This window comes from Nelusetta ayraudi, unplaced genomic scaffold, assembly GCF_046127955.1.
Source record: "Nelusetta ayraudi isolate G7.1 ecotype Tasmania unplaced genomic scaffold, CSIRO-AGI_Nayr_v1 ptg000011l, whole genome shotgun sequence".
Lineage (NCBI taxonomy): Eukaryota > Metazoa > Chordata > Actinopteri > Tetraodontiformes > Monacanthidae > Nelusetta > Nelusetta ayraudi.
The window spans coordinates 18161099-18411275 of NW_027466061.1; the positions used below are offsets into that span (position 1 = coordinate 18161099).

The 250177-nt window shown below is 42.7% G+C and overlaps 11 protein-coding genes and 2 long non-coding RNA genes across 18 annotated transcripts; 5 read left to right on the plus strand and 8 right to left on the minus strand.

Moving 5' to 3' along the window:
- Nucleotides 1–3335: 3335 nt before the first annotated feature.
- wnt3a (wingless-type MMTV integration site family, member 3A) lies at nt 3336–16652 on the minus strand. Of its 3 annotated transcripts, XM_076021602.1 has the most exons (5): nt 14537–15963; nt 14025–14270; nt 10995–11236; nt 5460–5725; nt 3336–5384 (listed from the first exon to the last, which is right to left on the minus strand). In XM_076021602.1, the coding sequence occupies exons 3-5, from the start codon at nt 11119–11121 to the stop codon at nt 4905–4907; spliced, it is 873 nt and encodes a 290-aa protein (XP_075877717.1). In that variant the 5' UTR covers nt 11122–11236; nt 14025–14270; nt 14537–15963; the 3' UTR covers nt 3336–4904. The 3 variants fall into 3 exon arrangements, with proteins under 3 accessions (XP_075877717.1, XP_075877716.1, XP_075877718.1); XM_076021601.1 differs by lacking the exons at nt 14025–14270; nt 14537–15963 and adding an exon at nt 15970–16652; XM_076021603.1 differs by lacking the exon at nt 14025–14270.
- Nucleotides 16653–25175: 8523 nt separating this feature from the next.
- Nucleotides 25176–48678, plus strand: wnt9a (wingless-type MMTV integration site family, member 9A). Of its 2 annotated transcripts, none has more exons than XM_076021604.1 (4): nt 25176–25961; nt 39709–39968; nt 40603–40865; nt 44435–48678. In XM_076021604.1, exons 1-4 carry the CDS (start codon nt 25870–25872, stop codon nt 45014–45016), a joined length of 1197 nt encoding a protein of 398 aa, XP_075877719.1. In that variant the 5' UTR covers nt 25176–25869; the 3' UTR covers nt 45017–48678. The 2 variants fall into 2 exon arrangements, with proteins under 2 accessions (XP_075877719.1, XP_075877720.1); XM_076021605.1 differs by lacking the exon at nt 25176–25961 and adding an exon at nt 36171–36606.
- A 72787-nt stretch (nt 48679–121465) lies between these two features.
- snap47 (synaptosome associated protein 47) lies at nt 121466–128007 on the minus strand. 2 transcript variants are annotated; one of them, XM_076021607.1, is made up of 5 exons: nt 127755–128007; nt 127112–127632; nt 126461–126972; nt 126085–126209; nt 121466–125038 (listed from the first exon to the last, which is right to left on the minus strand). In XM_076021607.1, exons 2-5 carry the CDS (start codon nt 127606–127608, stop codon nt 124892–124894), a joined length of 1281 nt encoding a protein of 426 aa, XP_075877722.1. In that variant the 5' UTR covers nt 127609–127632; nt 127755–128007; the 3' UTR covers nt 121466–124891. The 2 variants fall into 2 exon arrangements, with proteins under 2 accessions (XP_075877722.1, XP_075877724.1); XM_076021609.1 differs by having other exon boundaries at nt 124898–125038; nt 126085–126213.
- An 86-nt stretch (nt 128008–128093) lies between these two features.
- Nucleotides 128094–130549, plus strand: jmjd4 (jumonji domain containing 4). The gene is made up of 6 exons (XM_076021606.1): nt 128094–128706; nt 128808–128973; nt 129112–129237; nt 129338–129605; nt 129717–129863; nt 129948–130549. The coding sequence occupies exons 1-6, from the start codon at nt 128454–128456 to the stop codon at nt 130281–130283; spliced, it is 1296 nt and encodes a 431-aa protein (XP_075877721.1). The 5' UTR covers nt 128094–128453; the 3' UTR covers nt 130284–130549.
- A 144-nt stretch (nt 130550–130693) lies between these two features.
- iba57 (iron-sulfur cluster assembly factor IBA57) lies at nt 130694–133587 on the minus strand. The gene is made up of 3 exons (XM_076021612.1): nt 133092–133587; nt 131902–132251; nt 130694–131261 (listed from the first exon to the last, which is right to left on the minus strand). Exons 1-3 carry the CDS (start codon nt 133445–133447, stop codon nt 130870–130872), a joined length of 1098 nt encoding a protein of 365 aa, XP_075877727.1. The 5' UTR covers nt 133448–133587; the 3' UTR covers nt 130694–130869.
- A 1204-nt stretch (nt 133588–134791) lies between these two features.
- Nucleotides 134792–145482, minus strand: gjc2 (gap junction protein gamma 2). 2 transcript variants are annotated; one of them, XM_076021610.1, is made up of 3 exons: nt 145162–145482; nt 138854–138984; nt 134792–137086 (listed from the first exon to the last, which is right to left on the minus strand). In XM_076021610.1, the coding sequence occupies exon 3, from the start codon at nt 137055–137057 to the stop codon at nt 135801–135803; it is 1257 nt and encodes a 418-aa protein (XP_075877725.1). In that variant the 5' UTR covers nt 137058–137086; nt 138854–138984; nt 145162–145482; the 3' UTR covers nt 134792–135800. The 2 variants fall into 2 exon arrangements, with proteins under 2 accessions (XP_075877725.1, XP_075877726.1); XM_076021611.1 differs by lacking the exon at nt 138854–138984.
- Nucleotides 145483–147315: 1833 nt separating this feature from the next.
- LOC142885283 (7-alpha-hydroxycholest-4-en-3-one 12-alpha-hydroxylase-like) lies at nt 147316–149134 on the minus strand. The gene has a single exon (XM_076021614.1). It carries the CDS (start codon nt 149092–149094, stop codon nt 147559–147561), a length of 1536 nt encoding a protein of 511 aa, XP_075877729.1. The 5' UTR covers nt 149095–149134; the 3' UTR covers nt 147316–147558.
- A 5064-nt stretch (nt 149135–154198) lies between these two features.
- Nucleotides 154199–156857, plus strand: higd1a (HIG1 hypoxia inducible domain family, member 1A). Its single transcript, XM_076021631.1, has 4 exons — nt 154199–154358; nt 154797–154880; nt 155579–155713; nt 155870–156857. The coding sequence occupies exons 1-4, from the start codon at nt 154214–154216 to the stop codon at nt 155929–155931; spliced, it is 426 nt and encodes a 141-aa protein (XP_075877746.1). The 5' UTR covers nt 154199–154213; the 3' UTR covers nt 155932–156857.
- A 2407-nt stretch (nt 156858–159264) lies between these two features.
- ccdc13 (coiled-coil domain containing 13) lies at nt 159265–168148 on the plus strand. Its single transcript, XM_076021632.1, has 13 exons — nt 159265–160426; nt 160758–160930; nt 161053–161192; nt 161271–161413; nt 161627–161698; nt 161820–161924; nt 162030–162134; nt 162862–163023; nt 163112–163288; nt 163783–163937; nt 164140–164202; nt 164329–164454; nt 165538–168148. Exons 2-13 carry the CDS (start codon nt 160761–160763, stop codon nt 165659–165661), a joined length of 1542 nt encoding a protein of 513 aa, XP_075877747.1. The 5' UTR covers nt 159265–160426; nt 160758–160760; the 3' UTR covers nt 165662–168148.
- On the minus strand, nt 164209–165683 carry LOC142885291 (uncharacterized). The gene is made up of 2 exons (XR_012926275.1): nt 165525–165683; nt 164209–164443 (listed from the first exon to the last, which is right to left on the minus strand). It is a non-coding gene; the product is annotated as an uncharacterized LOC142885291 (long non-coding RNA).
- Nucleotides 165719–168398, minus strand: LOC142885290 (uncharacterized). Its single transcript, XR_012926274.1, has 4 exons — nt 168270–168398; nt 166165–166328; nt 165922–166043; nt 165719–165819 (listed from the first exon to the last, which is right to left on the minus strand). It is a non-coding gene; the product is annotated as an uncharacterized LOC142885290 (long non-coding RNA).
- An 8007-nt stretch (nt 168399–176405) lies between these two features.
- tmie (transmembrane inner ear) lies at nt 176406–185633 on the plus strand. Its single transcript, XM_076021634.1, has 4 exons — nt 176406–176676; nt 179137–179254; nt 180551–180700; nt 185362–185633. The coding sequence occupies exons 1-4, from the start codon at nt 176566–176568 to the stop codon at nt 185631–185633; spliced, it is 651 nt and encodes a 216-aa protein (XP_075877749.1). The 5' UTR covers nt 176406–176565.
- Nucleotides 185634–185815: 182 nt separating this feature from the next.
- Nucleotides 185816–239383, minus strand: pth1r (parathyroid hormone 1 receptor). Its single transcript, XM_076021633.1, has 13 exons — nt 238651–239383; nt 218626–218728; nt 211878–211988; nt 210623–210744; nt 200154–200248; nt 196844–197030; nt 193670–193823; nt 193253–193313; nt 192499–192565; nt 192251–192345; nt 191335–191476; nt 189209–189250; nt 185816–189097 (listed from the first exon to the last, which is right to left on the minus strand). Exons 1-13 carry the CDS (start codon nt 238717–238719, stop codon nt 188735–188737), a joined length of 1611 nt encoding a protein of 536 aa, XP_075877748.1. The 5' UTR covers nt 238720–239383; the 3' UTR covers nt 185816–188734.
- Nucleotides 239384–250177: the final 10794 nt, after the last annotated feature.

Genomic DNA, 250177 nt, shown 5'->3' on the forward strand with positions numbered 1-250177 from the left:
CAGTCAGGGCGCCATCTCTCTCGCTGGGACCGCCGTAGCCTCCTCTGGCAAGTATCTGCTAACAATGTCCCTGTCACCTGGGTGACAAAGCTGCAAGGTAGGTCTGTTTCAGGGGAAGGGACCATTTCCTCGAGCAAAAGAGAGAGAGAAAAAAGACAGCGTCACTGCAGGGCCGGAGCTTCTGCCCATCCTGTGATCTGTTTCATGTCTTGAACTTCTTTCCTCCCATTCACATGGTGTGAAAAGTGCCAAAGGTCGAAGGGGGGTGGGGGGTGGGACGAGCTGCTCACCGCCTCACGCTTGCTAAAGAAAACCTGAACCCGGTCAGCTCCCATGGGGTTGAACTCATACACCTTTGCAAGTCTTTGTTTATGTCACATCATGTGTCTGAGCTTAAAGAGCCAGCATGTAGGATTTAGCAGCATCTAATGGTGAGAAAGCATATCGCAAACAATGTCACTATTAATCCCTGTTTTCTAATGTCCCACTTCTAAGATCTTTCTTATATCACATCTTACATGCAGATCCACACTGTGGGGTCTTGCAGAAATGGGAAAAAATGAACACACATCAGTGAAGTGACTTTATGTAAGAACACATTTATGTCTTTGCATTTAATGCCCTGAATCCCCTCTCAACATATCACATTGGAGCTTTGAAATGACATTGGCATGTACTTCCGAGAACGCAAGTTCACGGCAGTTATGAGAACTCTCGAGGATCGGTCAGAACACAAGGTGTGCAAAGCGGCTAAAAGTATTATTTCATGTGTTCATGTATTATTTCACGTTGGGCTGGGCTGATGATAACGGAAGGGTCTCACTTTTTGTGGCGCTTCCACTACGGAGGGTGTGCGTATCAACCTGTCTGTGAGATAATGGGTTTAGATAGCAGTGAGTCCTGGCCTCTGGTGGTGACATTGTTTGAGGGCTCAAACACTATCAGGGGTCCAGCGGCTGAGTCAGAGCACTCATGTGCTCCATTCACATCCAGTCACTAATCTGTCTGGAGATCAGGCCTTTCTTTTCAACAAAGCTCGAGCCATTTCTAACCGCCCACCCCCGAACCCCCTCCAGTTATTATCATTTTTCCAAGAAGCACAGCTGGCTTCTGCATTCGCTCAAAAGAACCGGCTAGAGAGCCCAGCTTCATTGCGTCTACTATGCGTCCACAGGCCATGTTTTGGTTTTAAGTTTAGTTGTGATGATCGTCGACACATTTCGCAGTACACCTTGAGTAGAAATGTTGTATGATGTGCTATGTGATGTAATCAGTGGAATGCCCTTATCATGAGGACAAAGGCAGGTTGCTCAGCTCAGGGTACACACTTTTTTTTTTTGAGTGTACGACTTTGACACACATCTCCGCAGCAACTTTTGTAAATATAGGTAAGCATTACAACAGTATCCACACGATCTGAGGGATAAAAGCCACAACCTTACAGTGCACTAAAACTCAAGAAAACGTGCATGTAAAACACAAGCTGCGGCGGCTTCCTTGACAACAATTGCCCATCATGGATGAGGTTGGTGAATAAGTGGGAAAAAAAATAACCACATCATGAAAATGTTGGTTCAGTCTCAGAAGACAGCAGAGGGGTGACTGCATGCATCACAACAAAATGGCCTTATGAGTCACTTTGTTTTGTGTGCTATGGTAGTTGATTGTGGTGACTTTAGTGCTGGCAATATTTCTGCACCTAGTTGTTTTCTCTGTTTACAGCATTTAGAGGTAAAAATACAAATGACTAATAATTGGAACATTTTGTTCAAAATATCTTGAGAACTGAATATTAAATTAGGGTGACATGACAGTGCAGTGGTCTGAAAAGAGTAAGAGGGTCACGAGTTAAAATCCGACCCTCCTGTGTGGAGTCTGCATGTTCTCCTTGTGTCTGCGTGGCTTCTCTCCAGATACTCCGGCTTCCTCCCACAGTCCAAAGGCATGCAAGTTAGGCTAACTGGCAACTCTAAATTGGCCCAAGGTGAGAAGACGATTGTGGATGGCTGTTTCTCTCACTGGCCCTGCAATGAATTGGTGACTTGTCCAGAGTGTAACCCCATCTTCACCCCAAGACTGCTGGGATGGGCTCCAGCAGCCTTGTGACCAGAAGAAGCAAAGTGTGGAAGAGTGTGAGTGCAAGAGAGGCAAAGATAAAGAATGGATGGATATCGCCGTATCTTAACATTAGTGCAATTATATATTGCTTCATTTAATGTTCTGCTTTGAATGAAAGGGCAGAACACACACTCCATCCACTGCTGAAAACTATTTCTTTCAAAAGTGTTTTTTGTGGATCAGCACATTAGTCTATGGAATATCTTTTTACCCCCTTGGAGGCCCATCAGTTGGAAGCCCAACTGATGGCGTTTTTTTCTGGCTTCTCAAAGACACTAACTCATACTGGTCGTCACCATAGGCTCTCCTCAATTTCTTTACTTGCTGTTTACATTTTGTGGCTATTCTGGCTTTTAGCAGGAGTGTTTTATCCTGCATGCAAACCCCTGAGGATGACTTTGATTGAAAAAAAAGAAGAAATCCCAAAACCAAAACGACTAGCTGAAATTGCAACAGGGTACTTTACATTGCTTTATTTTTGTGTTACAGAGTTAACTTAAGAAATCTATGACAGGAAGTGGGACAAATATCATGCCTGTGTGCAGTCAGTGGAAACAAACAAAACGGTAATGAGGTCAAAAGAAAAGAAAACAAACATATACACAAACAAAATGCTACAGTGTTAAAAAGTAACAACACTGTTTTAAAAAAGGTGTTTCTGCAAATATATACTTTGTACTTACTAATATGTACATGCCGTGAAATAAATAATTATAAAAAACATTGTTTTAGAAATTCATAAAACACAAAACAACTAGTTTGTACAAAACTTTGGATTTAAAGACAAAAAAAAAAAAAAACTTAGGACACGAGCATACCATCCACAACAAAAGTCAATACCTTTAAAACAAAATGTACATAAAAACAAATCAAAACCAACAAGAGATGCGCGATCTTGTACCGTTTGTGTTGCTGCGTACTTTATTTAAACTGTTATACAATCTGAATATGGTTATGGCTGTTCATTATTTTTTCTATTAGTATTTTTCAAGGAAAATGAGGGTTGGGGAGTTCAGAAATCTGAGAACTATACATGCCTGAGACACAGTTTTACGAAGACATTAACTCATCAATGACTTTACACACCAGTCCACAATCAAGGCATTCATATTCTGTCAAGTTATACACCCCATTTTTACTTTAAAAAAAACAAAAAACAAAAACAACAGCAAAAACAACATTGCCTTACTGTTTACGTCTTGCCTGTGATTCCAGTATTTTATTATTTTTTTTTAACTTTAATAAATACTGTACCGTGATTTGTGCTCCAAGTCAAGGTTAAGGATGAATACGTTTGCCCTTGTGTGTAACACAGACTATGAAAAACCATAAGCATCTACATAAAAAACAACTCTATTTTGGTCTATATTGTTTAAAATGGAATCACTGAACATAATAATTAGTTGAAACTTCACATTTTAAGATGTCTTTCATAGAAAGAATCAAACACAAGCAGGGATGTAACACAATACATACATTATGTAACAACCTAAACACACACAAATGTTATCTTTACTTAGCAGCATTAAAACAAGGGAAGTGTCGATAGTTTCAGTGATGCTGCTTGTCGTTTAGTTTTGGGGAAACAGGAAGCCACAGCTGAGAGTCATCACAGATGATTATTTGTCTTTTTTTTTTTTTTTTTTTTTTTACCAAAAACATTTTCCCCACAAAAATATCATTTATTTCATCATTATGTATATTATTGGAATATCCCTTTTAACATGTTCCCTCATACCTACCATGCGACTTTACTAATACTGATAGAAAAACAAAAATAAAGAGGAAAGGCTTCATTTTTGTCAACAGGACACAAGTGCTGACCTTGAAAATTCTGTTTCTGGTTCTCCGACCACTGCAGACTTTTTTTCTGTTCTGTTCTTTGGTCATAACTCTCAACGCTGTCGAAGGCGTCGTCTCTCTCTGCTCCCTGGAAAAAGCTCCCTGTGTTTCCAGCTGAGTCCCACAGATATGCTTACTGCGTGTATTCTTTTCATTTGTTTTTTCATTTTTATTTCCAGATGTTTGGGTGATGTGTGGCTCATGTGAAGTCTGGGGATTGAATGAATCCTTTAAAACATATATTAGCTAGTTAGCTTACAAAAAGGAAATATGTAAACACATTGCAGCTTTACAACTACATTCACTCAGGTGCAAGTGCATTCTTACCCAAACAGCAGTAGTATATTAACACTATATAGAACACAAAAAAAACATTCACACGACAATATTGTTAGTTTCAGATATATGCATATATAATAATAATGCGATGGAGCCAGAGAAGGATGCACGCTGTTCAAACTCAGTTATGTTCCTCGATTTTCATCATAAATCATGAATAAGGAGCGCAGGAAATTACATTTGTTTGTTTTTTGCCCCATGTACTTGAAAAGCGACGGCAGCGATGTGTTCTTTTCGACCGAACTAACTACACGGAAAACTGGAGAGAGGAGGAAAAAACCCACCAATGTGGTGCTTGTCAATTAGCTGACATCGGCACATCCAAAGTCTTTTCCTCACATCTAAACATATCAACATCGTCATCATCACTCTCGCGACCTCCGCTCAGCGTGGCCTGTGACGCCAAAGTCCTCGGCCGCCATATCAGCCCACAAGGCCAGAGAACCGTCCCTTGTTGACAACACGTCACGTGACGCCAGACCCAGCGGGTGGCGGGGGCAGGCGGCCTCACACACCCTTGTGTCTCCGCCCGCCACTACGTTTGTTCCTCGGCCCACTGCAGTCTTTATTACATTTCGCTAAAGGAAAAAAAAAAGCAGGCACGCTTATTTGCAGGTGTGCACGTCGTAGACTCGAACGCACTCCTGACAGCTGACGTAGCAGCACCAGTGGAAGATGCAGTGGCACTTCTCCTTCCTCTTCTCAGTCCTGGTGTTGTGGCCTCTGCCGCAGCAGAGGAGGTCGCACCCGTCGATGCCGTGGGACGTTAGGTTGCAGATGCGGTCGCGGGTGCCAAAGGAGCCGGTCTCGGGGTTGGGGTCGCAGAAATTGGGCGAGCCCTCGTAGTAAACCAGGTCTCGCTCCGTCGGGGGTTTGAAGTAGTTGTACTTGGGCCTCAGGGTCTCCACCCAGCCGCGGGACTCCCTGTGCTTCTCCACCACCATCTCGGAGGCGCTGTCATACTTGTCCTTCATGTAGTCGCCAATGACTCGAAAGTCAGGCTGCGACCACCAGCATGTCTTCACCTCGCAGCTGCCCGAGAGCCCGTGGCATTTACACTTCAGGAACATGTTGTCATTCAGAGACTGAAGATACAGGAAAAAAATGAATCAATGAGTTATGGTCAGCAAGAGAGAACACAGAGCTTTGAGAGAACCTACCATTCTTCCCGCCTCATTGTTGTGTCGGTTCATGGCTGAGCGAGCGTCGGGACGGTTTTCCCTCGCATCAGCAAACTCCCGGGACACCATGCTGCCGAAATCCACGTCTTCGCTGCAGCCGCCCCACTTCCAGCCCTCCCCGGGTGGACCCTTGTGCCTACTGTCGCACCCGCAAATTGTGGCCGAGCCCTCGGCGCAGGCGCGCGTCACGGCGAAGGCGACTCCAGCTGAGGCGATGGCGTGCACGAACGCCGACTCTCGAGTGGCTGGAATAAGAAATTCAGTACTATGTAAGATACAGAGTGCTGGGGAAACACAGTGAGCCATAAGACTGAAGCGGCTACAAAGTTTTTCAATGTCACATCTCAATGGATGATTCTTGGAATACTGCAATATCCGCGTTTATTCTTTTCTTATAGCTGGTGCTTCTAAATGTTATGGGATATAATCAATGGTGATGTCATTTTGTCACTCATAACATCCAAAACAAGGTAATAATTACTCAACAGTGCATTTCATTAAAAACAGTGTCCACAATAACGTGCTTTAAGTTGTATGTTTAAATGCAGGACACTAACTGTGTAGTTCACTAATTTCAACATGAACAGCGCTGTCCAAAATGTGCGTTACATACTTATTACATTACTCACTGAGTCAATAATGTGGCAATTTTCGAGAGTTTTATAAAGTGTCATTTAACACTTAACTTTTGGTTTTGACACAACAAACAGTCGCTGAATTTTTAAAAACTTACAAGCGTGATGGCATGGATATGAAGGCTCTATGTACTGTAGGTTTGCTTATGTAAGCTGTTGTTAAATTTTAAATGAAAGTACTAAAGATTCACACAACACCACATCGTTGTCTTTAAATAGTGTAGAGTGGGTGATTGGGTGTACCTGCATGTTTTTATTTACCCTCTTCACTGATTGTGCAGTGTTTGGATAAGGTCAACACGGCCTTTTTACCTCTGCCTGAGATAACTAACTGATGACTCAGAGGGATCAGGATCTTCAAGGGAGATGAGAGAGACACAGGCCTGACAAGCCCATAATTAAAAGACTCAATCAAGCTTTTGAAAGGTTTCGGAAACTACCTCACACAGTGTGGACAAAGCCACATACTTGAAGGGGAGAGGGGACTACGCCGTCAAGATATTCACAGCTCGGTATCATTCAAAAGTTAGAGAAGAAGAACGGAATAGTTCAGCAACCTCCGCTGTGAGCTGAATCCATTATGACAAAGGGGTTACCTTGAATGTACGTACTTGTATGGTCTTGCACAATTGCAAAAAAAAAAAAAAAAAAAAAAAAAAAGGCGAGAGAATCAGATACACAGAGTGTAAATGCCAGGTGCAGATAGGACTTAAACGGAGGGCAAACAAATGGACACTGAGGGCAAGCGATGAATATTAAATATTTGGAACTCGGTGTAGAATAAAAAGAAAGAAGCAGAACACACTTATGTTTGGAGACCACGAGTGGCAGAAGGGAGGGGTAAAGGGAAGGGGTAGAAAGAAAGAAAGGAGTAAGAGCTAATAGCAGTCGGAGCTCCTCCCTTCCAGCAGGTTTCAACCAGTCTGAGGACTAGAGGGCATTAGAGACAATGATGCAAGAGAAAAGGCCTATTGGCATCCTCAGCCACCCACTGCATACTGTGTGCAGTACATGCACGAGGTCGCCAATATTCACAATACATCGCCGCCTCTGTGCACATTTTTTTCGAGTACCCACCTTTAACATACACCACAGAGCAAATGACGTGGATATTGTATTAGCTTGCAGGGCAGCCTATGGATTAAAGATGTAGAAGGACAGCAAGAAAACTATATCTTGAACTCTGTCTTGAAGCTTTGAGCTAACAAATGTTTACCCCCCATCTAAAATGTCCATAATTTCTGTTCTGTTTAAGGTTCCTTGAGGATGATGTAAAAAGAAACTGTGTGAAAAAAAAGTGTGATTTAATGTGAAACAAATACAAAACCCTGCAGAGCTCAAGGCATGCCATCGCAGTCGATGCTGTCAGCGGATGACAAAATGAGTCTTGTCTTTTAATCAAATGATTAATGGTTGTTTTGAAAGTCTGACATAAAGATGATAGACTTTAAAATGTACTTATAGGTGTGATAATCACTGTGCTAGAAACAATTATTGTCTTTATTCTTGCCTACCTGTCCTAGCAAATTGCATGCACCTGTTGCATAATTTGCTACCCCCTGGAAAAACAAACCTTTTCTGTCTATTTTCCTTCTTTTTAATTTTTTTTCTTTTTCTTTCTTTTCTTTTCTTTTTCTTTTTTTTTAACAGCAAATGTATGGTATTCAGGACATTTACCCTGACAATACTTCTCCACCAAACTTTGCCAGACCCTGGCAGGCTAAGTGGTCCCTACAACCTGCTGGGGGGTTGAATCCCCTATTGTGCTGCCACTGTCACGCTGTGTTAGTTCCACAATGGGCCAAGATATTTTATATGAAATTTGTCCTGGCCGGTGATTAGTGGGGACCAAGTTAAGTCATAGCAACACAGAACTATGCATTGGCTGGACCCTGCTTGTCGGCAGACGGGGAAATCCCTATTCAAATGGTTTAATAAAACAATCTAAAGGGCGTGTGAATGGGGAAAAGCACTTTTTCTCCTGCTTAATCTCATGGTTGCAAAGATATTGTGCTCCGAGCAGTGCCCAGCAGGGAGTGGGGCTAAGGTCCCCCCATCAACTCCATTTAACACACCCCTTCTTTCTTTCTTGCACAGAGTTAATGATATACTGGTGCGCCAGCTTCCCTCCCCCAGCATGCACAGACATACGTCTCATGAAAAGCTAAGACCTCTTAGCTCATCCTAAACAGTTACACTTTCTCATCCTCAGGTCGTAGGTCGTAACCCACATCCCTTGACCTTTTTCCCCCCAGTCACTTTAGGTGGGCCTACTGATTTTGGCCACTAATTTCCTTCTTTGCAAATTTGAGGCAAAGGGTACCTCAAAAAATAATGAGGTTGGACCATGAGATCAAGTGTTTGTACTTCCATCCTCATGCTTAACGTGTTACATTAGAGTGATTTCCCATGATCCCGCGTTTAATGGAACAGTGTCAAGTGCAACAGAGACATTGCATGCCTGCGTGGGTGTCATCACCTGAAAAGCTCTTGTTGTACACTCGGCAGCATCACTGGCCTCGCTCATTCTCCTATCGTATGACTCGCAAACAGTTGGTCCGATTACACCCATGTAGAAAGTAGGTCTTCTGTAAATACCAAGAATACCAAAGAGTTTTTGGGATTGGCTCTGCAGACTTAGGGACACCTGCGCAGCTTTCTGCTACCTTTCTTTGCGGGCAGAATCCAGTGGTGCATGTTTTGACACTTTAGTTAATGCAGACGTAGCCTCGAGGCAGGGCTCGTGATTCAGGGTGTGGAGTGAGGGAGAAATCAGGAAACGCGTTGAGAAGAGGGGCCTTGCACTTGGATGAATCAAGATTGATTTTCTTGACAAGTTTGTATGAAAGGATGCCACCAGAATCAGATTGTATTTTGTTTAAAGCACCCGTAAAGATAGACATATACCTAAATGGACGTCATGTGAAAAAAATGAGCAATTTTCACCGACTCTTTGTTTTTGCCTGAATACAATTCACACAGAGCAGCCTTTCCGTCTTGATGTCTTATGCCTTTTTTGTTCCCTGTCCTCCACATAATCTGCCCCTGAGAAAATAACTTCTAAAGTCCGCAGGGAGGGTGTGGAGGACATGGGCAGTGATGGGCTAACTGATAGGAACTAAGCCTCTGAAATCTGCAAAAGGCGCCTACCCTTTGCCCTAAGCACCCATGAAGGCAAGAGGAAACCGACACACTACAGTCTGAATCACAGACAAGCAGACACCAGTGAGGACAATGGCTCCCGTTGCACAGTGAAAACACCAACATCAATCAAATCCAATGAAATGGAAGCCCTCTCCTGCACGGCGCTATCAAAGGCCTGTGAGCCCCTGAGTCACTGTGCTTGGCCTCTGACAAAGGCACTTAATCCAGCCACTTTGACCTCTCACATTATTAAGGGCCTTGGTGACCTTAATCCAATCAAAATGATTCACTAAAGCTCGGTTGCGGCCTCCTACTTCCACTCTCTAGCCCTGCAATTTAGGTCCTGGGAAGGGAGGCAATGGGAGAAATGAGGTGGCATTTTGCACCACAAAAGGGATCAGCTCGGGAACCCCTATCGTTAGCCACCTACTTAAGCTTGAGCCTCTCCTATCAACTGGCTCGGGAGTTTATTAAAAGCAATTGCCCCAGCTAACCTCCAACACCCCCCTCGTGTTGGCATCAATCTTCCGTAAACAAGGTGACGGGTTTAGTTCGTCGACCCTCAACCTCCTCAGCGCTTCCTGCTCATTCTCGATCATGAAGCCTCTAACTCATTTTAGAGTGAGCATAAAGGAAAAGACACAAGGAAGGAATACAATTGAGGTATCTCAGGTAGTGTACATTGTGGTAAGAGAGTAAATCATATTCACATTTTTTTTCCCCAATTGAAATTGTTTGCTTTTTACAACCAATACGTGCTCGGATTGCAACAAAAAAAAAAAACTTATACTGCACATCTCTGTAATATAAAAACTCTGATTTCCATTGACTCTTATCTTCTTCTTTAATTGAGCTTTACAAACTGTGAAATGCATTGCAGGGATTTTGGCAGTCTGAGCCAGTGATTAGACCAGAATTGAAGCATGACCAAATGTTCATCACAGTGTTCAATTGGGGGAAAAACACTTTTGCAAGGCTCCACCTCTCTAATTATGATCTTGCGTATGGCACATCAGAGAAGTGAACGGTGGATCAATCCCAGGGAATTCCCTTCCAAAGAAAACTCTGACAAGACAAGACTCACTTGTCTTAATTGTGTACATTATCGCATGCTCACAGGCTGTACGGAGCTTGCTTGGTCCACCGACTATTTGGACAAGGATTTGAATAGGCATAATGGATGATGGGCGCAGAAAGTGCAGCTTTTCTAATGTAAATACAAGGCAAACATAATATAGGATTGTTAAAGGAGGAGTTAATCAGCTTAGGAGATACAACGTGTCACTTTCATTTCTTTCAGTTCTGGCTTCCTAAAAACTCAAAAGAGGGCGTTATGGCCATTTAGTAGATGTCAGTAGGTGTGATACACTCACTTCAAAGTCAAAAATGTTTGTCTTAAACATTTGTTGTGTTGCTGCCTTATAGGGTAGACTTTTTTTTTTTTTTTACAAGCCCAATTCCAGCTGGCCTCTGATAAACAGAACCTGTGCAGCTTTCTTGTAATGCTACTAAAAAAAAACTGGTTGCCTGTCAAATGCTTGAAAGGGGAGTTTTTGGTTAATCTGTTATCTTTTGCTTCCACGACAAGGATGATTAAAACCCCGTCTTACCTGTGCCTGTGGCACACTCTGTCAGGTTCTTTCCATGAGTGAATTTTAACACAACAACAACAACAACAACACCAGCAACAAAAAGCACACATTACATATTCATAATGACATTTTTCCTTAGTTACCTTTATCCAGCACTGGCCCAAAGATGGCCAGATTGTCATTGACCGTGGTGCAGTTCCAGCGTCGGCCTCTGAACTGGTGCTGGCACTCCTGAATGCCGATCTTCACCCCCTCGGCAACACTGGGCATGATTTCCACGTAGTTCCGACAGAAACGGAGTTGTTTGGGCACCAGACCTGGGATGCTGCCACAGAGGATAGGTTGAGTGCCCAGTGATGAGTACTGGTGGCCCACTGCCAGTGACCTTAAAGGACATACAGAGGTCATAATATTAGTGTAGGCTGAGGGTTGCACCTTATTTGCTCTCTTGCCTCCTTATCGACCTGTTAAACACCAGTCAAGTGGCTAATTTCTCAACTAGGGACACTGTGCCAAATTACATCACACGGTTGTTTGATTGTCTGTTTATTTGCTGTATTAGATGTTACTATCAGGTTATCGTCCTTGATCCCTTCAACTACCCTCTGTGCAGACACCTGGCATTTTGTGTGTATTGAAATTGCAGCCCTGCTGACACAGAATCGGCCCACGTTTCTGTCTGAGATGAAAGTCATCTAGAAGTCTTCATAGACCCTGAACTGACAACTTGGAAAACTACACCTTGTTATTAAGTGTCCGCACACTTAACGGGCCTTCAGCTTAGGTTAATAAGAGTGCAAAACCCTACAATGAGACTTCAGAGAGTGTATTAAGTGTAAAACAGACCCCCCACCCACCACCCACCCACCCTTTCCTTTGAGGAAGGTATTCTGGGATACAACAAGTGCAAACTTGGTTAACTGATTACATCTCTCCGACTCACGCTTTCTCTCTGCCTTTGTGTCTCTGTGTCTGCTCAATTAGCACTTCTATTACCCAGTGCATCCAGAAATGTGTAGAAAGTGTAAAGAAATCAGACACTCTGTTGTCTATGTTGGTGATAGATAATTCTGCCAGTTCTGGCAGACCACTTCTACACTGTGGAACCCCTGCAATTGTCAGTTTGTCCTCGAACATTTTCACATAACATACAGACTTTACTCATGAAGCCATATGAAAATAAACATACACAAAGATAATAGTGTTAAATAGATAATGAGTTAAAAGATAATGTGTTAAATCTTAAAGTTACTTCTTTTAACTACAAACAACAATACAAAACATTTTTATATGATTTTGCCATTTACATTAATACTAGGACTGTTTTCTTTAGAATTCTTTTAACTTGGTGACCTGAGCTGTACACTTTTTACTGAAATGTCAGTAAAACCAATATTTTGACTATGTAACGCCTTGTTGGCAGACCGTGTCTTATCTTTGGCCACTGTCAAAGTTAAAGACCAAACACTGGCAGCCCTGATCTGACTGAGACCGTCATGCTAACACTTACTGTTGCTTTTGCACAAACTCTTTGCCAGAGCAGGTGTGCTTGCCTCTCGCCGCCCAGTCAGCTCAATATCCGTTGACCCGTTCACAGTTGTTCAGGGACTAATTGCCGATCACAACAAGTTTACCGAAACTCCTGACACTGGCCTCGGGCTGCTGTCTTCAAAACCTCTTAGCCCATAAGAGAAGAACACTAACAGAATTCCCCTGGCTGGAGACCGATGATGGCAGCAAAAGGCACTGATAAAGCAATACCTCTGGAATAAAATTATTCTCAAACAGCTTTCAACTTTAATAACAAATCTATTAACATTATTTATCAAGGTGTGTGCAGGCTGTCATAAAATCTGGCAGATGAATCACTGTTTTTTTCCCCCTTTCCACCAAATCAAATGCCAGAGTTCAAATCAAATGTCAGAGTTATGCGTCACGCTTGTTTTTTTGTGTGTGTGCGCGTGTCTGTGTGTGTGTTTTTAGCCAACATTCATTATTAATAAAAGCTGACTGGGCTGCTTTAGTTAATCATGGAAAAAACACAGAATCAGGAAGCAGCACCGAGATGGAGAGTGCTTCAGGGAAAAGCAAATTGGTCTACAGTTTGTATGCAACATCCACCAGTAAACAGGGGCGCACTGGTTAATGCTGACCTCTCTTTGGCCCTTGTCAGTCCACATGGCCCAAGGGCACATCAACCTTTGCAGAAACCTGCATCCACATCCCAAAGCGGTGGCTTTTGATTTGTCTCCCATGAGCTCAACTGATAGACAACACACCGTAAAGATCCATGTTTAACGATTTAACATTCTGGGCACCTGCACCATTCAAAAGTAACATTTACTGCTCATCTAGAACTCAAAATCAGCTTCTTAAAGAAAAAAAACAAGAGAGAGAGAGGGAGAGAGCGAGAGAGAGAGAGAGAGAGAGAGAGAGAGAGAGAGAGAGAGAGAGAGAGAGCGAGAGAGTGCTAAACTCTTGGCTTGTACTGAGGTTCCTCACAGGAGATGCCTTTTGGTTAAGTTCTGTAATGAGTTGTGATACTTTGGGGGATTTCACTGCTTCGTGTTTTATTTTGAATTTCATACTTTTTCTGCCAGGTCATCACCCTAAAACAAGTCAAACAAAGGCATTGTGAGTCAATATTTTTCATGCGTGTGTCTGTGTCTGTCTCATCGGGTCTGAGTAATCCATGCCACCTCTTCCTGTGTTAGGAAACGGCCTGCAGAGGAGGCAGGACATGTTTCACATGAATGATTTATGACTTTTAATTTAGCTATTGAACATTTGCATACCAGCGTTGAAAAATAAAAAGCCATCTATTTAGAGTCCTGGGTTTGTTATATCCAACCCCTCAACCAGACATTAGATTCTGAACGATTGATCGAAAGACTGAGAATTTATCAACAGCATACTGGCTCGTCACATTCTAAAGTGCATACTGTTTTGAGTAAATATTTAAGCAAAAACATACATCGCATTTAATTTTTGGTCTCAGTGCAGACTTTCCCCCCTTTGTCTAAGTGTATCCAGCGCAGGTTTAATGCATATTTCAGCAAGCCCAAGCAGGGTACCTTAGAATTACCACTTTACTTGTGGGCCCTGGGGCCTTGGAGCCGACTTTGACATCAAGAGAATATGTTTGGGAAAAGGAATGTGCAGCAAGCTTTCACCTCCAGGTATTTATCTTCTGAGGTGGGATGGACTGGGGGGGTGGCGGGGTGGCGGGGTGGCGTGTGCAGCCAGGCTATGTCATGGCAGGTCGGGAAGAGACAGACATGAACCTGTCTTAGAGCCCAGCCCTGTCCCCCTGACACAGGCGAGGCAGCAGACGCTGAGTGGGATGAAGCCTGAGCCAAGTCCAGCAGGCAAATCATCCTGCTGCTACTTCCCAGTCGAGCGTTGGCTCCTTAAAAGTGCTGTTTACACAACAACTCAGCACTTCAGAGAAATAAACTTGCATCGGTATTTACTTTTTGATTTCCCTTGAAAGAAATGAATGCGACAGATTCAGAATCACTTTCTCTTCAGTGGTACGGTAGTGTGGTCAGGAATATGCAACTGAACATGGCTTTGTGCATTACTTCCTGAACTACTTGTGTTGTTGTTGTTGTTGTTGTTGTTGTTGTAGGTTGTGCTTATGTGTGACACATTCAATCTCATTCCACTCAAAGGCCTGACTCACCGTCATAGAAGCGTGGAACTTTTTCGCGATGACAGAATGGAAAACTGCCTTCCATTGTGTCATCTTTTTTTGTAAGAAGAAAAGCTCTAGGGAGATTACAATCTGAGGCCTCTCACAATCTGGCGGCATGCACGAGTCTGTCAATCAGCAGGGCTGAAACGCGGCACTGCACACGCTGGCATCCTCCAAAAATGCCCAAACATGTTCACGTCAGATCATCAAACCCATGCTATCAATATGGCACGAAAGCTGGATGCACTCATGGCTTTGCGGCATCACCCGACTCCATCTGCACGGGTAAACTTCCAGAGGCAGGATGGGAGTGATTCAGCACGAGCAGGCTGAATGGGTCCACTGTTATATCAGGATTTCCTTCCAGCTGTGCATGTAATTAGTTTCTCATCAGTGTTACCACAAAGGGAAAGAGATTATGGTACACCTAATATCAAAGCAGTCATTAAAGGATTTATTATAAACACAGGCATCGTTTATTTCCTTGGTGCTAAAAAGACATTTGTGATCGTGTGTTTGTGGTGACGGATCAAGCGGTGATGCTCAAACATCTCATCTGATGATGAGAGGGAGAGAGCGAGCGTGCAAAAACAATAGCGTAAGTAACAGCCACTTGTTGCTTTCTCGGCTTCCGCAACGCGTGGAAAAATTATGCTCAGTTTACAGTTTTGATGCTTTGCCACTGTGGCATAAAAAAGACCCTCCACGGGATTTACACGTTCCAGTAGCAACTTTAAAAACAGAGCTTTTTGTGTGCCCATAATAAACCCCTTCAACACTCAGACAGCGCTGAGTGTGAAATATGAAGTTTGAAAGGGAAGAAATGCGGTTGTCAAAAAGCCCAAGGCGCAGGCAGAGTACGGTGCGTCCTGTCACTAAACCATTAAACACTGGCACCATAATTTCCTGATACGTGACAGATGCGCACAGCTAGAGGCGCGCACGCACACACTTCCATACAGACGCACATACTTGCAAGCAAGCAAAAAACAAAACAAAACAAAAAACAAACAAAACACCTGCCTTTGGCCCGAATCGAATAAAGAATTGCGCGCATTCAGAATTATGCGCCGTCAGTTCTGCAGAAACACACACAACACGTGTCGCATCGTCTTCTCAGGTGCTTTTACCCCGTCACGGATCTTAAAGCTGAAAGCGTAACATCACGTGTTTTTAAACCCCCTTTATCGAGTTATTAAAACAAACAAAGTTTTTCTGAAAAAGAAAAAAAAAAAAAAAAGAAAAAAAAGAAAAAAAGGCAAATGGATCAAGCGTCAAACGTGTCACAGTCAAACCACCGGAACCGTCACAGGACACCCAGAAGGTCCGCCAAGAACATCAGACTGACAGTCCCAACATGTGAGGAAAAACAAACAAGACTCTCGGCGTTCGGTTCGCGTTATAATGAAAATAAAACTTACCACCAGATGGGATAACTTGCCATGACATGCGTGAGCCCACAGAGCAGCAGGAAACATCCAAGGTATATCATCCTTAAAAATTCGCAAAAAAGAAACTTTTTCAGGCAGAGAGCCTACATGCGCGCCAGGACGCGCACTGAGATTTTTTTTTTTTTTTTTTTTTTTTTTAAACTGAGGGAGATATTTGTGCTGATGCTTTTTTTTTCTTTGTTTTCTTTGTTTTTGTTTTTGTTTGGTTTTTAAAGTCTGTCCTGTAAAATACTTGAAAAGGGAGAAGAAAAGTCTATCGCGACTGCGACTGCTCGTGGCACAACTCGGGAGGCAAATATTAAAAGTTAAAAACAGCTTGCTGCCTTTCCCCCCCTTTTTCTAAAGGACCCAATCGGCAGGTATTGCCAAAGGGGGAATTCTGATGATGATATGTTCCCTGTGTTGCCTTGTCAGGCAGTTTGGAGTCAGACGGCAGAATGAGCTAATTTTGAGATGTGTTTTAGTGCTCATTGAGAATTGGCCGCATTAGCATGCAGTGTGTGTGAGATATATAATGTTGTTTAAAGGGGAGAGGGAGGGTCCCAGGGCTTTTAAATAGACATCGGAACCCCTGCGGATTGCGTAGCTATAACAACCTGTCCGGATTTCACTCCCTGGCTTGAAAGCTTCTAAAATGCAGAAATAAATATGTGTGAATTGCTCCGGACTATTATTGGGCCATTGAGTCCTTTATGCGGGCTTGTTTCCATCAATGTAAAATTAGAAGTGGGGAAGCTTTTCTCCTGATGGACCGACGATTAGTGGAAGAAAAAAGGACTAATTTGAAATCGGATGTTTGTTAAAATATACAACAGTCGTCCCGTTTTAAATGTTTATTTATATTTTTATCTCATCTTGATGTGGGGGTTTCCCCCCACTTGACCTGAATTAAAACTAGACCTATAGTTTTAGAACTGTAAAATTAAACAACATAATTATACTACTTTATTTAAGAAAGATTTTCCACATCACCCTGGTATAACTGAGGCCGAAAACGAGTTAATGGTTTCCTTTTGTCAGTGTCAAGTAGCTGCTGACAGCTGATCTGTCTGACTTTAACTGGTGCCAACCTGATCATCAAGGTCAGTCACAAGACATTTTCGATTTCAGAATATAATATAATAGAATTAAATACTACTACTACTACTACTACTACTACTACTACTACTACTAATAATAATAATAATAATCGCACTGCAACAGCTCTATTTATTTATGATTTATGTGCTGCAGACACTAGGTCACAGCGTAAACAGAAATGGTTAAATTTGTTCTTTCAAATATGCACTTTGATCAGCGGAATTAATTATGATGTATTGTGAACTTTTTCATTTTGTATTTCTATCCATTCCACAGAGATTATTTAGAAAAAATAAATAAGGTAGAACTGCAACATAATTTGTATTTTTTTGTAATACATAATGAAATCAACGCAACGGGTGATTGTGATTTGTTCACTCCACTCATACAAGAGACATACCTGTAAGACCTATTAGAGTAGCTTAAAGATGTTAGCGCCCCTTTGCGTCCGTCCTTATACACTGCAAACATTGTCAACGCTCTGCATTTGGTGTGTGAGATGATGTTTTTTTTTTTTTTTTTTTTTTTCATATTCTATGTAGGACGGAATCGTAAGGTCATGTTTACTTTGTTTGTTAGGCTTTGAAAGGGGAATTGTCTCCATTTAATTCCCTCTAGTTTAAGAAAATGCGCACAATGCTTGTGTGCGTTTGAATACAATTATGTGCTGAGGTGTACTTAAAGCTTGCTCTTCGAGGGTAAAAAAAGGATGTTGCAAAATCGAACTTTGATAGTGGTAGGTATAGTCATTATAATAAAACTATAACACACACTAAACGAAAACTAGCACACACTAAAACTAAATGCAGAACTGCTACGTTTTGCTTAGTAGGCTTTTAATTAAAGATGCATTAAGTAAGAATTAGCAGTGTATCTAGTGGTAGGAGAAAAAAAATTGCAAACACATGATTTTATTTTTATTATCTTGTAGTGTTGTGCCAGCTACCTCCTATTGATGACAGCATGAATAACTCTTCTTGAACAAAAAAGCAAACAAAGACTTTTGGTTTGGTTTTTAGCATCACAGTCATAACTATCACCAATAAGAACAATTCTTACAATAAATTCTTGATGACACAAAGGACAAAAGTAATGTCTCTGTCTTAACTGAAAATCACACTCTCCTTAATTTGAGTATGTATGGAGTACGTCTAAAATTGTTGCTCGATTGCCTAGTTCTACAAAGGTAGTGTGATTGAACAGGGAAGGGGTGGAGTTTTTGCCTTTAACCGGTCTACATTTGCCTCTAACTATCACCACTGCCACAGGGGCCAAGTCAGCGAAGGGCGAAACACGTGAAAAGATCAGTTTAGCCCACAGCAAGTGAGTCGTGTCGTTTCCATGAATATATGCAGGGAGCATGTTGAAACCCATTTAACCTCGCCCGCTCACAAAATCAATTGAGTCTTTTATATAAAGTGTCACATGATAAATATGCTTGAGCCATGCTGATCTTTTCAACAACTGAGTCTCCATCAGCACGTTTCCTACGCTGGCTGGGTCTCTGCAGGCCGCCCCCGCCTCTGTCCCCCACCCAAGTCAACAGTGGGACACCACAGCACCTCTGTGCGCCCGCAGTGACCTAACTGTGACGATGATGTCATCAAGAAAAGCACCGTTCCCCATGGCTAGCATACGAGTACAGTTGTTGCCCTGCACGGGCTTCCGTCAGCCCTCCTCCACTTTGACATAACACAGCTACACCAACATCACACAGTGCAGAAAATACTGAAGCAGTGGTCATATTTTTTATGACTTCATTCAGTTTTCCAGTCACATTTTTTTTTCAGTCTGCCCTTAAAGCTTTCACTCCTGATCTGTGCATTTAAGTGTTTCATTAATGCTCAAGATACACAGAGCATCAAAGCCTCAGCTTCTGTGTGTTTTGTCTGCGCAACTGTGCGCAAATGAGACAACGCCACTAGATGTCAGCATTGTCACGGGATTACAAACAACATGCTGAGGATCAACACTTCCATGTAAATCTGGAAATGCACAGACGTCAATTGATAATTTAAGCATGGATGTACCATAGTTAAGCTTTCCTCACCGTCCCTATTCAAACGTTATTGTCATATTCTTATGATCCCGTACTCTGAATTTTGCTGGCTACCATTCTTACTCAGTTGGCCTCAGCGTTTCTGTCAGGCTGCTTTCTGAGGAAGACATTTGCATTGATCCAGGCAGGGCCAGGTCAGTGGCTGTATGCTAATTTCTTAATTATTGTTTTCTCTTATAAAACTTTAAGATCTCTGAACATCTTTTAATCAATCATTTAATGGATGATGTTCAATCTGGAAGTTTCAACTCAGCACATTCAGTCATTTCCATGTATGTATACTTGTTAAAATCATCAGTTTGCCTATTGCCAGGATGGTGAGTAGGAAATCAGTATCATCTTAACTTTGGGTGATGCATTCCCTTACCTAACCTGATCCCTGGTGTTGATGATAAAGCAGACGAGATGGATCACTTGACCTCCCTTGCTAGTACACAGTACACAAATTAGCGACCAGTGTATAGAAGTGAACTGAGCCTGTGGTGTGTCTGACCTCAGAGGCCACAAGGGCAGTTGACACTAAACTTTGAAAGTTGTTTCTCATGGTTTGGCTTATCAGAAGCTTTTTTACACCCTTTATCTCAGAGGTGGGCGCAGAGATAGGGGCGTCAACGCCTCGGGCGATGCCCATCCTGCAGATAAAGTCAGAGAACAGGCAAAACGTTTTGGTTTGTTTTCCATGTCTGGAGAGGCAAGGGAAAGAAAAGTGGTGTTTCCAGGTGTGAATCTGCGTCACAACTTTCCTTGGGAACTGGTGGGACTCTTATTTACACACTTGTTGGAGTGGCGTTCACTTCTCTTGAGTTGTTTTCTCTCTGTCTCTAAACTCTCCAAAATAAATCACATTTGAAAAGCAAATGATCACAAATGATGTCAAATTTGATAATACATGGTGAAAAGTCCATTTTGAATTGATAAACAGAGACATAGTATGTTGAGCATAAATAAATAATTAAATAGAAATACTTTTTCCAAGGTCACACAATGCCATGACATTTGAAAAAAAAAAATGCTTTCAGGATTGCGACAATTCATGCAAACCTGGTCAGCGCACGAGTCGTGGTTCACCAGATAAAATGGCCTACTATATCTTTTCCATCATAAAACCCACATTTTTAAATGAGTGTTTGATTTAAACATGATTAAAAGTAGATCAACAGACCTAATAACCCTTTTCAGTTATTAGCAGTTAGTTTGCTTTCCACCAACCAACTTCCAAAAAACACACAAGCAAAAAGATTTCTTTGATATAGGCGAAGGAGTGGCCAGAAGCAAATAAATGCACCTTAAGGCCAAAAATCATTCATCCTGCATGCGCCATCATGTCTCTGGCTTTGTCTGTCTGGAATAGTCAAGTGCTGGGCTTAAACAGGTTTGCCAGAGCTGAAATCACATACTCAGTGGGATGGGGCTGCCTTCACGCAACATGCATTCTTTAAACAACACTGCTTTGAAAGCAGGAACAGCCCCGTCAGTTCACATCAGGTCTGACAGAAATAAATAAATAAATAAATAAATAAATAAATAAATAAATAAATGGTGCTGAAAAGAAAGATCTTGAGGACTGTGCAAGAGGACAACAAACATGTATAAAAGTCACTCAAAAAGATTTTGGGTCTCGTGATAGAAGAGTTGAAACTCCAGCAAGGTTGGTTCTGGATATTGGGGTGATTTAGGATTCCACCTGGTGAACCTGTCTGATTGTTGATACTTTGCCATGTGCCGTATTGTCTCAGAGGCAGCAGCTATTACACTAGCGCCATGCTTTACCAAACAGCACTGGGTGTTGAGAGACAATGAGTTTGCTGGCCTTTGTTGTCGATGCGGTTTTGGGAGCGGTATCATCCGTCCATGGAAGGCATGTTCGTTTGCATGGTGAATACTCAGAACCCCCCCCCCCCCCCCCCACACACACACACACACACACACACATCTAACCTTATCCATCGCATCACTATCTTTAAGTTTTTTCATGAAACTAATTTGCATGCCGCAAAGTGAAAGCCCTTCTTGGGCCTGGCCAAGGTCAGCAGAAGGTCAAGGTCATAGTGGCTGCAGTCACCCAGCTGGACTCTGGCTTGTTCCATCAACGCCACCTGCCAGTGGAAAACAAGGTGGATTTTGCTGCATGTCCAGCGTAATTTCTGTCTCCACGCACCGACTTCCCCGGCTGGAGCTCTTCATCGTGCTGTTGAGCAGTCAGTCTACTGTTCAGACTGTGTCGGCTCCCTGCAGGAGACAAGCTCAACATGGATGAACGGCCGTGTTTGAACACCCTTGACGTGAAGCCTTGCCCGGGTTGCTGGGAAACCAACAGGTGAGCAATGTAATGGTAAAACCCAGTTTGATATTATGGTCAGATATTAATGTTTCTTCTTTGCAAGACAGGAAATGCAAGGCACGCTTGAATGAGCAAAGTTAATCGCTGCCAATTGGAAGGATTTTAGATCAACTGAGAGCTGCACTTAGAGGAACTTTGGCTGACTTTTGCAAGACCTTGTTTCCAGAAATCTCGCACTGGTATTCCTCCTTGGTTAAATAGCAGCAGCAGTCGCTTAGAAGAGCCTTTTTAAGCACTTTGAATGGACAAGCTGCTACACGCTCACATAAGTGTGTTTTCACACTTCCCTGGAAAATGTGCATGAACCTGGGGTTACATGCCACAAATGAAGCAGAAGATTAAATCCTCTCCGAGGATTGTGAGTTTTATTATCAGGCTGTGTTCTGACAAATCTTTACCTTCAGTGTAGTCACTATATCGCGATGCTTCTTATATTTTCAGCTTGCATTCATTGTGTACAAGTCCATTGGATGGTAATTTGCGCTCTCTCTGTGATGCAATCAGACCAGGACAGGAGGTGAAACAGCGTCCTCACTGCGGTTCCTTAAACCAGCAGGCCCTCAGGACGGACTTTTCCTGAAGCCTGAGAACGGCTCCACATGCTACATCCGACGCCTGAAACAGCAGAGTGGCGCAGACGCACCGTCAGCCTCCAAAACCTAAACCGCAAATTATGTCTGGTACATGGAAAAGATCATGTGGCCCTGCAGCAGAGTAGGGGCGGTGAGAACGAGGAGTTCAGCGGTAACTGGGTTGGGATTGGACGGATACGATTTACATTCCTCTCTGGGGATGTGATATCGAGACAAGGTGAGACCAAGGCTAAGCTATGAGAGTGTGAGGGCAGGGAGAGAGGGAGGGAGGGAGGGAGGGAGGAGGGATCTAGTTGTCGTGTGAAATATGGTGGCCTGATTGATGCAAACCACAGGAGGGGAATCTGTTGTTCACGTCTTTCTCCGCCTGCCGTACGATGAGGGCACCAGGAGTGCGCGTGCTGCGTCTTGAAACAGAGAATTTCAAAACTGGTTTGGGAGTATTTTGGGGAGTCTGTTCCCTTCAAGGAACGACCTCAAACTTCATCAACTTACCATGGTGCATTCCATCTCATTTGAATAGCCAGAGCACAGACTAACCTCAAAGCCCAGAGGAACCTCATGGTAATTGCTAAGAAACGTAACACTGCAGCCTAACACTCTGATCTGAACTGAGGATTCCAGTCGCCACTGGAGCTCCAACCAGCTTGACGTTTGACTCTTTTCACTCGCGGGTGTAGGTGGGTGGGTGGAGGTCTTTTCAAGGAACCGCATGACGAGAGCATCCACAAGGCATTTGCATACGTAAGGAGGCAGCTGTGGAACTATCCAACCTGTCACTAAACAAACTGCCATGACTTGCACGACAACACCAGTCAGTTTCCCTAAACCATAGAAAAACACCCCCCACTTTTCTCCACACGGCAAAAGAAGGAAATTGCTTTCTCGGCTTCCAGGTCTGAGAGAAAGTTGGTAAGCGTGCGTTTAAAGAAGGGTGTGGGAATCAATTATCCCACTTGTCACGCAGGACAAGTGGATAAAACCCGAGATTAGTGTCCCTTCATGTCATGTTCACCGGCAAACCCGCTGACTGATCTCTACTTAGAGGGACATTTTGTGCAAAATTTGAATATTGAGTTTTCACAGAGGGAGCGATCTCCTGCCGGTGGAAGCGTATGGTGGCCACATGCTTCAGTGTAAATAGAAAATGAGAAGAAAAGCATCCCAAGTCTCTTCGCTTTTGGTCTGTTATCAGTGTCCAGGTGACAACATCTTCTTAAGCCAAAATAGCGACTGTAGCCTATTTGCCAGGAACTCCTGCAAAATTAGCCTAGCTGGATGTCGTCAGCCAGATGAATGTGGCGGCTTTTTAGAAGGTCAACACGGATACCTTGGATAAAAACAAGAGGTTAAACATTTGAATGATTTATAATGAGTTTTTTGCTTTTTGTCAATTTGCTGTTGTTCTTGTTGTTGAGAGCTAACGTGAACATAGCTGCCATCTTGGAGGCTAAGATATGATATTTTGGAGAGACACTTGCTGTTATTTACTCTCCTTCAGAAGCAAAGATTAGGTTCTTTTTCACTCTTTGGGCTCTGAAAAATCTTCAAAGCCTTGCATTCAAAAAGACTCACAGCAGTGTATGTCCTCTCATCTTACGTTAGACAGAAACAGAGTTAGAGTTAGAGTCAGCATACTTCCAAAATGGCAAACTTATTCTCAGAATGGCCTTCCACAAAGCAGCTAGCCATCTCGTCAAGTTGGCTCACGCTCAGCGCTCACGCCACACTAAAGCAGAAATAACTGCTGATCTGTTGACAGGGGCGATCATGAGAGATCTAATATCATGTGAAACACGCCACTGTAATTACGGAGCTTACCCACACCTAATCTCTACGTCAGCGTGCCATGTTGTTTACACGCAGCGAGCAGAAACTTGGCTCCGTGGGAGCCATCTGCGGCTGTCTTTGAGCAGCGGCGCAATGGCGGCATGTTTTGGAATGGCAGTGAAAACACTTTATCCTAAATCCTGGCAGGAGCGCTGCCCAGGTGGGAAAACCTGGAGGCCTCCCAACTGCAGACACTGCTCATGCTAACTCCTTCTCCCCCTCTCTGCCTCTCTTTACGTGCCAGGAATCAAGGTGTGTGCGCACACAAAAGATGTCAGGTGGTAGCTGAGCCACTGGAAAAGTGTTTATACAGGACTTAGGCACGGTTGTCCCCGACTGAAAACATTCCCTATTGGCAAACACTCTGTGGATATCATTTACAAATCGAGAGTGCAAACAAGACAACAAATGCATAAAGAGTGCTGTGACTCCTGCGCCACCATGTTGTCATTAGCTGTAAGTTTAATTTTGATGGCACTTCTTTTTGAATTTAGATTTGAGGTACATGCCTTCATATTTCTTTCCACAAACATACAACTTCCTGATGCTAGTGTGTCATCTGTGTTGCAGAAGGATTGCTTTGACAATAATTAAATGTTTTAGCAACTTCGGAAACTTATGCAATCCAGTGCGTAGGAAGAGTAAATATTTTTCAAGAGGACGTCTGCCAGAGGATTTGGGATTTGTGCCAGAGTCATTGATAGTTTGCCAATTGATTCTTGGAGTGGTGCGTGATATTTTGTAGAGCGATGAAAGTTTTTTGTCAACCACTTTTGTTGCTGTCGCCCATGGCACAATATCAGTTGAAAACTGATCTCTGTACGTTGTGAACTGAACGTGAACTAGTGGGGTTTCGAAGACGCAATGGCGGTTTCTTCTCAGGAGCAAAAGCTGGACTGATATTTAACTTTAGCAGACAATCTTTAACCAAAAGACCTAATCAACATGCAGCCTTTTCCGGCAGCATATGATGCCATTTCTAACTGATGAAATCAATGAGAAATATGAATGTATGCGGTGAGTAGTAGTAGTCGTAGATAGTTAAAAAAAAAAAAAAAAAAAAGAAACAGCATTTTAAGACTCACAAAAATTTGAAGAAGTGAGGGGGAGTTCTAAGAATAAAATGAACCATGATTATTTGGAAATCTAAAGCAGAACTGAGTAAAATAAGTATGCCACAATTTGCACATGTCTGACTCTTTGGACTTTCACAACGCATCATATATGGATGTTTTTAATTGTCTGATTTTCATGCATAGGATTTACAGAAAAGGGCCCCCAAAAAGAACAAAATACCCAGTGAGCTGATGTTGTGTGGAGAAAAGTATCTTGTAGACATCAGGGGTCTGAGGTAATAGTGGAAGGACTGGTTGAAGGGGCCAATAACCACTGCTCTTGCAACCGAGGTCTGTTGAACAGCATCTCTGAACAAACACAACACCTCCAGCGTGGAAGCGGTCAAACGTTCCTTCATTTAGGGCCTAGTAATGGCAAGGTGTACCTAATAATGTGGCCGGTGAGTACAAACAGAAGGATGTGATTTGGGACTGGGAGGAAAACGAAAAATAAATGATTCTCATCATCATCTATTATTATGCTCAACATTAACTGAAGTGCAATGTGAAGACTGCGATGTTGCTGCGCGGCGTCTGGAACAGCGAGGAGCCTGTGATCATGCGCAGCGCAGCTCAGCGCAGCTCAGACTTCATAGCGAAACGTCTCATTCTCGTGAGGCGCCCAGATGAGAAACAGACCTGCCGGCGACACAATAGAGACAAGTGGCGAAGAAAGAGGGCGAGCGCAGAGCGAACCGCAGCCCTCTCTCTCCCTCTGTCTGCCTCCGATGGGAGGAGCGCAGCTCGGCGCGGCTCCTCTCCGCCGGCTATAAGAAGTGTCGGACGTCCAGCAGGAGATTTCACACAGCAACTCAGGAGAAACGAAATGATCTGCCCTGGAGCCGCAGCAAAATGCTGGATGGACACCTACTCCTGGGATGGTTATCGGTCACAGTTATAGTCTATCTCCTCGGCCAGCCTGGACCTACCGCAGCCTATTTCGGGTAAGGTCTCCGAGCGCGCGTATGATGCTTCCCGTTTTCATTGATTTGATTGGTTCTTATCAGGTGAGGTAATGACTTTTCGATCTGCTCTTTGAAGTCTCGCTCCGTCTCGCCAAGTTGCTGCGATGTGTTGTTTGTTCACGAGTTCCGCCGATCGCGTCCGTGCGTCAGCGGGGCGCGCACAGCTGGAGGCTGCGGCAGGTTGCCTGCAGGTTGACATGTACGGGCTCATTCCGCGAGCGAGGCGTGCAGTGCGCGAAGGTTCTGGCAGAAATGTCGGTGGAGGGGGTTCACTCAACCGCTGTCCTTCTGCTGACAAGCGGGCCGGTGGACAACCTCCACCCTCTGGCTTTGAATGGCAGCTAGTGGCCAGCTGATTATTTTTGCTGAAACACTTGTAAAATCATCTCTCGGTCTGCTCTGAACACACACACACACACACACACACACACACACACACACACACACACACACACACACACACACAGAGAGAGAGAGAGAGAGAGAGAAGCATAAGGTGAGTGTGTGTGCGTGCGCGCGCTCCAGACTGAACAGCTGGTAACAATAAAGCAATCTGACTGACTGAACTGGTGGCCGAAACGTCTGCTCAGCTTGCACTGAAAATTCCCCCATCCAGCATAAACATCACCCAACTCTGGCAGGGGTTATGTTCCCCAAACCTTCTGCTGCCTCCGCTGCCGCCCTAAAGCAGAGAGAGAGAGAGAGAGAGAGAGAGAGAGAGAGAGAGAGAGAGAGAGAGAGAGAGAGAGAGAGAGAGAGAGAAAAGAAAAAAAAAAGTCAACAAAAACAACTAGGAACACGTTTCTTGGGAGGCAGAGTTGAAAAACGTAGGCGCTTATGAATCATGACAAACACAATGATGTGTAGCTCTGTGGCAGCGTTAGGGTGTAGACTTCAAAGCAGGTCGTTCCCAGGGAACGCCTTGGTTTTTAGGTGTAGCCCACTGTGACCTCCACATTCACAGTGCCTGCCTGCACCTTTCTTGCCTGGGTTACAGAGGAACATTTAGCCCTCAAAGACACCAAAGGGTTTTCATTAATTTTTCCTTATTTGAAAAAAAAAAAAAAAAATGAGGTCAGCATGTCAGGTGGTAGAGAGTGTGTTTTGCTTGAAAATGTTAGACTGGTTGTATGGACTGCAGTGGGACAGCCCATGGAAGTGTTTCAGTCACATGGGTGGTAGGTATGGCAGTCATGCTGTTTGGAAAGGGTTAAGAATCTGCAAGAAAGCACAAACGTATCCCCTGAGGGCCCCGTTAGACCTGTCAAGGTGGGTTTTTAACTTCGACTGGATGTGAAAGATAGCCTCTCCATAATAGGGTGAGCCAACATAATCTAGAATAGCTGTCGGATAGCCGTCGATTTGAAGGGAACTCTGCAATTAGTAAACTATTATTAAAAGCATTAGTGTTATTTTGTATACAGTATTTCGGAGTTCATGTTCTCCATTTAAACTTGCTGTTCAATATCATTGTAACTTTAACAACACATCATTGTCTCGCAATGTTACCAGGCCCTTAGCACCAATGCTTTTCGTGTTGCTCATTTCAACAGCATGAGTAGTGTTGTCACAGATTGCACACTGCTCTTTGCCATTAACGGAAGTCACCAGGGTTTTATTTCTCTTAAACACTCCATTCTTATTTCCACTCTCCAAGTCGCTAACAGACGTTTGACATTTCGTAAAAGACCAACCGGACACACGCAGCATTGATGCCTGGTTAAAATGCAGTAGCTAGGAGTTCACTGGTCAGCTGGCTATTTGCTAGCGGGCCAACTAATGACCTTTTTGCTGTTTTTAGTCTATCCCTAATGTGGTGTTTTTTATAGTGTGTTTAATGTCTATTGTTCCACACAGAAGTTTTGAAGTGTCTGAATATTGCACTCTACTTTAGTGCAGAGCTGTGTAATAGGGAACACACCTCCTGTCTTTGGTTCCCACCCTAAAGTTGCCCTAGAAATGTAATTGTAAACCTCTCTTCTGTCCCTCTCTGCCTGTAGCAACATCCCCCTTGCCCGTCAGGCATCACGGAGATCTAGAATGCCAAACTGGCACACTTGACTGCCTTTAATTGTCATGATGGTAATGCTTATTTATTCATGATTCATCATATTTTGTCCTCCAATTACCTGCCAGTCTGCTCGCTGCCTGTGCAGCGCAGGACGGCATGTGCTGCAACGATTCCCTGGACGCATTATTCCACTGGCTCACGAGGAGCGGATATGACTGCGAGTCAGTGAGTGATTTGACCCCTCCAGCTGAGCTGCATGAAACATAGCAAGAGAGAGCCTGCACAGGTGACACAAAATGTGACTGCCATGCGGCAAAACTTTCCAGAAACTCGACACCGAGCGTCGGCACAGCGAGACGCACCAACAAGAAGGCGTTGGAATAAATATTCAACGAGTGGGGGGGGTGGGGGGGTGGGGGGGAGGAGTGGAGGGCCTCTCGAGTACTGATTTACTCAAAATAGAGGGTCAACGTCGCATACCCAATTTCCAGAGTGCGGTGGAGCGTAAGTGTAACACAAACACAATCTCTCCTGGCCAGAGTGCGCGCAGCGGAGGGCGGGGTGGGATTCCTGGCGTAGTCCAGCGCCCGCTCAAATTGTCATCCTTCGCCGCAAGAATGCGAGCCTTCGTTTTCCTTCCCTCGGCCTGTTGTGGCAGGTGCTAGTTCTGTTAAATCCGTTATCACTGGAGTGTGAGTCCAGGGGTTCAGAGAGGGAGGTGGGAGTGGGCTTTCCATATATTACCCTTTTTTTGTCATAAAGGTCACAGTACCTTCATGAGACAGCAGAACTAACGCTTGTGTTTTGTTTTCTCAGTCTAACCCAGTCGGGGGGCTCCGTGCTTTAAATATGGCTTCTGCTAAAAGGCATGTCATTCTGTGGTCTCGTAAACTCCGCTGAAAGCGAGTCCGAACACTCGCTCTGCAGTTTGTTGTTTTTATTTAGTTCCTGTGCGACACGTACAGGAAGAGCTGCCCACAGTGGTGCCACTCCACTCAGGTTCACCACCACTCTTGTCCGGAAGGAGCAAATATATTTACTGCACAACTAGTAAACACGCAGTCTAGTAAACACACCCTATTCACATGGTACCATTGTTTTTTTTGTTTCTTTGGGGGTCCATTAGGTGAGGCGGCGAGCCAAGAACCACAGGATGACAAATGGGACGTGTGTAAATTAGCTGAAAAGCAGTGATCTCTCAAGACTGCAGCTGTAAAAGCTTTTTTATGATCGAAAGAGTTCAGAATCAGTGCCAAGTGAAAGAGATTCTTGCTTTAAGTGGCTCCACGCTCCCTTGCGCTCCCCTCTACCAGTCTTGCCTCCTTCGCGTGCACGACGGCATCCCTGCAGCAGTGGAGGCCGCAGGGCGATTACCACTCATTAGGAGGTGCGGACTTAACGCGGGCTCAGACTGGCGTTGCCCTGGTAGACGGTGGCGGCCGTCTCATTACCAGCTCTTAACCGGCTGATTACGCCTAACATGCGGCAGGGTGGGGAGCGCCGCTGATAGAGGGATTTCCCAACTTCATAGGATATCCTGCGGCTATGGCCACACCCTGAAAGGGTATCACTTTACTGCGAGCCCCCAGAAGATATGGGGCTCTCCCAGCGCCGCCGCGTAGTGCACTGAGATCACGCGAACACCGAGGCTTAGATAACAGACCGCCAGGCTCCTGGAGAGGGGGAGCTTTGTTTTCTTTACATTTCTGTTTGATACATCTGGATTTGAGCAGAGCCGCGCTTCACTTTGAACGCTTGTCCCGTCCCGGGGAGGGGTGAGGCGGGGGGCTGCAGTTCCCACGGAGGCCACAGGGGGTGGTGCAGTGCCACCTGAAAGCTCGGGACGCTTCTCCATCAGCGCTTTGCAAACCTTTGCGTGTAACAGTAGGAGAGTGAGAAATGAAATGTGGGAACATCAAACGCAAAAGGCAGCCGAGGCTGCTCTTGGGTAAAACGCTCCTGTGCACACGCTCAGCCTCAACTTGCCGCTCCCCTAAAAAAGAAATCATCCCGTGATGTTCTGCTCAAATGGGTGTCACGCAGAGTTTGTTTTTATTTTCACAGGTTGAATCATCATAAGTTGCAGTGAACAGCAGGTACCTCTGTGGGGTGGGACAGCTTTTTGAAAAATTTCAAAGATTACTTTGAAGTGTTTTTTTTTTTTTTGGCTTGTTTGCATGAGCATGGTTATTACAATGGGAAGCATGTCAGACAAGACCGCAGGTAAGACTGTAGAACAGCCACTCTGGCACTGCACTGCGCTCGTCGTTGGCGGAGAGTAAGAAGATACAGAGAGGGAATCTCGTCAGTAAAGCAGAACATGCATGATGGTTTTTGCAGATGGAGTCGGAGACGTGGGCAGTCTTGCAAAACAGGAGCACTAATATAGACTTGAGATACTTTTAGTGGCGGCCCATTGATGAGATGATGCTTGTTAGCGTGACCGCCACGTCCTGTGTTTTCCATCCAACACCACAGTAGTTTTTCTGGATTTGGTTTGCGGGGACGGAGATTGACAAACCCTCACTTTAAGGTTTTGGTCTTCAGGAGGAGAGCAGTCAATTTCCTATCCAGAACCCCCCCCTGTTTTTTACCTGGGTCTGTTTTTTCAATTTAAAACTCGCTTATATAAACTCTGTTTTTTTCAAATTTCCATGCACCTGCTTTGCAAAGACAAGACTAGCAATGTTAGGACTAATTAAAGAACACTGAACACACTGAGCGCAGAAAAAAAAAGATTTGCTTCTTATTGCACTGTCAGACACTCTAACACTAACCATTCACACTCACACAAACACACCTACAAAAAATTTAGAGTTCTCAGTTTACTTCACAAGCGTGTTTTTGGACTATATATATATATATATATATGTATATATATATATATATATATATATATATATATATATATGTGTGTGTGTGTGTGTGTGTGTGTGTGTGTGCGTGCGTGTATACATATAGCCACAACAGACTTTCGTTTGGTGGGATCCTTTTCCTCTGTAAAACTACAGAAGTTCAGCTTCTGTGGATTAGAACTCACCACGTGGACATTGTGGAGATGTAGGACACAAGTGACAGTTCAATGATGATACTTAAGGAGTTTGTCAACGGAGCGCTACCCCACAGATCAATCTTTGTCCCACAAGTTCACCTCTTAAGCCTGAGTCAGACTTGCGCTGACGGCAACGGTTCCCAGCATGGCGGGAGTTTTCCTCCCGCACTAAACGTGAACCCGTCAGCATGACTTTCAACTTGCTAATGCCGGCTCAGCTGTCAGGAGACCCCACCCCTGACAAATAAGCCACGTGTACACACACACACACACACACACACACACTGAGAAACTACACACAAAAAATATTGGTCAAGAACAGATGAATAAATACCTTCACGTTAAAATGACAGTCAAAACATGAGCCAGAGCAGGTATGTCCCACAGCAGACACACCTGCCCCCCTCCTCCAAAAATAAATAAATAATAAAAATCAATCTTTGTTTTCTCTCAGGATAACGAAAGCCCTCGGTGGCGGGACTAAGTAACTGGTAATGAACTCTGCCACTTGTAGTTACTGAGGCATGACGGATTCAAAACAGCTACTGTTTTGTTTTGGATTTTGCGGTCGGACTTAGCATGCTCGGTTTATTCGCCGAGGTGCTGCTGCCCAGTACGTCAGGAGTGAACAAACCTCAAGTTTCCACTCGATTTTAAAGTCATGTCTGCTTTGTCAAATTGCGCCGTGGGTCAATCTGTTCCGCTCCCCAGCCTGCAGCGCCCTGCGGCGCTCCGCCTTGCATCGGCCGCGTGCGAGTGGCTGAGGGTGGAGTACAGTGTGTGCGTGCGCGCACGCGCGAGTGTGTGCGTGTGTAGCTGAAGGCGTTTGGTGCGTCGGTGCGCTGGTACAGGGCTGCTCTGTGCCATGGTGTAGGCTAGAACAGGGGAGTCATGTGGACACTGCTGCGCGCCCAATCTGTGCCAGTCACACAGTGACTATAACTGAGCTGCTGACCTTAGAAGCCTTGAGTTCTCACATAGCAGTTAAACCTCTTACCATGCCCCACACTCCCATTCCCAAACTGCTGCTCAGCTACCAGCGCTTACACTCACGGCTCGGGATTTTTTTTTTTTATGAATAGAGGCATGTGGGGGCGGAAGGAGTCTGGGTGAGAGCACATTGGAAATGAGGAAGTATGTACAAGTACGTGTCAGTCACTTCCGATGCAAATACAGGAGGATTGGCCCGAAGTTGCCCTCTGAGGACAGTGTGTGAGCACTGGTGGGGTGGGGAGTGTGGAGGAGGAGAGGAGGGGGACGACAGATGACATGGCGCTGGGTCACTTCCTGTCTGGGGGACTCACCCCCCCCCCCCCCCCCCCCGCACCAACACCGCGAACAGCAACGCAGCCCCAGACATTGCAAGACGACCAGGCTGCTCAAGGGGGCAAAAAAAGCTCATTACTCAACTAATAATGACTTAGTAAGCCCCCCCACCACCACCGGCCCGGTCACTCTGTCATGTTACTGTACTGTGTCAGTCGCAGCTTGTTAGGAGCGGTCGCGACACCCGGAGCTTTCAGCCGCTGACTAATCTTATCTTAGCCTCATGCATAATCGTCTACCCCCCATCAGCCCTCCCTCCCCCCACATTTGTGGTTTTAGCGACTCGCAGAGCGGACGGACGGACGGACGGACGGACGGTGTCACTCTGGCCTCCGCAGGAAAAAGAATGTCGGCGGTCAGGGGCATGATATCATCTCGTATAAACTTAGCAGGTGGACAAAAGCTCTGGGACTTCATGTACCAGAGAGTCATTTGATACCAATTCATGTTTTTTTTTTTTTTTTTTTTTTTTTTTAAAGAATTTATGCGCATTAAAGCTGTGCAGGACATTTTCAGATGTACTTAGAGAAAGCCAGAGGGAATGCACTACACACTACACACACACACTCGCATTCCTAGCCTCTGGTATGGCCCGGGCTGATGGGACTTGGGCAGGGTGGTCTGAAGTTGATCCAACACTTCACTGTGCTTCAACCTGTGCCTCTACAGCACAATTTCCAACACAGCAAAAGAAGCTGGAGGAGAGAAAAAAAAAAAAGAACGTAAAAGACGTTAACCAGGACTGAGAGCTTTAATTCATGTCAAACAGTTTGGCGCCTAAAATCATGCTCACATGTGACAAGACAACAGCCGTTTTGTCTAGAGGGTTTTTTTGTTGTTGTTTGGAGCCAACAGCTGGACGGAATGATTGGCATTCATTTGGAGTAATTGAGCAGTGGGAGCAAGGGGAAGTCTCACAGAGGTGCAGGGAGGAGTGGGTGGGCCGCGAGGCGGGGGCGTGGAGAGTGCTCCCCTGTGATCCAGGAGACACCAGACCACACAACCTGCAAGTCGGGGTCGATGCAGAAACCGTAGCTTTTGTCTTTTGTTTTGTTTTTTTTCCTTCTGCCTGGGCGCGTTTCTGCCATGATGGGCTATTGTAGGTGTTGACTTAAGGTTGTCAGAGCCCATATGGCTGCATGCTTGTGTGTGTGTGTGTGTGTGTGTGTGTGTGCTACAGCTACACATACATGGTTGCAGCCAGCACCTGTTAGTCTTGCATAGCGGAGACGATAAACAGACACAGGCTGGAAATCACGGCAAAACCTTCCTGCTTTGCTTTCTTTTACTCTTTTCTCTCCAACAGAGACAGATGTGTTAAACTTGTACGAATGAAGATTTATTTAAAAATTGCTTAAAGCTCTATCCTCGGCTGAACGCGGAAATATGATACTGACACCATTTGAAGCGCATTTTGTGTTGCGGCTGGAATGTCTAAAAGCGCTGGAGTACATGGTGGCTAAACCTCGCTGGAAACCTGGAGGTATTTGACCACAGCGAGTTCATGCTCCATCATCCAGGGAGTTTCAAGAAATCACAATCGATTTACATCTGAAATAAAGGGACATTGTTGTTGCGGTCACCGTTGGAAAGAATACTTTGCAAATGTAGTTACAAGCTCCGATTGAAAATGTAAAAGTAGTGTAACTATTTGTAACTGTTACGTTACCAAAGTAATTAATTAATGACATTTGATTACATTTTGATTACTTTTCTAAATTTTGAACAAATGTTCACACCTGCGGACAGTGTTCAGTGCTCAAAATAGGGTGAGGCAATCTGAAACACCAGTATTGTATCAAACCTTTGTCTGTGGTGGCAAACAGAAAAGTACGGTGCTCGTTCCAAGCCAGTGCACGAGAAAACCATGCAAAGCAACAAAACTAACATTATTAAATATAAAGCCCAGCCTTTTTGGTAAAAACTGGTCAGATGTGATCAAAATTGTAATCATTAATCATTCCACAAGTAACTGTAATTTAATTGCACATGTTTCCCAGTGATGTAATAGTTTACAATTATCTTTATTTTGTAATTAAATGACGTAACAACATCACATGTAACTCGTTACTCCCCAACACTGGTTCTGGTGAAGTCTGGCGGAGACACTGCAAACCCATAAATCAGCTGATCTTTCACAGAGTGATGCATAAAATACCAGGAGAGAGAAAACACATCTCAGGCTTCATGTATAGATTCAGTTTTAGGCCCCTTGTGCGAATGGAGAACACATGGACTCTGGCTTTGTTTATACGCAGCTATATGAATAACAGCAGCACTTAAGGAGCACAGAGCAGCCGTTACAATACAGCCTGTTGAGGGAACAGATGTTTGTATGTCAGTTTGTCACTATCTAGGAGTCCAGGTTCACGTACTGCGTACCGCACCATTATCAGCTGAGGGGTCACTCTGTAACTCAGAGCCACCGAGGGAAGGATGACAAAGACGTTTGGCGCTGGTCAATAATTTCCTCGGGGGGACTCAACGGCGTGAAATGAACCAATTGCACTTGAGACGCCGCATTGGAAAATGTACACGAAGCAAACGTCACAGGCAATAAGAGGCGCTGACAAGTTGGGAGAAAGGACTAAACAAGCTGCGGCATTCCCCCCGTTATGAAAGAAAGCGGAGGAGGCGCAGTGGCGCGCGAGAGCGGCCCGGGGATGTCTGACCGCGTTCGCTCCAAGTTTGTGAATGGAAAAAAAGCAAGGCTGAGCAAACACCAGCGAGGATCCCACCTCACGTAGGATAATAATGAGTTTTTATGTGTTGGTGTTATATTCCATGTGTAATTGGTGTTGCTGTGCCAACACCTCAAACAAAAACATGTAGGCAGAGGGCTCCGCGAAGAGAAAACACAGTCACGGGCTCCCCGTAATTCTGCGTTGCGGAAACACTGTCGGCACCTGACCTTTTGTTTGTTCTGCAAATAATACCACCTTTTTTTTGTTTAATTTGAAGCAACTGGATTTCACGCGTGGTACCACCTCTGAGAATAAGCTGTCCTTACATCGAACTTAAACTACCACAGCATAACATTTCTTGACAGATAAATTAGGTCCCATTTCAGGAGTGCCTATCTTTAGATCAGTGGATTATCATTTTTAGCCCCCTGTTTACTGCCTTCAACAAAAATAGTCAGTTTAAGCTTCCGGCTAAACCTAATCATTGTTGTCACTTGCACTACATGTTTGGAGGGTGACAAACACAAGGTGGCACTGAGTTGGTCTCAGGAAGAGGAATCAACATGAGCTCTAAGGTATCGGCGCCCTTTGTGACATCAGAAAGAGCTCAACTTTAGAGCTGTTCAGAGCTGACACTTTCTGAGATGTGAGAGGATGAATATTTCTAGAGAAAAACATCGTCAGAAAATATTGGGAAAATGGATATTAGTCATCTATGACTTTGAACTATAGATACACATTTCATTACAACTGTGTATAGAACTGCTTTTACTAGTTTATAAAACTCTGTATCGCTATTTGGTACAATTTATTTTCCACATCACTTCATATGCCACTGTAAATCACACTAATATTAACTATTTATTTTAAATATGACCGATCCACAGATTTTCAGCTGCGGTAGTTTGCAGGTTAACAGTTGTTATTTCATGAATTCATTGAAAGTGAATACATTGTATTTCAGTACAAATTCATTGCCATCATTTTGTTTTCACAGCCTCTTACTTTAATGGTCTTATTAAAGGGTTAGAGCATCTATAAAGTTTTATTAAATCTTTTATTGATCACAATTAAAACTGTCTTAAACAGTTTTTGAAGTGGTTTTACTGGTGACCCACATTTTTGGTGAAGCAAAACCAAGCTTGACCAACATGTCATAAATGACAAACAGGAGGGTTTTTTTTTCTCATTCCTCTTCAGGAACATGGTCATCATTTGCTAAAAGAAAGCAAAATGCAGAGTTTTTTTTTTTTTTAAAGGTCAGATTTGTAAGAATTTGCATGAATCTGTTTTTATTTTTTTGTCCCAATGCTCTCAATTCCTCTGAGCGAGTTGAATGAGTTCATCCTTGAGCAAACAGCTGAGTGATTTTATTTTCGCAGATCAACATTTTGGAATGTGTGACCTTTATGTGTGACAGCGGAGGGGGTCACCATCAAGCATCCAGTGAAAATATTGTCTTTAATTTCCAGCAAAAGGGAATTAAAAAGGAATAGCTGACGGCAGGACAGCCTTTTAACAGCGAGGCAGTTAAGATGATGCTTTCTCCGGGTGAGTCTTCCCAAATTTACTGTGATAAGACCGACACATCTCAGGTCATCTCTGGTCTCTGGTCTAATGCGAACTGGACTGAGTCACCGTTTTCCCATTTGGGAGATGTGTGGCCTTCTTTGCAGATGTTGTGGGTTGGTTGGTGGGCTAGGATTGGGAGGAGGGGGAGGGGACGGGGCAGGAGAGGGGGGTCGTGTGAAACAGCCGTTGCGACAGTAGCGATGAAATCAGTGTCTTGTCATCTTTGGCCTCTTTCCAGCTCCACTTGCACAGTTTTTCTGTCTAAAGGCAGGCGGACGTCACACATGCACACACGCGCGCGCGCTCACACACACACACACACACCTGCAGTTGAGGCCTGTCACTCCAATGGCCTCTTGTTTTGGCAGGCCTGTGTGTCTTTGTGAAAAGACTTCAGGCCAGTGAGCCAGTTAGTGTGCACGTCTTGTCGGGGAATGCGCGTCTCATGTTGCTGATATGGGGCATATTAGGACCACCACTTGTTGTTCTTCGCCGTGGGCAGAAGCGATTCGAACAGCGCACTTTTTTTTTTGTGGCTGTAAACTGCTTCTCCACATGGCGTGAATTTGAAATGTATCCTTCATTTGTATGACTTTCGGTTCCGTGCAGGGTTCTCCAGCCAGGCACCCCGCTCATTTAATCCTTGACTGCACATTTCCCATTGAAATGTTGTGGAATGGTTGTCAGTCACGTGTAACATAGTGGGTCAGTTGGAGCTGTTTGTTTTGGCGCGTTGCACATGTTTCCTTGGCAATGCGAGCAGCCTATTTTAACAAAGCATGAAACAAATGCAGTCCCCTCCCGCATTGTGCACGCCTCTCAGTGTTTGCCCCGAACCATACTTTTTTAAAACATTTTTTTTACGCCCTAAGTGTGCCGGGAGAGCAGCCGTCGTCAAGACACAGCTTGCCAGCTTTCCATTTGAAAATCCATAGCTGTCAGACAAGTGAAAGAAAAGACAAACACTTCTTTACTTGACGGGGAAACAGTTTGACCCAAACTTTAGGAAAATCCTCTGAGCATCCTCTCTGATTTGACTGCTTGGATTTCCAGCCAGGCTGGGAATGCATCGTGAAGTTAATATCATGTTTCATATGTGAACTATTAGGTGCACGGTATGAAAGCGAAGGACCCAAAGGGATGTCAGTCAGTTATTGGACTTAATAAAACAAATCACTTTTTAAAGAACGTCTATGACCTCTGCTGCATGAGGCTGGAGGTAATATGAGTGTTGACAGAATCCTGAAAAACGCTAACCAGGTTAAAAAAAGACAAGAAGTTGATCAGTGATCAACACTAATGCTGCGTTGGCCAAACTCATCCATGCACAATTAGTGGGTGGTCTGCACATTTTCCAAAATGCTTTACAATGATTTGGTTTGCACACATTTGCTGAACTGAGGCAGATTTCCATCTGCACAAACTGGGGTTGTCATCCCCTTCATGCTGAAGGGATGGAAAATAATTCATGACGGCTGACTGGTTAGTGGAGTGACATCTTTGATGTGAAGTTTTCTCTAAAAAGAAAAAGGTTTGCTTACATTATATCAGTGCATGCTATTTACACATTATATAGAATGTTTATACTATTATGTTTCTGTTATATTTCAGATTGTGCAAAATTGGGTTTCCTGTCTTCACTGTCTTTTGCTTGCTTCACTTCACTAAGATTCTGAAATTCTCCCTTGTGAGGGCCTACTTTATTGACACCTCTCCCATGACTTATCATGTGAGGCTGCTCCACTCGTGGGATTGATACATGGATATGATATTCGATCTTTAATAAACACATTGGTGAGAAGTTTACTTCCATCAGGGTTCAAGGATAAGGAATTATGTATGTCCTTGTACAGCATGCTGTAGCATGAATCCCTCTATTCTCATACTTATCAAATGTCCAAGTGTCACCACTCCCTGCTGCAGCCAAATGAAAAGGACAGCAGCCTTCGACGCTGCGCAGGACAAGTTGTTTCCAGAAGTGTCGTTTAAACCTTGGAGCTCAATTTGCAGAGGCTTGAAGGCTTTTTTGAGTTCTGTAAATCCATTTATTCTTCACTTTTACTTTAAGGGTGTAAAGGTGGTCAGAAATTCCACATAATGAGCAACCATAGTGCCAGTGCTGTCAGATGGTGTGACCAAAATGGTCACAGGCTGACAGTCATGTCCTCCGTGTGTGTTTATGAAGGCAGCGCTCTGCTTTCCCCATCACGACCTCAGAGCGCCGGCCTTCGGTTTAGACGGCTGCGCGTATTCCTCTTCTCTCTCCGTGTTTTATGCACACGTCCTTTAAATAAACTGACGAAAGGAGTGCAAGTCTACCACATGTTCTCTGTGCCATGTTTAGAACGTATACTTCTGCTTGTTATATTTCAAACAGCTTGCAGCTTGACGACACTGAATACTGGACTTTTGTTTGGGTGGGTGGGGGTGGGGATTCTATAATGAGAGTGCAAATCGTGCTGTGTGATCATGCTTAAGTCGATACCAGGCTGCTGTGAATGACGCACCCTCCCTATAGGATATGATATAAATATTAAACCAAGTTTCTGCCGGCTATTGTTTCACATGCATGTGGTGCGACTGCCACGTTTGGCCCCCGTGGCAACTGAAGGCTGAATGAACGCAACAAATATAAATCTTGCTAATTAGATACTGTGAAAGTCTCAGACTCAGAGAGCTGTTGTTGCTGTGACTGTGCGAGCATGTTCTGGCTGTGAAAATAAGGAAAAATAAATAGAAAGAGGAAAAAGAAAAGCCCGAGCACACCGGCTGAGAATTCACATCCACGCAGCCGCAGGGGGTTGATCCCAATCTAGCAAATGTTGAATTCCCTTGAACATTAACCACTGAACAGCTGAATTCATTTGAACATTAACTAAATGTCTGGGTGTTATGTTCAATACTCCCTAGCTTTACTCCCTGCCGCTGTTTATTTAGTGAATCCATTCAGCTCTCATTGTTTGTCCAGGAAGGTCAGCATCCTGCACTTTTATTGGAAAACCTTATCAAGATGTATCCACCGCTCCTCCTCCTCCCCCTCCAGCCGTTTTACCTGTGTGCCTCTGTGATCTCTCCCTCCAGGCTGACAGGTAATGAGCCATTGTCGATCTTGCCACTAAACTCTCTACCAGAGGAGAACGTGGGTCGGGCCCACTACAAGCTGTGCGATCGGCTCAAACTGGAAAAGAAGCAGCGCAGGATGTGCAGACGAGACCCGGGCGTGGCGGAGACCCTGAGGGAGGCCGTCACAATGAGCGCCCTAGAATGCCAGTATCAATTCCGCTTCGAGAGGTGGAACTGCACCTTAGAGGGCCGCCACAGAGCAAACATACTAAAGAGAGGTATGGCCATTTCTTCCATTTATGACCCTCGATTCACGAGGAGACAACCTGCGTCAACTCTTTTATTATATGCTTGCAATATGTTTTAATTAAAAGCAGCAACCCAAATCTGATTCCCATTTCAGTACTTCCAGACTATTTAAATATTTGGTATTGCAATGTGTTGAGGCCACACAGACTCGTACCTGGCTCTACTTAGGGCTTCTTTCATGATGGTGTGCTGTGACCAAGTCAGGGTTGGCTTAGGAGGGCCAGTGGACGAATGTGACTAACGGCTCTGGCTCTACAGTCTTTCTTCCCCTCAAGGTCTCGCTGGATTTTACAGCTGTACCTACAGTTCTCCCTTCCATCTAAATGTCAAAATGCCACCACAGTTTAACTTGGTGGCCACTTAAGTGCTCTACTCAGCATCTCTTTTTTTTTTTATAGTTTGCTATACCTGTATACAAAAAAGTCCTGCAGAAATAGAGGAATGGAATCTTAGTTGACTCAATGAGTGGAATATATGTAGAATCTCAGATGTCTGGGGGCCTGTAGGCTGGGACTGGCCTAATAACAAGTGGACAGAAATCCTTGAAAACGACACCCTTTTTTGAGTGATACTAATCTGTTCCACTGTGATATTATTCCACAGGTTTTAAAGAGACAGCCTTTTTGTACGCCATCTCCTCTGCGGGTTTGACTCACGCATTGGCCAAAGCGTGCAGTGCCGGACGCATGGAGCGCTGCACATGTGACGAAGCCCCCGACCTGGAGAACCGCAAGGCGTGGCAGTGGGGCGGCTGCGGAGACAACCTCAAATACGCCAACAAGTTTGTCAAGGACTTCCTCGGCAAACGCTCCAACAAAGATCTACGCGCACGTGTGGACATGCACAATACCAATGTGGGCATAAAGGTAAGAATAACAGCTTTTTAGAATATTTGCGCTGTTCTTCAGGTTTGATGCTCCACAGTCCTTTAGTTTCAACTGTCCCACTGAAGCAGTTCAATAACATTTGCTTTAGACAGACACATCGATTGATGATAGGAACAAGCAGTTGTTGTTTGACCCCAAAGGTAAACCTCATCATGGCAGTAATACCTTTCCATGCCATCAATGGCTTGGTTGGTTGGTTCAAGATAAATGGGAAAACAATGAGAAGGGAACTTGCTCAAATTGTAAGGGCGTTTGGATAGGTGAGGTTTGTCAGATGACATGCAGACAACTGCTAGTTCAAGAGTCCAGTTTTTCTTTGGACGGCATTGCAGTGTAGAAACGGATCAGTTGCTCATCTCCCATAGTTATCTATTGCAGAAGGTCAGGTCAGGTTTGGAGGTCAAAGTGGCCTGATTAGTACACTCCAGCGTTACTTGGGGGACTTTTCAGACAGACAAAATGTTTTTCATTTTTGGGAAAAGTAAAATCAGCTGATTTGGACTACTGGTCCATTTATGGGGCCTTCAAAATCAGTAAGATGAATTTAGCAGGCCATAAAAATCATACAAATAAAGGTTATTTGTATGATTTTCTTTCCCTTCAGACTTCTTGAATGGAAAGAACCGGTCAGGTGTTGGTGGACTCAAATACACTACAACCACTGATGCAGTTCAAGAGGTTTATTGGAGAGTCGAGGTCGGGCAGTCCAGGGTCGAGAACCGGTGCAGGCGATGAGAGAGGCAGGCGAGATCGGCGTCGGGGACGGGCAGAGGTCGAGGATCGGAGAGGTCGGGCAGCCCAGGGTCGAGAACCGGTGCAGGCGGTGAGAGAGGCAGGCGAGATCGGCGTCGGGGACGGGCGGAGGTCGATGACAGCGACAGGATCCAGACGGGGCAGACGAGGAACGTAGTCAGAGCCGAACAGGGTCGTTACCGGGGAATCGGTCCGAGGACGAGGCGGAGGCAAAGTCGGAGGCGGGCTGTTGTCAACCGGGGAACGAAGGAGCACAACAAGGAGACAGGCGCTGGAGAGCCGAGCAGGGTCGTTACCGGGGAGTCGGTCTGAGGACGAGGCGGAGGCAGGGTCGGAGACGGGCTGTTGTCAACCGGGGAACGAAGGAGTACAACAAGGAGACAGGCGCTGGAGAGCCGAGCAGGGTCGTTACCGGGGAGTCGGTCCGAGGACGAGGCGGAGGCAGGGTCGGAGACGGGCTGTTGTCAACCGGGGAACGAAGGAGTACAACAAGGAGACAGGCGCTGGACTACTGGTGCAAAGCAAAACAGATAATCTGGCAACGGGGGAACACGGGAGACTGGTTAATAAAGGCGGCGCAGATCAAAGGCAAAGATTGTTAGCTATCAAGATCATAGGGGCGTTGGCTTGGAGACCGTGACAGAACCTATGCCCTTGCTACAGTCATCACAACTAATTGGTTACACAATTCTAGCCAAGATACTTCAGAATAAAGGTTTTCCAGATGGATCTGCATTGACAACTAACCTAAAATATCAGCAATCCAGCTGCTTTGCAAGGTTACCATGGCTATGACTCTGACGCAACCTTCTTGATCGTCTCATGGTCTCACTCTCCTTCTCATGACTAAAGCTTGCCTGCAGCTTTTACAGCGGCAGTATTTCACTGGCTGACACTTTGTTTAAAATATTAACAGTCATTTTTTTTTTATTAATCTAATTTATGCAAGTTAAGAACATTAATCATTTTGCTCCACCTTAATGGATTGGCTCATAAAGGAAAGAGAAGACAATTTAATGGCAGTTTATTCAGCCACATGCTTTATTGAATTTCCTTTTATTAACGTCATAATTTAAGATACTTTGAAGGAAAATCCTGAGCTTGGTTTGAGTTCTAAAACACACAGGCGTCCAACTCGGACGCACTTATTAGGTCGACAGCTTCAATAGGATCAAAGTGTGTCAGGCAGAGATGTTGGATAAAATTGCTCATGAATCAGTTAACAGTGGGAAAACTGTAATAATGTAAGTTTAATTTTATGCAGACATACAGTCAACTGCCAAATCATTGTGTACTCCATTCTGGATAATCTGGGGCCGCGTCTGTTCTGTAATGTTTGAGTGCAAACATTATGGCGTTGCTAAATTACAGCTGTTTACGACTAAGCACTCGGCAAACACACTGTGCAAATCATTGTTGTGAAAGTTAATGTAACCAGTAGTAATATTGTGTTTGTGTGAGATTTCAATGGGTATCTTAGAAAGAAAACAGAGTAACATTTCAAGCACTATTCAAGCATCTCTTGGAGAGAGACTCTAAACTCTTTAAAGCAACAGCTGCTAAAAACCTTTTGAAATCTGAAAGGCCTCATTAGTCAATATTTGGTTTTCCCTCTCTGATTAGATAAGCAATCACTAACATTTGTGTTTTGGTACAAATCTTGCAGTTGTTTGTGGTGGGCAAATACACATTTTCCCTGCTGGAAGTGTTTTTAGGAGTAGAAGATAAAAATCAGGAGGATCTGGTCTCAGTCTGACAGCCAAAGAAAAGTAAATCTGCCAGAAATCTGTTGTTTTTACTCGGTCTAATATTCCAGTCGTCTTCATTTTGGTTTTCCAAATAAATTACAGCCCTTTGCTGCAAACACAAATCTCCCAGAAGACCGCTGCAAGCTCTTCCTTTTCAACTCTGCTCTCCAAAAAACCCAATCCCTTGAGAGATTTTACATGTGATAAAAGATTTACAACATTGTTTTGGATCTTTTTTTGTGCACATGCAGTAAGGTACGGCACATTTGCTCACAACATAATTCCCATCTGCGGGATGAAATTGGAATGTGCTAGACTCTGCACCCCCCCGCCAACATTTAAAAGCTGACCTATCAAATTTTCTTGACCCGCTGGTGTGATGAATGTGCACTTCCTGTTCCCCAATCTCTTTCGCAGTCTGAGAAAAAAACTCTAGATGCTCTCCAAAAAAACTCTGTCTAAGACAATGTGTTATTGTCATTGAATTAGACTCACACCCAGGAACACGCGCTCGTACGTGCACTGATTTCAACATTGCGGTTGATGCTCAAGTGAACTTTGGCTGACTGCGTGGTGTTAACATGTTGTGTTTTCAGTTTTGCTGCTGATCTCTGTATTGAGAGTGATTATGTGGGAATTTATTAAGGAGGGGATGTTATTTACTGTTTTCAGCTCGTATCTGACTCCTATTTTCCTTCAACTTTTTAAATGGAATTCCCATTCCAATCTCGGAACTTCCATCATTTAAAAAAAATAAATTATTTTCATTATTACACATTCTTTCATGCAAATGCTTAGACTACAGTAAGAAAACCATTGTTGCGTTCTGCTCAGTAACGTTAATGAAAGTTAACATGCAATAATTGAAGCCTCTACTTTATACCTTTTCATCCAAAAGGCCAATGAATGTGCTCATTTTTTTCTTTGCATTCCTCCTGAAATTGCTGCGCTACTCAGGCCTCTTTGAAGCCGCTGCTTACAAAACAGCAGCTTAATAGCGCAGCTTCAATGTTTCGTGACAGAGGTATTTCATTGTCTCTGCACCAGGTAATCAAGGGTGGAGTGGAGACCACCTGCAAATGCCACGGTGTCTCCGGCTCGTGCACCGTCCAGACCTGCTGGAGGCAGCTCCTGCCCTTCCACGAGATCGGCACTCGGCTGAAGCAGCGCTACGAGACCTCCGTCAAGGTGGGAAGCTCCACCAATGAGGCCACCGGCGAGGGAGAGATCTCCACGGGCCGGAGCCAGCATCATCATCATCATCAGCAGCAGCAGCAGCAGCAGCAGCAGCAGCAGCAGCAACAGCAGCAGCAGCAGCAGCAGCAGCAACAGCAGCAACAGCAGCAGCCGCAGACCCTGCCCGGCCTGAACGATCAGATTCCTCGCACCATGGACTTGCTGCACATCGAGGACTCGCCTAGTTTCTGCAGACCCAGCAAGTACTCGTCGGGCACGGCCGCCCGCAAGTGCTACAAGGACAAGAACTGTGACGCCATCTGCTGCGGGCGAGGCCACAACACCCAAAGCAGGGAGGTGACCCGGCCGTGCCAGTGTCAGGTGCGCTGGTGCTGCTACGTCGAATGCAAGCAGTGCACGCAGAGGGAAGAGGTCTACACCTGCAAAGGCTAAAAACCCGACCCTTTGTGATCAGTGGAGCGAGTGACAGATGGGTGAAGAGGAGCGGTCGGTTTGGTTTCCACTGTTGTGAACAGTATTCTACAAGCAATAGAGAAGCAATAAGCACTTTGAGGGATTTCTGTGGGTTTGGTTTCCAAGCTCCTGAGAATTAAGAGAAATTAGGGGTTGGGGAGGGTGTGAAAAGAGGGTGATAAAAAAAATACTCTCAAAAAATTTGAAAAAAAACCCCGAAACTGTGTCAACATTTCAAATTAGTTTGCATTCACCGTTTTGACTTAAAGAAGAGAGCTTCTATTTTGCTATCGAAAGAAAACGGCTAACGATAAGCCTTCAGTCGACGAGGACCCAACACCAGGACGGTGCACCATCTGGCCGGTTTAAACACAAGAGCGGTGCAGATCCGTGCACGTGTTTGTCTTTTACATCCGTGTCTGTGTGTGCATGTGAGGAGAGGATGTTGGGGTCCAAATGACAACTTTATGGCAAAAAAAAAAAAAAACGAAATAAAAGACCGGGTGTAGAATTTACTCCCCACGCACATTTACAGTCACACACAATGTGTCTACATATGTATGTACATAACTTTAGTTATTTTGTAATGATATTATACAAGCCACTTATCTAGCGACGTTAAAGAAACCACTAACCACACAAATGTATTGTTGTTTGTGTGCTTCTTTTTGTTTTGTTTTTTATTTTCATGTCGACATGGCCCGTTGGAGAGCGGCACACTGTTGTCTTGCTGTGGATAATTTATAGCTCCTTTGGGACAACTCCTTCGCAAGGAGAAGAAAAAAAGAGAATCTAGTAATTTTCTTTTTTGTAATAATATAATATTAAGTTGTCATTGGGTGCATTAGCAGGAAAAAAAGACTTAAACCAGTCAGTTTGGGCTATTCTTGGCCTTGAGCGAACCAGTGTTCAGGGAATAATAAAAACCACTAGAAATATTTAGACAAAAAGAAAACAGCGATATACAAGTCAAAGGATGACAGTGGCGTTGCCTTAACAGCCAGCATTATTGCAGCAGTTGACCTCTTGAACAGTCAACTGTTCAGAGTGAAAATTGGGGAGTTTGGAGTATATACGTCCTTTTGGCTAACTTTTTCTTTGACTATATTGTCAAGAAAACTGTGGAGAACTGGAGGAAAGTTGCCACCCTACTGATTCACACCTACCTTTCCTCTTTAGCTGCCGTGATTTAATCGAGCCACCATCGTCATAAACAGGCAGACCACACGGTTCAAAACCCCAATTGGGAAACCGTAACGAAAATCAAACCGGACGTGTCTACAGAGTTGCTCAAATGAGAAAGAAAGGACGAAACTCAACTTTAAAAATGCGTAAAATTTTGTGTTATGTGTAGCAAATCCATGCAGTTTTTTCTTTTTTTTGTGTGTTTAAATGCTTGGCTGTGTCAGTACCATGTTGCCTCCTAAACCCTGCCGTGCAGCCATAGTGAACAGTAGTAAGTGTAGTGACAGTTGCAAGAAATAGAGTGACTCTGCTTCTGGTTGTAAGATGTTTGGCATAATTATGACTTTATTATAAATATTAGCCAACAGGAAAAAAAAAAAAAACCCAAGTAGTTTTGTGTAGCTTCAGTAACTTATGACGTACAGCCGCTAGTGTGGCTCTATCGAGACGCCAAAAAACAAAAACAAACAAAATGGCTGCTGTCGTGGAACATATTTAGAAGCTGTAATTGTTTTCAAGATGCTGTGTATCTACAAATTGTGATAAAAATGAAACAATTTCTTTTTTTGGGTCTGTCACCTTTAGATAAAGTCAGTTCATGTTTTTCATGCAGTCCAGAATTTACTCTAGGACAGCAGCTTAATTCTCCAGATATCAGTGGGGTGTCAGTAACAAATACTCAAAGAATGAATTATAACATAAACATAATGCTAATGTCATCGCTCTGGGTGTTATGAAATGGACTACATTTTTAGATGGTTGTGGCTTAACTACTGACTGAGGGATCCAGCTTTGTATTATAGCGACATTCACGCACTGATGCCCAAAATCCCCTTTTGTTGTTTTAAATATTTTAGGATCTGTAATTATAAATACAGTGCAGTGACATTTTTTTTATTTTTATTTTTATTTTTATCTTTTTTTTTTTTTGTAAATTTCCAGTGTAAATAACAAAGGTTTCTCTTCCTGTGGTATTAAGACAAAAGTGTGGCACTTGAAACTAAAAGAGAAATTGGCATCAATAAGACAATAAGTGCAGACATTTGTAAAAATGGAAACGGCTGCTGTGATGAGCTTGTTTCATGTTGTAATTGACAGTGGAGCACCATGGTAAAGGTCTTTAAAAATGTCATATACCTTCAATGGATAGTTTATTTTTGTTTTTTGTTTTAAGATAAGTGTAGCCAAAATGATTAAGCATCAAACAACCACGAACAACAAGTGAGTGTTGAGTGAGTCATGTGTTCTGACGGGATGAATTCCAAGTATTTTGATATGAGACATGGCAGAAGAGCATGCCAAATAAAGACTAGTCAAAAACATATAGACAGCGCTTTGCACGCGAAATGGAAACCATACTAGCTACGCTGGAACTTGAAGCATAAATGCCTGCTTCCCACAGCTTTAGATGTGTGTGTGTGGGTGTGTGTGTGTGTGTGTGTGTATGTGCATATGTGTGTGTGTGCTCTCTCTAAATACATTAACTCTCTGGCCTTGACACACTGAGGTTGTATACTATTGAACAGATTCAAAACAGGCACATCAGGAATTCCAAATGCGCAGCGGGTGCATTTTTCTTTTGTTTATAGATTGTAAATAGGCCGAAGAATTTGTCCGGGGGGTGGGGGGGGACCAGCCAGTCTTTCTTTTTTTGTAGTTTATCTTGCAAATCCAAAACATGGCACTGTTAAGTTGTCAGTGGATCATGTACTATATTTTTTTTTGTAGAAAAAAAAACCTAAAAGATAAATTATTTTTAAATATATTATAAGCATGTGTTTAGTGTACATAATTTTTAAAGTCTAAATTGATTTTATATCCTGTATTTTTTATTCTTTTTGGGGCGTTCTATTTTTGGGGTGGAGGCTTCCTGAGGCAATGTACTCTCCAAACATATTTCACTTTATATTTCACTATTTACTGTTTCCTGAGCACTAATGAAGCCTAACAAATTAAAAATACTTTTAGCTTGTTTTGTTGTTCACACACACAAACACATCTTTCTGATTGCATTTTTGAGAAAATTCAAGGAGAAAAATAACACTCGACTCTCGTATCATAGTTTTCTGTAAGAAAATAAAGTTGTGATGTTGGTTTTCAGCCGCATGTGACATGGTGTGAACAATTGTTTGCATCAGTCCGGACATTCTCACCTTTGGCTCATTCTACATTTACAGCATTACACAGCATAGTTTATTTTCTTTGTTGGGATTTGTGACGTGTCTGTAAAATACAACCACCGTGGCTTTTATCAAAATACTACACCAGCAAGACTTTATCCTTGTTCACTCATTTATGTCTTATGGGAACCCTAAATTATTTTCCTCTACCTCATGTGTATAGCTTGTAGGTATAAACAGATCAAAAATGACTGGTAAGAATGTATTTAAGTTATTTAACATCTTTGTATAACAAAGGCGAAACAAATCTGAAATAATAAATGAATTTTTAAATTATTCCACGTCTGAATCCATCCTTCGCCGTCATTCGCCTGACAGTTTATTGACCAAAAGTCGATGTCCAAGTGTTCTCTCCAAGGTGTCTAGTACAGTGAAGTTGCAAGTTATAACATTCCTTTCACATGCGCCAGACCTATATAGTAGACTATGAGTTATTAAAGTGACAACTTAAACACACAATGTATACACAACCTCAGGAATAGGAGAAAATAACACCTGTAACATCCATCCTTCACACCAGAGTTATTTGGTGGATTTTGGAAAACAAATTTCTGAGCCCTTATTTGGGTTTGTTTTTAACTTTAAATGGACTGAACCAACTTATAAATAGGCTTTTATTATCAAAATTTATAGAACTAGGAAGTTCAGATTTTAACGTTACCATTGTCCAGAAAAGGGGTTGTTAAAAATGGTTACCAATAAAGATTGTAACATTGTAGAAACTTTGTCTTTTCACTCATATACACTCACCGGCCATTATATTAGAAACACTCAGCCGGTACCAGGTAGCTAAAGTTGTTTAGAAGGATGGAGGTGTTGTATGTTCAGAGATGCTATTCTGCAGACCCTGGTTGCAACCCGTGGCTCCCTGGGTTGTTGTTGCCTTTCTGTGGTCTCCAACCCCTGACATAAACCATTCATTTTCCGCCACACAACTTCAGCACTTTGGATATTTTCTCTTTTTGGTTCTATTCTCTGTAAACCCTAAAGATGGTTGTGATGTGGTGAAAATCCCAGGAGATCAGAACAGTCAAACCAGCATGTCTGGCACCAACAGTCATATTCACCACCCTCACAGTCAATCTATTGTTCTCCTATTCTGACGCTTGCTTTGAACTGCAGCGAGTCGTCATCAACAGATCTGCATGCATAAATGCATTAAATTGCTTCCATGTAACTGGCTGATTAGCTATTTAAGTCTAAAAGCCTTTGAACATTCTACATAAGAAAGTGGCCAGTGGGCGAATGTGTCTGGAGGCTGGAGTCTCATTTGGGGTTTTCCAGCTTTGCGACATCAGCAGATGGGATTGGAAGGCAAAACCAGAGGGTGAAATCCCAGGACTGGGTGGGGAAATGTCTGAGATCCACCTTTGGATCAAAGAACAGTCACTGGAAAAGAAATGCCGATCACACGTCAGAGCTGAGGTTACATGTTTGTGGGAATTTGATATAGACATAAAAGTTTCACGGTTTCGTGCGGCACCCTTCCTCTGCTATGACATGCACCACTGATTTATTGTCCTTTTGAGCAAAGCTATGACATATTACACAGAAAACTACCGTTACAATTTTATTTTGGTTTCGGTGTCAAATAGAGTTACCCTGAAACTCATCAGTGTTATATCTAAACATCTCTGCACTGAGTTGATGGCCTGTGAATGTACGTCAGAGAATGTTGCCCTGTTGAACTGATGTTTTTTCAACAAGCACCGTCCCCTCGGCACATGAGCAGAGATTTTGGGGGAGTTTTCTCTCTCAACAATGGCGTAAGTATCTCGTGGCCTCATCACACGAGCACAAAGCTCAGCTAGTCCAAGGAGTAGGGGACTGTATGATCTCAGGCTGTGAGAAGAAACTTCACCTCCCATTGCCAAAACAATACACAGTTAGGGGTTTGATTAGCTCTAATACCCAGAACATCAGCAGAAAAGCCTGCCATATCCCCGACACGTGTAGCTAAATTGGTGGTGCAGGAGTGGCACCCTCTTGGTGTTAGCTTTTCCTCCCCTGGGCGCTAGCTGCTTAACACTGGGAAACTGGAAGAGCCTTTTAAAAAGTCGCCTGCTCACTGGACTGCTCCTCACTTCCTGCCCTCTACCAGGCTCTAATATGAGCCCTAACTTTTGCGGTGCGCTGTAATCCGATGATGTTTTGACAGCTGCTACCAAAGAGGAAGTGGGTGCAGCTAAAACTCGTATTGGAAAAAAAAAGTAGTCCCCCTGGTTAAAAGAGGGGGAAAAAAATCAAGCAAACATTGCCCCTCACCTCCTCCTGACAAGCTTCCATCCCCCCTTCACCACCTCCCCCCTTCTGCTCCAAACTCTCACGAGGAGACGGGGTGTTAGTGGTGTTAGTGCAAGGTACTTCTTGTCGAGGTATTCCAGGATCACTGCACAAGGTGTAAATATGCCACATTGTACTAATCAGTACAGTGCAGTGGGACTATCAGGCATGATTTGAATGCAGCTTCAAGCCACAAGTCTCTGAAAACAAATTGAAAGACAGTCTTCAATGGCAACTAAACACACACACCAAAGTTTCCTTTGTGAAAACAATTACGCTTTCATGGTGATTTATTGATGTCCAGGCGTCGACTGCCCTTAAGCAGACTCCCTGTGTAAAACTCTTGTCTCGAGCACAATGGAAACACTTTGACTGGCACCACAAGTCAGTGACACTCACTAATTTATGATTTGTTTTTTTTTGGTAATTTTTTTCTGCTTTGGAAGGAAAAAGCAAGTTGCACTGTGGAACACTGGAAAGTGTGATAGGAGTCTGAAGGGTATGCACCACCCTCACCTCCTTCCTGAGCCCTGCCCAACAGCCTCACCCTGTTTAGAACTGTCTTTGATTGTTGTTAAGCACCTGTCAGAGCCTCTGCTTGTATACACACCTGTAAAAAGACGTGAACTTAGCATCTTCTCTAAGTGGGAGAACGTTCCGAAAATGCAGCACATATGTCAGAAAATCGAGAGTGTAGCGTATATCCGGAGATGAGTTTCCCTATGGGAACAAAGAGACCTTTGTCATAATTACCAGGCAGACTGTCAGTCGAGTTACAGGGCTACTGTGACACTCTGAGACTTTATTCATTTATATTCTTCTTTGGCAATGACAGCATTAATTCAATATTAGCTCCACTCAAGATCATGGGGCAGACAGCGGCAAATGATTTAACACCCGGAAGCATTCAAGTGTAATGAATCTTGAAAATGTTGTGCGATACTGGCGCTGTGAAAACTATCAGTTTTTATTTTTTCTTTTACTGGAAGCGAACTCCACGCTGGAAGTCTCTGCAGCGACTCTGGAGAGAGCTCATTGACCACGGCTGAGGCCTCTTTACAAAACGAGGCGGAAAATGATGATAACTGGCTCAGGAGGTTTTCATCACTCGCTCACGATCATAAAAGTGTCAACTTTGCACGACAAAACCCATTTTTTAAATGGCCCTCTTTCCATTGTAGCGGGCGGACGTCCTGACCGACGCACAAGTGGAGAATTCAATACAAATCGTAAATTGCATAGAAACTGCGCTGACCTGACTCGAGTCCACATCCTCTCTCTGGAAAAAAGCTGACAATAAACAAACAAATTATTCTATAAATAATAATGGAGCATGTGGTTTTTACATCGGCAAACATACTTGGAGCAAAGGGTAAAGCCTCCAGAGACCCCATCGCTGGATTTCTAGAGGAGGGGGGTGGGGGTAGCCATCGCTCAGCATAGACGCCTGGCTTTTCTGGCAAGACTGCCGCACTAGCAGTTGCACCGGAGAGAGTGGGAGCGCTTGTCAGGAGGGGCGAGGAGGTTAGAAACATTTCATTCTTGAGGAAATGTCACCTATTACTCCATTATTCACTAGAATCTCAGAGGAGGCAGATGCTCTAACTGCTCTGGCAGAGGAATGTTTGACGGAGAGCAGCTTCTTGCTGCAGATATCCGAGACAAGGGAGTGTTGTGACGCATCGGCAGGAGGATGTGTGTGATGGACATATTCTCCTCAGTCCATAAATTTGCCTCGACAGTAAGTACTTGGGAGATCAGTGAATGGATATTCAATACCATAACTACGCAGCGTGAGTTGTCAGAGAGGAACAGCCTTCTACAGCGCAAAGTCGAAAAATCGACCTCAGCCGCTTAGCACCTGTTTTGTAAATCAGAGTTGTGTAAAAAAAAAAAAAAAAAGAACTACAGGGACAAACTTTGGGTTGGTTTTCTCCCTGAAATGTTGACGCTTACTTGAGCACATGAGGGAGAAGTTGCAGGACAGTAAATCGAAGAGGACCTGGAAGTTTCTATCAGCAGCTGCGGTGACCTATGACCACTGAGCCTGCGTGTGGGGTAACTTGGCTTGGTGGGGGGAAATTGCCTGGAGTGACTATGTGTCTGTGCATGTGCCTGCGCTTGGTGGTGGCGGCGGCTGTGGCGGTGGCGGCGGCGGTGGGGTTACAATGGAAGGCTGATGAAAGCGGAGGGGGGTTTACAGAGATGAACCATGAAGCTGATGTCCAGCTCATGCTCCAATTGTGCAGTAAAGATTCTCCAGCTGTCCCGTGGATTAGCCTGTGTGCTTATGTGATTAGGATACATGGCACCGCGGCTAGAGCCGGCGCCTCTGACCCGACGAATGTCCAGCAGGATGAGATGGTAGCGTGAAAAAAAATGACAAAACACTACAAGAGCAAACAGTGGGAACCCACCATGTGACGTGGGTGATCAGAATGCTGAGACGCACTTTAATCCTTTTGTTTAGTGAAACATGGACATCAAGTGTAAAGCTGGTTTTATCGCATGGAGAAAAAAACAAAACAAAACAAAATCCTCCTCCAAATTCCAACATGATAATATCAGTGATTCCTCTTCTGCTTCTGTACCATCTTTAGTGGCATATTTAGTCAAAATGTTCCTATGAACTCAAGTTTCTTTATCCCAAACGGATGTGCCACTTTTTCAGACACTTTGTCACATGGTTTTTGAAATCCACACTGAATATTGTTCAATCAACACCAACTGAAATCTGAAAAAAAACCCATACAATTTTATCAAAGATTAGTCGTGAAACTCTGTAAACACTGTTAACTATCTATTGAGACCGTAAAGTAACTACAGTAAAAGACATTTGACATTTAATTTTTTACCTTTAATCTGAGGGTGTTTCTCAAAGTGACACTTATTTGTTTAAAATTAGACAACAAAATGTTATATGTAGACTCCTTAAACAGATGTATGTATATTTATGGCTTGTGTGGCTTTTACCTGAAAAGTTATATTATAAGTGACAAAAACCCATCTTAAAAACAAAGTTACTCTTAAATGTGACTCAGAAAATTACAAATCTGAAGAACAAAATCACTCAGGGAAAGGATGGGTGAAAAGAAAATGCAAGCATACTGGAAGTTGGGCTTCAGTGCATAGTGGAAATAAGCTTAATGAGACACAGGCGTAGTTAATTAGGTGGAGCAGACAATTGCAGCAGGTGAGAACGGAAAAATGTGTATAACATTTCTAAGAGAGACTACAGAAAAAACACACAATAATCTAAAAAACATCCACCTAAACCTGAGATTGTGACAGTTTTCTGACATTTCACTTGTGTAAGCGTGACTTCTCACACAGTGTATCACTTACACTTTTAAAGAAATGTCTTTTTTTTTTTTTTAGACCCCAACGTGATCTGGATTAAATTAGCACGAAAAAATGTGGCAGATGTTTTCTTTTCCACCTTCGTCATGAGCATGGAGGAGAAAACGATGCCACTTTATTTTATGGGTGTGCAATTTTCCTAATTTTTTAAAAGGAAGTTCAGAGGAGAGGTATGTAATTTGGCACTGGGAATACAAATAGCAAATCAAGACTGACTTCAATTTGTGAACTTTGAATTCATTTATTACTATTAATGGCTCAACAGGGATGATCTTTAAAGTAAATGTCAGAAGGCAGGCAAAGTAGCCGCCAATGATCTGTCAGGATCCAAGGACTCTGGCACATACTTGTGCATAAGAAATCCGTCAAATCTCCCATTCCAGCCAATCTGCTCAATGGCCGACACATCGGACTGAAAAGAAAAACAAAATCTGTCTTTGAGAGTTTCAGGTAGATGCAATGTCTCAAAAAGAAGTCATCTAAAAGAAAATTATGGGGCCTTGGCCTTTTCCTTTTAACGCAGATGTAGACAGATTTCTTTTATCTTTTTTTTTTGGACGGATCAGCTCTGTGCCCTTGAATAAACGCAAGGAAGTCACTTAAAGCACAAGTCAAGTCAAACACTAAACTACAAAAATGCTTCGAACCAACGGAAACAGCAGAGGAGGAATGTGCCGTAAGGTTTTGACGCAACACTCCAGAGGTTTTGGTTTGCTGCATTCTTTGTGGGCGCGGAGGGGGAGAGCTTCACGTCCTCATAGAAGAGCTAAAATAGTACCCCGGGCAGTTCAAGATGTCATTTGGAATTCTGGCAGAACAGCTGGGTTTACACACAGATGCCAGCACTATATCGAAGAGGCAACACTGGCAATACCTGCTGCACGTTGCCTGTGAAACACTTGCTTTTATTGAGTATTTAGTGTGTTTGGTGCTCAAAGACACAGACAGCGACCTCGTCGGTCCTGTCTGTTCCACACAGCCACTGTGAATAGCTGATGCAATTACTAATGCTAACTGGTAAAGCCTTTGTAGCTTTGTTCATCTATTGAAGCATACAATGGTGGTTTAGCATGTTCTGCACTATGACACAACCTCCTTAATTACTTACGTAACCTAACACATGGGTAAAAATTCCCTCGCACATGTCGGTGCATTTCCGTAGCAGACAGCACGTGGAAGCTTGATAAAGTTGGAAACACTGATGCTAAGGCAGAACGGAAGAGCTACAACCCTTTCCTCCTGCATCCTCCTACTCACTCGCATGTGCTCATGCTGGCACGGGAGACAGTCGGCATGACTGACATGTGGAATGACAGTCTGGCAGCACAGCCAGTGTAAGTGGCTCTCTGGGCCCCAGGCCTCGCACAGCTGCGCGCTGACTGCCTTGAATGTACCAGACACTATGGCACGGGTTCAACAGTAACGCTGACCTCATGGGTCACACAACCAGCTCTGCCGGCTAACTGCGGGCAACGAAAACCAGCGCTTCAGCCCCATAAATTAAGTCTGAACACAAACGGGCTAAAAGTCATCAGGCGTAGGAGAGGACAGGTCATTTATTCACCCGCCACTTCTACCGTTACAAACGCAAACCACTCATTTGCTGTGGGAACATGAGCTGAGGAGATAGTAATCCCGTCCATAAATGCAGGAAGGTTTGCCTTAGCCCGATTCCCACCCTTGCTCTCACTCTTTTTTTTGTGACGAGCATTTGCCCCTAAATTGAATCTCAAAGGATGTTGTGCGTTTAGCGGAGAGGTACTCCAGAACCTGTCACCATAGTCTCCACCACCGTGGCTTGCAGCTTCAATAGGCGCCTCTTATAAGGGCTAGAAAAGAGGGGAGAGCAACTGTCGTTGGGGGGGCTGGCTCTTCATTTTGTGTGAATTTGGTCACTTGTTGGCCGAGGTCAGCTTTCTAAGATTAGTGTTTTGGTGGTGGTGGTGGTGGTGTGTGGGTGGGTGTGTGAGTGTGTGTGGTGGTGTGGCTGGGCTCGGCTACTTTGTTAATCCATTGATTTAGCTGGAGTTCACATGCTGGCCAGGCTCCAACAGAGACTTAAGTCACAATTGGAAAGGAGCAGATATATTGAGAGGGGATTGTGGGAAAGTTGAAATGCTGCTTTATCTCGACAAAAAAAAAAAAGAAAGGGGGGAAAGTGTTGGGGGTTGAAGAGGAAATTGAAGCAACACAAAGTCTGCGGTAGGTTTTTTGGAAAAGGGCTGAACTACTGTCCACGCTACCCTAAAAGTGATTTGCCTTTCGTAATATTTTGTGCTTGTGAAAAAGAAAAAGAAGAGAAAAAACATAGTGCAGATTTTGGCATGTGGAGGGTGAAGCACAACAAAACACAGGCCCCACCGGAGGAACCCAGAGGTTTCTGACTGAAAAGATGACATTCACAAACGCCCCCATCAGGTCCAGAAATCTTGAATAAATATTTTTCCCGTTGTAGCACACTGACAGAGCAGTATTTCCTGGCATATCGGCCCGAGACATTGTCATCGTGCACGAAAACAGGCATGATTAATTTCATTTGAAAGATAATGGAACAAGGGGCGCACTGTTGCACATGCGGACCTGTGGACAGACGCAGAGATTCCTGGAACATGTCAAGACAGGACAGTTAAAGCGCAACCATCCAGGACAAAGGCGCATTCCTTGTGTCACTGCAACTTTTTTTTTGTTTTTCCAGGTCTGCGTCCTCGCTGATGTTAGCGAGCTCGTTGAAAGAGGCGAGCAGGACGGCTCGCGGAAAACAGCCAGACGGCCGCCGTGCCAGACAGCTATTTACAGAGCGGCCACGGCCACGCAGGAATGGTCCTCCACCTCCACTCATTGAATTATGATGAAGCTGTCGACAGGTTGTGCGAGCGTCTCCTTCTCTTGTTCCTTGACACTCGCTTTACTCCACGCAGCTGTCAGTGCGCGCGCTCCCATTCCTTGGCTGCAGCCAGCCAGGCGAGATGAGTGCAGCCTGCGGGCTCGGATCACGCTGACCTTGGGGTCGTTGTCACTCATCCTGCGCCTCAAAACACCGTTGAAATGGCATGAAACTTGGTGGGGGTGGCAACGACCAGTGTCAATCAGGCGACGCGCAGGTGTTGTGTATCTTTTTTACTAACCCTAACCCCATCGGAGCAGGTCATCACCAACGCTCTCAATCTGTGGACTGGACTTGTTAATCACCTGAATGCCACTGTGGGCTGTTTGTCCTCAGAGAAAGACGAGATGGCGCGACATCTTCGTTTGGATCAAAAATTAGTGGCGCGCGCGCACACACACACACACACACACACACACACACACACACACACACACACACACACACACACACACAAGTTGCAGTCCTTGTTTTTCCTGCAATTTAATCAACTGGTGATTTTCCAGTGAATAAGTGGAGCAACTGTGGGGAGACAAACTCTTTCCCCAAACAACAAGGACAAGGAACAAAAAAGTGCAAACAGCACAGCAAAGACGCAGATTTTTTTTCTTTTCAAGTTTTCTTCTTTTTTTTTTGTCCAGCCTTTCTATCATTTAGCTGGGGCGCTAAAATGTATTTATTTTTCACAGAAAGATTTGCCATGGAGTCCTTCGGGTTTTATAAACTATAAATTGTGCTGATGCTGTGAGTTTTTAGTCCAGCACCTGTTGCTCTGGCCAAAAAATACAAATAATTATAAAACAGGTGTGTTTTCTGTAAAATGACCTCCGACATTCAAGTTAAATACACTCACTAGTAAAGTGTTGAGTCCCCTGAGGGTGAACAGATGTCTAATGACGGTTTAGCAAGCGCGCCGCTCTCACTGTGATTGTTGTTCCAGGTTTGTTGTCGTACAAAATAGAGGTCTTTTTCCTTTATTGTGGATCACAGGTCTTTAAAATAGAAGCCCAGCAAAAAGGGAGCTAATCCTTCTTTTCTTTTCCTGAGAAGTTGCGTTGCAGTGCGTCATTGTTTTTCCACATTGACTATTCATTTCCACTTGACTCGCGAGAACGTTTGGGGGGCTAACATATGGTGCATGTGCAGCGGCAGGATGCACGCTGAGCTAAGGGGTTTTTAAAAATAGGCCCTTATTAAAAGTGAGTATGCGGTTCAAAAGTGAGATTCCTCTAAACGTGTGGCCTGCGCTGCTGACCCGCGGCTACTGGGAATAACGACGTCACCGTAAGTGTGTACGCGCCATCTCTGGTGACGACAAAAGGCCGTTGAACCGTGTCCACAAACGCTGCAGGCTTCCCTGCGAAGCTGCATTTGAGGTTTTCAGTTTCATTTTCCAAGTCAGTGACCCCCCCCCCTAACTCCCCCAATACGGCTGTGAAGCAGGCATACCACCTCGGTGACAGGTATCAGTTGCTTACAAATGAAGCCTGGCGCAGTGCGGCAGGGAAAAGGTGCCGCATTCAGATGTTGTCTCGCTAACCGCAAATATCCGCCGGCGGGAGACCTTTGCAGTTTAACGTGCAGCAGGTGTTGGCCGTCTAGACCGACGTGAAGAGGTTCGCTCGCCGAGTAATTGAAAGCGCAGGTGCATCTTGGAGCGCTGCCAGGTCTCGGAGCTGCGGCAGCGGTTCAGAGCGGCATGACAACTCACTCCTCAGGCTCAAACCATTACGTAAAGGGCCTCCAAGCTGATTAAAATGTAGAACTGGAGGAATGTCAGCTTTGCTCGAAAGGCATCTGTCAGCCATTGCAAACTCTGGTTTCTCCAAAGGCCATAAATGTAATTTCATAAGTGCACTTTCGTTGGCTTGGTGGAGTGATATAAAACGGTCTGGTCAGAAGGCTGGAACTCAACCTGCATGACTTTGTGGCCCTAATCATAAAAACCTGGAGGATTTGGCTGACACAGATCAGCTCAAGCCAAGCAACACAATTAAATATTGTTGAAGAAATGGTGGGCAACACACACAGGATGATGTCGATCAATTTTCAGTGATATGTTGACGCTGAAGATTTAAAGGCTCAGTGTGTAACGTTTAAATAGGGCCGCATCAGCGTTATGGTTGCCCTCAAAGGGCTGATTGTAACTGGAAGACCATATTACTGTAATCACTCCAAAACTTATGATAAAGTAGCGGTCAGTGGATTTGTGTACTTCATTCAAACAAGCAATGACATAGAACATGGCTCTGTGTTATTAAAGAAATCCTCTCAGGTTAAGAAACCCACTTTACTCTACTAAGTTTCTACATTTAAAATAAATAAATAAAACAAACATCGTCAAAAGTTCTGACATTTGCTCAAAACACTGCTATGCTGATGTGGGAACACTGGGATCTAGTGGCGGTCCGGGTCAGTCCCATCGACATCGACATGCACTGTGCAATTAACTAGATATCAATAACAGTTCAGTCAATGTATACCTTGAAGAAACAAGGATTACAATTGTGAAACAATCATACATGTTTTAAATTTTTGTGGGACGCATTCGACCACAGGGCCACTAGTTCGACAAGGGAATTAAAATGATGTTGATGTGAAATGGAACAAAGTAAAAACAATCACAATTGCAGTAGAGTGTATCAGACATATGTGGTATCAAGTTAGACATCATTTACCTTTGTTGCCATTAGATAAACCAGACACTCAGGGCCTCTGAGGTTACTCTTGCGGCGGCACTTGTTGACGGTTACCTTGACAAATGACTCCACTTTGTTTTCACCAGCTCAAAGGCAACTCTCCAACTTATGTTGCTTCCTTTTGTGCCTCAAAAAACAGCGTCGTGTCCTTACGTCAATGTTTGGATCTGATAATGCCCGGGAAGCTGTTCGATGGTCGCAAGAAACACACAAACTGATTTTCCAACAAAGGTTATTGCGAGGGGAGGATAAAGCGTGCATTGCGTTAAGAAGTGGAAAGATCAGTGTAATACATCTGATCTGTATGCTTAAATATACTCTTGCTGTGACTATGTAGCCTGTTTTATTTCCTGACCTGTATGGCTGCTGCTGGCTTGGGGCCCTCGCTGGCTATCAGTCTCCAGGGCTAAGAGGATAATGTGTTAGCTGATATCGTAGCTCAGTGTGGTGCTGAAATGGGAAAAGGGGGAGTTTGGAAGAGGTAATGATGGACCACTTTCTCCTGAGAAATGGAAATTGGGTCCAAATTGCAAACGTGTCCGGGCTATGTACGAACGCACACGGGAGCCAATGCTGCGGTTTCCTGCTCTGCTCTTATATTTTATCTACGTACATCTATCCAACGTTAGCCTTACAGCGACAGTCAAATCCTTTTCCAGAGTCTCTTTCTTTTTATTGCTGCCACACCAAGAGATTAAAATTGTAATATCATTTCGTGTAGGCGAAGAGGTGCTTTGGGTTGGAGTCAGATAGAAGCAGTGGGTCATATCGCCTTTTGTTTTCCTAAGACCAGGAGACATGACTTCAACACAAGCCTGTGGAGGGTGAAATGAGTGTGGATGTGGTGCCAGGCCGAGGGTCCTCTTTCTCTCCTCACACTGAGCCTTTCCAGTCATGGATCACAGAGCTGGAGAAGCAGCTAATAGCTCTTTCTAGCCGGGCCTGTGCTAAATACTCCCTCCACTAAAATTATTCCTCTGGGAATCAATGGGCCCATTCTTTTGTGAGCTGTAGTTTGCTTGATGGTCCCAACCTCAATGTGAAACATTAGACAGCGATGGGGAAAACATAAAACATAATACTTGTGTGACCAGCTCTGTCATTGGCTCTTCGGTGGCTGTGTTAAGAATTTTGCCAGAGATTGTAGATTTGGGAGGCTGGTCAGGGCACGGCTTGCCACAGATAGGATTGCAGCATCGAGATGGGAAGTGTTTTATGGGCATCGTTATACATTTTTCACAGAATCAAAAACACAGAATATCTAACTGCAACTTGGAACATCGCCTCAGGCAGAGATTTACTATGGAATCTGTAGAACAATGTGTGGTTGCAGAAAACGCAACCATGTATGACAGATATATGATCTGAAACGGCACAGTATTTAGTGTAATTGTATTTGAAGCATGACCAGTCGACTCTCACAAGACGGGACAGGCCTCGCCTGCAACATTACTTCATGTGTTTCTGTCAGAGATCTGTTGAACACTCATAAATCAGTCACATTTCCAGTTCTCATCTGATTCTGATTTAACTGAAACTGATTCATCCGATCTATTCAGAATGACACTGATTGCTACAGTCACCCTTCTACTGTTTCCATGCCAACATTCAAAACTATAAATTAAGCACAGATCAACCGCAATTTCAGAACCAGAGGAAGATCAACTAGAAAAGCTAGTTAGCAGAGAAAAGCTAACTAGTTAGTTAGCTCTGCTAACTAGAAAAGCTAGTTAGCAGAGGTTATTTGTGCGTGTGTATGTTTGTGTGCGTGGTGTGGCAACAACACAGTGATATGAGGGGCGCGCCGCTGCAGCGCTGGTTACTTGAGCTGCAGGGGTATTTGGACGGCAGGCTTGTGCCGATTGTCTTTCCCATGAGTGCCAGGGCACAGAGTTTCCCAGCAGAATACTGCACTGCGGCGAGACGGTTCATGTAATTAATTTCAACTGTCGGTGCGGTTTTAGGGTTTTTGGCTGATCACTGTTTCTACCGATCTGCTTGATAGTATTTTCTTTCTGGAGCTGTCAACACGTTGCCAATAATATTTAGATCAAAGCACCGACAACAGTAAAAGAGCCACAGTTGTGGAAGTACATCTTAGTCATTTTTGAACAAGTCTCTTTTTTGGTTTAATAATTGTCCAGCACTTGGGATGAAAAGTACATATTTGGATAAATTTATAACAGAGTAGAATGTCCTTTCTGACATGTGGTCGTAGCCAGCACCTTGAGACTGGGATTAAAGATAAACCGCAGTCTTTCTTGTCTGCATCCTCTTTTTTATTCGGCCCCACAAAAATGTCTGACATTCAGCGATGTGTGGAAAAACAAACATCCATATTACAGCCCCTTTTTATGACGCCCATCAGTTTTTCCCCCCTTGAAACACTTTTTAATCTTCCAGTAATTATTTCTCTCATTCAACCGCAGGGATCGCCGCCTTTCACCCAGAACGTTTAGCCCAGCCCTTGACTGCAACATCTCCGCCGTCTGGCCACAAAAGCCGAGTACTGGATACCACTGAATCACAATTGCCAAAACTTTGAGAGCTTCCCAAATCAATTATCACAAATCTCCTCAGACTTTCCCCAGCTCAAGTTGGGAGCCCTACTTCTTCTCAGGGTCTCAAGTACAAACATCAGGTCATGTTCTGTTGGTTAGCATAGTAAAAAACCCAGAGTAAAGGAGCTGCACATTAGACATATAAAAATGCACAATGATGTAACAAATCAGGCACTTATATTATCTCAAGGGAATGTTAAACCTGCGCGGAGTGGCACAGTACAAATTAAGCAGATTTAGACTCAAGTGTTCGCAGCAGACCAGCAGAGTAAAGTACCTAAATCAGCTTAATGTGGCTAAGCCTAAATATTTATAAAAATCAGTTGTAATGGTCTACTCCCCTGGCAGTACCATCCTGTCCAGTGTCACTGCGGATATAAGCTGGAAAACTGTGACTTTTGACGTCAAATGTAAATGCCCAGTGATTGGATATCAATAAACAAAAAGGCCACATGGTGCTTTTGAACTAACAACCTGTGAAAAGCGGACAACAACTAAACTGTTTGCTGTTTAGTTTGCCTTATAAACCACTGTGTAAACACAGACATCTGCTTTGCATTGACACTGTTGGGCTGTCGGTGCCGCACCACTGCTCAGCTTGTTTATCTGGTTACAATTACTGGCTCTTTGTTTGTGCCTCAATGGGAGCTGATACGAGATGTAAGAGGAGCCCGCTGCTACAAGAGTCCCTGCAAAGGTCAAACACGGTGGTTTGTTTGTCCAGGATTTCTCTGAGAATCGGAGTGAACAGCTCTAAGGCTTTTAACTGTGGCACTCGTGCCAGTTGGTTGAGACAAACGGTGAAGTGTAACAGCGATGACAGTTGAATAGGGGGAATGTGATATATTTGGATTTCTCCAGGCCTCTGTTTACTATGTGGAAGGTTTTAACATAGTTTAGGATCCAGTTTGGTTTGATGTCAAAATGAAGCAAAACTGAACAGATTCTGGGTCCAAATTGGACATCATTTTTTTTATTTCTCTAAATATTATGTTTCATTCATTCTGCAAAAGATGGAATTGATGGATTGACTTATATTTACCTCCATTTTGGTGATTTGCCATAAGGGACTTATATTGTGTATCAGCTCTCCAGCAGAATGTTCTTTTATGTTTAGCAGTGTTGTTGATTGCTTTCGACTTTACTTAATGAATTTCAGTGTGTCGCCTGTAGAAATGTCTACCTTCCTCCTGTCTGTTTGCTAACACTGGAAAGTGAAAGTCCCACATGAAGGACATTGAGTTAGATAGAGTTAATAGAGTTGCATTATGGGTCAAATATATATTCCACATTCCAGAGAATGACAACGAGATCCCTCAACGCAGCCGAACCTGCGTCAATTGGTTCATTATATTCTGTAGGTGTGGCTCTGGCCAAGTCAAGATATAGAGCAAACTTTGTAATTCCTCAAGCAAAATCATCAAATGGGGCCTTATCTCAGTGGCGTATTCCACAATGGCAGGGGGCCAAGAACACATGCCTTTTCCTTACTTTCCTGTGCGCTCAGATAAGTGTGTGCTACATGGGATATGACATACTTGTTAGTCATGCCAGGGCCGAGAGTGACAAGAAGTCTGGTGGAATGTTAAGTGCAGCGTATCAGAAAACATCAAAGAATGCAGAGGGCCCCGGGGAACCCATAAAATTAATGATCCAAATTGACTTGTGCACAAAACAAAGAGAGGACAGAACGGGCTCCTGGGTGAAAGAAGGTCAGAGTAGAAGTTATTGTGTATTTTACAATCTGATGGGCCAAAGTGTTTCACCTATGGTTTCAAAATGGGCAGGCTTTACATCCTGAGTGTGATGTCAGCTTGGGAAGAATGAGGGCAGCGGCCAGGTGAAGGGAGAGCTGCTTTGATTTGACACTGGCTCACTGAAAGGACAATTAGAAGACATGCAGCAAATCATGTTTCTCATTTCACACACTGCTCGGCGGGTACAGTTTGCAGAAACAAATGTAAATGATACATTTCTTTGGTCGGCAAACTCTGTTTAAATGGCTGGGTGGTGCTTGCTATGATTCCATGTGGTGAACCTCGAAAAATCATAAAAACGTCCCGATTTGGCCCAAAAGACATTATTTCAAGATAATAGCTTTGTTTTGTATGAAGCTGTGATTTAATATAGCCATGAGCTCAGAATACAAAGGAGCTTTTCCCAGACTGTTGTGTTGCTTTTTTCAGGTTGATGTACATTTTCATCATCAACTTCTAGTTTTCAATTAAAGTTAAGTCTAAACTTACATGATGTTCCAGTCTGACTGAACAGGTTTTTGTGTTTTCAACAAAAATTGTAGACCAACATAAATGTTATCAACACTCCCATGATGTCATGTCAGATCAGACTTTTTCCACTGATTAAGTTCTCTGTCTATTAGATTTGTCCTCCCAAGGATTTTACCTGCTGTACAATTTGATATTACACCCTCAGTGTTAAACATGATCTCAAATGTTATTTCTATCAATTGGAATTGAGATAAAGACGACACAATAGAAGAATATCATCAAATAAAATAAATATCCATCTGTCCATCCATGTAATTTCTCTATCACCGCTAACTTTATGGTGGCAGCAAGCTTGGAAGTCCATCCCAGCTCTCTTAGGTTGACGGCGGTGTTACACCCTGAACCAGTTCATTTGAAGTATGTTGGTCAACTAATGCTAAAAACTTGCTGATTGACAAGGTGTTTTTGAGTAATCCTAAGTATCTATGTTGTGATTGACAGATCCCAAATTTGACCAGACTTTGAGAGTTAGGCCACGTTAATCAGTGCCGTGGAAAGTTTTCCAAACATCCGCTGTTGACGTTATGTGATTGCGCAGTGCAAAAAGTCTGCAGGAGGTTCAAATCCGACTGGCTGGCCAGATGCTTCAGTGGCGTCCAAGCGGCGCTCACATCCATGGTAGCAGTCTCCGCCCACCGCATCAACAGAGGCAAAAGCCTGAAAAGCTGCTTCCTGGGGGAACTGCGGTGCCACTGGTGCCTGCATGAGTGTGATATAAATCCTGCTGCTTTGAAAATAATTAGCGCAGGGATCAGGGCAGGGCAGTCATCCCAGCCTGGCGCTGAAGAGGAGACAGGTGCCACCAGTGGCCTAAGCCGCCGGAGCTGCACCCATGTAGTACAGAGCAGGCTGGGAGAAAGAATGCCAGCCTCGATTAAAAAGAAAAAAAAAAATCCCACAGCTCCTGTTTTTTTTCCTTGGAGCTCCTGCAGTGTGCATTTTTAGGACTGCAGAGTTTGGGATTTGTAGAGCTCTGAGAGGAGACGGCAGCAGAAGAGTCGGGATTACAGTGCGGCATGTTTGAGTCCAACGCTGTGACCCGACTATTAAAACTAACCCCCCCCCGGTATGATGAAAGCCCTGTTTTTATTAGGCTCGATATCTACAGAAAGCAGAGTCCAATGCAAATAGATGATGAGAAGATTGTAGGAATGGTGGGCTTGAATAACAAAATTAAAATCCTGAGCGCAGAGCTCAAGTGGAGTTTCCTCAGATAAGAGACCAGAAAACACAAAGAACACAGTGGCTCGGATGACGACGCTTTCTATAAACACGCTGCAGCGAGAGGAAGACATGGTAAGGCCAAACTATCCTGAAAACATCCGGGACTGGATGAACCATCAGTGCCTACAAAGCACCTCCAGACATCACAATATGGGGCGTGTTTGTCTTTCAGAGACTGAGAGTCAGATAGTGGGCAAAAAAATGACCAAATGTGCACATGGCAGTAATTGAGCCAAGCCAGTTTACAACCCACCACCCTTTGTGACATCACAGAGGGCTGGTCTTTTCTTATTTCTGGGGAGTTCACTGACAAGCCAGATCCAAATACTGTTGTTGAAGTTTAAATTAAAAATGTAGCACTAAATGTATTTTGGTGCTGTGTAATTGCTGCTGGATGAGAATGCAACAGAATAAACTCTAGAGATGAGGGTGGCATGTTTCCACCTTCAAACCTGCATTGGACGCTTATTTAGTGACTCATTGATCTTCACTTCATTTAGTTCACTTTTCCTACAAGTGAAAGGCTCTGAGAGAGTGAGCCCCTCTGATCTTAACATGCAAAAGGGAACTTCCAGCGTCTGCTAGCACTTATGGAAATTCCTTCACCCTCACAGCCTTGGAGCGGGCAGACAAACTGTCAGTCACTGTCCAGAAGGAGGACACCAGACCACGATTTTCCGCTTTCCCCAGGCATGGGGATCCCTGCCTGTGGTCATGGGGAGGACAGGAAGATAGAACAGGATGAAGAGCGGTCCCCTTCAACAAAGAAAAGGCTTCCATGTTGGAACCGGGGATCCCCTCACTGGTCAGAACCGCGGTGTTCAGTGTTAGGAAACCAGCCAGTTGAGACGTTCCCATGTCGTATCCTCTATTGTCTTTTGCATTTGGGTCAGGGAGTCTCTTTCCATCCCATGTTGGCGGCAGCGCTGCTGCAAACCAGACTTGTTGGGGTTAGGAAGGAGACAGCTGTCCTTTAGCCGGAGGAGCCGGGTTCAAGCGCCTGCTCCTGGCAAACATCCACCCTTGAGTCCTTGAGGATGACACTCAATCCTCTGCTGCTGACTCGGCACACTGACCCCCCTTGGTAAGAGGTGGCTGGGGTGTCTTTGTGACTGTAGAATCTGTATTTTTGTTTATTTAACTCACGGCCGGTGAGTGAATGCTTCCGACAGCTTCTCATACTCAACCGCTGCAAAGCTTTCCGTGAATATAACAAACAACTGCAGACTTTTAACATTGAAAATACAGTATATTTGCAAAACTATAATTGCTATATATTCAGCCTACAACGAAAAGCTTTTGATGAAAAGCATGTATTCAGAGAATAAGCATTTACATTGAGTTGCAAACATGCACAGATATTTAATGGGATCAAAAGCAAAATAAAAATGTATTCAACATATAACAACAAAGTAGAAATGTGACATGAATCAGATGTCAAATCAAAACTTCCCAACATCAGATAACAAGGCACCCAGAAATCTTATGTTGCACCCATGGCAAGGTTTTTTATCTAATAAATAATCGAATATGCAAAAGATGACAATAATATTGATGTGATGAACCAACGTGTAAATAAAAACTCAAACACTCAGTTTACCAAACTGTACACTCATATTTTATGACAGAATATTCAATATTCGTACAGAGGGAGTGAGGGCTGTGGGTGACTTGGGGACTTACATGATTCTTAATGCAATATAATCACAAATGTACGGGGTGTCCAAATGTTTATTCCATCACTGCACCACTGTGTGCATGTACATATTTAGCACAAAAATGTTTACTCCATATACAGTAAACTCCACCAAATACCTAAAATAGCAACTCAAGTTTCATCTGTATGATAGTTGTGTGGAAAATCTGAATGGAATTTGGCTCAACGGAATCAAGAGTGGGAAATAGCAAAATGTAGAAAGCTGTCAACACCCCTCGACTCTTTGCTGCGCTAATTGAAAATACAAGTCAATTTTAATGAAGTGTAAAATTATTTCCGAGTCGAAACAAAAACTCGAGGACATGAAAAAGAGAGAGGGAGAGAGAGAGAGAGAGAGAGCGTTAAAGTCGTCAGTTGCTGCACGTCTCTTTTGTCAGCGGCGTAAGGTTTAATCACTCCCGCATGTGAAATGAGAGCTGCGGTGGCTTTATTTAGCCCCTGGAGGTGACATCAGTCACAGCGATGTGAAAGGTATTTCAATCCTCTTACGCCGACCGCCTCATACTTCTGATGTCGCCAGGCTGCCTACCTTGATCCGGGCCTACGTAACTCGCTGCAGGTAGCCTGACACGCTTGAGTTATGGCGCGGTTGCACCAAGCGCTGCCTGCCTCCGCCACGTATCTGCACCGCATCCTCACACATTTAAGTCGCTGACACCGTATGTTACGACGGCGAGGTCAGTTCCTATTATAACCCTGTTAAAGAAAACCCTTGCGGGCTTCGCTGCTAAGTGTCCTGCAGAATTACGGCAGCCTTGGCCCGTGCCAAGAAGCCGTCCCTGCTATAGGCAAGTCTTCAGTCACACAGCAGCAACACCTGGCACTTCACCGTTCACCCTTACAGCGCTGCTCTGTTATTAACTGCTCGGGGACAGTGGTACATTTTGTTTATTGAACTACTGGAGTCGGGATTTATTATTTCCTCTTACAGAGGATGTGGACATTTATTAAACACCTTGTACGCGGGCAACTATTGAAGCCGGAAAAAGCAATAAAGCAGGGGGAACCCAGAGAAGAATGGGAAATGAAGTGTGCCAGTTTTTTTTGTTTTTTTTTCTTTCCAGCGGGCTTAATCTGGAGACAACACCCTGCGTTTGTTAGTGGCTCTCCCTCAGGTCACAATGCAGACATGCAGACTTGATGAGGTGAGAAGGTGCACAGACACTTGGAATGCCCATCTGAATAGGCTCTGGCCATCGCAGTCCTTCGGGCGGAGGAGAGTGGTCATGGGAAAATATCTGCTTGGCGCAAATAATTAAAGTAGAAGGATGAAATCAAATCACATTGGAGCGCACATCCTTTTCCAGTAAGAGAAAATACTTTGGTGAAAGTAAGACAGCTATGAGCCAACTGGTCCCTGACCACAAATTGTCAGAACAAATCACATGACAAACGCTTCCTTTCAAAACAGCGTTTAAAGAACCGCTGAAATCCCAAAATTGAACTTCATTTCAAATGTAAGGGCGTGCACATTATGGAGATTCTTGATTGTTTTCTGTGACTGCGACCGCAAGTGTTTTATTTTTCAGTTGTTTCAAGCACTGCGGGCTTAGCGTAACGACAGAAGGGTTGCATGTAATGGAAACCTCGCACTTGAAGGATGACTGCATGCCGCTGCTTTCCCCTCCGTGACTCTCGGAGTTGGGGAGAGGATGGCCGTTAACCTCATGCACAAACCGACATCAGCCACTGACCGAGGCTGTCAAACAGACACCAAAGCACGCAGCGCACCCTCCCTGTTCCCACATCCCATCCCAGAGCCCTTTATGTTGTCCACAATGGAAATCCAAACACACAAGAAAGGTTCCTCCATGCAAATGTGAAATCCATACAGGGAGATGGAAAATATGCAATTGGAGATTCATCACGCGCCCAAAGAAAACAATACGCTGTAAAGTGCTCACGCTGCCGGCCCCGACAACCTCCTGCCTTTCAATTACGCTGCCAGCACTACATCAACATGACAAATACTGGAGGATGTGACCTCTCGCTCTGAGCTGAACCCACGCTAACCTCTGGATTGTGGTCAGTCTGGGTTGACAAACATAACTGTGACTCCCTGAACAAACGAGCGAGGTCAGGCAACAGCTACAGTCCAATTCACAAGGTGAAAAAACAACTTTTTTTCTTCCTTATTTTTTTTTTTTTTAGTTTCCCACTTTAAAAATGTTCAGTTTAAATTGGCTGAAAACTCCATTTTAGCAAATGAGATTTCGGGAAGGTCATCTGTAATTATATCCAATCACAGGGTGGGTCTGTGTTTAGATTGGCTTTTTCTTTTATCAGTTTGTAGATAATACGAACTTGCGTGTGGCATAAGGCTTTTACCTACAAGCCGTCAAAACTTGTAATAATTGCCGGATGTGTTGCGAACATTAGGTTTCCTCTCGGTCCATGTTGCACGTCTCATATATATATCTTTATAAATGCATATGTGACAGCCATCCAATTTTGTTTTGGTGGGGTTTTTTTTTAACACTTGAAGTAAACATTTGGTGACAGATAGTATCAAAAGTCCCAGTGGGCAGGGGACAGGCTGTGGGAAAGTATGTAGAAGTGCCACTGAAATGATGATCACCCTTCAGATGGGAATCTGATTGTCTCCGTCTGAACACCTCCTCCCTGGGACAGACCAGCGTCCTGATACCAGGAGGCTGAGCAGCAGGACAAATCTGGTGTCACTATGAATTGCAGAGACATATGAGTTTGTCTCTACTGATTAGATATTTCAATATCTACTTGGCCCGTGTTTCCAAAATTGGGCGATTTGTTTAGTTAATAGTTGATGGTGTAGAAACATGTTAATACAGTGATAACAACGGCATAATTACAATTCCTCCTGTGATGGGGTTCAGGAACATTTATTTATAACTGCAACTGGGAAACTTGAATGCAGGTTTCTCATATTGCGTAGTTCTAAATTTAGTGCAATTTCCTAACACTCATTGGCTAATTTACCATAACAATATTCACCTGCTTGTAAACACAAACTAATAAACCACAATCACACACCATTTGTTTTGCTCGGGTAAAATCAAAAGCCTCATTTGAATGAGTCAAATATCCTCTCTTGACTGTTGTTGCATTACAAAATTACATCAGTGTGTGCAGAATTTGCTGTGCAGTAGATAAATACCAGCGATCATAAGTCTCTGGGAAAACTGCAGTTTTGGCAGAGTTTAAAAATTCTTAATAAACTCATTATTACCCTAAATGTGCAAAGGAGAAAAGGTTGAAAGAAAGTCTGCGTTTTCAAAGCAGGTATTGCGGCAAATTGTATCTGATGGTCCCGCTCCCTCCCGAGTGAACAGTCAGAGATGGAGACATACATGTCATAAGATTCTAAAATCCTATATTTTTAAGAGCCTGACCTGGTCCCTCCTGCAAATTTGATTGGCACTGCCGTAAAAATGAAAAGGGCCTATTGGCAGGGGGCACCTTTGACAAATTGCAAACCAGCTGAGTTTGCCTCTTCAAACGCACCATGTAACACTTGTGAATGAGTCAAAAGTTGCACGGAGGAGTTGCCAAACACATTCACGTGCTCAGCTGGTGTGCCAAATATAACACATAGGTCTACAAGAGTGCAAATGAGGCCTGAGTGTCGGTCTATGACCGCAAGTTTTTTTCTTCTTCATTTTTCAGGAAAAATGTGCAGGAAAAGTAAAAATCTGTTGTTGCAATACATGTGCAACGGATTGTGATTTTTCTTGTCTTCATGGGTAAAACAGAACCAGTGGAAAAACAATGAATATGTCCACTCACTTTTTTTTTTAGCTGTGGCTTTATGGGGACAACTTATTATTTACCATCAGCCAACCACCCACTGAGCAAAATGTGTCTGACAGCACACATAGAAAAAAGGAGAGTGAGTCTTTCCAAAGGTGACTTTGTCCAGTCACCCTTTGCTTTCAGTTTGGTTCTGAATTTACGTTTTACTATCAACAAACATTGCATTTAGAATAAATATTTATCTGACTGTCCATCCAGGCATCTGTCTAGACCAAGAGCTCACACAGATTCATCAAACAAGCCAATTAAAAAAATATCCATCCGTCCATCTTCTACACACACACTTTCTCCTGCACTAAACGCAAATCACATGATGAATACCAGCACTATACGTCCCATCACCAGCTAGCTAGGACCACACCATTTGGAAGTACACATGGTTATCAATCTACACTCATATGCACAAAATGATTTGATGCATCGGATCTTGGGTCGCTTCTATTCAGACCCATCTGAGTCCAAGAGAAGAATACTGGAACACAGTCTGTATCTGCAGGTCATTGTGGGTTGTTGTTTTTTTTTTGAAAAAAAAACCTGAACCCAAACCAAGAGTGACGCAGTATTAAAGTGAAGCAACTGAGTTTGTGTCCCACAACTGCGGCCACTACGGACAGACCCAGTTTACCACAGTTACACAAGTGTGGCGTCTGGGTGTTTTCAATGATGTAAATCACAAAGCCAAAGCGATGAACAGGAAAGAGAGAAGGATTTCAGCTCATTCCTACACTGCATTCTTAACAAAAGCTCAGAGACAGAAGAATAATATAAACATTTTAATTAAACTTTAATTGCGGTCCGACCCATCAGTCCACGTCAGGTCCAGCTGGGACATCCACCTTCTCATACCATCTCGGTCAAAATTGTAAACACGCACTTATTTAAAATGGAACAAAAATAAAACGCATATCTACAACTGGGTGGTTCAGTTGTTAGCGCTGTCACCTCACGACAAGAAGTTTGCGGGCCTGGTGCCTTTTTGTGTGGAGTTTGCATGTTTACATGTGTCTGCTTGGGTTCTCTCCAGGTACTATCGCTTCCGCCTAAAGCCCAAAGACATGCATGTGAGGCAACAAAACTTCCGTGGCCCTCCCACACGATTCTGGTATGTCATGTGGCCCCTTGCCCACCCCTGCTCTAAATTGTCAATAAGTGTGTGTGCAGAGAGAGAGGGTGTATGTTTGTTTGTCTTTCTATGTGGCCCTGCAATGAACTGGCGACTTGTCCAGGGTGTCACCCTACCTTCGCCCCATGACAGCTGGGAGAGGCTCCAGAAGACCCACACGACCCTGAGTGCAGGATAAAGCAGGTATATGGATAGTTAACATACATCGTGTGCAATATTCTGAACATATAGACCCAGTACTTGTGTTTCAACTCACCTTTTAAGCACCAGGAGCATCAAGCTGTAGAAAATGCTGTGAGGAAGAAAAAAGTGGTTTGGTCCCAAGCGATTAATGCTTCTCAGATGTAGTTTCCCCTTGTTGTGACTTGTTATGCTGTTGCTGTTGATGCAGGTTGAATCTAGTTTGCTGTTAAAAACCAGATGGAACAAATAGCAACTAACTCTGGGGCAGCACAGCGACTCCAGGCTCCTGATCTTGATTTAACTGGGTGTTCTCAACTGTCAAGCAGGGAAAAAAGGGGTAATTCATACTGTGCATGCGTTACAATAATGTAAGTAGACAAGCGTTTGAATTACAATATTGATTAATAAAATGGGTATTATAAATGGGTACTATAAAAGGAAAATAAATCTGTATCCAAGCAGAAATGAAATCATTCTTGTTACAATTTGTATGACTTTTGTGCCACACCCTGCGAAGTGCTGTATTTATATAACATATGTGCGGTAGGAAATGTGACATAGATCAGCCCCCCCTGCCCCAAAAAAGAAAAAAAAGAAATCATACACAAAACATGATCCCCTGACCGAAAAGGCTGGAAAAATGTGAGAATGTGGCCTCGGACTGGCACAAATTTGGAGAGGAGTCACGAAGCCGAGTGTGCGCAATAAACAGCGAGTCACGCAAACGTGCCGCTCGCATGCGACGCACTTTGTGATTGGCTTGTCCGTCTGGATGAAATTGTAGTCCATTTGGCCCTGATTACACATGCCATCATTTCTCCTTACAGACCAGTGAAGACAAACACAAGAGCTGCACACACACAGGCGCGCTCGCACACAATGCAAGTTATCAATATAATACACAGGAATGACAGCATGCATAGGGAATCCATATAAACCCGCCCTCACTGCCAACTGTGTTTGAGACAATGGAAACCTTTGAGTCTCTCCTCCCTTTTGAGAAGCCAGATCACTGTTCGCTCCTTTCGTAAGCGCCCCCACCCCCCCCACTTGAACAATATACAACATTTGGTGCGTTTATGAGTAAAAGGAATTGTTATTGAGCCACAGAATTGATCTCACTCAGCACGCACATGTTAGCGCAGGCACCTATATGTTATCCCTTAATTGGACACATTTCATCACTTAAAAAGCTGGACTTTGGTGGGCGGCTGTGAAGTGAGGGAGCTGAGAGAGGTAATAACAGAGACACAGGAGGATATCACTTTCCCTTGAAGTGTTATATATATATATTTTTTGTTTTAGATATTTTCGGTTTGATTCTTTGTTAGTTTGTTAATTTTTCAAAGCGCGCCGCACCCGAGACCGCCGACGGCTCCGCTGTTGTCGTTTCTAGATTTTCAACGAGCCACGATTGTGTGAACTGTTCTAACGCTTGTTGTTCTCACGCGCTCTGATTTACGGCATCGCGGGTTATAGTAACATCTTCTCACGTCCCAAAATCTAAGCACATTAGCCACAGGAATATCCTGGCTGCATACCAGAGCCCCTTGAAAGATTCATGTTGTGTTTATGATGGAGTTAGCAGGCTCCTGGCCTCCGGGTTCAAAGAAGCACCCCAAAACAAAGGAAGATGGAGAATGACCTGACCCAGCTCTGCGGTGTGAAATCACTCCCAGGTCACATGTGTTTTTGTTCATCCTCTTCACCTTGAGGTTTTAGAAAATGGAGTAGATAGCACGCAACGCTGTAAGGAGCCAAGCTACAGGCCACCTTGCCACTCCAGATGCGTCCTTTCATCTTTTTTTTTTTTTTTTAGAAGCGCAGTTGTGGTAATGATTTCTACGTTGACAGAGGGCCTGCGTATGATCACAGCATGCTGTTGCTTGGGGACAAAATGGCAATGCCTCTTTTTGTTTTTCTGGATCTGGACGATATTTCATGGAAATCGTCCCCGCTGACTGTGGGCTGAAATCATCTCGCGCTGCGACTGACAACTTCTTGACAGGCGACTCCTCTCTGGCCTGACTTCTCGTTTTTTACACCTACCTCCATATGTGCATATTGCCAAATAAAGATTGGCCAGTTCATCATATTGACCATCAAGGGACGTGCTCCGATACTCTTGTTTGGGAGTGAGTGGGCCGTGCCAGGAGGCGAGTATACAGTCACTGCATCCAGATCAAATGTGTTGCCATTTCTGAATCCCCTTTAAGTTTATCATGATAAGAAAAGCACAGTGAGAATTTCCAGAGCAGCGCCGCTGTCCCTGCTCCGATAAATGACTTCCTCTCTAAAAAGGTCCCACTCCTCATCTGGAAAAGCAGCACAATCAACTAGCGATTCCCTCATTAAGGCGAGCTAAGTTCAAAGCAAAGGCATTCTTGTTTGCACAGCAAGTCAGTTCAGACAAAGAATTCTCTCTGCTCAGGATTTGAAGTTTTGTTGTTCATCAGAAAATGAGTATAACAGTAAATCTGTCACTTCAGTCAGAAAAATACTGCACGTTTTTAGGTAGAAATGAAAACTCCTTCCTTTGCATGAATGTTGCATTTAACCTCAGAATTGAAGCCTCTAAAGTGTTGATTTGCATTTTGAGGATCAAAACAGACAAGGTGGAGGGGAAATATTATGCATGCAAAATGTGCATGTGAAATATTTATGAATCAGGAATAATCCTCGCTGCTTGTCTTAATATCTAATAATAATATCTAATAACATGCCAAGGATCTCTTGCACGTCTCAGCTCAGCTTAAACTGTGTCCTACTGAACAACACAAATTAGCACAAGCTTATTTTTATTAGCTTCAGAGGCAGCACACTACTTTTTGCCAACTGACACGCTAAAACTTTTCATTCAGGAAAGATTACGCTTTTTCCATTGTTAGCAACCATAGTCTTGCGTCAAATTAAATGTCTCTCTGAAGTCGCTTTCTCAATTAAACCATACAGTTATTTGCACAAACCGAAATACGATACAGCACCTGAATGTACTTACATTTTTGCTGTAAGTCACAATTAAGAGGGAACAACTTCATCCACGTTGAAATGCTTTTTGTTAACTTTGTGTGAGTTAACTTTTTTAAATATTGCAAATTACATACGATACAAAAACTGGGGTATCACAAAAAATGCAAAAAGACATCATACAAACTGGAAACTTATTCTAGGAAGGGCATACGCATAGACTATCGTCATCTTAGTGAGACAATCTTTGAGAAAACACTGAAGGCACAGGAGCAAGCATTGTTTTTCAAAATATATGTAGTATGCTGAGTGCTTGAGAGATTTTTATTTTCTCAGATCCTTCAATGTTTGGAACCGGAGTCCTCCCATAGACACCAGCACGTCTAACATCTAAAACCAGGACAGTGGATCACATTTGCCAGAGTGAACTTGAGTGTTCACTGGAACTGGGTTTGTTTCAAATACTCCAAAGACTTAAGAGAATGAAAAGCTTTGCACCCCCTGTGACATTGAGAAAGACCCTCCCCTCCCCTTGAGAAAATCCCTTCCGTCTTTGAGGAAGTGAGGCCACAGAGTGGTGGAGGTGGATGAGACGAGGTTCACCTGCACTGCTCAACCACTGGCCCTTCTAAAGCCGACCTGCTCACCCACTGACACATACACATCCTATTACCTCTGAGTGGAAAATCTAATGCTCATGTGTGACAGTGGCGGTCCTGTCACTATGCCTCCAATTGATCATGCGCCCTGCTACTTTGGCCGAATGGTTCAGCACGCATGGCTATTACCTGGGAGCCTGGGGTTCGAAGCCCGCCCGGGCCCTCTGTGCCTCACCACACTTACATAGCATGATCATGAATGTAAAACATATTTGAAGTTTTCTTTTTTTTTTCCTAAGTCATTGAGATATTTAATACTTGTTGCCACCTTTTTTGCACCATGGCCTGGTTTAATGTGAGACAATATTTTCATGGACCGGCATGAAAACTGGTATTTTCTAAATATAATAATAAAGGTGAATCCACTGTGTACACGTTTGGAACTTTCTGCTTGGTCTCTGAGTGGTGAAGCAGTTTTGAAGGCTTCATTGCGTCTTTAGAGAGCTGGTCGCTGCATGTTAAGCAGAGTGGGCTTGTTGCATAGGAATATTGTGTCAAGATAAAGTTATTGGGAGGACGCCTGATATGGTCAGTTAAATGTTGCTTTCTTTTTCTTGGAAGTCGTGGGAACTTCTGTCTCCTCACTGGGCCTTTTCCTCTTTCCAAAGACATTTGTTTTCACTCATGTTGCTCGCAAGCTTGCTGGCTCGTGGGTTTAATCTAGCGGTAACGTATCACGTGACCGAGACAAGCGCCTTGACATGCGTCAAGAGTTGAGCCATAGATGGATGTAACGGAGAGAATCTGGTACCAGTCCACGGCCCGGGGGTTGGAGACCGCTGCTATGAAACCATGTAATGGTGTGACGGTGTACTCAACTCATTTATGATAATTGAAAATACCATAAACTTAAAAAGTAGTATTAGTAGCAGGAAAAATCTAAAGTTGTTTGTGTTAAAGGCTTATACATTGCTAAATTATTTAATCAAGTGCTTAATTATTATTTATAGATCTTTTCATTGGTTAAGTAACCCATTCCAAGACTTGCAGACATCTCATTCGTTAATATTTTTATTTTATTGTTATTATCAAATATCACCTCTGTTCATTCATTTGAAACCTTCTGCTGTTAAAACGAAACAAACAGAAGTGTTCATGTAAATTCCTTGGTTTACAAACTTTTTAAAGGTCCTGTAATATGTATACATGTATATATATATATATATATATATATATATATATATATATATATATATATATATATATATATATGAGAGGAACAGTTTTCTGCAGTCCCGAGGGTACTTATTGTCTGCTCTAACTGTTTCTGATCAGGCTGCAAAGAAATAGTAATAAAATAATCAAACGTGCTCTAACAGCACATCATGATTACAGTTTCCTGCTTGAAAAAAGTACATCCCTTGAGTCCATTAGTACCTCCTAGTCTTGTAGCTTTTCTCCCACATCATATTGTGGCATAATATACATATGAGACACAATGCAGACTTTAAAACTACTTTTTCTAACTGAGCTTCAGGCCAAGACCAAAGCTATATGCATGCAAGTTTTGCATATAATGATCTTTCACCTCACTGTTTAAGCAAGAGGAAAAAACAATTAGCCTTTAGTCGTACCAGTACGTAGCAATATTTCAACCAAACTGCTATTTTATTGGTGACTTTTATATGTGGGTGGGGGTAAAAGTGAGAGGAAAAGAAGATCTGCATACCAACAAAAGCTCTTATTGGATATATTTTTTTAAATGTTGTAAAGGGAAAAAAAGTAACATTCAACATAAGAAAATTGAGCTGAGATGTCATTGCATTTTGAAAATACTCGCATCAGGAAAGTATTCACAGCACTTCATCTTTTCTACATTTTGTTATGTTAAAGTCTTATTCCAAAAACATGAAATAAATTATTTTCCTCAAACTTAGGTACACACAACACCCCATGATGACAACGTGGAAAAGTTTATTTTGAAATTTTTTGCAAATACATTACAAATAAAAAAAACAGCAACTAAGAATTCACATGTACAAGTATTCAATGCCTTTGACTTGAAGCTCAAATTTGAGCTAAGGTGCATTTTTTCCCACTGCTCATCTTTGAGATGTTTCTGCAGCTTGATTGGAGTTCACTTGTGGCAAACCCAGTGGATTGGACATGGTTTGGAAAGGTCTCACAGTTGACAATATATGTCAGAGCACAGACCCAAGAATGAAGTCAAAGAAATTGCCAGTAGTCTGGATTCTCTCAAATCTGGGGAAGGGTAGGTGCTTTAAATGACCACAGGCCTCCATCATCTGTAAGTGGAAGACGTTTGGAATGACCAGGACTCTTCCTGGAGCTGGCTGGCCATTGAAACTGAGCAAATAGAGGAGAAGGCCTTTGTCAGGGAGGTGACGAAGAACCTGATGGTCACTCTGTCAGATCTCCAGAGTTCCTCTGTGGAGAGAGGAGAACCTACCAGAAGGACAGTCATCTTTGCAGCAATTCTATCTGGCCTATATGATAGAGTGGCCAGATCGAAACCACTCCTAGCACAAGTCACATAGCAGCCCGCCTGGAGTTTGCCAAAAGCACCCAAAGGACTCTCGGATCATGAGCAACAAAATTTTCTGGTATGATGAGACCAGGACGGAAGTCTTTGGTGTGAATGCCATGCATCATGTTTGGAGGAAACACCACTAAACACAAGACCATCACCAATACCATCTCTACAATGAAGCATGGTGGTGGCAGCATCAAGCTGATGTTTTCAGCAGGAGGAACTGGGACAACTCTGTGAATGTTATTAATTGGTCCAGCCAGAAGAACCAGATTTCAATCCGACTGAACATCTCTGGAGAGATCTCAAAATAGCTGTGCACCAATGCTTCCCATTAAACTTGATGGAGTCGAAGAGGAGATGTAAAGACAAATGAGCAAAACTGCCCCAAAAATAGGTGTGCCAGGATTCTATAATCATGGGTATAGTAATTATATTCAAAAAGACTTGAAGCTGTAATTGCTGCCAAAGGTGCATCAACATAGTGTTGAGCAAAGGATGTGGATACTTAAGAACTTTGTCAGTTTTTCATTTTTAATGAATTTGCAAAGAGAAATAAAAATATGAGCAGTTTTGTGAGGAATTTAGAGGAAAACATGTATTTAATCAACTTTGGAATAAGGCTGGAAACAACAAAATGTGAAAAAAGGGAAGTGTTGTGAATACTTTTTGGATGCACTTTATGTGGCGGCACAGTAACCTGCATTTCCAAAAACCATCACTCAGGAAAGAACTTGAAATATTTCCAACAAAAATGCATTAAATTTACAAAAACAATAAACAAAACTGTCAAACTTCTAAGATACAGTATTCCTATACAATTTATGTTATGTGTGCCCTGAAATGACCAATAACACATTATCAGACCAACTCTTGGAATACATATGTTATGAAGGAAGAATTTCCTGCGGGTTTTTGTTGCAATGTTCATGACTTCATCAGCGTCTTCAAACCCGACAAAGACTTTCCATTACACTGGCTATTTAAATGTCAATACACATCGACCATATTGTGCAGTTTATTAGCCAGTCATAACATGGACTTTGAGAAGGGCGTAGACTAAACAGCAACAGATTAAATTTGTGAACACAATAGACCAAACCTGAGCTCACCCCGACTGTCAAAACTAAATGAAACTTGAGTGCAGAAAAAAAAAAGCTTCAGAGAGCTGAGAGCCATTGTTGAGTCTGACGTGAACTATTGTTGAGTCACACAAAGATGAGGACCTGCCTTCCATCATTTTTAAGGCTATTCACGCTAGCAGGACTTTTTTTTCCTCGGGACGGAATTGGCCGAGCATGATATATGCTTCTGCACTGAACCGCAGTGTGATGCCTTATGTACCATCCTCACGCTGAACCTCCCACAAAATAGAGTGTGTCACAAGGAGGCAGATTGTGACTTGTCAACATGTTCGCTGTGCAGTTCCTTTTTTTGCCACAACCAAAAGCCCACGCTGACGACAATAGGGGAGAATGTGAGTGCAGAATCAGACATATTTCCGTTTGCATGACATGTACAACTCTTTCCACAAAGCCCAGTAAATCCCCAGACTGAAGGACAGCACTGTGTGCACAGTCTATTGGTTTCCCACAGGGGCTTAACCCATGAGGGTGATTTCCAACTTTGATGTCTACAGGCCTGCTGTGCATTGACACACGGGTGTACAAGTGGAATCGGGCTGAATCAGGCACAAGTCAGCAGTGGACTCCAAGACTTCATGTCTAACTGTCAGTATTGACTTTAAAGACCAAGTGTGCAAGATTCTGTCGCATGTAACTGTAAGGAGGCCCATTGTAAACAATGTGATTCATTTCATTCCTGTTTTCTGACGTCTCACTAGATACAACAACTCTACAACAACCTTAAACAGATCCATGCAACAGGTGGACTTGCCCTTTACAATTTATTTACACGGTAAAAAACAACAACAACAACAACAGCAAAACATACATACAGTGCCTAACCTGCACATCAAATTGTAGTTTGTCATTCAGTCTCTTTGTGATGTTACACATTGGACCTTTAACTACAATTATTATTGGGATGCAGATTGAAACTGAGACGGGAACACACTGACTGAAGCAACTATTTTTCTACTTACTTACTTTCATCCAAATACATAATCTTCCCACAAACTATCACAGTTAAAAATGTATATAATTATGTGTATGCCATCAATGCGTTCAGTAGTTCTTTTTTTTTAACCTGTCATTTGACTATTGAGTTCTCTCGTTGATTGAATGTGCCCTGTTTGCACTTGGTCATTTTAAGCGTTTTTCGTGTTCCGATCGGCAAAAATCACACAAAGTAACCAAGTGGAAACAGGCCAATTCCGTATTGTCATCCGATCACTCAAACCACCTCAGCGAGGTGGTTTCGACGCTTTGCATAGCATTGCATAGCATTCCTCACGGACGTGTGAACAGAACGTGAGCTCAGTCCACATTAACGACCGCCTACTCCACTCACCTCTCCCGTGTACGTACTTGGTTGGCGCCCCACCTCCCGGCGTCGTCATAAAGTTACAAACAAGAAGCGAAAACAAATCATTTTTGTTAGACTCGTTTATTAGGATGCTAATAAATTTCATTCCGGATTAGCGTATTTTGTCAGTGGAGCAGCGGTCGCAGTTTCCCACATATGAGATTAAATGTGAGACGTTGCATCCAAAAATTTGCCAGTCACTGTTGATCCGAAAATAAAGTCATCACCACTCTGTCCCACCAGTCGTTACTCCTCGTTCGGATCCATACGCATCTTTCTGGTTCCGCGGCTATCAGAGCAGAGACAAATGCTGCAGCCCTCTTTCTTCTCCATGCTGCTCTTCTCTTTAGTCGGCGCTCTAAGACCATTAACCGGCTTTGTCCACGACTTCCGATAATACGGACGAGCTGCAGTAGAATTAAAATGAGTGACTTGATATAGTCCGCAAACAGGAAGTTGATTCTTATTCATTTTCAGGTGAAACTAGCAGTAGTTTTGCGCTTCACAAGTGGCACGCTCGAGACGCATGTTAATTCTATGTGCGAACAGATTGTGCAACAGATTCAAGATGCGTACTTCGTGATACGATCCCCAAAAACAGTTGCAAGTGACCAAGTGCAAACAGGGCCTCACTAAGGCTTCCTGTTTGCAGCGTCTGCCTGTTTTCCCACAGACCAGCTGAATATCTACTGTCACCATCGTGTCCTCAGCCTTTGGTCCACACGTTGTCAGACAGGAAGATGAATGCAAGCGCTATGGGCAATGTCATTATTAATGAAAAGTGACATCATGGTTTGGTCTGCTTAGCGGCAATCAGGTCTCTCTGCCTGTGCAAAAACTCAATGCAGTCCAGATGTCCGTTTGATTAAGTGGTGATTGGATGGGTTGAGGGAGGCTTGGGGTGGCGCACAGCAAAGGTCAACCCCAGGATTGTAAAACAAAGACTTTTATAAATTTGTCTTCAAATAGAAAACACATGAATGGAACTCCTGCCCTCCGCACCCACACACACAAACACACTCCCATAAACGCGCACGGTTCTTGGCCTGTACGTCGTTCTTTGACTGTCTTCACCTGGTGTTAAAAGAATCTATCAAATATCCACATGGACACTTTAATCCAGGTGGAAATATTTTCAAACCTCATGTTGCCAGATATTACATTTGTCCACTGGAGAGTTCTGTGCTGGGAGACAAATGAAAAATCCAAACAAGTTTTACCTTTACTTTGCCTCGATACCCGTCTGTAGGAATGCAACATATCCCTCTGCTGTATACTCCAGGACACATATACTTCAACTTTGAGTGAAGTGCAAGATGGCAAATCCTCCTGTTTCCCAGAAGACACATCTACTGCATTTTGTGATACACGCCAACTGGACAGGAGCATTTAGCACCATAAAGTACAGTAAAATAGCTTATACAAAGTACAGCTTTTAGTATTGAAGTCCAGCAACTCAACATGTAGTGGAAAAAAAATGCAAAAATCAGTATTATAATATTCATTGATTCACTTTGGATCAAAGCTTGTCCTACGTTTAGAGTCAGGGTGCTGGGGTCGGTCCTCCCAGCTCTCTCAGATTGAAGGTTTGAAGGTGAAGTCACACCCTGGACAAGTCACCAGTACATGGCAGGGCCTCATAGAGGGACAGACAAGTACGAGCACTGGCATTAAACCCCAGTTGCCATTTAGCCTCATGTGCATGTCTTTTGGCTGGGTAGGTAGTACGACAATCTTATCTGTCATGAAACAATATTCAATCAAAAACCCAATGCTGCTACAGTAGTAAGGCTGGACTCAACTAATTAGGCATATTTCCCCCATTAGGAGCAAAAAGATGTTATACAATACAATTTATGATACAAACATTTTAAGAGAAACCCAAGTCCTCAGGTTAATTTCGAGATTTGTGAGCAAAAAATAAATGTCCCTCATGAGATGTTTGATCCAATTTCACAAACACATGAACATGCGCAAAGTCATTTGGGTGCGCAAAGAGGGATTTACCTAAACTAGAAAAAAATCAAAAACATTTTTTTAAAAAAAACATAGGAACACACCTGTCAGAGTCAAGATGAATTATGTTTACAGCGTTTTTTCCACTTCTCTAACAGCTCCGTCTTCTGAACCCACACAGGCCACAAGAAGACGCGGGCGGTTTGGGCGACTGCAACCTGAACTGCCACATAAAATGACTCACCTGACGCCGACTGGGCGTGACCAACCTCAGCTCACATTTTCCCCCCGCCAATTTTTACGAGAGGAAAGCCAAGGTTAAAAGTGAGGCTAAGAAAAAGAAAAAAAAAAACCCACCCAGTACTTTCGACGTGCTTGTTTTCTCTAGCACGTATGTTGCTGATGCAGGACTGTCGGAGAAGTGAAGAATGAGAATTAGTGACTCATTTATTTGCTTTATTCTGCCCAACGGCAGCCGTGATGTTTATCACGGTGCCAGGTTGCTATGGATCTACAGAGGTCATCCCAAGTTCTGCAGCGGGCTGCTGTTGGCCATTTTTTCAACAAAGGCGCTCACCGAAAGTCCTAAAAAATGACAGAATGATTTATTTTACGCTTAGACTGTTTAAGTGCCAGACAAACTGAAGTTGGAGGAAGCCCTGGGAAACCCCCCATACCCCTCTCTCTCCCTCTCTCTCTCTGGCCAAGTGTTACACGGGGCAAAGCATCGCTCAGTGTCTGTGCCTCTGTCAGCAGCGCAAATGATGTTAGTGTTTTCCTGATGGGTGCCACACATGTAGGATGCAAGGCATGCGAGGGCGTCGGCCTCCGGGAGTTCTCAGGACGGTTACGCATGGAAAGGTAGCACGGCAGGAGGTAAAAGACAGACGTGAGAGTCAGAGAGCAGAGGGCGCGTGAGGCCCGTCTGTCAATTTGCATTTTGTGTTTGCGCTCCCGCTTGCCTGTCCAGTTTGGGTAAACAGCTGAGATGGTAGCACAAAATTGGTCGTGACTGCAAAAGCAGAAGTGCTGAGCGTTGGATCTGGCACCAAATGAGCTTTCTGCACTCATGAATACATCTGACTGTTTTTTTCATTGCCCACATTGCCCTTGTATGTCATTGAACTGCAAGCGCCAAATGAAATAAGGGGAGTCCCACCTGTTGTGAGAATACGACTGGCCCAGAAACCACTTGTTAGAAAAAGAAAAAAATCTACCTCAGCAAAAAGCTAATCAACTGATAATCAAGCATTCTCCCAAATGCCACAACTTATGGTGGTTCATGTCTTCAAGGTTTTATAGAGAGCAGTGCTCAGTCAAGAAAATGCACTCAACTGTGAAACATACCATGATGAAAAATCTAATTTCCTGCATGCTGTTTGGGTTTATTTTCCAGTAAGCTGAGGGCCAAAACGGTTTATGTACCATTCATATGCAATCATGTTAACAAGATTGCATTAAATATAAGCAGGTGCTGTCTGGGTAACGTAGTGAAATACACAAAACTGTCCAGACTTCTCTCTGTTTTTTCTCTTCATATGTTTTATGAGTGCAGTGGCGTGAACTACGTTGTGCATTACAATTATGCATGTGTAATTAGTGCAAAATGTTGTGTTGTGATTGCAACACGGAACAAAAGTGGCATTTTATTAGCATTCTTTGACAGGGTAATTACAGCTGCAGATTCTGCCTATTTACTTGAATATACACAACAGAAAAATAAGAAAAACAAAACTGTATGTAAAATGCACAAATGAATTTCAAGCGTATTGAAATAAGATAAGTGACAGATCCTACAAGCCTGACTGAAAAGTCATGCACAAATATGTATGAGTGAGGCAAATGCAGCGTGAAAAATATTTGAACTGCAACAGCGACTTTCAAAAGGACACCAAACAAAAGTGCATCACTGAAGGCAGCGGAACGCAACAAATAACTTTATCTGTGTTTAGACAATGTAATGGAAAAGTATTATTGTGTTATTGTGTATCTTGGTTTATATTGTATGATCACTAGTAGCACGTGTAATCTATTAGAATCATAGTAGTCAGATGGCCATCATGTGGTGACCACATGTGTATTGATCATATGTAGGGCTCATGACGCATAGGCGCTCATGACTATAGTTACCATATAGAAGTCTTCTGTTATCTGCTAACATATACGCATCATATTCACTTTGTTTTATGGCCTGCCAGTGATGTGCTCATCCTCTAGGGCCTTGTCATTCCATGGGGTCTTTTGTCCCCGAATCTCATGATTCCCCTGTGCAGGATAGTGCAGGATATGAGCTGTGAAATCGGTCACTTATCGTATAGTCGTTGTTTTGTTTCTCTCTGTTCTCCTTTTCTTCTTTCTTTATCTTATCCCCTCCCAGTCCACTGTATAAGAGACCTTCTTCCTCCTTCCCTCTTTGCACTTGCACTCGCATTCATTTGAGCTGTTGCACTTGTTGCTTCTGTTCTGTTGGTCGTACTGTGTTTGTGCATCGGAGCTCCGATCCCTTTTATTGTCTGTTCATTAAATTACTTATTCTCCCAGTATTCCTGCATCGGCATCTTCGCTCTTTTCCACAACAATTTGGCGTCACGAACAGGATAGCTGAAGACCCGTCAGTGAAACTCTGGGACGTCGAGGGCCCGGGACTAGGAACGGAGGAAACTCCTCGTTCCCCCTCTACCTCGAACCAAGCATTCAGAGATGAGAAGATCGGCGTCTAAGAGTGGATCTGATCGGCTTCACGTCTATCCAAGCGAACCTGGAAGGGAAGTGCTGATTCAGAAATCGGGTGAGAAGTAATTGTTCTTGTCTCAGACATATCAATGACCAGTGGGTTGTTTTCCTTGTCATCTACGAACGGTCCCAGGGCAGGACGGAGCGCATGCGTTAACCGTTTCTGTTTAGGTAGGTGTTGATTCTGAATCAACACTGAATTCCCGCTCAACAGGTGAGCCGGAAGCCTTTGGTGGGTAACTACCAGAGGGGTGAGTTTTTTCTCCACCTTTTTGCGCCTTGGTAAGAAAAAGGGGTGCACGGGGACGCCTGTGTATTTTCCGACTTGAAATTTTGTGAAAACTTAGTGAAAAGTCAGAGTAATAAGTCTAGATAGTGATGGGGAAGAACCAGAGCAAAGTGGCTGCTGCTGTTCCCCAGGGGGGACCAATTGTGGACGACATGAGGAAAAAATATGGTCCAGATTGTCTTGACATGTTGGAAATTTGGGTTGAAAAGTATGGTTTCCCAGCAGGGGGATCACTGAGTTTGGAGGAATTGAGAAACCTCCGGGATAAATTGAAGATAGCAGAGGGAAAGGTTACAAAAAAGAAAAAAACAAACAAATATGCAATTCAGATCATCAAAGATCATGAAAGGTGTTTTTCATTTTGGAAAACTGAAGCAGAAGTCAGGGACAGGAAACAAGTAAAAAAAAACGTGCTCCAGCGCTGTGCGCTGGAGCACAGGGGTGACAGAGATAACGGCAGAGGGTGCACACACTCACACACACTCCCCGGAGGAGGGAGAAAAGGAGCCGCTCACACACGAGCATTCAAATGCACCAAATCGTCTGTATCCTTCTCTTACAGGCCCGAGGTACCCTCTCCTGGACATGCCTGTCTTCCCTCCTCCCGCCTGCCCTCATCCAACGCTACCACCATACAACCCTGCACACTCCAGCACCGACGCCGCAGCATCGCCACGTTCATCAGGACTGCCGTCAACCAAACGGCCAGCCTCATCACTGCTTTCAGACAAGGGCTGCTCCCCCAGATCGCCAAAGCAGTTAACAGAAGCTGCGTGGGGATTGAAGATGCCCGGCTGACAGAGGTCCGACGTCATGCAGTGCACGCTGACAGGCGTCTGCAGGAGGCCAACGATGCAGAGGACAAGAAGATAAAGCGGGCCTCCCTCACCATGATTAAGCGCCTCGGTCGGTAACTCTTGCAGCTCCTCAGGCAGCTCAGCCAATCCCGATCGCTCCTCCAGCAACAGCTCTTCCAGCGGTGCCTCCGATAGCTCCGCCGATAGGTCTTGCAGCTCCCCAGGCAGCTCAGCCATTCCCGATCGCTCCTCTAGCCTACCCTCCGACAGCTATGCCATTCATAGCAGCTCCACCAGCAGCTGTGCCATTCGTAGCAGCTCCACCAGCAGCTCCACCAGCAGCCATGTCATTCATAGCAGCTCCACCAGCAGCTGTGCCATTCATAGCAGCTCCTCCAGCAGTTGCACCACACCGTGGTGACCGAGGGTCCGACACATCAGACTCAGACAACGAGGACCTGACCGAGGAAGAAATGAAACACCTGAGGAGGAAGATGAGGCAACAAAAGAAGGTGATAAACACTGAACCCCGAAACACTAGGTCACAGGCGGCTGCACAGGCTCATCAAATGCCGATGGTTCAGGTAATGGGCCCACAGGGGCAACCGTGCCACGTCTTCCGCCCATGGACAGAAAAAGACATGAAGGTCACCATGGCCTTCCTTCCATCCGTCGAGGCAAGTGGAGAGAAGTTCGCGGTGGCCCTCGAGGAGTTCTGCAAAGAATTCTCCCCCACCTTCCCGGAGCTGAGGCGGCTCCTGACACAAAAGATGGGGCCAGTCGAGTACGCTAAAATAAAGGAGAAGCTTGCTGGGGACGACAGAATGGTGAGTCCCGTCTGGACGGACGAAGGGAACCGCCTCTACACGCTGGCTGTTCAGGGTCTGATAGACCACATCAAAGTCAAGTTTCCCCGCAAGTGCGACAACACCAAAGTGGTCAAGTGCAAGCAACAAACAGGTGAGACTGTCGACAAATATCTCAACCGACTAACAGAAGTGTACAATGAATTCTCAGGGGCGACACAACCGGCAGAACTGGGCTCTGTTCCCGGCACATGGGAGCAGGGCCTCACCAATGCATTCAGAAACGGGCTGCTTCCGCAAATCGCCAAAGCAGTCAACAAAAGCTTTGTGGGAATCGACGAGGCCCGGCTGGCGAAAGTGCAATGTCACGCCGCACACGCGGACAGACTGATGCGGGAAGCCAGCGAGGCAGAGGACAAAAAGATAAAGCGTGCTACCCTCACCATGATGAAGACCCTCTCCGACACGAGGCGACCCTATCAGGGCAGCGACAACAAAAGAAGCGGGGAGGTGCATGCAAAATACGAAAAGGGTGCATGCCACATCTGCGGTCGAATGGGTCACTGGGCCAGACAGTGCCCGAACAAAGGCCGACGCAACGGACAGAACCGGGAGAAAGAGCGTGAGGGCCAGGTGAAAGAATCAAAAGGGAACCAGCGACCAAGGTTCGAAGAGGATCCAACTCAGAGCAGCTGAGGAGGGAGGGTGGAGTGCGGGACATGGCATGGATCCAGCGAGACGGACCCCCGGCCTACAGCGTCTTCGCAGGGGAGTGATGCACACACACACATGCAACACGCTTCTTGCAATGAAGAAATGCTTGCTGTCCCCTCTAACGCCTTTTTCCCTGCTGACACCTATACTGATTCAGAGTCTGATGTTGCGTCTGCTGACACATACACTGATTCATGTTCTGATGTTGATTACTCTGAAATGTACACTGATTCACATAATGATGCTGATTTGTGTTCTGACAGCGATTTAGGCTCAACTGAGTGCTCTCAGTCTGACAATGACGACACAGGCAGTGACACTGACACAGTCCGAGGTTGACCAGATTTTGAACACCATCGACAGGTTAGAATGTCGTCACGCTCCTCCTCCACCTACATATACATTGTACACCGAAGCTGCTTTTGAAAAACTGCCACGTGTCACCCTTAGAATTATGGATAAAGACATCACTTTTTTAGCCGATAGCGGAGCCACATTGTCGCTTATTCGTGCAGAAGAACTTCCCCAGTGTAAGAGAAGTGGGAGATATATTTACTCTATCGGGGCAGCTGGAATGAAGACAAGAGAGCCTCTCACCGCTCCACTTACTTGCATTGATTATGACAACGAGACATGCACATCTGGAAAACAAATTAAACACAGCTTCATATTATCAGAAGTGTGCCCAATGAATTTGTTGGGAAGAGATTTGCTTCTAGCACTAGGCATGAATCTCATCTCCACCCCCGACGGGCTGATTGTTTCCAGGTCGTTATCTTCTTCGGCCTTGGCTCAAATTCCTAAGCCTCTCTTGCATGTCTATCAATGGTTGTTTCCCCTCGAGGCCTCAGCAGTATTGATAGCGGCGGCCAAAGATAAAGTGCCGGGTGATGCTCACTTCATGAAGGCCCCTAATTTGCACTGCACAGCCAGTGTGACGAATGAAAGAAACAGCGGGTTTGAGAGTCAGTTTTTCTCAAGCGTGAATGATGACCTTTTAGTTTCAACCTTGTTTTGGGGCCCCCAACGATGCGTTGCCTCTGTTACACTCACACCAGAGCAGAGTGCATTTTTTTCCGTCCAAGGGTCCACTCCACACATTTCACTCTCCAAGAGTCCAGACGATGAGTGGAAGGACCTAGGTCCTTTTTTGAGAAAATGCCTGTCGACCAAGGACTGGTGCCCAGACGAGCGGGGACATTTTTATTCCCCCTCCTTGAAGGTGCACAAGACTGATTTTCCACTGGAAGCACCGGCTCTGCGCTCTCTGCATCTAGCAGACACATGTGACGGCGAGTGACTTAACACCAGTTTTGCATGTTTCACGGATACGTCACAGCTGTCCGAGGAACTGAGTGAGGTTCCCTCCTCACTGTGGGCTGCTCACAAATACGATGTAGGACTGATCAAAGGTGCCGAACCGGTGAAGATCACACCCAAAAGTGATATTCGGCCCAACCAGCCGCAATATCCCCTGAAACCAGAAGCTGTTGAAGGGATCACTCCTGTTTTTGATTCTCTTCTCGAAGCAGGTGTCATTGTTCCATGCCCAGACTCGCCAGTGCGCACGCCCATGTTCCCTGTCAAAAAGGCCAGAGTTCCTCCTCAACGTGATGACTGGAGGTTTGTTCAAGATTTGAGGGCAGTTTACGCTGCTGTCCACGCCAGGCCCAACCCACACACGATTTTGTCGCAAATTCCGACTGATGCAACGTGGTTCACAGTTGTTCACCTGTCCAATGCTTTTTTCAGCGTTCCTGTTGACCCGGACATCCAGTTTTGGTTTGCTTTTGAGTTCAACATGAAACCCTACACCTTCACAAGGCTGTGTCAAGGCTACTGTGAATCACCCACCATTTTTAATGCAGACCTCCGCGACAGCCTCGTTTCCCTACAGCTGTCAAAAGGTTCAGCGCTGCTGCAGTACGTTGATGATTTATTGATCGCTGCCCCAACAGAGGAACAATGCCGCGCTGATTCAGTCAGCCTGCTCAAACACCTCGCAGCAGAAGGCCACAAAGCGAGCCTGCAGAAAATGCAGTACTGCCAGAACACTGTAACATTTTTGGGCCATGTCTTATCAGGCCAAGGTCGTACGCTCTCCCAGAAGCGTATTGGAGTTATCTCATCTTTTCCCAAGCCGTGCACAAAGAAACAGCTGATGTCCTTTTTGGGCCTTTGTGGGTACTGTAGAAATTTTGTTCCAGATTTTTCGATCCTCGAGAAGCCAATGAGGGAGCTCATTCACAAGCCGAACATGACTATGTCATTTCAGCTCGCCTGGTCAGAAGAGGCCGAACACGCGTTTACAGCCATGAAAAAGGCCCTGCAGTCGCCGCCCACTTTAGGCATCCCCGACCCCACGAAACCGTTCGTTCAGGCTGTTGATGAGAGAGAAGGATGCATGACCTCTGTTCTTTTGCAGAAACACGGCACTGACCTCAGACCTGTTGGTTATTTTTCAGCTAAGCTCGATCCGGTTGCAGCGGGCCTGCCAAAGTGTCTGCGCGCCACAGCTGCCGCTGAAAAAGCCCTGTCAGCATCCCGTGACATCGTGGGATATGCGCAGCTCACGTTGTTGGTACCGCACGCTGTGTCCCTGATTCTAGCAGAGCAGCGCACGTCACATCTCTCTGCTGCACGGTACCTGCGTTATCACACCTGTCTGCTCGAAATGCCGAATGTGACTGTGAAGAGATGCAACACGTTTAACCCAGCATCTCTCATGCCTCTCCCCACCGACGGAGAACCACACGACTGCATAGCGGAGCTAGACACAATTTGCTCCCCCCGACCTGACCTGACTGACGAACCCCTTGCTAATGCTGATTTTGTTTTCTACACAGATGGTTCAGCGTTCCGGGACGACAAAGGCGCCAACAAAGTTGGCTACGCAGTTGTCTCCGACTCGGAGGTCATCTGCTCTGACTCCCTTCCATGTCACCTCTCAGCACAAGGGGCAGAGCTGGTCGCGCTAACTGAAGCATGCAAATGTGTTGCGGGCAAGTCTGTCACAATCTACACAGACTCCCGTTATGCATTTGGTGTCGTTCATGACATTGGGGCACTGTGGAAATGCAGGAATTTCCTCAAGTCAGACGGGAAGCCGGTGTTAAATCATGTGCTTATTGCTGACCTCTTGCGAGCCATACTTTTGCCCTCCCAAATAGCAGTATGTAAATGCTCTGCTCACACTAACCTTCGTGACCCTGTTTCCCAGGGCAACGCCAGAGATGACGCGGCAGCAAAGTCAGCTGCAAGGCTGCCTGCACCCTCGTCAGCTCCGATGATGACAGCCTCATTTGAGGAAGCTGATGCATCACTGGCTGAAATGCAGTCCCTCGCCACACCAAAGGAGAAGGCCGCTTGGCGCTCCGCCGGCGCACGCTGGGACCGCGTTACTGACATTTGGGTAGGACCAAACAGTAACCCGTGTCTGCCAAAACATTTATTTTCACATTTCGCTAAATTGACGCATGGGTTAGACACATTTCGCAAACGAGGCGCTTAATCAAATCGGGAAACTGTTTGGCATTGACCTCAGAAAACATTGTGCTTATCACCCTGCCAGTGGTGGGGCGGTAGAGCATGAAAACGGGACGTTAAAAAGCAAATTGGCCAAGTGTTGTGCCGACACTGGCCTGCCGTGGCCAAAAGCTCTTCCCATTGTCCTGATGTACATGAGAATGAGGAGACGCGCACGCGCTAATCTCAGTTTTGTTTGCAGCTCCTCCCCAGATTGGGATGACTACAGGAGGAAAGGCACTCCCCTCAATGGCCTTGTGTGAAGATACAACACTAACCTATTGTTCTAACCTTGCATCCGCTCTGGCAGACGTAAGGCGCCAAGTGTCCGCTGCTTTGCCTCAGGCTGCGACGGCACCGCTGCACTGCCTGAAGCCTGGCAACTACGTCCTGGTGAAGGACCTCTGGAGAAAGAGCTGGAAGGCAAATCGCTGGCTGGGGCCGTTCCAAGTGCTCCTGCTGACGCAGACCGCCGTCAAAATCGCTGAGAGGGCCACCTGGATCCACGCGAGCCACTGCAAGCAAGTCGTCGCCAGGGAGCGGACAAAGGCACTTCAGAGGGAGGAGGAGAGCCACGTGCCGGATCATCACCTGTTGCTGTAGGACGCCGAGGACGCCGGGAGCTGACGAGTGAAAGGTGAATCAAAACACTCCAACGAAAGCAGCAAGATGGAACATCCAGTGTCATGGCACCCTTTCCGCCGGCCAGGCTTTTGCGGCCTACGGGGGAAGGTTGGCCTGCCTGGCCCTCATCAGCTGGATCATCGTTTTCACAATCTGGTGCTTTGAACGGACGGAGAGTTCCCGAGGAGAAAGTGGCAACGCCACCATCACTGCATCCAGCACTCCTGTTCCAGCGCACCCTGCTGGTTCACCTGCTTTTCCACCTCGCACCACACTTTACACTACACCCCACATGAACCTCAGTGTAGGTCAGCCAGGACGGGCTGACCGACACAAAAGATGGGCCACAACTGACATGCCCACTCATTCCCTGGAGACTCCTGCACACCCGTACGCAACCAATCTCTGGTGGTGTTACGCAAACTCTGTAGCACGAGCTCAAGGACATGTGAACTGTTTTGTTTGTTCCCGCATGCCGCCTTCAACTGTTCAACCAGCCTTCAGAGCTGTTGCTCTGAAGAGAGGGACTACAATTTGTGTGCATAGAATGGTAGCCGGTTCAGTGGATAAAAATCGTTTGACTGTAAACTCATCTGATTTTGGTCCTTTGATAGAACATGGAACTTTCTGCTGCCGAGATGTCTGACCAAGGCGCCCCGGACGGGGATTGGTGGTCATGGCTCTCTCTAGGGCAATGGAAAGTGTGGTTGATAAAGCTGCTCGCTCCTGTAATCGCTATTGTGGAGGTTTGCAATTACGGAGACGAGCAGTTGCGAGTAGGAGACATCTCGTTTATTGGCACCACACACACGGCCTTTTAAATCTCCCGCCACCCTGTGTACACACCTCCATCCCTTGACGTCACTTCCCCTGGGCTGGTGTGAGACCATGCCACCTAGTGTTCACCACACAGCTCCCCCCCGAACACTCAGAACAGGACCCAGGACAAGCATGTCAACAATGAAAAAAAACAAAAAGAAACACACTACCCCCAACAACAAAAACAATTTCAGTCCCTTGCAGGGGGTCTAATGACCCGGCCCCAACGACTACGCTTCACGGTCCCTGGAGCTGGATGGGGGTCCGAGATTGAGGGCCTTCCTGGTGCAGACCCCTTCCTTGAGACAGGGTCCGCTGCAAGGCCTGAAACAGGCACAGGAGAGAGAGGTGAACCTGTGGCAGAGTTGGGGGGCCGACCCCGGCGCGACGGCCAACTCCATTGGCTCATCGGGGACCAAATGCGCAGGCTTGAGCCGGTCTATAGAAACCCGCTCCGGCCTGCCTCCAAAATCCACCACAAAGGATTTGGGTCCTGCCTCCAGCACGCGAAAAGGTCCATCATATGGCGGCTGGAGGGGAGAACGGTGGGCATCATGACGGATGAACACGTAGCCGGCTGACTGCAGACTCTTCGGGGTGTAAGACCGGGGAAGGCAGTGATATGCAGGAACCGGAGTGAAAATCCCGGCATCGCTCCGGAACTGAGGATGGAAAGCAGGGTGTGTAAGCGAATGCACCGCCTCAAAAACCTAGCGGCGCCAACCAGCGGGACCATGGGGCGGGGCTGCCCTGTAGATACATCACACAGAAGTGTGACGCCGCTGCCCTGGAATCGCACATCCTCCAGTCGCAACCCCGTTGCCGCTGACCTAAATGTCTGGATCTCTGGATCCGCTAGCTGATCCTCAGCCATAGCAGCATAATCCATTCCGAGGTGTACAGAGCCAACTTGTGCCCGGGAGAGGCAGTCCGCCACCAGGTTGTCTTTGCCTGCCACATGCCGAATGTCTGTGGTATATTCCGAAATGGTGGAGAGCTGGCACTGCTGTCGAGCTGACCACAGCTCCGCGGCCTTAGCCATGGCGAAGGTAAGGGGCTTGTGATCGACAAAGGCCGTAAACTCCCGGCCTTCCAGCAGGAACCTAAAGTGACGCGTGGCGAGGAAAGTGCCAGCAGTTCTCGATCAAATGTGCTGTACTTCATCTCACTGTCCTGAAGTTTCCTGCTGAAGAAAGCCAGAGGCCGCCAGGCATTGCCCACCCACTGCTCACACACGGCCCCAACTGCAAAGTCGGAGGCATCTGAGGTAAGGGCCACTGGAGCAGCAGCCGATGGGTGTGCCAGCAGGGCGGCGCTGGCAAGGGCAGCTTTGGCGTCATCAAAGGCCTGCACTCTCTCCGTGGACCAGCTCACTTCGTCACTGGCCTTCTTGCCCCGAAGTGCTTCATATAACGGCCGCATTCGGTAGGTTGCCCGCGGAATGAACCGATTGTAAAAGTTCACCATGCCGAGGAATTCCTGCAGGGGTTTGATGGTGCGAGGCCGAGGGAAGGCAGTGACTGCCTCGACCTTGGCCGGCAGGGGAACTACCCCCTGCGGAGTGACATGGTGCCCCAGGAATTCAATGGCCGCCAGTCCGAACTGGCACTTAGAGGGGTTTATAATCAGCCCGTGCCCGTTCAGGCGCTCAAAAAGCTGATGAAGGTGCGACAGGTGCTCTTCTGCGGACGCACTGGCGACCAGGATGTCATCCAGGTACACGAATAAGAAAGGCAAATCCCGCAGCACCGAATCCATCAACCGCTGAAAGGTCTGTGCCGCCCCCTTGAGGCCAAACGGCATCCGCAGAAACTCAAAAAGCCAGAACGGGGTGATGACAGCGGTCTTCGGGACATCCTGCGGATGGACCGGCACTTGGTGATAACCGCGAACCAAATCCACTTTGGAAAAGATGGTCGCCCCCGCCAGGTGTGTGGAAAAATCCTGGATGTGTGGAACAGGGTAACGGTCAGGGGTGGTGACATTGTTGAGGCGCCGAAAATCTCCACAGGGGCGCCAACTCCCATCAGCCTTCGGCACCATGTGCAGTGGCGAAGCCCACGGACTGTCCGAGCGGCGCACGATCCCAAGCCGCTCCATAGCCGCAAACTCCCTTTTGGCGATCACCAGCTTGGCGGCATCGAGCCGCCGCGCTCGTGCAAAAAGTGGCGGGCCGACCGTGGTGATGTAATGTTCCACCCCATGCTTGGCAATCGCCGCCGAAATCGTAGGGACCGTCAGCGCAGGGAACTTGGCAAGGAGCCGCTGGTACATATTCCCGGCAGCCAGGATGTTATCGAGGGCCAGCGGCACCGACCTCCCCCTCGTGCAGGGGTACGTGTCAAAAGAGACCGCGTCTATCAACCGGCGCTGAGCGACATCCACAAGCAGCCTATGCGCGCACAAGAAATCCGCGCCCAGTATAGGCACTGCGATAGAAGCCATCACAAATCCCCACCCAAAATGTAGTCCATTAAAACACACAGTCACAAACCTGGTGCAGAAGGTGTGAATGGGAGTGCCATTAGCCGCATCCAGCGGGGGCCCGTGCCCGTCAGTCAACGCGTCCGCGGCTGATGCCGGCAAACAACATAACTCCCGATCCTCCTTCCGGCGCGCTGGAACCGCAGCCACCGTTGCTGCCGTCCACTCCTCCACCGCGGGCTGCGTCGGGAGCATGGCATGCACGGCGTACTGCTGTGATGCCAGCAGGATCCTGTCGGCTTCCTCCGCCAACGCCCGGAAGTCCTTGGTGCGCGAAAAGCGGTGAGCTGGCAAGCGCCGTGCGCACTAGTGGCGGCAGCTGGCGCAGGAACAGCTGGACGAAAAGAAATGTTGCGTCCGCGGCACAGAGGAGAGCAAGCATATTCTCCATCAGCTCCGTGGGTTTACTATCACCCAGGCCGTGGAGAGACAACAGACGCTCTGCCCGTTCGGCGTCGGACACTTGGATTACCCGGACGAGCTGAGCTTTGAGCGCGCCGTACTTTCCTTGTGCCAGCGGGTCCCTCAGCAGCCCCATAACGCGGCGGGTGGTGGAGGAATCCAACGCCGCGACCACATGGAAGTACTTCGTGTCATCTGTCGTGATTCCTCGAAGGTAAAACTGCGCCTCGATGTGCTGGAACCAGGGATCCGGGTCGTGCTGCCAAAATTCCGGCAGCTTGATCGTTGCCGCAAAAACCGCGGGGGAAACTGCAGCAGTCTGCCCAGCTGCTGAGCTCCCCGGCTGCTCGTCGCGACTAGCCTCCTGCATGCTTAAGTCGGGGTCACCAATGTGGAGGTTTGCAATTACGGAGACGAGCAGTTGCGAGTAGGAGACATCTCGTTTATTGGCACCACACACACGGCCTTTTAAATCTCCCGCCACCCTGTGTACACACCCCCATCCCTTGACGTCACTTCCCCTGGGCTGGTGTGAGACCATGCCACCTAGTGTTCACCACACTATCCTCATTGTCATTTCGGTTTTCACCTGCTGTTTTGTTCCTCTGATCAAGTGTTGTGTCAACAAGGTGCTCACTTTTCATCTGACTGGCTACAAGACAGCCGACACGCACAATCAGTTTGACATGTCAGAAGGGATGTTTGTGAATGTTAACGGATTCCCAGATACGTGGGGCTTCAGCTGCTCTTATCCTGGTTGTGATTTCAACAACACCTACAACGATGTGTTTGCCGAGTACCCAGAAATTCCAGATCTCATCATTGAGGATGACGATGTCGATGACATTGACTCCGTGTAAAATGCAGCGCAGACGCAATTTCAGAGTTTTAGTAGTGTTTTTAGCATGCATAGCTATGGCTTATAGGTTAATGATTAATACGATTATTTGCCAGTGTAACAGTAATGTTGTATTAACATGTGCCTTACAAGTTTCCTGCCTTTGCGATCACGGGAAGTGTAACAGTTCAAGTTATGATGTTTGTATCCAAAGCCAATGGTGGGTATGAATTGATGGTTGTGTGGATGTTTTCACGTGTGTGTCCTGTGATCAAGAATGATCAAAAGGGGGGAATGTAATGGAAAAGTATTCTTGTGTTATTGTGTATCTTGGTTTATATTGTATGATCACTAGTAGCACGTGTAATCTATTAGAATCATAGCAGTCAGATGGCCATCATGTGGTGGCCACATGTGTATTGATCATATGTAGGGCTCATGACGCATAGGCGCTCATGACTATAGTTACCATATAGAAGTCTTCTGTTATCTGCTAACATATACGCATCGTATTCACTTTGTTTTATGGCCTGCCAGTGATGTGCTCATCCTCTAGGGCCTTGTCATTCTATGGGGTCTTTTGTCCCCAAATCTCATGATTCCCCTGTGCAGGATAGTGCAGGATATGAGCTATGAAATCGGTCACTGATGGTATAGTCATTGTTTTGTTTCTCTCTGTTCTCCTTTTCTTCTTTCTTTATCTTATCCCCTCCCGGTCCACTGTATAAGAGACCTTCTTCCTCCTTCCCTCTTTGCATTTGCACTCGCATTCATTTGAGCTGTTGCACTTGTTGCTTCTGTTCTGTTGGTTGTACTGTGTTTGTGCATCGGAGCTCCGATCCCTTTTATTGTCTGTTCATTAAATTACTTATTCCCCCAGTATTCCTGCATCGGCATCTTCGCTCTTTTCCACAACAACATCTTAACCATATCTTATCTGAGGGGACTTCTGCTTTCTAAACACAGCCAAATCTCTCTTTCCCCTCTGGTCCAAAGAGACACGCAAAGCAGCCCAGCGCTTTCAGGATGTCTGTCCCCGAGTCCAGTTTATCTAAGTACCATATGTATTTGTGTTCTCCAGTGGAGTAAATGATGGCTCTCCACGTCCACTTATCATCCACCTCCTCCCCTCGCCGCACAAGTTATTTATTACGGAACGACACCTCACTGTCCAGTGAACCCGCCACAGCGGGTCTGACTCACGCAGGCGGACTGTGAGACACAGGAAGAACATAAAAAATTCTATCATCGTTATCGTCATGATCATCATAGTCGTCGTCATCATCGTCGTCATCAGCACAGGACTGCCAGCAATCGGTCGGATCACCTCATGTGGGGTCCGGGTTGCTAAAGTGGAATCTAGTTCTTGTCGCAACTGTAGCACAGTTATGTTTGCCAAGATAATAAATTTCACTGGATTTGTGTTTTGAAATAGTTGCTTCTTGCTGAGCATTTGGTGTCATTCCGGTTTGTGAGCTGTACTTTCGTAAGAAAGCATCAAGGAGGAAAAATAAGTCTTACTGTTTCTTTGTTTCATTGATAAATATCATTTCTCTAAACCGAGAAGACACTCCTATATGAAGAATGAGTTAGACAAACAAAAGCTTCACAAGTGATATTCGATCCCCTACACTGGCCATTTCCTCTCACTCTCACGTGCTTATGTAGTATCGAGCAGTCACCTGTTAACACTACAGGGTCAAAAAGACAGAATTTCTTTTGGATAAAGATAATCCGTAAAGGGAACATTTTTTTAGGTGGGTGCAAAGACCCATTTTAAACACGTTGTATGTTAAGAAATTACAAAAAAAAAGTCTCCAACGGCATTGCCAAACTTCAGTGAAGAATACCCCGACAGTTGCAGATGCTTGAGCTCAAATGGCATCAGCCTGAGCTGAAAAAGATTTGGCACGCAATGTTTATGAAACTAAATCCTTAAGAGCCCAGAAATTTCAGCTCAGTGATAAATTTCCTTTTTGGATTGTTTCAATCTTTGAATGGACTTAGATACACACTGTGGGTGCTTTGAAGGCTGAAGGTGAACATATGGTTTTGCCTTCCCTCCCTTCAATTTACTGATAAATACCAGGTGTTATACTTTTCGTGTCGCCTTCCTGAGATAAAAGTTTTGTTCCTGGAAAAAAAAAAAGGGGGGGGGGGGGAGAACAGATAGAGCGCAACAGGCCGCCTTTACCCAAAGTATATTGCGCTATCCTGTGGCAGAAATGAATTCTAATTTCTCTGTCAAGAAGGGAAAGGGGGCCTGCCGTACCCCATGTGGCCCTCAGATGTTTCAGTTATTACCACTGTCTGCTGAGACAATTTTTTTTAAGCATTGTCCCAACACACAAAGTAAAAGAGTTTTTCTCCAGAGACATTTGGCAAAGGCCAAAAACACAGTGGACAAAGTGAGTAAAAGGCCACAAGAAAGAAGCCTGTACATAGAATTTGTACGGATAAGGCGGAATAAGGAATGAGGGGCTCTTTCTCCCGGGTGTCTCCTTTAAAAGTCAGGGGTGGTCAATATCACACACTTCACAGAAAAATGCATGGAAAACGTGGGGTAAATTACTGCTGTTGGCTGTTTTGAATTTATCACACTGTTAGACTATCATAGCATTTTTGGTATGCGGGGGGAAAGAAAAAAAAACTCTCTCTGAGGGGGTTTTGACAATGAGTTGTGTGGCTTTTTCCCAAGTGAGGTAACGATGCAGATAAAGTTGCCCCTGTCACATTAATTAGTGAAGGTAAAACCAAACATCGAGCTAAAGTGATCCATCCCACGGAAAGCAGCACTAACAAAAGGCCTCATCGCTTTTTCTGTTTAATCATGAAAGGCGACTCCCTCGCTTCAAAGGGCAAGTTCTATTACGCCCCGCTCCATTTTACTGAACCCAAATGATCCAGTACCAGATGTGCAAATCCATACCAGCAGCTCTCGACTTTGTGTCAGCCCAGTGTAAATCCCCCGAAAAATGTCTCCTAAAGCTGCGGCGAGGAGAATTACAGTAACATTAACGGCCCTGCCCTATCTGGAGGGGACTGTTAAGAACAGACCTGGTGGATGTCAACACTCCTGTGAAGTCTGTGTCACTCTTTTCCATAATCACATTCAGAGTCTTAATCAGATTAAGCATGTACAATGCAAGCTTACCCAATGTGTGGTCTCCTGCCGTAAACCCTCCAACCAAATCCTATTATTACCCATTTTAATTACAGGATAATACCTGTGGGATATTGTATCATTATTGTTGTTAATATTATTAACATACAACTGATTGACACTTGCATCACATGCTTTGCTTCTTCGGGTGCCAGTTACCCTCCTCAGATGAGACCGCTACAGAGAAGCGGTCGCTAACATTGAGTCCTGCACATTCCTGCCTGGCTTTCTCTGTCAAATGTCAGCAGAGGGAAAGCAGCAAGGGTCTTTTTACTCAGAGATAAGCATCATTACTTCTGTTGCTCTGAATCAGTGCATAAAGTGATCCTTGATGCGGCTGAATGTAGAGTTACACTGACCCATTTAACAGGCCCCTGCCGCTCTAATGGGACTGACCTCTGTTGTTTTATCTACCGTGTTCAGAGAGCAAAATCAAACTGTTCCTAATTAGAGGGAAGCGAGTGCACCAACGAGCTGGGAGGTCCAAGGAAACGCGGGCCGCCGAAGGTGTGAAAGATGAGGACAGATGTTGTGTTGTCTCTCGCGGTGAGGTCACTTTGATGGCTTTGACCTCATGCACGCAACTCAGCACGACTCTCACAGCCAACAGGTCATAAATACATGCCGGGCATAGGGAGGCAGACATTACCAACATAGTGGCCCATGACCTAATGATCTGGCAAGTCACAGTGCACTGAGTGTGCTGGTGTGCCCACAAAATACCATCAGTTCATCAACAGCAAAAGCTGAAGATTGGCACTGTTGTGTAATAGAGGTGAAAGGGAGCGGTGAAAGAATTTGACCAATTAAATTCACTCATATATGTACAACACTGCCTCTTCCTTATTATTAAATCTTTGCTTTCCTTACAGTAAAAAGTTTTCCTTTTGATCTTGTTTTGTGTTGTTGGCCTTCATGAGTCCTCTTGCTTGGGTTTCCATCACAAACACAGTTTTGTACTAAATATGATTGGGCATGTGGGGATTTTATGCACGCCCTTATTACAAAGGTCATGCCAGGAAGGCATCTTTGACCTAATAGGTGCATTTAGAGCAAATTTCCTAATTGGGCACTCAAGACTCATTATAAAAATTAGGGTTGGTTTGACCATGAATCGTTGGACAGCTTGATTAATTACCAAGAGTCAAGAAGCTTGAACCAGCTAAAAACTGCCCATCGCTGCCCAAAGTGCAACTTTTTTTTTTACACCCAGCATCATCAGTTTGTCTTGTATGCTTTTTCCTGGGGGGTAGAGGTCAGCTCAGTGTGACTTTAGTTGTCAGTCTGAGCATAAGGATTTTCAGATGCCTCACAACTGCTACCAAGAGCCCCTTTTCCCTGTTGTTTTGCAAAAATGACTGTATCAGTGATCGCGGCCCTCAAAACAACTCTGACAATTCCAGTTGAAAATCCACATGGAGAATTTATTCGAACCAGATGGGCCATGCTCTCTTACAAGCTTGGACCGAGTCAAAAAACACTGGGCTGGCTTCTCCCAGGCCTGCTCTGGGGGAACGGAGAGCGACTGGTCCACCCATTTCCTTTCCTTGCCCTTCCCAGGCATGTCAGAGACGAGCCAAGCCAAAAAAAATCAGACCTGCAGTGGCTTTTGGACCGGCTGAGAGTCGAACAGTGTGGTAATTATGGATGGCAAGAGGGAAGGTGTGTGGTAGAGAGGAGGGGGCCTGCCAGGCGGAATCATCCCGTGCCAGAGGCTTTAAAAGAGCCACAAAGGAACTGAAAGAAAAATAAATAGATTGCTAAAAAGCACAGGCGCTCTTTTTTTTCCTTCTCTGACATTCCCATGACATAGACAGTCACTCCAGTTTACGGTTCTATGCTACATTTTGACAAAGAAGAGTAATAAGACATTGCATCTATCTCCAAAATGTTCATCCAGTATCAAAGTGACCTGGTTGGCTGCCTTACATGATGTATCTACAAGGCTGTGGTCCTATCTCGAATACCTTAACTCTCCCTAGTCCCTCAATTATGGCCGGCAACAATTTACACTTGTCCCTACAACTTGTATTCCACTGTCTGGCCACCTGTTTTTCATTGGCCAGACATGCTTCTGGTATCCCTCCACATCTCTTAGCCCAGGCAGCCACTCCAGTGCTCCAGAGTCTTAAACCTTGCTGACAAAGTAACAGTTTACGGCATTTGTGTTTTAAGGCCTTCACTTATGTAAAAAAAAATAATAATAATAATAAAAAAAAATAACAATAATAATAATTCTCTACATTTTGACGACACATGGTCTTATCTGTTAGCAATCATGTTATGGCTCCAAGCAAAGTGTTTTGTAATATGAGGCACAATTAATGGAACATTCTTTGGCTTGAGCCAGACACGTCCAGCCTGGCACTGTCTCACCATTTTTCATGTCATGTCACATCAACTAGGAGTTTTAAGGGCACATTTTCAAATTGTATGGCCCATTTGAAGCTAAACCACATTCAAACCAATAATGCATAACAGATTATATTGAAAGCTGGGTACTTGTGGTACAGTTAGTACGTCACCTCAAAACACGACGGTCCCAGTTTCAATTATGACCCAGGTCTTTGCATGTTTTCCCTGACTGCATTGGTCCTGTGATAATCTGACAAATTGTCCAGGGTTTGCTTCTTTTCCACCCTGATAAAAGGAGGTAGAAAGTGGATGAATGACTGAATAGATGAAGATGAGGTTTTGTGAAAAGAATGGCACCTGAGAAAATGCGCTCTGCTCTTTTTGTGGGGTGTGAATATGTGAGTGGATTTTCTGAGGACAAGTACAAAATGGCACACACAAAAAATAAATAAATTGGAAATTCAGGCCCATCGGAAAAAAAATGCCTTTTTTTCCCCTCATGTTTGTAGTAATGCAGTGGAATAATATAACATTAGGTAATTTTGTTTTGGGTGGCCTTGCATATCCCCACAAGAAAACATAAACAGCCACAGCCCCGGGAATGCCCCAACATAAATCACTGCTTTAGGAGACCTTTATTTCTTGCCACTACCATATTTTTTCCATGACAAGCTTATGTCTCTCAAGGATTATGTTGGAGAAACCTTGGCAGAACACACACTTGATTTACACCATGAGTTGCTAAAAAGTAAGAGAGACTTCTGTTGCTTGACATAGATGGGAGAAACAGGTAAAGTGTAAGGGCCAAAAGTGGAAAAAACAACATGTTGCTAAATTGCAATTCCTTGATGTCAGTAAAAAGGTGGTTTGTGATGGGCAGTTTGAAAGTAAAGACATGACAGTTGAGAACGTGACCTCACAGAGAGCTTTAAAAGACGATTAACTAGAGACAAGGTCAATGTCTGCAAAGGCTTTCAAGGACCATTGTGATGATGTCTGTATTTCTGGCAAGGTATGGTCAGGTGAGGTTCTGTGAGACCTGAATATGCAATACAGAGTACATATCTATCTATCTATCTATGTATCTATCTATCTATCTATCTATCTATCTATCTATATACATATATATGTGTGTATATAGATAGAAACATACATACATACAAATATACTGTATATTTACAGTATATGATGTTTATATATATATATATATAGTGTGTGAGTGTGTGTAAATATGCACACACACACACATATGGGCGGCTATGCCAAACTTTTATGAGCTGTACACAATAGCTGCTGCTTAACAGGCTGACAACAGACACTTCAGCGGCAGTTGTATTAGAGGAGGATGACATTTTTACATGAACAAGCGAGCATTAGGACAGCACTGAAGACTTTCTCGATGGAAAACGTTTCGCTTTACTACTGAGTGGCTTTGGCAACGGGTTCCTGGGAACAGGATGAATACAGGATAGCAGCAAAACCACAGGGGCATTGATTTGTAGCTAATGTCCCCCTTTGAACCAACAGTGACGAGAGAGCCGGTTAAATTATTAGTAGCAAATCTAATTGTTCCCCTTAAATGTCAAAGACAGATGGTTTAGCCGGTCACTTTCCAAGTTTTGCCTCCGTTTTTCCAATTGCTTTGTACGAGCTCTTTTACAGAAGGAAACACAAGATAAATAGAGAGGATATCGGAAGTCTTCCATCCAGTAAAGAACACTTCCTAAAAACCCATCAACCAGGCTGAAACTGCACTGTCAGGGAGATTGTTGTGTGGCAAGGCACAGAGGGCCCAGGTGGGCTTTGAACTCCAGACTCCTGGATAATAGCCATGTGCGCTTAACCATTGGTGAAAGGGATACCCCTTTGGCCAAGTAGCCAGGACACATGAGCAGGACCGCCACTGTCACATCTCCTGTCACTATGCCTCAAATTGATCATGCGCCCTGGCTACTTGGCCAAAGGGGACTTGGCCGAATGGTTAAGCGCTCATGGCTATTACACAGGAGTTTGGGGTTCGAAGTCCACCTGGGCCCACTGTGCCTTGCCACATTCTGGCATGCATTAAGCATCTCTTTTTCGACCAGGAACAGAAAAACAAGTTGCTGAAAGGTATAAATACAAGCTTCTATAATATGTAGGTGTGTGCGCTTTGAGACACCTTTGGATATATATACATATATATATAAATAAAAGTTAATTGATTGATGTCATTTGATTGTTTGATTGATTTTTTTTTTAAATTATACTTTGACTAGAATAGTGATTTAGGAATTTTGGCCTCAAGATTTCATTGAGGTTTGAGGTTTGTACCAATCAAATCTAACCTTGTATGGTGGCTGTAGATTTTAAAGCCCAAATTTTGCACTAACCATTTTAAATACCTGTCTTTTTGATCAACAAACAAATTGGTCTTTTTTGAATAGAAAGAGTAGCTTGGGGGGAAGGGTTGAAGTTTAAATGACAAGAAAAGCTACCAGTGGAGGGTGGGGGCTCTCCTCTGTCACTGACAGTGGCACACTGGTAATTAAGAAATCTAATCAACCTCATCACCTGATAACCTAATTCAGAAGCAACAACAAACAATGGTCATTCAGTGATCCAGTAAAGCCCAAAGCCCGACCAAACCAAATGAGAAGTAGTTCTTTAGAGCATCTGGTCTTAATATGGCAAATGTGGGTTCTTCAGAGTTCAAACTGAGCATGACACTATTTTATTTGAATCCGCTGCCACTAGCCACACTTTCAGAGGACACACAAATAAGTCAGGACTGCCCAATGAATGCGAGTGTCTTCCTCTCCACCAAAAGGCTGGCGCGGGCGCTCCTGTCAAAGCAATGGCAGTGTTCTTGATGTGGTCAGTCATTTCCTCTGAGCTGGCCCGGCTACAGCATGGGGGTTTGAGGAGTGTGGGAAAAAGCAGTGTGAAAGAGGAGAGAGGAAGTGTGTATTTATCTCTGTTGGTGGGGCATGATTTTTCACTTTGATCTGTCTGCAGACCTGCTCCTGGACCGCCTTGCGAGCAGCAGAAGCCATGAGGTCACTGTGTCGTCAACGGAAGGTCTAGCATGAGCCTCGGACAGCACAGGCCGAGATGAAAGGGCATCCAGTGGAATGCCAGCAGGTGCAGGGGAAATAACCTTACTTGCAGTTTCTGTACGTGTTGACTTTCATTGTGCTGTACATGACACGTGACGTTGGGTGCCGTGACAACATCGCTCCTCACCTAAAAGTCGATTTGTTTATTCTCAGCGGCAATCAAAGGATTTGCGCAGACTTAACGACAGGACGGATTTCGTTCAGCTCAAATGAATCATGACGTGAAGTTTCACGGGGGAGATTTGTAATAAAGGATATGATATCATGGGGTTTGGCCTCCTTCAGAGCCATCCATCTTCAACCCACGTCCAAATCTTAATCGCTAAGCAAACAACCCTTTTATTTGCTCTTTTCATACAGCCAAGATTGACTGATTAGATGATCTACTTTCCATTGTCTGGAAAAATTTAATTAAAACACAACTCTGTGTCAGCGTCTCCCCCAGTGTCTAAAGTGAGATAATACAGTAAACACATGTCATCGCGTCTTCAATCTGTGGGCGAAACCCGCATCAGTCTGCATTTACAGCACTTTTTCCTAATAGGGATCTTTTGCCAGGAAGCAAGTTTCCCAGAATTCAGTTGATCAGATGTTTGGTAATCCTCTCCTCGTGCATGTGTATCTATACTCAGGATTTCCAGCTGCGGGTACACCCAGGCCCTCTCCACCTCCTTCTGTGTGCATATAGAGGAAGTCGGTCAGTGAGAGTGCAAGTGGCACATGGTCGAGAATGGTGGCCTGGGAGCAGATTAGCTACTCCTGTGTCTATCTGGTGCTGACAGTTCACACAGGCCTTTTTTTCCACTGCGGCTGGGCGTATCAACACACAGTTTCCCTTCTCAGAGGGCTGTATCTCCTGGCCTCAGGGCTAAAAATGCAAGAGCCCACTATTCACGAGACGTGGTCTTAAAGTGCTTTAAAATGTTACATTGACTGACGACTCGAGGCGACAGTCGCATACATTTTTACTTGCTTCATATCAGAAGCATTGATAGTTCCAATTTTCTGATGTCTCAATTTATGACATATCTTTCTAACACAGGTTGTCAGAGTGAGATGACAAAAGCCATCCACACTCTGGAACTAATGTAAATACATGTTACTGCAATATTGACTTTCTTTGAAGAGGGTCTGTCTTCAAAATCTGACACCTGACCTGTTACATCACAAGACTTTTCCTTCCACACAACTGTCGCTTAGGGGTTATATTCTCTGTCTGGGACCATTCTTTGTAATTCTGTAAGTTCTAGAGATGGTTGAGCTTGAGAAATCCTAGTTGATGTATGTAACACACTCAGACCAGCCGGTCTGGCACCAACAGACACACCATGTCCCCAAAGTCATTTACCACATCACCATGTCTGAATGTACTGGGTTGCTGTAATGTAATTTGATTGATTGGCTATTTGTGTTAACAGGGAAGTTAACTGAATGAAGTGGCCAGTGAGTGGTGATTGTTTTTATTAACATGCATTATTTCATTTTAGTGACTTAGTCTAACTAAATACATTATATTACATGTGTACATTATATATGTATTATATTTTGCGTAATGATGAATCTTCCAAAATGACCATTTCAACTACCCATTGCAAACACATCACGATACGTCAGTAAAGCAGGAGGAAGGGCGGATGAGACTTGCTGCCAAAGCAGAGTTGAGCTGGTTATAAAATGTGAACTGTATATTGACATATGAGACTTAACAACTCTGCTGATCCGTATAGCTGTTAATTAGTGAGTATTTACAAAGCATTACACCAGTTTAACTAATGCAAATTACACTAAGACCATGAGAGTCAAGGGAAACATGACTTGACATGACTGAGGCTGTTGTTGATTGAGACCGTGTCCTGTGGTGAGGTTTCATTAACTGTGGCTCCTTTACATGCAAAAACAGCTAAACATAGATATAATATAAATATAATTTTTCTTGCAAACAAACAGATGTTGACAGAATCACTGAATGAAGCACATTCAGTGCTTTCTTGAAGTCTATAAAGGTTTGAATTTTGGACCAAATTGTTCAATCATATCAATGTTTACTTGAAAGTGACACATTTTGCACACAATCAAATAATTTAGTGAACAAATTAATTTAGTGGTCAGTCATCAGCCAAGCAAATATGAATTGCTTCTTTCACACGTACACACATGCTAGTGCAAGCAAAACGTGACTATGAACTTGACTTTATGACTTCAAGTATCATAAAACTCTGGTGTTCATGTTGCTCGTATTTTGAGTAGAAAACAAAAGTTTTGTTGTCTCCTGGTGAAGCCATTCCTTACTGTCACGCAGATAATGAAGTGCCATTGTTAAAGGGTCCTGCTTCTCATGTCCTCCAACTGTCTCCAGTAAGTCACTGCCATTATTTGATAGGCTGCATCCATTTACATCATTTAAACAACCTCACAAGCAAACAACACAATTGCATGTCTCCACAGCTTGCCACAGAAAACAGCTGCTACACATGTGATCGACTGCGTTCATTCATCTTTGGCAAGTGGTCTGAAATGTGTTTATTGTGGATATCAGAGGTTGTAAACACAAAGTCAGAAGCATACAGCTGCTATATTTAAATGTCTCTCACGTCCCGCTCAGTTTTCCAGCTTGGCCACTCATCAGAGCTCCTGCCCTGCTTTATTTTCTATATTTTTGAATACTTTTTCCCGACCTGTCAAATCAGAGCTTTGCATTTGTGGCATGTTCTAATGCTTGTGGTCATTAGCAAAGCTCATGTCAAGACTGATTGGTAACAGGGACCAATCTGGATGGTGAGAATAAAGTCTTTTGTTGTGCTGGAAAGAGACAGAAAAGGCTGCAAATTGTAAAACTCGGTACAAAGATGGTTTGCTCTGTGCACAGACCCAAGTGAATATGTCATTTTGGAAAAACCCTAGAGGGAGATGGATATCCAAAACGCATAACTAAGATAGATAGATGAAGACATAGGGAATTCATTTTTAATAGAATAAGATATTCATCTTAGCCAAGAAACAAAACAAAACAATAAAACCCAAAGCATTACAAAATGTCCTCCTTTTCAGTCTTCTAGAAATTAAACTGCAAATCATGTTTGGAAAAGGGGTGTGGTGGAGTTGTGGAGACATGCAGTTGTTACAGATTAGCATAAATAGATGGAAAAAATAGAAGGTAAAATAAATGGCCCTGGCATTGATCGAGAATGGCAAAATATCTATTTGCAGTCACACACAGTAAAGTCATTACTTCAAGGGAATTTCTTCCCCAAGCAGATTAACAGTCCCACAAAGCTTTGCAGAGCAGGTTCAGGCACCTGACGTCACGTGCTGGGATGGGAGCAGGGTCTCTAATATGGAGTGACGAGGGTGTGGTACTGCGAGCTGGGAGGCCATTAAACTGTCACCACCCTATTTGTGTGGCGGCACCACAGAGGGTTTCTCTCCTCCCCTGCAGCAGCGCCAGTGATGAGATTTGAGGTTGCCCAGCCACTCTGCTTTGGAATGAATCGGTGAAATTGCATTTGCAGCTACCGTCGAGCCACAGCGAGTGTGAGCATGTGGAGGCATTGTGCATGCACGCCTCGCTCTCGAGTGTGCAGTGCTGCGTGAGGTCACCAGGGGCAACGTCATGGCACACAAGACCAAATAGAGTACCTGCAATGTTTACGAGACCAAACTTTTCAAGTGACTGATTGTAAATGTGCGGGTCTTTAATAAAAGTGGAATTACAGCGTGGCGCAGGAAAACAATTCATGTAGACTAGACATAATTGTCAGGTGTGTGGAAGCCTCGGTCATGCAGCACACTGATCGGTCACTATGGCAACAAATGTTTTTGTGTTAATCGCTGTCAGTTTAGCGTTTACAGCCCGCTCAAATCAAGGGTTTCCCTGAAACGTGCCGATTTGCTCATGTTATTTTGAGAGGTGGGCGTTCCAGACTAACCCTTAATTTTGTGAGAGAAGAAGAGAATATCAGTTATGACAATGAACCACGCCATGTCTGGAGCTTCAAGGTAGGTCTGGGGGAACAAGATGATGGAATCAACCGTAAAGTAAAGGATGCATTTGGAGCAAACACTCAGCATGAGTCAGCGCAGCCATAGCACAGGTTGGGTTTATCACCCCCAAAGTTGCAGGGAGTCAAAAAGAAAATACTGTCTTCAAGCACATGGCCTTTCATTGTATTTGTGTGCTTGACTCAAGGCATGCAGTCAGAATGGGAAGATACAGTAGCACCACCTTGTGTTGTGACACAGTCAGGGAGAAGGAAGAAAGCCTTCTAAAAATACTAGTCCAACTTTTTGACCATATGAAATATTAATCAACACACAGACCAAGTTGGGCTTTTGCGAGTTTCCACTTTTTGGCTGAGATTCTCAATTAAAGAAACCTTAGAGATCAGTCCAGGCCACAACAGACACCAAACTGCTTGATCCTTATTGGTGGTGACCTTTGTTGTCTTGTTGCTCAGCTGCTGTCGTCGAGAAAGTTTAAAGGACATCGCTGTCGAAGTTTTGTAGAAATCAATCATTCTTTTCTTTGGACCATTGTGAGCTTAGGCAAGTGCATCTTGTCAGTGAAAAAGTACAGCAAGAAACGCTATAGATGTCTCGACTCTCATGGTCGCTTATGAATATTTTACAGCATGACACAACTTTTGCATTTCTCACAATGCCAAATACTGCCAAATTCAGATCTCTGACGCTATGAGGGCTTCCCCCCATTGGCCTTTACATCTTATGCAGGCTGAGAAGCCTGTGTTGGCCATTGCTCTTGCCAAACACAGCCAGACACTGGGTTGTTCTGGCATAATTAGAACCCGCTGCAGATGTCTTTAGTATTACCTCACTGTGAAGAACACAGCTTCCCCAGTAACAGCCCCAGCTGCTTGGACCTGGATTCTGTTTCCTGACTGATCAATGGGGAGCTTCCTGTACTTTAGAGCCACCAGTGTTTGCTTCATGTTGACTGAATGTAAGGGGAAGAGGGCTGAAGTGGAGTGGGAAGGCTGCTAGGAGGTCATTTTGCTTCTCTATCAAACTCTATGTTAAGCCAGGGTCACTTCCAGGCAGCTGGCAAAGGTTTGTTTCAAAGTTATGGCCATCTAAAGGCTTGAACCCATTCCCTGAAAGTCGTGGGTATTCTCCATTTGTAATTTTGATGTTGACTTTACTGTGACATGGGAAACATAATCATAAATACCAGGAGAGGTAGTAAAGTGAGTGCACATTCTATGGATTGGATGGCATTCATTAAGTACTCAGTACAGATTTATAATTTTTTTTTTTTTTTTTACAGCACTCTAATACTGTTGAAGGCCTGTACTGCAATTGGCCAGGCGTTATAAAGTTATAAAGTGTGTGAAGGAGAGGTATCGCAGGTACTACGCTTCTGTATCTGGAGGAAACGCTGCTCCCAGTTAACAGCTACACAAACAGGACTCAATAAAAGTGCGTGCAGGCACGAGTATCTATGTAGATATGTCCATTGTGTGTGTGTTTTTTTACAGTATTTAAACAAAAAAAAATAATTCTTGTTATTCAGGTTTATTCAATTCAATTGAACTCAATTCTATTCTAAAGCCTATGAAAACTTCCCAAGTGGCACACAAGAAGCATGACTTGCAAAGTATACCCATGTGAGGGACAGCTTGGGAATCAAGGCTGTCTCCAAGGTCTCCTAACTGCGTCTAAACTTAAGGTCATTCCTCCACTGCTTGACCAATTACCCCTGCACGCAGCTCTGCAGAGTGTCAGCCAGACGCTTAGGCTCAATTGTTCCAGAACATCCTTCTGCGGGTTTACATTGGAAGTAATTGCTGGCTTCAGCTGACTTTTTTTTTCAAATTGTCGAAATGTGGTGCTTCTGTTTCTTTACATCTAGTTTTATCATCACTAAAGGGATAGCTGGTCCATGTCTTATACATATTTTAGTCATTTCCATATCTCAGAGGAAATATATAATTGCGGGGCTGATATTTTCTCAGGGATGTGAATAGTGTTAGTCTCAGAGACATAGTGTCATTGACATCAGGCACATATTTGCAGACGCTGTTTGGTGGGGTGAGTCATGTCATGACATGTATGTGTGTTCCATAACCCCTGGTCCCTGTAGAGAGTCTCATTACAAGGAAAATGATGGTAATTGTTTTTTGAGATGGGAGGAGGGAATCTAGATATGTCAAATCACAGACAAACACGGCCTCGGAAAGTTCGCAGAGTGGAAGTAAAAATAATGAGCAGACATAAACACAAAGGCAGCTGTGACTACTGTCCTGATATTTTGAGGTGAGCCAGTTAAAGATTCATCAAGTCTAAAATGCTTTCATTTTCTATACTAACCGTTCATTTAAGCAACTAGTAAAATGGACGTGTTGAACCTTTTCAACCCCAATAAGCACAGGATGCAACTAACAAACAAAACAGCAAAAGAACCAAACAGGTCCAAATTAACAACCACTAACTACACCGATGTTCGTTAACCCCGTTTCCACAAGTTTGTTGTTCCCTGAAGGATCACAGCTTTAAACCCAATCCTGATGACAAAAAGTGGGGAAACACTCACAGGAACACCATACACCAAGTTAATTTCACACTCTTTCTCAAAATGAACTTGCTCTGTTTCTATTTCAATCCTCAAGACAGAGCGTGTCCGTTTTGATTAATGTCGGGGAAAATAGTTGCGTTCTGCTCACGGGTGGGCCAACGAAACCCATGTCCCCCCGTCTGTCTGGTGCCGTGGCCTTGAACACGCTGCAGCTTAAGACCAATTCACAGGAGGCCAGGGTCTTCAAAAGTCAGTGCTGGCAAGTCTTAAATTACAGCCTGAACACCATTCACAGACAGCTTCAGGTTTAGAGATTGACCCATGGTCACACGATGAGAATGACAGAACTTTGTGCATCGTAGTGACACAGAGCAGAGAGAATCCCTCCCATTACTTAGAAGAAGCTGGCTTCACTTTATGCTGGAAAATCATAAAGGTAAATCTCCCTGTCATTTGGTTAAATTATGGACAAGACAATGAGCGTGGGGTAATCGGTTGTTATGAGAAGATAATGTGTGAACTGAAATATGAGGGTAATAATAAAACCAGACGTGGCGTTATACTCTCATTGACTGCTTCTCCAGTTCTCAGTGCACTGTCAATGGTCTGTGCAAAAATTCAGGATGTGTCCCATGAATTCCCATTATTGACGGCAGTTCTAACCTCCCCAAAGAACTCCAGGAGAATGCATCAAGAGCAGGTGTGCACATATAAAAAAACGCAGAAAAATTGTGTTATATGTCTGCGGGATAAAGAGATTGAATAACTTTGTTTGACAGCTGGAATTTGTTTCATATACTGCACAGTGGCAGACAAAAAACTGTCCAAGCAGGGCATTTCCAGATCTGTAGCCATGGAAAGAGACATTACTTTAAAGCAGTCTGGAATGGTTCATCTGTCTGCAGAAGCGAAAGGAAGTGTAAGTCATGTTGTTACAGGCAATGGAAAATTAACTGCTTTGGCAAAGCAGTGACACCTACATTGGCCCACTGATGGTAGAGATTATGTTGTCATGTTGTGGTCAAGGGTCGGTGCTGTAATCACCTCATTGTAAATGTTTGTTTCTGTGCACCAACAATTTGGTGAATTCCCACGCTATACAATTATTCATTCATTCATCTTCTATACCCGCAAAGACGCGGAAAAAATAATCCATGCTTTTGTTACGTCTAGGTTAGATTACTGTAACTCGGTACTAGCAGGATGCCCAAATTCATCCCTTAGGACATTACAGTTAATCCAAAACTCTGCAGCACGATTGTTAACCGGAACTAGAAGGAGGCAGCATATTACTCCAATTTTAGCTTCCTTGCATTGGCTGCCAGTCAAATTTAGAATTGAATTTAAGATTCTAGTTTTAACTTACAAAGCTCTTCATTCTCAGGCTCCTTCTTATATTAGGGAACTCATTGAACTTTATCATCCTCCAAGAGCCCTTCGCTCTGAGGATTCAGGTCTTTTAGTTATCCCAAAAATTTCTTTAGTTAGGTCAGGAGGTAGGTGTTTCAGTTTCCTGGCACCTTTATTTTGGAACCATCTTCCAGCCTCGGTGAGGGGGGCAGACACAGTTAGTTTATTTAGGAGTAGACTTAAGACTTTCCTTTTTCTTAAAGCTTATAGTTAGACTCCATCCACTGTCAGTTAAGCTGCTGTAGGCTTACGCCGTGGAGGGAGATCTTTCGCTCCCGTTACAGGGATCGTTGCTCTGTGCAGGCGGAACCTCTATCACTCTCCTCACCCAGTCAATCTTTTACTCTATCCACTCTGTCCAAGCTCTCATTATGCTTTGTACAGTATGCTCGATATGCATGATACTGCCGCAGTCTCTGTGTCCCCGACAGGTGATGACCACTGCGCCAGGAGCTGGATTGTGCTGTCCTGGGGGTCTTGCTGTCATCGCTTCATCCCACCACCACGTTTAGGACCTGGACTTGTCCTATCGGCAGATTGTCCATCGAGCTAGGCTCTTGCCTTCCAAAGCATGGACACTTACACTCCACATGGACAGCAGCCTTGAATTATTTCCTATTCTTTGTGTTCATATCCATTTTGCCTGGTTGGTGTATCTGTTTTTCACTCTGTCCTGTCTGCCACCCTGGCTCACTCTGCTCCTTTCTCTCTTTCTCTGTCTCTCCTCTATCTTTCTACTTCACCCCAACTACTCATAGGCAGATGATGGCCCTCTGGAGTCTGGTTCTGCCCTAGGTTTCTTCCCACAGGGGAGTTTTTCCCAGCCACTGTCGCATCTTGCTTGCTCCGGGGGCCCGGTTGGTTCTCTCTGATTGTATAGAGCGCTTTGAGACGCCTTTGGTTGTGATTTAGCGCTGTACAAATAAAAGTTTATTATTATTATTATTATTATTATTATTATTATTATTATTATTATTATTATTAATATTCCTATTCAGGGTCACGTGGCTATACAAATTTAAAAAAAAAAAAAAATCCTTTCCGAATCTTTTCAGTAGACCCACATTCTTGGCCATTGTCAAAATATTGTGGCCAAATATGGCCAGCTGCTTACAAGTGCTCCCTTTTGTAAATATAAAGAATATGAACCCAAAGTTTTCAGTTAAATCAGTAAAATTTCAACCTTCCACTGGTGGCAGTGAGACGGCTGAACCCTCCTTACATTTGACTGGGCAGTTACATGCATGTGAATTAGCCATGGCACTCTGCCCACCCAATTACTGGCCAATAATGTCAATTGCTCAAAATGGCATCAACTGCCTCTGAGGAATTTGCATTGAATTTGCTTGCATTAAACGGGATATGGCACAGACTTTTTGGCCCTTTACAGCTAAGCCAGGGATCTCCTACAATAAAAACTAGCAATAACACTGATGTGAAGTTGTAATAAACGCATATGCGCAGAGCTCACATTTAAATTCTAAACTCTGTATTCTATATATACAGGACTGGATGAACACAGATAATAGGGAGTGACAAAAAAATGGTGGCCTTGGCATATTTGAAATATAAATATATGGATAAATATATAAATGTTGATATAAAATAAAATAAAAAAATAGCCACCAGCACTCACCAAAACATTACCGCAAGAAGACCTCATGCAGGAGAGCAATAAAACCAGCAGCCACACCAGCCTGCCAACCAATAAACACGAGGAAAGAGCCAAAACACTGACTCACTAAGCACTTTTATTCAAGAAGAAAATAGTTTGCCAAAATGAGGCAGGTATTTTGGACATTGAAAAGGTAAGAACTATAGTCATGCAGGATTGTAAAAAAAAACAACAACATAGTAACAGTAACTAAATACGAACTGTAAATGTGGATTTTAAGGGAACTGCCATCAAATTTTCAATCAGAAGTTCAAAAAGGTGTGACTGTTGTAACAAGATCTTCCTGAAATACACAGCTGTATGGCTACAAAGTAGCAGTAAACAGGTAGCCTCCCAGAAAGGGTTGCATGGCACTGAGCAGAATATCATGTAAGCTTTCCTCGGCAAATCACAGGCCCCTTTTTTAGTGCCATGACATAATACAGGATGTCAGGAAGGTTGACGTGTTGCAATAACAATGACATAATACATGTTAGCACTCAAGTCTGACAGGATGGCCTAATCAGAAACATTGCATCAGAGTTACTACTGCCGTTCTACTACTACATTTAGGTGTATTTGATCTGAAGTCTCGGCAAACAGCCTGGTATCACAGCAGCACAATGTTTGTTTACTGTGCCATACTTGGCAACAGATGAATGGCCAAAGGGTTTAGTAAAACGGTCCCAGACAAGTGCCAAAATGTACTGCACCGCATGAGGTCAAAGCTTGGAAATCTGACAACCGTGTAATTGTATTGTTCCAGACAATCAGACACATCAGCTCCATCCTGAAATTATTTTGGGGATAGCGTCGGACTCTTACAATTTCACAGTAAAAGAAAGCAAATAGTCAGTGTTTCTGACTCTCAAAACATCGGTCTACCACAGGTGCAAGTTTTCCGCATCAATTAGCAAAGTGCTCCACCCACAAATTTTTCCGTCAAAATAACCCGGCTGCACCTAAAAAATTCCCATTAAAATGGGAATGATTGTCTTTGATATTCAATGCTTTAATTGAGACCAGGCAGCAGAATTACACAGCCCTGTTTTGATGGCTCCATGGTTTCCATCAGTAAAAAGGGGATTCCTGAGCGATATCCTGAGGAACGCTAGATTTCCTTTTAGAGGAAAACCAAACAGGGAAACACGTCATTGTTTTGCATTGGCTTCATGCTCAATTGGAATTAGTGTTTTTTTTCTACCTGTAATGGACACTGGGTCAAAAGTTCACGCTCATTCTATCTGCCACTCACACATTTTGTGCATAAGTTCATTAACCAGCGCACATATGGCAGGGCTGGGTAAACATCTGGTAATCTTTGCTTCAGCTTCTCAATGGCGCACCAGGCCATGGTCTCTCCGTGTGTACTCAATCTTCTCCAATTACATAGTTGCAGGCTGCTCCCCTGAGGTTACGTGGACAACCATTTGGAATTGCGGAAGGAGTTTCCACAAAATAGGTGTTGTCCAAAAATTCCTTGCAGTTATGGAAATAAACCCACAAAAAGAGAGTAATACAGAGCCAGTGTGAAATACAGCCAACTTAAGAGCATGCCTTGTGTTTAACCAGGGCATTTTTTTCTCCCTCTTATTCACTTGAATCTCCAAAATCTGTAATGTTATATATAAGAATTTAGGAAGCAAAACAATTGACTTCTCGTCCAAACCTACAAATAAAAAGGAAAGGATACACCATTTATAAGTTTGAGGGCCAACAACATAAAAAAAAAAAAAAAAAAAAGTTTCATTTTTAAATCTAATTCTGAGGCCAAAGCTGATTCCAAGTCTCAGCTTGTGGTTTTATCACCCTTAAAAAGTTGCAGCGGTCAAATGGAACTAAGCTGACAGCTTCTCCAAGGATAATCACATGAATTCCAACCCACACCTAGCCATCAGTCTCCTGATCGGAGGGCTACTGCAATGTCCAGGCAGGGCTTTGACGTTTCAGTCAAACCTGCACCGTGCCTCGATTTAATTAAAAGATAGAACCGGCTCATTGACTCATTAACATCCACGGACTGGCAGATCTGGACGGGGAAGTCACAGCTCCCGGCATTGGGGGCACTGGCAGGAAGCCAGTCGAAGCTGCCAGGGCCGGGCTCTTTTTTCCCAAGGTCCACCCAGACGCTGCATCCGCCGTCATCCTGCTGTAATGTAAACCCCATATTCAGCTGTGTTTGTTATGGTAGAACCGGTCCTCGGCAAATGCGCAACGCTGTCACAACGTGCCTCCAACGGGCCAGTATTTCAACGGCAATCTATTTAGTCAGCTGCCATTACGTCACGAGAGCGGTCAAACACATTAGTTTGCCGGGATGATCATTAGGATTATTTTATGAGCGGCCCAGGCGGAGGTCCTTACAGCCCAACGCGTCTCAACATTCTGTACAGAAGTTTTATGAGCTCCTAAGTGTGTTTTCACAGTGTCTGACAGGGATCCCACTGGACTCTGTTCACAAGGGCAACATCATTACTGCTGTTATCAGCGGGGCCTGCCGTACCCCGTTGTCTCTTTTAATCATATGGCCAGGGTGTAAACAATAGTTTAGACAAACCCTTGGCCTTGAGCTCAGTGGCCGACCGCGCTAATGGTTATTTACTTTTTAGGGAAAACAAGCAACCGAGACGATCTATTTATATCCTGACACAACCCCAGCGTCGACCCCGCAGAGGTGCAAGAGGAGGGGGAAACACATCCTCAACTTTAATCAGACCGCCGGCCCTGCAGGCTGCTGGCTTTTACATGATAAGTGTTGTTTTTCCCGTCCCCTTCTCAGCCAACTCGTACACTCAGAGGTCACTTCGACACGGCAATATTTTGTGAGTCTTTAACGTGAAAATATAAATCCACGGCCTGTCTGCAGCTAACTGGGGGTGCGCACGGCGCGGCATCGGCTGGCTCGAGTAATTTATCGCAGGAGCAAAGTGTTTCCATTCGCAGCAAGCGCCACGAAAAATAGTCTCGCTGAAAGGCTTCTGGGGGGCCCGCTAGTAAAAGTACTGATGCCGTGTGAGCTGGCACCGGGCCTGACAACCTGTTTGCGGTGCTGTGCGGATGGGATTTTAATGGATGCATAATCCAATCATTGAAAAAAAGGACTCCTCACGTGGACTAAAACTTATAACTCTGGAGGACTTGTGTTTTCCAGACATTGAGGATGTCCGTTTGAAAGACCGGAATGTGTGTAAAATGTGAAGCCTGAAATAAGTGACGACATCTTCAATAAAATTCCAATTCTTTTTATGATATTTAAAATTCTGCCCATGGCATCTCGCATGATGAAACTACAATAAAGACTGGATAGAGTGCTGATCCACAGTAAGTGCAAAGATTATTAAATAATGTGCAACTTAGAGACTGACTGACTACAGACTACTGGCCTCTTCTGGATGCAATGAGTACATGTCTTTTATCACTGTTAACTGATGTTATTCTTTTTGATGGACACAGCGGAGTGCTATTGCACGACTGGAGATCCGACTTGAGTCACTTTAAACACCCTCCATTGCTTAATGTTACAAAAAGAATCTTGTTCTCGCTCAGCGAAATCTTGGTTTGACCCCTTCACTGTTTTCTTTGTCACTCAGAAATGGGAATACTTTGTGAAACGCATGCCAGAAAGCCAAGGTGCACCTCAAAGACCAAGGAAAACATAACAATAAGTGCATGAGGACATGATATCATCATGTAGCTCAGCATCTGGGAAAGCACCTGTTTTAACAGCCGTGCAGAGCAAATTGAAAGGGAATTTTTGCCCTGACTTCAAATTTTGCACATTATGAAGGCCCTGGTGACACTTTGCAGTCCATATATGGCATACAATGACATCCCATCCAATGAGACTCTATCACAGCCAAGTACCCTAACTAAAACAAAACAAAGCAAAACTTAGCATGTCAACACAACTCATTTGGAATCTCTGGAAAACTTGGCAGTCCCATTTTTTCTCAGAATGGTTAATGCCATGTTTTCATCCAAAATCCACTTATGGCCTCCTCCTCAGGAGGCTGTCACGAGGATTTCACGTGATTATACTTGCAAGTTGTAAGTATAGCAAGTCTCAGTCACACCAAATTGGATTGGGCACTTGGATGACGCCAGATGAGCAAAGGGCAAACTCCCATGGAATCAAAAACAGAAGAAAAGGAGAAAAGAACAGACAAGATGTTGATACCGAGTTTCATATCGCTTTCTACTGCAGACTTTACACACAAACCTGAGGTTGGACTCAGGCACCTTCCTTCCAGGCCGTTTTCTCCCAGCTCTAACATTAACCAACAGGCCTGATTTCCTGAAACCAGAAACTCCCTCAGCAAAAGAAGCCCAGCAACACCTGCATGAGTACAGAGACAGCCAGGGCTTGAGGCAAAAATCAGGCCATGAGACCGAGACATGGTCTAATAGAGCTCTGGAAGCTAAAATCCTATGGTCATTTTTCAATATTCTTAATGTCTGCTCAACATCAATAAATACTCATGAGTCTAATCAATTACAGATACTTATTGTTGCTTAAATTCATGATCCTAACAAGAGTGTGTGACTCCAGAGAATGAAGATACTCTAAGTGGTCAATAAATCCGAGAGGATTGTTTTAGTTTACAAATCACAATAAACCTACCAGTGTCCCATGGCTCCATATTTTGGAGAGGAACCCAACCCACATGTGCCCTTGTGGACCATGTAATTGCTGTCTTTTCCCAGCAGGGGCTGATTGATTGGCCATCAATGGAGACACGCTCTTCACATGAGAGTAAACAGACTTGGAAGTCAAGGCCAGCAAAATCCCTCGTCTCCATACCATCCGTTAGGAAGGCAAAGCCGGATCTCATATATCTGTGGTCAGACAAGACCGCCACCACTTCCTCGTATTGCGAGGCTGCTTGGAAACCGCGCCAGTGTGGCCTCTATTTCCCTAACCCTTCTTTAAGGGCTGGAATTCACATAACCATGTGGTGTGCTTCTGGCATTTGGGACTTCCAAAATCTCACTGTTTAGACCTCGGATCAACAAAAATAAACAGTCCACTGTTAAAACATTTTAAACTGCTGAAGGACCTTCTCCCCTCGGTGCCATCATGTGCGTGTGCTTTAGGCCTCGCGTCTGTCACGGAGGGCTTTGATTAACAGATGTGATAAGTTCACGCTAACTCGGAGCAGGCCGTTGAGTGAGCCTGTTACTTTCTTGTCAAACTATTTTATTTCAGGCGTAAACCTGATTCCTGAATGTGCGCAGCCTCTGCTGAGATGACTGCTAAAACACACACACACACACACCCTTACCTTCTTGCCTGACAGAGGTGGTCAGCTGATGCCAATGCTCTGTGTGCCAGCAGGATGTTGTAATAGCAGTGCTTATAAAGTTAGCCACTTCCACGGCAACAGCGTGCACAGCAGCTGCAACAGTAATTAAACATCCGTTTCTAGTTTGCACGTGTTTTGATATTCTCCCTGTTGCAATTTGTCACATGGGATCAGACTACGATGGGCGTTTTCCGTCTACTTTCAGTGAAGAAATCAGGCCTGGTTAGAATTTAGGAGGCTTGTTTCTGCTGTTCTTGACTCATCCAGCGAAAGAGTGATTAATTTGCCTCGCCTAAATACATCCTGTTGTTTCTTGACAGCTTACCACTCACTATGAAGCATTCCACTAAGATCTTGTGGCCTTTTCCTTAGGCCAGTGAATTTATGACTAAAAAGGCGAAAACAGCTTTGATTTGGCATAAACGTCTTGTACTTACTGATAAATATGTAAACACAATTATGGTCTAAAACAATGTTTTTAAAATAGATATTACTGTTTTTTTGTTTTTTAATTAAAAAGGTCATATAAAGGCTCCAAATTCAAGGTTTTTGCAAATAATGGCTTAAGTGCTGGTGAAAAGAAAGCATAAGTGCTGGGTACTTTGCAACACAGTATTGATTGATCCAACATTGTAAGAAGGTTTGTAGTGTCAACGTTTAGACTGATTCACCCACCCCAACTGCAGAGCTGCAATACTGATATATTAGTTTGGAAGACAGGACATGATGCCAAAATCAGTATTGGTCTAATGTTCACAGACACCATTTTTATGGTGGTTTTAAAAATGAATTCCAATACTCAGTACTCGGCTCAAACATTTATTTGATGCAGGTGCATTTGCACCATTTACATTTAGTGCTTTCCATTTATTGTCAATATACATTTTTGGTACAATAAGTCTTGACATATCTATTGTTTAAATGAAAGACAAAGGAGAAAAAACTAAAAGAATTTTAATTTCCAGATGATGACAAACTTCATGTACACTGAGAAAGCAGACCACATTAAAACAAAGAAATCACAGACTGATCACTTCTAAAAACAGTATTGTTTTGTTTTTGCAAGACAGACACATATGTTTGGACATTAATATGGAACATTTAATGTATGCTATTGATACTTAATAGCCACATCATGTGAGGCCTTCAGGGAGCTTTTCCCAGCTTTTCTTCGTTATGCTACTATCATGGTTCTGACATTGGTGCCTTTTAGGATGTTGGCGACTAAACCGGGGTAAAGACAAAGTTGACGCACCATCCACCTCGCTACATCTGGAACTGTTCACAATATCACAAGGCAGTACACAGTTTGAATGATGGCACTGGTGTATGTATTTTGCTCCAAAAGATGGAGTATGATAGTAAAAATATTTTCACTGAGTGCATGTGTTTTATTCAGGCATCCCAGGCCTTCAATAAATTAGGTCATGAAGAACTGTTGAGAAACTGTTCATGGAGTTTTGAATAACACACACAAGTATTAACGACGATGAGCTAATTGTCTGCGCATCAGGCAGCACAGGCCAAGTAAAGCAAAGCAGGCAGGCAGCAAGTGAATCCTTTGTTCTGCGTGTGAAACACTTCACCTCCGTGTGCTGACTGGAAGAGTTGGATTTTTCATTTTCGCAGCTTAAACTAAACTTGCATTAGCAGCTCACAATAGTCACAGAGAGAATACAGTACGTACAGTCACAGACAGAAAGAACCGGAGCAAAAAGATCAAATGTTTTCCTGTTGTGCTCTACTATTTTGTTTTACTGCGATTTTATATTCTCTATTGCACATTTACGCGCTTCAGTTGCGTTATACAGTGCACGGATAGAATCGTTGCACTTGCTGCAATAAACAGCAGTGGTTGTGAAACATGCGACAGACAACAAAACTATGTCCTAAGTGACGCTCTGGACTTGTATATGAGTCAGCGACGAGCAAGAGTGGCAGTAAATCCTTTGAAACGCCAATGGAACTGTGACGACGCCTCATCTCAGTAGAAAACTGCTGTAGGCCAACATCCCTACTGGAAAAAACAACATGCTCCCTGACTAGATCATTTGTAGTTGACTGTCTTTGAACATAACATGCATTTGGTACATTTGCAAGCCTAACTGTGTCATTTCAAATGAAATAAGTAAACATGTCAGTCGAGCATACAGAAGAATGCCATTAGCCAGGACACCAACAAGGAGCTGGTAGGCGGGCTGATGATGAGAAATAAAACTTAAAGTACATGTGAATAAAGTACCTTCACCTTTGACCTGGAAGTCAAATAGCACAAGCATGTCCAATGACAAAGCTATAAACAGGACAAAGGGATCAACTTGCAAAAAAAAGAGATGAGGAGATGTTTATACTGTCAGTTGAGGGATTAAGCCACACACAACATAATGTCAACTTTCAAAGGTTCAAGCAAGTGAATTCCTAGAGGGATTGGATATGGTCCTGTACTTGTTTACTGGGACAGTGGTTCAGTTGCATGGCCTCGTCAAGTCACAACTGAAGCTCTTCTCTGAGATTCCACTTGATGGTGTCAAAGAAGACATTGTGCTAGCCAGTTAGCGAGCGATGAAAATTATGTATAGTGTCATAAATAATTGAACAGTTTTGCATTTCTGTCTTCATCCATTGTGTGCAAAAAAACAAGTTCTCAGTGAAACTGCCGGCTTCTAGACTAGCCACGCCCATTATGATGTTTCATTTGTGTTGAACAGTGAAATACAACGCACCATGAGCACATTGGACTCTCTTTTCTTTTTTTAAATTAAAAAAATAAACAAATCATTTTGGGTTTTTTTTCCTCCTGTATCACATAATCTGCTGCGTGCTGCTCTGTCGTGTTGCACCTCAGTATCTCGCAGAAATTGAAGCTCTGCTTATCTGCGGTCGTCAGAGCTCTGGCGAAGCAGAGATGCAACACAGTCAGAGTTGGTGGAGGCCCACTGGTTGACTTAGACTGTAACAGACCTGTTGTACTGACGGTCATGAAGGTCAACGAACGAGTCATACAAACTGTTTGATTTAAAGCACGACTGTGCATGTAAACCCTACTTGGTACCCGAGCAGAGCAGCACACAGAAAATTAAAGTACTTCCAAAATACCGCAACAACATGACCAACATACGGTCCGCGGGCCGGATAAGGCCCGCAAAATGTTTTTTTCCGGCCCATGAGATGATTTTGCAAAATATAAAAACTGCAATTTATCAGTGAAAGAAAGTGCTGTTCTAAATGTGTCCACTTGGTGTCGCAATATCGTTTCTGCTTCGCAAACACTCAATACTGGGGCTGAGCAAATCGGCACAACTACAGCCACTCACGTCTCCTATTGGCTGCCCTCATTGCCCCAAAATGTCTCTGTCGAAACAGACAAAGCTGAAGCAGAGCAGTGTTGCCAACTTGGCGACTTTCTCCCCCAAAAAGTCGCTATTCTCCCCATGGCAACTTTTTTTTTGTTGTCAAAAGCGACTAGCGACAAATCTAGCGACTTTTCCTGGTGTTGTTACGTTGTGATGAAGTGCAAATTGTCAATTATGCAAATTAGACAATGAGGTCATTTGGCGACTTCTAGCAACTTTCAGGACAGCCAATAGCGACTTTCCTTACTATACTATATACTATATACATCTACTATATACTATATACTATACTGAGGAGTTGGCAACACTGATGCAGACTGCAGAGTGCTCAAAGAACACAAACAAAGTAAAACAAAGAAAACAATTGGAAGTTGTTATTTTTACGTTATTATCACCATACCATGATTTTACCGGTCCGGCCCGCTTGGGAATAGATTTTCCTCTATGTGGCCTGTGAACCAAAATGAGTTTGACACCCCTGATGTAAATAGTAGTTTGCAAAAACCAATGTTGCAATTACCTTTATACGCATTGCAAAAATCTGTCCATAAACTAAGAGAAAATTAAGTGTGTTTTTGCACAAAAGTAATAATTTAAGCTTTAAATACAGACTGGACCAATAGGCAAAACCGTAATGAGTAAAAAATAGTTTTCTTTGAACTAATCTTGTCATTTTAAATTAAAAGTCCCGAACACACCAACATCTGCTGCATTGCTTATCCCTGAAATCAGGAACACCTGCCATCACAGTCGCTATAACTGCCAAAAAAATGTTCTTACTGTATGAATCCAATCCAGGTCCTACTGTGGCATTTCAGCCGTTTGCACTACATGAATCCCACGAGCTTAATCAGTGATCCTACGGTTCATTTCTCAGCGAGGACATGCCGGTTGCATCGTATCCGCCGTTCAGCCGGGGCTACAGCAGCCTCTTCATGCGGCAGGTGTGCTTCTCTATGTTCATGGTGGCTCGGTCGGTGGAGCTTGTCAGCACATCCAGAGCCTCATCCTGCCGCTCCAGCTCCGTCTCAGCCTCCAGGGCCAGGTTCTTTAGCTGCATAAGCATCTATGAAAGAAAAAAGAAAAAAGAAAAAAACACTCACAATCCAAATCTTTACACGTGCTGCTTAGCTGACATTATGTTTTGTCCCACATGCTCTCATGCGCACAAACACATGAATGCGACACAGCTGCGGACAGCAGTTGTTTAATAGTACATACATGCACACCACTCACTCTGAGAGTTCATGTTTTCAGCGGCTGATTAAAAAAAAAAAACATTTAGAAGCTGCTTGAATGCATAAACAATTTAAATGAGGTAAAATGTTGCCAAAAGTGGGGTTATATTTTGGACTGTGAGAAGAAACGTGGGCAAATCGCTCTAAAAATATGATAATAAAATCTGAAATGCTGCAGGATCCTTGTCTTGGTCCAGTTAGTCTCAAAAAATTATATCGTAGTGATCACAAAAGAGCTTTACATTACCATCAGATAATAATGCAGACATATAAATCAGACAAAATCATTTTGACCACAGCTGCAAAAACCACATAAGAATATTGTAAAAGTTGCAATAAAAACTATTGGTGGAATATTTTGGGGGATTTTTTACATTAAATTATTATATTATAAATTTAATCTCTATAAACTCTTATTTTAACCCACCTGGAACAGTGACACAGACACACAAAAACTGACTGGATCATTGGTTTGGATTTGCGTCACTGTGGAGGTCTCTCCACCACAGACCGTGTCTGCAACATTTTTCAGCATTTTGAATGGAAAGACGCTGTCAAGTCGGACTGAGTGAATGAACACATTTCTCTCCCCCGCTTTTTCAAGAAGGACGGACTTTGGTTTGTGGTCTCACTAAATACCATTTTAAACGTACATGATAAAAAAAAATAATCATTATGGTGAAGTGTGGTTAGGATTTGAACTATGTGTTTAAGTCCAAACTTGAATGAAGGTAGACCAAAAGCTTCAAATTAAAGTGTAAACTTGCATAAAACTAAGTGTGTGGAAATCTCTGCCCTAAATGTATAATAACAGATATGTGAGTGAGAAGAAGCCACTTCAGGGCAGTGTTTTGTGTATAAACAAAGGTCTCACTTGTTTGAGCTCCTGCGCCTCAGCCTGACTGACAGATGGCTGGAGGACGTGCACCTGCAGCTGGGACACATCTCCCGCTGGGACCTCCAGTGGGAGCTCTGTCTCTTGGCACATCTGCTGTAAACCTGACTCCATGGGTGGACGTGGTGAAAAAGAGCAGAGCACGCACATTGTTTATGGGGAAACCAGACAGCAAACGTAAAGTATGGCAACTGAGGCAATCAGGGCGAAGTGACTCATCAACGCACACAAATAGGACTCGTGTGGATGAAATGTTTTCACAAGTGGTGACAGGCCTACAGCAGAGTTCGAAATGTAGACCTCTGCTGCCACTTAGTGGTCAGCACGGAGGTCCAGGATTTTATCCCAATCGTACCTTGACTCCAGCTTGGCATTTCTGTGTCACATGGTGATGAAGCAGGAGTTGCCTTGAAGGTGGCATAGCCGCTCGTGAACTCCACCTTCTTCTTGTACTGCAGCTCCAACACCGACAGCGCTTCTGGCATTTTTGCAGACAGCATTCTGCAGCAAATATCCGGCTTCCCGATGAAGCGCTGTCTGACAGTGATCTCATACGGACTGTGCACCTTGATTTCATCAACTTCGTTTCTCTCAAAGCGGAGAATGAGTTGACAGTTTGTATCTCGCACTTCCAGCGAGGAAACCAGCACTAATAAGCATCCGGGTCTCAAGTCTGTGTCCCCTCCTTTAGACACCACTGCTGGGATGCTTGAGATCACCTTGTTTCTACCGGATCCTTTACCAGCTGCTGCAGCAGCGGCGGTTGCTGCAGCACGAGCTGCATCCTCAGCTTTGACTTCCTGCTGAGCCTTCCAAGGGAGTTTACCAAAGGGCCACCATGAAGGAGACTCAAGCTCTGACAAAAGCCTGCAAAGGAAGAAAATTTGCATTTATAAATAAATCACTGACAGTTTCACTTAAAAAAAAAAAAAAAAAAAAAAAAAAAAACTGTTTGTCTTGATATACACATCCAAAGCATAAAGTAAGGTAATACTGAGCCACCTACTTGTCAGCCACTCCCAGATCTGAGTCAATCTTCTCCAGTCCCTGCATCATATCATCAAACTGCTCCCCCTGTTGGCTGAGCACTCTACCGGTGTCCTCCAGTCTTCTCTGGGCCCCTGCCATCAGGTTTATCAGCTCTCTGCCTTTGGAGGGTTGACATTCCGCACCGCGTGCCTCTGAACTGGGGGAAAGTAGGCGTTCTCTCCAGAAATGCTCCAGCACATTGTACACCACCACCCTATTAGGCTTGAGTGAGCCAAACCAGTGCTTCACGTTTCCCTCTTCAAGCACTGTGAGAGTGCTGAAAATGAAACTGGAGGACTCCATCTTGATCTCCATGATTCTGGAGAGGCGGAAGCTGGCAAGACTCTCCTGTCTCTGGCTGGAGACAAAGCGCAGCATGGTCCTGGTAAGGGACAGGGTCCCGCTCTCCCACCGCTTCTCACTGTTGATGTAGTAAGAGCCAGGCCAGCTGTGAATAGGAACATCCCGGCTCATTTTGGGAGGTTGACACTGATCCGCCTGAAAAGGACAAGGAAGCTGCAGTAGCATTTATACACACACATGCAAACAAGTCTTGTTTTTAAAAACTACGTCATGACAGTATTGAGCTACGCTATCTGTCTGTCGTAATATTGACCTACTCTGTCCAGAAGGTAAACGGAGTAGCGCAGGGGGGCAGACGCTCAGCTGTGCGGTCACACACAGTCGGTCGGCTTCGGCAGTTGAAGAGAAACCGTTCTGTCAACGTGGCTGTCGTAATTCGGGAGCGTCATTATGATGCCAAATCAACCCACGAGCAGGCGTAGAGATTCGTTTTTTAAAAAATAAAAATAAAATAAAAACCAGGCCACACGCCACATTAAAGGGCAGTATCTTTCGGATTTCACATATCCACGCTCGCCCACATATAAATGGTGTTTATTACGGAAGTGACGTCACATCAGAGTGCAACTGTATTTACTGTCCGACTTCTGCTGTCAGAATAAGGGCCGTCACGACAAGGTTGTGGAAAACGATCAAGTCCTGTTAGCTCGGATAAAAAGGCAACAATTACCAGCTTTTTTATTTGTAAGTTGAAATGCAGCGGTGACCCAAAAGAAATAAGCAAGAGGGTTGATGTCGTAGATACGGCGTTCGGTAAAAATGCTATCGTCGTGATGGAGTCATGAGGCGACTATTGTTGTTTTTGCTAATTTGACAATTACTGGCGAAAGTGAACCATTGTGCGTGACAAAATGTCAAAACAATCCGATCGCTATCATTTCCTTACCGTTTCTCGCGGTTTACACGTTTGACAGTAACGCTCGCTAACACGCTAGCACAAGGTCTTGTTTACCACCATGGACAGGGAGGCGTACCGCAACTGCTGCAGCCTGGTCAAAATTCCAAGGCAGACATATGAACAGTTCTGGTCTTCGCATTTTGTAGATTACATCGACAAGGAGTTGAGCTATTCTAAGTTTTTCAAAAAATACCTGCTTCCCAACCACCCGTGCATGTTTTCAAGGAAATTTACAGCAGACTGGAAATGCAAGAGAGAATGGGTATCCGAGGATGGGAAACCTAATTTCCAGAAACTGCTGCAGGAGTTTGGTAAATAAGCATACTGGTCATGACATGCAGTCACTATTCATCATCACCTAGCTGCTGAAATTACTTGCAAAATATGCTGAAATGCATCCTCTTTGTTGCAGATGAAGCTCCTGTTCCTGTTGCAAACTGCAATTCAAAGGAGTACAATGCCAACCCCAAGCAGGTTATGCCTTTCAAAGAGTTTATACAGTACTGGAAGGAATACATTCAGAATGGCCATTCGTCGCCAAAAGGTTGTCTCTATCTTAAAGACTGGCACATGTCAAGGTATATCTGTGCTTGTTATAATACTCCACAACACTCCAAGCATTATTCCATATAATATAATCAGTATGAAACATCATTCATCAGTGTGAAACTAACCAAGCTTTCTATGTTGTTGTTGTTTTTGTTACTGTTTAACAGGGATTTCCCAGAACACAATGTCTACACCACACCTGTCTTCTTTACTTCTGATTGGCTAAATGAATACTGGGATGCACTAGAAGTGGATGACTACCGTTTTGTCTATATGGGGCCCAAAGGCTCATGGTCAGAAAATGGCATACAGTTGGCAGAATTCAGATTGTAGTCAATCAGTTATTTTGTCTGTTTCCTCACAGTCACACAATCTTCTCTGTGTCATTGCCAGGACCCCATTCCATGCTGACGTGTTCCGCTCCTACAGTTGGTCTGCAAACATTTGTGGCAGGAAGAAATGGCTCCTGTATCCCCCAGGTCAGGAGGAGTTTTTACGCGATACGCATGGCAATCTTCCCTATGATGTGACATCATCTGAACTCCAAGACAGAGGCCTTTTTCCACACTCTGAAGAAGCATGTCAACCCCTTGAAATCATTCAAGAGGCAGGCGAAATAATATTTGTGCCAAGCGGCTGGCACCACCAAGTTTACAATTTGGTAAGAACTGCAAAGGAGACTGATCATCAGTCATGTCATATACACCTTTGAGTCAATGTTCTTGTTTCAAGTCATTCTATTCTTAAAAAAATAAACTATAATTTCACACAGGAGGACACCATTTCTATCAATCATAACTGGCTGAATGGCTGTAACATAGACATCATGTGGCAGTTCCTTCAGACTGAGCTGTCATCTGTTCAAAAAGAGATAAGTGAGTGGAGAAACACGATGGACTCTTGGCACCAGCACTGCCAGGTACTTCACTTTTCAGTTTGCATTCCTTTGTCCTGAATGGTTACTTTTTCATATGTAGAGTAACAGGTTTTTGTGATTTTTCAGGTGATCATGAAAGCCTGTTCTGGTATCAACTACGAAGAATTTGCCTCATTTTTAAAAATAGTTGCAAGTAACCGCATGGCTTTCCTGAACACTTGCTCCTCTGGAGATTCCTCTGACTACCCAAGACACCTCTCAGATATCCTGACCACGCTTGGACCCTACCATGCTGCCTTTGACCTACAAAGAGTGGCAAACATCATTGAATGCTTACTCTGCAATGAGGACTTTAAGCGGCTTGATCATTCTTCTTCTACTCTGCAGCCAGAAACACTGCTGCAGCAAATTCGTGACACTATACAGTCCACCAGGGGGCAGCATCTACTTTATCAGGAATAGAAAGAAACGTTGATATCCTGATTCCTGACAAGACTAATAATAATAATAATAATAATAATAATACAAAAATGTTACCTGGATATAAGCTTGAAGGGAACGTGCCAATTTGTGGGCTGTACTGTATAAAGATAATGACTGAGGTGTTGCTGCATTTTTAATTTGAGATTATCTCAGTTTTGCTTGTTAGTGTTTGAAAGTGTTTTTGTTTTGTATTGTTTTTTGCACTGAAAACTAAACGGGACAAATAAAAGGAAACATATCATGTATTCGTTTTTTTTTTTTAATAGTTCAATTCAAATACCAACACCAAAACTCAAGTGCAATAATGGATCTTAAAAAAAAAAAAATAATAAGAACACACATACACACAATATTGGGGTAAAACTTGATATAAGGTCCAGTGCCTGGTGTCTTGGAAAGGACTGTTTTATTTCAAGCAAATCAAAAGTACTTATGAGCATTGGGTGAGTGCCACACAGCAGTTAAGCAATGACAGTGTAACACTACACTTCAGGGTTCTGTCAATGAGTTGTCTGTCAGATCTAATGCATGTCAATTTGGACTCGACTGTGAAATGTCCCCCTCTTCAGCTGATTTTAGCATCTTCAGGCCACCAGTCTGGCACAGAAGCCTTAAGTGTCACTGTGGTGTCGTCAGAAGATTTGACTGTCAACACCTCATTGGCATGAGCTGTGCGGACTAGGCTGAGGCCCAAATTTCCAACCCCTGCTCGGTGCTTCCCAGCTAACTTGCCCGACTCCGTCTGCAACTCGGCTCCTTCCTCTAGGTCTTGGACCGGAGCTGACAGGCGTACTGGCATCAGGCGTTTCCGAATCACCCCAGTGTGATGAGTCCTGGCTGTGAGCTCCTGGCCAATGTAACAGCCCTTGCTGAAGCTGATGCCCTGCATGTAGACGAGATTTGACTCCAGCGGAAGTGCCACCCCAGGAGGAAGGTCCTTTACACCCTCAGGAAGTCCTACACAACAATGACAGCAGAGGAAATAAGCAAAAGTTATCGTTAGCCTTGTTTTCATCTCAATGACAAGTAAATCTTTCAAAGTTTATCAAAAGAACAAACAAAAAAGAAATGTCAATTACTTGCATTTTCATCAATTAATCAGATTGTTTTTTTTGTCAGAACGGAACCATAACATGGCAATATTGTAATGTTGAAGTATAATTTTGTAACGCTGCAAACTAGAAATAAGACAAATAAAGAGACAGTCGGCGTTTAAAATGTTGAGGTGATAATCTTGATACATTTTTATGAACACGTGCATTATTCATATCAAATGATGTTGCTAATTCACCAACAACCCATGGACGACAGGCAGAACTAACAATGCTACAAAAAAAAACTCCTTGTTGTCTCTGAGGTTAATCTTCTATTGTGCACTATGGATGACAGCGACATTTATTTAGTCAACAACCACCTAAAGCAGAAAAAACATTCATGATTTATTCCCTCAGAATGTTGCCATGTCCATCACCATTTACTGATGTGCAACTTTAAAATACACATAAAATCAGGGAAACTAAGCAAGTGATATGAGAACATGTGTATTTTATCTCTCAGTCCTCTTGTTTCCCTTTAGACAGAGGTATTCTGGTCTTACCAATGGAATAGCGATGTCTGTGGTAGTCCTCTGTTTCACCTTTCCGACACCACGCAACAACATCCAAGGGATCAACTTGACTGTTTATCACCAATCTGCAACCCATTTCCTGAGTTCGAGGATCATTGTCCCATGCTAGTACTTTGTCAGGCGAAGAGAGTTCTGGTTTAGGGTCATCGTGTCCTGCGTTCTTTTGCATCGGAAGCACTGCCCACACAGAGAGCTCTGGGCAGTGGTTAATGTCGACCTTTCTGCGGATCTTGTACACCTTCAGATGTTTCAAAATCGAATCCTTTACTGTATAGTCACATTCGAGGAAAACGCCAAATCCCGACTCCACTTCCTTTAGTCTGAGAAGACATAGATCACATTTCAGTATTCAGTGAAAAAGACTAAAACCATACAATTTTGTAGGACTTATTATTATAATTATAGTTGTTGTTATCATTATTATTATTACTATAGAGTACATTTTTGCTCTAATTTTTCACTTTCAGGAAAAAAAAGCATTTACTGGCTCAGATTAAAATGAACAAATTACCATCTAGCCATTACTGTGTCAGTGGTAAAAACTGATGCAATATTGGCAGACTTTACTTCACAATAACTGACGACCATTGCAATCAGCAATCAGGAAGTTAAAAAAAAAAACACCCTGTTTGTGCAAACATTTGCTACATGTTTTACATTAAATGTTGAAACAGTTCACAGGCTTTCATGTGAGATCATCTCTCCTCTCCTCTCTCCGTCTTCTCACTTGTTGACCAATTTACCTTTTTTAAAAGAGTTTTCTTCCCCTTAAGAAACTTTAACTTAAGAGTCGGCAAGCAATTTAAAAAAAAAAACTAAACTAAACTAAACTAAACTCTCCACTTTACTGTTGGGAATCTTGGTTTACAATCTGGCAGCAAACAAAAACAAACAGCTCTTAAAATACAACAGATCCACTCATCAAACTGTTATTAATTTTGTGTGGCCAGAATAAACAGCGTCGGGGTATTCAGAACACCGTGCAGTTGGGAGGAGCTGAGGCGTCCTCTAGTTTGTGAAAGAAATACGCGCGGTAGTGCTGCAACTGCACTTCACGATAAAAGAGATAAGTGTCCACGCCCTCGTGGTTACCGACGCACAAACGAAGAAGAAAGGGGAAAAAAACAACACACATTACAAACGAAATACATACGTCGTACCTGTACAACATAATGTCGTATAGTGTCCTCCCTTGAACACTGAGCATGTGTGAGTACACGACGCTGTGCTCGGGATCCTCCACCAGCAGACCCATGTCATTGGTGACCAGCCCCTGAAGGAACGTGCTCGTCTCCTGCCCCTGAATCTTCACGATGGTCCTGTGAGGCAGATGGTAGCACACAAACTGTCCGCTGACATTCTTTCTGTCAGCCGTGCCCTGGCAGTACCTCTTGACACTGATGCTCGACGGTGGCAGAGACGTTGCGCACTTGCAAAGTCCGGCGTAGTTTCTGACCTGAGCGGCGTAACAACCGGCGTGCGTGAACACCCCGCGGATCAAATACAAAAAGCCCATGGTGTGCTGCGGAAGAAGGACGATTCGTTCGATAACTGGGTTGGGACCCGGCCCTTGGACTGCAGTGGCCGGCTAAACAGCCCTAAGTTTTCCAACTGTCACCTCCTTTAATGGCGAGGACGCCATTTTGAAGTCCCACAATGCTTTGCTGCTCGATAAACACTCGCCGTTTTAGAGGCACTGTTTCTATAATATTTTGATTGCTGGCAACTTAAATTTAAGGCCGCTTCTCGTAGTTCTAAAATCATTTTTGATGAATATACATTTATACAAAACACAACTTTGTTGTCAATTTCAAACAATGATTTAATTATTAATTACATATAATCATATAATCTATGTAATTATAAAATTCCCAATGAGATAGACCATTGAATTTAATGACAATTTCTCAATACATATTCTCTTTTATTTAAGCAATTTTGCTGTTCGATTCTAAAAGACATGTTTTAGGAGGTGTGCAGAAAAGTTAGAAGCATTAAATTTGGAGTCTCTCAACTTAAAAGAGGAACTGGATTCTGTGCTTTGGTCCGACTTGTATTGCAATTTGGGAGTACATCTATATCTATCTAAGGTCAAGGGGTCTTCTTTAATTCTCTACATTGTGCAGGAGGAAACCAAACTGTGAAAAGTGCAACATTTAAATGCCAGCTAATGACAAATGACAAAATTATAAACATTAATACAACATAAGCTATGCTAAGTTCTATTGAATTTTCATAAACATTAGTAGTTCATACAATTTACATAAACAAATGTAACATTTGCTCGCATGAGAGCGTAAAATCTGTCACTCATTATCAAGAAGATGCAAGTCAGTTCAACACAGCTTTACAGTGGAATCACTCTTCAAGCTTCATTTCAATTTTTTATTGAAATTAAAGTCTAACAGTGTAATTTTTAGGCCTTGACACACACACACACACACACACACACACACACACACACACACACACACACACACACACACTCTTTGTTCATTCCAGATGTTGGTCATGGCTACTAATAGTAAAGCCCTTTCACATATCTTCCCTTTGCGGTATTGTTTCCACAGCATGCTCCATAAAACAGGAGCTGCAGTTTCATCTAAGGGGTGTTTTTCAAAATGTTCAAGATGATACATAGTGCAATTGAGTGTTTTCTCACGATTTTTCATACAGAGCAACATTTTATCAAAATTCTCCTTCAAATGTGTAAATAAGAAATTTGTGCATGCATTTTCTCAAAAAACAGTGTAAAATTTAAACGTTTGTTATATTTGTCATTCCTGCATTTGATTCACTGAACTGTTCACAACCTATCCTTAAACTGTATATGACAATTTACTCTTCTCCACTCCAAATGTATTATATGGCACATCACATCATTTATTTCAGCTCCAGTGATGACATTTTTTTCTTCTCCATCATATACATTGGAACAAGCAATTTCTTGAAATAGATGATAAAAAGTCCAGCAGATCATTGTAATGCGTGAAATAATTCTGAGGCAAATGTCTACTATAAAGCAAACTATCAGCAGTTTCCAAAAAAGTTTATTTTTGTTAAGATAAAATACCAGAACAGTCTATAAAAGTCTGAGGCACTTTAAAGTATGAGAACAGCAAAGGCAGGATTAAATGACTCTAAAACCAAATCAAGGAAAATCCTAATGTACCTAAACTGTAGATAAGTGTTCCTGTAGTTGATAAGGTAAGGACGGGGGTTTCTACAATAGCCTAAGTGAAACATCCATGTATCCCAGCTGGAAAGCATGCATCATTATCAAATTCAAAGGATAATCTGATTCTCTAATCACTTTACTTTTTGAAGAGAAAAGAACTTGATATGGGCTTTGCACGAAATGACTGACGATCACCACAATTGGTGGATGTGAACCAGATGTTTTCATTGTAACTTTACCAAAACACTTCAAATGTAATCTGCTCTCTTTAAAAAAAATCTCAATGTTCTTATCACTTCTATCGTTCTTCTGAAACAAATCATTGTGCATTAGAGCATTGCATATTCAAAATTGGGACAAGGATGCAATTACGTAATTCAAATTAATCCAGTTTAGCAGCATTCAAGGGTAGTTCAGACAAACAGCTCCAAGCTCAGTGTTTTTAAGGATAGATTTTAGCCAGAGTTCAAGACATATGCAAATGATACTCATATTCAAAAGCTATGGTGAGCACAAAATGACTGACATACTAGTTCTAAAATGTACTCTGTATTGTACTCCTTCGGTTGGGGTGATTGAAATTTTCTATTGTTTCATCCAAAGTAGTATCACATAGAGACGTGTCCTCCAGCTCTGTCTCGATGTGGTCCTCCAAGGTTTTATTGTTAATTTATTAGATAGCGCTAGATCTCTAGATCCACACAGAGGTCTTTCCGTTTTTTACGATAGTTGCAGCCCTTTCCGTAGCTGATTTCGGCCTCGCTCCTTGTTTCTCCTGGACCATATTGACTCGATTCTGCTCAGCCATAGTGCCCCCAGACACAGGACTACTGGTTCTGGAAGTTGGCTGGTTGTTTTTTGTTTGATACGTTTGAAATGCCATATCCAGCTGTTCTTGGGCAACCCTGAGGTGCCGGTGCAAGCTTGCCAAGTCAGAAGGGATGTTCTCATCCGGGCTGGTACACTGCTGCTCCTGAGCCACGTTGGCCACATTCTGCTCATGCGTGATGAGGCTGTTGGGAATTCTGCTGGGTTTGTCTGTCTTCATCACAAGGTTGTAACCCGGTGGGGAAGCTGGGATGTTGCGAGAAAACTGGTAGCTGTAGGACATTCGCTGGCCCCGGTTCTTCTTCATTCTAAGGGTGTCCCGTAAGGTGCCGATTCCCAAGTGGAGCATCTCACACACATTCAGCACGAGACAAAGACAGCTCACCACGTACATAATAAGGAGAAAGATTGTTTTCTCTGTGGGCCTGGAGATGAAACAATCCACTCTGTGAGGGCAGGGGAACCTGCCGCACACATACGACGGGCTTACCCGGAAGCCATAGAGGAGGTACTGGCCTGCCAGGAACGCAATTTCAAAAACAGCTCGTGACATCAACTGAAGTACATAGATTCTCATCAGGCCCTCTTGCAAAATTTTTCGGCGGCCATCATATTTCGGAGGGTCTTTGCTTGTGTTGCTCACTTGCACAGGCTTGGCCTCCTGCACCTCCAGCGTGTCCTCGTAAATCATGGGCTCAGCATCGTCATCTTCATCCTCCTCCAGGACGTCCTCCAGCTGATGACTTGCCCTCCATCGGGGGTGAGGTGGAGGCTTTTTGCGGAACCTCTGGAGCTTTCTGCGCTCCTCATCCGAACTGCGGGTGATCTTGTGGATGGCATAACCCATGTACATGATGGACGGAGTGGAGATCATGATGATTTGGAAGACCCAAAAACGGACGTGCGAGAGAGGGGCAAAGGCATCGTAGCAAACGTTGTCACAACCCGGCTGCTTGGTGTTGCAGGTGAACTTGGTCTGCTCGTCCGAGTAGATGGACTCGCCTCCAACGGCTGTGAGCACGATGCGGAAGATGATGAGCACAGTGAGCCACACTTTCCCCACAAAGGTGGAGTGGTTGTGGATCTCTTCCAGGAGGCGAGTGAGAAAGCTCCAGCTCATGTTGCTCCGACAGGCTTTTCAACTAGAGGCTGAGAGAAGAAAATGAACAGGTGACTTAAATTAGAGCATAAAGAAGGAGTTATTTTCTTCTATTTTTTGTAACCTTTATATCTCAATGGGCAACTTTGGTGATTTTAGAATAATAAAATTCTACGTAAATTATTCCACTATTTATAATCCAATAAGGTTGAATGAAATTCCCAATAAAAATAATTAAAGAAGTTATAAAAATTGCAGAATTTTTTGAATTTTTTTTAGTTTTTTAGTCAGTTAGTTTTGCTAATTTTGCCTCTTTTTTTTTGCACGGTCAGGTTTTTAATAAATGAGATTTAGTTCAGTTCACAACTGAAACAGACTTGTAAGGATGCATGTAAAAAAAAAAAAACAACCTGTCCTGCACATCAGTCATACTGTTTGTATGCCAAAATTAAAATGCAGAAAAAAAAAAAAAGTGGGAAATGTTGAACCCAAAAACAATGACATGTGTTAACTGTGATGACAAGTTTGGCCAGGAGAAGCTGCCGGACTGAGGGCACTGTGTGGTGGTAACACCTTTAAATGTTTGAAAATCCCATTCTGCGGCGCAAGAGTGCTTCTCTCACAGTGCACTTGAGAAGAAGCACACAGACGTCTTCGAGTGCCGACACGCTAACGTGGTGGAGTGGATGAGATCAAAAAAAGTGTGTCATACTCTCCATACAGCCCTGTGGATGAGGAGATGGCGTAACTCCGTTTGTCCCTCCATTCATGGGGCAGAGCGACAGAGATCATGTTGATCTCATGACTGCGGCACTGTGCTCCCTGGAGTGGGATGTGCCATCTCCCGTGCCATCTGAGTGAACAGGAGACGCTTGTTGCTCTGCCATGAGGCCTCCCCTCCAGATTCAGCACTGCTGACGCTGGGGAGAGTCTGTGGCCACACACAGACAGATGGCACCTACACTGGGTGCCTCGTGCCTGCTCTGGGATCGGAGCGCAGGAGGGGCAAGAACACAAACCGTTCTTAAGCCAGGCTGCAGTTAAATCACAGCCGCAGCTTTATGCCACGCAAACTCAAATGGTAACCTTTGAATCTCAAAGACTGTCTTTAGGCTTTAACTTTGCCTACTATGTATATATATATATATATATATATATATATATATATATATATATATATATATATATATATATATATATATATATGAATATATATATTTTTTTTATTTATTTATTTATTTTTAAACGAGCATTGCATTCTCTGTGGGATTTGCTGGGGGTGAGAAGGGACACGTTCACATTCAGAGCAGCAGGCTACTTAAAAACAGACATTCTCTTTTCTTCCATGTGTCTTTCTATAGCTGTCATATTAGCTGTCATATTTCCATCAATCCACCCATCTATCTTAAAATCTAGCTCAAGTCATAAAATTATTTAATTTAGAGTAAAAAAAAATTGGTTAGATTTTTTTAATAGATAGAGAAGAGAAAACTCGTTGGTATATTTCTGCTTTAACACATTGACAGAGCACAAGACATACCACTGTATTACAAAACACGTATAATAATCGTGTGACGTCAAATAATAATGAGCTTTTTTTTTTTTTTTTTTTCACCACTGGTCTAGATTGTAATGTGCTGCAACAGCAGAAGCCATTTTTCCCTTAGGTGACTTTAATGCAGGACGACAAAAAGAATTCAGATTTTGTTCGGAAATATACTGTATTGGAAAAAGCAAAAGTGCATGCCACTTAATTGATTATTATTTTTTTATTTAAAAAATCTATTTAGTCAAAAACTCGGGGGAGGGGCACCCACCTGGAAAAGTTGAAAATGCACTCCCCATCCTGCAGGACTCCTCTGCCCTCACCGGAGATCCCCTGCACGATCTGATCCGTGGAGTCCAACATCCATCCCAGTGATGTGACTTTACCCTCCCTGACTGACAGCTTGCACGATGGCAATCAAAAACAAAACTTAGAGGCTGGACTCGCTATTTTGCCGGTTTTGCCCCTCTGCGTAGAAGTGAGATCCTGCTGCTGTGAGTGCCTCACATTCTGACTTGTGTCTGGTTTCGATTAAACAAGCCTTCTGCCCAAGAAGGAGGTATTTAAAAAAAAAAAAAAAAGATAGAAAGAAAGACGGAAAAAAAAACAGAGGCAGGAAAAAAAAAATCCTATGACAAAATGACCCTCATTGGAGGGTTCAGATTATTGGCGATAAGATTGAAACGACTGCCTGGCTGTGTCTTCTTATGCACAACAGTTGACCTCCCCCCAATGTGCAGCAATATTTACAACACAGATGATGAGGGTCTTACTCTCTCGCCTGTCACTCTCCACCCTCTCCCTCTCTCTCACTCTCTCTCTCTCTCTCTCACTCACTCTCTCTCTCTCTCTTTCTCACTCTATGCTCCCTCCCTGTTTCCTATGCAATGTATATATTAATCTGCATGCACTGAAATTCCCCCCAGCATCTCCAAAGTTAGAGTCCTTTTGTCCTCAAGCCAAGTAACATTAGCAGTGCTCTACGGCATGCACTTAATGCCTTTATTCAATCTGAACGCCGCTTAAAAACTGCAGCAAAAGTCCCCAAAAGTCCCACACCTCCTTGCAAGGGCGGTAGCACATGCGCACTTTAACCGGAATGAGCGCACATTTGCAACCTTGATATTATTTGTCAATTACATAACAGTTAACGCAGGCTGACAGTAATGATCTGAAACAAAAACACACGCATATTTGGGAACATAGAGAAAAGCTGAGCAGTTTGAGGACAGTGGTGACACCAAGACATAAGCCACCTTGCTTCCTTGCAGATCCGCTTGAATGTTGCCAACAGGTTCTCTCAGTCATATCGAGTGTCATAATATTTGGATGGTCCGTCCAGGCGGAAGGCCAGATTACAGAACAGGCGAGCAGTGGCTCTGTGCCTTCACACCACAAGCCTTTCAAACCTTTTTCCCTCAAAGCTTCACCTCAGCCTGTGAACCGCATGTTGTCTCTTTCGCTGAACAATTGTCTGTTGACTCAGAAATATGGCCGTGTTTATTTTGCATGCTTTGACGACGCAGCGAAACGATGGGCAAGATGATTGAAACTAGAACTCAATTCCTCCAGTGATAGAACTTCCTTCCCATGGAGGGAACTGACCTGAAGTCAAACACTCTCAATAGGGGACACACAAACACGTTTATGTCTGGCTAACATCAGAAAAATGAGCCTGGTCATTCTCCCCTTGACCATATTATTACAAAGGCACTCTCATAAGGCCCTCAATAACCCTTAGTTATGACCTGTATACAGCCATAAAGCGAAGAATAACGTTCGGCAACGACGCTAAGTCCCACATCCATCAAACAGCAGTTTTAACATGGTTTCGTAAATGAAGATTCCGATTTCCTGTTTCATGATTGAGAAAAGAAAACAAGCAAGATATGGAGAGAAAGAGATAAAGGGGGGGTGGGGGGGCACTCTCTGCATTTTCCCCTCTTTCTGTATGAGTAGTTCATCGTTGGAGAGCTCGGCCATCTGGGCGTGCAGGAGCCGTCCTCCAAAGGCCTCGCCTCGGAGGCTCCCCTCCGCGTGTGACTGAGGAGATGTGGCGTAGCGAGAACCCCTGGTGCAGCACTGAGGAAAAGGAGATGGGGGACGCTGCCGGAATGATTCTCGCATTTGGGGATTGGACATGTGCAAACCCCGAGGGACAGCTCAGCACGTGTTTGTGGAAGTTGCAGCGCACCCTCCTCCCTAATTCCAAAATCTTCTCAACGTCCAAAAGGCATAGACGGTCCAGCAAAGACCGTCAATAAGCCAGCGCTCATCGACAAGTTGATTCCATGCGTTTTTAGACAGCTGAGACTGATGCTCATGCTTTTCTAAAGGATTCTAATTTGAATAACAATTATTAACTTAAAACGCTTTATATTTATATACATCTAATACTTCACCAGTGATGAATTACCATGTGTCACGAAACTCGCTTGCTCACTCAGACAATTATTCTTAACATATGATCATTTTGATAAAGGGGGAAATCTTGCTTCAGATTTATCAGCAGGACCATTTACTTTTTCTTTCTTTCTTTTTTTTTTTTTCTCTTGGTGTCCCTGTGTCCTCCAACAGCCCGGGCTTGTCTAGCTCTGGGAGACTGTTATTCATGTTGATAAATATTGATTGGACAGCCCAAAGCCAGAAACACGTTATAGTATTTCCCCCTGTGAGACACTTTTTGACATTGCTGTTGTCACAAGGACTGGCATCATGTGACAGCCCTGGCACTGAGTCATTAATATTCATTAGATAAAGGTTATATTTAGCAAAAATGTAAAATAAATCAGTTTTTTTTCCCTGGATGTCGTCACATCTGTGAAATACAGGCTCTGAATAAATATAAAATGACAGGTGAGAAACAAACTGAAACTGACCATTGCAGCATGTTTCATTTCTAAATTCTTTTTTTTTTTTTTTTTTTATGAATATGGCAGCTTTTTATTTTTAAAGTAGGAATTCAGCTGATGAAACGCCTTAATAGCAGCATAAAAAAAAAAACACTCCCTGCCATATGGACGAGGTCAGCGAGAGATGTGACTGGGTCACGACGCAGCCGGATGTTGGAGGGACACAAACGCGGAGAAGTGAACATCTCGACAACAGACTCTCCCTGGCCGCCACCAATGTCATCATGAGAGTTTTCACCGCATGTATACATACTGAAGAAAGTTGATGGGAGCAGACTAGGGGGTTGCTGCAGAGGTCTGCGTTTATGTAACAGATCAAACTCCACCATGTGACTCCACGGATGCGCATCCACCCTCAGAGGAAAAAATAGAGTGACACAAGGCACCAGAACTAAAACATGCAACTTGGTGCTCCTCCTCCCTCCTCATCTCTCTCCTACTACTATCATTAAGCTGCTCTCAACAGGCGGCGCGGGGCTATCCTATAGGCAGCCTGAGAGTGGTGGCAGTCCCATCTCATTTGTTCACTTTGCAACCAGTTTCTCAGCCGAGCCTATCCTACCCCCGGGCTGAGTGCGTCCCGTGCCAGTTTTACTAAGGCTGGGCTCCACTGAAGCGTCTGAGATGAAAGGCCTTGAGGTGGATGCCGACAACTTCTCTCAGCCGGGGCTCTGCATCTCCCACATATGAGCAAAGCAACATGTTCAGCAAGTGTTTTTTTTCCCCCTTTAATGCTATGCTCACTAAACTATGGGTATTCATTTGCAGCCGATTGTAGTTTTATTAATGAGAAAAAGATGAATGAGGAAAAAATCCATTCTCAGCCAATTCTGTTTATCAGATTTATTAAAGTACCAACATTAAGAATGTTTTGTTTAAGTTGGTTTAATTTAATGTAACTAACAAAATAAATGTGTAGCTGAAAAGACAAGCATGGGCTATTTTAAACAATTTAAGTCTTTCTGATTAACTGGCCATGCGTTGTGACGGCCTGAGGCTATTTGCATTTACAAACACATGGGTTGCAGATTTCCACCACATTAAAATGATCAGATTTAAAATAAAGGTCCCACATTGGTCTAATTATAAGAGCTTTGTCATCCTGGATTGCAGTGATGCAGCCCTTTATGAAGGCAAACCTGGGGAGAGGGCTGGAAAGAGAAGAATATCAAGGAAGCTGTGAGGCAGTTTTAGAGAGCCAAACTGACACATGGCTGAGGGTGTTGTCTCTAACCTGGGAATATGTCCTCAGTGACATCACAGAGGGTGGATTTGTAGAGTGTAGACACATTTTGTTCACATCATTTCTGGGGAATTGACAATCTTGAGACACGTATTATAGTCAGAAAACACAGGTAGGAGGAATTATGTACAATATAGGACCTTTAATTTTAAAGATTTTGAAGGAAGAGACTTTACAACGTGGTTGTGCAGTACAGTAAACCTCCAGTGGAGGGCGCGTTTTGTCCATAAGTAGAGATCATTAACTCAATTAGAAGGATGCCTCAAAGTCAAGCAGGTTCATCAGATAGCACGCAAAAATTATTTGATGAGACTTAAACATGTTTGTTTAAAGGATATTGTTTGTTGTTTCCTCTTAGTACTGACAGGAATTAAAATATTTGCGCCATGAACAAGGCATCAAACAAACGTGTGACTTTATTGTTTTGGACATTGTTGTTATTCCTGCATTTGTCATGCACATTAACCTAAGCTACTTTTATGGAATCCATGCCTTTTGTTCCTACTGTGACAGAGTTTATCGTGAGGAAGTGGGGTCGACAAGCCATCTCTGCAGCCACACATGCAGAGGTCAAAAGGCCAGAGCCGCTCCCTGGATCCTGACACGCCTGCTGCCCGCTCTGATTTGAGATTAGATTTGACCAGAGAAACACAGAGGCTCCAGTCTAAATTTAAAACTTGCAAAACTTCACTGGACTGGAGGAAAATTAATTTAGATGATTTAGCTTTTCTGCCCCTATTTAGTGAGAGGTGGACAGTGGTAATAATATAGTATTTACATGATAGTTTTATAGATATTATTTACCTAAACGTGGCCTGTGTGCTGGCTTTACTCTACCATCAGGTGTCAGGCTAATTTGTGAGATTAAAATGAGTTTATCAGTGCTTGCAGGCCACCGAAGTATCATAAACCTGTGATGCTGTGAAGGCATAAAACGTATTGCTTTATTAAATTCAATCCAGCTCACCACTGATTGACCTGTGACCTTAGGATAAGGATTGGTAAACTTTCACTTTATTGCGCAACTTGGATTAACAAGGACAAGAAATTTACCTTGAACTTTGTCATTTGTTTACAAAAAAATAGTAAACTTAGTCAAACTTTTGGCCGATAGTGAACTCAGTAACCTAAAATTGTGCTAGAGCTCTAAGACAAAACCTAAAACAGGGGTGATGATGTTATCTGCGTATAGCATAATACAATATCAATCATTAGTTTTCAATAAGCTATGCATACATTTGTATTTCTATTAGGCAAAATGTCCAAAACAGTGTTACTGTTCATTTCATGACTAATGGATATTCAAATAAATAAATAAACATCCCTCAAAACACCAGTTACCCATCTAAAAAAAACACAAAAAAACAAAAACAAAAAAACAACAGTGCGAAGCTTGTAGAGAGAGTTGGAGGGCTTAATTTTTTGACATGTTCTTGTCTTAACCGGCCATGTCATGGTCTGATGCTGGGCAAGCCCAAAGGAGCTGCAGACACAGTCAGGGTCACTCGGGCTACCAGTGACATGTTTACTGCAGCTCCTTCCTTGCCGATGCCTTTCTGCCACTGCCCCTCTCCAACTCAGTGAACTTCAGAGACTGGTAGCGACGCTGCAGGACCCCCAATAGGAGCAGAATCTCTGTGTGCTTACGCAACCAGAGTTTCGCTCAAAACTGTACATGTGCGCATACTATATGGCGCCACATGTGGCAATTAATTCTGGGCAACGGAGCCAGTGAAAGTTGTTGGAAAAGGCAAGACAGCTATAGCTTCCATATTAACCTTGGAGGTCATCAGGATATAACACAGCCACGCACACATGTGTGGAAGCGTACACCACTGGTTAGAGAAGAAACGCCTGCTTATGAACGAGTGCAGTCATTTTATAAATGTCTGTGTGTGGAAAAGCACTTTTTAGATACTTCTAACTGTGTAAACACATGTAAAATATTACAGAATTGTTATTTGCCACTGTTTACTTTAGCACAGCGTGAATGTTCTCTGTTCAAATAGAAGTCCCCATTATTCACAGATGTTTACCAAACAAAGGAGGCGGTAGAACTGCTCTCCTGTTAAACTGCTCATCCCTGCAACAAACCTTTTACTTCCTTAGCCTGGTTGAAAATATTATTGTGACTGCACATAACAAAAATGGTTCAGTTTGGATTGCGTAACGGAAGGTATATTTTCAAGACGTATTCAGGACACTGTGTCACAGTAAATCAATGTTTGAGTAAACAAAGACCTTTTGGCCATCAGTGCAGGTATAGATTTCCCAGCCGTCTTTGAAATCAAAACGTCCCAGCCGTCCTTCACCGTGACCCATTTTTCGGATCACTTCCAACGGGGTTAATAAGAACTAATGTAGCCTGCGTTAAGAAAAGTCACAGGGAACACTACTAACTTCAAGAAAATCAAAGAAACTTACTTCACAGATGTCAAGTGGCGTGAAAAATCTCCATGTCCAAACACATCCTAAAGGTAATAAACAGGTTGGATAACAACACGCGTGGTCACTCTTATCCACAGCAGTGCAGTCTTAAAAAACACGAGGCGTGTCTACCTGTCCATGTGGATGAAGCAGTAGCCGATGCTATGTTTGGAAAGTCGTGTTGGGCATGCGTCCAGGGGCATCGTTTCACTGCTCAGGCTCAGAAGCAGGATGAGAAACACAATGGGTCATTTTTCCTCAAACCCCTCACCACCAAGTACAGGCAGGAGACCGACATCGTCCCAAAGGCACCATTGTTCTGCCACCCTGTCTGCCTGCTTTTCCATGGCCACTGACGCTTTATTTGTTTCATCCAGGATGACTCCAAAAGCCACCGTGACCCTTTCACTCAGTCTTAATAGTGACGAGAGGTGCCCACTCTCCATTCCTATTTTTAGCACATTTAAGTGTTTCAGATCATCTAATGTGTTTATAGATAGATACTACACTTGTATTATTCCGCATCACAATAGAGATACAGAACTAAGTGTGAATGGGCAAAGTGTGGTACCAACTTCACAGGGAGTAAAGGAAGAGTATAGAAGACTCTCGTGAATAAATCTAAAAACAAAACAAAACACTTGGACCCCTGAAATGTACGTAATCACTGTACACACACCGCATGCTGTCTAGTAACAACAAAATGGACGCAGTACAATGCTGTAAATATTCTACTATCTGTGGCTAGAGCATTGGTTCACTGACCTGTGAAGAACCACCCATTTCTTTGAGATTAAAACAAAATGACTCTTTTCTCACTCCCAACATAGATGAGGTAAGAATGGGAACATCGTGTCATCAAGAAAAAGCCTGTAAATGAAATGTTGATGCCAAAAACTGGTTATTTCTACATTCTGTGTACTGTATTTTACGTTTTTTGAATGAAATATGTATTTAACCAGCAAGACACTATTAAGATGAAGAATGAACTGTTCAAGATAGGCACCAGCAAACCTAAAACACAGTTACATGTTTACACAGTTAAACATAACAGACAAAAGTGCTTTTTCCAAGTTCAATGTGGATAAATAAAAATAGAATTTGAGACTGACTAATAACAATTTATACATCACAAAAAAAGGCTTATTTTTATTTCCCCCACCCCCCCACCCCTTTTTTTCAACGAAGAAGACTGTTTACTGTTAATCTTATCTAAACTTGGGGTTACATGAGTGTAAGGTTTTATTTGTCGAGTCAGCTCAACCGTCCGTCTATTTGCCTCCAGCTACATCAGCTAGTGCTGCACTGTACACATGTACTGGTTTTTACAATGAGGGAACCAGTTTCCCTGTCAAATTAACAAATATTGTGACGATGGAAAGGTAGAAAATGTGAATATTTGAGGCTACTATCATTTTTTTTTTTTTGTTGTGTGTACACTGCACACTGACTTCAGCCAAAAGTAGTTTGACTCTGACTGGACATGATACCGATAGCACAAACGCACACATAAATGAAGTAGATATTCCATCATCCCACAATAGAATATTGTAAATATATATGTATTTCTCAATAAATTTAACTTTATTAACTTTATTTCAAATAAGATATTTTTGGTTCCCAGTATTAAGAACAGAAAATTATTAAAATAAAAGAAAGTTATTGGCAAAGTATAATCCTTAAATAAATGGTTCAAGTGAATTATCATTTTATATTGTTTTATAAGAATAATGGATTTATTTGTTTTGGCAGCTATGGTAAAGATTAGCTCCACACTTTGCAGTTTATACCTCGAGTCAATGGCTGCAGTGGCTGGGAAATGTGTGTGTGTGTGTGTGTGTGTGTGTGTGTGTGTGTGTGTGTGTGTGTGTTTGTACCCCAGTAAAGGCGGTATGTTTGTTTTTAGATAAGGCAGGAGGCCCTTTGGTCAGTGAAATTATTTTTTTTTATAGATTTACAAAATCATTGACCCACCAACACACTTCAACTGTCTGCTGTTTGATTAAGAGATGGTTGCTGTTTCTCCATCAAGGACAGTGAATAAAGTGTCATGACAAGTCTTTTATTTTTTTGATTTTATTTTTGATTTTATTGGTCAGGTTAAGTAATCACAGGCAGGGGAAATAACTGTTTATTGAACAGCTACACTCATTTAACTTTTATGCCATTATCTTTTAATCTAAAACATTCTAGGAAAAGCTAAATTAACCTTGACCTTGAAATCAGCACAAGCAGAATTAGTGTCTTGCTTACTGCAAGTGTCAAATGTACAAAGAACAAAGGCCATCAAATGAAAAGGCTCTCTGAAAAGCTACCACAAACAGGTGTGTTATTCAGTCATTCATTTATGCCATGTACTGATAGAAATACATCAGCAAAAGTCATCTGATTGCTTTAATATCTGAGTCTGTATCGGAATTCAATGTCACTTGTTGGATGCATTGTTCCAATGCCCCACCGCCTAGAGTCAATTTCGGGTATCTTCTCGTCTGGATTCTTCAGCTCGAAGTCGAAGTAGAGCAGCATGAGGAAGACAAACTGTTTCAGCTCATTAGTGGCAAAGAAACGCCCAGGACACATGGAGACCCCTGCGCCCCAGGGCATGGTGTAATATTTCACCTTGTGTCCTCCTTTGTAAAAGTCCGTTTTCTTGGTTCCATTTGGGTTGAGGAAGCGGTCGTGTTTGAATGAGTGTGGCTCAGGATGGATCTCTGGGTCAGTCTGGACAGAGGTGTATGGAAACATGGCCAGCCTATCACCTTGGCGAATTAGGTATGTGTGCCCGCTCGCCATCTTGATGTTCCAGTCGTGGAGCACCGCTCTGGTCAGCAACGGTGCGGCGGTCAGTCGGAGGGTCTCCTCCACGGCGCTGTCCAGGACCGGGGTCTTCATCAGCATTTCATAGGTCAGGTTGACCAAAAGGCCGCCACTCTGAACGTCCTGCCCAGATTCTCTCACCACCCTGTCAATCTCCTCTTTCACAGCAGCCATGGCCTCTGGGTGCTTCATCAGACAGAGGAGCAGCCAAAAGCAAGAAGGCCCGGTGTTGCCCTGAGAGGCCCAAAGAAGCACAAACATGTATCTGTTTATCATATAATCTTTCATACCAGCCTCGTTTTTGGCCCTCTGAAAATCCCAAATCCAGCCGCTGACATTATCCTTGGTCATCAGTCTGTCCACTGACAAAGTGTCCCAGAAGTATTCCATGACCCTCACAGCTTCCTGCTTTTCTCTCGGCAGTATGACCCCGAATGCCAGATTAGGGAAGAACTTGTCATATATGCGGAATTTGTGAAACAGGGCGTCCGATTCTAATCTGTCTTTTTCTTTAGCCTCTTCCTCACCAACCTTTGAGTCAAATGGCTCATTGCCATACAGGGACAAGTAGCCTGCCCTGAAAACAACGTTGTAACAGTGAGCAAAGAGTGAGTCCTCGATCCAAGTGCTCCTGTCTGAATCTGATCCAATTTTGTGCAGCATCAGGTTCTGCAAATTACTCATCATTGCTTGCGTCATCATCTCCAAGCCGCTGCCTTTCAGGTGCTTGTTGCTGATCAGCGTCAAAAGATGGTGTCCAGAGTGTTTGGAGTTGTAGCAAAACACCCGTTGCACAAGTTGGGCAGCAAATTTGTTGAAGTCCAGTTTTTCACGGCTCTCCCTGACGATTTGTCCATACGCAGAAGGGTCCTGGATGAATGTCATGTAAACACCAGCCAACTGAACTGTAAACACGTCCCCATGTTTTCTCTTCATCCTCTCAAGGAACTTCACTGTGTCCCTGCGAAACTCCAAGACATGACCAAGCCAAGGGATGAGCCCCTTATCCAGAGGAGGCTCTCCTGGACGGCGCTGACGAAATACGCCGAGTAGGTAGAGCCCCCCGGTGAGAGCGACAAGAACCGCAAGAAGGATCAACGGCAGCAGACCCATGACTGATTTCTCCGACAGCCACAAGCTATTATGGAGCAAAGGCTCGAATCCAGCATGATAAACAGTCCTTTGCTCCTCCTTCAGCTTTGTAGGGGTTACAGTTTTACATTCCAGGAAGTCCACATTAGGCAATACCACTATGAAAGGAAAAGTAATGTGCACACACACAACTTTGTCTCGTGCCAAGTGTTGACGTTTTAACTCAATGTTCAGCGGAAATCATAAACTGCATACTCTAAACCTTCTTCAAAGCCCTCTGAGTCAATGGAATGTTTTAAATTGATTCCACATGGCAGCAAGTCACAAACAAATCTACTGCAGCTGTGGTTATAAAACACATACTACAAGAACCCGGTCACCCCAATCTCCCCAATTTTTTTTACAGGCCCGTGAACATCTGTATTCACATCTTTTTCAAATCATTCTATACAAGAAACTAAACTGTCAAGGTTTTTACATTCACACATATAAACAAACAAACAAACAAACAAAAGACACGCTTGATTTTGTAACAAGGTAACTTAGTAATGAGAATTAAAGTGATGTAAAAATGACCACAAACAGGTAAACGCACTGAAAAGCAAATACATTTGAAGGAGTCATTTGAAACTTGTCTGTGAGGTCAATGGCACTAAATATCAAATTTACTGGAAAATGTTGAGATATGGAGGTGAGTCATCTTATATATTTTGGTCTGGTGTATTTATTAACCAAAGGGTAAATGGCGGTTAAAATGGGTACACTCTTATCAAGTGTAAATGTGATTTCCAACAGTGCAGATGTGTCTCTGCCCCTTCCATTAAGTTCATTGAAGCAATTCAGTAGAGATAATATGTTATCATTAATAAGATAAAGGATAATCAAGAAGGTAAACCATTTTCTAATCACCATTTGACCTTTGTTTGTACTGTATATGCTGCTTGTCTTTAGAAAAAAAATGTTTAATTGATTGACCGCAGGTTTTACAAAGAAAAAGAAAGTGTGTGGGGCACAATCATAGACGCAACTAAAGAACTCCTTGATAGCTACTGTTTTTGCAATGAAAGCGCTTCTTGTCTCGATCCATTCCTCAACTTAGAGGAATCTGCTGGGATGGTACATGAAGTATGTATCTGCTTCCACCTGCTGGAATTTCTATGTTACTGGAAAGCATGAGTGGCAGACACAAGGATTCCACCGGGTTGAATAATAAAACCTTTAACTTTTTATTAATTTCAACCTTGTGTAGCATTGAGGCTAAACTGACCCGTTTCATATTTAACCACAAAGAAATTTACACAAGAATAAACGTTTTATCATGAAATGCAATTCCCTCAGCTAATTTTTAGCTTATCAACAAAACACACATAAACATACACACACAAGCAAGAGGTCAATGGCACCAAATCTCATATCTAATGGAAAATCTGTTCAGATATGAGGGTGAGTCACCTAATGAAAAATAAAAGTGGGTGATGTCCTTGTGATAATGTGGTTTCAAACAATGCTGACCTGTGTCTGATTCTTCCAATGAGTTCATTGAACTACTTCAATCATTATTATCCTAATAAAAATGATAACATGAGCAGGTATCATATAGATACAGATAAACAGAAAAGGAGCACTCACACACACACACACACACACACACACACACACACACACACACACACACACACACCCAACACACACACACAAGGCCGACAAACAAGGAAGAGGAAAAGCTTCTACAGCAAACATAAATGTGCAAAAAGGAAAAAAAAACAAAAAAACAGGGGGGTTCACAAATGTATTGACGTTTTTTTTTTTTTTTTTTAACCATTTTCAGAAAAAAGAAAATTCACTGTCATCAAAACGCTGTTTTGAAAAAATTTAAGATTTATTGAGTGTGTAAATTACCTATATAATGTATACTGACATATTTATTAATCAAATAACAAGAGGTTAAACAGTGTGGATGAACTCCTAATAAATGTGAATGCGATTATGCAAAGTTCATTGCACTACTTCCATCCTTGTTATCTTATTAAAAATGATAACATAAACAGGTATCATACAGATAAACACGCACACGCACCCACATACACACACAATCAGAAGGAACAGCACAGTCTTTTGTAAGTTGAAGGCAACAAAAAGGAAAAGGACCAGCATTCATGGTTTTCTTTACTAATGACATATGGTCACTGTTAAATGTCATGTAGAAAAGATAAAATTCAAGTAAGCAATTCAATTCAATTCAATTCAATTCAAGCAAATTTGCAAATGTAATCTGTATTGTTACATTCATGAAAATATGTTTCAGAATATTGACTTTGTTTATAATGTAATTATTCTCATATACAAAGTCAATGCATTTGAGAGGATTTTTTTGGTATTTTGAGAATATTGGGGACAAGGCATATTTTTTTTAAATTGTTTTTAAATAATAAAAAGCAATTTCAAAATGCTTCAGGTGTTGAAATTGATCTCAACATCTGAAGCAATAAATAATTCTCTTCTTGGAATGTTTAATTTTTTGTTTGTATGCTTGCTTGTTTGCCGCTACCTTGGAATTTACAAATAAATCACTTAACTTTTACTACTGAAATCTACATGCAATTCTTCATTGGCCACCAGATGGAGCAACTTGTCAACATGACCCCACTGCCTGGGCTTGTCTCTGCCAAGTCTCCATCATATCTGCCCCTTTATTTAAGGTAAAGATCAGATTGTCGATTACAATTAACAAATGACTCTCTTCAGTTTGCAATACTATGACATATATAGAAATGTATTGCATCTGGTTTATCTGGTTTAAGACTGCTTTTAAATGTCCCCCTATCATTAATGCTTAAATTGTCAACACAGACCGGGGTTGGTGCTTGATCAAACAGACGTTATGTAAGTGCATAATTACGTTGAGGCATCAAAGAAGAGGCGTTTGATATATTTCGTCTGGAAGGTTACACGCAAAAAAGAGAGAAACATTTGATGTTTGTCCATTAATGTTAAACTTGAGCCAGACCCCCCCCCCCCCCCAAAAAAAAAAGAGAGAAACATTTGATGTTTGTCCATTAATGTTAAACTTGAGCCAGACACCCCCCCACACACACACACACACACACACACACACACCATAATTATTATAATAAAGTTTGATAAAAGACAGCCGCGTTGAATGGCCCTTATTAGAAGAAGTGAACAGAGGCAACACGTTTTTGCAACGTGCAGCCATCAGTCCTGCTGACTCCTGTATTACGTCATACCAGAGAGTTTCGTGTGAGGCAAGAGCATTCACCGCCACCATTTAACGACTTACGATTGAAGGCGCTACACAATTTGGACGAAAATAAGGTTTTGGGTGAACGGGGTGAGGAGAGATTGGTGGGGGTTTGGGGATCCGGGGGTCCAGCCGCTTAATGCTCAGTGACAACACATCCGTATGAGATGTTATGAGACAACAGAGATTACTACCTACTTCGTCTTGCTTCATGTTGCACTAACGTTACGTTCAGGACAGATTCGCTTTTCCGTGACTTTCACCTCAGAGGTATGCTTACTCGCTTAGCCCCTCACTCCCTACTAGAATGTTTATATTTCACTGCGGTCAAGCCAGCCAACAGTGCGGAAAAAGCGTTCGAGCTAGCAGGCACTCGCTTTCTGCTTGCTTTATGTACACCGGGTATTACGGTAACTGCTAACTGCTTCGCACAATTGCAGAGGGAGAGGGAGAAGCGTGTCTCTGTACTGGATTTCAGATGATTATTTCTCAAAAATTCCGAGTTTTCACTCCATGATTCCACTGCAGGCTGCTAGTAAATCATCACAGGATGCTGCACAATAATTTTCATAAAATTCTGATGTAGCATTTCAAAATAAACTTCATCCAGAAATTGCTATTTTATTGTACTGCACTGGATTTCAGATTTTTTTTTATTTTTTATTATTATTATTATTTTTTGATATTCCGAGTTTTCACTCCATGATTACAACGCAGGCTGCTAGTACATCATTTCAGGATGCTCCACAAATTTTTTTTATGACATCTCTGATGTAGCATTTCAAAATAAAGCTCATCCAAAAATTGCCATTTCATGGTTTTACTGTACTAGATTTCTGATGATTATTTCTGGAAAATTCCGAGTTTTCACTGCATGATTCCACTGCAGGCTGCTAGTACACCTCCCCGGGATGCATCACAATAATTTTCATAAAATTCTGATGTAGCATTTCAAAATAAAGTTCATCCAAAAATGTGATTTTAATGTTTTACTGTACTGGATTTCAGATTAATATTTCTGGGAAATTCCTAGTTTTCACTCCATGATTCCGCTGCAGGCTGGTAGTACTGGATTTCAGATTTTTTTTTATTATTTTTTTTTTTTATCATCATTATTATTATTATTTTTTGATATTCCGAGTTTTCACTCCATGATTACAACGCAGGCTGCTAGTACATCATCTCAGGATGCTCCACAATAATCTTCAGACATTTCTGATGTAGCATTTCAAAATAAAGTTAATCCAAAAATGCGATTTTATGGTTTTACTGTACTGGATTTCAGATTAATTTATTTTGAAATGCTACATCAGAAATATATGAAGATTATTGTGGAGCATCCTGGGGATGTGTACTACCAGCCTGCAGTGGAATCATGGAGTAAAAACTCGGAACTTTTCAGAAATAATAATCAGAAATCCAGTACAGTAAAACAATAAAATTACATTTTTGGATGAACTTTACTTTGAAATGCTACATCTGAATTTTATGAAAATTATTGTGGAGCATCCTGGGATGATGTCCTAGCAGCCTGTGGTGGAATCATGGAGTGAAAACTCGGAATTTTCCAGAAATATTCATCTGAAATCCAGTACAGAGACACGCTTCTCCCTCCGCGAACGGAGCAGTTACCGTAATAGCTGGTGTACACGTAGCCAGCAATAAGCGAGTGTCTGCTAGCTCGAACGCTTTTTCCGTACTGTAATAATAATAATAACAATTCCCCCCTTTATTTCATACGATAAGCAGATTAAGTTGTAATTTAAAAATATTACACAAAAATATAAATAAATAAAAGTTCAACATTTGCATTCTATGTTCCTTGTCGGACATGAACGCAGCACAGCGAAGCACGTTCTGCTGACGTCACGGCAGCGGATGACAGTAGTTACCGAACATTGTCAGGGTTACATCACGTACCGGCTCCTCACTTCCTTTACCCTCGTCCCTGCCTTTAAAGACGCCTGTGTGAATTCTTCGTTGTCCATTTTCAGAGTTTTGATTAGAAACACTTCGAACTCGGGTAAGACTTTTAGACATTAGCGTTTGCGTTAGCATTCGATATAATTGGTATGGCGTAGTTGGGATTCGCGTGCTCTTACAATGTCTTCATCATGTTTTGCATTTGTGTGTTTGTTCCTGGTTGGTGTCTGTTCGGTAAACCTTAACGTTGTATTTTTGACACTGAACAAATTGAGTCCCTTTTTTGCTCTGTGTCTTCATGTGTCTCGGTCCAAACTGAATTGAATAAGGAAATGTTAACATTCGGTCTTGGTAGTCACTATATGCGTTTAACATCTGCCCTTCATGCGTAACCTCTGAGCTCGCCATGTGGTGGCTAGTTTTAGGGTATGGTATTAGCTCTGGTTAATAGTTTAAACCGTAACATATAGCTGAGTGCTTTGGTATTAACAGGACATAAAGTTGCCCTCTAAAACAAATACTTCCTCTATCTTCACAGTCAAGATGTCTTCGAATCTTTATGATGAAGAGAATGAGTCCAAGTTCCTAAGAAAGGCAAAGGAAAATCCCTTCGTGCCAGTGGGTGAGTACTTGTGCCTCAGTCCAAAGGTTATACTTTTCATGGTGTTTATTTTATTTTATTGTATTACATTTTATTACTTTTTATTACTTTTTATTTAATTATTTATTTATTTATCTATTTTTAAAGGTCCCACATTAAAGTCATCCTGAGATCATTTTTCATTGTGGACTCAATTGAAACAGTCTGATGAATTTTCAAAAACAATTATAGCACACTGCTCAACTATCTTCCTTTGGTTTTTATTGCCATATTTTGGTCAGAAAACCTTCATCAGGCATCACATAGATATGTGATGTTGCAATAAAAGGAAGAGAGTTGAGCATTGTGTGTGAGTTTTCTTCGATGTTGGTCTTACTCAGGGGTGGCACCCTTCTCCGACACACACCTCTTTTTGGGAGTGCTGTGAATTCTTTTGAAATTTGAAAAACAATTATAGCAAAAGTAAATTTTGAATTCTGAGTTCTATTAATAATAGCAGTTCTCCAGTCCAGACATGATTTCTTGTATCAATCTGGGTCTTGGGAGAGACTTGGTACAGGTATCAGTCCACATGAAACGCGGAGCCTGTGAATTGGATAAAAACACAGTGTTTAATGGCAATCTTGATTGACAGAAAACATCTGCTAAGCAACTTCTTCATATCATGATGGGACCATTAATTAGAGTGAAATGGTCTGTGTTTGGTCTGTCTTCTGTAGGGATGGCTGGATTCCTGGCCATTGTTGGGTACAGACTGATGAAGATGAGAAGCCGAGGTGACACCAAAATGTCTGTTCACCTGATCCACATGCGTGTAGCTGCCCAAGGCTTTGTGGTGGGAGCTATGACTGTTGGTGAGTTGCTGATTTTGGTTTCAATTTTGCTTTTGTTTTGTTTCACTTTTGACAAAAAAAAGAAGCTTTGTTTTTTTGCTTTTTAAACATTTATCGCTAATACTACTTTTCTTTTGGCCCATATTGTAATTTATTCTTTTGTGTCTGTATTTTCAGGTGTTCTGTATTCAATGTACAGAGACTTCTTTGCCAAACCTGCAGCAGATGCAAAGAAGTGAAAACCAAGAGATTATTTTGTAGACTGATTACCATAACTTTCCTCCCTTTTTAATGATACCCTATATGGGCGTTTGCACACAGATCCTCTGTATCACTGATCACTTCAGCACACTGCACCTCACCTCTGTTGTAAATACTCATAACCTGAAGAAATATATTAGCAGAGATGTACTGTTTTTGTTAACACAGCTTGTATATATACTACTGTCTATCCAACTGATGGGACATCTAAGCAGTATTGTTGTTCATGTTTGGTTCCCTCTACTTTCAAAGGTGTGGAATAGATATCAATGACTAGCAAATGTGATTTGAATTTTTGAATTTGGATTCAGTTGACAGTGATACTATGAGGTAATCTGATTTGAAAACATTTTTCTTTACTGTTATTTTTTTTCTTTTGATATTATTTTATCATCTCTGACTAGACTCAATACTGTGTGTACTGAAGAACCTTTTGCCAAATTGTTGACATTCGTACCTTTGGCTCATCCAAATGCCTCAATTCTTTCAAATAATTACATCATTATAAGAGTGCAACTGTTTGAGTTTTATGCCATGTCTGTCACACACCCTGGACTATTATTGCTGTCTGATTGAAGTGAAATGGGTATTAGGTGGGTTTGACTGTGTTATGTTTTTGAGGGTCCAACCTTTCACCAGTCACTTCAGGGGTGGCATTCAAAACCTGAATTAGACTCAGTGAGGCTGTGTTGTCGAGTCACTGACAAGCAGTTATCCAGTAGTTGCTTTGATATGTTTTGCTAGATGCCGTGCTTAGTTATTTACATTTTTGCGTGTCGATGTAAAAAAAAAAACATATGCATATATACATATGTATATTTTTAAAGGTTGGTGTCTATGTTTCCTCTGGGAATAAATCATGCCAGTCTTGTAATAATAAAGTTTTTGCTTAAAGTCTGATCAACATTGACTGAAAAGTTCATTTGACTCTCGTATTGTTTTTTTTTTTAAGTCTCCCTGTTCTCGGATTCCTGTGACACTGCACAGCACCCTACTGGTGAAAAGGGAACCTTGTGGCAAAAAAAAACAAAAAAAAAACACTATGAAAATTTAATTTTTAGGAAAATTTTAACGTTTACAGCCGATATAAAGATATGATGTGACAGAAAAGTAGGTGTAAGAGCCATATTTATTACTCGGGACTGAGCCCCAGCGCAGACATACTCTAACTTTTATTTTGTTCTCTTGTTTATATGCTAAGCCAGTACGGGGCTGTATTGGGTCAGTTCAGGCTGTTTATTTAACCCAGGTGTACCTGGCAGCAGGTGTTGTGCTGATTGGAAGCAAACAGTTTTCGACTGTGCCCCGTGAGTTGGGTAGATCGTCTTTCGGTTTGCTATTTTTGTTACTGCAACTGCAATATTCTGAGTTATCGTTATGGTTCATGTCCCGGTGGTTTGAGTTATTGTTGTGAGTCATGGAAATAAACCGCCGCAATATCGTAAAACTTAACTTCCGTCTGCTGATGTTTCTTAGCGCACTGGGCGCACGTCAAAACAAAACACAGTCGCAACCATAGTAGTGGCACAACAAAGGGGCTTTTGCCACTGCAGTAGGTTAACATTTTTTGTATTATGATTTTGTACTATGAAGAAATGCCAACTCTTACTTGATGGGCCTTTGTTTTTACTTACACTTACGAAAGAAGATGTTCATAGTGTTAGAGAGGAATTAACAACATCATAAATGGAGTCTCCAAATGCAGTGTTTGCGATGTCTCAAGTGCCACAAGATGAAAATCTAAATGAGTCGCATTAGGAGTTTCAAATGACCTTCGTTCTCAGCAGATCTTCTAAATATTTGTGCAAATGACTGACATCCTGTATGGTTATGATTGGTTCCCTTGGGAGATCTGCTTTCAGATGCAAGAAAATTGCAAGAGCTTCGTGCATTTCTGGTCTCCTGGTCATCCGCTGGCTTTTAGTAGTAATGGTTATGCTATACTTGAAAATCTGTACAACACACGCACTTAACTGCTCCTCTAAGTAAGTTGCCAATTAATATTTCTATAAGGTATAAAGACTAGCAAATTTCTTTTTTTTTTTTAAATCAAAGTATTTTCTGTCAGTTTTTTGTTCTTTTGGACCAAAATCTTTCACTCAGTGCATTACAGCATATAGTCAATTGTAAGCTGTTTTTAGTACCACCAGATTTCAGGTATACTGTTAAGTGCATGGCGTGGGAGCTAAAAAAAAAAAAAAAAAAAAAACGCACACTAAAGGACATACTCAAAACATACCCCAAGATACAGATTTGGGAAACATATACCCAACTTTACGCAATTTTCAAGGAGTATGAAGTTTGCAAAGGTAGGTTGTAAAAATGAAATTCCTCTCTTAAAAAAAAAAGATGTCACAATAACTCACAGCCTTATGACCACATTGTGCAGGACAAAGGTGGTGAGATCAAGTCAAGAAGATGAGTCATTCTCGAAGATTCAAATATTTTCCTTACTTGTCACATGTTTCCCTAATTCTGTGTGAATTAGGGAAAGACTTAAGTCTCTATCCTCCTGATACCTTGGATTTCTTATTATCCCCATCACTCCAACAACTGGACAAATCTCCATTCTTTCTCACTAAATGAATGTTTTTTAAGGAAGGAGAATTTTCAAAACTTAAGTCGAGCCTAGCAACCCATAAAATCATGTTACTGTTTTTCTCTTTAGGACCTATCCCACCACTCCTATCAAATAAAAAAAAATTCCTCTTACTGTGTTGCAACCTTCATAAATGGCCACACCCTGAGAAGCCATCTTAACAGGGAAGGAACTGTACAAACATCGTGTGGCAATTTTCTTTCTTCTAAAATAAATGGTCATTGTGAAATACGAAACAGAGGTACGCTATGAGTTGCACAATATATGTCAGATTCCATGATGAACTGTGGTACTGTGCTTATCAAATACTTTGATGATATACTAATAGTTGATTGGATGGAGTCTTTCAAAAGATTGCAGGAAGCGTATTGTATATTCCATTAGTACACACATTAGTAGGTGACTTGTGGAGTATTGCGCTCCCATGTGGCCAGCACAGATAATACACGTTTGTTTTTTTCCCTTTAAGCAGCAGAATTTAATATCTTAGCACAAACAAAGTGATTCTGACCATCGCTTAGAGGAAGAGGAATAAATCTTTAATAGAAAACATTCCTTTCAGTTCAGTTAGTTTCGACTATCATTTTACATATAAAATCAAAAGCTCTTGTCACTGAATATTAACAGCGATTAATATTCAAATGTTCAAAGTTCCAAAACTAGACATTAAATCCAAATTTAAGTCTTTCAGACCTTTGTCGGTCCCGCGAGATCTTCTCCATGAGTCGATTGCTGTTGCGATGGTTACAAATATAGCGTCTCCTGTGCCAAACAAGTCGCCCCTGCATTTGGACTGCGTGATTATTCCTGTCGTTTCGGCATGTCTCTTGTTACGGTTACGTTGACTTCCTCTTTTCAAAATAAGAAGACAAGTAAACTCGCAGCTCCTTTTCTTTTAGCAAAAACGAATCAAAACATAATCAAAAAGATACACGGCATTTTCGAGGCATCATAACCCTTAGAGTAATCCTTGCAAACAAATTTTGGATTAGTATCATTTGTAAAACTATATTGTATTAAACCATGGAATATTTTAGTCAGGTTTTTATGCCGGACTAAGTATTAAAAAGTTGAAACTGAAGACGAACTAATTATGTTCTTAAACAACTTTACCAGTGTCAATATTATTCTGTTTGTGAATATTTTATTTTCAAAGTCATCAAGTAAATCTTCTGTAAAGATTAAATAGGCGACACCAATAGCAATGAATTATTTTGAAATTTGTATTTTGCCCTTCCTCAAAAGTATGCCTTATGCGCATAGAGCGATGTACCAACACACCGTATTCAGTTTCAGGTCAATAAGGATATTAGTTGGGTCATAGTTCCTTTAATCAGTTATGGATCAAAGTTGTGAATTTGTCTACCAGATTAAAGTTTCATTCGTCTTGGTTCTACATATTAACGTGCACTTCATCCAACCCACATGTATAATTTTAAAATATTGCTTTATTTACTTTTTATCTCCACTGGATCAGGTCATAATGGTTGTTCACCGAACACTCTGGTAGATCTTATTTTGAAGACCTGACGGGAAAATGTGTTGACATTTCCAATGCCCTTTTAATAACCACATTAGTTGTTTCAGAGGTTAAAAAAAATACAACCAACATAGTGTTAGTCTATCTAGTCAGACAAGGGATCTACGAGTCCTCTCACATCTGTAAAGAAAACGAAAAAAAATCAAGAAGATCTTGATGGGAAAGTCGCTAATACGGCACGCTAACAGGATGTGACGTGGATATGAATGTACCACAAAGGAAAGAATACGGACGCACCTAAGTATTGGAACTACTTGTTTGACTGTCGAAGACCGCGACGGGAAACTCGAGCAAAAACAGATATTCTCTCTGCAAGTGCCACGCTTGAATAAACGTAAGATCACATTTTTCCCCTCCTCAGCCTAATGAACGTATGCTGCTCTATACAGAGTCGGATGACAAAACACACTATAACTGAAAGAAGCTTAACAAAGCCCTAAATGCAGTTTTGAGAAGCCATTGAGAAAATGGTGGAGTCAGCGTTTTAGTAGATCCATCCATCTCCTGTAACTGCTTGTCTTGCAGGGCACATCCAATGTAAACTGTCCCGAGGTGACCTTTATCGAACAATGCCACGGCACGCTGTTCAAATCCAGAGAAATGCTTAAAAGTTGCTTCTACTGTCACTTCTTTTCAACAACAAAGTGTTGCTTTCTTCACTGTAGACCATGGAGAGAGATGATGGCCTGGACAATTTCCGACTTCAGGTCCAATTGGTAATGAAACAGCTTGAGCAGAGGAAACATGAAAAGAGCAAGGAAAAGAAGGGAGCTGCAAAGGGCAATGTTAAAGTACCTCAGGATGACATGGATGTGCAGGCAGGCACTTTAAACAATAGGTGAGTCTTTACAAGGTTGAGATACTGACATGAAAGAGGATGTTTCTTTTTGTGACTGCTTCAATTGTTTTGCAATATAACAAGTGCCTTTGCTTCCTTTAACTTTTGTCAAAACTCTCTAGTCGGCAGGTAGAGGATTTGCTGGACCAGGTGAGGGAGCTTAAGGATGTAAACAGTCGTCTTTTCAAACTTGTGAGCGACAAAGATTTCGAGATTAGACGTCTGAAGAAGAAAATAGAGGAAGATCAAATAGCTCTGGCAGGTACGTCACCACCGATTCCACTTACTTCTTGGATGGTATCGTATGCCAGACAACTTTCTCATCTTCTCACCTGTTTAGGTGCAGCAGGGTTTGCGGGGGACGTGGCAGCCACCAAGATCGTCGAGCTGTCCAAAAAGAACAGAGAGCTGAGTGCTGAGATTGAACAGGAAAAGACCAAATCCAAGCAAAATGCCAAGAAAGTCAAAGAGCTTGAGAAAGAGGTAAAAATTATTCATGTGATGTTAAAAAATGTTGTAATAAATATGGAAAAAGTAAAAAAAAAAAACTGCCATAAGCCTGATGTGCATTTACTTAGTTAACCACCCCTCTCCTAGATCTTACTTGAACATTGCTTGTGCTTTGCTAGATGAATTAGCAACAAAATAATGTTCTAAATACATTTATTGTGCAATAAGTGCAGCTTCTGTTTACAGCTTCAGGCTGCATTATTGCTCGCTCCACCTGGACAGAAGGTTGAGACGAGGACACATAGCCAGCGGTCAGAGGTAAGCGGTAAACACTATCAGTATTTATACGCACTTTCATTTTTCTTCTGTCCTCCTTAACAATCACCTTAACAATTGCAACTCAATTTGACTCACTGCCGACCCTTTACAAAAAATTCAGGAGAACCCGGTGGTGCTGGAAAAATTAGCCGCTGCTGAACTGAAAGTGGCTGAGTACCGTAACCACGTTCAGTCTGTCAAACAGGAGTTAAAAGTAGCTCACAAGGTAATGTTTCTTTCCTCTTTGGTGTCTTGCTGTCTTACCATTACCCTCTCAAATGATCAGTGATGACCTGCTTCTGAAAACACATTTTGCCAACCATGGTTGCAGGTTTTGATCAGCGAGGTTGGAGAGGAGGTCAACATTCAACAACTGCTTAGCAGCCCAGGGAGCTTTAGGGGTCGCTCCCAGCAGATCCTGGCTCTAAAGACGAGGGCAAGTGTCATGATCTTCTACATGACGCTTCTAAAGTCCGGATTAACCTTTTTGAATGACACATCAACTGGTGGGAAGAATGACTGTCGTTCACCCCATATTGAAATTCCACTACGTTTGCTATTGACGTCGATGAAGGCTCTGTTCGCAATTTGTAACCCACATAATCGCTGTGGACGTTCATGGATGGAAAGAATCTCATCCAGTGAATGTCTACAGTAGTCATCCAATCCAAGAAAAAAAGAAATTGAGCAAAATCTTTACATGTTTTCTTGCTACTTGTGTGGTGTCATCAAATAAGGATGATCCATGTTTTTTTTCCACCCAAAATAACCCACTATCAAGAAAACATGCACAAAATCACAGAGTGTGAAACAAACGCTCTATATTGAAATCAACATATTCTCCTTTATTATGTACGGAACCATTAAAAAACAATGACTTGACACAGGTAGCAGTACAGAGGTCCTCTGACTCTCAATTAGTCCACTGCAACTTCTGGGAGCATGTTGTGTTCTTGTAGAACAGCATCTGCTCAAACAGCACGAACACCACATGTAATTGGTGAATTGTTTCATTTAGAAAACTCTATTTAACTAGTTACCTATTTGAGGAAAAGGAGCTGATATAAACAAAGCTTCTCAGGGTGAATTTGGCTTTTTCTTTTTTTTTTTTTTTGGGCTATCCCTTTATTTCGACATTCTCACAAACATACGTTTCGCAACAGGTGCGAGATCTTGAGCAGCAGCTCAAGGAGCAGCGGCAGCCAAGTGTCCAGAGCATTGAGGGTGAGTCTCTGAGCTCAGTGCTCCTTCAGAGGACCCCTCCTCGGGAAAAGAACCTGAGCCACATCCGCAACATCAGGAAGGAGAAGAGAGAGGCCTTGGAGGTACATTTTCTTGCTCTTTTCTTTCCAGTATAAAAGCACTGAAATTTGACTCTGATAATGGACTGTGATCTCCTACATGCGAACCCAGAGGATCTCAGTAGACTATGAAGCCCTACTGAAAGAGCACGAGGATGTGAAGAAGAAACTGGATGCCTCAAAAGCCCGAAACAAATACCTGTCTACTGAAATCAAGACCTTGAAGAGTCAGATCTCAGACCTGCTGGTGAAGAGTAAGCACGACGATGAACTGGTGGATGCTCTGCTCGTAAGTCAATTTGGTATTTTTCTTTTGCTCTAATGAAAATGCTATTCAGCCAGAAACATATTCCGGCACGTTACCTGCTTGATAACGCTGGTTCCTCTGGCAGGTGCCAAACACTGTCTTCACAGCAGCCATTTTGGGTCTGTACTTGTGTTTCTAGCGGTCAATCAGAGCTGTGGTCCAATCAGATCAAAAATAGTCACTGTGCTTCTCATCAGTCTCATTTTTTCCTAGAACTTTACCCCATGTCTTTATTTAGCGTCTTTGTCATTTCTTTATTCAAGTATCTTTTTAGATTTAGATTACTTACCATCTGCAGTAATGGCGCTTTCCCAGGCCCCGACAGTTCTTCCCTGTGTGTCACCTGGCAAAGGTCATGAGGGGTTCGTGTTCGACAAACAGCAACAAACAAAACAGGAATTTCACATTGTTGTCTTAACACGCTCCCCCCCCCCCACCCGCCTATCCTCACAAACCCCCCCGCCCACCCAACTCAGAAGCAGCAGTCGCAGATGCAGGAGATGCTGAGGCAGCTCAGCCAGCAGCAGCAGAGAGTCCAGAGCAACACAGAAACTGTGCACATGGTCACGAGTTGCAGTGCAAGATCTCCTCCTGAAGAGGGAGACATGAGCAAGCAGACAGCATCCTCATGGTAGGAGCGCCAGCAATGGCACTGTGAAATGACTGTGGCAACTGACTCAATCACTGACTCAACTGAATGGAGGTGAAACTGCTGCTGACTGGTTGTCCTGGATTTTGATACATCCTACGTAATGAGTTGAAGGCTCCAAAATTTCAAGATTTTGAAACTTTGGTTTATTCTGTGAGTTCTTTTCCGTTTTTTCACCCAACAGCACCGTTTTCAAACACGGTCACAAACAAATGCAGCCTTCTGCAGGCAACAACGCAAAAACAAGGTGAGAAGAGGTCAACTTACCTTTTATTTTCCCTTTAAGCACACATCTATCCACAGACACACTGCGCACATCAAATGTCTCCCAATAAATTAACAAGTGACAAGTGACATGCCCTCGCATTTGCAGGAGTCCATCAAAATGTCCTCAATGTTCTGCTGATGTGAGCGGCCTGATCAACCAGTGTGATGAGTTCAGGCTCTTGAGTGAAGAGAAGGACAGACTCTTCGAACTGGTCAACTTCCTGCAGACAAAGTACTGTGTTTTTCAATTTTGGATATTATATTCATTTTACTTGGTATATTGGAGAAGATTCAAACCAAAAGTAAGCAGTGAATATGTTTCGCCCAACTTATCATTGAAGGTCAATTAAATATTGACAGCTGGTATCATAAAAGTCAAATCATGTCAGGATTTCTACATGATGCATAGATACATGCATTCCCGCCCAGGGCCAGTAATGAACTTGAAAGAATTTCCTTTTTTCATAAATTATTTATATTTAAAGTGTCATTTCAAAACCTTCCTAGAGAACATATGCTTCACTTAAAGGGAGGCCCAGTATTCTGAAAGCATTGGAGTATTGGAATGAAATGGGGGGGCAATGTAGGTGTAGTCTGAAGGCACTTAATTGATATGTTTCTTTCACTAATAATATAAATGATATATTTACAGAAAGCACATACCAGAACATGGCCAATCGATCTATAGAAAACGGATTAACATTGATATTGCTTTGACTCACAACAGCTGCACTGTTCATGTTTTTTTTTTTTTTACTCATAAGCAAGGAATCTGACTCAGATGTGTTGAAACGAAGTATCAAAAATATACAAAGAATAAGAATCAGGAAAGAATATTCATATCTACAAGGAAGTGGTATCTAGTACTACTTGTTTAGAATTAGATGCTGCTTGCACACTGGGCTATAGATAAGCATTCATAATCAGTATTCATAACCTTAAGTCATCTGTTCACGGCACGTGTCCGTTCACCGCCGCATGGATCATGACTTCCTGAGCCTCTGAGGTATGTTTGTTCAAGGTATTACATTTCAGCTCAATATTAAATATACACTGAAACCAAGGTAGTCTGACAAACAGCCTATAGCTGAAAGTCATGTATGTCATTTGTAGTCACATACAGCAGAAATCAATGCATTCCAAGTAACTCCTCTGCCAACACCATTGATTTTATCTGCTGTTCTCTCTCTTTGTCTCTTTCTCAATCTCTCTCTCCCTTTTTCTCTCTCTGTCTCTCACACACACACGCCCACAAGTGAAGTGATGCGGCTGTGGATAAGCCTGGCATTTGTGTGACCTCACTTTTGTCTTGCAGGGATAAAGAGATGAACAGGAGGCTTCAGGAGGCTGAGCAGAAGTACCGGGAGGAGCGTGGCAGGATGGTGCTCCTGGAACAAACACTGGAGAATATGAATCTGGACTCAAACAAAGGGCAGTGACAAAGAAATGTGACAGGATGGACCGACGATGTCAAGCAGAAACACAACAGATACAACCGTTTACTCGATCCCCTCCCGCTGCAAATACCCTGGATGGCAGCTTGAAGCCACTCTGTCTTGCCTGTGTGATTTCTGCGTGTGGCTTTTTTTTTCTGCGGCTGAAAATAAGCAAAAATGTTCTTTTAATAATGACATCAATTAGCAGCATATGACAGACATGGGCTTGCGTGGCGGCGGGCACACTGCCTGCGAGCTCTAACCTGTGCGTTGGGACTGTGGAGGCATGTTCGTGTTGCTCCCATGACTGCTTCTATAGCTGGGGGAAAGGCGAGGCGCCGAGGGCACTGCTGAAGAGCACTCTCCACCGTGACCTGTGGCTCTACTGTGACGTGATGAGACAAGTCAAGCATGTTTCACTGCAGGCTCCGTGACAGCCTGCGGCAACACACTAACCAGGGGAAGTGGCCGGTCCACGCTTTGCTTCGCGTCCAGCTGCGACCTACCTTTTCCTGTCACACGGGACAAACAAGCAGCCTTCAGGAAAAGTGGCTCGCCTGCGCAGCCTCTCCCACTTCTTGGTCCCAGTCCGAATGCACCCAAGGCAGGTTGGCTGAGGGTGCCTTTCTGTGCACGGCTGTGTCGAGGTCAAGAGCTTTTCAGCGCGTCCCTGATGGCAAACGACGAGCGTGATTGCAGAGATGTGTCCCCTGCCCCACACGCACGCGCTTGTTGTTTTATGAATGTCAGGGCAACGTTCTATTAAATCGGATGGCATTAAGCCAGTTAGAGCATCACAGTTTAAGTGCCCAAAATGTGTATTTTTGAGAATGCGCTGCAGCTGAGTCATGCAGATTTTAACCTAGGATATCAGCTTTAACTGCAGTGGATTCCATAGTGAGTTTACATAATGTGTAAAGAGGTGGGAGGTCAAGATGTTGCTACTTGCTGTGGAAAACTGAGGGTAAAGTCCTGGGCAATACTACAGGGCAAATCTGGACTGCTACTGATGAAATTAGCATGGGCGCAGCTGTAGCAGCAATTAATCAGAAATGGCATTTTTCAATTGGATAACATAGCAGAGCATGGCGTCTAGCTATGGGCCAGTGACAGTTGGAGTTTGGTCTGCCTCAAGGTGATGGCTTGCCAAATCACCTTCCAAGTTTTGCCTTTGAAAATGTTTTTTGTGGGCTCTTTACAAGATGGATAAGCGAGTAAATCAAGTGCACGGGGGACGATCCATTTCGCCTTCCAAAGTAACATGTTCACAATTTCTATAAAATAAGACATCAATTATCAATAAACGCAGTGCATTATTTATCTGACATTTTAAATAAAGGCCCATTGTTTGCCAGAATGGCTGTGATCCACGTCTATTTTTTTTATTTTTTATTTCAGTTTATCTTGGATCCAAAGGGTTGTACATAAACGTGTGACGGGCCAACCTAAATACTGCGCACCCCAGTTTAGTTCCTCAGGACTTCAATATTCATTTTAAACATTACGCCTAATCATTTCTGACTTGGAACCAGCTACGTGGGATTTGTGGTTGAAAATGAATGCCGACATAACTGAACAAACTCGCACTGTAGATCCTTTTCTAGTCCCCAGAGCACGCTGAGCGCGCAGGCCTTCCAGCGTGTCGCTTTAATGTTGTCTTAATGCAAAGGTCGACCTAGTGGGAGGAGCTTTCACATTCACGCCAGACTCCGGGTTATTTTGCCGCGATGTGACCGCGAGGATTTCAACGGAACCCTCCCCTCCCCCTCTCTTATCCTCTCCCTCCACATCACGCCTAATTTAAAACCATGGCTGAGTTAGTGTACTGCTTCAAATACCGCACTATTTCTTCCAGGACCCAGTGGGAGATTGGCAGGTCCCCACTGGACCCAGCAAGAAAGTGCCACAAGACAAAAATATCAAGAGTTTGGACGCAATGAAGAAAGCCTTTATGCCCTGAGCAACAAAAAACGTCTTGTTGTCAGGTACCTCCTGGACTGAAAGTGAGGCACCCCTAATGTAGCAGGCTGAGATGTGTCATTGGACGAGCTGATGAGATACCTGCAGCTTTACGCTACATATACATGGCTCGCAAGACTGCTAAGTATGCATTAAATGACAACGTGCGTCAGAAAGGGTGCTGAAGGAGCAAATGCTTGTCACGGTTGTGAACTGCTTCCGCATTCAGGAAGATATTTGGCTATGTTCTATTATTTAGATGTCAATGGGGCAAGACATCTCATGTAAAATGAAACAAGTGTGTGCATAAAAAAATGATTTATCGTCATTTTAAATGCAAGATTGAAAAAAAAGCAAGCTAAAATACTGGCATTTTATAAATATATAAAGGCCGCTGCAGCTTTTGGTTCATTTTAAAATTTCATAACCATAAAACAGTCAAAAGTTGTCAGAGACTAATATGTCTACTCTTGTGGATGTGAGTAATTAAGAGTGTCATCACTTGCAAATAAATGACTTGAAACCAAACAATTTTGATATTCTTTTATGTAGCTGTATTACGCAGAGAGGTGTAGATTTATTCCAAAATGCCCAATAACCCACCAAACCAAACACAAACTTATGTAAACACAGCATACGTAAACAGCCTCACCTATTTGTCATTCCAGCTTTGAATGACTCCTTTCTCCATCCTTCTCCTCAGAGGTATTCCCTCGTTCTGGACCAATGCTTCCTGCAGACCATTGACTGGATCCAGAAACTAAAGTAAATAGTGGAGCTGTGAACGCAGAGGTTAAAGTTAGCCATCAGTATATGAGGGGTCTGTGAACTTTCCTCAGGCCAGAAAACGGTTTGTACCTCTATGAGTCCATTCATCTACCAGCGCCTCTCATTTACATGTAATGGAAAGAAAATAAACAGCGGAGCGCTAATGTGCTCATTTACAGTAAGTTGAAATAAAGTCATTTGCTGTTATCTTTTCTAATACAGAGCAGAACCACTGTCAGGCACCATTTCTGAAGTTAAATGGTGAAATGACATTTTGTCAGATCTTTTTTCCTTAATTTTTTGAAACAGCATCTAATGGTAGCAAAGTAGTGCAAACAATATCACTGTTAATCCTTGCTTTTTTCATATAGTATCTTTCCTATAGCAGCTAAGATGTGAGGCTAAATTAAAATATAAATAAATCACAAAACCCAGAGTGGATCCATTTTTCTGGGCCTCTGTATCAACATGGTTTCACAATGTGGCCACCATCTTATAAGCTATCCGACTCGGAGAGAGAAATGCATATTTTAGCAAATGAAAACAGAACTATCTTTAATTTATCTAACTAAAAACAAACATGTATTTTTTTGTATTCAACTTACTGTCACGAGATCCCATTGAAAGGCTGTGCTCTGAGCCTTAATATGTTGTAATTGAATGCCCACACCTGCTTTGCCACTAAGCCATTACTCTTGAGTAGAGGTTAAATAGAATTGCACTCTACGTCCTGCTTGATTCAATCGTACCATCTCCAGGCGACACACAACGATGATGTTCCGCAGGAAAAATCATCTCAGTTTTGCATTTTACTGAACACGTGCACTGTTAATGCAGCAGCTGAATGGATTTACCATCAAAACTGGAGGGAGCAGGATGTTTGACCCGCTGGCCATGCCATCTGTGTACGCTGTCAGTTGTGCAAATATCGGTCCACAATTCAGCTCAAGAGGGTGGCTCAGTGGCCGTAGGTCGATCTGACACGACATGTGTGCGTGGGTATCGATATTTCGCTCACGAACACAATCCACTAATCTTAACCTTACCTGATTACCGGAAAAAAAATGTATGACATTCCAGCTGAGCCAGGATGACACTGTGGACGCTGGTTTGATGCTCCATGTATGAGCAGAAATGCGTCAGGCTTTATTTATTTTGTCCCCGCCATCAATGATTAACACTTGACAGGCCCGTGCAGTGAAATATGAATAAAACAAACCCATGAAGCGCTTCAGATATCATGTTTTTTTGATTGTTTTATGCCAGCCGCTGCCTCCTCAGCAGCTCTTCTACAGTTTCTTTCTCTGTCTGTCTGTTGTGCAGCCAGACACAACCAGCTTACTGATCCTCTCGCCCACCCACTTCACACGGGGCATCGATGGCTCCAAGCATGTTTCTTCTATCACATAGAATCTAGCTCAGCAGATCGTAATGGGGGCAAAAATGTCAGACCCTCACAATTTTGTCCCACCGCATAAAGCTTTTTGACTGCCTGCATTAAAATCACACAAGTGCCGAGGCGTTCAGCATTTGGGGCTGGGAGACGCTACACGTACTGCCGACAAACCACTTAGAGGTTCAGGGTGAGTCACATTGAGGACATAGTGCAATAGAATTGGGTTTCTGACACAGCTTGACAATTGTAATACTTTCAGTCAATCACAATAACATCAGATGACACGTAATTTCATTATTGCTATTGTATAATTGATAGTGGAATCACGCTATTGTGCAATATAGTGTAGTATGATTATTTGTTTTTATACTGATGTATTTGAAAAATTTCGGATAATGGCGTCAAGGGAGAGGATTGTTCTCATGGACCTTTCTTACCAAAAACACTGCATGCAAGGTGGTAGAGGTTTGTTTTGTTTTTTAACCCATATTTTTCCAATTCAACCTAAATGAGTTTGGACTTCTACATTCCACTGTTAAATACGCAGAAAGAGACGAATGAAAGAAGATTTGTTGACCTGCGATACAATTCCACTCTGTGTAAAATCCTGATTGCACAGTAACAGTCTTAACTGTACATTTCTGCATACATGATTTCACATCTGACAAATAACCGCTTTGTCACAAACACAATTTTCTTGTGAGACTAAATTGTTGAAAAATGTAATATTATTATTATTTTCCCCTTATGCCAATGTCACATAGTGCCTTACTCTATGTGACATTGGTATTGGGGAAAAAATGTCACATTGATTGCGGTGATTGTGGATTGGTCCAAACAACTGTTTTGTACCTGCCAGCATGCACACTTGAGTCAGACTTGATGAACTTTCTCACATGAGAGACGTCTCAACCCTCTCGGTCAACACACTTGGGATTTTGACTTGTCTGTTTTTCTTTACTTTTTTTTAGGGATGTCTGATGCTGACTATTTGCCGATATCCGTTAAGTCGATATTGTCCAAACGCTTAATTTCCGATTCCGATAACAACTGATACCGATATATGCAGCTGTTTTCCCCCAAAACTAATTTCAGGTCACATCACATATCTCTTGTCATGGAATTAACACATTAACACATACCTACTTTCATTGTGATGCCTAACTAGATGCATGCAAGTTACTGAAAAGTCTCATGGAATGGGAATGAGGTAACATGCACAGATATAGACAGACTTAGTCCTTAGCCCATTGCTAAACATGAGCAAAACCACAACCTGCACCCCTACAAGCATCCATGATATATTTATTCATGCACGTTTGGCGAAACCTAGCGTTATCGGGTTTTCATTATCGGAGGAAAAACGATAATTGTATATCCATATATTACAAAAAAAAAACTAATATCGGGCCAATATTATCGGACTTTATATATATATATATATATATATATATATATATATATACATTTATATATATATATATATATATATATATATATATATATATATATATATACATATATATATGTATATATATATACATATATATATGTATATATATATGTATATATATATATATATATATATATATATATATATATATATATATATATATATATATATATATATATATACATATACATATATATATATACATATATATATGTACATACATTTTTTTTCTGGGCTCTTTTTCTACGCCTCCTCATGAAGATACTGTTAATAATAATAACAATAATAATGATAATAATAATAATAACAAATACATTTTTATTAATTTATAGGTGCTTTTCATGGCACTCATTTTGTGTACTTCATTGCAACAACAGCAGCTTATCAATATTAGGCTGTTTAAATCGACCATTTCATCCACTGAACACAAATTGAATGTTTGCACTACAACCCCACATCCCATACACCAGTACAATTAATAAGCGTGCCCACTACCCCACTCTTGCAATAGCTGCAGTTAACTTTCCTGGCCTTTAAGATTGTGAACCTGTGTCAGCACTAACCCACCTTTTCACAAGATTGAGAGACTTGCAGCAGCTTTTTGAATGTAGATAAAGAGAATTCCCTATTTGCCATGACCCAGTGGTTGCCAGATAATTGCATGGATGCGTCCCCACTCTGATCTGCTGATGCTTGATGATTCAGAAAACATTGCCTTCCACTCCTTATATATTTTCCCTGGGGAGGCCAACGCCAGAAGACACCGTCTAAAAAAAGAAGAAGAAAAAAACAACATTGTCGAACCTCAAAGGCTAAAGTGTGTGCCAACACTGCCAGCCAAGTCAGTGTTGATGAATCAGGGGTCAACATGAAGAGACTCTGAAGCTGCAGTCACACTTCGTGTCAGGATACCCAATTTGGCCCATAGCTGCATCTACACCTGCTCAGATTTTGCTTAAATAAAAAAAAGATCCACATAAAAGCTGAATTTTGCTACTAAACATGGGAATAAAATGAGCCAATACCAAACAGAAGTAAAACAAAACATAACAAAACAAAGCAAAACAAAAAACAACAGTTTTTTGTTTTTAATAGATAAAGTACGGAAAATCAAAAATGAAACTGTGGACGTGTTCAATTTGCATTATTCAGGGGACCAATGTGAGTAAAAAAAAAAAACAACCGACTCTGGCGTGAACTTGATGGAATTGGTCAGGTTGTGTGGAAAAGTATCAGTGTGTTCATTCTACATTCTGTAGATGTTGACAAGAAGCAGGGCAAAGTAATTAGATTTTTTTTGGACATTGGAGAATTGAGCAGGCTCTTAAGTCTGGTGGTCCGCTGTAGCAATCTGTAATTTCAATGATGCACAAATGGTAGCAAGGGAACTTCTTAAAACTCATCTCTTAGACTGGCATGTGAATTCTATCCAATTTGTTTCCTATAATTGAGTCCTGATATGCTGCCCTGCAATACTCTGATAATATCACAGTGCAGTGGTGGGCCGTGCATTTCACACCAAGGCCATCAGTGACGTCATATTTAGCCAACCCTAAATTAATACACCTCATAATACCCTCAATTTGACACTACAGCTTGAAAATCCATACGGAATCACACTTGCACATTTCACACTTCATGTAGGTGACCTTGACGAGCAAACCTTAAGTCTGCGGATCACTTAAATCTCAGTAGCGAACTAAGGCCATTGATGATGTCAAAGCTTAAAAGGCAATTTTAAGGAAATTCCTCAACAAAGGTTTAAGAAGTCCACCAACACTCTGTGAGCTGAAACTCTTCTCCAAACTTGTCTAATAAACTGCGCATTGTCATCCATTTGTATGAGAGACCTATGTGGCAAAAACGAAACTAACTATTGAACAATGAAGTTATTCAACAATTGAACATGTCAATGCAACTGCTGTGCCAATGTTTTTTACATTATAAATTGCAGATGATTCGGCAACTAAATCTCCATGTTCTCCTTCAGCGTTGTTGTGGATTTGTCGTAGTGGCCGCCGGATCTCTGGGGTTTGTTTAGTCTTATAGGCTCTCGGGGGTTATCCAACCACAGGAAGTGTACGTGTGAAGTTCAGCGTAAAGCCAGCCATCTGGCCTCGGCATCACATATTCGAGATCTGATTGGCTATCACAACTAACTGTAGTTCGTTCACTCACAGCGCACAGGAGTCCGCTATGTCAATTCTGCTGACCTTAGGCAGATCTCATAGAACCTGACAACACAAGCTAGCTGAAATATGATTGGATAAACCCTCTATCGTAATTTAACACAATGCAGCGCAACCAGGTGGATATTATACAACATGAAATGAATTACCATGGATTGATGACTATGAACAAATAACTTTATGATTATTTTTGCGGAGAAATGTACTTTTTTAAGTATGGTTGGGCCAGCAGACAAGGCCTTTCTGGCAACACTGACACATTTGTGTTGCAATTACAATCTATGCCAGTAAAGGGAAAAAAGTTTGAATTGAGACTCTTGAACTATTTGGTGTGAATCCGGTTTATTGAAAAATAACTAAGGTTGGCAACTGTTACAACTCTGCTTAACAAATACCTTTCTTTCCATAATGCCAGGATGAGAGTAAATGAATTTAACCTGATTTTGACCCCGACAGACTCGTTGCAGACAATCATTGGTTATATCACATTACCAATTATGAGTTGTCTGGATCCCAAAACAAGTGCTTTTGCCTCTTGTCGCGTGACAAAATCACAAGATTTGTGATCTGGTTGTTAGGACGCTTTATGACCACAACACAGAAAGTCTGGCGTGCCAGCACGTGATGAGCACCTCTCGTTTGGTGTCTTAGAGGAGTTCGCATTTAGCCACTGCCGATTAGCCTCTGATCTGGGACTCTAGTTAGACAAATCATTAAACCTGCAAGGGACTTGAAAATCAGGGTTGAGTGCTGGAGACTAGTCAACAGGCTCTTGTAGATGACATGTATGTGTAACTTGAGCTGTGAGGTTCTATTCAACCAGGCATGACTGATTTGGCAATAAGGTATTTGAGTATGAAAGGTATTTGTGTTGTGAATGGTGTGTTCAACAATGCAGGGATCCATATAAAAGTCACCTGTTCAAGACAAATATCCAAGAAAAAGTGTCTTTCTGCTTCTATGCAGTTTAAATTAGTCACCTGAATCACGTGTTACTTTTTCACTATTTTCATTTGCTGAACTGACTGCCCAGAAGTAGGATTTAAGAAGTATATCTTTTCTGGGCGATGGTGTAATGAGTCCATTATGTATGTATGTATTGTAAACTCATTGGCCCCTGCCTTTCTAACCCCTGAGAGTTTATGTGCTTGCTCTGATGTTACATTTAGTGTTGGCCTAACCTTTTACTAAAATTTTTTTTTTTTCCAAATTCAAAGTAGAATCAGTTGTTCTCTGTCATCTTTTACTGCATGCTGCTAATTAATTCTCCTCTCCTCCTCTTTCTTGTGCATGCGAAAGCATTGCCACATTTTTAAGAGCAGAGCTATCATAGAATATCTGTTAATGGTAGCAGTGTATTCTGTACAGTGTATAGACATGATGAAATAACAACGCGTGTAGGAGCCTACAACTTCTGAAGTTAATGTTGCTGTTGGTGTGATTGACTGTTGAATCACACCAACAACTAAGGTTACATTTACATGAGTTTGCAAAACTGATGGAAAAATGGAAAACTAGATTAAAATATTTGTTTGGTTTGTGTGATATTCTGATATTAAACATAACTCAGAAGCAGAACGCCCCCCCCAAAAAAAACAAAAAAAAAAAACAATAAACAACAACAACAAAAAAAAAATGTTAGGAATTTTCGGGTATACAAACCGCTATGCAAATTATTTTATCCCGTCAGCCATAAGGCAGTTAAACAAATGGTAGATTGTGATAATTGATTTTTTTTTATTATTGCACCCAGCCCTGCTGTGCTGTCACTGAGGTGACCTGACTGTGGATGTTAACTGTGAATATCTCTATCCCGCATCATCGTGTTGCCTTGTCTTGTCTTGTGTTCTGCCATGGACAGGTAAAATGAATTGTCCTTAAGGGATTAATAAAGCACTCTGAATCTGAATTTGGAATTGCTTTGCTTTTCACTCGAATAAGCAGTACAGGGAAGTCCTCAAATTCTTCAAAAATCATCACTTGACTTGACATTTAAAATAATAGTCACCACTTTATAGCGTCAACATAGACAAGTAGTGTAATTAAGTAGCATTAATAAAGTAGTGTAAAGACAGTGTCCAAAAAATCTCTTGATGGCCTTAAACTAGAATGACTGTTTACTGTCGAGACAGATGTTTGGTGCGCTGTGTTTGTGTGTGAGAGAGGAAGAGTGAGTTAAAATGGCTGGAGGGGGAAGGAAATGCCATATGTCTCCCTTTCAAATTAGAAAAAGGCTTGAAAAACATTTCTGGCCCCAAATTCCACTGGGTCAAAACGGGCTGAACAGTTTGTAGCATTGCAGCACTGAAATCAAAGCGAGCAAAGAGAGGCTCATGCTCAGGAGTTGTTTTCCAAAATGAAAGGTCTTTGTTCTGATTACGTGAGGCAGAGTTGCCAGAATTATGAATTATAATTCTATACGTATACATACTACACATACATTTTCCTCTGTCGACCTCCACATAAACAGCATGTTTAGCCACTGGCAAGCATGCTGTTGCTTCCTGCTTTGTTGGACACCTGACAGGGAATGAAGGCATATGAGTGGAGCATCGGTGCCCTCTGGGACATCACGATGTGACAATTTCCAGAACTGCATGCTCTAGCACAGCCTTTCTGAAAAGGTGAGAAGGTATGACAGGAGTATGCCAATAGGTTTAAATTTAGGACCTTGCATGTTAAGTGGATTTTAACGCTTAGAAATCCCAAATTCCTGCGGCTGTCGGCGGTCCTCCAAGGCTAACGTCATGGAGAGCTGCCCATCCCCCCACGCTCTGTGTTAACTGCATGTCCTCGGCAGGACAAGCTGGCTGTAAACTACACCAGGCCTATTAATTAATTGATGCACCCTAACAGCAGGTTCGCTCTCTGCAGAGGAGCTGTAAAGAAACAGGTTTACGCCGCCTGCAGCAGTGAGCGTCGGTGTCTTTGAGCGTCCTGTAGTGCTACGGGTGTAGGAGAGACAGAGCTGCAGACAAATGTGCACGGAAAGGAGGCACCAGCACCATAGAGGCCATTAATTACCCAGGGCCATTGTGGTCCTGTCAGGTGCGGAGCGCCAGTGCAGGCAGAGACCGAGGGAGAGGCAGAGCAGGAAGCCGAGAGGAGGCAGGGTGAGTGTGGGGAGGGAGAGGGGGAGAAAATGGTCGGGGATCAGCCTCTGGGTCCATCCTTGCTGCTTCTGCGGGGCTGGGGAGGAGTGCTGCTGTTCCAGGGCTTCTCATCCGTCTTCTCCCAGATCCCGGATCCTGAGGTAAGATCCTAAAATATCACCACTTCCACCACAGGTCACTTCCAAGACTCTCAGGGATCATGCCAGCACAGGTGTTATTCAAAGAGGCCGTTTCATGTGACGGACCTTGTGAATATATAGCTAGCAGGCTCGTGGTTTGGCTTAGGGTGAGGAAGAGTGCGTAGAAATATGATTTTATATTGTATGGTCTCAGATGAGACACCAAGTGAAGGTTTATGCAAATGCGACATGGAGAAAATAAGTGAGACTCGGACCTCTGAAGGCTCTCCGAGGATGAGGACAAAAGGCTTTGTTTACTCTATCAACTAACAAACCTGTAGAGCATTTTACTCAATTGGTTTGCAGGGTGCTGAATAGCTTGGTATGTTACGTATGTAATGTAAGTATGTATGTATATAATTTTCTACAATGATATGCAACTCTTTGATTATGTACATCATGAATAGAAAATATGCAAATGAATAAGTAGCATACAGTAAAATATAAGATGAATGGCTGGTTAGGAGCTTTTAGAAAACAGGCATGACTTGGCTTGATGGTATATATTTTCTAAATTATGAATCTCGTAAGTGGAATAACAACCAGTTGTTATTATTTGTGCAGCAGGCACACAGCAAAATCCACAACAACAAAAACTTCAGAATGACTTTTTTTCACTTCTACTATCCAATTTCTAATACAACAAAAACACACTTCTAGGAATACATGTACACCTACAGGAAATCAGTTGTGGAGGAAGTACCCTCAGGTCATGACTCCAAACTTGAGCATTTCATTGTGAAACCTGAGGCTTATGGCTACTAATCCAGCCCCTTCCCCCATCCTCTGGGAAAAGGACTTAGCATTACATAATCACTCTTGAGGCAAGTAGAAAAATAAAAATAAAACAACAACAGCAAAGTTATTATTCAAGAGCTTTGCTAAATATCTTTATCGAGGCTAATCCTTCTGAGGGGTTCCATTATTATACAATCACTAGCATAAACTCAGTGACTTTTCGGGGGGGGATTCTTTGTCAGTCTCGGTTGTTTTGTCAAGTGCATGCAGGGTGCAGACGGCCAGGAGAAAATACTGTATTTTGGCATTTGGGCCGAACGAAAGCTGTCAGTTGTCATCAACAGGCAGCACATAGGAGAAAGGATGCTAAATTTACGACACTGTTGCCATGATGTTTCATGGATATGAAGCCATAAAACCGGTAACGACTGTACACACACATTACTATTTAATTACGAGTATGTATCTGGCTTCCTTTGTCTTTTCCAAACTTGCTGAATGTTTTTTTTTTTTGTGGGGAAAACAAATGTATCAAATATGTGTCCATTTTTATTTTGGTTGGCCACATGTTGGTTTAAGTGCTTAAGTATTGAGTTTCTGAGGCAGCATTGTATAACCCAATAAAACAACTGATGCACAGCAGACAGGGAGAATACCTGATGCTGATTGTATTGGGAGACTCTGCTGGTAAAAGCAATGAGCCTAAGCCATTGATCAATGAATGCCAGGACGAAATCATTTATAAAGTTTTTGGATGAGGGATTATTATTTTTACTGGATTTGGAAAAATGTGATGAAAAATTAAAAGGTATAAATAAAAACATTTCTTTAACCAACCAGTAAACAGCCAGTCAGTAGGTCCTTAAATAACTTGAGCCTTCCGAGTTAGCTTAATTTATACTTTTATTAAGGTTCTGTCCTGTAATCAATACATAAGGAATGCATCACATACTGTACTTACTGTGATCAACGCATTATCGCTTTGTAGATACACACTAGTGGACTGGAAGTATGTGCAGTGATAAACATAAGTGACTATAAAGATGACAAGACAGGCGTAGCATCTACAACCTCCTTCCCAAATGGTTTAAATCAATATTATATCATTATTTGGTTTGGAAAAGCAACAAATGATATAGCGAAAACAAAACAAAATCATGCAGTGTTTTTCAAAACGCTGAATCTTGAGGATTTTATCTACAGAGTTCTTTCCATCAGCACTTAAAGGGATAGTTCAATAGTTAAAATTCGCATATTGTCATAATCCCAGTACCGGTGCCTCCTGCTTAACTCATCAAATACACAATCCAACAACTCCAACATGCTCTCGTGGCCAAGTTGTGACCTGCACAGGTCGGGAGAGACGCATAGTATAGGACTTGAAACCAGAGAGTTACGAGAGTAAAAGAGTCCAAACAAAAATTCAACTATGTGCGTTTCAATGAAGTTCTGTGTGATAAAATGTTCAATTCCATTTTCTCTTTTGTATTGATAGTCATATAGACATAAGTTGTAGAGCGTTTTGAAATGTTCACCTGACATCACTGCAGTACACACAATATAAAAAAAGAGATTTATGACTTGACTGTACCTTACCTTACATGCCTTATGACAGCATGGTAACGTATATATTGTGAGCTGACAATTCAACCGATTCATTAATACTGTTCTTCTACCTCACAGCTTTTACCCACAGACCCCCCAAAGAAGCCGGACCCCATCACCTCGGAGACGGTTGTGTTTTGGGGCCTGCGGTTATGGCAGGTCATTGGCATCTTTGCAGTGTTCGCCTTAGCGGTTGGTCGGTATTTTCTGCTGAAATCATTTTGTTGTCCCCTTCACAACCCATCTCACGCAAGTCATCTTGTTTTCATGTCTAACGCCCAGTGTGTAAGATTTAGCGGCGTCTAATGATGATAAAGAATTTTTGCAAACACTGTTAATGTTAATGTTAATTCCTGTTGGCTGCAGACCAGCTTGATCTCACATCTTTTTTACATCATCTCAGAAGAATGAATTGACCCTTGGCCGCCTCCTTGCAAGTGGATATGCTCTTTAAGTGATTATTATTTGGTTAGTTACTGATTAGGTTATTTTTAAATGTTTTTTTTTAATTATCTAACTAAAACACACATTAAAAAAAAAAAAATTCATGCCAACTGAAGCTGTAAATCTTACACACTGGCCCTTGACAATAAAACAGTGAAGATTATCTATTGATGGGACAAGAGTGTCAGTACAAAACTGCACTTGTGAAAAAGTTTTCCTTCAAAGTACCCATCAATCAAAACAAAACCAGTTGCACTCTGAACTACACACTCAATTGAAGTTAAGTACATAGATTATCAGTGGCCAAGTGCTTTTTCAAAAGGCTATTTTTCCACCTCTCAACTACTTTACTGTCAACCTGAGCGATGACAAGAACCGCCATATCACATTGAGTGGTGCTGCTTCATGATTCACCAAGAGCACCAAAATAAGTCATGCTTTCTTGCTTGAAACAGCCTTTGTCCACAAACCTGCATGAAAAAAAAAAAAACCTTATATTTTGTGAGAGCATTTGTCTATGTTTAACATTGATTGGCACTGGGAGTAGTTTGTCAGTAGGAGGTAGGAAGTAGTAGTTTGTTTAGTTTATTCAAACCGGATCAATCAGTACGACCTGCAGTGCCAACATAACTGTTTGTACTTTGTAAGTATATACAAAAGAATGAACTAAACAACTCAACAGTGTATTTACTCATTCACTCCGAGCAAAAAGAAGATAAGGAGAGGCTTTGGTTGGATTTGATTTAAATGTGTCTTTAATTCAGCGTATTGAACTATAAGTATTATAAGGATTTACAAGTATTTCACACAATCACAAACACAATCTGTTGTTAACAGATTGGCAAATATCCTAGAATGCATCAAACGTGTACTGCAATGGTGTGTCCCCCCCCGCAGAGGTTGTCCATGATCAAACTCGTCTTCATTCGTCAAGGACGTTTTGATGCAAGACATCTAAATCCGTGTCTTTGATAATGCTGGCTGAATGTTATCAATGTGTTATCCATGTGCACTTACAATAAACTCTGTTTATTCTGTCCTGTCACAGTTATCACCCTGTGCTGTATATTCAAGTGTCGCATCCCAAGAACCAAAAAAGAAATCGAGGCACGGCATGTACAGCGACAGGCCGCCAAGAAGTATGCTAACACGCTAGAGACGGTTCCACCCCTGAGCGAGCTAACGGAGATCCCGGGGTGTAAGTACCTCTCTTGTCTACCCGCATTGGATTATAGACTTGCTACTCATTAACTAAGGTACACAAACTCAAATTTCCAGCGTTTCCAGTTTTGCCTTTATCTTTGAACCACCTGCACAGATCAACATCCCATAATGTTCAATCGACACACTGCGTAAGCCACATTGCGCTGGTGCGCCAAGATTGTCGCAGAACCTTATTCTACATATTACCAGCTGTTTCATACATCCATAGTGGGTGTACTAGTGTTGATAGAGATATCTGCACAATGCTTAAAATATAGTGGAACAAGAACACACGGTGGTCATAAACTCGAAAGCAGGAACATTTTTTTGCATCATCTTCTAGTGCATGTGAGAAAATCAAATTTAACTAACAGCACAAGCTAAGGTTAACATTATCAGGACTAGACTGGATACCTCCCAGAGAGATCGGTCACTTGGTCCAAATGCAAGTTTCCCTCAGCTTTTTTGTCTATTCTTGGGTTTTCTTAAGATTTTCTAGCAAATCATACAGGTAAGAGATAAAATATGTCCTGTTTTAGATGATATATGTCCCTTTAATGTTCAATGGCTAGATGCCTAAATAGATAAAGGTTTATCTTGTACCGTATTTGTACCTTTTATACTTCTTTTAAGAAAATATGCTTATTTCAACTATTTTCTGCTGTTCCACTGAATCCTCTCTCCTTCCCTCCTTCCCTCTTTCGTTTACCTTCTTTCCTCTATCATTTCATTTTCTCCTCACCTTTCCAGCTTCGTCTGATGCCGCTGCTGTGCGGTCGGTCTCTGAGCAGGTTCAAAGTGCTGACAACAGCCAGGCCTTAGCGGCTGGCGACGAGCCTCCTGTCTCTCTCGCCCCATCAGACTCTGGATAACTCCCACACTTTCTAAACTTTCCTCAAATTTCCTCCTGACTAGGCGCCATTGAATAAAGTGTGTGCATGTGTGCCGTGCCATACACCAGTGGCTTACAGCCTTTGCTAGTACAGTTAAATGCTTCTGCTGATGAAATTAAAACCAAGAAGCCTGTACCCTCACATCTAAATCATCATCATGAATAGATGACAGAGCAGGTCTACAGCAGTAGTCCCCATGCATCCTAGCGTGAAATAGCATGTTGCTGTCAAACATTTATTTATGGGCAGCTGTGCTTCTTTTGTACTTTTTTTGCGCTGGGTCTGTCAGCTGGACAGGCTTCACTGCTGAGAGCTGGAAATGTTCCTGACACAGACAGCAGCATCGCAATTTCTGGATTTCTGCAGGAACACGTCAGCGGCATAGAGCTCGTGTACACCATTGCAAGAAATGTCGAGTCAATTACGGAACAGGGGATCAATATTGCTGTCAAACCTGTGATGCATGCAGTACGCCTGTTTTTAATTGTTTACCTTCCTAAAATAGCATGTAAATTAAATATGAGTCAAACGACACTCAAGTGTGACAAAGTATTCTGTTTTTCTTACTCTTCCGTTATGTGTCTAGTTTTTGAAAACTGTTCTTTGTGTGTGTGTGTGCGTGCGTGCGTGTGTGTCCACCAACATGGTTACTCAACTGTAGCTTCTATCAGGTTAAGAACATGTGACAAATAGGCACTGACATCTGTCCCCTCCTGTCACTTTTTTTTTTATAACGCACTCGTGTGCACAAACCTGTCGATTGGTTATTGTGCAATTAATTCAGTGGGGTGAAGGGCGGGAGGGTGAGGGGCACTCAGCTGTCAATAACTTTTTGTTGCACGGCAACTGCGTGCTGAACACAATCAGATAGGGAGGCAAACACTGCAATGAGAGCATCCATATTTGTGGCGCCGTCGCGGGGAGATGATCCGATGTGCACTGGAGTAAGTGCTCTTCCACGACCCTATGATTAATCAACCGTGTGGCCGAGTGAGGGGCTGCAGGGGAGGCGCACTGACTGCAGCTATAATAAGGAGCCAGCTTGGCTGCTCCCAACTGTAAACTAAGAAAAACAAACTGTGCCGTTTGCATCCAGATTAACTAAGTACGACAACACAAATAAGCAACTGTGGAATTTGCTGCAGTTCTCGTGCCATGCTTGGGATACACTGTAACGGAATATGCGATAATATTTGCAGAGCAAAAGTCATCCTGGAAGTTGAATAATTGAACTAATCCGTCAGTCACGGCTTGTTTAAGTACCATTTCATAAATGAATCAAATTGCTGTTTGCAGTGCCCTTCAAGAGGCTGATGCAACAAGCCATGCAAGATTTAAAAGAAGACAGGCTGAGAGGGTGGGATCAACACCTTGCTGGGGGTGTTGTCACTAACCTGGGAAAGGAATCGGCGCTGTATCGGCGCCTTTTTCGACATCACAGAGGGTCAGTTTTACTCAACTTTGTGTTTAAGCACACGATAAATGAAAAATGGAGCAAGTAGGGGACAGAAACAAAGCAACTGCAAGGCAGTCTTATAGGGTGAAACAAACACCTGGCCGGGAGTAATTTCACTCTCCTGGGAGCCTTTATGACATCACAAAGGGCTGAGCTGGCAAGAACTGTTTATTTCAGGGCAGTCATACTTCATTTTTGTTCAAAGTTTTTCTATCTTGGTAATACCTGCTCTCATCATGAACTGTCACCCTAGTCACATGCACAGGCAGAAGGAACTAAATTATGCCCACACTTCCAAAAATGACTGTCAGATAATGAGTTCAGTGCAGATCTAATCAAATACAGAAATGTGCAATTTCATCTTTTGAACAGTGAATTAATATTTATGAGGTAAGAGGAACAGAGCACATATTTACTTTAAAGTGTTCTTCATGAAGAAAGACAAAGACAAGATGAAGATGTTTTCCTGAGTCTGACACTGTTGTATTTTGCTGAATTCCTCTGTGCCTCCATTAACACATTGTCACTGAGCTGTTAAAAGCAGTGAAGAAGAGCGGAATGTGTGGACAGAGAGCCACGCATGCGGCTCTTCAGTTTCGCAGGCGATACCCACGATGACCACAGAGAGGTCGCAGGGAAAAAAAGAGGAGAGAGAACAGGCTTCCATTAGCCTCACTTAGCATCCCTCTGAATGCTCAAGGAACCTGTTTTGAGTCACTCCGTCTCTAATGGACCACCTTTGAGAAACACATCTTCTAGTTTTAGTGAGATGTTGAAAGTGTTCTGTGACAGCTCGAACACATTCCTCGTGAGTTTTCCCTGGGCTCTCCAAGGGCAGTAGGGATAAGTTCATCTGAGGTTCAAAGTGTCCCCGCATTCTGCACTGTGATGTCAGTTAGCTGCTAATGGAAGCATTACATCCAACCCGTCAGCATTTTAAAGTCCTTTCCTATCATTTGCATGATAGTATAGTGGCTTCTGGCTTTTTTGTTTTTAAATAAATAAACAAATTGAGGCCAAATCTGTGGCACAGTGGGATTGAGATACTCTTCAGACAGATGTCTGCCTTCCGAGGAGATGTGGAGGCTAACACTGATTTTGAGGAGGAGTCGGCAAAATTGTACACGTTTCAGACTTGGTGAAAAACGACAGCCATACACGATAAACTTTACTTTGTGAGGAAAATAGAAACTGGACCTGCAGATAGATTGGAACTGATCTCACACAGTTACACACCATTACAGTATAAAAGCAAAACCAAAAGAAGACAGTCAAGCTGTGAGCTCACCTCAGCCGACTGTCAGGCTGAGCTGACAGGTGGACTCGAATAAATGACCACTTCCACCTATCAACTCATTTCAACAACACAGTGGTGTGTGACTATCAACAGATTACCGAGCCAATGACCAACTGGCCATAAGCTCCACTGATCTAACAGATTAGCATGCTACGCTTTATATTGAGCAACAGAGAGGAGAGGCAAAATGTCCCATGATGACTTATATTAATGTTATAGCCTCCTCTACAAATTTTGAAAAGAACAGTGGTGGAATGGACATCAGTGTCTTTGCAGTGCAACATAGAGACACAACGGCCAACAGTCAGTGTTACATTGGCAACATACATAAAAAGTGTTGTTGCATCATGACTATAAGTGTGTAAGGGTACAAATACAATGACGAAGACTTCCACAGATGTGAGTAAAGGTGTTTTTCATTGGCTACTAATGCTCAACTTCCATTAACTTTTCAAATGGACGGATGGAAAACAGTAAATATGATTGTCATTAAAAAAAAAAAAACCTGCACCCTGCTCTTTAGGATCACAAGCACAAAAATTCCACAAAAAAATATACAAGATGTGAAAAATAGATCAACACATAACTTTTAGAACACATTACTGAGGATACATAGAAGGTTTCAATCTTTTGAACAGACCTAAGGCAAAGAAGTAAGTTTTGTGCATGTCACTGTTCAAAAGGGATATGCTAATGTTTTGAAAAAATACATAACTACATAAAAACACTTTTCTGAAACTGAAACATCTGTCAGAAAACTGGCAAAAGCTATAGTTTTGGGACTGAAACTAATTTAAACCAATGTCATTAAAAGAAATAAACAGACCATGCTTATTAGAGGCAAAGGGAACAGATGTGCATTCATTACATGCAACCTATTTAGCACGGCAGTCTGTCGGATTTTTATTCTCCCTCTAATTAGCGTTACAAAAGAGGACCACAATGGTACCTGATGTAGCAACAACAGCACTTTTATCTTTGTTCCCCCCCCCCGTCCCTTTCGTCCTCAGCTGCGAAGACCGAGGAAAATGAGGAGGTGACGACAGTCTCTGCAAAAGTGGATGCCGCTAAAGGGGAGAAGAAGCCCAAGGAGGGAAAGAAGGAGGGCAAAGGTGCCAAAGATGAAAAGGGGGATGAAAATACTGCATCTAATAGGAAGAAGGCTGAGAAAGGGGAAAAAGAGGCAGGCAAGAGAGAGGCAGATGAAGGTAAAGGAAAGAAAGAAAGAGGGGACAGAGGAGAGAAGGGAGGCAAAGGTGGAGCCAGGAAAGCACAGAAGTGACCTCACCTTCTGTGGACAAACAGCAAAAAATATATTTTTTATTTTTCACATCAATCATTTTGCACATTCTAGTTTTTTCCCCCTGAAATTTATATTTTGAATAAAAAGCCATATGTGGTGGAGAAAAATGTTTTTGTGTTGTTTCACTCAACTGTCACAAACCCTAAAGAGACCTCAGAATGTAAAAATGATACATTTATTGTTTTATTAACAATATACCGATGCACAATAGAGACTGAAAACATATTTCTGTCCCGTTCCAAGCTAAACACACACTGCGATGGTGAGATGTGTCTGCAACAAACACTGTTTGCATTCATCACAAGGACAAAAAAGAAAAGAAAAAAAAACAACACATTTCCAGCTTCCATGAGAGATATTTTTTCTTTTTCTTTTTCTTTTTAAAGACAATTAAGTACAACATTAGCTCTACTGTTTTTGGCCTTACCGACTCCAAAACACAATCATTGTAACAAGATACAATCAGTAACAAAATAGCGTATTGTAGCAGAATAAAGTGCTGAAATATAGTATTTGACAAAAGAATATCACGGTCTGATACCAGCCTCGTTTGCTTTAGGCTTTTTTGTTGTTTTTAAGAAAAACACATCAGTCATGGAATGTTTGCTTGCTTTCAAGCAATTACAAAAGGTTGAACATGAAGGGCAGCTGCGCTAGAGGACTGCATTTCGAGATATCAAAATATTTCAAATTCCAAGCACAGATTAAAGAAGTCTTAGAATTACTTCACGGTTGTACTCATTTTTGGGCCTCCGTTTTCAGGGAAAAGGCAGATGTTGAATCCATAAAGGAGCTTAGTCAGAACACCGCCATTTGAATGCACAGGTGTCCCTGTCGGGGTTTCGGTTTATCTACGATTAAGAAACAGTTGTTCAAAGTTGTTGGTTTTTTTGTTCATCAGTGAGTTTGTCTGAAAGGACTTCTGCTGCCAGTATTTGCTGCTGTCGCTATCAGCAGATGTTGTGTCAACACAATTAGGGAGCAGAATGAGTTTGGCTGCCTCCTCCTTCCTACGGTGCATTATCACAGACTCAGTTAATGAGTAGTCGCACAGCAACAGACTTTGAAGCAGGGCCAAGATTTGCTTGATTTCATCATCGAAAGATTTTTTTTTTTTTTCATTTATTTTCTCAACAGATCCTGAAACAAACAGAGTTCTTGTCCCAACCTTTAAACTTGAGCACAGACTTGAATAAAGCTTTGGCCGTTCCTACGACATAAAGTTGGCAACTTGGCGACTAATTCATGTGGCTGCTTGATCCGACATGGTGACTGACCGCCGTGACAGACAAAAATACCTCACATTGGAGAAAGAAGTCAGTTTTGGCTTCAGGCATTAAGCATAACCCCAGAGACTAACAAATGTGGACAGTTTGTGTGTCTACAGTTGTTTAGCCCATTTTGCCCACAGAACCAGTGAATGCATTGTATCTGGTCAGAAGGACCAACTGAAGCTGCCATGCCTGTATCTGCACATCTTCCTGTTCTTGGAAATGTCTTTTCAAGATGCAAATGCACAGGAGCTTCTTGACTGTTGGGGCACCGGTAACATGACAGTAGGTGGAAATGGAAGTAAATGCTTTAAAATAACCTTTACCACCTTCTTTTTTTTTTTTTACCCCTCTCTTTGCGGTTTTTGGACAAAGCAGAAGATTTAGACTTAGTTCAAAATGAATGAAAGTCAAAAGTTGAATGAACTTCTACCAGAATACCTTCCCGTCAGCATACATTTATATGTTTTCTTTTGTTTTTAGCCATTTCATTTTCTGACTATATACATCATCAAATATTACAAACATTCCATAAACAAACACTGCAATAAAAGAACACTGAAACATTAGCTTGGTAACATATCCATACACTTGAACACTACTAGCTCACAATTAAAATGTATTTCCAACCTTTGTAAACATTATGACTTGTATGTACATCAAAAAGCAGCAAAAATACTGGAGCATCTGTAAACATTTTCTGTTTGAAAGTGTGTGTTGTGTGTGTGTGTGTGTGTGTGTGTGTGTGTGTATGTGTGTGTGTGTTTTCATTTTTGACTTTCCCTTCATGTCCGCCGCAAACGTTACTCTTCCGGCTGGGTTTTGGGATTTTTCTTGGATTGCTCATCAATTCAACATTCCGCTGGAAAATTCCCTGCACCGTGTTTACAACAGGGTTTTCTGGCTTGGACAGATGTGTTGCAACCGTAGATGCCATTCGCAAACCTAAACGGTCCTGCTGTACCTCGAACTCAGCCAGGACGAGGCAGAAATATTCTCACTTTGGCATAATGTCTGCGTGTCTGTTGGACCTAAATAGGAAACATTCATGTGATCTCTTTACTGTCTGTTGGAATGCAGGGAAAGAACAATGACTTTGCCCAAACGGCAAAAAAAAAAAAAAACATTTTTGAAAAAGGACATTTAGCGTGACCTTACGCAACATCCTCAGAGAAAGGCTGGCAGTTCTAACACACAACTCGGAACGCAATGAAAGGAGAGGTGTGAGACAAACAGAGGACTTCATTTACCTGAGTACCTTCCTTTTTACGCTGAAGTGGAATCGAGTCTGTGCTGAACAAATGAGGCGACACCGCAGAGCGGCGAAGAGTCTTCACTTCGTCCTCCACTTCGCACTGATTTGAGCTCGAAATTGCCCACCTGTGCGTCCTTTAAGGACAATGGATTAGCTTTGTGCAAAGGCTGAGCTCAAGACACTTGCTAAAAATAAAAAGTAAAAAAAAGGTGATAGTAACAAAATAAAATCCCCGCAAGATATCAAGAGTTATGGCTGTGAAAAGGAAATGAGAAAAGAAACGACAGTCAGTTTTGCACATTCACTGCGGCAGATGGTCGGATCTGCCTTAAACTCCGAGGGTCATCAATTCCCAAATAAAGGCGGCCCAGGTTACATAAGCAACGCAGCCTTCTTTGCTTCGAGCCTCATCACTCAGCAGCGTTCTGGGTCGATTCACAGGAGGGACAAAAAAAAAGAAAAAAGAAAAAACTGGCAGTGTTGACGCATATAGCCGTCCCCTTCAGACCAACCTGAGACTGTTTCATCCCAAAAAAAAGAAAAAAAAAAGTCTCTCACATGACCGTCTCCCTCTCCTCCTCCACCACGGGCGAGGGCTTCTCGTCCTCGACTGGCTGTTTCTCAGCCGCTGGCTCCTCGTCGGGCAGGTGAAGCTCCTGCCCGGACGACGGCACCGAGTTCTCCGACACGGAGCCGTTCTTGACGTAACCGGGGAGTTTCCGGTGGCCGTTGACGGGCACCGGCCCCAGCCGGGTTTGTAGGTGGAGGGCCAGCGGCGCTCTGGCCGTCACGTTGGTGACGCTGGTGTGTGACACCATCGGTCCGTAGCTGTAAGTGTTACTGCCGCTTCGAGCTTTCCGCTTGAAGTCCAGGGCCAGTGTTCTCCTGCTCCAGGACTTCTTGATCTCTGCTTGCACCTTAAAAGGAGAACGGGTTTAGTCAGCAGGTGAAACTGGGACGGATGTGTCTTAGTTCCCCTCAAGGGTTTTCAACTTTAATTGGACATGGAAGATAGTCGGAATTCTCACCTCTCCATTGCAAAAGCAGTATATAATTGCCACCAGGAACCCCTGAAAAAGATCATTATCAGACCGTTACTTGTACGTCCAAGTGTTTTAATGTCAACAGGTTTGAAGAACATGACACAGGTTGAAAGACAAAATTTCTCGGGTGTGGTTTTATGTTTCTACAATTTTCCTGGCAATTCCCAGGAAATAGCTGGAAAGAAAATAGTGTACAATACAATATATACTCATAATGATAAATAATGACACATTGACTAATTGTGTGCAAATCCAGAAAGGGCAGCTAGCTGGTTCCATTAAAATTGCAATTCATTAAATTAATAATGTTGCCTGCTACTACTAATGTGTAAATAATGACAATTGTCTTTCAGAAATGTGCATTTGTGTTAGCAGGAAAATCGTCCTCTGCTGTCTTGGCCCTGTTTGCACTTGGTCACTTGTAACTGTTTTGGGGGATCATATCACAAGTACGCATCTTGAAGCATCTGTTCGCACATGGCATTAACATGCGTCTCGAGCGCGCCACTTGTGATCGCATTAGTGCATTTTTAACCACTAGGGGCAGTAAAGCGCAAAACTACGGCTAGTTTCACCTGAAAACGAATAAGAATCAACTTCCTGTTTGCGGACTATATCAAGTCACTGGTTTTAATTCTACTGCAGCTCGTATGGATCCGAACGAGGAGTAACGACTGGTGGGACAGAGTGGTGACGACTTTATTTTCAGATCAACAGTGACTGGCAAAGTTTCGGATGCAACGTCGCACATTTAATCACATATGTGGGAAACTGCGACCGCCGCTCCACTGACAAAATACGCTAATGCGGAATGAAATTTATTAGTATCCTAATAAACGAGTCTAACAAAAATGATTTGTTTTGGCTTCTTGTTTGTAACTTTATAATGACGACGCCGGGAGGTGGGGCGCCGACCAAGTACGTACACGGGAGAGGTGAGTGGAGTAGGCGGTCATTAATGTGGACTGAGCTCGCATTCTGTTCACACGTCCGCGAGGAATGCTATGCAATGCTATGCAAAGCGTCGAAACCACCTCCCTGAGGTGGTTTGAGTGATCGGATGACAATACGGATTTGGACTGTCTCCACTTGGTTACTTCGTGTGATTTTTGCCGATCGGAATACGAAAAACGCTTGAAATGACCAAGTGCAAACAGTTGGATAGTTGAATTTGCCCACCGGTGTTGCACGAGCAACCTTGGAAATGGGGTCGAGCTACTAGCAACTTAAAATACACTGAAGCTACTCCCCCCCCAGAAATTCTCCAAGCTAATTAACCAGAGGATGGCTGAAGCAGTTTTAAACTTTAAGCAAGATTAGTCCTTGTTCCTAGTTCTTTGGCAGCTTGGCAGGCGAACTGCAAAGGCACAGGAAAAAGTCCATACTTAGTAGGATTCATACATTTTCCAGTCAATAAAGCCTTAATGAATAAAAGTAAAATAAAGAGTGACAAGAACAGAACTTTTCTCAGTTTGTTTCTAAACGTCTGAGTCTTAGTCCAAGCTGTGCTTGGTCCGAGAGTTACTACCAATCAGTGAGATACAGCAAAAGAGAGCAGCGGAGTAGCCAATCTGAGGCAGAAGAGGGCAGCTCTTACCAGCGGCTAAGCCAGTCAGGCCAATTGTGAAGCGGCAAGGAGAGCAAACTGCTGGATTAATGAGTGATGTCATGCAGAAGCGCTTCTTTCTCATCCTGTCATGTGTTTGTGCTGCCGCTTTCAGACACAGTTCTCCTTTTTAGTGTCAATGAGTAAGACGCAACATTGCAGCAGAAAAAGAAAATTTCTGCACTTCAGATCTTGTCACGTGAAAATCTTTTGTTGAGACTACTGCTGTCCACTGCTGTGTTGCTACATCACTTGACTTCAGAAAGTGTGACATCACCACAAAGATTATAAAATACTGCGTCAAAATAGTTTGTTTTATTTATAGCTACCAAAAATCTGAACAATGCCCTCTGGTGCTCCTCTAAGATACAGATTTTTGCATGATTGATGACTCTTGAAATCAAATATAGGCCAAACAGTCACGTTCACTTTTACATGGTACATTAATATTGCTCCTGTATGGCAGAATTTGCATCTCCAGTATGTCCAGTTTTGTTTTTGTTACCTGGAAGGAGTTGAAAAGCATCTCATAGTGCATCTGGATCAGCCAGGGGATTCCAGACACCTCTGTGTACGGCATTGCATTGAAAATGATGTAGTGGACACCGAAGAGAGGCATCAGCACCAGCGTGGACTTCAACAGTTTTCTGTAATTGCAAAAAAAAACAAAATTATAATTATAATACATTTTTATATTCATCACAAAATGTTTATGCACAAAAACAAAAACGATAGACTGACAATAAATCAAAACAAAAATTCTTCATATTGTGCGTTTTCAACTTGAGCTTTCAAACAATTCAAAATTGAATATACTTAGGAAAAGTTTTCATATTTGCCTATTATGGAAAATCTCTTTACTTCATTTTACATAATTAACATGTCTAAAGTCTGTTGATAAACAATCAACAAGTAAGTTTTGCTTGTCACATTTTTAAAAACTAAATCTGTACCTATCTGTATCTGTACTTGCTGGTTAACGCCCCCCACCCTTAGCCAAAAGTGTTTGGCTTCTTTTTTAATGTCTCCTCACAAACACGTGGAATGTTCAACATCAAGCGTCCACTTCAGTGTTTTTGGAAAAAGAAATTGGTAAATCGACTGTTTTTGGAAATCAGCACAGTAGTTTTGGTTTTCTTTGGACAAAGTGGTCTTTTGAAGCTGCTCCACTGGCATCTAAGATGGAACTAAAAATGCATAATAATAGGGGATCTTATATATCAAGTGAAATCAACAGCCGAGTCTAAGCCTCTTTCTGAGAATGTGGGAAGCAACTGCCATCAGCATAAACGTGTCCAAGGTTTAAAGCGTGATGACTGAATCAAGAGGACATGACGCTGCCACAGCTGCTTCTGCTGTGGCTGCAGCTGCTGCATTGAGAGGTGAGGATATCAAAGCCACGGAAAAGGGGCAGCTGGTACCTGTACTGCTGTCTGGTGTCACACCTGCCAGCGTTGGTTTCCCGGAGTTTGGTTGCCAAGACTCTGATGATGTTCAGAAATAACACAAAATTAACCTGAAGAGGGAAATAGAAGCATAATGGCACGTATTACTTTTAATTACAAACAGAAAATGTCCTGCTTATGTCATTGGAGCTGTCATCACACAGGTGGAGTGAAACACTCTTGCTTTTCAACACAACGGGGGGGGAAGACGAGCATGTACTTACTACTACGGCCACAAGGATCGGCACCTGATATATCCATTTCAGATTGCCAGCACTTAAGTCCCAACACCTGTGGTAAAAAAATTTAATAAAAGAGAAAAGGACAAATAAATAAGAAAGAAAGGTGTGAAAGTGCAGGATGTGGCCATTGACATTGAGTTCATAATGCATGAGCACCAGTAAGGCAAGAAAACAGTGAGATTAGGTTAAAAAAAAAAAAGGTCCAGATAATTTCTTGAATCCGAAAAAATGCCTCATACAGATCCTAATATGGAAACAACAGAAAGAGAAGTCACTAAAACAATCCCGCCCTCAGCTGTTGCTTCTCAGCTTGCTTGTCTTGTTTCACTTTCCAAAGACAAAAGGACAAAAGACAGATGGATCAATGGCACGTAGTCGTGTTTGCCGCTGTGCTGCTGGTTTATGTGAAATATATAATTTAATCCCTCAAGACCTCTGCTGGGTGCCAGCTTAGCCCTGGGCTCTCTGTTGCACGCCACGGATTGCGAGAGCCAGAGGTAACGTGTTGGAAAATCGATGTTATGTTGTGTTACGTTGTGACACATTCAAAGGTTTTTGAAAGATCGAGACGTAAAGGACAAAAAAAAAAAGACTCGCTGATCAATTCACAATAATAACACCCCTGACACTTGATGATGAATGTTCCACTCTGCGGCTCTCACCTGCCCACCGAGATCACTGTCGAACGAACTGTGTGAAGGTTATGATAACGCCGTTGTGATTAATGCACACTCACTCTGTGTCGGCATAAACAGCTCGCACGGTTGCCCAAACTGTCACAAACATGGCAGGAACCCCTGAAAGAAGATATCAATAGTTAAAAGAAGTCAGCGCTCCGGCGGAGCCAGTGTTCTCTCACGTGCACGTGCAATCTGGGTAGCACGGCATCCACATTGTATGCGCTGTGCTTACATTATCCAATACGCACAGTGTGTACAATGCAGGTGCCGTAAAAACCCACATTCATAATTCAGAATTTTGGACAGAGACTTTCTTTATTATGCGAGACACCACCAGGAGGCCGAGCACTTTCCCAAAGGGGACACCTTGGCGAATGAAAATGACACACGCCGCTAAAATAGAGCGCCATTTAGCAGGCTAATCAACTGCAATCATGGACATGGAAGAAGAACATAAATGAGGCAGAGCTCACCCCATCCAATCAGAGTAAATCCCCACAGATACTTCCTATCCGAGAAGAAGGTCATGAAGATGAGGCTGTGGAGGTAGAGACCCTCGACCAGGATCCAGTAGTAGTTTGTGGCCAGGAAGTACATGAACAGCGTCACCACCACCTTGCAGCCGATCTGTGCACAAATGAGAGTTGATGGTTGAGACACAACAATTTATTTTTTAATCTATGGAAAAAATTATTTTGCATATGACCTTGTAGTAAGTATTGATCCTACTCAGTTTTGCAAATAAAATCAGAGGCGCTGTGAGCAACACAACAACAAAGCAATTCACTATGGAACAGCGGTTGTATGAAAAGCATTTTAATTGTAGGAGGTGGCAAAAAAGTTACGATTTGTCTTTTATTTCTTAATAATTTAAAAAAAGTTAAAAAGTTAATAATTGTTGGCATCTGTTTTGACATTAAGAACATGTCCACTTGTACGGTGGTGGCCATATTGCAGCCATAGTCACAAAATAGGGATTCGTGATTATACTCTCAAATCACAGCTGGCATAAGAGAGACGTGACATGAAGTGAGACAAACAGGGATGAACGTCAGAGTGGCCTTTTACCACATGACATTTGCTGATAAAAAAAAAAAAAAGAAAGAAAAAAATTGCTTGCAGGATGATGTTAAATTCACCTGCCGTCTCCAGGGCAGGTCGGTCAGTCTCCCAGTCTGATTGCAATTTCTGTTTTGATAACTGAAGTGATCGTGACGAACACGGCGGCAGACACAGAGCTGGACGTAATGAATGAATGGGCTATTTACCACTAGAAAGTACCCAATCCTACACATTTGACTTGTTAATGAAAGACATTTTGTATTCTTTGCAAAGTTGTGGCAATTGTGTAATTTACATACATTTTCATAAAACCTCATCACATCCATGACAAGCCAACATTTCACACCAGCTGGGAATAGGAAGTGAACTTTAATGGCTCTAACCGATAGTCTTAACACAATTTCCCGCCTCAGATTGGCAAATGCATAGCGCAACATGGTAACTCGCCCTGCCACGTTTCTCAGCCAGATGTCAGCCTATTAGCTGTGGAAAGTCTAAGTGAACCTACAAACAGATCAATAAAACCCCCTCTGCTCCTAGACCTGGTCCTAACAGGCTTGTCTGGAATGTTGCTCCTATTGATGCAGGAATTTATGCCTGTCACACCATTATTTCAGCGTGAAGCCTTGAAACACTTCCCTCAAGTCCCGCCGCATGATGCGCGGTGCATGCCTCTGGCTGCAAACACAGTGTGACATCCCAAAATAATTATATTGAATTGTTAATTGAGTTTAAGTTGACTTGAGCAAGTGAAGTAAAAGAAACGGAAATGGAAATTTAGGGCTAGCGGAATTTGGTCACTTGTTAATCAACATGAAATCCTAATACACCAACCTTCCATGTGCCACTGTGGAGATAAGAACATAATCTACGGACCAAGAATACAGAAGAACCCAAGTCATCGCAGCAGGGAGCTGCAGCCTTTGTGATAAAAACATCTGTTTCAATTGATTTTTCAGACCCTGTGGGTCCTCCTGGGTTTCACTGGCATATACAGAATGTGGTGAATCGCCACATGCATGATGTACATCGATTTAACTTTGAGGGCCCTATTCTAACAATCTAAAATGCATGGTTTGAAGTGCATGGCACAGTTGCATTTGGGGCATGTCCACATCCACTTCTGCTATTTCAACTGTGGAAAAATGGTTGATGCGCTGGGCGCATGGTTTAAAGGGGTTGTCCTCAGTCTCTTCATTAATCATGGATGTGTTTTTGGCGTAACGAGCAATAAACCAATCACAGTGTCATCTCTCAATCCTTTTAAGAGGCTGGTGCGCCTGCACCTCGGCAGATTGCTATTTTGATGGCGCATTAGCCAAGTAGTAGAAACGAACGGCTCTCTTCAGAAGAAACAGATCTGCTCGTGCGCAAAGTGAAAGTATGTCTGTTAGCGTCATTTTACGCTAAAGATTTAACACAGTCTTTCACATTGCAATCACTTTACTTGTAATATTTTGCATGTGTGTGCATGCTGCTGCTCATCCATTTGTGTGCGTGTGCATGTGTGTGTGTGTGTGTGTAACAAGCAAAGTGCACAGGTGTTGTGTAGTGTCTTGATAATGTGCCCTTAAAATAACAGCAAAACAATGGAAAAGTGTGGCATCGGCTTTAGACCAGGTTTTTGTTGGTCATTTGCCCAATCGCTCTCTGCTTCCTCCAGACTGACACGTTTGATGGGCGCAAGTGCCATTGCTATTTTAACAACATGGGCGGGTGCTAGACGGGAAAGAAACGCTCTTGAAATAGCAAATGCACTTGCACTGCACTTGGCGTTGCTTTGCACATGGCGTGACATAGGGTCCTAAATATCAATTCTATTAATTCTGTTAGCGGGCGGATTAAAAACAGCACCTTTGGCTTTTAGGTGGCGCAAAGGTCGGGGAGAATGTATATCATCACTTTTAAAAAAGGACAGGCTCTGCAGTTTATCCACTGTGACTTGCTGCAGCGGTGGAGGTGTGCACCCAGAGGACTTGAGTCGACAGAGACTCACTGGAGCCTCCTGGACAGAATCTACCTCCAACCGCTACTGCTGCATTGTCTCGCTGTGATAATCAGAGCGCTCACCATCAATTCACCTCTTTGTCTGGGCTGATTACTGCCAATTGCCATCTCCATCTCCATTTTCATATCATTTGGTAATCTAGCAACCATTGTTACTGGCAATGCACAGGTTTTACATTAGTACACCTTTATGCTTAAAGCCTCAAATTGTCTTAAAACTTTCCATCCAAACATCAATGCATCTACCTATATTCTGGCACATACTCTATATCAAGGCTGGAATAGGCAGCGTTAAAAATACTCATTTATGCCAAAGCAGGATAAATAAAAATCTCAGCATTTTCATCAACCAAGAAAGGGAGAATTATATTGAGATTTGTAGTGAGAGACTGACTGGGGAATAAATCAATAAACAACAATCAAAGTGCATGCCATGCTTTGAAACTACAGTCTTATTTGATAAAAAAAAGAAAAAAAAGAAAAGATGTCCGAGGATTTCCTTGGGTTACTGTTACAATGTTCTGCGCCTGTTTATCAACTGTTTTTTTCTTGCAGAGAAAAAAAGAGAGAGAACTCACAAACTGTGTTTTGCTGGCTGGTGGAGCTTCTGTAATAGACTTGAGATCCTCCACCGTGACCCGTTCCATGTTCTCCAAGGCCGAACCGGAGTAGAGCACGACGTCTTTTACAAAAATACTGATGGCTCGCAGCATGTAGGACACAAACAAATGCATGTGGATGTAGTTCCTGGTGCAGTGCAGTCGCCTGAGAGGAGAGGAAACAAATCAGGAGTGGAGAACAAGGTCAGAGCGTGGACCAATAGAAAATGTGTGTGTGTGTGTGTGTGTGTGTGTGTGTGTGTGTGTGTGTGTGTGTGTGTGTGTGTAGTCAATGTAGTCAGTGTGGATTTGCACACCTTTGTGCCACAAACTTGACACAACATGTGAACAATGGTCATGGTTATGGGCTCCAGCTGACTTCCACGCTGATAATAATACATTCAATACATATACATAATACATGTAGACACAAGCCTGCAAAACATGTGTCAAGGAAAGCGTGCAGTCTTCAAAACATCCCCTCTGAAAGTGAGTGAGTGAGCGTTGAGCCTGTCGGGCCTCACACCAAGGTGCTCGATCAATGGCAATAAAGGTTATTTCCCAGCAGAGCAAAAGACAAAATTTTTCATTATCTTCCTTTTTTCCAAGCAACTTTAAATGGACAATTTAATATGCCTCTTAAACAATGTGTTTATTAGTCAGTCTAATTGAACAACTTCTCGCTGTAAAAACCTTGTTAATGAGTTAAATCGCGGGCCTACGGCCCCCGTGGAGCTATTGATTTAGGGAGTCGTGGGTGAAAACTAATGCAGTGAACATGTCCCCCATGCAAAAATACTGAACTCTGCTTCTCATGCGAAATATCCCCCTCCCTCCCTCCCAGCCCACCCCTCTGGAAAACATTTATGGGCTTTCCTGCTGTCAAGCTGACATGTTGACGAGGAGACATGACTGGAGAGCTGCAGAGTGCACAGCCAGAATGTCAGATGGGCCCCTGGGACAACTTATTAAACTCATTTGGCCCATAGATTTTCTGATGCCAGTTGGGAGCGTTCCTCAAGGCTTCTGACTGCCTGCCTGTTGCGAGGCGCTGTTTTGAAAGCTGGTAAACAGCACCTTCACATTGATTCCTGATTGATTTCCTGTGCTAAAAAAAATAGATAAATAAAAGTGCAAACAACAACAACAAAAAAAACCTGACTGCCATCAGCAAAAGCGAAAGGAAAAGAATGTTACCTTTTTGATTTTCAAGATATGTTATTGTGGATGCTGTGATGGTCTATTTTATCGTTAAGCACAATACCATATGAATATTACTTCAGGAAAATGAGAGGAAATGTTGTGTCAATTAAGTCTTTGTTGTAACAATGGTAAATGGACTGCACGTATGTAGCACTTTCCAGCACCTTCGTGGTACCCTGAATCGCTTTGCATTGGCCTCCCATTCAACCATTCACACCCACACGCATGCAAGGTGCTGTTGGGCCCATTGGGAGCAATTTAGGGTTCAGTGTCTGCCACATGTGGACAGTTGCCTCCAGCCCTTCGACCACTGGACAACCTGTTCCACCAACTGAGCCACAGCCACCCATATCAATGATTCTTGAGTCTGTTGGATGAGCAGAAGAGCTGGGTATTTGGGTTGCGCCCAAGAAATATTTGTCAAATCCACTCTGCCAATACCAAACAGCCTCTATTGCTGTCAAGACCAACTCCTGTTCTGAGCTTCCGCTCTCTCCATGTGCTGACAGCTGTGGTGGAACACTACGTTTAGCCGCAAGTCCAGATTCTGCCGACAGAAATTGTGTCTTGAGGTCAGAGTGTGGAGAAGATGCAGAGAGCACTGTGCTGATTTCTGCACCAATATAACAGTGATATGGTTCAGTAGAGGCAGGGTAATGATGTGTTTTTCCCTGGAAAAACTATGCCTGCATCCTGCTAAATGATATCTTGAAGAGACAACGCAACCGGTGCCAATCCCATATTTCCACAGACCAGACCAGACCCAACTCAATCCACCGAAACAAGAGCAATACTGAGCAATATCAGAGGAAACCTACAGTATCTGACAGTGAAGAGGGTGAAATATCGTGGCATCAGTCTGAACCTCAATCCCTCCCACACATGTATCCGTGCTGTTAGTGCCCAACACAACTACACAACTATGCTGGACTGGCTGTGAGTGGTCAGACTGATGGGCAGCGTGAGGAAGAGGTGCCAGGCTTTTGGGTGGTTCTTTCAAACACTGCAAAGCTGGGAAACAAGTGGCAAACTTTCCGATATGCCTCATTCCTTCAGATTTCAGTCATCCAACCCAAAAAACTGCAATCAACGGCAGCTGCCTGGCATCAACAGTCATTTTCATGGGTGCAACCCACATACTCAGCTCATACCATTTAAACAGGAAATAAACAGTTTCCTTTCCAGTGGTATAAGACTTATTGCCTTGATTGATTATATAGTTATAACCACAAAGAAATAACCAAATGTACTTACGTTTAATTATATTTTTCAGAATCAGAATCAGAATCAGCTTTATTGGCCAAGTTTGTGCATGACAAACAGGGAATTTGACTCCGGTTTTTCTCTATCTCACTACTTAGGTTAAAAACAAAAAACAAAACAACAGGAAGTAAAAAGTAAAGGGTAAACAAGTAAACAATGTGCAACTGAAGTATACAATAAACAATGTGCAACTCGGTGGAGGAGTAAAATAAGAATATATATATATATACAAGTATTCATTAAATGTGCACATATACCTAAATATTAAAAATATATACAAGTCTACATATGTATACACTGTGACAGAAAAATAAAAAGAAACATAAGTGCGGCAGTCGAGGTAGAAATGTTCATAGTGCAGTACGAGTAATGAAACGTAAACAGCAGTGTCAACAGGTAAACAGTAGTGCAGTACGAGATATGAGTATCTTTCAATTGGAGAATGAGCATGCATTTTATCTCATAAAAGTATGACGTTACCATTGATTATATTATCATCTAGGCGATATTTAACATACATGATGACATCCACTTGAAACATATCCATTAGAGCAAAAATATCAGACACTGAAGCATGCACTAATATGGGTTTGGGGCAAACTCATTCATGCAAGGTTTCATTTAAGTCAAAGATTAAGTCAAAGGTGTCTGGTTAGCACTGTGACATATACGCGATAATGCAGCTGTGGCCATTTTCATGGAGCCCTAATATATATATTTTTTTTCAAGCAATTGCTGTAATTCTAATTTGTGACCCCACTTTGAGGTTTTTCCCGCTAGAGTGGCTGCAGTTGATTGCAAACATTCTCGCAAAACAACTCACCGGAAATATCCCAAGATGAGGACTGCAACCATGAGTGAGCCGAGGGAGATGGAGTAGCCCACTGTGTAGATGAGATATAGGCGATGAAAGACCTCCTGTTGAAAAAGGACGATAGTTTGAGATGCTAACAGTTTGACAACAACAAATGAAACACAGGGACTGGAAAGGAGGGGCAGGTCGTACTGTGTTTGGGAATCCTCAAGACCATGAATATACTATCAATAAATAAACAATAAAGGTGATTACAAAGCAAAACTGCGACTAGACTTTGTCCATAAATTACTTACTAGTATGGAAGAAAGTTATATAAATGATAAATCAGAGATTTACTAACATTTCACTAATCGCAGAAAGTGTGTGCTTATTAACTTTTTTGATCACAAGAACAAGTCGTTTGCAGAACTAATTTCAATAAATCCAATGCAAAAATATTACAAAAAAGAAACACGAATGAATCGAAATGTGTGACCGAAAACATCAATGAAAAAACTTGAAACATTTTAAAATTCTTTTACGCAAACTAAAGACCACAAATTATATGTATTTGTATCTGAAAGAGATGATGACACAGACATTGAGGCTTCTGACTGTTGTAAGGGCTTTTCACAACTGTTGCCACAGTAACATAATCTGTCATTCTTGAACAAAATAGAGAAGTGGTGAACCCTACTGGGTTCGAACCAGTGTAAAAAAAAGTTACTACATGTGAATAGGTGATGGATGTTTCAACAGGTCAGTCTGAGAGGGAAATTTGGTTAAATTACAACATATAAAAAAGAGATGGGAGGACTGTGATGTTTTAAAGGTAAGAGTGAACATTTGCTTTTGATCAGAGAAGCTGCACAGCTGTTTAACATTATAGGGCTCGGCTCAGCTCGCCTCGGATCGGTTTGTACTAGCACCAACACGGTTCCAAACGTTACCATTGTGGTCCCTGCTCCCTCGGGGCTCCAAGCGGGCCGAGTAGGGACCATAAGGGTGACATAGTGTTTCAGTGAAGTTGACACTTGGCCTTTTGTGGAATCACCCCATTCATTCATTCTTGTAATTGTCATTGTCAGAATATAACAACAAAATCTTGTTCAGAGCATTCACACACTGTATAGTAAACGATGAAAGTAAAAGTGGTGAAGTGCAACAAGATCCTTCACTCAGTCTTGTTATCACCCACTGTTCTAAATTAGCACAGTATAAACAGTAAAAACAAATCATTTCATGCAGGCAGTCATTCAGTGATGTTTTGATTAGTGCAACAATGCAAATTGCAAATGCACACTGAGGAAAGCTTGTTCTAAAGGCATCCATGCTTGGTCCAAGTGATACTATTAAAACATTTTGAGATGGACACTTGAGAGTTGCTGGTTGTTTTTTTTTAATTTTTGGAACAATGCAAATTGTAACAGTGAGTTTCAGTGAATGCTAAATGATGGGGCAGAGAGAGGAGGGGGTGCCTGCCTGAGGATGTAGGCTGTACCTTCTTTGGACCTGTACCTTGCAGGTGATGTTGATCACGCATAATGTTGTGTGATCACAACCTTATGCAATGACAACACCACCCGCTGCAGTGGCTGCTCATCAGCCTAGAAAACCACGCTAAAATCCTTCATTAAAATACTTCAGATGGCACAGTTTTAAACTCTGTTAGACATTTGTGGATTTGTTTTACTTCAAAATTAAAGATGACAGTAACACTTACACTCCACACTCACCAAACAGTAAACATTTCCAGTACAGTCCGAAAGAAGTTTTCACACTGCTGGCTACACTTCCTAGATCTGTGCCCTCTGTTCCCCAGACACTTTTTACAACTGCTCCATTCAACTTTAGAATCTTTGGTTTTCTCGAAACACCACCATGAATAGGTGACACCTGATAACACTGCTGTAACTTCAGCTGTCAGCAGCACAACCCTGAGTAAAGTGTAGCTTTGAATGTACCAAAAACTAGCCAGCAGAGGAAAAACAAAATTAAAAGACAAACTTAGTCAACTGATTGATGCAGCAACTTGTTGATCATTTCAGTTGAATGAAATTATTATTAACTAGATGCTAATGCAGCGTGGATAGATGGCTGTGGCTAGCTAGCTCTGTGCTGCTATTACACCCACTCCTCTTCAATATACGATGAAAGAGAAACACTATCAGGTTGAAACACATTATTTTAAATTCCACTAGCTCTGCACCAGCACCTCCTTCCTGTGGGAAATACTAGGAGCGGTGTTAATCACAGAGAGTCAAGTTACAATGGTTACACACCATTATGTTGTCCTGCCTGACAGACTGACTTGCTAGGATATAGCGTGCCTCAACGTTCTACTTCGTGACAGAAATGTGCTCAGAGAATTTACTGATGGAAACAGATTTTGACACGGGCGACACGAGTGGACAAAGCTCCTTGGGATTGTGAACCTCCAGCCCTGAGCTGGCAGTCAGAGGACACTGTGACGAGAGCCACCTAGCAGACCATCTGTGCATTTTACGAGGCAAACAGCTCCATGTGCTGTAGCCTGTTACTCAGCTCACTGTGCCACAAAAAAACGACTCTCTAAACTGTGGTGCTGGTCAGCGGTTAGGCAGCTGTGCCATGTGGGACCTTAATCTGGTGCATATGTATTTGCCATTGACTGCAATCACTCCCTTGGGAACTCATCAACATAAACATAAAGTCACAAAGATGCTGGAGGAGGCGGGGTTATTTACCTAGGGCAGAGGAAATGTGTGTGGAACAGCAATACAATGTTTGATTGATGACCAAAAAATAAAGAAAAATAAAAAAAACGCAAAAATCAAATCTATAAAACTGCACTGCAATTCACATTGAGATTTGCTTAACTGAATGTTGACATACTTGTGCCATATTTTACATCTAATCTTGAGAGGGCAGCAATCTTTGCACATCTATTTCCTCGGCAGGTGCGTCTGAGGTTGACATTTAAGTCCAAATTACTCAAAAAAAAGAGTACCCGCACACATGGCCAACTTGCAGAGTTTATTGTGATGTTTCGGTACGGTAATGGACCTTTTTCAAGCAAAATGCAAAACGCAAAATTTTGCTTTCGCTACCAAAATGTTGCAACACATTCTGCAAGTTGGCCATGTATGCGGGAACTCCTTTTTTGTTTACTTTTAATCTGGAGAAAGTCATGTACTGAGATGGAAATTTTCACATAAAAATAAAAAATAGAAAAAGGTGATATACCGAATAAGCACAAAGGGCATCAACTGCAGATCCTTCAGGACTCACTGAGACAAGCTGAGAATATATAAAGACCCACATAGCCATGGCTGAAGCACATGTAAACATCTCATTTGTAATACAGAAAGCTACAATTGGAGTGCGATGAGCATGCAAAAGGGGTCACTTGAGATTGAGTTTGTGTTCAACATTGAAAGCATTACACATAATTCAGCTTCAAGTGGGGAGACAGGCATCAGTGGGGCAATGACAGAAAGACACACAGTACAAGAATATTTCCCTTTAAGCATATTCTACTTTCTCATATTCATCATGATTTATTTTGTCACTCTTTTATGCTGGTTTTGAGAAAGCTACGTAAATTTGAAACCTTGGTTCAGTCGTTTCCTGTTTGTACTCTTCTGACTGCCGACCAGTATGAGGTTCTGATAACATCTTTTTCAAATATTTCTAAACACACAATAGTTTTGCATCCCTGCAGCAGCTTTCTTCTAGGTCTTTGCGTTCACATCAATACACAATTATTTGTCGGTGATTTGGCTCTTGGCCTTATTTCTGTTTTACATAATCCCATGACTCATTTCAACCCTGTAGAACAGCATTTCATTGATTTACAATGGCATTCAGCCTCTGTACCCAGAGTCATTAGACAGCCCTCTGGGAGGAAGAGCAAAGAGAATCAGTATTCAGAGAGGCTTGGCCAAGAGATTCTGGAACCAGTCTGTGATTCCTCTATTTGTGCGCACCATGCTCTCATGCAATGTTGAAAAGTGGTGTGCAAATGATAATCATAGGGGTACCAGCAGTCTGATCTATTCATACTTTTGAGGTCTTGAGGACAGTTTTGAAAAGAAAGAAAATTTGTGAGTGCCGTGCTCCTCACTGTCCTTCCTAAATGAGTTATCTCAGACTTATGAAAGCAGATAGTTACCATAATCCAAACTAAAATGCAATAGCAGAAATGCTTTTTCATTTTAAGAACGAAACTGCATTATTTGACTCATGATTAAAATGGTTAATAAGTCATTCAATCTGCATTTTCATTTTCTTATTCAAGACTGCTCATTCTTGTACTTAATTCAAATGAAAAAGGAAAACACATTTGAGATTTAATTTTCAAAACATGCACCAGCAAAGAGTTACCAAAATTCAATATGAAATGTAAAATACGAAAATGAAAAAGCAATAGCAGAATGCTTTTTCATTTTAACAACGAAGCTGCATTATTTGACTCATAATTAAAATCATTAATAAATATTGCTATATGCATTTTCATTTTCTTATTTGTGTCGCACCTTTTATGTCACAATCAAAAAGAAAACTGAGGGCATTGCTTTTTCATTTCCGTGGTCCGGCCCTGCACAGGAGTTACCACAACTCCAAAACGAAATCGCAATCGCAAAGTAAGCGCGCGGCGCATGAAAGTGACGTCAGCAGCTCTTCACCTCCGCTGTGGGTATGGCGGTATGACGCCAAGTGTCATTTGCCTCCTGTTATGTGTAAATTCTAATGTTTGTGAATTTAATAAAGATATACATATTTTTTTTATTTAAAAAAGAAAAGAAAAAGAAAAAAAAGGTAAGGCGGTATGACACCACTTCGCCATCGTTACTTTTTTCACGTCATTGAAGGGCAACTTCAAAAGAAAAAAAAAATCCGTCAGTGGTCGGCGATTTAAATCTCGATTACCTTGCCGGTAATCGAGATTTAAATCGCCGACCACTGACGGATCTCGCACCAGCATCTGCCACCAGTCGACGGATTGATCTGTTGCCTTCGACGGATGGACTGGTGGCCGACGCCGAACAGCTGTTACTCCACCCATGTAACAAATAGCTTTAGCTTTGATGTTGTGCTGGTGCATCAAGGTGTTCCATAACTGACAACAGGTTGGCTAGGTCAACCTCGTTTGCGTCCGTATCTGGGACGGCAGAATATGCAGCCAAGCTCTAGATCACCTGCTCAACTCGGTGCCGAGCGTCCAGATCCTAGATCGTCTAGATCCAGCAGGGTTTGATCCATTGTGTCAATGTGCGCCATGCTCAAATCTGTCCGACCAACGAGATCCATCAGTGGTCCACGTTTTTCGGCAATTTAAATCTCGTTTACCGGCAACTTCAATAACGTGAAAAGTAACGATGGCAAAGTGGTGTCATACCGCTATACCGTTTTTTTGGTTGTTTTTTTTTTTAAATATACAATATATATATACATTTATTAAATTCACAAACATTAGAATTTACACATAACAGGAGGCAAATGACACTTGGCGTCATACCGCCATACCCACAACGGAGGTGAAGAGCTGCTGACGTCACTTTCATGCGCCGCGCGCTTACTTTGCGATTGCGATTTCATTTTGGAGTTGTGGTAACTCCTGTGCAGGGCCGGACCACGGAAATGAAAAAGCAATGCCCTCAGTTTTCTTTTTGATTGTGACATAAAAGGTGCGACACGAATAAGAAAATGAAAATGCATATAGCAATATTTATTAATGATTTTAATTATGAGTCAAATAATGCAGCTTCGTTGTTAAAATGAAAAAGCATTCTGCTATTGCTTTTTCATTTTCGTATTTTACATTTCATATCGAATTTTGGTAACTCTTTGCTGGTGCATGTTTTGAAAATTAAATCTCAAATGTGTTTTCCTTTTTCATTTGAATTAAGTACAAGAATGAGCAGTCTTGAATAAGAAAATGAAAATGCAGATTGAATGACTTATTAACCATTTTAATTATGAGTCAAATAATGCAGCTTCGTTCTTAAATTGAAAAAGCATTTCTGCTATTGCATTTTAATTTGGATTATGGTAACTATCTGCTTCCATGCAGACTGTCTAAACTGTTGACTCGGATGTAAATTTGGACTAGGGCCGCACAATTAATCGAATTTTAATCACGATCACGACATTGGCTGCCACGATAAATTAAGCTGATCGTCGGCGATATTAACATTTAAAAAGCCGGCTACCGTACATGTCAAATCAAGCACTTTCAGTTATCCAACCACCAGGGGGCGAACGCAAGGTTAAGACTTCATTAAGCTGCCGAAATAGCAAGGAACGGCAGGAAGTGCCGCAGCATAAGCGGCAGCTTCAAATGATCCAAGAGAGAGAGTGAGATGCGATGTCAGGAGCAGACAGCATAGATATATACAGAAGGCTAGATGTCTTATCCGCGCTGCTGGCCAATGGAATCGAACGTCCGCGCTGGCGGCCATCTTGCCACAGTCACCTCGCTCCGCCTCTCTCACTCAGAACTATGTATTCTTATTGTGCATGTTATTTTAAATAGCCCTAAATTGCTCTATTTTCACCCGAATTTCGAGCGGTTTGGTTTGTTATAAAGGTTATAAGCATAGTTATGAGACTGCATACTTATTAATGATTTATAACCATAGGCTTTCATGTGAAAAGAGCAAAAACACGCACACACCCATATTTAATAAAAACGTATATGCTAAACGCTAAACTTAACAAACCAGCACTAAATCGTAACATTAATCAAACAGCTCCAACAATATCTTACAGATGAAATGTGATCATACAAGCGACTATTGCTGCACCCATAAGCAGCACAGAAGTTCGGCATTTTTTCAGTCACCGATTTCCTGTAGAAATCATAATGCATGATGCTGTAACAAAGCAATCCAATTTTAAATCATTTGCGAATTAAGTTAAATTATATTGAAAAGAAAAGCTATTCTGTCTCGCCATGTGTCAAATTGCTTGTTTTATTTAGACCTACCAATCCTAATCCATTTTATCACAACAACAAAAAAGACGGACTGCAATCTCAGTTTGTCACCGTTAGACTCTGAATCAAACAGGTGGGGGATGAGATATCAGCAGCTCTAGTTCATTGATCACCGTGTCTCTGCTGCATGAACTGATGAGACTGCGTCCACGCAGCAGCAATAGATGTAGCTATAAGTTGCATTAGTTTGGTTTGCACCGTTATAGGAAACGCACCTCAGCGAATAACTACAACCGACACCACAAATATTGTATGTGAACAAAATACTAGTTTGTCCTGAAATAGCTGTTGGCTTAACTTAACTTAAGAAATGAAAATCTTAGTGGTCTAGGTCGTATTAACTTGTGCAGATAGGCTGCCTTAGCACCATTATGCTTTTTTTCTAATAGAAAGCTCCACTCTCAACATGTTCAACCATCCAGAATTATTGCTACATTATGAACGTTTGTAAGAAAGCAAACTGTGTGCAAATCCGTCAGGTTTTCAGCGAGATCAGAGTATTAATGTTTGTTCAGATCACTCACGTTCCCTCACATTCAATACATCAGACAGTGACTGCCTGACTGTGGAAAAATGGCGGCCAGTGCGGACGTTCGATTCTGCGCCGTGAGACATCTAGCCTGTATATATCTATGGCAGACAGTACAGCAGCATGTGGAGGTGAGGACCTAGTGCAGACATGGGCAAACCACGGCCCGCGGGCCACATCCGGCCCGCTGCGTGTCTCTGTCCGGCCCGCGTGAAGCCAGTCATAACCCCCACCAAAGAAACTTTGTCGGCACGTAACTTTGCCGAGTTAGCCTAGCGCTATAGCGATAGCGGCTTCCCCGCCCCCCTCCCCGCCAACAGAAAAAAAAAAAAAAATGCCAGGACGTTAGCGCAATTTCCAATCTGACAGTCATGCATGAATGGTCGGAAAATGCGAGTAAACAAAAGGGAGCGCAATCATGGCAGCAGATGTTGTACAGTCACCTACTAGATTGTGCAAGTATGGTATTTCACACTTGACTTGTAACAAAAAACCCAATGGCTGCACTAAGGACTTTGCCTGGCATGAGAAACACACTGTGGTTTGAAGCAGAGTCATGCTGGATTATTGAATCATCGTGGATTTGGGCTCATCTTTGTACCATAGTTACCTTGTTATCTTGTTGCTAATTCACACAGAGTTACTTTGGCTTTAACATGAGCTGGCATATAAATCAGGACAAGTCCAAGCAAGGCAAGCTTTCCTATCTCACCTGTCCTTTGGTGAGTGAGACAAAAACTCCTCCACAATGAGTTCTAATCAGCAGTGAAATCGAAAGGAAGAGATTTTTTTTAAACAAGCACTCTAATCACAAACTTCAAGTCAAATCTAAACTGCAATACTGCGTAATTCACTGTCTGGTTGATAAACCATTTCATTCAGCAGATAACTATCACCTGTGGTTCAACGTATAAACTCACAGAATGATTCCTCCTATGTTTCTAAACAACAATGCTGTTCTAATCCCGCGGTTACAAAACACAATGTTGTATGCTGTACGTGCCTTCCCCCAGACACACATGCAGGAGTGTGACTTCTTATTGTGATTGCCGTGATTGAGGTCACATCTTCAGCTGCTGGTCAATAGGGGGATAGCTGAAGATCGCTGCCTGTCTTTGATGTAACAAAAGCATTTTCTCAGCATGTGCCTGGAGGACGTCAGTGCTGCTAGTATTTATGATCTTAGGTCTCGCTTTCCCGTGGTAATGACAACATGGTTCAAGTGTAATTAGGTCGCTAAGTGTGGTCACATTTTTTTAAGGGGCGTTCTCATCACCATTGTCCAAGACAATATTAAATCTGCCCGTTTGATGAGGTATTTCTCTGAGCTGCCCCAAGAGGACACTCCCGCTGTGCTGCAACAAAGCTGTTTGGAAGCTGAGTGTAGCAAGTTTCTGTTTGTGTGAAATATACTGCAGAGAAACCACATTGAACTGGCCTAGTATGGTAACTGCCTTTCATTGCCTAGAATGTCCTTAAAGATGATGCCATCCTTGCTTGACCACTCACTCTTCTTCACTTTCTCATCCCCTGTTACAACAGTCCCTTTGGTCTCTCTGCTCCTTCTGACTTGACAAACATAGTCGTAGAGCAAGCCTGCTTTTAAGACATGAATTTCTCCCAGAGCGGAAGAAACAAGGTCTATCATATCTCATCTAAAGACACAGTGTTATGCGGGCATGCTGCAGCCTCATTCACAATTAAGAAAACTTTTGATGAAGGATGCCAATAACCATAATCCAAAAATATGTGTGAGCGGTTGTCGCAGCAAAATCTTTTGACAATGCCAATGCTGATGTGATTTCTTCGACGGGCATTGTTTCTGCTGGAATAAGCGCATGCGTTTATGAGGATGACTAACAGTAACAGCGGATTACCAAGTTGGGTTTTCTGATGTTTTACCTTTTTTTGTTTGTTTTTTTGGAGGCTTCCGTATATAAAAGTATTCATGTTGCTGTGCAACCTTCACAGTTGACTTGCTGCTCGTATGCACACGCAGTGGAGTTGCAGGATGTGTTATGTGCAGTTGCACAAGGTATTTCTTTGTGTTGATGTCTGCTTGAAAGTGCCATTCTCTCTGTTCCTGGTTTATTGTGAAACCATCATTTTAAGGTTTAAAAACAACCTCCTGTTAACAATGGCATCTTTTACCTATGGAGCAAATATCTTTTTGAAGGATCAACATAATTACTACACTAAGTAAATAAGCAAATGATGTGTTAAAGAAGAGAAACATGCAGAAAGAGTTCTGAGACCCAAAGCATCATATCTTTTTAACACAGCTCAAATACTGGGAGGCCATTTAGTGAGTCATCAGCGGTGACTCACTTTTCAAGTGTTTTAATTTCTACTTTTGTAAAGAGTAATGTGACAGCGCATTGAGTTGCTAATGAAACGGACATTCACATAATTGCAACCACATATAAGTGCTCACACTGGCGCCCACAGTTCCACACCACAGTTCCACAATGTGGCATCAACGATTACTCTTGTTACATTTTGCAAGAAAGGCGTTGTGTGCAGAGTGGCACAAACTACGAGTCATTTACAACTGTTTACTTCACTCCTTCATTCATTTCATCTGCTTGCATTTTGGAGAAATCTAAGTGGATGAAAACAGAGCCGTGCCGACAGTCCCAGCTGCAGACACACTATGCATCCTGAGCTTCCTTCAAAGTGGAAGATAAAGTCACATGTGGGAAGCAGCTTTTATAGAAAACCATTCTAAATGTTTATGGTGTCATCAGCTGATGGATATTTAACTAATTGCGACCGCATTGCCACCCGGTCATTACCACCGCAATCATTTTGTTCATTACATGTGATTAAAGTTCTGAATGATTGTACTTTACAACATATGATGTCAATGACTTGTCACAAAGGGCGTAATGGCGGGGTGAACTCAATCATTTATTTAAACAAGCAACTTAATTACTGCGGTGGAATGCAGAGAGCATGTGAAGGTACGGAATATAATTGGTATCTCACCTCTTCATGGCTGTGGTTGTAATGGTAGAGGAATTTTGCACATTCGTTGTAATTGGCCCATGTTTTGTTAGTGGAAGCCTGCTCCCATGTTCCATTGTTGTCACATCGCCGATATGCAAGACCTGGACAACAAATAGTGCAAACATTTAAATACGTACATTTCTGGCTGTGGAAACAGACAGACGCACAACCCTGCAAAATGACAATGACAATCATACCCACGAGTCCCATGTTAATCAGGGCACCACAGCTCGTGTGTTTTTTTCAACAAAACCCCAAGTGTTCGTTTGATATGATTTTATGTGATACAAATGCACATCTCTAAGCTGCAGCATGAGTGACCCAGTGCACTTTAAAGGCACATTTACTAGTGGGTAATGGATAGAGAGCATGCTGCAAACAATGTTAATCTTAATCCCCATTTCCTGGAGGTCCTTGATCTCACATCTTTCTTATTACAATGGCATTTGGCACCGCCGGTCTTTACATGTGGTGCTCGTCCTCATGTAAAATTCTCATTATAAAACACAGAACATTCAGTCCTTGCGTCTAAAATCATACAGTTGGATATGTGCCAATAGATCTCTTCAGATGATGTGCAGTGGCCCTGAAAATCAAACTTCTGCCTTTGCAGCCTGCAGCTGTAACATTTGTAGGAAGCTCTCCACCAAAAAGAAATGGATGTGCATACTGAGGATCTAGTAGATTTGCCACTTTGCAGTCATTCTGTGTAGAAACAAGAGATGGTAAAAACACATTTTGAATATTCATGTTGTTACGGTAATGTTATTTACGGTAATGTAGTTTCATAAAACCAAGTCTCTTAATCAAATAAAGTCACCAAGAGGTTTTTATTTGTCAACAATGAGCATCTTAAAGAATGCAACCATGTTGTACTGCCACATCTCTACAACAGCACAAAAAGTGGATCTTCTCTTGGCTTTGTGGTTTTAGCCAGACATCATAGTTATTATAAGAAAGATTTAAAAACAAGCGGGACATCAGAAAACAGGGATTAACAGTTGAGTGGCCCTTTCCAGATGCAATTTGCCGATGAGACAAAAAGTCCTGACTCTTAGAGCCTGTGGCTTTCCAGCCTAATAGCATGTTTTCATGGCTGAAGCTAGTGTGGGTACTTGACATGTGAGTATAGTACTATTTCTGATAAATACATGGGTATTACTTTGTTTGCAATGTGCCCTCTTACCACACGAGGCCACTGCTCTTTCCACACTGGGCCTCTAACTGGTCTTACCTTTGTGGTTGAAGTCATAGATGTAGTCAGGACACGGGGTGGATACAAGTTTACCCGGAGGACCTTTGGGCCAACAGACAATGCCGTCCCACTCTGGAGAGCAGAAACCATCTGGAGAGACAAGAGCAGCACTGACTTTAAGGACAAGAGTTCTGTCTCTCATAGCTCCCCTACGGGAGCTTCTAAGGCCTGTTGGCAAGGATACTTTTGCCCTTTCAAACATAGGTCAGATGCATATGCTTTGCCTTGTATGGAAAAAGGCAGTGTGGAGCAAACCTTGGAAGCACAAGTATAGACATGACGGTGAAAGAGATAACTTTTGCTATGTTCAAGATAAATACCGGGCTAACCGAGAGAATAATGTCGTCCACAACTGCAACATGACTGGTCGCAAAACCTTGGAATTTCAAGTATGCCAAAAAACAAGTTGCTCAACCCTGTGTGTATATTGAGGAGTGGTTGTGCGCTGTAGACAATTTCCCAAACTCTCATTGTCAACAGCATCACACTGTTTACATGGAATTGGTTAGTATATGGATCTAATCTGGGTGATTTGCCGCAACACTTTCCCCATTGTGGTTTCATTAGTGGGGCTTCCACGGCAGAGTAACTGTGGTGTAAAAGAGGGAAATAACCTCTTCTGTCATCTCCTTCTATTTTGTAATGGTAATAGTTTCTGGATGGCTTTTCAATTTTCATTAGAGCGGGATATAGCTACTCTGCTCGATAAGGCTACTCAATTAATTTAGCAAACACCATCCAAAACAAGGTTTCGAGTCCTGAGATTTTACCCATAGCGAAGTAGACCAATTCAAACCCAATTAGGATAAAACCCTTGAAGCTTGACTGTGAGGCACAGATTCTGTTTTGTCTCCATGTGGTCCAAGTCTAAATCTTTAACCTCTGACCAAAGTTAGTTCAACCGTTTAGCTCAGGTTTATGTTTTAAGACACAGCTGAATAAACCATGCATATGAATTCCAGAGATTGACGTTCATAAGCATGAGACTAATGAGAAGTCCCTCTGATCTCAGACCTCTGTCTACTGAAATCAAGTCAGGTCACACCCAAGTTAAAGTTTGTGCAGAATGTGAAGAATTTGCCTTACATCAATCCCCATACATTATGTTTACAATTTAGTGATGTGTTGTTGTTTTTTTAATTATCTTTGCTTTTTCTGTCTATAGTTTTTTTGAGATTATGCAAGAAACTGCAACTCCTGAAATCAAACGCAAATCAAACAAAATGGGGTCAAATCAAGTAAAAAAACAAAAACAAAACTGCAATTAAACAACTGGGCAATAAATGGTACAGCACAACCCTGTCAATGGATATTGGTGTCCACATTTTGAAGATCACTGGTTTTAACTAAGAAACAAAGAATCTTGAACCCATATGATTTAAAAAGAAACTGATGTATGTCTTGGTCACCAGTATTGTTTTGTGTGCTCTGGAGACCACTGCAGTTAGTGCCATTCAAACAACTTCTGGTGGATTTCTCCATTTGGTTGTGTTGTGCACATGTGTTATCTTCTTAAAGAAGATATTTTGCCCTGAGCTCTTGGAACTCTCTGGGTAGCTATGATGGTTGGTGTCTAGGCTTCACAATAACATAAGCAAGAGCAAATGGATAGAAAAATGTGTTCCTGAAGAAGAGACCCCTCCCGTCCACCCGCCGACCCCCAAGTTGTCAGTCGAAACAGCGACTTCAGTCCCCCGATACCCAGAACTGAGCCCCCTTCCCCACAAATTCCTGGCAAAATATCTCTTATGACCTGGAATTCTGTTGCATTATTGAAAACATCTGCTCAACGGTGACCACTAATAAGTAGCTATGGATAAAACACACGCAAAAAAATGATCCCCTCTTTGCTGTAGATCCATTATTTTCTGCAATCAAAGTCACAGAAACATGTGAAGCCATTTTGGCGTGCTTTTTATTTCCCTGTCACTCTGAGGGTTAAAATTAAAGAGCAGACTGTGTGGAGCTGACGGGTTTCTGCAGAACTCTGGTGGTGGGAGGAAAACAGCATTTAGTTCTGAAAAAAAAAATCACATTGACCACACATCCTGGGAGTGGAACTGCTCCTCACTTCTGCCATAGATTTTACTGCCATAGGACCACCTACTGACTGTCTTAAATTAAATACCAACACACACACACACACACACATCATTCTCATTTCTTGACCATGTGATTGTGTGATTGTACATGTTCCGGGGGGTCCCAGACTGACGCATTTGATTTCTAACATGCAGATGTCAAAACACACATATTGCATTCTCTGCCTGTGCACACAACCTTTCATAATGATTGCTAATGTTATTCTATGCCCAGACCGCGAGCTCGAAGGCCAAGCTATTTTCACACTGCGACGTTTGGACACCGAGCCCACATGCATCCGCTGTGCAAACCTCGCCTCAGCCTTGCACTGATGATTCTAGCACAAAGGTGAATTAAAACAAACACATCAAACCCGAAATGAGGCAAAAATGGAAACCACAGAGGTTCTGCTGCCCTGTGTATTTAATCATTTTTAAATTTAGACTCGCCCAATTAATTTACTATCCAACACATTCCATACACCCATGTCTCACGCTAGAATGTTAAATAGTCATCACTGTGCAATAATAGTCCCGAAAACCACAGGTTGGCCATGGCTGAGAAAATACTCAAGGGCAGGAAAGCCGCTGGGGAGACAATCACAGGCATGTAGCCAAGTGTCTTAAAATATACATTCGCCGTGACCAGTGGATCCAGCTCGTGCCATTACAATTTTAAAAAGGGGGCATATTAAGAACACAATAGTAGGACTTAGGCTTACATTTTGCCAAAACTATTGATTTTTAACAATAGTAACTTTCTAGCCTCTCAATTTCCAAAGAAATGTTTGCTTGCCTAACCCCATTAACAAACCATTTATGATATCACAATAATCAGTAAGAATTCACATTGTTTGTCTCCAAGCAATGTGAATAGCAGTAAAGATAGGGCTAAATATGCTATTTTGTAATCATATTTTTATCTTTATAATTTCCCATAAAAGGCCACTCCAGTGGAGTCTGCACTTTGCACAATTGTTATAGTATGGGACCTTCATCAGAAAGTAAATGTAACGTTTGCTTTGTTCTTTATCTTGCATCTTGACAGTCTTTCTATTTGACCCAGAGCAAAGTTTAGAGTTTTCAATAATTTACAGAATTACAAGCAGCCAGCTGAGATGCCTGGGTTCTAACCCAGGTCAAATGAGTCAGTGCAATCATGCGCGATTAAATGCAAACGCAAAAATCTCAATCAAGCATGCTAAATAAGCATGTGTTTATCGATGCATTCAGTATAACCACAACAGGGACCGTTTTCCTTCTAGTACAAGGTAATAATGTGATTTTTCTTTTCCAACATCAACAAACATGTTCAACCTTCCGAAAGAGGTCAGGTTAAAGGAGCATCGAAAGTGACATAAAGTGAACATAAAGTGTGTACAAGTGTCCTCAGGCAAGTGGGCAGGTTGGCTCTCCAACTGATGTACCCTCAAAGCATCACCTTCAGCATTTCAAATGTGCCTAGTTGGACCCGATGGGCCTGTTAGAGCCCGGATCAGTGTCAGCTAAATAAACAGGCTACAAGACAAGCTCATGTTAGGCTGCATCCTGGAAGCTACAGAAGAGATGCAACTGGAAATAAATTACCACTGCAAAGACGTGTTTTCTGTTCTTAAATCCATGTGCTTGAAACAGATGAATGAGTGAATATAATGCAACATATCTGAATTACTTTAATTTCTCTGTCAACGTCAAGAGATGAAGCACTTTGAGCATGACCATAAATCTACAATCAAGAATCAAAACAAGGACCTTCAGTTTCTAGATTAAAAACAACAACAAAAAGAAAACTGAAATAGCATATGCGCACGCTGCCATATGAGGGTGTGTATCGGTTGCTTTGTACGACAATGTAATCTGGATCCAGCGGATTTAAAGATATTAAATACATTTCGGGGTCAGGGGAAGGCACACAAGTCAAATGCTACTAAAGCTCGACAGAGTGGGCCTTTAAAAAATCTCTACATTTTGCCATTACATCTATAAAAAGAAGGCAGCTTCCAATGTGGCCCAGGGTGGCTGGTGAAGTGCAACAACAGGCGCGTCGTCACCACAACATGTCAGAGCGGATTACACATGACGGTGGTCAGATTCGCAGCATAGTCTCTCATCTGAGAAAAGCTAAATGTGTGAATGGCTGCTCTGCATTAGCATCCTCGGCCATCCAGTTCAATATGCCTTGAGAAAAAACACAGCCGTTATATAAACCTCTGGACGTCTTGCTGCCGATTGGCGCCGGTGGTTCACAGGGGAAGTGCTTCAGTCTTTTTTTTTAAATCCAATTTGGTATTTGCGGACATATGTCAAAACCATGAAACGTTGGGAAATATGACGCCAGCCACTGGACCCAGAGGGAACGGTCAACAAGAACTTTGGTGTTCTTAGCCTGGAAGTAAACATTTTGTAATTATGTGTTTCATTTACAAAAGGGGGCTATCTTTTAGGGGGCGCGGAATTCAACGCGGCCACAAAGGCGCTCGTTTTTAAGAGAAAATAAGACGTCTGGTTTGGCTGTGGAATCCAAAATTCTCTGAACAATCAACTGGAAACATGACAGCAACCACAGTGGGGTACGGCAGAGTCTGGGGTCTGCTGGAAAATGGAGACCTTCAAACAATCATGAATATACAACTTCATCTCCGCATCGACTTTGTCTTCAAACCCTGCTTCTCGAGGGTCAGCAGGAGGACAACGAGCACAAAGGGTCCTTGCATAAAATTAGTGCTGGGCAATCCGAAATACACCACTGGTCAAAACTTTGGGGTCACTGACTCATTTCTGCATTGAACTCCACTATAACCAGCTTCATGAAATAATCTACTGGAATGAACATTACTACCACTTCCCCTGGAGAACATTAGTGGTGCAGGAAGGATGTGTTGAACACATATAGAATGACTTTGACAGTTGTTGCTATGAATGTCTAATTGAATGTCACTTTAGAGAAGGTATATTGTGTAATGTGAACATTTCTTAAAAAAAGCTTTCTTTTATAATCTCTGTTATAATCAATGTTGTGTTTGCTAAACCATAAAATAGCGAAGAAAGCATTACAGTTTTTATTTTCGGCTCTTTAAAACAGCCTACTTTTAGTGTGTTCACGCTGAATTTTGCACACATGGAACTTCCTCAATCATTTTAGACATTGGAAATGGTTTTCATTAAACACTAAAATGTTCCCGTAGCGACACGGTGGCGCAGTGGTTAGCGCTGCTGCCTCACAGCAAGAAGGTCGTGGGTTTGATTCCGGGGCCCGGGCCTGGGACCTTTCTGTGTGGAGTTTGCATGTTCTCCCTGTGTCTGCGTGGGTTCTCTCCGGGTTCTCCGGCTTCCTCCCACACTCCAAAAACATGCATGTGAGGTCAATTGAACACTCTAAATTGTCTATAGGTGTGCATGTCAAAATAATTAGTATTAGTATTCAAGATCATTATTTCATTAAACTGGTTATAGTGCAGTTCAATGAAGAAATGAGTCAGTGACCCCAAACAGTTGTGTAAATAGTGCTGTAATTACTTCATTGGGCATCTTTGCTTTTCAGAGAAAAAAAAGCTAATGAAAAAAAAGTCTAAATATCATTATGCTCTGTTGTTGAGTTGCTCAATAGGTTTTTTTTACGAGGAAAAGATCAATGGTTGGACTAGCTAGCTAGGGTAAACAATATAGTAGGAACATTAGCTGGAAAGATTGGAGGTATCCATCCATCCATTTTCAATTCCTGCTTCTTCCTGAGCTCAGGGTCATGGGGGTCTGCTGAAGCCTCTCCCAGCTGTCATGGGGCGAAGGCAGGATGACACCGTGGACGAGTCGCCAGTTCATTTGCGGGGCCACATAGAGACAAACAACCATTCACACTCACATCAATGTTGAGTTTCCAATTCACCTTACATGCATGTTTTTAGACTGTGGGAGGAAGCCGGAGAACCTGGAGAGAACCCACGCGGCCACAGGGAGAACATGCAAACTCCACACAGAAAGGTCCCAGGCCCAAATTCAAACCCACGACCTTCTTGCGTTTTCATTATTGACCATATTGACACACACATTGCAAAGGTCTCTGTCTGTTCATCGTGACGTCTTGGATTTTACATTTTCATGCTTTGTCCTCGATTTGACACATTTTCTTACGGAGGCAGGGAAGGCTGTCCTCATTTTGGCGGGTTTAATGCCGGTCAAAGTCAGCAGAAATTGCAGTGTGTGCTACATGTGGTATGCAAAGAAAGAGAGTCCATATACCAAACACAGTGAAAACCAGCAGAGAGAAAGTGATTTTAGCTCTCGGGGCCGTTTATAGCAAAGCAAAGTCTTGCATTCTTCTCGAAAAGACTCGACGTGACGGCCTGCATAATTGCATAAAGAGAGACATGATAGGAGTCTTGAATAAAAGGAGTAACTAATGTGTTTTTTTTGTATTGATTTGTGATTAATTTGTAAAGACAAAAAATGTTTGATAATCTTTACTGCTGGAAGAAAATTACTCTCTTGCAAAAATCTTTATTTCAAAGGCTTTTTAGTCCGAATGCTTTAACTCAATAAACGTTTTATCTCAACAAGAATCGGGATACCCACACTGTCGTGTTTTGTGCAATAAGCACAATATCAAGAAAAAAACTAAAAGCAACAGTGGCACTGTCAGTTTGGCTCACCGTGAATGTTGTGTTTGGCCTTGATGATGTTTTCACACTTCTGTTTTGCTCTGAACAACAATCCAATCTGCTCTTCCTTTGTCAGCACATCATCCGCTAACACCTGCAAGAAAAGAGAATGACAGAAAAATGTGAGACTAACACCGCAGAATGTCAGTGAACAACAATTTTGATCAATATCACTTCATTTCATTCACAAAAGGACTTTGGTATTTCTTTTGATTCCTTCAAAACCTATTTGGTAGTCAACCATCAAAGTGTTTGTGAGAAAAGCACCATATTTATATGTGACTTTGCAATAATACATGCATACGTTAAATTGATTTTACGCTTTGTTTCTTTTGTTCCACTAATCAGACAGTAAATAATCATAACCTGGGCAAAAACAACAAGAAGTCCAAATGTGACTTTTAATTTAGTTTTTTTTTAGTTTTTTTTAAACTTGTTTTATTTATTCATTCATTTTTGACTGTAACATGGAACATCAGGCATGGTTTTCTGAGCGCTGAAGTATTTTTCCATTCCACTAGATCACTTAAAGTGGCACTTTTGAGTTATGAGAAATGTGACTGTATTGAAAATGACCACATTCATGCTCAACAGGGCGTGACAAGAACTAGTGGAATTTGGAAAGAATGCGACAATCAAAGCACAACATGTCAACTGTGTCTTGATCTTAGTCTTCACGGCATTTTAAAACAAATTGCAGCAAAATCAAACATCCAGACATAAATTGAAAAGCTACCTCAACTTTTAGGTCACAAGTCTGGTATGTATTTTAAAATGTCAGTGTTTTGTTAATCTTAGAAACATTACATTTGATATATTTTCTTTGTACTGCTGGCTGTGAATCAAACTGCTTCTTAAGAATAATAAAGCAACCTTGAACCTTGAAAAAACAAAAACAAAACAACATCAGTGTTGTAGTGCAATCAGAGTAAATTAAGGACAGACATTTGCACAGAGCAGGTGACCTCCAGTCTGCAGCTGTATTTGTCACTTCCACTTAAACAGGATGAGCCTGGATATGAGGGCATCAAAGAGTAATGTGCCAATTAATTTGTTCGATCATTCGTTGTGAGGAGGCTGTTATCATTAAAACATGAAAAAATTGACAGAAGTAAAGGTTTAAAGGAAGGTTAAATACAAAGTATCACAAATTCTGTAAAGAAAACTAATTACCTTTTTTTTTCCAAGAACTACATTTTGATTCTACTGATGATTCCATTTATTTCCTCATTAAAGATGTTTGCAGATGGCAAACAAGACTACATTTCACCTTGGTCATGACAAATTCCAACTTACCAGAGGCATCCTATCAAATGTTTGCAGTGGTGACGTTCAAGTCAGTAAGAAAACTTAGTAGACGATATATGACTTCAGCTCACTGTGTGCAGGTCTAACCTGCTTAGTAAAATAATTCTAAATGCCACCTTAACATAAACCTTTTAAAATCATTTGACTTGGTCACATATGGGTAAAAGCTTCCTAGTATTTGTTATTAAGAAAAATCACAAAAGAATAAAAAAGGAAATCTTATTTAAGTTCTGAAAAAAAAAGTTGTTAATTTTTTAAAACCGAAACAAAATCCACACATTTTCAGACTTTTGAGGCCTATTAATGACGTTGCATGAGTTATGATGAAGCTCGCTGGCGTATTCGGACACACGGAGATTGTCAAACACAAAGAAGTCATGATTTTATGAGCCTGAAACTTTTGCTATAAATACAGAGATGTCACGATTTTGCCACACTCAAAACCACAATACCTCAGTCCATCAATATTTTCACTAGGCTCAGGCCTGAAATAAGGATGTCCAGTCTGGCAGCTGAATGAACTCACAGAATGAGGACGTTGGTGCCTTTGCACTGCAAACAACCACAGATGGAACAACATCTGACCGCAGGCCAACAAGGATAGATACTACCTGTTTACTGTGCTAACCAAGTCAATATAGAATATTCCACTGGACGCTCCCTGGACGTTCAGACTATTTTCATCTCAATACAAAGCTGGCGTTGCCTTAGGTGAGAGCTCAACCAAAATGACAGCAGGGAGAGTAGATCTACAGTAGGTGGCAACTGCTTTGTCAATATCATCAGTGCAATGTTTGAGGGTAAAAATAAATAATATTCCTTCCTTTCAAGCTGTGCGTCAGTGTTACAGCATTACAAAAACAGATCTTGCCTGCAGTAGAAGCGACAGATCTGAAGCGATAAACTAGGAGGGTTTCATTTTCCCCCCGAATCTTCAAACTCCAGCACACAGTGTGATTTACCCTTTTAAAAAGAGAAACGTGACTTAGAAGTGTGACCGGAGATTATGTCTGAAAACTCTTCCTCCTCCACTGGCCAGAGTCCACGTAGAGTAAACACGTGTCTCAAAGGACTAAACACTGACATTCTCCTTTGCTGCGTTTCTTCAAAAAAATAAAAAATGGAAAAAAATATACAGTAACGTGCTTGTCCAACTCACTTGGACAAGCGCCAAAATATGAAATGAAAATCAGAAAATCCGCACTGTGTAAATATATGTGTTTCTATCACTGGCTGCCAGAATACAAACTCCAATTGAATAAACCCTGATTTTTTGTATTTGTCTTTGCGAACTGCGGCAGGATGACTAAAAACTGCAGCTCTCCTCCAGGGTGTAAGACCAATATTGAGAGAACTGTATTTAGACTTGTGTCAAAACAGCATTCAACCACCATGAGTTACTGACACTACGTAGTGTCGGAGTTTACTGTTTAGTTTTCCAATCCCACCAATCAGTAAATAAGTCATTTTGGATCTTTTTGTCTATATTTAGTGATTAAGGTTTTGGACTGTCTGGGACACCAATAAATACATTTTTACATTTTTTTTTTCTTATTCCCTTGAGACAAATGGACAGACTCCTCGCATACATCAAGCAGAGACTTTGGCTTTCTGCTACATTACCTCCAGTCTCGATTGTGCATGGCCTTGTGCTCTTTTTCCTTTTTCCTTTTTTTAGAGGAGGGGGGGGGAAAGTTGTGGTTGACCAAAGTAATTTCCTGAAAACCCTACCGTGAAGTTAAGAGTTTAAAGCTGGAGCTGGAGGGGCTGATTCGTTTGTTGGAGAGTAAAAAAAAAAAGAAAAAAGATAAACAAAAAAATGTTTCCAAAAAGTTGCTGACAGATTTAAATGAACCACAAAAACACCACAGACTTCAATGAGCTTAATTAAGTGTGGGAAGTCAACGGTGCGAGCCACAGTAAAGCAACAGCGATCCTATCAGCATGAGCACAGACCATGAAAAACAGTCACAACAAGCCAAAGACAGAAACTTTAGAACATCAGACTGCATAAAAATACAACTTGTAACTATACAGAATTGTTCAAGCCAACAGGAGGATCCAACATCTGGATACAAAAGCATCCTCACACAATTGGACAGAAACAACAAGTCCAGCATTTCTCACAAAAGAATATGGAGAGCAACTTCTGTTAAAGATCTATTTTCCTGGACTGCCCATCCTGCTCTTAGGGTTGGATATAGCTGTAATGAAAGTTAATTTTCAAAGGGGATGCTTCACGAAATGCTGGACTGAGCTCATTCAGACGCTGGCTTAGAGCCAAAGGAACAGTTGGGATTCAGACAGACTCCCATTATCATGTGTCCAAAATAAACATAATGCACACATACAAATGCCTACATAAACCAAAGTCTGAAAACATGAGAGGCAAAACTCCTTCAAGTTAGAAAGAAAGGAAAAGCTCTATGTGTTTCCATAAAGTAAGTAGTAGTAGTGTAAGATTGAGTATCACAGTGCCATGGAAGGCATATCAGAGAGCTGTGCATATCAATCTCGGTTTTCTGGCATCCCACTTGATCTTTCTTCAGCTGATTAGATCTTCAAATGTGACAAGTTGGCTTTTAATGTTCGTTAGTGGAGGGAAAAATCTCCATCAACAAATTCATATGTACGGTTCTGAATAAAATAAAAAAATTGTCTTTGAGTCCTACTTCTTAAGTCCCGTTGCATTTGGGCCGTACCGTTTGAATGAAAATGAAGCTTGGTTTGAAATGGAAGCCAGTTTTTTCCACAGAAGTGAGAATCGGCACTGAACATGACCAGATGTGACTGAGCTGCGTTCAATCAGGAGCTCAATAGTCATACAATTTCTAAATTGTTTTTTTAGACTAAGCCAGCTTTCTCTTTCACACACAGAGACACACGCACACACACTTGCACGCAGACACACATTGATTGTCTCCATCGCCTCAGTTTTCCATTGAAGCCTCTCTGTGTTGGCTGACTCGCAGGAGGATGACATTATCAGGCTAAATGCTTGTACAAAGTGAGGTTTTCCTCTCCCCATCACGCTTCATCGCACGGATGATAAATAATATATAGATAATATTTACTCTGGTCCCCGTAAAGCGCCTGTATTATAGGAATACAGTAAAATGTTTGTTTTATGTACTTGTTTTGGTCATTTGCCATTCTTTACACCATAGGCTAACATTCACTTCCTTGTTGTTGGCATCCGCTCAAAAGTTGATCCCCAGGGTTTTCAGACATTCCTGTATGTTTTTTTTATTTTTTTATTTTTTATTCAACTGCACCAAATAGGGGGTTCTAGAAAATTATAACTCTGCTGAATCTTGTTTTTAATGGCTTGTCCAACTATCTGGAAAAAAACACGTTACTTTTGACATATTGCACCGCATGAATGTTTTAGCGGATGAGGTTCCTGGATATTATAAACTCTGTGAGTCAGTGCCACTCCTCTTCAACTGTGCTATTTGCATTTGATGACAAAAACCACAAGCCACAAGACTGGCTGTCCTTCTGAAATGCTTGCAGACCACATTCTGACTTAAAGCAGCATTTAGTTCCTAATTATACCCCGCTCTGGTCATAAGCTCTGAAGAACAGCACTTTGTCCTTGATGGAAACATTGTGTGCACCCTGTGAGGCTGAACGTGTCCCATGAACTGGATGGCAGTGATTGTTTTGTTCTCTCAAATAAAAATAAAATAAAAAAAGACAAGCACTCTAAGCTTACATAAGTGATTTAATACACATAATTCCTCCAATAAAGCAATGCAAATGCTGCAATTTAATTTTCATCAAAAGCTTAAAAACTACTGATGCTTACGCAACAGGCAAATGCACCAGACATTGAACAATATCTGCATGCACGTCAAAAAAAACAACAACAAAAAAACATAGAAAGTGTCATTTATAATATTTGGCGCAGGCTGCAATCAGGACAATGCATTGGTGTAGATGTAAAAATAGTCATACTGCATGCGCAGATTAAGGCGACTATATTTAAAATATAGATTTAAAAGGGAAGGTATAATCCCTTTAATGTGGAGCACTCCAGCTGTAAGAGATCGTGCGGTTCCACTTCCACACTGTGGCATTAATGGCATATGATACCTCACAGTCGCAGGACGACAACATCCGCAGTAATCCTCTAGGCCAGAACAGTTGAGGATTAAACACGAAAAATAATGACAGCCTTCATATTAGCATGCAAAGAGGCCCAGACAAAGTTTAAGGGCCAGAGAAAGATTGATAAATGAACTCCAACGGTTCAAGTCGCTCATATCAATTTTCTATCTAATGAAATTTTGACGGTGTGGGTTTGCGTTTCTGCAAGCTGCCGCAACGTCAGGTAATTGTAAAAAAAAAAAACAGATAAGGAAACAAAAAGTAGGTCACTACAATATTTATCAGGATTAGCAGTAAATGGACTCATCCATTTTTTATCGGGGGGCCGTCACCAAAATAAACGCTGCCACATAAGAAAACACGTCTGAAAGCTTTCTGACGGTAATTCTCCTTTACCAAGAGGGTTTATAAATGAATGATGACGGGGAATCGACTCTCAGGTTTGCGGGAGCTGAGTCACAGATGCAGGTAAGGCGAGGTGCCACAGACGTCTCTGTCCTTTCACTGGCTTCTCTCATTGTTACTGCCCCTCCAATCAGCAGCGCAGCCACTTAATTCACACAACCTTGAACCAGTCAGCGGTCAACATCATAATTAGTTTGCTGCAAGGCGAGGGGGCCTTTTCAGTTTAAATGCTCTCTGTGCGTCGAACATCCTATAGCCTTAATGTTAGACTCCACAGTAGTTTCTAAGTAAGTAAATGAAAGTCAAACACAGAAACCCACCCTGATCAGCCATGCAGACATACTTACTCTCCTACTGGTTTCAGCAACAAAATGGACTCTTATTGTCAGAGATGATGATGGGATGGAGTAAGGACATGTGGCCAAACCACAAAAACCAACCACACAACCAAAGTTATATATTCCCGTACCAGTCCAGCAAAGTGCCAATGGCAGGGTTGCCGTTCTCTCTCTTAAAAGTCAGTGTTTTGTAAAGATGATCTTGAAACTCTCATTTCAAAGTAGAATATCAACAGAGTGCTACTTTTTTTTCTTTTTTTTTTACATTTCCTCGAAAGGAGGGGTGGAAATCGAACAAGCCAATGTCCCTGACTGCTTTTTCTCTTTTTGGTGTTTTAATAGCATAATTAAAGATACTGGTTTTGCACTGAAAATCACATTGAGAGTTCGGGCAATTCCAGGGAAAACAATGGGCATCCTTGAAAATTTGCATTGCAAATGATTTTCTTTTTAAAATCAGAGAAATCTTGCATAAAGTTAACTCCAGCCTATTGTGGCGTCCACTTCAGTAGGGTGATATTTTTTTTTTTTAACTTATTTTCCTTCTAAGCCTGAACTGAAAGCTGAACCAAACCATTCAAAGAGTGTGAAATCTTGCAAAAGCATCTTGAAAAGCACCAACATAGTGTTTGGAGCCAATCTTAATTTGTGAAAAAAGCAAAAAAGCAGCAACTGATGGCTCCCCATTATAACAAAGGTGCACCAAGAAAAAGAGGTGAATGTAGAGTCTGAATAATGGGAGCTACCAAAGAAATCAGCTGTTGCAACAGCTGATTTGCCAGAAGTGGACGGCTGTTTTTTTAAAAACTACAGGCTGTTTTTTTTTACCCTATGAAAAGTACAAATCTGATTCCGTAATGCCATAACATTCAGCGCCATCAATGGGTTTCAGTGCAACAACTCTGGATTGAAAGCAGTATCTTTATTTAACATTATGTATAGCGGCAGCAAGCAAATAGGCAAATTGAAGCAAGTTTGGCATCAGGCTCTGTCTCTATTCATTCATTCCTGAAAATGATCTGCTTGGTATACATTACAAGGATGAATAGCAGACCCCTACAGGGGTTCAACAGAGCGCACTGGTTGCTGGGGAGGTGGTGGGATGGCAAAACTTATGGGCAGCAAGCAGCATAGTAGTAGTGTAGTGTGTCTCGGCATGCAGAGGAGCAGGAGGGATGGCAGCAATGTGAAGTGGCAGAGCAGTGCAGCAGCAGTGTGGTTTAAATGGCCCGCCCTATCAGGAGAGCATGTGACCAATCAGCTGATCAATCAAAGCACAGCAGGGTATCACACACACACACACACACACACACACACACACACACACACGTATGTATGTATGCATGCATGTATGTATGCATGTATGCACATACATACGTGTGTGTGTGTGTGTGTTTTTGTGTGTGTGTGTGTGTGAGTGTGTGTAAATAAATGAAGACACAATTGTGAATGCACTCAGTTAAGATGAGCACGTTATCTAGCTAAGTGAAGGAGGGTTTCTATGGTGCGGTCCAGGTGAGTGGGTGAGTGTCCTGCAACCAGCCTGTCAGCATGAGCTTTCCACTTTCCACTTACTACTAGGTCACTGGAGCCGAGGTCCTTGAACCGTGTTTTCATTTCACTGGAAATGGCTTGAACTCAAGGCTAAAAGGCAAAGTCTGTAGCTACAGGCAAACAGTGCACAGGTCGATATCATATGGACATTCATCTCACCATGTAAAAACAGCAACGGAGCTCATGCCAAGCGATTTCTGTTTGCATTTTTGTCCAGCAAGTCAAGAACTGAGGAGTTAAGTGTTTTCTGTTGTTAAAACTAACTCATTGCAACTAACTCTCTCTTACATGCAGTTGTCATGCTTTTAAAATATTCACAGTTAATTTCATAATTCATTAATTTCACAACAAAAGCACTGCTGCACAAGACTACTACTACTACTACATTACCAGCACATGAAATTGTTATCGCATAGTCTTCCCTTCAAACAAAGGTTCTAATCAGTGCACATTTAAAACACAAACAGCAAGCACAGACAAGGCGAGTTGGGAAAGCAATTCATCAAGTAGCAATGTACTACTGTATTACCTTAGTTCTATTTCATTACTTACTTAAAGCTGAAAATGTTATAGAAAATTACTGTGAGACAACACTATACTGCAAGTTACAATACCCACTTCACAAAATAAAAATATCAATTAATTTTTTATTGACTGAATATAAATGCACCATCACCTCTTTTCCTCTGGCCTTAAGAACTCTGACTCTCAGGCATCAAGATGGGAAATTGTCACTTAGCTTATTTAAATGCATTTGGTCCAGTGTAAAAACTAACCAACATGTTTTGTTGTTGTTGTTTTTTTTTTCTTTTCTTTTTTTGTCAAACTCAAAAAATCAGATTCGACTCCAGGAATCCAACTCATTCAAGGAGTTTAGTTAAATGTATTAAATGAAATGTTATTCAATCAGCTTAACTTTTATTCCAGTTATATTCACACAGTTGTCCTTCAGTCACAGTGGGGTTTTTTTCATAATCATGAAGTGTAAGGCAACAGCAGAAGTTCTTCAAGACGCATACACTGCAGCGTCCTCTGGCTGATCAGCATTATCCACTGGTACTAAAAGAAATGACACCACATTGAATTATCAATCAATCCGCCATTCAGCTGTCAGTGGCAAACACAGATTGTAGTGCTCTCAGTTAAGTGAGGGAATGAACTTTTCTTCTGCACTCATCTCTGACACTCACTTTGCCCCACGTGCTAAAAGCCGGAGACCTTGCTCTGGAAAGTCCGGCAAAACTATGCAATGTTGTCTGAATTCAAATGAGGTTTTTTTTTTTTTTTTTTTTTTTTTTTTTTTAACTTTCCTGCCCTGCATGCGGAAGATTTCTTACTTGCTGTTGGAAAATCCAAAGTTGTGAACTGCATACTCACCAACCCAGAAGCCCTAGAGTTTTGCAATGAAACTAATAAAGGTCCTTTTAAGAAATCTGGCCTCCTCTCAGTCATAAGTAATGTGCCAGCGGACCATTCCCACCCCAGATTGGGCTGCTCCCAAATCGCGTAAAGACCTGAAATTACACATGTGAAATACGGCTTTTCAGCCCCTGATAACTCGGGGAGTTGACTGAGGACTGCCGGCAAGCTGATTTCTCGCTGCACGGAACGAGTCACAGGGTTCCATAGTGCGCTTGAAACTAAATCCCGACAGCAGGGGCAAAGCTGTGCAGAACTGCTGGTTTATGTTCAAGGTATCTCCCCAGTTGAGGATTTTCACATGTCAGCTCCACTGAGGTGTTTTGGAATTCCAGGCATATTGGCCGCGAGGAAGCCTGCACCACAATATTGATTCAGGGGAACCGATGAAAAAGGAGCCCAAACACAGCACGGCGCAGGCCATCGATCAAAGTGTCTCAAACTTTAGAGTTGCATCACGCCGCTGTGCTTGAGTGACGACCGTGTTTACACTGGACATTCTCAGCAATAAATGAGCAGCAGATAAAAAAAAAATAAATCAGCCAGACCTCCTCGGACTTTCTTATCAACGACTGGCAGGAAGAAATTGTGGCTTATCTATCTGAAATAGCAGAAAAGAAACTTGACAAGACCCGATGGTCCTAATTGCCCAAAGATAGCATCGGCACATGCGTTGTGACTAGGGCACCCAGCGGGCAGGGAGAATAGTGCGACATCTCTGTCGTTATCTCTTTGACAAATTGAAGCCAAAAGGGAACCGAGGCGTGTGAGAGGTAAGCTGTCAAATTTGACACGGCAAACAATGTGTCTGAGCTCTAGCAAGACATGGCAGATTTGCCCGAGGATTCGATCATGAGAACACTTTGAGTTCGACCCTCTTCCAAACATGTGAAAGGTTCAATGAAGCCGAGCTAAAAATGAGCAAGACGGGGATGCTAAAAAAAAAAGTCAGGAAAAGAAGATAAGGCTGTTGCCAAAAGCCATATCTCTAATGTATCTGGCAGAGGTGTAACTTTTTCAGCAAGGTGTAAAAAGTGGAATTGGGTTACACATACTCTGGCATTCTTCAAGTGGAAAAGTTAAGCCAGGAAGGAAAAAAAAAAAAGCCAGAGGTCACGGCGAGTCAAGAAAACAAGCCCTTTCCTGAGTCAAACACAGACATGGTATAACCTTACCATGCTGGTGAAACTGAAGCCTTGCCTCTTGAACACACACGCTTGGAGTCTGACTGAGAGGCCCTCGGAAAACCAAACGTGTCAGTCACTTCAACAAAAAAAGACAGTTACTTCAAAAAACAACAACAGAAAGACAGCTGTGGCCTGAGATATCTCTGGTTGGAGTAAGTGGATTATTCTTCTGCTATCTCAGGATTCCCCCAGCTACTGTACAGCTCTGCAGGGCAGTACAGGGCACAACGATCTGCGTGTGAAGGAGGAGAAGAAGGAGGGTTTTTTTTCTTCCCCCCACTACAAGTTGCCTCTGTGAGCTGAATCCCAGACTGATCCCAGGAAAACTCGGGCAAACATGTTAACTGACCAGTGACGACAGCGACTCGCTCACCATCCGCTGCAGCCAAGCGATGTACAACAGCCGCAAACACAAGGTTTACACCTTCGTGCTGATTAAATCCAGAGTCAAACACGGCAGCGACACAGGACGTCCTAAAACGAGCCATTTCTGAAACAGGGAGTCACATTTTTTGCCAAGGCTGGAATAAATACCATCTGTACGCCCTAAAACGTGCTGTTGGATCCCTCCACTTTATATAGTGCGGCTAATTTCCATTTCCCTGCAGTTCACTGCACGCAATTGCATAGGCGAGAGTGTGAACATGTTATTTTGTTGCATTGCCGGGTCTCAAAGACGTGACACCCCCCTCAGAAGGTGCACACTGTGAATGTGAACGATGTCCGGTCAATAACGGAACGTCGAGGCTGTGTTCTGTGCCTCTCGCCTTCAAATTCCACATGCATATTAATACATAAATTGGCAGGTATCTCAGTATACGCTTGCTATTTTTTTTTCTTTGACAACAATTAGCAGAGAAAAAGGCCAAAAGGTGATCGATGCCTCAGCTGAAATTGACCCAAGAATCAAACTACTTCCACAACGACTGAAGGCCTTTGCAGAATTCAAACTCCCTTGGTTTCTCTGCACTGGCTGACTTTCCCATGAACAGATAATATTATCCATAAAAAAACAATGCGTCATCCATAAAATCAGAATGAGCCAAGTCGCAAAATGAAAGATAAATATCTACTATACTTTCACTTTATACAATATCAACCAAAAATGATTTGCTCTCTTATAGATAAATAAATAAATACATAAATAAATAAAGTGTAATAAGACTATACAGATTATGGAGGTGCAACCTAAGGCACAAATCAAAATCATTCTAATTCTGTATTTTCTCGCAGAATTACTCAAATAATCTTTAGCATAATACCTAAAAAAAATTACTAATTTAAAACATTTAAAACAGTAAAAGAAAAAAAAGCCTTCATGCTTCATTTGAGTAATCAGAAGCTAAAGCATTAAAAACTCAAAAGCTAACACAGAAGCAGGTCAAACAATTTTTTTAATGGCATACAGCTGACACACACAGTCACAGACGCACACACCGCAGTTGCCTACACACCTCGGTTATCTGGTTTCACAATCGTGGGAAGACACAAAAACAAGATATTGTGTTCATTTGCTATTTGCTGGATTTATCAGATCATTAGTGTTGATGTGCACGGCACAATCCTCTAGTCGTTATCTAAACAAGGCCGAGGTATTGAACAAAAGAAATCCATTCCAAGCACTCGATCTTTGCTCAATAGGTTGTGTATTTACTGAATCACAACGACTTTCACTCATTGATGCTGAATCTATTTGTGACTGAGTGACCGGCAGAAAAATCCTGATAAGTTAAAGACCCAGTGATTGTCACATCCCGATGGTTTGCAAAATGTGTCCTTCGCGTTTAACCCATCATCCCCTTAGGGAGCGGTGGGCAGTGCCGCGCCCGGGAATCATTGGGTGATCTAACCCCCCACTTCCAACCCCGAATACTGAGTGCCAAGCAGGGAGGCAATGGGTACCATTTTTTATAGTCATTGGTATGACCCGGCCGGGGATTGAATCCACAACCTGCCAGTTTCAGTACAGACACTTTGGCACTAGACTACTGAGCTGGTCAGTAAATAAATAAATAAATGTTGTTGTTCATAACAATTATGAGTGCTGCAGTGAAGCAGCATTCACTTTCTGGGGTGAGTAAATAAAGGCTGTAAACTTGTTACATCTAACAAAATGCCAACAAGGAATTTCCACGTCCTTGGAGAGAAATGTGACAGTATGGCATTACTGAGGAGACGCATTTGTGTCAATACTGGAGTTATTATATTTTTCATCCTCTTCTTCTTTGCTCTTTGGAATCTCTCATTCTATTTATGGGCTGGAACTCGAGTTGACTTTATTTTATTACTAGGCTTCACCTCCAATGCAAATGTTCTCTTAAACGAGAGATTCTATGTACCGTCAGTGGGAAAGTAATCAACATCAACAATATACTACACTTGAAACTTTCCTCACAGCAGCGGTGTTATTTCCATTCAGGCACATTATGAAGGAAATGAATTGCTTCTCTGCCACCCAAAATAATTGATTCATTATTTATTATTTTGCTGTATTCTGGTTCACAGTTCACACAGTGAACAGTACAAAAACTCCCAAAAGATTGTGGAAGCACATCTTGCGTTTCATCGTCTCGGAATGGCACGCACCCCACCCACCACCACCATTTGACCACCAGGTCACGGCTTCTTACTGACAATGAATGTAAACACTCTGTGGCTGTGTCAATCATCCACGATCATCAGCCGCTGGAACAGAAATGGTAATGGCTGGTAACATCCGGGTCCCGCAGTGTGCAAACAACAAGGGAGATACAAATTCAGATGAAAACCATGAATAAATATAGAGTTGAAGGAAAAGTGTTGCACCCTGCCTTATCGGTGCCATGCTAGCATAAATTACATAACACCCGCACATTGCTCTGCCTCAGGTGAAAAGTTGGATGCTGGAAAATCGAAGCCCATCTGCCTCCTGTCTGGCTTCCATACTGAACAAAAAAAACAAAGGAAATTCAAATTGGTTTAGAAGTCAAAACAGAGCCGCAAACCATTTATTTAGTTTAGTTTTTTTTTGTTTTTTTTTATCTTGGCCCGTTTTCTTGCATGAAATATGTTGCACTCCTTAGCCTAACAACATCTGAATCTGAACATCGTGTTAAAATGGAACAAAGTGGATGATGCACTATCAGCTTCCTGGGAGACTCCTGGTAGCCTCCTGACAAATGTTGCCTTTAAGGACAATCAACTGACAACATATTGACTGGAACCAATTTCAGTATTGTGGCAGACTTGAAGGTGACGCTCACACGCAGCAGGGGTTGTTGGACCAAGACAACAAACAGCGTCCTCTTACTGGTTAAAACTGGTTGGACGAGGCTGTTTTCAATGAAAGCTGTCAACACCAAAATCCCCGATGGCAAAAAATTGTATCATACATTTCTGAAGTCAAAGGGCAAATTATCCTAAATTATCCTGAAGAAACCTGCACTTTTCTATTTAATCAATGATGACGCACCTCCCCAGGCTTTTCCTCTCTCTCTTGGGAGCAGAGAAGGTCACAATGCGCACACACGCACACGCATAATTTAGAGCCAAAGCTAAAGCATTTGTCATAGAAGGGACAATGCAACGCCTGTTTCATTACCATGCTGAAAAATCATGTAAATTGATTTTTTTATTTTATTTCATAGCATCACATTTAGAACTCTGCTGTGCGGTTAGGAGCGCACTACATGTGACTGAACAGACCACAGTCCTGGAAGATGGATGAGTAATGTCCAGGGCGTCACTGAGGGGTCAGCCCTGTTGAAGTTCTCCCTCAGCAAATTGGGTCAATTGTGCCCGAGCTAGAGCATCGGTGCAGAGTAAGATGGATGCACTCTGTCATTTCAAATCAATGTATGCATACATTACATCCATACATACACTCTTTTTTTGGCGAGTTTCTTCATTGTAAATTGGTCATTTTGTCACAATTTTCAATCTATGAATATTGAAATGTGCAGCGGGAAAGTTCAGGGTGATGGTCGTAAACAATACAGAAATTTAAGGGATGAAATGACATTGATTTTTGAAAGGGCTGCGCTTTGCTGATATTTGAAAACACAAATATCATTAAAATATATAAAATAACTACAAATATAATAATGTGTTAAGCATATTTTAATTTACCAAAACATATGATTTAATTACTTTATTGGTGTCCAAAGATTTGAAATGAACATGACTAAAACAATAGTTCACAGATACTGCTGGAGACAACTGCGTGTCTAGTTAGCAGGATTCAGATTCTCTTAGCGCTGACGTGTGCTGACCCACTGCTGTGCGGTGAGTCATTGCAGCAGAGACGAGAAGTGTTTACACGTAACTGCTGAACTCTCCGAGTGCTTGTTCTCGGAATGGATGCAGCTGCAATTACATTTTCATTCATTCTCATTGTCTTATTTGCTAATATTGTAGCTGGGGATGATTGAGTCTCCTTCCAGATGATTTATGCGAAATTTAGCTAATAAGACAGCAGGTGAAACAATCTTTGCTGAAAATTCATTATGTGTGAACTGGTTCTCTTGCTCCTTGTTCATCGTTTGGTCAAACATTTATGCATGTGAAATAGCACTTCCTCAATGTGTCTTTAGTTAGTTAAGGATAAATTGCAGTGAACGAATACTGTGCAATATTAATGATAGCATGGTCTTATGTCAGCCTAAACTCTATTTCAGAGGACCATCCTGTTTCTTGCAATAAAGTGAGCTTTACTTTGAAGCGTGACATTACCCACAAAACGGTCACGTTCCATCCATCCCACTGTTTTCAGTGGATGTTCAGTTCTTAAGGCGCCTGAAGTTAGCAGTGAAGTAATATTGCATATGGCCCCTTTAACACATCCTACTTAGGGGCAATGTTGCTGGACTCACTGCTCAGCTGTCACTTGGTTGTGTTTTAAAAAAGTAAATAAATATGAGATAAATGCTTTATTTTAATGAAGAGCATTAAGATTACATTGCACAAGAGTACACAAATTCATTTATAATGCACTACTGTGCAGTTTTTAATGAATTCTTCAAAGTGCCGCTGCACAATTTTTAACGCACTGCTTAGCATTAAAAATATGCAAAGTTGTGCAAAATGTGGACTTTGTTGCTGCGATCAGTAATATCAAACAGTTGTCCCAAGGAAAGCCGTTTCCTTATAGGAGGAGGAAAAGAGAGGAGAAAATAAAGGAACCAAATAATAACTCTACAGGTAATGGGATGGGAAAAAAAGAGGAAGGCAAAAAGAAAAGCCATGTAATTGGCAGACAAGGTGATCCAAATGAGACCTGCACAGAGATAACCGGATAGAGGTTATCTAGATCAAGGCTCTGTCAAAGCCTTTTGAACTGGCAGAGCGGATATAGCATGGAACACTGCTCACTGCCTGCCAAGACTCTATCTGACAGCATTAGGACAATTGTGCCACTCAGGTGCTGCTCAGACACAATGATGAGAGACACACTGAGTTTCATCTAACAGGCTGGGGGGTGGGGGAAATCGACCCATTTCAATTTCATGTCAGCTCTAATGCCCATTGAGTGGTAAGATTTGTTTTTGAAAGGCAAATGAATCGTGGTGCAGAATAAACTTGAAAAACAAATGAAGATAATGGGAACCCACCACGGGCATAGGGCAATCAGCAATAATGAAAACTCTCTTAAATGTTTTTTTTTTTTTTCAATGTTTATAGGAAAAGAGACAGACAAGAAAGTACAGGGCAAAAAGAAAAAAAAATCAAACAATAAGTCAGTCTTTTTGTGGAGAAATAAATAATTTAATACTGCATACATTAAAGAGCAGGGCTTGCTTCATCGCTGATTATGCAAATAATCACAGCCCAAAGCAGGAGATGATTATCAGAGGAGGGCAGGCAAACAGAGTAGAGGAAGTAAAAAATAGAACTTAGTTTCATTAATGTGTCACGCACCTACAAACTTAAAAAATATCACGTTCCATCCAGACGGTAGGGACAAAAAAAATGAATTTCAACACCAGGGCGTATATCATAAATGCCTGTGCAGCTTGGATGAATTAGTGCAAAAACAATCTGCTGCCCTCAATTGCCAGAGACAGACTGGGGTGAGATTATCCTCTGACCTAATCTGTGCTATGAATTCCCATTGTGGTTAATTTGCCAGAGAGAGATACAGCCACTTGGAAGGAGAGAGCATTCCGAGGGTGACACTTCCCTTTTGCACCACCCAACCCTCTTCCACCCTCTTCCACCCTCACCATGAAGGATGCACAAGCAGTTATTTATTATTCATAAGAAAAGTTTTCAGCCCAACATAAATTCAATGCAAACGAGTCCAATCGACTACTGCCAAATGCAACGCTCATTTACATTATTCTTTTGAATGCAGTGCTGAGTCCAGAGTGAACCGGTTGTGGTCCTGCCCTGTCCTGAATTTGCAAACTACAAACTATGCTAGACTATCAATTATGAGATTATAATCTTTTTTTTAAGAGTGACTGACCAGAAAGACAGAATGATATTGATAGCTGCCATACCACAGAACTGGGTATTCTCTGTGTTTTAAATCTTGAATTCTCCCAAGAGTTGCAAGGTCAGACAGCAGCAGGACCTTCTGTACATTGTTCTAGTGTGAGCCAGCAGCGCAGATACAAGGCCACAAGAGCAGGGCTACAGAAGCAGAAACAACCAAGTCGCCTGTAAACATCACAAATGTCACGGTTCAAAAGAAATGTTTGATTTTACTTTCAGTCTTGTTGTTTAACTGGCAGCGGCATTGATGGGGTTGTCGTAACCGTCCCACCATAAGCCTCACACTAACAGAGGGAATGCTGCATGTCCGAATGCCACAACCATGAGGCCAAAATGTGAGTTGAAACAGACTGGTTTTCATGTGACATGGGTTGTTTACACTCCTCAAAATGAAGAGAAAAGAAAAGCAAATGGTCCAAGACTCAAATGAGCAAAAAATTCAGATTCGGACGGGCGCTCCCTCCCCAGCGCGCAACAAGGCACATGCAACTCATCGCGGAGAAAATGCGGTCATGAGTTAGAAATTAAATGCTCACTTAGGTTCCCGGATTCACTGCTTCCGCTCAGTGAATGCAACGCGCGAGTCAGTGCGGCAGCAGTCGCAGCGAACAAAGGCTCAGTGAAGCGGCTCTTTGTCAGCGAGCTGTTTCTGCAGCGCGCCTGTCTAGGTGCAGAGCACAGAAAAGCAGAGATCCCTCGTCGGTTGCCGGATCCACCAATTAAGTTCACAGGAAAAAAAAGCTCTGTGCAGAGGGCCTGGCAGTCGCAGCACTGGGAGCACTGGGAGCACTGGGAAAACATGTAGAACGCAAAGTTTGACAACTTTCGCTCTCATTTTCTAAAACTTTTGCGAGTTCATCCTTTCTTCCTTTTTTCAGAGCTGACGCGCAGACTTTTCCACCCCGCCGCCCGGCTCCCGGTGAAATCCGCGCGCTGCTCGGTCACAGTTTGGAAACAAATTAGCTCTTTGTGGGTAGGACGACTGAGCAAACAGCGAAGTTTAAAACGGGTAAACAGCGTCCACAGACGCTGCCTTTGAAGGCATGAATGTTGAATCAGCTATAAATACGCGCCATGTTATAATTGTTTTCCTCTGCCATCTAAACCAATGAGCCTGGAGGGCCACTGCGGTGCAGTGATGGACCACATCACTGAGGGACGGCACCGTACCTCAGGCTCTGGGCGAGCTGCCTGTTGAATGTGCGACAAACTCAGCCAAAACACACACGACCAGCTTGGTACGCTGCTCTGCCTGCACACACAGTGTGTGTGTGTGTTGTGTGTGTGTCTGAGTGCGTGAGTGCGTGAGTGCGTGAGTGCGTTCGCAGACCTTCTGGTTGCTGCCACAAACACATGAAAAGCGCAGTCACAAATCTCATTCTCAGTGTTCAATATGAAAATCTTTGAAGAGACTTTTTTTTTTTTTATCCCTCAGACGCCCCATTGGTGCGTTTCCATAAAACATCAAGAGTATTTCGAGTAAAATTTTCAAGATTCACTTTAAAAATAAAAGAAATTTCAACAGAAAAAAAACAGTGCCATTAAGCAATGTGAATTAATGAGGTGGTGAAAAACATAGGCCAAAGGGCTGCGCTTTGGTGACTGGAGGAGAACTAAACCAAAGTTACAAGAATTGTTGCGGAGAACTGAGGAAGTTGTCATTTATCCTGCAGTTCAGCACCGACCATGATGATTATTTCTCTCAGACCAAGGTTGGAAAATGAAAATATAAAGAAATTGTGCAGCTACAGCATTACAAATAGGACGACGTGTGCCGAAAACACAAGGAAGAGCGCACACGAGTCACATGACATGTTTTTTCTGCAAAACATTTTCCACATTTTCGCTGATTTGAAAATGACAAAAAAAACAAGTCGTTTTAAATTATGCCGTTTTCATAAAGTTTTAACACAGATTAAAAATGCTTTATGTACACAGAATTTATGATGTGACAGTCAAATACACGTCACGGTATAAAAACTCAAGATGTGTATTCTAAGAAGTAACTCTCTCTCCCTCTTAACTCTCACCGGATCAGGATTCATGACAATGGTCACCTTACGTGTTTTAGAACAGTGGCCATTCCAGCCCGGGAGCGAGCGCTCAGGAAACGCTGCATTTTAAGAATGCAGAAAATCCTCCAACGGATCCTCGCTCACAAATTAAGGGCGGGAGGTCATCCGGCAGAGCCGGGGAACGCAGGGTGAGAGGCGAGAGCAGAAGAGCGGGAGTAAAGAAGTCTGAAAATAAACAACACAACACAGTGGGGCAGACGGAGTGACTCGAAGGAGTCAGGCAAGTGTTGCCTCTCGCACAATGATGTTTGTACAAAGCAGCACAATGCGCAAAGGAATTCAGTCTGGTGAGATTTGTTTCCCAGCTCACGTTCTTTACGTTACACCCGGTGTTAAGGACGTCAAACGCTCCTCACGTGGAACTCACTGGGACTAATATCAACACCCCACACTGTGCAGAGTGCTACAAGGCAAAGCCCTGCCTGAACATCGCCACTGGAAGACGCCTTTATTTGAAGGAGGGAGTGATCACTACTGACAGCTGAAGGCTTTTTTCTTTTTCTTCTTTTTTTCGAAGGGCTTTTCTAACGCTTTGCTTCCAACTTCAACTGTCACCCTTTGTGACAGACAATAAAGCATATCCGTCCATCCATCTGTTCATCTATCTATCTATACCTATCTATCTACCTACCCATTCATCTATAACTGTCAATACCCGTCAGGGTTGCATCTTAACACAAATTTATCGTCTCACACTCATACTGCACAAATGCTTTGTGCTGTGAGCGTCCCCTCTATGACACACGCGGTGCTGTGGCGGTGGTGCACGTCACAAAGCTTTGGCATTCATCCACCCATTCATCCATTCAACCATCCATCTAACCATCCCCAGCGACATGCAGGCTGGTATTGACCTCCACACTTGTGCTTCATGATAAAGTTTGCAGGAGATGGAACTTCCTGTTTGCACCTTCCGTCAACTCAGGCGGGCTGCTTCCCAGAGGGGTGACTGACGATATGCATGTATGCATATAACAAAATGGACAACACGGAGCAAAGTTGTGCAGATTTTTGGAGCAGGTGGCAAAGGTGGCGCTGCACTTATTTGCAACAATCAGGGGTCAGCAAACAGCACGGCGGTGGCAGCACGGTGGGGGAGGCATCAGTCAGAGGACGGCAGGAGGAAAGATGCAGCGGACTTACCAGACACAGAGAGGCGAGCAGGCAGACGAGGAGAAAGTCCAGGTGGTGGAGCAGCAGAACGGAGGCCATCCCTCCACCTGAGGCAGCTCCGCCTCACAGAGGAGTCCTCGCCGGGCTTGGATGCTGCCTCTGACGACGACGACGATGACGATGATGAAGATGCTTGGATGAAAATGGCTTAAGCTACTTAACTCTCTTCAAAGTGGAGTGAATTGTGTCTTTTCACTCCATCTGGCCTCTCGCTGCTGCTGCTGCTGCTGCTGCCGCTGCTGCTGCCTTCGCCGCTGCTGCTAATGGCGCTCAGTGAAATCATAACTCTGTAATCGCCTCGCTCTTCCCTCTGATTTAATTTCCTATAATCTACTGTACGCTCCGGCTGTGCCCGCTCTCCTTATTTCTCTGCATCGGTCCCTTTTTTTCTTCTCCTCCTCCTCCTCCTCCTCCACCTCTCCTCCCTCCTCCTCCTCCTTCTCTGAAATTACATCCACATGTCAGAACTATTTATGTCGCTCTGGCTGTGCGGTGGGAAGTTCAAATGATTCTTTGTAGGGAAGAAACCAGCGCTGTATTTTTAGGTCTTTTAAATTTCCCCCCTACCAGACTTCGACTTAAACACTTCAGTATGGAGCCGCGCGTCTCCTCTCTTTATTCCCTCTTACAAATGCAGCACCGGTGGTGGACGCCGACGAGCCCGACGTGCATCAGTCCATCACCGGTGTCACCATCCACGCTGCCAGCCGGTGAGGTGAGGGCGGACGTGTCACGCGCGGTTTGTTTTTGTTTTGTTTTGTTTTTTTCCACACGTATAAAACGGGCAGAGGAGTAAATTAAGCGCAGGGAGGAGCACGTGGAGAGAAACTTTCTAACAGATCCGATCAAGTCTCACTATTTTTTTCTTTTTTTTTTTTTTTTCGTTACTAAACACCAAACGGCGACGCGGCGGCTGTCAGTTCCAGAAATGGGCTCCGGCTGCGAGGCGGACGCGATGGCGTGGCAGCAAAGTGAATGTATGAAAATCGCGACCACGAGAGAGAGAGAGAGAGAGAGAGACAGAGAGAGAGAGAGAGAGAGAGAGAGAGAGAGAGAGAGAGAGAGAGAGAGAGAGAGACGGCACGGCGAGTTGAAACTTGGAGAATCTCTACTTACTAGACGGATGCGCGATGACGCACGGACGGATCGCCGGGATTTGTTTTGTTTTTTTTTCTAAAACGCTCAGAAAGTGAGAAGTTGTTGTTGCTTTGTTTTTGTTTTGTTTTTTTTGGCTCGTGTCGGAAAGCGTGTCCAGCTGTGGCAGGCAGGCAGGCAGGCAGGCAGGCAGGCGGGCGGGCGGGCGGGCGGGCAGGTCGTGCTCACTAGAGTGTGAGTGACTGTGTGTGTGGATGGAAAGGAGGAGAGGAGGGGAGGGGAGGGGAGGGGGGAGGCAGGTAGGGTGGAGCGTAGCGGCCGCTGATTGGTGCGCGCTCTCTTACGTTGGAATAAACCACGACTCCGAAATGACATATTTTCTCACCCCTCAAACAAACTCCACATTCAGCAGATCTCAGGGCCTCTGCCAAACCGCGTTTTCCCCCCGCAGTCTCCCAGAAAAAAAGCAAGAGAGAAAAAAGGAGTTGCATCTGGTAGAGTTGGATTACCGAGACATAATACAGGAGATGCTCGATTTTATCTCAGGCACCATCTGTCTCTGCACTGTGATTTCAGAAGCTTCCGGGTGACAACTCACCCTTAATTGTGTTGGACATTAAAAAAAATAAAAAATATTTTGCAGAATTTAATGTCTGAAACAGTTTTCTCAACAGATTTCTCTTATTTTATGATATAAATAGAAGTAGAATGTATCGCTGGTGCAAGCGTTCTAACCTCAGCATGGAAAAAATAACTACAATTATCTATTTTTTCAAGGTTCCATTTTTCCTGATCTTTATTTTTCAAACCAGAGAACAACAACACAGCCATTTTCAGCAGTTATTTTTCAACCCACTGTTTACAGCACCCCAAAAAAGGTTCACATATTTGGGGAGTGAACAACCAGCGTGGCTGGGAGTACTGTCACTGTCAGTCCCTTTTGTGACATCATGGTCTGGATTGCGTTCCAGCACACACTTTCTCGAAAGTGGAGCAAGCAAAAGAATCAAACAATGGATTGTCCATTTCATTCTGCTGTTCTGCTGGGCTTTGTGACCGTCTAAAGTCCTCTAATGGCACCACTCCAGACACTGCAAACTTTCTCACAATCATGCAAACACAGCCCAGAAATAATACAATACAATACACTCAATTGATATGAAATAATAACAAATGTCATATTTGTGAGCATTTCTGATTCTATGAGTATTCTCTGAAATATATAAAGGTAAACAAAGGTTACTGGGTTAAGATTACTGGGCAAAAAATAGCTAAAATATAGGTTTGTGTTGGTTTAGCTTGAACATGACACTGCGAAGAGCTATGCAATGTATGTATGTAAATGCAGTGGAACAAAAAACAGAACAGAAGGCAAACATCACGCCCATTGTGTTTTTTGAGGTGGTTGGCTGGTCAAAGTTCCAACTAAAAATCCCAGCCTCTCACAACACAAGAGAGAACCTTTGGAAGCTCCAAATGGGCGACAAAGTCAATGTAAAATTGCAAAACTTTGTTTTGTTGTTTACCATAAAATCTCAGTCATGCTGGATGCATTCAAAGAAAAGGAAGCGTGGAATTATTAGCATCCTGCATTTTTGTTTCTCTGCCTGAAGCTAAAATTGAAACAAGGACCATTTTCTGAAAAACAAATGTAATTATTTTCTGGTGAATTGATTTACTTGAAGGTGCCGGATGAAGATCAGTCCAATCAGGCTTGCGAGAAACCATTCGGTAAATGCCAGGATTTCCTTGCACATGCAGAGATGATGTCCAGTGCGAGCCTCTGAAACAGAAAAGGGCTTTCTCTCCAAGTCAGCGCACAGAAACACGCTCCTGCCTCTCTCTGCAGGTTATCATTACAGCCGCCTGTTGGAAAATATCGTTAAAGCGCTGCCAAAGTACGCAGAGCTCGTGGCCACTCTGGCCCAGCGGCTGAGGGCATTATACAGTTGTTGCATGTGCGGTTTCGGTAAAGTGAACAGGCACTTAACTGTGGCGATATGAGCGAAATGTTCCGTCTATTAAAGGCACACATGGCACACGCCGTGATAGTGGAATAATTGTGTAATCCAGTGATCAGCCACTCGGCTGCCCTGCTGAAAGAGAGCAAAATGAAGCAGCAGCAGCAGCGAATGGGCAGTGAGCACGACTATCGTGTCGTCGATGACATCCAGTGATGGACTTGTGGATCAGTTGGACTCAGGCACGACCATATGTTAGAGAGAGACAGAGACTGTTTTTTTCTTTGCACACAAGCGACTCCACTGAGGTGTCATTTTTTTTTCCGCGTACGGGTTCTCATGAGGCTGGCAGCATCATCACATGACCCCCGTATAAAATGTTAAAGGCAATTCAGCGTTCTATAGTGGCAACAAAACAGATGCGGACCTCATTGCTCGCTACCCTGGATGTGCACTCATTGAAATATTTAAAACAAACCCGCTCTGTGTTTAGCATTCATAAGTACAACACTGACTACACGCATAGAGCATTCTGGAGACGGTATGTGAACAAAAACGGTGCAACACAGCAACATGAAGGAGCTGGAGCTGTCAGGGCCAAAATTACGAGTGAACCAGAAATTCAAACGTAAACGCTAACTGTGTCAATTCGTGTCAGACAGACCATACCTTAATCCTCAGATGTTGTGGTCACACAAATGCCCCTTTCAATTAAAAAGCATTGCGTGATTGCCAAGCACTGCGCAGAAGATTATGGCCTGGTAAACAGAATTATGCCAGCAAATACAGAAATTGTATATTCTGGTTATATTACTTCATATTTTTTTTGGTTTGTTTGTTTATTACTTGTTGTTTGTGGACTTTTGCTCATAAAACGGAAGCAAAAATGGAAACTATAATGAGGAGTCTCACTCTGACTCTTGGCAGTTTGTCAGCTACAAAAAAAGCAATAACAAGGCAGAAAATGTGTTAATAGAGAGATATTCTGCACAATCGCAGAGTATTAACCGTATTATTGCTTCTGATTTTTTTTTTTTATCTTTTATCCTTAAGAGCCAGAGGATAACTCTCACCGCCGCATTTGCGCAGCACGCTGCAGCATTCTGAGCCTTAATCATCCGAGGCTCAGCCGCTGAGTGAAGAGGTTAATTCCTGAGGTGCAGTGAAAAGAGCGGCACGCGAGGTGTCGGCAACAAACAGCTGGCTGCGAGTCACATGAACATACGTCCGCTCATTTGCCGCGCATATGACTGCACCCTGCTGCGTCTTTGCGGCAATCTCACAATACTGTGAGCTGCGTGAGATTCCGCAGGTAGGCGGTCTGTGTTTACTGCACGCTTATAATCTGCGCTCCGTTCCTGATGCACCACGCTCTCGCTCTTTGCGGCCCCCCGGTTCGAAACTTTCTCTCCTAAAGGTTACGGATGCCTCAAAGCCAGTGACTGCAGCTCCGTGTCACTTCCTGTGGTTATGGCATGTCATGTGTTGCATTTGAAATCCTGTGATCTTTCACATCCATCTGGAGTGATTAATGTCCCTGCCCAAGTTTCCTGATGCTTTGTAAATGTCAGCACTGGAGACGGAGCAGGTGAGAGCTAATCGCAGAGACGGCAGCCTGGGATTGCTCTTTTATTTAGTGGCACGCTTGCTCTTTTTGTTATGCTTTCTCTTCCCTTTCTTCCTAACCTATGGATTTCACATTCAGGGGAGTTAAGAAAGCCTGGCAAGAAACAATGTGTAGTTTTTTCATTTAAATGCTACTTTCCTTTTTATGATTGACATCTAAAGAGGAGAAAGGAACAACCCTTGAAACAGCGCACCCAGCCCATGATATAACTCTGGTTGCCTCCTCTGCATCCCAATTGTGAACATGCATCATTTTTAGGCAGTCACACACCAATATCAACACCTCTTGTCTGACTGTAAGAAGCTAGCGAGCTCCCCGTGTAGTATTTTGGCAGGACACAATAATCAGACCGGCTTGACTTTTCAACACGTCTTTACTCGGCTACTCCGGGCAACAGACACAGGCAGTACAGGTGCCGTTTGGGCTCAATTAACGCACACCCAAAAATATGTTGGCCAACCAAAACATAACATGGTAAACTGGTAACACTGGCACACGAAACTCTTTCTATCAAACATACCTAATCTATTACACCCTGGTCACTGAGAGAGAAGCCAGGCAAGAGACTGAACAGGTGTTCTTGTGAAAAAGTGCTGGGCATGCAACCTAAGTTGTGCACCAGGTCCAGCAGCGGCACTGCATCAATTGCAGAGTTACTGTTCTCCTTTGTCACAAGTCTGTGCATCAAAATGATTTTGAAACTTTAAATATTAACGTGTTGCTTTTAAGGGGCCCAGTGATCAAATAGACCTTTTTGGCTCTTTAATGTTTTTACTAACACACAATGTGTGCATATATATATATATATATATATATATATATATATATATATATATATATATATATATATATACACACAGTTATACAGTTCTTACGAAACAAGCATTTCTCTCACTCACTCAGCCTACTACAAGATTTTGTTCAAATAAACTTTGTTTATTGTTGAAAGTAGACCACCAAACTTCATATATGTGAAAACAGCCATACAATGGCCCCTTTAATGCTCATTGTTGTTTTTTTGTGAGCTAACTCATAATCTATCTTGGCTTATGTCTCCTTATTTTGCCTTTTACAATATGTTATTTTTAGTTTATGCTGTTAAATGAATTTCATTGTCACAGTAATTCAAGAAAAAAAAAAAAAAAAAACTCAAAATAGATTGGATGTACCACCGTGCAATTAAAACTATCAGGCTGGGCCACTAGCATGAATCTATTTCTAGCTGGATCAGGGTCAGCTCATCTTCCCTGAAGTGAGCCTCATCTTGACAGATCACCCACTCTGAGTTCCCCGTGGTCCGCAACAGCAAGAGCAACACAACCAGAAGGAAACTTTTCTTTCCGGTGTTCTGAACCTAGAGTGACACACTGCACAGATGGAGCTTTTTATAATTACAAACCCCATTCTGTCACCTCGATGTCCGACCCGTGTTGCTTTAATCAAAAGTGTAGCTCAGTAAGACTTAACGTTAACAACCTCTACAAGTGAGGAGCTGCTGTAACATCAGTAGGCTCTAACATCAACAGGCAGCTTACATCATGACTCTGACACAATGTGATGTGATCTGCAGCTGACACAAATACCACAAGTCCCCCATAAGGGTTTTTAAAAACAAATAAAATAACAATGGCAGCCAGTCAAATGTCACATTTGTATATTTCAACCATCTAACCCCCAAACAAATCTGTTCAGTAAACCCTAAGATTCACCCTAGGCATTTTGTTCCTTATAATTAAATTAAAAAATTAATTATTTTTTTTGTCACTGTAAGGTCGGATTAATGACGTTTAATAAATATGAAATATCATAATGTACAATCTAACACACACTACAAATTTAATTAATCTACCAATTTCCAATTAAACCACAATCAACTTTATTTTTCTGTACTGCATTGCATTATATCCAGAAGGTTGCAGCACAATGAAAAGTAAAATTCCCACTTAAAATACATTGTGTCAAAAATCTGATTTTAAGATTTTTTTCTATTTTAGTTTATTTCAGTCATAGCCTATAGACACTTTGAAACAGCAGAAAGGAAAAAAATAAATTCACAATTTGACTGATTCCATTATGCACAAACAAACAAAATGGGTGAGAATAATATTGCAATGTAAGGCCTTTAAAAAAAAAAAAAGGCTAAAACTGCTGTGAGAGTGAGAGGAAACAAAACTATTTTTACGAGTACTACTCAAGTTTATTTGAGCCACAGCCCAAAGAAAATCACTGATTTATACCAGTAAAATCAGTGATTTGAAACGTGACAATAATCATTTTAATTGTGGAAAAACTGTGACAGATGGACAACTCTCAAAAGGAAGACATGTACTGTATGTTTCTCTCTTTCCCAAGTATGTGATTTGTTGATTTTGTGAGTGGGCCAGTCTTCAGCGAGGTGTGAGCAACCCAATTCCTTCAAAGCTTAGCTTTATAGCGGGAAGGGAAATGGGGAGCTGAGATGAAACAAGAAACCAGAGCTGTTACTTTTCCCCTGGGGCAAATACAACATCGACTTAGAATAGCAGTCGCACAATGGTGACATCTAGCTGGCACTTGCAGAAGCGAGTCAGTGATGGTGAGTCAAATGTTAAAAGAGTCAAGTCAAGAGCTAATAGAGACAAAGAATCATGACCCACGAGTCAGAAAAATGACTCAAGTTACGAACAATTCCCGGACCCACCTGCACCCACTCATATGTGACAATCGTTTAATTTGCAGTTTATACATAATTTTAGAATTTGAAATTTGGAGCGTTGACAAGAAAACCAAAATTGTACATGATCAGTGGAGAGTTATAAGAATAAATATGAGGGAACATTAAATCAAGCTCGTTTCTTGCCAAAAGCTTCACAGACAGAACAAGACAACCAAACATTACGCATGAATATTTACATGGACAACTTTTTATATTCAGGTCACCAAAATCTGTCAACATCATCAACACTGGCAGCAGGCATGAAGCTGTGCAAACATCTCTCGTGCCGAAGATGTTGCCCCTACGGCGTCCACGCAGCTGTTAAAACGACAGGCCCAGTGCGAACAGTAAAACCATACAAAACACATGACTCTGCTTGTTGGAAAAGTAAATAAATACAATGGCAGATACAGAGGAGACCATTTGTCTCATCTGATCGCTAACAAACACAGAAAGGCTACCAACAGTGAGGAGCAGCAGGGGTCAGTTGCATGTCGTCTGTGCCGTGCAGTCATCACAGCCCAGCGTGTCAGTTCGGGATAAACGGAGCACTTGTCAGCACTGACTCGTCGCCTTGCAGCAAGGGCACTCTGGCTTGTTATGGCCACCGGGCGCTGAAGAAAAGCTGCCCTCTGCTCTAAAGACGAATGCCCCCCCCACAAAGATCATTAGACGGCAGTCCTGAAGAAAATCCCCTCCTATTGCTCGGTGGGGGGCACCAACGATAGTGAGAGAAAAACACAGTGACAGAAAAATGGAGGTCGCGTGTGCCACTTGTGTTAGGTGCAGCGCGGTGACTCATTGTATCTGTTCAGTGGGGTTCTGTTCTGAATCCACGTAACCCCACGCTGCCCCTGCTGTGCCGCGTTCAATTTCCCAGGAAAACTGTTCAAACGAGAAGAAACAAGACCAAAACATCCACCTTGGGTAGGGAAAACGGTGTCGCTCCAGTCCCAGGCGTGAACATGGGAGGGCGCTTTTGTTTCGTCACTGGCTCCGCTGTGGACGTCTGACAGCCCGAGTGTTGACAACTTATAATTAAGGCCTGCAGACTGGCATTCAGCCACTGGATAAATAATACACACTCCTACTCACCCCTCAGGATGTAATCTTTGATGCCTTCCCGCTCGCAGCGAGGACGGTCAGGCGTTTTGATTGCAAAAAGAACGCAACCAAGAAATTTTTTTTTTAACTGTGCCAAAAAGAGATTGAAAACGGAAAGAAAAAAAAGACGACGGCATGGCAGTGGCCCTTGCTTGAGCGAGACCCCTTCAGCACTGTACAAAGTTAACTGTCTAGAATCTGGATGGGGTACCTTCTAATTAAATGCCTGCCCATTTTATTGACTGCCCTGCGAATTGGATAATGAACCTGTCACACGCACCAGGAGTCCTGCTGCGGTATTAGCCACCTTATTTGAATTAGCACCAGCTTGGCAGCGGCGTCTCATCACTGTTGGTAAGTGATCACAGTGGGGCAGTGTCGCCACAGCTCCGGCGCCATAGGCGACCTTCTGTCTGGAAGTGCAGTAACAGTGACTGCGCACACCTAATGGTTTAATTTGGTCTAAATGTGTTTTAAGGAGGGGAGGTGTTCCTCTCCAATTGGGGCTTTGAGCGAACTTGTGTAAACTGATTGACAGTTCTTTTAACAACCCGTCGCACAGCATGTTTACTGAGACTGTGAGGGAATTGATCGTCATCGTCTGTAAATAAACTCCTTGTGTCTGCACAACGTCTCCCCAGGTTCCTCCCACAGTCCAAAAGCATGCACATTAGGCTTACTGGCAGCTCTAAATGACCTGTTTGGTGTGAGTCTGGATGGATGTTTGTCCCTCTGTGTTGGCCAATCCGGTGGCACGTTTCCAAATTGGTCACTACCCAGATTTTCTTTTTTTTTTGCACTGCTAGCTACCAACATTTCAAGGCTTTCTATTGGTGTGAGGAGCAAAACACACAGTACCACCATGTGCCACAGTGTTTAACAAAACACTCTTGCCAAAGCCACTCTGAAGTAAATAAAAAACATCTCCTCTACCAAGGAATGCCAAAGAGAAAACACCGTCCAACTCCCTAACAAACTGCCACTGCCACGGCAATCACACTTATCTCGTTAGCTAAATATACACTTATCTGCAACCCCTTCTTGTTCTTCTTCGACATTTCGTCTGGTTTGACACTGTTAAAGGGAAGTGAGTTGTTCCCAGAATGCAAAGACCAACTGTGAAAAGCTTTAAATTTGAACTTGGCAAGATGGAGGCGCCAGATTCCGGACTTGGACTTGTGTCAGTGATCCGTATGAATATGGACACCTATTAGCACCGCATACATTCTGATAATCGCTTACACGTTTGGATTTACATTTTCAACATAACCTTGTTGTCATCTGAACTGGCATCAAGCCTGACCTCAGGGCAAAGCGCAGCTGCACTCAAGGTCGACACATGCGGCCCATGTAACGGCTGGCATTGAGCACTGATTGGAGGCTTTCCAAGGCCCACGTCTGCCAGACAACAGACAAACTCCAAAATAGTCAAACGCACAGGTCTTGGATGCTTTGAGAGCTTGGCTTGATGTGGTCGGTCACGCTGTGAACTGTCCGCTGTTCACTGTCCACCTTTCAATGACATTCATCAGGGGAGACCTGAGAGGTGGGTGGTGATCAGTTGCTGGGACTTGAATCCTTTCACACTGTTTGACAGCCTACAAGGTTTTTAATCTGTGCCTGTTTAGGCTGTTTTCAGCGTAATCCCCCTTCTATTCTGTTGTGTGCCACTGGAAAAATAATGAGGGATAACTCGCAGCCCTCACGTATGATAATCAGACTGAACCTCTTTAGTCTGAAGATTATTCTGCGCTGCCCTGTTTGGTTCCATCCATGACTGAGCAGGCCAGAGAGAGCATGACTTTGAAAACCGCAGCCAGCCTCATTATATTCCTGTGTTTGGCCAATTGGATTCAAAGGTCTGTGATCGTATGCAACGGTCCACTATCTTGTCTAATAGCAGTTGCGCTAACACTGCCAACATTCTCGAGGCAGGCAGCCCGCCATTTCTGTTGCTGATGCCATTCGGCAGCTCATGTGAACGAACAAATCTAGCTCCTGATTCCTGTCTGTGTCATTTTCAGGGTGTGTCTGGGAATTACTGCTGACGTTCCTCAGTAGATTATGACCACCTTTGGTTTGTGACCAGTCCATGTGATGTTGAACCATTATTTGCACTTTTGTCTCAGCACATGTGAAACAGCACCAGCTCTGAACATTGACTTCCCCACTGACTGACAACAGATGTAATGATGACCAGGACTGCACTTCCACTTACATTAAGGTGCACAAATAATACTGTATCACTTCAATGGTCCCATGATCTATTGTTTTTTTTTATAGTAAACATCAAGGAGATAGTCATCTTTTTTTGAGTGATGGAGAACGAGCATCTTTACTTGTGCTGATTAAGCACTGGCTGAAATGATGAGAAAATAAATAGATACATTTAGAGGCAGCTCTTATTGAAAAGGTATACATTAGGTATAGTTCAACTTTTTCTGGTTTACAATCATCCCTGACTTTCACAGCTGGAGAGAATTCCACCCAATGCCAATACCGCACCCCGTGGTCAAATTGCCATTTAGAGTAAAAACAGAACTGCCAAATGGAGACATGTTCTATTTTTGCCCGGTGTTTAAACCCACAACAGGTTTTCATTCATCGGCTCTGGGTGGAGTTCTTTTCCTTCATCAAACCTTGTAATGATGATAGTGCATCTAAGAATTTGCCTTCAGCTTCTATGGACACAGTGGTGAGTAGAAAATGGGTGAACATTTTCAAACAAATTTTCAATGAGCTTTCGCATTCATGGAATCTATATAAATTTAGAAAACACAATCTGCGTTTGTATGTGTCACACACGATTTGCAATGCTGCCAACCAAAAGCAGCAGTCTGTGGATTCTGCTTTAGGTGTGATGACGTACGAATGATCGCCAAATTAGCATGCATTGTTTGTGAAAAATACCATATATACCATCAACATCTGGATTTGATAAGCAGTCACCAGTTAACCATCTGGCACCCACTTTTGTCCCTGTAAACTGAACAACTTTGCCCACACCCCCTTTGA

Excerpts from the sequence above, each read along its gene's own strand:
- wnt3a (XM_076021601.1), bottom strand. The coding sequence starts at position 16,040 with ATGATATACCTTGGATGTTTCCTGCTGCTCTGTGGGCTCACGCATGTC. Across the intron at positions 5,726-10,994 it reads TGGGCCAGTGCTGGATAAAG|CCACTCGAGAGTCGGCGTTC; the intron begins GTAACTAAGGAA and ends TTCTTATTCCAG. Across the intron at positions 5,385-5,459 it reads ACAATGAGGCGGGAAGAATG|TCTCTGAATGACAACATGTT; the intron begins GTAGGTTCTCTC and ends CTGTATCTTCAG.
- wnt9a (XM_076021604.1), top strand. The coding sequence starts at position 25,870 with ATGCTGGATGGACACCTACTCCTGGGATGGTTATCGGTCACAGTTATA. Across the intron at positions 25,962-39,708 it reads CCTACCGCAGCCTATTTCGG|GCTGACAGGTAATGAGCCAT; the intron begins GTAAGGTCTCCG and ends CTCTCCCTCCAG. Across the intron at positions 40,866-44,434 it reads ATACCAATGTGGGCATAAAG|GTAATCAAGGGTGGAGTGGA; the intron begins GTAAGAATAACA and ends TCTCTGCACCAG.
- snap47 (XM_076021607.1), bottom strand. The coding sequence starts at position 127,608 with ATGAGCCGGGATGTTCCTATTCACAGCTGGCCTGGCTCTTACTACATC. Across the intron at positions 126,973-127,111 it reads GATCTGGGAGTGGCTGACAA|GCTTTTGTCAGAGCTTGAGT; the intron begins GTAGGTGGCTCA and ends CTTCCTTTGCAG. Across the intron at positions 126,210-126,460 it reads AATGCCAAGCTGGAGTCAAG|GTTTACAGCAGATGTGCCAA; the intron begins GTACGATTGGGA and ends CCATGGAGTCAG.
- jmjd4 (XM_076021606.1), top strand. The coding sequence starts at position 128,454 with ATGGACAGGGAGGCGTACCGCAACTGCTGCAGCCTGGTCAAAATTCCA. Across the intron at positions 128,707-128,807 it reads GAAACTGCTGCAGGAGTTTG|ATGAAGCTCCTGTTCCTGTT; the intron begins GTAAATAAGCAT and ends TCTTTGTTGCAG. Across the intron at positions 129,864-129,947 it reads CTTGGCACCAGCACTGCCAG|GTGATCATGAAAGCCTGTTC; the intron begins GTACTTCACTTT and ends GTGATTTTTCAG.
- iba57 (XM_076021612.1), bottom strand. The coding sequence starts at position 133,447 with ATGGGCTTTTTGTATTTGATCCGCGGGGTGTTCACGCACGCCGGTTGT. Across the intron at positions 132,252-133,091 it reads TACGACATTATGTTGTACAG|ACTAAAGGAAGTGGAGTCGG; the intron begins GTACGACGTATG and ends ATGTCTTCTCAG. Across the intron at positions 131,262-131,901 it reads CAGACATCGCTATTCCATTG|GACTTCCTGAGGGTGTAAAG; the intron begins GTAAGACCAGAA and ends ATTGTTGTGTAG.
- gjc2 (XM_076021611.1), bottom strand. The coding sequence starts at position 137,057 with ATGAGCTGGAGCTTTCTCACTCGCCTCCTGGAAGAGATCCACAACCAC.
- LOC142885283 (XM_076021614.1), bottom strand. The coding sequence starts at position 149,094 with ATGGGTCTGCTGCCGTTGATCCTTCTTGCGGTTCTTGTCGCTCTCACC.
- higd1a (XM_076021631.1), top strand. The coding sequence starts at position 154,214 with ATGACAGTAGTTACCGAACATTGTCAGGGTTACATCACGTACCGGCTC. Across the intron at positions 154,359-154,796 it reads TAGAAACACTTCGAACTCGG|TCAAGATGTCTTCGAATCTT; the intron begins GTAAGACTTTTA and ends CTATCTTCACAG. Across the intron at positions 154,881-155,578 it reads AAATCCCTTCGTGCCAGTGG|GGATGGCTGGATTCCTGGCC; the intron begins GTGAGTACTTGT and ends TGTCTTCTGTAG.
- ccdc13 (XM_076021632.1), top strand. The coding sequence starts at position 160,761 with ATGGAGAGAGATGATGGCCTGGACAATTTCCGACTTCAGGTCCAATTG. Across the intron at positions 162,135-162,861 it reads TCCTGGCTCTAAAGACGAGG|GTGCGAGATCTTGAGCAGCA; the intron begins GCAAGTGTCATG and ends GTTTCGCAACAG. Across the intron at positions 163,024-163,111 it reads AGAAGAGAGAGGCCTTGGAG|AGGATCTCAGTAGACTATGA; the intron begins GTACATTTTCTT and ends ATGCGAACCCAG.
- tmie (XM_076021634.1), top strand. The coding sequence starts at position 176,566 with ATGGTCGGGGATCAGCCTCTGGGTCCATCCTTGCTGCTTCTGCGGGGC. Across the intron at positions 176,677-179,136 it reads CCCAGATCCCGGATCCTGAG|CTTTTACCCACAGACCCCCC; the intron begins GTAAGATCCTAA and ends TCTACCTCACAG. Across the intron at positions 180,701-185,361 it reads GCTAACGGAGATCCCGGGGT|CTGCGAAGACCGAGGAAAAT; the intron begins GTAAGTACCTCT and ends TTTCGTCCTCAG.
- pth1r (XM_076021633.1), bottom strand. The coding sequence starts at position 238,719 with ATGGCCTCCGTTCTGCTGCTCCACCACCTGGACTTTCTCCTCGTCTGC. Across the intron at positions 211,989-218,625 it reads GGCCAAACACAACATTCACG|ATGGTTTCTGCTCTCCAGAG; the intron begins GTGAGCCAAACT and ends TTGTCTCTCCAG. Across the intron at positions 210,745-211,877 it reads CTATGACTTCAACCACAAAG|GTCTTGCATATCGGCGATGT; the intron begins GTAAGACCAGTT and ends TTTGTTGTCCAG.